At 41.6% G+C, this 288,358-nt stretch overlaps 2 protein-coding genes and 1 pseudogene across 2 annotated transcripts; 1 reads left to right on the forward strand and 2 right to left on the reverse strand.

Moving 5' to 3' along the window:
• Nucleotides 1-2,337: 2,337 nt before the first annotated feature.
• LOC145402697 (uncharacterized) lies at nucleotides 2,338-141,742 on the reverse strand. Its single transcript, XM_080274669.1, has 9 exons — nucleotides 141,703-141,742; nucleotides 99,221-99,319; nucleotides 97,968-98,071; nucleotides 58,589-58,711; nucleotides 58,267-58,487; nucleotides 52,243-52,371; nucleotides 51,026-51,184; nucleotides 50,534-50,624; nucleotides 2,338-2,460 (listed from the first exon to the last, which is right to left on the reverse strand). The coding sequence occupies exons 1-9, from the start codon at nucleotides 141,740-141,742 to the stop codon at nucleotides 2,338-2,340; spliced, it is 1,089 nt and encodes a 362-aa protein (XP_080130795.1).
• A 15,608-nt stretch (nucleotides 141,743-157,350) lies between these two features.
• Nucleotides 157,351-243,538, reverse strand: LOC145402698 (uncharacterized). Its single transcript, XM_080274670.1, has 13 exons — nucleotides 243,454-243,538; nucleotides 242,654-242,760; nucleotides 240,446-240,568; nucleotides 240,062-240,282; nucleotides 239,456-239,584; nucleotides 235,490-235,648; nucleotides 235,106-235,196; nucleotides 188,648-188,945; nucleotides 179,159-179,376; nucleotides 174,462-174,548; nucleotides 173,263-173,405; nucleotides 157,675-157,882; nucleotides 157,351-157,437 (listed from the first exon to the last, which is right to left on the reverse strand). The coding sequence occupies exons 1-13, from the start codon at nucleotides 243,536-243,538 to the stop codon at nucleotides 157,351-157,353; spliced, it is 1,956 nt and encodes a 651-aa protein (XP_080130796.1).
• Nucleotides 243,539-256,792: 13,254 nt separating this feature from the next.
• LOC145402768 (5S ribosomal RNA) lies at nucleotides 256,793-256,907 on the forward strand (annotated as a pseudogene).
• Nucleotides 256,908-288,358: the final 31,451 nt, after the last annotated feature.

The raw sequence follows: 288,358 nt of genomic DNA on the forward strand, positions 1-288,358 counted from the left end.
GGACTAATTATACCTGACTTCCGATCCTCCGGGACTCTACCTTCCTCCCAGGCCAATCTGCACATTTTCCACATCCATTGTACTACTATCTCTCCCCTATGCTTCAGCATTTCATCACACACTCCATCAATTCCTGGGGCTTTCCCCAATTTAACTTTCTTCATTGCTTCCACAACTTCTATCTTACTGATTTCTTCCTGTCTTCTCACCTCCCTCCTCCTCCCAGCCATTCCCCAGCAACTTATACTCGCATTACTTCCATCCTGTATGTTCAACAATTTCTTAAAGTGTTCTCTCCATCTGCTCACTTTTTATTCCTTCTCCACTAGTAATCTACCATTTTTATCTTTCACTCCCCTGCTAACTTCACTTCCACCCTGTCTTACTCTTTTCACCTCTTTCCAGAACATTTTCTTACAGTCCCTCCACTTTACACTCAAGTTCCTTCCAAATTCCTCATCCACTCTCTTCCTACTCTCTCTTAGTAGTATTTTCACCTCTCTCTTTCTTTCTACATATAACTCTCTTTTCCGCCTCTCAACTTCTTCCACGCCCCTATTTCTCATCCATGCATTGTATACTTTCTTCTTTTGTGGCACAGCCTGTCTCACCTCTTCATTCCACCACGCTGTTCCTTGCACACCCCTCTGTCTTTTCTTCATCCCACACACCACATCACATGCTGCACATATTTCTTCTGTGAATACCCTGCACACACCTTCCACTTCCCCCATCTGCTCCAATTCATTTTTGCCCAATCGTTCCTCCACTTCTCTCTTATACTCTGCCTTTTTCTCATCCTCTTGTTACCTTTCCACTCTCCTTACAAATACTCCTTTTTCCCTTCCTTCGCTTCTTCTATTTCTCCATCTTAATTGGATCTTGATTCTGGCCACCACCAAGCAGTGGTCAGAAATCTACATAATAAAAATAATAATACATGAATAATAATAAATAAAAATAATAATAATAATAATAATAATAATAATAATAATGATGATGATGGTAGATGATAATGATTTTTGGTAATGGGTATGTGGTGGTGGTGGGTGGTGGCTTGTAACCTGGTGTTGTTATCATCATCATCATCATCATTATCATCACTGTTCCCACACACTCAGAATGTGCGCACAGACATTTGTCCAGGCATGTACACACAGCAGTTGCCTACATCGCCTTTTACCTTATGCTTCCCTTAGGTAGCCAAGTATCTGTGAGTGCTATATACAGGGCCAGAATTTGCAAGAAATGACCAGTCACTAGTATCTGAAGAAACCTGGAAACAGGACGAAATGTTACTGACATAGGAAAATGGGGATCTTACCTTTCAATGGTAACTATCATTAGAATTCTATGTGGTACAAAGTGCAGCAGGAGTAAGTGATGCAACCGGAGCTTGCTTTTTCTAGTCGAGGCAAAAAGAGTATCTATTAACCCATTAATGAATAATACTTTTAAACCGTTAATCACTAGACGCACTTCTTCTTAAGCTGAATATATACAGTTGTTTCGATGTATCTAAGGAAGAAATGAACAACAAGAATGCCTCAGTAAGCACTACTCAGGTTTGTGGCATATTTCTTTTCACTCTAAAGCACCTTTGATCTTCATATCTTACCTGAATATGGCCAATAACATCCAGTTCACAAAATTAGTGTTTCTACTTAAAGTCTGTCAAAAGATTAATTCCAAACTAAGAAACAGAACCAGACACAATGTAAATCATAGACCTATACTCACTTACTACCCTTGTGTGGTAAAAGAAAAGGAGGTCATCAGACAGGAATTATGATTGATTACCAGCTCCTCTATCCCTCAAACATCTAATAAATCTCATTATGTCAGAATCTTAATATCTTGACATTCTGGCAGGCTTATATGCGATTTTTTCATAAGGACCCAGATTCAACAAAAAATGTGTAAGAGATAAAAAGACTGAAAGCCTACGCTCATGGCACACACTTCATGTAAACGATTTCATAACATGCAAACCTAGAGGTAGCCCAAGATACAGTTGAGCAAATGTAGCAAGACATTACGCATCAGACACTTTAAATGCAGACACAATATTCGCTGATAGAAAAGTTCATATGCCTTGAAGTGTGTAAAGGAAGTGTGACATTGTTCAGAAATAATAACACCTACCTTGTTGAAGCAGAACACGGACACAGTTGAGGCATTAGGAGAAAAGAGTCTAGTCTGGTTCAGACTCTGGAAAGGGAGGCATGATGGGGCCAGCAAACACCGCCATGTACACCTCCGAAAGTGCCACAAGTTAATCCCCACCTCCACACTAATGGCAATGTTAGGGGCATCATGAAACCCCAGAGAGTGACTTCAGTGACTTCCTCGAGCGGCCATAATTCGTGCAAAGGTAGCTGATAGGCGCGGTAGGTAAAACTCCACCACTCCATAACGCTCCGGTGTCATCGTAAAGAGTCCAAGAGCGATGTCCGCTTCCTGTAAGCATAGGGAAATAAAAATGGAAATTCTGAAAAAACTTGGTCAGCACATTATTCTTTTTCTCTTTCAGTGCACCAAGGTAAGTGCATTTCATAACTGCAATGGTAAGTCGTCATAAAGACTCCAAGAGCAATGTTCATGCTTCCATTGCAAAGAAGAAAATTGTTGGAAGAAAAGTTTCCTGAGTATATTCCAAACATTCTTCTTTTCACATTTTCATTTTCTTTGATAATCATACTTAGTTATTTTTCTCCTCCTGACTCCAGAAAAAAACTTCGGTCTGTAAACAGGCAGCAATAAAAAAATCCAGAAACTTTGACACCCGGTCCAAAAGCACGGGTGTTAACAGGTGGTGAGGGGGGGGTGAGGGGGTGACAGTCTCGTATGAGTGCAGATTTGTAGTCAACATTATCAAATCTGGATTCCAAAAGAATGAAGCGACTTTACAATCCATAAAATTCCCTTGAATATTACAAATCTAGCTTAGCAAGCTTTCATTAATTTTTTACTTGGTTTTGAAACAGTGAGATTAGAACCCTTCTATATTACTCACATATTACTGGAAATGCCTATTGATATCTCATTAAGTATTGAAACAGTTTAGAGACAGTGTAAAAGAGTAAGAAACTACTGTTATGGAGAATTGGTTTCATTAGGTTGAAGACGCTATGTTCGAGGCAGAGTGAACGCATATGGTTGCAGCTATTCGGCAAATATCCTTAAACATTAATGTAGTGTTGCAAAGCTGTAGGCATTAATGTGTTATGAAACATTATGTAATTAATGTAACTAAGTAACAATAGCTACAGGCATCAGTAGGCTATGTAACAGACAGGTAGGGATGTCTGAGTTCTCCAGGAAGAGGTTAGATACATTTCCCCACAGCCAGACGCTCAAGTAATCCAAACAATGGATGACTGGATGGAAGTTAGCAGTTCACGTATCAGAAATGTGCAAGACCCTATATACACATACACACATGCAAATACATACGCACATGCATGCCCACATACTTCACTGGAAGTCAGAGGGAGATATAAGTCCAAAATCGCATGTAGGTGAGTCAGAGAACCAGAGATCCCCAGAGAGTGATAGTCAGTAGGAGAAGGAGTGAGAACCAGAGACAGCCAGGGAAGAAGGAAGGAAAAGAATAGTAGGAGCTACAGACGGTGGGAAAGCGGTGCCTAGCACAAACTGCCTCCTGACAATATGTGGGTCATGCCAAGCTCTTTAACTTTTCAGTCAAGCAACTGTCTCACAATAAAACTCCATCAACCCCAGTCTGCCTATTCATCACCTCTCCTTCACTTCCAATATGAAGAGGATAGTGGGACAGAAACGGCCTACCTTCACCTTACCCTACAATGCCAGTATTAACCCGAGGCATCCCGTCGACATATAGGTATGTTGCAACATTTTGCATTTGCCAGTCCCGTCGACATACTGGTACGTCACGCAATTGTAAGGTTCATAATTTGCACAATTTTCAATTTTCGCGCATAATTTTTTGTACGTATACACAGGACATCTTCCTCTATTCCTCTACAAGATGCCAAGCAGGGACAATGCCTTACACCGCATAACCTCCCCCCCCCACACGCCATTGTCTCGGCAATTCACCTGTTACCAGTGACCTGGCCAATAAAGACATTCAGGGCCAGAGTGATTCTCCAATCGATGACAATGTGGAGGACAAAGTTTACATAGCATTAGAGGAAGAAACAGTCAGAAATGATGATCAGGTAATGTGGCAAAAGAAGTTCAGGTATGGTGATGAGTTAGTGAGTGAAACAATGCTTATAATCCCTATATTACTGTTTGAAAACCAATATACTCTCATACTACATATAAATTCGTACCAAGTAAATAAATAAATACCGTTTATGAGTGGTGTGAAATAGTTACCCTCCCATAGAACTCGTTTTCTTTGGTGCCAGCCTGTTAGAAAACCCAGTCAGGTAAGAAGGTACTGCTACCTGGATTGGGTATTTTAAACCTCAGGTGAGCGATTTCTCTATGAAATTTTGATGTTTCTCACCAAAAGTGGAGATTTTAGCCAAACAAATTTTTTTTTAAAATACCTCGGGATTGGGGGGTGTCGGAGGTGCGAAATAACTCAGGACGTGGCGGGTTAATTCTCTCTCTCTCCTCCTGGGTCGCTCCGATCGACCAAACAAGATAATACATCTTCCTTTAAAACAAATAGATAAAGACCACATAATCTTGACATCTGGTGGCCTTTGACATTGGTGGCAAGTGGCAAAACGAACTGACTACAATCAATATACGCCTTAAAACTTAGTATGCAGCTGATTCTCCTGAACTGCTACAAGGGCAACACTATAAACATTGGAGAAGAGCCAGTGAGAAAAAGACTAGGAACAAAGTGAGCAAGTAAGCAGAGAGCGAGGAGCTGAGCAAATGTCGTGACTTGGGAGTGACAACTCAGCAAATCTTCACTTCCCACCACTCTTTCACCAGTATCACCATCACCATTCTTTCACCAGTATCATCATCACCACTCTTTCACTGTCACGAGTGATGATGAGGCAAGATGACTGCAGCATAACATGCAAATCATTCCAAGTGCCTGACAACTGCATGCCTGACTGGCTGCCTACCGACCCACCTACCTAGCTGATGATGGCATCTGCTGACAACAGGACCCAGTGCAGTGCATATGTACTTACATCAGTGAGATGAACATACTTTATTTTTTGTTCTTCCCAGTAGGCTATTTATCTTTTTATAATCATGAAGTTTTAGTGCTGCCAATAAATAAGTGATACACAATTATACATTTGCCACAAAAAAAAAAAAAACGTGGTTTATAAGAATAACTAGGCAACACTCGTTAGCAATATGAGCTTATTAATGAGATCTAGTGATTAATATTATTACAGTATGTTAAAAAAGCACCAGCATTTGTGATACCCAATGACGATTCACAATTAGTGGGAACAAGTAGTTGTGTAGGAAATCTCCAACAAGCCAATAACGACTCAGTTAGCAGAACGAGAGGAAAATGGAAATAACACATAACTTTCCACATACACTTGATTAAGAAACAAACACATCACGTGTGGGAGTAATTGAGGATGATGACATATCATGGCCAGATTTTTCAAACCTAGATAGCGAAGATTATAGACAAACTTTACATACTAATGAAAATTTAGTAGACCCAAACAATTTATACAACAGAGTACACAGATCTGGAAACACATATGACACAGTTGCAAAGCAGTTCAAGTGAACTTGGACAAACAAAGACAATGACTTGTGCAATAGGCGACAGTGATTTGCACTCCCCACAGAATCCACACAATGCCTGGAGAAATCAACTTCTAATATATGTGTATCACAACGGCAAAAATGTTCTTAAATTCTCAGGCACTGACAAAGATAGAATTGATATCCACAGAGTCATAAATGAGTGTGATCAGCTATTTGTTAGAAGTATAACGGATGAGAAAGAGAAGATAGCATGCCTTGCATCTACAGTTACTCAAAAATGATGTCCGGCTGAAAACTCTGCTCGTCAAATAAATTCTTACACACTGGGACATATAATGAATATAGAACAGAGTTCCTAATGAAAATTTCTAGAGGTAGAAATTTTTTAACAGGTACAGCTCCAGAAGTACATAAAATCGTAGATCTCATCAGACAAACACACACTTCCCTAGGTTTTAAGTGATATCACAGCTAGTGTCTATGATTAACCCCTAACCACCAGGCTAAAATCTGCACCTCACCTCAGTATAGAAAAAACAAAAACAAAGTAGCACTACTTCTAACCTTAATATATCAGAAACTACAGCAGTTAGGAAATTAATTAAAGACCATGTTACACATCAACTCTTTTTCTTGAGAATGAGATTATCCCAAGGTCTGTAGGGCGTTGCACTGATGAGTAATAACGTGAGGAAGAGAACTAATTTGCTGTGAGAACAGGATGTGATCGTGTCACACTGCCTGCAGCCTCAACTATGGCTTTGCTGTCAGCGTGATAACTTCTCCATCACTGCATAAACTCGACACAGTGGTGTCCAAGGCACGCCCTATGGCACTATCGCTGAGTACTTTCCCTATCTTCCTGGAAAGAGGCTTGACAGGGGTGAATGAGGCAAAAGTCCACGTGAGGTGGGAATGAAATCGGACGAGTAAGGTTAAGAAAAGACCATCATACACCTGGCAAAGTCACAGAGACAACTGAGGTATGGTTGGGCTGGCTGGAGGGAATCTCCCCTGAGCTTTTGGTGGTCAGATAAAGTGGCGGCCACTTCAAACTGTGCCGAGAAAACAAGTGCAGTTCCTACCGATACCCGGTGCCACCTGGCCACTGATTTTCTGACAGTTCTGACCAACACTCGGCGGTTAGGTGTTAAAAGAACTCAATTAGCCAGATTAGGAAACTCAGACTTGATCACAGTTAATGGAGGAATATCATCAATGCATTATAGTTAATAACTATTATGGGTTGCATTGCTGTGCTGTGCAAACTGCCTGAGAGAATCTTAAGGACTGCAAAGACAATCCCATATAATCCAGGATCATGGTTACTTGACCTTTTTCATGACGTGGAATTGAATTGTTATATGCTGGAGTACCTGAAATGCTTCAGTCCAATAATAAAACAGGGATGAGAATTACAGACACAGCAACAGCTATAAATACATCTAGCACAAGCTGAGAACAAAGTAGATCTCGGCCAGAGAACAGACAAACAAAACAACATAGACATCAAGGCACCGTTCGCAAACACCAGGCCACAGGCAGCCTCAAAAATTTACACGTAGTCCAAGCAGAAACCATACCACTGAAAAAACAAAATATGGTAAACCATCTCATGGGTCGCATTCTAGAGACAGACCTATACCATGTTATTACTGTGCTAGCCCAGGCCATACAAAATCAGTGTTACATTAAAACCAAAGAAGATATGGAAAAAGATAAAGGACTTGAGCCTTTCTGGAAGAGGAATAAGGCTACAGGACATTGGACAGCAAATTGCATGACGTTAGAGAGATTATTATCTGTTCTCAAATTGGAGGATGAGATGTAGGGATGGAGTGGAGAGATATATGAGAGAGGGGGATGTGAGCTGGGAGCGAGGGAGTTATGTGGCACTGGACAGGGGAACATAAAAGCAATTTGTTTGTTGCCACCCCTTACAGAATTGAGGGATCTGGCAAGAGATAGAAATCGGGGGAGGTTATACCAGTACAAAAGATGACCATACATAAAGAAAACCAAACCTTAAGTTCAAATAGGGAACACACATGGAAATGAGTGTATGTTGGTGTCCGCATCTTGTGAAGATGAAGAGATTACATTACTTTTGGATTCAGGCTCTCCAGAGAATTTAATAACACAGGAGGAATTAGAGAGGATTTTTAAATAGAAGAAAGTGACGTTAATGGATGAATCGAATTTAGACTTATATAAGGTAGATGGCAAACAAATCCTCGTAAAGGCATCCTTTTAGGCCTAAGTACCATAAGAAAGGAAAATATCATCCTAATACCATACTTCAGTGGGACAAATTATGACAGAGAAGTCATACAGGAGATTCCTTCATCAGAAGTGTCACCCAACAATTGTAGTAAATCAATGGGAGTTGGAATGATTAAACACCATAGCCAAACATTTCAGTCCGACCTCAAAGACAATGAGACAGCTCACCCTTCCCTCCCATCTCTGCCGCTCCTTCTACCTAGGGACAGAGGTGGCAATAAATTTCCCACATTAATTCTGCACATCTCACCAATGAGGTAGTTATCCCATCTAAATCATATATGAATGTAACGATAATGAGTAAACTGAAGAACTGTACTGTTATTGTCTTAGAAGAATCTTGTAAAGTGAAAGGAGTCTCTGTGGTAAATACCGTATGTCAGATGAATAACGATAGGGAAACTCAAGCGTTCCTAATTAATCAGATTAATGAAGAGGTGCAGATCAAAAAAGAAACTTGTATACGCAATATAGAGACTTGTCCAGGTTCTATACGTGAGGTAACAATAGGTCGAACATCAGGTAAGATTAAAATCGATAGACAGAGTGCATGAAGAGGAATTTGATTCACTCAGGAAATTTTGATGTGGAAAATGATCTACTAGATTAATTACAAAAACACCGGCAGACAGTCCCATTACATGGTGAGAAGTAAGGCCGTACTCTCCTGATTAAACACAAGATTAACCTACTCCCGTACACATAACCAATATAATTATGTACCAGGATATAGGATAGCACACTCACAACGTACCCTAGCAAATTAATATGTTGATGAAATGTTCAGACTGGGTATCACTGAACCATCAGTGTCACCATGGAAAGCACCACTGTTTTTTGTTCCCAAACATAACGGTGAAATGCATGAGGTCCTTGATTATCGCAAATTAAAATCTAGGCCGGTTCCCTATGTGACTGTTAAATGGCGTCTTGCATAATACTGGGCAAGAAAATGATGTATTTACCACACTCGATTTCCTCAGTGGGTATTACCAAATGACGAATCACACAAATACACTGCTTTCTCAGTAAACAGTGGTCATTATCGGTATAAAAGAATGCCGATGGAATTAAGGACAGCTCCAGCACATTCCAACAATTAATGAATACTATAGTGTATTACAAGGCATGTTAGATTATATTTTTGTGTATCTGGACGACATAATAATCGCAAAACACACTATAGATGAACATTTACAAAAACTAGACCAGGTCCTACACAAGTTATCCAATGATGGTTTTTAAAAAAAGCTGCCACAATTTAAATTTTGCTTTAAGGAATTTAAATCCCTACGCCACAGGCTGGATGCAGAATGTATACACACCTCAGATGATAAAACAACAGCAGTGAGAGACTTCCCTGAACAAACAAATGTGGATGAAGTAAAACAATTTCTAGGTCTAATAGGTTGCTGCTGTGCGTTTATACAAAGATTTGCTAAAATTTCAGAACCTTTTTTCCAACTACTGAAAAAACAAGCTACATTTCAGTGGGAAGGGGAGCAAAAAGTAGCATTTAATGAATTAAAAGATAAACTTACAAGTGCACTTTTTTTTTTACTGCAAGGGAGAAGAAACCAAAGGCCAGAAGCCCGGAAACCGCTCCTACCCCCCCTCCCTCAAAAAAAAAAAAAAATACAAAAGAGAGCCAAGTTCAAGATCCGTTCCTTTCAAGTTGCCTCAACACACTGCATTTGAAAGACTGGAGATCATAAGAAGTGGGAAATACAGACAGAGGGAGACAGTTCCAGAGATGACCTGTTGCATAAATGAAGGACTGGAAGTATCGGTTAACTCTTGCATTAGAAAGCTGGACAGAAAAGGGATGAGAGTTTGACAGGAGGGGTGCTATAGGCCCGTCATAAAGGCGAAGGGATGCAAGCAGATAGTTCAGAGAGGCAGTGACCATCGAAGTGGCAATAGAAAAGAAATAAAGATGCAACAGTGCTGCGAAGAGACAGAGGTTGAAGGAAGCCAGTAAGAGGACGAGAGATAATGAGATGAAAAGCCTTTGACTCCACCCTATTGAGAAGAGGTGTATGTGGGGAGCCTCCCCACACATGAGAGTTGTACTCTACAATCAATCAATCAATCATTTCCTGTGGCACCCCACGGGATGCATAGGGTCTCAATGAACTCTCTCCACCAATATTTGTCTCTTGCCATCTCCTTCAGGTCCCACCAACACTCCTCTCCTGCTTCTTTTTTCATTGTCCTCAACCAGGTTTCCCTCGGCCTACCTCTACCTCTTCTTCCTCTAGCAATCCACTCTGGCACATCCTGTATTAAACAACCTTCTTTTCTGTATATGTGCCCCAGCCACTTCCAGCGAGACAGTCTCACATATTCATTAACTGGTTCCACTCTCGTAATATCCCTTACTCTTTCATTTGTAACTCTGTCTTGCCACTTTACCCAAAGAATCCTTCTCAGTATGTTATTCTCAAATCCTAATACTTTCTGATCTGTTGCAATTGTACTGTACCATGACTCATGCCCATAAATTAAAATGGGTCTAACCATGGACTTGTAAATTTTCACTTTAGTATGTACCGAAAGCATATTATTATTCCAAACAGATTTCAACATTCCAACAGCTCGCCAAGCCTGTCTAATCCTCTCCTCAATTTCATTGTTTAATGATCCATTAGATGATACAATCGTTCCCAGATATTTAAACTTTTCTACATTCTTCACCACATTATTCCCAATTACACAATCGATTTTGTTCTCCACGTTCATATTAATAATTTCAGTCTTTCCACAATTTATTACCAATCCCACTTTTTCTCCTTCCTCCACCAGACAATCGAGCACCCTCTGCATCTCGTAAATACTTCCGCAAATCAGTACAATATCATCAGCATAGTCCAAATCCATCAGCTTCTTATTTTCTTTCCAGTTAATTCCTGCACCTGTTCTCCTTACAACCTTTTTCATAACATAATCCATAACCAAAACAAACAACAATGGCGAAAGAACTCCTTGAATCACTCCTGACCTAACTTGAAATGGATCACTCAAAGAACCACCCACCATTACCTTACAAAAAGTACCTTCATGCAGGCTTCTAATAATATTTACAAACTTTTCTGGTATACCATAGAATCTCATAATTTTCAACATAGCTCCACGTGAAACACTATCAAACGCCTTTTCAAAATCCACAAAACACATGTTAAGTGGCATTTTCATCTCATTAGCTTGTTGCATTAGATGCCTTACAATAAAAATCTGATCATTACAACCTCGACTCTTTCTAAATCCCGTGTGTTCTTCTCTTAAAATTTTATCAATTACTGGCTCTATTCTGTTCAATAAGATTTTGAAAAGACTTTTGCAACTACAGGTGTCAAAGTTATCCCCCTCCAATTGCCACACACACTTAAATCTCCCTTTTTTGGTATTTTTATAATCACTCCATTTTTCCACTCTTCTACACAGCGGCAAATAAAACGCATGTACAAAGTCAACAACTGTGCAGGGATAAAGAGTCAGCTTATCACACCTAATCTCTTGCATGCAGATTTACAAGGGATATAGTATGATCTTTCCAAGCAAAGTCCCAAGAGAATGAAAGATGATGCAGGATTGAATTGGATATTTTTAAACATTAGTGGGTACTCCTGTGGAAGATTTTGCCGGGTTGATAGGTGTAATTAATGAGTCTTTAATGCAAAAAAAAAAAAAAAAGGTAAATGAATGGATTATATTTACCCCACTCAGAGGTACGAGCCAAGTCAGACATTAGGTGTGCCACGGCCTCATCCCTTGTTTACTGAAGTAAATGCTGAGATGGACGTTGTGGGAGCAGAATGAAAAAGTGAAGTGTAGAATCATCAGTGTATGAGTGAATGGGCTTAGACGTACACATTAGGTCACTGGTGAATAAAAGGAAGAGAGTTGGTGATAGGACAGAGCCCTGAGGAACACCACTGTTGATATATCTACGAGATGAATGGTGGCCATCTACAACAGTATCTATAGAAAGACCAGAAAGGAAGCTATAGATGAAGGTGCAAATACAAGGATAAAAACTGTAAGAGGGCAGTTTGGAGATTAAACACCTATGTCAGACTCGATCGAAAGCCTTTGAGATGTCAAGTGCAACGGCAATATTTTCGCTAAAGTCCCTATAGAAGAATGACCTGGAGTCTGAAAGGTAGGTGAGAAGATCGCCAGTGGGTTATCTATGTGGGAACCCATACTGACAATCAGAAAGAAGGCTGTGATAAGAAAGATGCTTTAACATATTTCTGCTAAGAATAGACTCAAAACTTTTGAGACACAGAGTGTTAAAGCGACTAGGCGATAGTTAGAGGGCTGGGAATGATCACCCTTCTATGGGACTGGCTGAATGAGAGCAAACTTCCAGCAAGAAGGAAAGGAACAAGTTGATAGACAAAGGCTAAGAAATACTTGGAAGGGTGTAACCACAGAAGCACAGTTCTTGGGGACACCAGGAGGGACCCCATTAGGCCCATATGCCTTGTTAGTATTGAGGACAGTGATGGCAGAAAACACATCAGCTGAAGAAATTTCAGTGTCAGCATGAGGAAGCCAGAGGGGGGAAGTGATGGAGGAACAGCACCGGAATCCTCTAAAGTGGAATTAGAAGAGAAAATCTGAGTGAAGAGATCTGCTTTATCAGTAGAGGAAATAGCTACAGAGCCATCAAAGCAGAAATGATGAGGGAAGGATGATGAGGTAAAGTCGTTAGAAAGGTTTTTGGCAAGGTGCCAGAAGGAGCAGGAAGAATTCGAGTTGGAGAGTTGAGAGCAATGAGTATGTATGAAATTATTTTTTAGCAGAGCAAAGAATAGACTTAGCATGATTCTGGGCAGAAACAAAAAAGATGTGATTCATGGGTGGGTTGGCTCTGAAACCTTATATACGCCCTCCCCTTGTTGTGGACAGTATTAGAACAAGCATGATTAAACCAAGGCTTTCTTGCAGTAGTCAAAGGGTATGAGAAAAGAATGTATTCTTCCAAGCCCGAGAGAATATCCTCTGAAATGTGCTAGGCACAATCAGATGGCTACCGGCCATGAAAGCAATAATCATTCCAGGGAAAATCAAAGTATTTCTGCCTGAGTGCCTCCCAATCAGCAGCTCCATAGTTCCAAAAACAACATTTCTTTGGAGGGTCCACAAGCCATACTGGAGTGATAGGACAGGTTAGGGTAATAAAGTTATGATCCGACGAGCACAACGGAGAGGAAAGATTAACCCTTTAACCATGGGTGTCATTCCAGAATGACATTGACAAAACTGGACCAAACCGCGGGTGTCAATCTGGAATGATCGTGAATATTTTGAACACCGCGCGTTTTTCCTGTGCGCAAATTGTCTCACCCAAGAGTAGCTGTCGAGTTCTTTCATGCCAGCCATCCCTCACCTCCCTCCTCCAACCCCGAGGGGGCCCCCCCCACCCCTGCCCTGACTCACATCAGTCAGTATCTGTCCAGCTCTGTGCGTGAGAATGGCGCTCCGTCCCGACTCACTGTCGCTTGCTTCCTCCTCGAAAGTGATCAGTGCTAGTGTGCCTTCTACCTCTACACCGGTGAAGGAACTGCCGACGGCGAGGCAGAAGGGGTTGAGCACTCCAGAAATTAGAACAGAGCTGGACAAAACTGTAAGTACTACTCTGGACTGTGGCAGTGAAAGTGATACACTTACAGCAAGTAGTGACGATTTTGCAGTGATTGGTGGTGAACCCTTTACCATTGACAGTGACAGTGATGAAAGTGATCGTGTTGTTTCCCCACCACCACCCCCAACTTACTCTGGGAAAGGGAAGGCGCCTATGGGGAAAACTGGTATTGCACGTGGGAAGGGAGTGAAGTGCAGACTTACGTCTCCTACACCAGGCCCTAGTAAGCATTTCCCATCACTTTCCCGTTCCCCTAGCCCTATTGCCCTCACATCATCTTCATCTTCTGCCGTGCCCCCTCCTCAGTCTACATCATCTGAGGAATACGAATTCCCAGAGCCTGCAAAGCGAGGGAAGGCAGGCCGTGCAGGCCGTGCAGGCAGGGCAGGCCGGCCTAGAACAAAGGGGATGCGTGGCAGTTGGAGGGCAAAGCTGGGTGATAAGCAAGGTGATAAGTGAGGTGATAAGCGGGGAAGAAAGGGTCAAGTTTCACCACGCACCAGGTCAGTAACCCCCCCGCCTGCCCCCCGCTCAGCTCCCTCACCCTCGCCACCCCCCCACTCACCGCCCCCGCACTCACCCCCCTCCCGCTATCTTCCTGCCTCACCCCCCTCCCGCTCGCCTCCTGCCTCACCTCCTGCCTCACCCATTGCCTCACCCATTGCCTCCACCTCAGCTCCTTCTCATGGGGAAACGAGTGCAATGCGACCTGCCACTTCCACTGAACCACGCACAGGGAAGGTTGATGCATTTGTTTGGTCTGACGGTGCAGATTTTCAGCCACACAATCCGCCGTTTGATATGACAAATGCTGGAATACAGTCTGCCTTTCCATGCAACGTAGATGATTTTGTGGACTACTTCCTGGCCTTCATGGATGACGAAATCGTGCAGCATGTCAGCAATGAGACCAATAGGTATGCAGTTCAGTGTGCAGCAGAAGGGCTGGGACCTATTGGCTCACCAAAGCAAGTGTCATGATTGCCTGTCGGGATCAGAGAGCTGTATGTGTTCTTTGCACTAATGTTTTTGATGCCCCATATCAAGAGACATGAGTTGGAGGAGTACTGGCTCGTGGATGACATTACTTCTATCCCAATATTCGGGAAGTATATGTCACGGGATCGGTTCCGACAGCTGCTAGGATACCTGCACTTCACTGACAATGGAAACCCGTCCCAAACTGACCCTTTGTGGAAAGTGAGGGATTTTCTCAACAGGATTAGGGATCGATTTATGCGATTTTTCCGTCCTATGCAGAAAGTCATCATAGACGAATCCCTGGTATTGTTCAGAGGACGTCTCAAATTCATGCAGTACATCCCCAGCAAACGCCACCACTTTGGGATAAAGTTCTTTGTGCTGTGTGACTGTGAGATGGGGTATATCCTGGATTTTGTCATCTACTCTGCTAGCACAATGGACGTGAACAGGAAAGACCCCCTTGGCTTCTCTGGCTCCGTTGTAAAAGTGCTGATGGAGAGGTATTTTGGTGGTAATCATGTGCTGTACACAGACAATTACTACACAGCACCAAAACTCTCCAAATACCTGGCTGAACACGGCATTGGCACTGTTGGCACTATACGGAGCTATAGGAAAGAGTGGCCAAGTTTCCCAGAAGCATCATCCTCATCCAAGGGAGACGTGCACCTGAAGAAGTCAGACAAGCTTCTGGCGATCAGGTGGCATGACAAGAAGGTCGTGAATATGATCAGCACCATCCACAAGGGGGAATTGCAGAGAACTGGGAAGGTCAGCTACAGGACGGGAGAGCCAATCATGAAGCCTGATGCCGTCATTGATTACAATGTCAACATGAGACTTGTTGATAAGTCTGATATGATGATTGGCGAAATCGACTGTCTCAGGAGAAACACCCGATGGTACAGGAAGGCTTGCCTGCACATGCTCGATATGTGCATGCTCAACGCCTTCATCCTCTACAAGACACAAGTCGGGGGCATAAGGCAACCATCCCTGAGACAGTTCTCCAAGACTGTCGTGCAGCAGCTGCTTGCACGATGTGGTCAGGTGACGGCATTGATCCCGAGGCGACACTCTGACACACAACCTGACCGTCTTGAGTGCCGCAATTACATGAGCCGGCACCAGCTTGTGAAATTGCCTCTTACAGCAAGCGGCAGGTTGTCACAGGGCCGCTGCAGAGTATGTCATAACACCACACGGAGGCCTCGGACGAGAAAAATGAGCACACACCAGTGCCTGGAATGCCAAGTCGCTCTCTGTGTGACTCCGTGCTTTGCCGAGTACCACTCTCTGAGTAAATATTGAAAGTGACAGTGATATACAGTGATGTGACAGTGACGTGCCTTACCAATAATTGTATAATGGATAATGTAGTAATAAGGGATATTTTGCCTAGAAAAAAATGTAAATATTGGCCAGTATAATAAGTGATATTGTAATAAGAGAATCTGCGGCACTTGTGTAATTCTGCGGCACTTGTGTAATTCTGTGATGCGACAGTGACGCAATATAGTAATAAGTGCAGTGTAAATATAATGTATATTGCCCAGATTATATGTAAAATAATATTAGAAGTTAGAAATAATGAAAAGATCGCCTGAAACGTCGGTGAGCAGGTGACGCCGCAGTGAAGTGAGGCGCAGCCGCAGTGAAGTGTGGGCGCAGCCGCAGTGAAGTGCCTTTTACCTACCTCAGTGAACATAGAGTGGGTGTTTATCGTATGTACAGTGTTCATATATGTTTATATTACTATTATGAGAGAGTGGTTGGCATTTGGTACTGGTGTGTGGGGCGTAAAATAGTGATTTTACATCCCTCACTTCTAACGGCTCTGCCCGTCCTGTGAAAGTCAACAAAGTCATGAAACCTACATCAATGGAAAGCTGAAGGTTAGTACTTTCTAATGGTACCTAATTTTTTTTCTCTAGCTTTATTCTGTGCAGAGTTATTAAGGTTTAAAGGTTTGTTTACATTTGGGTGAAACCCCAGCGGGAGAGGACAGTCAGACCAAAACAATACCCGCGGTTAAGGGGTTAATAGTTTATGCAGAAGGATTAGTTGTAAGGAAGAGGTATGTTGGAACTCTCTCCAAAATGGTCAGGGATATGGGTAGGGTGCTGTACAAGCTGAACTAGGTAATTAGGGATAGAAAAGATGTAGGGTTGTTCACCAGGTGGATCAGTGAAACGAGGGGAGAGCCAAAGGTGGTGGTGAATATTGAAATCTCCTAGACTGGAGATTTCAGTGAAAGGAGAAATGAATAGCACGTGTTCCAACGTAGAAATAAGATAGTCGAATAATTTTTCGAAGTCAGTAGAATTATGGGGTAAGTAAACAGCATAGATATTTTTAGTCGGAAAATGACCGGAATGCCGAAGCCAGAGAGTAGAGAATTCAGAAAAATCTATTTTAGGAATATGACAGCAAGATAAGTCATAGCATACATATACACAACAGCCACCTTTGGCTTTGATATGAGTAGGAGAGAAAGTAGGAGGATATAGAAATGAGTTTGCTATCAGTTGCCTCTGACAGCTGAGTCTCAGTAACGAAAAGAAGATGAGATTTGGAGGAGAGGTGGTGCTCAGAAGAATGTTAGAGGAAAGGCCGCAAATGTTGCAGAAATGAAGAAGTGAGTGAGACAGTGGTTCCCCGTAACTCGTTGAGTCGTCACCACGAGAGGGGCGGATACTGGGGGCAGTTATGTTCCCCTCCCCTGGAGACTCACAGGATTGGTTATTTCAGCCTTTTTTTTTTTTTTTTTTTGAAAAGGAAGTGTAATGTGTACTGTCCATGTACTTTAGTGTTGACAGTTTGAGAAACTTGTATTGGAGAACGAGCTGGCCTACTCTCTGTGTTACTGAAACACTGAAAAGGTTCATTAACGGGGGATGATCAGGAACTAGTCCAGAGGGCTGATGAAACGGAAGCTCCAGCTTTCCCTGTCATCAGCTTTCCATTCACCTTCTTTTTTTTTCAATGTGAGGAAGAAGGAACCAAAGGCCATGAGCCCGCAATAACTGTTCCCTCCAAGAGAAAAACAAAATACAAGAGAGAGGCAAAATCAAGATCCGATCATTTCGAGATGCCTGGACACACCGTGTTTGAAAGACTGGTGATCATAGGAAACACGAAATTCAGACAGGGGGAGACAGTTCCAGAGTTGACCTGTTGCATAAATGAAGAACTGGGAGTAACGGTTAACTCTTGCAATAGAGAGTTGGACAGAAAGGGGATGAGAGTTTGCTGCTAGATGGGTGCTATGCAACTGTCGTAGAGGTGGAGGGATGCAAGCAGACAGTTCTGAGGAGCGGTGACCATTCAAATAGCGATAGAAAAGAGATAAAGATCCAACAGAGTGGCGAAGAGACAGAGGTTGAAGGGAGCCAGTAAGAGGAGGAGAGTTAATGAGACGAAAAGCCTTTGACTCTGCCCTATTGAGAAGAGCTGTATGTGGGGAACCTTCCCACACATGAGAATTGTACTCCACACTGGGGCGGATAAAATCTGGTTATAGAGTCAACAATTGTGCAGGGGTAAAGAAGGAATGGAGTCGACTTAGCACACCTAATCTCTTGGCAGCATATTTTACAAGACGTAATATGATCTTTCCAAGATAAGTCGCGAGTGAATGAAACCCCATGCACATTCAAGGATGATGCAGGATTGAGCTGAATATTATTAAATATTACTGGGTACACCTGTGGAAGATTTTGTTGGGTTGATAGGTGTAAGAACTGAGTCTTTGATGCATTAAAAACAACAAGATTATTTTTACCCCAGACGGAGATACGAGCCAAGTCAGACATTAGGTGTGTCATAGCCTCATCCCTTGTTTGTTGCAGTAACTTCTGAGATGGACGTTGTGGGAACCATATGGAAAGGTGAAGGGTGGAGTCATCACCATATGAGTGGATAGGGTTAGATGTACAGCTTAGGAGGTCACTGATGAATTAAAGGAAGAGAGTTGGTTATAGGACAGAGCCCTGAGGAACTCCACTGTTGATAGATCTAGGAGAAGAACGATGGCCATCTACAACAGCGGCTATAGAATGACCAGAAAGGAAGCTAGAGATGAAGGCACAGATAGAAGGATAGAAACCGTAAGAGGGCAGTTTGGAAATTGAAGATTTATGCCAGACTCGATCGAAAGCCTTTGAGATGTCAAATGCAATAGCAAAACTTTCGCCAAAGTCTCGAAAGAAGGATGACAGGAGTCTGAAATGTACGTGAGAAGATCGCCTGTGGAGCGTCCCTGACGGAACCCATAATGACGATCAGAAAGAAGGTTGTGATAGGAAAGATGCTTTAAAATTTTTCTATTAAGAATTGACTCGAAAACTTTTGAGAAACAGGATGTTAAAGCAATTGGACGATAGTTAGAGGGTTGGGAATGGTTACCCTTCTTTGGGACTGGGTGAATGAGAGCAAACTTCCAGCGAGAAGGAAAGGAGCAAGTTGATAGATAAAGGCTAAAGAAATACTTGACAGGGTGTAAGCACAAAAGCACAGTTCTTGGGGACACCAAGAGGGACCCCATTAGGCCCATATGCCTTGTTAGTATTGAGGACAGTGATGGCAGAAAATACATCAGTTGAAGAAATTTTAATGTCAGCCATGAGAAAGCCAAAGGGGGGACGTGATGGAGGAACAGCATTGGAATCGTCTAAAGTGGAATTAGAAGAGAAAGTCTGAGTGGAAAAAATCTGCTTGATCAGTAGAGGAAATAGCTACAGAGCCATCGGAGTAGAAATGATGAGGGAAGCATGATGAGGTAAAGTCATTAGAAAGGTTTTTGGCAAGGTGCCAGAAGGAGCAGGAAAAAGTAGAGTTGGAGAGTTGAGAGCAATGAGTATGTAGGAAATAATTTTTTAGCAGAGCAAAGAACAGACTTAGCATTATTTTGGGCAGAAACAAAGAACGTGTGATTCATGGGTGGGTTGGCTCTGAAACCTTTTATACGCCCTCCCCTTGTTGTGGACAGCATTAGAACAAGCATGATTAAACCAAGGCTTTCTTGCAGTAGTCAAAGGGTATGAGAAAAGAATGTATTCTTCCAAGCCCGAGAGAATATCCTCTGAAATGTGCTAGGCACACTCAGATGGCTCCTGGCCATGGAAGCAATAATCATTCCAGGGAAAATCAAAGTAGTTCTGCCTGAGTGCCTCCCAATCAGCAGCTCCATAGTTCCAAAAACAACGTTTCTTTGGAGGGTCCACAAGCCATACTGGAGTGATAGGACAGGTTAGGGTAATAAAGTTATGATCCGACGAGCACAACGGAGAGGAAAGATTAATAGTTTATGCAGAAGGATTAGTTGTAAGGAAGAGGTATGTTGGAACTCTCTCCAAAATGGTCAGGGATATGGGTAGGGTGCTGTACAAGCTGAACTAGGTAATTAGGGATAGAAAAGATGTAGGCTTGTTCACCAGGTGGATCAGTGAAACGAGGGGAGAGCCAAAGGTGTTGGTGAACATTGGAATCTCCTAGAAAGGAGATTTCAGTGAAAGAAGAAACGGATAGCATGTGTTCCAACGTAGAAATGAGATAGTCGAATAATTTTTTGTAGTCAGTAGAATTATGGGGTAAGTAAACAGCATAGATATTTTTAGTCGGAAAATGACAGGAAAGCCGAAGCCAGAGAGTAGAAAATTCAGAAGAATCACTTTCAGGAATATGACAGCAAGATAAGTCATAGCATACATATACACAACAGCCACCTTTGGCTTTGATATGAGTAGGAGATAAAGTAGGACGATACAGAAAAGGGTTTGCCATCAGTTGCCTCAGACAGCTGAGTCTCAGTTATGAAGAGAAGATGAGATTTGGAGGAGAGGTAGTGCTCAGAAGAAAGTTAGAGGAAAGGCCACGAATTTTGCTGAAATGAAGAAGTGAGTGAGACAGTGGTTCCTTGTAACTCGTTGAGTCGTCACCACGAGAGGGGCGGATGCTGGGGGCATTTTTGGGTCCCCCCCTCTAGTGGAGAATCCGAGGATTGGTTATTAAAGCCATTTTTTTTTTTTAAGGAAGTGTAATGTGTACTGTCCATGTAGTTTAGTGCTGACAGTTTGAGAAACTTGTATTGGAGAATGAACTGGCCTACTCTCTGTGTTACTGAAACACTGAAAAAGTTCAGTAACGGGTGAAGATCAGGAACTAGTCCCGTGGGCTGATGAAACGGGAGCTCCAGCTCTCCAAGTCATTAGCTTTCCACTCACTTTTTTTTCCATGTGAGAAGAAGGAACCAAGGCCACGAGCCCGCAATAACTGTTCCCTCCAAGAGAAAAACAAAATTCAAGAGAAAGGCAAAATCAAGATCCAATCATTTCGAGATGCCTGGACACACTGCGTTTGGAAGACTGGAGAACATAGGAAACAGGAAATACAGACAGAGGGAGACAGTTCCAGAGTTGACCTGCTGCATAAATGAAGGACTGGGAGTAACGGTTAACTCTTGCATTAGAGAGTTGGACAGAAAAGGGATGAGAGTTTGTTGCTAGACGGGGGCTATGCACCTATCGTAGAGGTGGAGGGATGCAAGCAGACAGTTCTGAGGAGCAGTGACCATTGAAGTAGCAGTAGAAAAGAGATAAAGATGGAACAGTGCAGCGAAGAGACAGAGGTTGAAGGGAGCCAGTAAGAGGAGGAGAGTTAATGAGATGAAAAGCCTTTGACTCTGTCCTATTGAGAAGAGCTGTATGTGGGGAACCTCCCCACACATGAGAATTGTACTCTACACAGGGGCGGATAAAATCCGTGTATAGAGTGAACAATTGTGTAAGGGTAAAGAAGGAATGGAGTCGGCTTAGCACACCTAATCTCTTGGAAGCAGATTTTACAAGAGATGTAATATGATCTTTCCAATACAATTTGCGGGTGAATGAAACCCCAGGCATATTCAAGGATGATGCAGAATTAAGCTGAATATTATTAAACATTAGTGGGTATACTTGTGGAAGATTTTGTTGGGTTGATAGGTGTAAGAACTGAGTCTTTGGTGCATTAAAAACAAGAAGATTATTTTTACCCCAGTCGTAGATACGAGCCAAGTCAGACATTAGGTGTGCCATAACCTCAGCCCTTGTTTGTTGAAGTAACTGTTGAGATGGACGTCGTGGGAACAGAAGGGAAAGGTGAAGGGTAGAGTCATCAGCATATGAGTGAATAGGGTTGGATGTACAGCTTAGAAGGTTATTTGTGAATTAAAGGAAGAAACCCGGTGACAGGATAAAGCCTGAGGAACACCACTGATGATAGATCTAGGAGAAAAACGATGGCCATCTACAACAGTGGCAATATAATGACCAGAAAAGAAGCTAGAGATGAAGGTACAGATAGAAGGATAGAAACCGTAAGAGGGCAGTTTGGAAATTAAAGATTTATGCCAGACTCGATCCAAAGCCTTTGAGATGTCAATGGCAATAGCAAAGCTTTCGCCAAAGTCCCGAAAGGAGGATGGCCAGGAGTCTAAAAGGTAGGTGAGAAGATCGCCAGTGGAGCGTCCCTGACAGAACCCATACTGACGATTAGAAAGAAGGTTGTTGTAGGACAGATGCTTTTAAATTTTTATGTTAAGAATAGACTTGAAAACTTTTGAGATACAGGATGTTAACGCAAATGGACGATAACTAGAGAGTTGGGAATAGTCACCCTTTTTGGGGACTGGCTGAATGAGAGAAAACTTCCAGCAAGAAGGAAAGGTATTAGTTGATAGACAGACGTGAAAGAGTTCACCTAAGCAGGGTGTAAGCACAGAAGCACAGTTCTTGAAAACAACAGGAGTGACTCCATCAGGCCCATACGCCTTGTTAGTGCTAAGGCCTGTGATGGTAGAAAATACATCAGCTGAAGAAATTTTAATGTCAGGCATGAGGAAGTCAGAGGGGGGGAAGTGATGGAGGAACAGCACCAGAATCATCTAAGGTGGAATTGGAGGAGAAAGTCTGCGCAAAGAGATCTGCTTTATCAGTAGAACAAAAAGAACAGAGCCATCAAAGTAGAAAAGAGGAGGGAAGGATGATGAGGTAAAGTTGTTAGAAAGGTTTTTGGCAAGGTGCCAGAAGGAACGGGAATAATTCGAGTTGGAGAATTGAGAGCATTTAGTAAGAAAGAAATTATTTTTAGCAGAGCGAAGAACAGACTAAGAATGATTCTGGGCAGAAACATATAAACAATTTGATTCAGGGGTGGGTTGGCTCCGGTACATTTTATAGGCCCTCCCCTTGTTGTGGAGAGCATTAGGACAAGCGTGATTAAACCAAGGCTTTCTTGCATTAGTCAAAGGATATGAGAAAGGATTGTATGCTTCCATGCCCAAGAGAATAACCTTCGTAATGCGCAAGGCACAGTCATATGGCTCCCGGCCATAGAAGCAATATTCATTCCAGGGAAAATCAAAGAACTACTGCCTAAGGGCCTCCCAATCCGCAGCTCCAAAGTGCCACAGACAACGTTTCTTTGGAGGGTCCACAGATCGTACCAGAGCGATAGGACAAGTTAAGGTGATGAGGTTGTAATCGGAGGAGACCAACGGAGAGAAAACATTAACAGTGTAAGCAGAAGGGTTAGTTGTAAGGTAGAGGTTAAGTATGTTGAAGCTCTCTCCATAGCGGTCAGGGATACGGGTAGGGTGCTGTACAAGCCGCTCTAGGTCATTAAGGATAGAAAAGGTTTTGGCTTGTTCACCAGGAGGATCAGACAAAGGAGAGGAGAGCCAAAGGTGGTCGTGAACATTGAAATCTCCTATAATGGAGATTTCAGAGAAAGGAGAAATGGATTGAATGTGTTTCATTGAAGTAAGATAGTTGAATAATTTTTGATAGTCAGTAGAATTAGGGGATAAGTAAACAGCGCAGTTATATTTATTCAGACAATGACAGGAAAGCTAAAGCCAGAGTATAGAGAATTCTGAAGAATCAAGTTCAGGAACATGAGAGGAAGATAAGTCGTTGCGTATATATACACAACAGCCACCTTTGACATTGAAATTAGTATAGAGGAAGTAGGAGGATAGAGAAAAGGGTTTGCTGTCAGTTGCCTCAGACAGCTGAGTCTCAGTTAGGAAAAGAAGGTGAGGTTTAGAGGAGGAGAGGTGGTGCTCAAGAGAGAGAAAGTTAGAGGAAAGGCCACGAATGTTGCAGAAATGAAGAAGTGAGTCAGAAAGTGGTTCCTGGCATCTCTCTGAGTTGTCACCTGGAGAGAAGCTGATGGTTTGGGAATTTATGGTCCCTACCCCGCTGCAGACTCCGAGGCCTGATTTTCTGAAGCCATTTTACTTTTTAAATTTTGGAAAATTAAGTGTAGTGTGTACTGTGCATGTTTTTTGGTGTAGATATTACAGAAATTTGTATTGGAGAGCATGCTGGCCTACTCTCTGTGTTACTGAGACACTGAAAAAGTTCAACAAAGGGAGATGGTCGGAAACTGGTCCCGAGGGCTGATGAAGCGGGAGATCCAGCTCTCCCCGTCATCAGCTTTCCATCCACCTTGGGAGTAGTTGACTGGTGCTAAAGTCTACTCCTGTTTGTTTGGCCTATCCTAATATCACAAAACCATCTATAGTTTGCACAGATGGATTGCTTAAAGGATTAGGAGGTATGTCTATGGGAGACACACCCCATTTCATTACCCACGGGACAGACAAACGTTTACCATATGAGATCCTTGTGGGTGAAGAATTACCAATATACAGTTATGACTATTACCCTAAACTTTGTTTACGTGAAAGCCAAGAGGTACATACAATAGTGGAGAAACAATTAACGAGGTCAAAGGAAGAAATGACGGAGTCATTTGACAAAAAATAAAAATAATCAAATATTGACATAAACGACCTGTTCTATATCATCATTCACACTAGAGACAAATGTCACAAAAATCTGAAGGCCCATACAGAGTTATTAAGAAAACAGCCAACAAAGTAGTAATTAAGGTGCTGTCAAGTGATGAAGAAAAACATATTCATATAGTGCATTTAAAAAGGGCCTAGAGGAAATTAGCCAGCAATTATGAAACATCGGATACAACCGAACAACCTAGTACATACGATGACAATAAACAAGAAGAAATTAATACATATGGGAACAAATTACTGTCGTATGCCAAACAAACAAAGATACTTGCAACTGTTACAGCAAATGCCACATTGCAACATTTACATGATCTGAGAATCGATTTAAACTCCTTCTATAGGTGAAACATCGAGCAATGTAGAGCACAGTTGTTCTTCAAGAGCCAGTTTATAAGCCTCATCATCACAATCATCTTTCTCAGCATGACTGAGTTACCTACTTAAAGTTATTTCTCGGTTGGTAACGATGAGCAGACTTATTCCATGGATTCTCCTGTATACGGCAAGAGGATCGGCTCACTTACACCCTCAACATATATTGAGGCAAGGATGCCTTATCGCCCCAACAGGCTCGACAGCAGTTGCACAGGATGTAATGAGTAATGAAATTTGTTTGGATACTTTCAACGACTTCTCAATAATGCTGGAGATCATTGATAAACCACTTAGGACTTTGCAATCAGTGATTAAAAATTTTTCGTCAGAAGCTCATCACACATAGGAAATGACTGAATTAATTAAGCTGGCAGAATGGAAACTGGAACAAGCAAAAACTTTCATGCTCACCATGATGCTTGATATCCCATCACGTGGGACTGAGACACTTAAGGACACAAACTACATCATAGTTTAATTTCATTATTTTTTATTTTTTATGAGAGGAAGAAGGAACCAGAGGCTGAGCCCGCAAAACAGTTCCTCCCAAATAAAAAACAAAAACAATGCAAAAGAGAGCCAAATTCAAGATTCCTTCATTTCGAGATGCCTGGACACTGCATTTGAAAGACTGGAGGAAATACAAACAGAGGGAGACAGTTCCAGAGTTGACCTGTTGCATAAATGAAGGACTGAGAGTAACGGTTAACTCGTGCATTAGAAAGTTGGACAGAAAAGAGATGAGAGTTTGTTGCTAGACGAGTGCTACGCATCCATCAGAGGTGGAGGGATGCAAGCAGACAGTTCTGAGGAGCAGTGACCATTGAAGTAACGACAGAAAAGAGATAAGGAGGCAACAGTGCAGTGAAGAAACAGAGGTTGAAGGGAGCCAGTAAGAGGAGAAGAACTGATGAGACGAAAAGCCTTTGACTCCACCCTATTGAGAAGAGCTGTATGTGGGGAGCCTCCCCACACATGTGCGTTGTACTTTAAACAGGGGCAAATGAAGCTCGTGTATAAAGTCAACAACTGTGCAGGGGAAAAGAAGGCACGGAGTCGGCTTATTACACCTAATCTCTTGGAAGCAGATTTTACAAGAGACGCAATATGACCTATCCAAGATAAATTCCGAGTGAATGAAACTCTAAACATGTTCAAGGATGATGCAGGATTGAGCTGGATATTATTAAAAATTAGTGGATACTGCTGTAGAAGATTTTGACGGGTTGATAGGCGTAAAAACTAAGTCTCTCATGCATTAACCCCTAGGGTAGCAATTCTCCAGCCTCGACTGTCCCCCAGGACGCAAAAACAGGCCAATTTTTCGACTTCCTCAAAGGTTAAAAGTTTTATGCCCGATTTATAGAGTTTGAATTCACACACCTGAAAATGCAAACCCCACCCTCCTAGACCCAATAGTTACCGTGCTATAGGCCGTCAAAGTTTATAATAGTTACCCGTCGCGGCTCCGGCGAGAAAGAAAATACGCCGTTCGCACCTGTTTTCTTTGCAACAATACGTACAAAAATCACCAAAATCAATTTTTTGGGGGGTGTATAGATTTTATTAACCATTGTAATATGCTTAGGAAAAAAAAATAGTAACAAACCCCCTAAATAAATATGATAAATAAAAATTATCCTTCCCTCCTCTCCTCTCCTCATACCTCCAATCCTCTCCCTCCCTTTCCCTTCCCTTCCCTTCCCTTCCCCTCGCCTAACCTCCCCTCCCCTTTCCTCTTCCCCCTTACCTCCCCGCCGAGCTGTCAAATCTAGCAAGGGAAATAGGTCATGAATCCCCCAATGAAAATATGATAAATAGTAAAAATTATCCTCCCTTTCTCTCCCCTCTTCAAACCTCCACGCCCCTCCATCCCCTTCCCTTCCTTTCCCTCCCCTCCTCTCTCTTCTCCTTCCCTCCCCTCCCCTCGCCTAACCTCCTCTCCCCCCTCCCCTCCCCTCCGAGCTGTCAAATCTAGTTTTCGTTTCGTTTCGTTTCGTTTCGTTTTGAAGGCTCCAACATGCTTCCATGCGTCTGCATAAAATAAAATGTTTTTTTCAAACTGGTTTTGACTAAAGACAGCTAAAGTAGTTGTGGTGTGGATATCTGTATGCAGACACCAATAAATTACGGGTAATGATTCAAAAACACGTGCCATAAAGCGTAAAAAATACGCAAAATATTCGAGGCCGGGGAGGTGCTAGGGGGTGCGGGTAGGGGGTGGGGGGTAGGGGGAGCTGATAAGGCCAGGAGGGGGTGGATGGGGATCGAGGGATGGGAGGAGACCACCATAAGACACAAAGGAAGGGCCAAAGAGGAGTACAGGGACATGGAAGGCAGGTAGGGGGGAAATATCCTTCCCCCAGTTGCCTGGGAAGGGGGACGTGGGGGGGATCCACATGGGAGGGGGGGATGTATGAGGAGGGGGTGGGAGAGGTTGTTGTGGTGGTAAGAACGGTGGGAGGTAGGGTAGTAACAAGGTAGTGGAGTAGAAGGACGTGGCGAGAGGGAGGTGGGGGGTACACCCCCCACCACCTGGTTACGGGCCTGGGTTCCCCCTCCGGTGTGTCCAACACCTAGTTCTGATTGGTTACAAGCCCATCTATGTCACAGCTGGGGTGGAGCCAGCTGCCGTCAGTTTTTTGTGGATGTTGTACAATCGGTGTTGCTCGTCCTCTTAAGAAATTGTGTCATAAATGACTTTGTGTCATAAAAGACTATGTAGGTTCCTTTGTGGTTGAGTTATATATATACTGTATTTTAGATTTATGGACGAGCGGTTTTTATATCTTGGAGTAGCTTCCCATTTGTCATGTAGTGACAGGAGAGGTAAAGAATAGTATGGGACTATTTTTATTTGTCTTGGAAATATTAACAAGTCTCTCACACAGAGCGTAAGTATAGAGTCTCGCTCCCTCTCTCTCTCTCTCTGTCTCTCGAGTTGCTAAGCCCTTCTCCCCTTCGACCTGCCTCTAGTATCGCTTGTCCCCTTCTGAGCTCTCTTTCCTAAACTCTGGTGAAACAGGAGACGTATCACGTGTGTTCCTCGTGGATGGAAAGTTTAAGAAGCCTGTGTGTGAGTATGTGTGTATATGTGTGTGTATGGTTACTAGGTCTTTGTTCACGAGAGGACTGCTGAGAGCTAACTGCATCATCTCCTTACTGGCCGCTGTCGTCAGCTTTCCTCAGTGTAACTTGCAACCTCATTTCCTTTTCCCAGGCTCGCAGAGGGCTGTCTATCTATCTATTTATCTATTTTTCTATTATGATTTGTAATTATAATACATTGCTCGGCCGCACGAAAATGGCGTACCATCGACAGTTAATAGTCCTAACATATTAATACACATTATATACACATTATAATGAACTTATAAGCTAATTAAGTGAAATACATAATATTGTAAAAGTAACATAATTGTATGAATATTGTATACATATATTATTCATAGTAAATAGTGATTATTTAGTAATATTACATTTTAAACAAGTTGTATACATATTTGAATAAATGCATTAAAGTAAATTATTTAACTGTAATACAGTATGTACTTGGGTTATTATAGTGAAATGCATACATGCAAGAATAAAAAATAGTTTAAAATGAAGATTATGGTAAGAGTTAATATTTCATTTAAAGATAATGGTACTGGTCTGCCATATATGGGTCATTCTTCTTTGTATTTATATATATATATATATATATATATATATATATATATATATATATATATATATATATATATATATATATAATTAATACTATATACAAAATATATACACTTCATTCAGGGTGGTTAACTGTGATGTTAACTCTCCCCCCACTAAATAATGACTCCAAATTAGCAATTCTTGCATGCATTCTGTGCATTGCGAACAGCAGTACTGCAACTACAATGCAGATGATTATAAAGACAGTAGGTGCTGGGCTATACACATAATATGGGTTGAACATACTCAAACTCAAATCTTCCCAGGGCTTCATTGTTTCATTGATCAGCTGCATAGTTTCAAACTTAGGTGAAGTCAGCTTAATACTTGTGCTCATGTTTAAGTTCATATCAGGCAGTGGGTGGAAATGTTTGTGTGTATGATTGAGAATGGCGTAGTGATTGATGGTGGATAAAGTAGACATGGCTGGTGTAAATACCGCACAGTAGTCTGGTGCTATGTATAATCCTGATGCTGATGTATGAGATGGTGGTATATCTGGACAGACTATGTAAACTGATGTGTTATGAGGGAAATAAAAAAAATGTGAGTGTCCAATGCGTTGATGGTGTACAAGTTTATCTGGAGCAAAAGTGAAGTTGCAATGATGATGAATATTGTCATTTCTGATGATAGCCATTTCACAAGGGACTGTATCAGTAGGCTGAAACGTGAAAATGTACGCAGGACAAAGATGAACAGCATGTAAGGATGTGTGGCACTTTCGTTCAATCGTTGACTCACTTGCGAAAGTGACAGTGTCCCGTCTCTTGGAGACCATGATGAGTTCGGTGTCTGTTGATGTTGATGATGACCAAAGTGTTGTTATTTTTATAGGGGAAGGGGTGTATTTGGTATACTGTGAACAGGTCTTCAGTGATGAATGGTACATGAACTACCACTGATGTTGGTGTTTCCCTCTAATTCATTTATTTTATCTACACTCTCGAGAGCTACGTTTTCTGCTTGTTTCAGATTTTTCACAATTGTCTTCATTGCTGAGTTCTGTCCTGTGATGAATTTATCTTGGTATGTTAGTACCTGAGCTATCTTATTAAATTTGTTGTTTATTTCTTTAAGGTCATCCTCTGTAGCCAATCCAAAGATGTTCCCAAGAACTGCGCCGCCCAGGTCGAACAAACCGCGCTTTTGGCGAGTACGTGTGATGTTGTTCCTGTCGCTCAGTACCTTCGTTCCATAAGATGGGAGATCTTGGATCATGACGAGCATAGTTGAGTTCGCCTGTTCTAGTTTCCATTTCGCTAACTTCACCATTTCATTCACTTCCTTGGTGTTACGTGTTTGTGAAACATAATTTCCTATCATGAAGTCCAGAGTTCGCATCGGCGTCGCAAGTCTTGCTAGATAAGTAGGTAAGTCATACAAGTAATCTAGACTTATTTCAGTACTCATGACGTCCTTAACGATTGTAGTCGTGGCCGTTGGAGCTATGAGGCATCCTTGTCGTACTATATGTTTGGGGTCTAGGTGAGCATATCCTCTTACTATGTAGAGGAGAATCCATAGCATAAGTCCCTTCATCGTAACCTACCGAAAAAAAAATCTATTAATTTCCTATAATGCTGTGGTCGATGATAGTGATGATGTGCGTTACGGTTGATTGTTATTTCATTTATAGAAGGAGTTTAAATCGATATTTAATTCTCGTAAATGATGTACTGTAGATTTTATTGGAATAGTTGCACCTATGTTCGATTGTTTGGTATATGACCTTAATTTCTTTTTGAAATCATTGTTGTGTTCTTGCTTGGTTTCTTGAGGTACGTTCACCTGTTCGGTTGTATCCGAGGCTGATTAATTATGTGATAATTCCCTTGAAACTCGTTTTAAATGGTCAATATGAACTTGTTTCTCCTCGCCACTTGAAAGTGACATAATTAAAACCTTGTTTGCTTTAATGTTAATTACTCTGTATGGGCCCTCAAATTTTGGGGATAATTTATTGTCTCTCGTATGAATGACTCCGTAAACAATGTCTCCTAAGCTGATAGGCGAATCTTTTGCCTTCTTGTTAAATGCCTCCGTCATTTCTTCCATGGACATCGTTAATTGTTTTTTGACTCTTTTGTGAATGTCCTGGAATTCACGTAAACGGAGTTTGGAGTAATCATCGTAATTGTATATAGGCATGCTGTCACCTTCTAGGAGCTCATATGGTAATTTTTTATCTGTGCCATATATAATGAAATGTGGTGTGTCACCGATGGATTTATTTATAGACCCATTAATTGAGGCCTCTACTCTGGGAATCCAATCATCCCAGCTTGCATAATTTTCACTGAGAATGTGTCGTAGCACATCTAATACCTTTTTATTTTGTCTCTCTACCAACCCATTCGATGCTGGGTGTTAGGCCAAAACGTTAACCTTTTTGATGTTGTATTGTTTACATATTTCTTGTAAGATCTCAGAATTAAATTCTCCTCCATTATCACTTATTAATACCTTTGGGGTAGTAAAGCGACATATTACATTATCTGTTATTGCCTTTGCTACTGTCTCTGCTGTCTTATCTTTAATTGGAGCTAAAATGACATAACGGGAAAAATGATCCGTTGCTACGAATAAGTATAGGTTATTATTGTATGATAATGGCATCTTCAGTAAATCAACAGCGACAACGTCCCATGGTTGATGTGGTACAGGGTAATTACCCATCGGTGCAGGTGTGATTGGGTATCCTTTGTGTTTCGCACATGATTCGCATCTGACTATATGATTGTTTATATCTTTTCGTAATGAAGGCCAGTAATATAATAGCTGGGCTTGGTTGAATGTCTTATCCTTTCCAGGATGTCCTGCATGTGGGCTGTCGTGTATCAATCGTAATACTTGGGGTATCATGTAATTAGGTACTACCAACTGGTTAGTATTTCTTTGGCGTTTTGGTTGTTTAGAGTTAATTTTGTATAATGTATTATTGACCATTGAGAATTGTTCAAGTGGGACATGCAGTTTGGGTAATTGTATGTCATCTCCACTTTCTAACTTGTATATTACTTTAGACCATATTGGGTCAAGTCTTTGTGCCTTTGTGATATCCTCGTGGTTTGGGATATTTCCTTTGAGATCTAACGCCGCGACCTGAATTGTGTTCGGGTTCCTAGATAATGCGTCAGCTACTATGTTCATTTTACCTTGTATATAATGAATTTGTACATTGTAGTTTTCAACTGTACATTTCCATCTTGCTCTCCTCCCAGAAAGGAGTTTTTCTTTAAACATACCCACCAGTGATTTATGGTCGGTGAATAAGTGGATTTCGTAACCATATACCAAATCTCGAAACTTTTGTAATGCAAAAACCACTGCAAGTCCCTCTAAGTCTGTAGTGCAATAATTTTTCTCCGCACCTCTTGTTTGTCTGCTGGCAAATGCAATCGGTTGATTCTTTCCTCTTTTATCTTCCTGCATCAGTACAGCCCCTAATCCTTTAACTGATGCGTCTGTACAAATAAGAAATGATTTTGTGTAATCCGGATATGCTAAACAAGGTGCATTTGTTAGTTTAATTTTTAGATTGTTAAATGCCCTTTTTTGTTCTTCTTCCCATTGGAATGCAGCATCTTTTTTGAGTAGTTGGAATAGAGGGAAGGCTATATGAGAGAACTGTGGTACGAATGACCTATAGTACCCAGCCAGACCTAAAAATTGTCTAACTTCGTCAGTCGTAGTGGGTTCAGGAAAATCTCTCTGCCTGTATTTTGTCATCAGTGGTGTGAATACCATCAGAACTTAATTTGTGGCCTAAGAAATTTATTTCCTTAAAGCAAAATTTGCATTTAGAAAGTTTAATTTTTAATCCAGCATCACTAAGCTTTTGTAAGAGTAAGTCTAATTTCCTGAGATGATCCTTAATATTCTTCGTTGCGATAATAATATCGTCAAGATAAACAAATATTCCTTGTCCTAAAATTCCGGACAATACGTAATTCATAAGACGCTGGAATGTGCCTGGGGCTGTCCTCAGTCCCATTGGCATTCTTGTATATTGATAATGGCCTCTGTTTGTTGAAAAGGCAGTGTATTTACGTGACTCCTGAGATACCGGAATCTGATAGTAGCCGTTTAGGAGATCGATGGTCGAGAATATATTATTCTCAGGACCAATATTCTGTAGAACATCGCTTAGCAATGGCATGGGAAATCTGTCTGGTATTGTGTGATTATTTAGTTTACGGTAATCTACTACCGCACGCATTTCTCCATTTCGTTTGGGCACGAAGAATAGGGGGGCGTTCCACGGGGAAACTGAAGGCTCAATAATTCCAAGCTTTAACATTTCATCGACATACTGATTTGCAAGTGTACGTTGGGAGTGTGGTATGCGGTAAGCTGGTACGAAAATTGGTGGTGTTTCTGGGTGCACATTAATCATGTGATTAATCAAGTTAGTACACCCTAATTGTTCTCTGGGCAATGCTACGGTGTCCCTGTGTGTTTCCAGCAGGGTTAACAAATCATTTAGGTCAAATTCACCTGAGTGAATTAAATTCTCTTTTATTCTTTCTCTATCCGTAGATTTTATCTCACTTGTTACTCCAGCTATAACTATTTCCTTCACAGGGGCGGAACATTTTTCAATATTAACTATGCAAGTTCCCTTTTTAAACTGAACTTCCCCATTCATGTGATTAATTATGAATAACTGAGTTTGCCCTTCGTCGTTCGTATGACATAATGCGTTTTCTACTGACAATCCCTTTACTTTACATAATTCTTCTAAGACAAGAACAGTACTATTCCGTAATTTGCTCTTTATGGTAACCTTCATGTATGAATTAGGTGGTATAACTAAATCATTAGTGAGATGGGCTGGAAAAATTGATAAATCAGTGCTGTCATCTGGGTCACTAATTCTGGAGGATGTGGTTGGTGGTGCGAGTGGATCCATACACTCATCTGTTTGTGTATGTTTGTTTAAGCCTTTAATATTACCAATTCTTTTTGGCTCTCTTCTACCAATCGGTGAGGGCTCTGAAGTTATTTCCTCTATGAATTCATTATCAAAGTCTATTCCATTCATTTGTGGGAGTATAGTTATGTTCTCAGCTCTTATGGATCTTAAGCCCAGTAACATATGAGCTTTAATTGCTAAGTTTTCAACGATATAGAAAAATGCAGAGAATGGTCTTGTAGTTTCTGTGAAACTGAGATTTAATCTTATCATACCTTTCACTGTAATCTCTTGTCCATCTACTGTGTATAAATCTAAATCAGTTTCATCCAGAAAAGTTACTTTCTTTTTATTTTTAAGAATTCTGTTTAGTTCTTCATGTGTTATTAAGTTCACTGGAGAGCCTGTATCTAAAAATAAGGAAACGTTTTGATCCTCACATACAGCTGGTATCAAGATACACTCATTTCCCAACATGCCTCCTATGTGAAGTTTAGCCTTGTTCTTCTTTACGTTTGTTCGTTTTTTGTCATGACTTGGTCTTCCCCCGATTTGAACATAGACACAATTTTTTCTACTGTTTTGCAATCACTAGTCCAGTGCCCTTGGTATCTATGATGCCTACAGTAAGGACCAAATCCTTGTGTCTTCTGTTTGTCCTCTTTTGCTTTGATAAAGCATTCATACCTTGTGTGTCCTGGTTTTGCACAATAATGACATAGAATGGACCTATCCCTTGACTGTGACCTACGAGGTGATTTCCCATAAGAAGTGTTGTTTATGGCGCGAGACCTGCTCGGGCTGCGCGAAAACTTATGAAACTGCCTGTAGGAAGGCGTCTGGGAACGATTTCTAGGCGTCTTTGTTTGTTTGGGCTGCCTCATTTCTGGTCGCGATCGATTTTGTTCTCTGTTTGGGGTCGGCGTAGATGTTTTCACAGCTGATACTGTCTCAGGTACCCTGATTCTACCAGAATGTGCATGTGTGTCGACCACACCTGCTTCACTGCACTGCATCTCTACCTCGTTCATTAAGTCTAGCAAGCACATTCCTGGGGTGTACGCGATCGTCTTGGCGATCTTAAGGGTCCTATCAGGTAATTTACACAAGGCAGCTACATAACCAATGATGTCCACGACGAGGTCTGGGGACATCTTTCCATCATCTGTTATCCAATTAGAATTCTCCAGAGTAGCTAACAAAGTTCTCTTGATTGTGGAGACATCAGCAGTTATTTCACTGAGCACATGGTTTGTAGTGTGCTCCCTTACAAGATCTACAATTTTATGTAATTCTGGAATTATACCTGGCAAGAAGTTCATACCTCCAGAAAATTTCTTCAGAAATTCAGTTTTAAATTCATCATATGTCCTAGCTCGATGGAGCTTATCAGAGCGCAATAAATTGCTTGCTGGACATCTTTCCTGGCTTATGCAAGATGAAAAAATAGCAATTTTCTCTTGTTCATCTAGTATGTGGCGCTTGAACATTTGTTCGCACTGACTGATTAATGAAATGACATCAATGCGATCTTTGTCTGTGCCAGAGAATTTTGGGGCAGTTTTATCCTCGTGATACACAAACACGTGAGGTGTGTTTGTTAGATCAGCGGTATTTGTTTCTTGATCCATTTTTAATGATTGCCCTGTCAATTCAACTTGTATGTGTTTATCGTTGTGTGTGGGAATGGTGGAATATGTATTACCGGACCGGTGAACCCTGTTAAGTATATTGGCATACATATGCAAGGCAGCGGCAAAGTCGACACTCTCTATGTCTGAGGGGGTTTCCCACTCATCATCTGAAACTCCCGTATTTGTTTCTTTATCTTTAGTGTGTGGTGAGGGTTGTACAAGGGGTGGGCTGCCTCTTAATTGTGAGTCTGATGTTGTGGCAATTTGTGTGTCATCTGGTATTAACGTGGGTGGTGGCGAAAATATTCCTGTCATTAAGATATGGTGTTATGAAATACGCCTCTTGTTTATTTATGTCCTAGCAAAATAGATGAGTAAATAAGTTGAATATAGCTAATTTTAGCACTGAGAAGAAATGAGCAAGTATAATTTTACCCACTTGATACAGATCGTAGAGGTGTGTCGATACAAAAGTCGATCTCGGAAGAAAAATACAGGTTTGATTGAAGATTTCTTGATAATTCTAGTGGTGTGTTGATGGATGATATTACTCAGGAAATTCCATGGTGGTTAACGGCTGTCCCAGGCAAACCTCAGCATAGAACGTCGAATTTCCAACTTAACTGTGAAAATAAATGAGTATGAGTAGGAGCTATGTGAATAATGAGTAATGAGTAGTGGGTGAGAAGCGCCTGGTGTCAGTCACACGTTGCTTGGCATGGCAGACTCGCGTTGTGATGTCATCTCAGCACATGGTGACGTCGGCTTCCCACACTGGTAGCTGTGGTGAGTGAATGAGTAGCGATGAGTAACTTGAGTGAAGACGGGTGAGTAAGACGAGTTGTGAATATGGACTTGGTGTTTTGCTGCGTGTCTTGACCTCTGGGTCAGGTGTAGGCGGGAGAGAGTGGTGGGGGCTTGTGTGCTTGTTGCTTCGGTGTTTCCTCTTCTTTACTTGCTTTGTTTTATATTCTTCTTGTTGCTGCTTGAAGTTACGTGAAGATTATAGAGTTGTTTCGTAGACTTGTAGACTATTTGCATTGTAGGCTGTATTTTGTCGGGATTCACTGTAGAACTGAAGCTAATCTTGTAGAGTCTCGCCTGCTTTTGTAGAAATTTGCTTTTAATTGGGAGACGATGTCCGTAGATTCGCTGGTTCGTCGTAGAAATTGCAAGATCGTATCAATATTTTGTTAAACTACTTGCAAGGCGTCGTGTGATCTCTTGACCTCTGCATCAGCATGATGATCTGGGAGACGGAGGGGGCTGGTTGGAGAGAATACTGTCAGGAGCTGGTTGTGTTGTTGGTTGAGAGAGGTATTCTTTTTGTTTTCAATCTTGATATTTTGTAGGAATTCAATGTTGATTCGTAGACGAGGTTCGTATACGTTCGCTGCTACCAAATGTCATAAATGACTTTGTGTCATAAAAGACTATGTTGGTTCCTTTGTGGTTGAGTTATATATATATTTTAGATTTATGGACGAGCGGTTTTTATATCTTGGAGTAGCTTCCCATTTGTCATGTAGTGACAGGAGAGGTAAAGAATAGTATGGGACTATTTTTATTTGTCTTGGAATATTAACAAGTCTCTCACACAGAGCGTAAGTATAGAGTCTCGCTCCCTCTCTCTCTCTCTCTGTCTCTCGAGTTGCTAAGCCCTTCTCCCCTTCAACCTGCCTCTAGTATCGCTTGTCCCCTTCTGAGCTCTCTTTCCTAAATTCTGGTGAAACAGGAGACGTATCATGTGTGTTCCTCGTGGATGGAAAGTTTAAGAAGCCTGTGTGTGAGTATGTGTGTATATGTGTGTGTATGGTTACTAGGTCTTTGTTCACGAGAGGACTGCTGACAGCTAACTGCATCATCTCCTTACTGGCCGCTGTTGTCAGCTTTCCTGTGTAACTTGCAACCTCATTTCCTTTCCCCAGGCTCGCAGAGGGCTGTCTATCTATCTATTTATCTATCTATCTATTATGATTTGTAATTATAATACAATTGCGCAAAAAGCCCGATCGATGAGATTAGCACTTAAGGGGTTAAAAACAACCAGATTATTTTTATCCCAATCAGAGATACTAGCCAACTCAGACATTAGGTGTGCCATAGCCTCATCCCTTGTTTGTTGAAGTAACTGCTGAGATGGATGTTGAGGAAACTGAATGGAAAGGTGAAGGGTGGAATCATCAGCATACCAGTGGATAGGGTTATATGTATAACTGAGAAGATCATTGATGAATAAAAGAAAGAGGGTTGGTGATAGGACAGAGCCGTGAGGAATGCCACTGTTGATAGATCTAGAAGAACAATGGCCGTCTATAATGACCAGAAAGGAAGGTATAGATGAAGGCACAGACAGAAGGATAAAAACCGTAAGAGGGCAGTTTGGATATTAAAGATTTATGCTAGACTTGATCAAAAGCCTCTGAGATGTCAAGTGCGATGGTAAAGCTTTCGCCAAAGTCTCAAAAGGAGGATGACAAGGAGTCTGAAAGGTAGGTGAGAAGATCGCCAGTGGAGCATCTCTGACAGAACCCATACTGATGATCAGAAAGAAGGTTGTGATAGGAAAGATGCTTTAAAATTTTTCTGTTAAGAATAGACTCAACAACTTTTGAGGCACAGGATGGTACGAAGTAAAGCAATTGGACGATAGTTAGAGAGTTGGGAATGGTCACCCTTCTTTGGAACTTGCTGAACGAGAGCAAACTTCCAGCAAGAAGAAAAGGTACAAATTGAAAGACAAAGGCAAAAGAGTTTACCTAGGCGGGATGTACACAAAAGCATAGTTCTTAAAGACAACAGGAGGTGGAGACATTATATAGGCATTAGTATATATCTCATAAACACAATGTGCAGGATGTAGTGTCTGTTGGAGACGGACACAGCTTCTCATTAGGAATGTCAGTTCACATTATGTAAATCCACAATCTTGTTGTCCCAGACCATCAAGAATCCTTAACCATACGAGTATGATGTATTTCAAACATCCTCATAGTCCAGACGACCAAGAATTTCATGGCGTGAAGTAACCATCCCTAGTCGGTTAGTCCATGTGAAAGGAAATCTACCAGACACACACATCCTCTCCAAGCTGTATGTAATGTCAGAGAGCTTCCCTTCTGAGCAGGAGTTGGAGATAAGGCCCATTAACACAAGGGTCAGATAGAGTGGAAGGGGTTAGAGAGAGAAAGGGGGGAGAGGGGCTAGAGTGAAGGTCAGACATTAGGGTCATGCTCCGTTATGCTGTAACTCACTATTAATATAAATGTGCAATAAACTTCATAACCCAAGAGTGCTGTAATTCACCCCGTTGGCACTACGTCTCACTGCTTTATTCTGGCTGATCTTAACGATCCATAATCGACTTCCTATCTCCCTACAAGTACATACGATCATGCTTTCGAGATTGGTGACAGTTGTGAACAACGATAAAATACATTAGTGAGATTAAAATATGCTATTGAGATTGGTGAAAGCAGTAAACAATGAAAAAATATGTTAGCGAGATTAAAATACGCTATCAAGATTGGTGGTAAGTGGTAATAACGAACCATCTACGATACAGTACAACCACGCTATGGAGATTGGTGGCAGCGGTAGGAAGGGGTTGGAGAGTAGGCCATATAACACAAAGATCAGAGAAAGGGGAGAGAGGGGCAGCTATCGAGATTGGTGAACAACAGCAAACTAAGACAAACTACCCCTTGCCTGTTTATACGACCACTACAATGGTAAACTACAATATCTACCTCACTATATTCACTGAGAGTGGTGGCGAGCTGTAAACAAAGCCGATTAACATCTGAATCAAAGCAATCTGAGACTCCTCAGCGGGCAACAATCAGAAATTAAACAAAAAATCAAGACTCGCTCCTAACCACTTCAACCGCAACTCCACGATCTACGAGAAACAATAGCAATGATAAACTACGTCTATCAACAACTCTACAAGCCTGCAACGTAATCTCAACAAGTATGGAAAATCAAACACTACAAGTTAAGAAGGAACATCAACAAGGAAGAGTGGGAAAGGAGGAAGTGCTAAGCTAACAGTGTTGATCCAGCATGGTGATATATCAACAAATCTGACTCCATTCCTCCCTCCACCACCTTCCACTATGATCCCCACCTTCTCCACCACGACCCCCACCATCTTCTTCTCCACCACCATTACCACAGTGAGGCAGCAGGTCAGCAGTGTCATTATTTGCTAAGATTGTCAATCAGTCCGAGTGTCTGACAACACCATCCTGCCATCCTGCACCTGCCTGCGTGCCAGCCTGTCTGCCTACCCCAGTGATGACACAGAGGGCTGACACAGTCATAGCAGGACTCTGACCTACAACAATCAAACCCTATCAACACCTTTCAGCCATCATCACTATCAGCAGCAGCAGCATCCTAGCAAGTATTCCCATCACAATTGATATCAGTGAGTCGAACATTTACTCTATTAGCTTAATAGTACTACTTCATTTACATACAGCCTTACATATATATACAGTGATAGACAATATATATCCTTACATGAACATATAATACAATCATATGGAAATCTAGTACAACCAGGGAATCAGAATTTAAGTACACATGTATCCTTCATATTACAGTGACAAGGAAAATCAAGTGAAAACGACTGACACAAATGGAGCTAGCAACAGTGTGCTATACTCAACCACACTCATTAGTACTTGCAACCCATACCTAATGATGAATTTAAAAATGAGCAAACATATCAAGCTGACTTAATAACCTTTGGATTACTATAGTATCACGTGATGTGTGGTACAAATGAAACTAAGAGAATACTGTACATATTTTAAATATTATTTAACTAATTTTATATAAGATAACAAAATATGGGGTTAAATATATTATCATTTTAATTTAAATATAAACTGTGCAACATAATTATGCCAATACACTCATGGTGTCTCAAATAAACTGTGCAACGTAACTGAGATAATACACCTATGGTGTCTCACATAACTAAGTTAATACACCTGTGGTGTCTCACATAACTAAGCCAATACACCTATGGTGTCTCAAATGAACAATTACATCAAATATGGATGATTCATGATATGACTGCATTGCTACTATTGTATTAGTTATATACATCTGTATCATTTATATAGCTACAGTGACCACACTTGTGATTCCCTCAATTTAATTACAATTGCTATAATTATGTAACTACAAGTGCTTGCATTACCTTACATTAATGCGATTATATTACAATTGCTACAAAAATGTAACTACAAACGATAACATCACTGCGATCATGTTACAAGTACCACATTTATGTAACTACAATTTGTTGCAACCACATTATGTAACACTTGCATTAACAAGATGTAACTAAAATTTTATGGCCAACACAATTATGTAACAGTTGCATTAACAAGATGTAACTAAAATTTTATGACCAACACAATTATGTAACAGGTGCAGTAACACAATGTTATATTACAATCACACTTGCGTAACAGTTGCATTAAAATGATGCAACTACAATAGCATTAAAACAATGTAACTGCAATTATATACTATTCATACAATAATGTAACTTTTACAATATTATATATTTCACTTAATTAGCTTATAAGTTAATTATAATGTGTATCTAGTATGCATTAGTATGTTATGACAATATTTACTGTCGATGGTACTCCAGTCTCGCGTGACCAAGCGATAGGTAGAGATTATATAGACATTAGTATACATCTCATAAACACAATGTACAGGATGTAGTGTCTGTTGGAGATGTACACAGCTTCTCACTAGGAATGTCAATTCACATAACGTAAATCCAGTCCTGTTGTCCCAGACCATCAAGAATCCTTAACCTGAGACATCTCATCAATGTATGGATATGTTGCAACATTTTGCATTTGCCAGTCCCGTCGACGTACTGGTACGTTTTGCAATTGCAAGTTGCATAATTTCCACAATTTTCAAAATCCGTGTGAGATTTTTGGTACGTAGCATCGCACACTACCTGCCACCAGGCGGGGACACTCGGCGACCCCGCACGACCCGCACTCATCTGCAGCTCAGTCACTCACCTGTTAGCAACGGTCCTGCTCAGACATGGCACATAGAGGTCTCTCGGAGGAGGAAATTCAAGCCGCCCTGGATGTCTTTACCAGCGATAGTGATTCGCCACTCGATGACGAGGAGATGGACAAAGATTATGTCCAACCAGAGGATGTGGAAAGCAGCAGCAGTGATGAGGAAGTCCCGTCCCCCAGGAAGTAGCGCTACGTGACTTATCGTGCTGCAGGAGAGGGTCAGTCTCCACAAGAACAATGTGCAAGATCCTCTAGCCAGCCCCTATGTGATGTGAAGCCCGATTTCGAGGACGAGGACGAGAACGAGGACAGAGCCATGGGACGTGCTGCCATGTGGTACGGCTGTGAGGTACTTACTCATAGCGGCCCAGAGCGCACACCACATCGTTCTAACAGGTATGGGCCTAGTGTTTTGTTTGGGGATGGTGGAAGTGGCGTTGAGGGAGTGGGGAGTGAAAGGGAAAGTGTTGGGAGGAGTGTGAAAAGTGAGAGTGGCGAGAGTGAGTTATCGCTCTCACGTGGTGGTGTGAGGGAGCGTGGCTTATCACGTGGGGTAGTGAGGGTAGGTGGTGAATCACGTGGTGTGGTGATGGAGCAGGGAGGTGAGGAGGAGCCACTCGCTAGCACGTCTTATGCTCCCCAATATTCCCGGGCTTCCTCCCCAGCACCCCCTGATGTTCCCCAAAGCCATAAGGGTAAGGAAAAGGGGAAGGGTAAAGGCCGAGGGAAGTTGAGTGCGAGTGGGGAAGCCCACTCCTCCTCCCCAACCTCCCCCACCATCATCTCCTCCCCACCCCGATGAAGGCGACGATGGGGACGATCGGGACGAGGAATTTGTGGCATGGAATTGGGAGGATGGGAGTGATTTTTCTCCCCTCATTCACCCACTCACTGAGCAGGAGTGTGCTGGCTGCATTGCTCCCAGTATTCACCCTAATTCTACCAGGCTGGATTTTTTCCACCTTTTCTTCAGTGAGAGTTTTGTGGAGGAAATAGTGGATCAAACAAACCGGTTCGCTACCAGCCAGCGCCGTGGGAGTGAAAGACAGGGCACAAGGAGCAGGCATTCTTTCCTATATGATTACCCGGTCTCCCTTGCAAAAATGTTTTTGTTTTTGGCCCTGGTACTGTTGATGGGTATTGTACAAAAGAACCGAATTCCTGCATACTGGACAAGGGACCCCATTATGCTTACATCAATATTTGGCCAAGTAATGAGCCGTAATCAGTTTCAGCAAATTTTAAGCCACCTCCATTTCTACGATGCTGATGATCCTGCAAATGCTAATGACACAGATAAGATGAGGCGAATTAGGTTGGTTTTTGATCACCTAAGGCAGACATTTTGTTCCTCATTTTATCCCTATAGAGACCTCGTCATAGACGAGAGTCTCGTGTTGTGGAGAGACAATATTTCATTTCGGCAGTACATACCTAGCAAAAGGCACCGTTTTGGGTTCATGCTCTTTGTTTATGTGTGACTGTAAGACTGGGTATGTGCAAGACTTAGTCTTGTACACCGGTGCACAGACAGACATAATAGAAGATCGGAGTATTGGTCTGTCTGGAGCAGTGGTAAAGACAATGATAGAAGACTATCTTCATCGTGGTCACGTCCTTTACCTTGACAATTGGTACACTAGCCGTCTTCTGGCTCATTATCTGCACAGGCATGACATGGGGATCTGTGGGACCGTCAAGGTGAACCAGCGTCACAAGGTCAAGGTGGGGCAGAAACTTGACAGAAATGAGGTGGTCTTCTTCCAGGCCAACAATATCCTTGCAACAGTATGGAACCACAATAGAGAAGTCTGCCTCTTGTCCACGGTTCACCGCCCCTTGATGCACCATACAGAGTCAGTAGATTATCAGAGCGAGAACAGGCGCCACATATGGAAACCTGAGTGTGTGCTTGATTATAATATCAACGTGCGCCTGGTGGACCAATCATACTCCATGATATCCACTGTCGAGTGTGCCAGGACCACGATGAAGTGGTACAAAAAACTATTCTTTCACCTGCTTGACATTACTGCCCTAAATTGCCACCACCTTCACGCCATGACAACAGGAGTTCAGGAAACCTTTGAAGGGTTTGTGAGGGAGCTGATACGAGAGATTGTTGCAAGGTATGCAGTTGAAAGGCCCCAACACCGCACCCGCACAGTCCCAGGTGCCCACCCTCCCCTGAGATTATCCGCCCGCCATTTCCCCACTCCTATACCTCCCCAAGCAAATAGACCTAGGCCCCAACGTAGGTGTCACGTGTGTAGCAATTCCCGGGTGAGACCCACCACTCAGAGAAAGGACACCTGCTATGAGTGCGTTCAGCATGACGTGGGTCTGTGTATTCACCCATGTTTCAGTGAGTTTCACACGTTCCTGCACTTCTGATAAGGTGTGAATGCAATAGGACGCTGATACTCTGAAATAAATGTGACAAACAGATGCTCAGTGTAATTATAAGGCCCATAGATCTGTAAATAGTAGTATGGAAGTGGAAACGGGTGTAATATAAGTGTAAAATTATTATGTAAGTGTTTGAATATTATCTAAGTGGAAACATACCTTGCGAGGGTATTTTGATGCAATATTCAGACGCTCAGTGGAATAAATAAGGCCTGTAAATATGTAAATAGGAGTCTACAAGTGAACACGGATGTAATATAAGTGGAATATTAGTATGTAAGTGTATGAGTATTATGTTGGTCGAAACATTCATTGCGAGGGTATTTTCATGTGATATTCTGACGCTCACTAGAATAAATAATGCCAGTAAATATGTATAGTGCAGAATAGGGTGTAAATGGGTGTAAGGTAAGTGGTAAAGTATATTGGGATTGAAGAAATAAAGTAAAAGTGGAAACATGAGTGTTACAGAGTGTGCTTGCTACGAGAATATGTGCTAGCATTTCGCTAAATGCCCTCGTAATGAATTTAAATAATTGAAAACGTTTACAATGGTGGAGGAAAGGTTCAATGTAAAGAAAAAAATATTATGAAAGTGATAAAACAATGTTGTACATTGAAATACGAGTCGTAGCGAGTTCGCTGAGTATGCATATGTCCTCTATACTTATGCTACATGTCATCGTAATGAATGAAAACAGCTGAAAACATTTACATGCAGTAGAAAATGGTAAAATGGCACTGAAACAGTAGTATACAAGTAGCAAAAATGATATTTTGACTGAAACAAGAAACTTTGCACATAGCATTTTACCAATCGGACCAAACTCGCTATGCTCGCGTGAAGGTACAATGCTTATTTTTCATATATATGTCATTGAAATTCATTGTAATGTTTTTCTTATTGTTTATTAGTTCAAATTCAATAAATGTAGGGGTGTGGTTTGTTGTTTCTCCCAAAATTACCTACCATAGAAAACGTGAGCGCCTCACACGTCAATGATAGAATACGATACCTGGCGCGGGGGACCTGACCTGTTCTGACCAGTTGCGGACCACGGTAAGCACTTTCTTTGTGATTTTCCTTTGTTTCTCAATTAAAGCGGAAGTTTTGGCCAAAAATTTTTTTTTCCAAAAATGGTCGGAACTGGGGGGTGTTGGAGGTGCGAAAGTGCTCGGGACGTGACGGGTTAACCATATGATATATTTCAAACATCCTCGTAGTCCAGATGACAAAGAATTTCATGACGTATTCAAACACATGGAGTAACCACCCCTAGTCGGTAAGTCCATGTGAAAGGAAATATACCAGACACACACACATCCTCTCCAAGCTGTATATAATGTCGGAGAGCTTCCCTTCAGAGCAGGAGTTGGAGAGAAGGCCCATTAACACAAGGGTCAGTTAGAGTGAGAAGGGGTTAGAGACAGAAAGGGGAGAGAGGGGCTAGAGAGAAGGTCCGACACTAGGGTCACGCTCCGTTAAGCTGTAACCCAATATTAATATAAATGTGCAATAAACTTCATAACCCAAGAGTGCTGTAATTCACCTTCTTAACAGTAAGTCTCACTACTTGATTCAAGCTGAACTTAAAGATCCATAATTGACTTCCTATCTCCCTACAAGTACTTACGACCACGTTATCAAGATTGGTGACAGCGTTGAACGATGATAAAATACGTTAGTGAGATTAAAATATGCTATCGGGATTAGTGACAGCAGTGAACAACGACAAAACACATTAGTGAGATTAAAATAAACTATCAAGACTGGTGGTAGGCAGTAATAATGATCCAACTACGATAAACAATGACCACACTATCGACAGAGGTATGCCTTGTTAATACTGAGGACAGTGATGGCAGAAAATATATCAGCTGAAGAAATTTTAATGTTAGCCAGGAGGAAGTCAGTGGGGAGAAGTGATGGAGGAACAGCACCGGAATCGTCTAAGGTGGAATTTGAGGAGAAAGTCTGAGCGAAGAGATCTGCTTTATCAGTAGAAGAAATAGCTACAGAACCATCAGAGTAAAAAAGAGGAGGGAAGGATGATGAGGTAAAGTTGTTAGAAAGGTTTTTGGCATTGTGCCAGAAGGAGCGGGAAGAATTCGAGTTGGAGAGTTGAGAGCATTTAGTTCAGATGAAATTATTTTCAGCAGAGCAAGGAACAGACTTCACATGATTCTGGGCAGAAACATAAAAAAAGATGTGTTTCAGGGGTGGGTTGACTCTGGTACCTTTTATAGGCCCTCTCCTTGTTGTGGACAGCATTAGAACAAGCGTGATTAAACCAAAGTTTTCTTACATTAGTCAAAGGGTATGAGAAGGGAATGTATGCTTCCATGCCCGAGAGAATAACCTCCATAATGTACAAGGCACACTCAGATGGCTTCCGGCCATGGAAGCAATAATCATTCCAGGGAAAGTCAAAGAAGTACTGCCTGAGGGCTTCCCAATCAGCAGCTCCAAAGTGCCACAGACGACGTTTCTTTGAAGAGTCCACAGACTGTACCAGAACGATAGGACAGGTTGAGGTAACAAGGTTATGATTGAAGAAGCCCAATGGAGAGAAAAGATAAACAGTGTAAGCAGAAAGATTAGTTGTAAGAAAGAGGTCAAGTATGTTGCAGCTCTCTCCAAAACGGTCAGGGATATGGGTAGGGTGCTGTACAAGCTGCTCTAGGTCATTAGGATAGAAGAGACGTAGGCTTGTTCACCAGGTGGATCAGTGGAAGGATAGGAAAGCCAGAAGATGGTTGTAAGTGTTGAAATCTCCTAGATTGGAGAATTCAGTGAAAGAAGAAATGGATAGAATGTGTTCCATCGCAGAAGTAAGATAGTCGAGGAATTTTTTATAGTCAGTGGAATTAGGAGATAAGTAAACAGGGCAGATATATTTAGTCAGAAAATGGCAGGAGAGCCTAAGCCAGAGGGTAGAGAATTCAGAAGAATCAAGTTTAGGAACACAAGAGCAAGATAGGTCGTTGCGTACTTTTACACAACAGCCACCCTTGGCTTTGAAATGAGTATAGAGAAAGTAGGAGGATACTTACACAGGACAGACGCGGTTTGTTCAATCAACGTGGAGAAATTCTAGGTAACATTTTTGGATTGGCTACAGAAAAAGATCTTGAAAAAATAAACAACAAATTTAACAGGATTGTTCAAATCATGACATAACAATAGAAGCTAGCTGATACACAGAACGCTCCAATTGTGACGATCATAAAATATCTCAGAAAGGCAGAAAAAACAACCAAAGAATGTGTGGAGAAAATAAAAGCACTGGAAGGGAATATGACACTTTTCCAACACTTCTCACTGGTCATGGAACATAGTGACATAATAATGCTTCAGTTAGACAAAACCAGGTCCCAATATCAAGCTTTTATGAAAAGTATTGCCAATGTTGGTAATGGCAAGATCACCATTAGCTTACTGCCAATTCACGATTTGTGTCAAATAATCAGTCAAGGCATACATAAACATGGTTTGAAGCCGTTGTTTGAGAAAAAGAATCTCATGCTATATTACCCATAATTGGAAGCAACTCTCACACTGACATCAATAGTAGTTCATGTACCATTCATAACAGATGATTTATCCACAGTCTGTCAAATATACCCTTTCCCTTCCAAGAATGATGACACATTGGTCACCATCAACACTAACACATAATTCATCACGGTCTCTAAGAAACAGGACACTCTCACTTTCGCTAGTGAATCAACAGTTGAACGTAAATGTCGCACATCATTACATGCATTTCACCATGTCCTGCTTACATCTTCACGTTCCAGCCAGCTGGAACAGCCCTTTGTGAAATGGCTGTCATAAGAAACCATGACATTAATCAGCACTGCAACTTCACATTTGCTCCAGATAAACTAACCCATCATCAACGCATCGGTCATTCACAGATCTTCTACTTCGCTCATAACACATCAATCCTCGTAATTTGTCCAGATACGCCACCGTCTCATGCTTCAGCATCAGGTCTATACATAGCATCTGACTGTTGTGCTGCACTTAAACCATCTTTGTCCATATTAGCTACGAAAACCCACTAAGCCATCCTCAGTCACACTCATATGCACTTCCAACCACTACCTAAGATGAATTTAAACATAAGTAGACATATTAAGTTGACTTCACCTAAGTTTAAAACCATGCAATTGATCAATCAGACAATGAAGCCCTAGGAAGAATGTAGAATGAGCATGTTTAATCCATTTTATGTGTATAGCCCAGCCCCAGCTCCAGCTGTCTTTATAATCTTCTCCATCATATTTGCCATGTTGCTATTGGCCATGCACAGAAAGCAAATTAGGATTGCAAACTTAGAATCATTATTCACTGGGGGAAGTGCAGTAAGTATTCAAGTGAGACCTACTGACTGAAAGTTATTTGTCTATCTATTGCCAGATGCCTCAATCCTGTTTGGGGTGGCCACAAACAAATCGCCTCCAAGTCGCCCTGTCCCCCGCCATTTCACTGCCCTGCTCCCAACTCACACCCCCCTCTCTCATATACCTCTCCACCCCATCCCTCCATCTCATCCTCGGCCTCCCCCTCGCTCTTCCCCCTTCCACCTCACTCACATACACTGTCTTCGTCAGTCTTTCACCCTTCATCCTCTCCACCTGGCCAAACCACCTCAGTGTATTCCTCATAACTCTTCCTATCACATCAACATCCACACCACAACGCTCCTTTATATCCTCATTCGTCAGCCTGTCTCTCCATGTGACTCCACAGGCTCCTCTTAAATAACTCATTTCCACTGCTCTCACTCTTGACTTGTGTCCTTCCAACAACGTCCAAGCTTCACTTCCATACGTTAGAGTTTGTATCACAGTACTGTCATGTAGTAACTTATTCACTTCCATGCTCACTTCCCTGTTTCTTATCACTGCTTTCAAAGAACCAGCAACCTTTCTTCCCTGCTGTACACTTTCAAGCACTTCACCCTCCAAACCTCCATCCTTACTCATCACACTACCCAAGTACTTAAACGTACTCACATTTTCCAATTCCTCACCATTCAACCTCGCTGTACATTCAATGACTTCACCTCCCTCAAAGACCATCACTTTACTCTTCCCTACATTCACCTTTAGATTCCGTTTCTTACACATTCTCCCAAACTCATCCACCAAGCCTTGGAGCTCCCCTTCGTCTTCACTCAACAACACAGTGTCATCTGCAAATAACAGTACAGGGAGTTTCCAAACACTATCCTCTCTCACCAGGGCCACTCCAACATCCACTGAAAGTTGTACATTTGTATATTATGTATATAATGTAAATATAATTTACATATACAAAAGAAAAGAGGAAAAGAAAGAATTTATGGGGTCACATATATCGTGCATATATATTTAAACTCATGGGTTATACATGTATCAGTTTTATATAACAATAGTAATATATCTCATAAATAGCAAGTACATTCCATAATGCTGATTCTTGATACAATTGACCAGTGTAGACTTGCCATTGTATGACTATCATATTACCATTGTTTAAATATATGTAAATGTCTGTTATACATACACAATTAAGCTACTGCAGTATGTCACTAATATAATTATATTATGTTTCTACAATGTTATGATGAATACCATGAATGTTTGTTCAATATACAGCACTCATATCAGTGTACCATGTTACTATATGCTTTGTACAAATGTAATATAGACAGACGTCGTGGGTACGACAGTTTGGCGTGACCGAGCGATATGTGGGCATTAATATATTATCTTATGACACACTATGTAATATGTAACTATATAACTATATAGCTATAGGCATTAGTGTGGAATAGACAAATAGTGATGTCTGAGTTCTCCAGGAAGAGGTTAGATACATTCTCCCGTAGCCAGACACTTAAGTATTCAAACGTAGGATGACCGGAGGGAAGCCGTTCACGTGTCAGAAGTGTGCAAGACCCTACATACACACACGCATATACGTATGCACACGTACATCCACACACTTAGCCAGAAGTTAGAGGGGTATATAAGTCCGAAATCACATGTTGGAGAATCAGAGAACCAGGGGAGATCCCCTGAGAGCAATAGTCAGTAGGAAAAGAAGAGAGAACCAAAGACAGCCGGGGAAAGAGGAGGGACAAAGTGAGTAGCAGCTAGAGAGAGAGAGGGGGGGGGGGAAGGCGGCAACTAGCACAAACTGCCTCCTGACAATGCACGGGTCACGTAGAGCTCTTTAACTTTTCAGTCATGCAATTGCCTTGCAATAATACTGCATTTCCCCGTAGCCAGACACTCAAGTATTCCAAACACAGGATGACCAGATGGAAGCTTGCCATTCACATGTAGGAAGTGTGCGAGACCATACACACACACACACACACACACACACGTATGCCCACACTCTTAGCCAGAAGTCAGAGGGATGATATAAGGATGAAATCACATGTAGGAGAATCAGAGAACCAGAGATATCTCCAGAGAGCGATATTCAGTAGCAGAGGGAGAGAGAACCAGGAACAGCTGGTTGGACATGAAGAATAGGGGCTAGGGAAAGAGTGGGAAGGCGGCAGCTAGCACAAACTGCCTCCTGACAATACTTGAGTCGTGTCAAGATCTTTAATATTTAAGTGAAGGAACTGTCTGAAAATAAAACTCCATCGACCCTAATCTGCCTATTCATCATCTCACCTTCACTTTCAATATGAAGATAATAACGGGACAGAAACGGCCTACCCTCGCGTTCCTCTATAATACCAACATTTATTCTCTCTCTCCCATCGGCCAGACAAGATAAGACATATTCTCTCTCTGTAACAAAAAACTAAAGGCCACATAATCCTGACATCTGGTGACCTTTGACAGAGCTTCATTAGATGTGACAAAGGGTGGAGACAGCATAACAGAGCTAATGGTTGTAATTCTAGGACTAGGATAACCCACCTTTCTATACACCATCCCAATCATGCCCGTCCAAAATCCATTATCATCTAAATATCCCCATTGACCATCAGGGGGAGCAACGTACTTGATTCTGAAATGGAGGACAAACTCATCAGTATCATCCCACTCCATTTTATACTTCAAATAATCCTAAACTTAAGAAAATCGCCGTAGATACCACAGGATACTTATTCATCCAATCCTCTTCTGTCCCATGAGAAGTGCATGAGCCCAGAATTAGCCCTACTTGACCCGATACTGAAGGGGTTAATGTCATATGATTTTTATCTCATTCACTAAGAGGCGTCTTTTACATGATGAATAAAATCACATGACAGAGATACTGACATTATTTTAAAAAAAAATAACGTATTAAAAAATTTACCTTCAATAAAGCGTTATTATTTATGTATCAGTTAGTTATCCAATAAGAATCATCTTCATGATTTATATAATTACAGGTGGTAATAATGAAAACATCATTCATATTACGTAAAATTCATGGCTTTAGCGATGGTTTCGATGAGCTCATTCTCAGCATTGAAACCGACAATCTTCTTTTCCCCAGGATGGTCAGGGTCATCTATCACAGCAGTCTTCTCGGTAGCAATTACAACTCGCGACACCACCAAGCGAGGCCTCTGGGACAGCCTGAAGAGAGAGAGAGAGAGAGAGAGAGAGAGAGAGAGAGAATACAAAAACTGCAGCCCAGATTCAGAAACAAATCTTATGAATGCCCTGACAAAATTAGGAACTGTAGTTTTTGCACCATATACAAGTAGAATTGGTGGCTTTATGCATACTGATTGCACGAAGATCAGTGATGCACGTAATCAATTTCTACAAAGTCTCAGTCTTCCCCTGCATGCTAGATGATCTGTAATGCTTAAATATCCTCATGTGGTGGAGAGCAACAAGTGTGATGTAAACCTTATCCATATCTTTAATTGGCTAGGGAATCACAAAATATATATTGGATAATTCAAAAAATTCTCTTTCCCTTTTGGAAAAATTCAGCTTCAGTAAAAGCTGTTCATCAATACAAATTCATCCCTTGATCATGCAGATATTGGACTATCCTCATGACTGACTTCAGAGTAGAAAAGGAGCTTTAAATATACCTGTATATCTATATACTTTACTCTAACTTGGTCTACAACTGTCATCTCTCCATCTTGTATCCTAAGATGCAGCAATATATTAGCATTATAAAATGATGACAGTCATGAAGAAGTGCTATGAAAAGGATATAAAGCTGTAGCATAGTTTAATCTGTCACTCAGGTAAGTGAATGATGCTGCGATAGAACGACAATCTGGGCTACGTAAAAGTTAAAGGCGTTTAGATAATATCACTGTTTATAATAATGAAATAACATTAACAGCCATAAAATACCCTTGGAAATGTGGTGACAAGAAGTTTGGATAATACAGTCCAAATCATTTCAAGCGAGGTGAATGCCCTATGACCCAGGTGATTTGGCAGGGGTCTCTTAGCGATTCAGACTTGGACATTGCGCATGACCCTCAGTGATTTTGGAGCATCAGATTTAGTGAAATGGAAAAATGTGCTGTGTGACGAAAGTATTTGCTATATCAATCCACTTTTTAGTTAGGCACTTATAAACCCTCATAAAATCTGAAAATTTTATTTAGCTTCAAAGATCATATGGGTGTGTTCCGAAAGCTATGTAAACAACTGAAACTTACCTGAGAAATTTGTCTGGATAAAATGGCATGGGTGAATTTTTATTGATGCCTTTATTCGGCGACCAAGAGGCAACAGACAGTGGTTGAGTCCCAGGAGGGCTGTATGGATAGTCCAGGTACATGTTCACTCTGAAACGGAGAGGTCAGTTTCGTTTTTATAAAGCATCGAATCATCGTATCGTATCGTTTTAAAGGCTCCAACATGCTTCCAAGCGTGTGCCTTGGTCACCTAGTGACGGCTTTCCACGTTGCTTGCTCTCTGGCAGCCTCTCTGTTCAGACAATCATCCTTGACGTCACACTCTATGCCTTTGTCCCAGGTCTTTTTCAGTCTGCCTCTCGGGACCCTACCCCAGGCGTTCATACTTCTTACTTTCTGCAGCCAAATGTCTTCTTCCATCCTCTTCACATATCCCAGCCATTTCAATCTATCCTTTCTCATCATAACACCAATGCACTCCAGTCCCATCCTTCCTTTCACCTTTTTAATCATAAGCCTAGCCCCCCACCCAACCAGGGCTGACACTGAAGGACGCACTAGACACCTATTTATAAACTGTTATTTCTGTATAATCGAGCCTACTTATATTCTCATTTATTCCTGCTCAGGCCTCACAGCATTATGCTCCTAACACATGCGGCATACAAAGGTCTCTTAGCAAGGAGGGAGAGCCCTCTCAGTATCAGTACAGGCAACAGCTTCTTGAACCTCCTCCAACCAATGTTTACCCTAGCCACAGACCAAGTTCCAGTTCCACCTCCAGCACAAAACCCTTCCACACACTCAGGAGTCACCAGCAAGATCAATCCCATCGCACCTGACAGTCTGTACATGCTCCACTTGACACAACCCACACACGAAATCAGCATTAACTCTCAGTCTACCTCTAACACCACTATAATTTATTTCATATGGACCCACTTATCCTATGTACTGCAAAAGATGGAGTTACTTCCCACAGTTTTGTGGCAAACCGCACGTCCCACTCTCCCTTTGCTATGTCAGTACCGCTACCAGCCCTAGATGTCGTCACTTTTGTTTTTTCTGCTTTTACTCTCAAACCCTTGTGCCCCCTTCCAAATCTCCACTTCCTAAATCTTTCCTCCTTCTCCCTTTCATTCCCTCCAGTCAAAACCAAGTCATCAGCATACAACATCTCCCATGGGAATCCATTTAAGGAGTCATGTGAGAGAGCTTCTAGCACCTTAACAAACAATAAAGGACTGAAGATGAAGGGAGACACCAGTATTGTACACAGGAAAATCACTTAACAGATTGCCAATATGCCGGGAATAGAACCCAGGACTCTCCGGTGTGAGCCAGGCAGCATACATTACACCACAACCAGATAAAAGTTTTATGCATTGTCACAGTCTTGCAACCAATGTCCCTCTGACTCCCAGCTGTGAGCCCGAGAGGATGAGGCAACCCCATGGCACTCGGGCACGTAGTGGTATTTAATCTATCCCAAGCACTTACACCAAGCCAGAATGGAGAAACCTTTACTGTACACAGGAAAAATCATCTACTATGTTGCCAATATGGCGAGAATCGAACCCGGGGCTCTCAGGTGTGAGCCAAGCAGCATACCACTACACCACGACCAGGTAAAAGTCACCTTACATTGTCACAATTTTGTAACCAATGTTCCTCCGACTCCCAACCGTGAGCCCGAGACAATGAGACAATCCCCTGGCACTCGGGCAAGTAGTTCCATTTAATCTGTCCCAAGCACTTTAGGCAAGCCTGGTTGTGGTGTAGTGGCATGCTGCCTAGCGCACACTTGTGAGTCCCAGGTTCGATTCCTTGCATATTGGCAATATGTTAGGTAGAAAAGGGACTAACTGACCACAGATACACGCCAGCATTCACGGAAAATTCATCACTCAAATCTCCACTCACTCTCATCTGGATGCGAGCATCCACATACTTTTTTTTTTTTTTTTTAATCGCTCTAACCAGCCAATCTTAGATCCCAAGCTTTCTCTTTGGCCACTTCATCCTTTCCCTTGGGACTGTGATAGACATTCTCCAAATCAACAAAATCAAAGTATAGTTCTTTTTTCATTCCTTTATAGTTTTCCTGAAACTGTCGGACAATGATTATGGCATCAGTTGTCCTTTTGCCTGACATAAACCCAAACTGCATCTCACCAGTATCAACTCTTTCCCAAATAATATCTAGGACTCTCTCAATTACCTTCATTATTTGGTCCAAAAGCTTTATGCCTCTATAATTTCCTGTTTCCAGGGCTGTACCGTTCCCAGTGGACACATTTACAATCACACTTCAGCCAGTCATCTAGGACAACACACTCATATAGAATCGTATTTGTCAAGTCAGTAACTAAACACACTCCTGTATCTCCCGAGACCTTCAGCATTTCAGCAGTCAACCCAGACACATCTGCCAACTTCTACAACTGCATCCTGCATGCTGCCCTGCTCACAGCACCAACCTCAAGCAAAGGCCAAGGGCCAAGCACTGGCTCTGCCGACTCCAATCCTTCCCTGTTCTGGTCAAACTTTTCACTCACCATCCAGTTAAAATACTCTTTCCAGACGTTTTTAGTATCCTCACTATCCACCTTTCCTTCATCATTCTTAATACACTGCTTGCTTATGATATTCCTGGTTTGTTTCTTCATCTGATTTGTCACCTTAAATACCACATTCTTCCTTTCAACAGCCTTCAAGTTATCTGGTAAAAGTATATGAGACAGATAATGCCCTCTGAACCTCATTTCTAGCACTACTCTTGGATGCAAAGCATTCCTCTCAATTACCACTCATATTCCGTTCCCGGAAAAGCCTTCTTTTCTCCTGAACTGCAATTTCTACACCCTCATCCCACCACCATGTTACCTTATGTCTTGTACAGCCCCATGTTATTCCAAACACTGAACCAGTAAACCGCACTTTGTGGGCGCGTGACGAGCGAGTGAGCGAGTTTGTACATACCCCTGTCATCATAATTTCATCTTGGTGTAAACTTTCAACATTCTTGGTGAGGTAATTGATAATAAATGAAGAATAATTGAGCTAGAATATTTTCGTTTTCACGTTTTCTCCCTCCCACATTTTCTGTCTGGATGTCCATGTAGAGAGGCATTGTAGCATTTATCACATGCATGATGGTCAGTTCTCTGCTCTCGACTTGCCGTGTCAACAAACTGCATCAGTAAACGCTCGATTATTGACTGAATGATAAAACACACAAATGGGGTGATTACCCTATCTGATTTCACATCTTAAACATAGAAAAGATGTTCATGTAAAATTATGAGCCAAATATCCGATATTAAACTGTTTGAAATCAAGCAAGAAAACATACTGTTGCAACAGGAAATCATTTTTAATTCAATTTCGTAATGGAGTATGTCAATTGAACCCCTTGGTACATTCCCTTGGAAAGCTGGGATTCCAAAGAGTTTCTTTGGTCTCATGAGTAACTATATAGCCAAAAACAAAAATTTATTGAATGTATCTGCTTCCTGCTGAAATTATTTCTTCTCTATCTCACATAGGAAAAAAGTTATTAGCCTGTAAAGCAAATGCGGGCTGGTTGTGTCGTGTCAGGCCAGACCGGGTCGTGTCGGGCCACTCATTTCTCAACAGAGCGTAGAGTAAACATCTCTTCGCTACACTTGCTCGTTTCTCTTGCTGCGCTCAGACGCTCATAATCAGTAACTCTAAGGAGACTGTTCTCAGGAGCTCTGTTATCAAAAAGCAAAAATAAAAACATCACCTTATTCACTATCAGAGTTCTTAGACAAGAAATCTAGCTCTATTTTTAGTCATATTGTTTTAACTTCATTCATGTTTACCATTTCAGTGTTTTGTCCTACAAGTACGATACAGGGACTAAAAATCTAAGCCATAACCGAGGGATAAAATACTCAGAACAGCTCTCAAACATCAATTTCATTCACACTAAGTTAATCCATTTTCCACTGATAAGTCAAAGGAATTTTCGGTTCAAATTGGTTGTTTATGATTATCAAAGCCATCCACCTCAGTTTCTGTTTTGCTGTCCTAACCTTATGTATGTAGTTTAACTAACAGTACTTGTGCAATTACTGCACCTTTATACGCTTTCAGTTTCTTTCTCTAAGCCTGTTTATCTGATTATATTACATTTACATTACATATGAAAAAAAATGAAGATTACATGAACATTGTACTATAATAAAACAGTAATCATTTAGTAAGTTAAAAGGAACATCTGTTCTGTCCATTCATATCCTTAACCCACCATGTGCCAGTGCCATTTTAAAATGGTCTGACAAAAATCTGTGGTCAGTCCCAGTGCCATTTTAAAATGGCTTAACCCGCTACGTCCCGACAGCATATGGTTACGTCACCACATTTTGTCACGGTACCACCTGATGACGTATCCATACATTATGCAATTGCAAGGTCTATCATTTGCACATTTTTCGAGTTTCACAGGTGATTTTTGGTAGGCCTATGTGGGAGACCTTCCTCTACCCAACGCCAGGTGGGGATAATGCCTGGCCCCACCTGACTCCCCGTCCCCCCTGCACGACATTTTCTCGGCAACTCACCTGTTAGCAGTGACCTGGCCAGTAAAAACATGTCGCACCACGGTCTCTCCAATGATGAAATTCAAAGCGAAAGTGATTCCTGAGATGGAGGACAAAGGAAGAAATAACCCAGAGGAAGAAGCAAGCAGAAATGATGAGGCGGTAACATCATAAAAGGTGCCATATGATGATGTTTTTGGCGAGTGAACAACGCTTATATTGCCTATATTATTGTCTGAAAACCAATATACTCTTGTACTACATAAAAATTCGTACCATATGAATAAATAACTAACCAGTTATGAATGGTTTGAAATAGCTACTCCTCTCATAGAAAACGTTTTCTCTCGAGCCTGACCTGAGAGAACACAGTAACAAGGTAAAGGTACTCTTACTTCTAGCGTATTTCTAAACTCAACTGAGCACTTTTTCTCTGAATTTTTGATGTTTTTCACAAAAAGCGGAGGTTTTAGCCCAAAAAGAAACTTTTCTTAAATCTGCCGGGACTGGGGGGGTCATTGGTGAAAAATCTGCTGGGACACGGCAGGTTAAAATTAAAACATTCACTGTGACTGCATTTTTCAAGATTTGCAGGTAAAAATTGGCAGGCATGTATGTTAACTGTTCCTCTATCATGCCTCACGTGTTCAGGCCAAACACCAACTCGCTCCCCCCCTCACGCTCACTCTGCCTCACTCTGCCTATGTGCCTCACCCAGTGCTGAACATAGTGAAGGCATGTTGTAATTATTTTCACGTAAGTGTAAGGACTATACATAGTGAAATTAAGTTGTAAATATTTTCTTGTAAGTGTAAGTACCATACATAGTGATGTAAAGTTGTAAATACCTTCTTGTAAGTGCCAGGACTGTACATAGTGAAGTGAGTTTGTACCAATCTTCAAGTAAGTGTAAGACAATGCATTCACAGTAAGAAAGACATGCAAATGGTGGCAGATGTTGAAGTAATAAGTAATCAGAAAAGTGTATTGAACATTGGTATACCTTCCCAGTATAAATACCTGAGTCCACCTTACATAGAAAACGGCTTTCTCTCACCTACGTGGAAAGCATGAGAGAGCGGGAATACCTGTATATGAGTATGCAGGACTCAATAAAACCCATTTCCGAGCTTCGGTGATCTAGTGAAATTCGTTATTTTCACACCAAATCCTATCATTTTAGCCAAAAAAAGGTCAAAAAATGGCTGGCATGGAGACAACCCATAGGGATAAAAATAGCTGGCACGTGGCAGGTAATTTTTTAATCTGGCGATCAGATCTATTGCAATTATCTGATTTGTATATCCTGGTGCATTTGAAGTTTAAATTATGCTATATCATGGTAAAACATAGCACAATGTGCGAACCTGCATTACAAAAAAAACATGTCTCAACCGTGATGGGAGGAGTGAGGGAGAGTGCAAATAATGTCTCAAAAATTGAAAACAAGAAGACAACACTACTTTTATTATCTAACCTTAATGGTGAACTGTCAGTAATGTGAAGTAGCATGGAGTTTGTCATGGCAAGTATGTTGCGGATGAGATGGAAGCAGTCGAGTGGGATGCGGGTGAGGACAAGAAGCCTTGTAGACCACACCATGAGGCGGCTCTTGAAGGACCACGTGGCAAAGGCAGTGAGGAAGTCTGGATCGTTGCTTACCATCACCATCGTCATGGACCGTGACACCTGCCGCAGCTTGGGACATAACAGGGCAAACAATAGTTCACTGACCTGGCCGCCTGGACATAAACATGTTAGTAACTTCTTGCCTTGGCAGTAACGTGAGAATGACCTACCTGGTGAACCTGTCTAACCATCCGGGAGACCTGTCCTTGCGTCACATTAGCATCTTGGCCGTTTCCTGCCACCTCAAACAAACCAACACCCAACGGCGCTGCCAGCTCTGATACATCTGGGAACTGGAACCATAAACATATGAAACTGAATACATGAAAATTAATCACCATAATGTTGCGTCAAGACTAATAAACAGTAAACGAAAGATAAAGATTTCTAGGACATCACTTATTTCATAACTGTAGTGCAGTCCAGGAAACCCTCATTGTAAAGAACATTACTGAATTACAGAATAAGCAAACTGTCTGAGTCAACAAAAAAATCGCCCCAGAAACTGAATAAAGCACAGTATACATGTGCAGTAAATTATGGCAATGGCAGACGCAGCCCATCGAGAATGTGACAGCTTTCCTTGAGTTGTGCAATACTTTAATGGGTCGAGTCCCAGTCAGGGGTGTAAATATAGTATATATATATATATATATATATATATATATATATATATATATATATATATATATATTACTGTAGGTTATTACTATAAGTATATATAATTAGATAGATATTCAGACTTAGATATTATTCACTCGTATCTACTGTATAGTCCATGTAACGCCTCAGTATTTCTGGAAGAACACTTTCGAAACTGTTCCAGGTATATTGGAAAAATATATATTACTCACTCTACAGACCTGTTAATTGACGCCTGTCAAAGACACTGGTGCCGAACTCAGATCTTATTATGAATGCAGCATCTGCGCTTGTAATTGTCAGTCAAATGAATCAGTTTCTATAAAATGCACGTTCATGCCTGATTTTCTCTCGTTCATACCGGTGTTCTCATTGTTTCATTTCTTTTAGCATAAATATGTACAATACAGGGAAGGATAAGAGGAGAAAACATGATGGAAGAATATATGTAAGGTAGTTAATGGAACAAGTCTGAAATACTTCTTGTGTGTTGCTATGCAATGATCCTAAAGACGAAGCCTAGTATGATCCCTGTTATATGCAACGGGTTCTTTGTTATGCACTGATCCGAAGTTTTGATGCCACACTCTTACATTGTGTGCGCTTTGAACATGAAGTAAAAAGGTGCAAATTAATCCTTTATCATATATTGGAATACCTTCAACTTTTCGTCTTTTTATTCCCATGCCCACGTATTGTACCTCCTGAATTCCCCCCCTGCTTCCCTTCCTGCATACCGTAACTCTCTGCCTACCTCCCTTCCTCCCTTCCTATGCATCTATCTACCTACCTACCTGCCTTCCTACCTGCCTATCTCTCTGTCTGTCTCCCTGTTTACCTACCTACCTACCTCCCTCCACCTGCCTACCAATCTCCTTGGATACTTAACTCCATGCCTACCACCTTGCCAGCTTTCCTGCCTATCTACCCCCGAACTGGCTTCCCGCCTACCTCCCTGACTATACACGTTAATATATGTAGAGAGAAAAATAAGATTCCTCTCTCTCTCTCTCTCTCTCTCTCTCTCTCTCTCTCTCTCGCTCAAAAAATTGATAATATAAAAAAATAAAAATAAAATAGGTAGGCAGGCAAAGACGGAGGAACAGGGAAGGAGGTGACGGTAAGGAAGTGATGGTTGGTGACTAGCTGGCTAGCAGGGACACATTTATGACGTCACAGGAAGATTCCCACCTGATTGGACTAAACTTGTTTTAATCGCTGTGACATTAGGACTGACCTGAACGTGTCGACTATTAAGACAAACTCAACCCGACAGTTGGATACGGTATCTCAGTCGTCAAAATTGGTCCACAACTGCGGCCCATACAGTGAGAACAAATGGATAATCGGTTGGAGACTGTTTTTGGGGTTCAGCTGCGAGATAATCCATGTTTTAGTTTTCGAAATCAGAACGCCTGGTGATCTAGAAGTTACAACACACTAGTTGGAGCGATGGTCTTCTATAGCTAGTATATATCCCCGAGAGATGACTGGAAGTTTTTCGAGCACGCTGTTGCTTATTCCGGTCTATCAGGCGAGCAGACCCGTCGACTGCATGTAAATAACTGCCTCAGTGAGATCTCCCCATAGGATTCTTACATCGTTAACTATGTTTCCATCTTAATGTAGTATTTGCTGTGCAGTGCTTCAGTATGTGTGTTATGTTGTATGTATCTGTCCTACTAGAGAGACAAGTGTCATCTGTAATTCCACCCACCCTGTATCAAACATGGTAACTGAGAAATACTGGTTAATGTCCTGATCAAATCCTAGCTACGTGAACTCTTTAAGCTATGATGGATAAATGTAGTGGGGGGGGGTTGTGGTGTAGTTAGCTGTTCCTTTGCCCTGCACTTGAAATGGGTAAGTAGGTGATTCTTCATTGTTAGTGTTGGAATACTGAAGGTGGGATGATGTTGAAGAAGGTCTGGTAGAGTGTGTGTGGTGAGTTCTGTGTCTAGGTGTGTTGTGTGACTTTGTCATGCAGTGACAGAGGTGCTGTTTGTTGGCACAAGCTGCCACATAAAATTTTGTTCCTCTAATATCAGTATTTTCTCTGACAGGAAGGAGTTTATTTTCAAAATGCAAGTGAGCTGTGAAAATGGTTTGGGTGAAATCAGTGATGGTGTGTAGCACGTTGTTCTGCATTGTCTGGAAGGTTCTTCAGTGCGTGTTAATAGAGGCATATGCCGAGGACGAGAAGCCAATCACTGATCAGATATACTGCTTGCAGAATAGGAAAAGTGTTTTTTTTTTTTTCTTACCCAAACTCTGTCCCTGTAAGTGCTCTGAATGCACCGAGTCTTGGGGTGCACTGTGTATTTGCTTGTCATGTATGTGGTCCTTGAAGCTGAGACCAGTGTCATAAGATACCCCAAGTATCTTCGTGGAGGGTGTGTGTGTGGCACCGGTACAGTACATTGTTAAGTGTGATGAAGGGAATACTTGTGCGCATTCTTGCTGTTGGTGATGTGTGTGGTAGTGGATTTGGCTGATACGATTGTCAGCCAATTGTTCTCAAATCAAGCCTGAAGTACAATGAAGTAGACTTCTTCCAGTTTGTAGGCTATCTCTGTGATGTGAGGTGTTTATGGTAATGTCAATGACATATGAGGGAATGTTTTTGGCAGCTGGGATGTAGGAGTTCATGATTGTATAAGCTACAAAGTGTGGGTGAAAGTGCGGAGCTTTATGGAGCTCTGTGTGGAAAGTTCGTGACGATTTGCCCTGGAGCATAACATGTGCTTGTCTCCAATAGACGCAGTTGCCAAGCCAGCGTTTGGTATTTTCAATGTTTGTATAGTCGATTTTTGTGATTAGTTTGAATCGGGGAATGCCATCGAAAATTTTAGTAATGTTTACTGTAATTTTGCATGATATGTTTGTTGTGCAAGCTGTGCAAGAATGACACTGTCAGATGTATGTATATTCTGAAAGGTTGACCAGTAAGATCTTGTCAAATGTAGTGCTCTAAAGCCGAGTTGTGTGGAAGAAAAGGAGACATGAAACGTGAGAGTATTAAGTATTAAACGTTTGGCTATCTTGACTGCTGTGCAGGCTAATAAGTGGGTGTGTATGAAGATGGGTGTGTTGGAAACTTATCTGATTTAAGTATGGTGATGATGGTTCCATCCTTCGAGATGTTGGAAAAACAACAACGTGCGTATGAGTAGTTGCTGATGTTTGTAGGTCTTGATGCTGTATAGTTCAAAGTATTTCTGGTGTTGGTTGCTGATGCCATCAGACCCTGTTCTTGTAGAATTCTTTTTTTCTTGGTAATGTTACCTGCTTCTCCTGGAATGATGGAGTTTGTGTTGTGGTCGAATGGATATGAGTGCTTGTTAATGGGTGTTTGTATTTCTGATTCAGTACAAGATAGAGTATGATGATTTATGTTTGCATAGTGGTATATGGATATGTCTGTTCCTTGTAAGAAGGAAAATGATTGGGTGTTGGTAGGTATGGCGAAGTGGGCTCTTCGAGGTGTTTCGTTGTGACTGGGTAATACTGTTTTATTTTTATTCAATCATGTAATATGGCCATGAAAAATAAGCTATGCACCCGTAATCTTAAATTCACAAGCTGAACTACGGTAAGTTAAGGGTTCCAACACTTCCAAGAGGTAAAAAATGCCGGCTTCTATCGTTTGTCGTTTTATAGATATGCTTTCATATTTAATTTTATTGGTTCTTGTCTCCGTTTCTCCCCCTCCTTGGTATTATGGATTCGTCGGGGTTACGTGAGGGTGCTTGTGCTATATAGGCTCTGCACATAGCACATACAAGGTACAGTATGTATTAATAGTAGTAGTAATAGTAGTAGTAGCAATAGTAGTAGTAGTAGTAGTAGTACCAGCAGCAGCAGCAGCAGCAGTAATAATAATAATTATAACAATAATAGTAATAATAATAATAATAATAATAATAATCATAATCATAATAATAATAATTCTTGAAAAAAAAAACCTACCCCTGGGGGTAGCGGGGTATTCAAGAATACTGTCCCAGTATCCTTGTTTGTCGTATGAGGCGACTGAAAGAGTTGGCAGAGGGTTAGTGCCCCTCCCAGGAAAACAGCTAACTAAAGTGACGAACAAGAAGCCTCGGACAGGGACTGACTAAAAGATGACGACCAAGGACCGGACAAAGGACATGGTACGGATCGTGATGCGGAATGTAAGGGGTGCGAATGATGAAGCGAAAGAGAGAGAGAGATTGTCTAGATGCTTGAGGGTGCGAAAGTGTATGTATGTGGAGTAACTGAAACTAAATGGAGAGGAGAGAGAGTGAGAGAATGGGAGTATGGATGGGGTATATGTGCAGGAGTAGGTGAGAATGAGAGGGCAAAAGAAGGAGTGTGTATTGTTGTGAGTAAAAGATGGAAGAACATAAGAGAGTATGGATCAGTTGGCTCAAGGATTGTGTGGATAAGATTGAAAGTTGGAATACAAATGTGGGACAATGTGTGCGTGTATGCGCCAGTGCAAGATCGTGCAAGCAGAGTGAGAGAAGAGTTCTGGACAAATGTGGAAGTGTGCATGGAAAAGTTTGGAAAGAATGAGAGAGTGTTTTTGATTTGTGATATGGTTGGTAAAGTAGGGAATGTGCAGGTGGATAGAATACTTGGTGAGTGGGGTGTGCCTGCTGAGATAGATGAGTTTGTGCCGGGAGGGGGTTGGTGATAGCCAATTCCCTCTTCAGGCACAAAATGATCCACAGGTATACATGGCGAGCGATGAGAAGGGTGGGTGGTGAACTGAATGAAAGAAAGGCAATGATTGATTATGTGTGTGTGGATGAAAGGATGCGAGGATGTGTAATGGATGCAAGAGCTTATAGGGGTTAGGGGAGTGCACTTTCTGACCACTACTTGGTGGTGGCCAGAATCAAGATCCAAGTAAGATGAAGAAATAGAAAAAGGGAAGGACAGGAGGAAAGAGTAGTTGTAAGGAGAGTAGAAAGGTTACAAGAGGATGAGAAAAAGGCAGAATATACGACAGAAGTGGAGGAATGATTGGGTAAATATGACTTGGAGCAGATGGGGGACGTGGAAGGTGTGTGCAAAATATTCACAGAAGAAATATGTGCAGCATGTGATGTGGTGTGTGAGGTGAGGAGAAGACGGAAGGGGGCTCAAGGAACAGCACGGTGGAATGAAGAGGTGAGACAGGCTGTGGCACAAAAGAAGAAAGCATACAATGAATGGATGAGATATAGAGGTGTATAAGAAGTTGAGAGGTGGAAAAGAGAGTTATATGTAGAGAGGAAGAGAGAGGTGAAAGGATTAGTAAGAGAGAGTAAGAATACCGTGGATGAGGAATTTGGAAGGAGTTTGAGTGTAAAGTGGAGGGACTGTAAGAAAATGTTCTGGAAAGAGGTGAAGAGAGTAAGACAGGGTGGCAGTGAAGTTAGCAGGGGAGTGAAAGATAAAAATGGTAGATTATTAGTGGAGAAGAGAGAAAAAGTGAGCAGATGGAGAGAACACTTTAAGGAATTGTTGAACATCGACTGAAAATAATGCGAGTATAAGTTGATGGGGAATGGCTGGGAGAAGGAGGGAGGTGAGAAGACAGGAAGAAATCAGTAAGATAGAAGTTGTGGAAGCAATGAAGAAAGTCAAATTGGGGAAATCCCCAGGAATTGATGGAGTGTGTGGTGAATTGCTGGAGCATGGGGAAGAGATAGTAGTAGAATGGATGTGGAAGATGTGCAGATTGGCCTGGGAGGAAGGTAGAGTCCTGGAGGATTGGAAGTCAGGTATAATTATTTCCTTGTACAAAGAAAAAGGGGAAAAAGAAGTGTGTGGTAATCACAGAGGCATTTGTCTTCTTAGTGTAATAGGAAAAGTGTATGGTAGGATACTTATTGACAGAGTTAGGGAAATAACAGAGACATTAGTTGGAGAAGAACAGGGAGGCTTTAGAAAGGGAAGAGGTTGTGTAGATCAGATATTCATTCTTAGATCTGTAGTGGATAATTTGTAGGGAAGGGAAAGAAGTTGTATGCGGCCTTCATGGATTTGGAGAAAGCATATGACAGGGTGGATAGACAAGGATTGTGGAAAGTATTAAGAATATATGGAGTAGATGGGAAGTTGTTGAATGCTGTGAAGAGTATGTATGATGGTGCTAAGGCTGCAGTGTGTGTGGATAGCGAACTGAGTGAATTTTTCTCTTTGAAGGTTGGGTTGAAACAGGGATGTGTCATGTCTCCATGGTTGTTCAATCTGCACATAGATGGGGTAATATTAAAGAGATACAAGGTACGGCACTGGATGTTGGAGTGGCCCTAGTGAGAGAGGGCAGTGTTTGGAAACTCCCTGTACTGTTGTCTGCAGATGAGATATTGTGTTGTTAACTGAAGATGAAGGGGAGCTGCAAGGCTTGGTGGATGAGTCTGGGAGAGTGTGTAAGAAACGGAATCTAAAAGTGAATGTAGGGAAGAGTAAAGTGATGGCCTTTGAGAGAGGTGAAGTCAGTGAATGTACAGTGAGGTTGGATGGTGAGGAAATGGAACATGTGAGTACGTTTAAGTACTTAGGGAATGTGATGAGTAAGGATGGAAGTTTGGAGGGTGAAGTGCTTGAAAGGGTACAGCAGGGAAGAAAGGTTGCTGGTTCCTTGAAGGCAGTGATAAGAAATAGGAAAGTGGGCATGGAAGTGAAAAAGTTACTACATGGCAGTATTGTGATATCAAGTCTAACGTATGGAAGTGAAGCTTGGACCTTGTTGGAGGGATAGAAGTCAAGAGTGAGAGCAGTGGAAATGAGTTATTTAAGAGAAGCCTGTGGAGTACCATGGAGAGACAGGCTGACACATGAGGATATAAAGGAGTGTTGTGGTGTGGATGTGGATGTGATAGGAAGTGTTAGGAGGAACACATTGAGGTGGTTTGGCCATGTGGATTGGATGGAGAGTGAGAGACTGACGAGGAGAGTGTATGTGAGTGAGGTGGAGAGGGGGAGAGGGAGGGGAAGGCTGAGAGTGAGGTGGAGGGATGGAGTGGAGAGGTATATGAGAGAGGGGAGTGTGAGTTGGGAGCAGGGCAGTGAAATGGCGGGGGACAGGGCGACGTGGAGGCGATTTCTTTGTGACCACCCCGTACGGGATTAAGGCGTCTGGCAATAGATAGACAGATAGAAAAATGATAAAAGAAAAAGAGGTAGTGGTAGTACAAGTAGTAACAGTAGTAGTAAGAAGCAGTACCGTAGTAGTAATAGTAGTAATACACTGAGTGACAAGGCAAATGGTTTCCTGTAACCCAGGAAACCATTTACTACACTGGATGGTATCCATATATCCAAATTATGCCGCCTGGTGGTTTACTGATAATTAGGCAACTCACCCAATCCTGTTTCAGAAATCTGCCACTAGCTTCGATTCCGTCGCCCAGCTCTGATGCAGAGTAGGCAGTGAAAAGGTAGCCAGTGCTTAATATCTTTTTATTTTGACGCAAACTAAAACACCTCAAAAGATACTTTACTCATCAAATTACTCAGTTGGCATGATATGCTACAAAGGAATTACAATATGGGAGCCTTTTGATTAAATATAATAAAATATGTGCCATTTTGTAAACTCGGCTTTCGTCAGTTTACTCATCTCTGTAAGCATAACAGAGACAAAACCTAGGCAATTTTACTAAAATCATCCATAAAGCATGATTGGAGTGATTAAAATATTTGTCATTCGTTAGTATCCACAAAAGAAATATGTATGAACCAGCATACTTGACATCACCTTTCGATATGCTGTACTGCCTGACGTGCTGCTCTCGGGTGTCTTCCCCTTTTCATCATCTGTTTGAGCTTTTCCTTGTTGTACCCCGAATATGGTACACATCTTTCTTTGAGAAACTCCCGAAATTCTGGAATGGTCCATTCTTTTAAAATATGTTTCCCTGACTCCATTGCACAGTTTAATAAGTGTACTGCACCCATCTCCTCCCCGCACTCGGCTGTGGTTAGTGTTGTACCGTGCTGCCGTTTTGCTTTGTTTGATATGGCCGATTCACAAATTAAGCATTCGTTAAGTACATAATTTTCGGTGGAACAGCTTACGTCTTTAACCAGTGGATTACGAGACAGAGCTCAGGCTGGGTAGCGTCGTGTTGCAGGTCTCAGCTCAGGTTGTGCTGGCCGAGCATCACCGTAAACAACTCAACCCGTACGCAAAGTTACGCATGGTGCTACGCAAAGACGGAGAGGGAGAGTTTTTTTTTTTTTTCCTTTTCACCAGATGATGCCCACTGCCCTGGACGCTTATCTTCAAGTTTACAATAAACAAAAACATTTTTTTTTCTTGTCATTTTTTTCACTACTCCTGTGCGTAGACTTACGCATGGCGCTACGCAAAGTCGGAGAGGGAGAGATTTTTTTTTTTTTTTCAATTTTCACTTCAGTACGTAAACTTACGCATGGCCCTACGCAATGACAGAGAGAGATTTTTTTTTTTTTTTTTCACCATATGATGATCTGGATGTTTATCTTCAAGTTTATGATAAACAAAAAGTAAAACCTTTTATTCCTTCGTTTTTTCGGACCACGGGATGGGATAAAAAAGGGTAATTGCGCAATCCACGGGTAGCATGCTAAAACACACACACATCAGAAGTCTGTCTATCTGTCTCTATCTATTGCCAGAAGCCTTCATCCCGTAAGGGGTGGCCACAAACAAATTGGCTCCATGTCTCCCTGCTCCCAGCTCACACATCCCTTCTCTCATATACCTCTCCACTCCATCCCTCCATTTCATCCTTGGCCTCCCCCTCTCTCTTCCCTCCTCCATCTCACTCACATACACTCTCCTCGTCAGTCTCTCACTCTCCATCCTCTCCACGTGGCCAAACCACATCAACGTGATTCTCCTAACGCTTCCTATCACATCCACATTGTTACGGAACAGAGAAAGATAACGTACACTTTAAGTGAGAATGCTAAAAATCACCACTGTCCCGTAAAGTTCCAGGTTCAAAACAAAAGAGTTAGGTAAAATTACAAGTTAAAGTTTAATGCTCAAACTAACAACAAAACATTCAGGACTCATAAGGATAATGTAATGGCAAAAACAGGTTAAATATATGGTTAACTGCAATAGCCTCTATTAACACGAAATTAGCAAGAGTAAATTTATCTAAGTCAGCCCTGATAAAATGAGATACCAGATAATACTCAGTGAATGCCAGATAAATAATTACAGATACAAAATATTATCAAAAATGACTGACAAAGAACCCCACACGAACTACAAAAACTTCACTAGGCCTACAAATTAAACTTATGCTATACAGTACAAGAAAAAAATGCAACAACACTTATACTCAAATCACACACAGCTGCTAGATGGTTGGAGATTTCTTGAGCACTCACAATAATAATATCTGTACAGGGGAGGACAGAGATGTGAACAAAATGAGGAGCAGATCTAAGTGGCAATGATGCAGAGACTGAGCTCATTATATAGGGGCCAGGAGAGCTTGATACAACTTGTAATAAGGACGCGCAAATGAAGCCATGGGGACAAAAAGATGACAATCCCGCACTGAATAACAGAAATGTCGACTTACTCTACTATAACGGTAGAAGGGGGGGACTGAGGCAGAACACGCTCGTGATCAAACATGCAGCATACTGTGCGTTAAAATTACACAAAGGATGATGAAATCATAGGCTATGTAACACCTCCCCACAAAGAAAAAGAAATTTACAAAGGAAATTTCTTATTACTCTAAAACAATCTGTCTAAAGTCTAGATAAGCAATCTGCAATAACATTTTCTTTCCCCTTGACATGTTGTATGTCTAATGAATACTCCTGAAGAAGTAGACTCCATCTTGTCAATCTCTGATTTTTATCTTTAAACTTACTAAGGAATTTCAGTGGGTTATGATCGGTATAAATGACTATGGGGTCAAAACCAGAACACAAATAAAATGAAAAATGCTGTAAACCCAAAATCAAGGCCAAAAGCTCTTTCTCAATAGTTGAGTAGTTCTTTTGAGGTGGAGTGAACTTCTTACTGTAATAAGATACAGGATGTTCAATACCCTGATCATCCTCTTGCAGCAAAACAGCCCCAGCTCCTGTATCACTTGCATCAACAGCCATCTTAAAAGGCTTAGCAAAATTTGGAGTAGCGAGCTCTGGCTGACTTAATAGAATAGCTTTAAGTTTGTTGAAAGAGGATTCACAGTTATTGGTCCAGACAAATTTAACTCCCTTTTTCAGTAGGTCTGTAAGTGGTGATACAAGAATAGAAAAGTTAAGAACAAATCTCCTGTAATAACCTACAATTCATCAAATCTTTGTAGCTCTTTCCTACTTTTAGGTCTGGGAAGATCACTTATAACCTGAACCTTAGCTCCTGGTGGTGCAACATGTCCATCACCAATTACATACCCAAGGTACTGAACTTTAGCTTGACCAAACTCACACTTTGATAAATTAGCTACAAGATTAGCATGAACTAAACGGTCAAGAAATTTACTGACATGGCATAGGTGATCTTTCCAGTTGTCACTGAAGATTAATACATCATCAATATAAACAACACACCCTGCCAAACCCTCTGTTACAACATTCATGAGCTTCTGAAATGTGGCTGGTGCATTCTTCATACCATACGGCATTACAGAACATGCAAAAGCCTTTCCTAGTGTTACAAAACATGAGATCTCCCTAGCACGTTCAGTCATAGGTACTTGCCAGTATCCCTTTAACAAATCAAACTTACTTATGTACCTAGCCTTTCCGATCTTGTCTATGCAATCTTCCACACGAGGGAGAGGGTAAGTGTCTGTTTTGGTTATCTGATTAACACGTCTGTAGTCGATGCAAAACCTCTGTGACCCACCTGGCTTAGGGACTAGAGTGACAGGAGAACTCCACTCGCTCTGACAGGGCTCAATCATCTTGTGGTCCAACAGGTAGCCAAGCTCCTTCTGGATGAGAGGAACTTTCACTGGGTTCACACGGTAAGGAGGCAATTTAATTGGCTTTGCGTCTTCAACATCGACATCATGCATCAACACAGTGGTTCTTCCTGGAGTAGCACGGAACACTTGCGGGTACTCCTGCAGTAATGCCAAAAACTCCTGCCTTTCCTTGGGTGGTAGATGAGAAAGCTTAGTCTGGAGATCATTCATGATATCAGGATTCTTCCCCAAACTATCACTCAGGCTCATACTGCATGGGAGAGCTTCACTTGCAGACTCGGGTGGAACAGCTACAGTGCAGACTGGATTATTTTCGTCCCGCCTGTGATATAACTTTAGCATGTTGATGTGACATAGTTGCTTGCTCTTTCTACGATCTGGTGTGGCGATGACATAGCTGACATCACTGAGTTTCTTCTCCACGAAATAAGGGCCACTAAACTTGGCTTGAAGAGGTTGCCCATGAACTGGTAGCAGAATCAAAACCTGATCTGGCTGAAAGTGGCGTAACCTGGACTTCTTATCATACCAAGTCTTCATCTTCTCCTGAGCAGCTCCTAAATTCTCTCTCGCCAGCTGTAAAGCAGTGGACAGCCGTTCTTTGAAATTCATCACATACTCCAACAGGTTGACGTCATCTTCCTCCGACAGCCAGCATTCCTTGAGTAACTTAAGGGGTCCTCTTACTTCATGGCCAAACAGTAGTTCAAAAGGTGAGCAGCCCAGTGATTCATTTGGAGATTCTCTTGCAGCAAACACAACGAATGGAAGACCTTTATCCCAGTCTTTCTGATGTTCCAAACAGTATTTCTTGAGCATCGATTTGAGTGTTTGATGATATCTCTCCAACGCTCCTTGGGTCTGGGGATGGTAAGCTGAAGACGTGATCTGGGTGATGCCCAACTCTTTCAGAGACTGTTTGAAAACGTTTGACATGAAATTACTTCCCCGGTCTGACTGTACCTCCTTGGGCAGACCAAACTTTGTGAAGAACCCTAGCATTTCCTTAACCACGTTCTTTGCTGAAATATTTCTAAGTGGAATGGCTTCAGGATAACGAGTAGCCATATCAATCATGGTCAACACATAAGAAAATCCTGAAGAAGTCTTAGGAAGAGGGCCCACAATATCCACCAACACACGGGTGAAAGGCGCCTCAAAAGGAGGAATGGGAACTAGAGGTGCAACCTTTTCGGTCTGATTACACTTCCCCACAACTTGACAGGTGTGACAAGACTTACAATACCAGGAAACATCCCTGAAGATACCTGGCCAGTAGAAGTGTTTCAAAATGCGTGCCACAGTCTTCCTCACTCCAAGGTGTCCTGCCAAACTGGTATCATGAGCCACTCGAATGATATCCTGCCTACAAACACGAGGGATGACAACTTGATGTACAACCTCCCATTCACAGTCGGCTGATGCTGTTGGGGGTCTCCACTTCCTCATAAATACTCCTGACTTTACATAATAACAAGTAGAAGCACCGGCTGACTCTTCTTCACTGTAAGCAGAGTTAGCTAGACCTTTCAACTCAGGGTCAGCAACCTGCAACTCAACCAACTCTTGACGAGACAAATTATCAACACTACGGGGTACTGCCTCATCTGGTGAGTGGTCCAAATTAGCAAGAAAAGTGTCAGCTAGGATAACATCATCATCATTATCCTCTAAATCACCAATAACTTTAGACTTAGCCCTAGTGACAGCACATGCAGGGAACACATCAGGGACATCACAATCCTGGGACGCAGCCACTGGCTCACTAGACAACTGAGGAGCTGGACACACTTGACTTCCACCAATATCATTTCCAAGTAAGAAAGTTACACCTGACATTGGGAGTGTCTCAACCAACCCAACCATAACAGAACCATTAACAAAACCAGACTCTAAATTCACTTTGCACAGAGGAACAGAGAAGTAATTATTCCCTACACCTTGTAAGATTACAGTTTCATCAGAGGAATTAAAATTAGAGCCTAGAACACTGGTCAGCATAAGGGATTGGCAAGCACCTGTATCACGATATATTTTAACTGATTTCCTGTCATTACTGTCCAGAGGACTGACAAAACCATCAGACAGGAAATTAGCACATGAACTCTTGAGAGTGTCACCCACGTTACTGCTCAAAAGAGGAGCTCCATCATGAGAATTTAAGTTACCCCTCAAAGCAGGTTCAGTTAACTCAGTTAAAGAATTCTGGGAACTCTCAAGAGTGGACACTAGACCAATTGACTGAATATTTAAAGACTCCTTTTGTTCACATCACGCTGTCTCCTGAAACATCTCTCCGTAGTATGACCAAGCTTACTACAATAAGTACATTTACTTTTCTGAAATCTAGAGGTGAAGCTGGTATTTACTTCCTGAGAAACATCATCTTTATTCTCTTTCCTGTTACCTGTACTCTGAGTAGAGGCAACGTACTTACTCTCAGCTTTCCCTTTTTCTCTAGAATATCTCTTGTGAGTGAGAACATACTCATCAGCTAAAACTGCAGCATCAGACAAATTATCTATTCTTTTCTCATCAAGATATAGGCTTACATCTTTATAAATACACCTTTTGAAGTCCTCCAGCAAAATCATCTGCTTAAATTTGTCAAAATCAGAATCCACATTCTTAGAATTTAACCACTGCTCTAACAAATCTTCTTTGATTTTTGCATACTCAACATGGGATTGCTTATCTTGCTTGTAAGTTGTCCTAAATTTTACTCTATAGGCTTCAGGAACAAGCTCATAGGCCTTAAGAATCAAGCTCTTAACTACATCATAATTATCAGACTGATCCTGAGGCAAAGATGCATAAGTCACTTGAGCTTTACCGGTGAGAACAGTTTGAAGGAGTACTGGCCAATACTCCTTAGGCCAATTAAAACCTGTAGCTACCCTCTCAAACAACTGAAAATACTTTGTTAAATCAGATTCATTAAAAGGAGGGACAAATTTAACATTTTTAGCCACATCAAAATCATCAGAGCTAGATGATCCAGTTCCACCTTGTTTCATGCGGTACTCATGGTCTGCCTGAATCCTAGCAATTTCAACTTGTGCCTCAGCCTCCTTAGCTTTTGCCTGAAATTCAGCCTCCTTAGCCTTAGCCTCCTGCAGGGCTAGCTGTAACTTAGCTAATTCAATCTGCGTTTGCTCATTTGGAGGAGTTACATTAAACAAGCTTTTATTAATCATGCCAACAATTTGATCTTTAGAATGATGAGAGTGAACTGCAATTCCCAATTGTTGAGCAACAAGCTTAAGTTCATTCTTTGTTCTGTTTTCTATATCACACACTGTTTGCACAGTTGACAAAAAATCCCTGGCTTCATCAAGTGTAGAAATAGTAGCCATCATGAATATATCACAGTCACAAAATATCAAACAATATCCTTATGATAATATCCTGAATATCCTGATATGAGGTCGCCAAATTTATGTTACGGAACAGAGAAAGATAACGTACACTTTAAGTGAGAATGCTAAAAATCACCACTGTCCCGTAAAGTTCCAGGTTCAAAACAAAAGAGTTAGGTAAAATTACAAGTTAAAGTTTAATGCTCAAACTAACAACAAAACATTCAGGACTCATAAGGATAATGTAATGGCAAAAACAGGTTAAATATATGGTTAACTGCAATAGCCTCTATTAACACGAAATTAGCAAGAGTAAATTTATCTAAGTCAGCCCTGATAAAATGAGATACCAGATAATACTCAGTGAATGCCAGATAAATAATTACAGATACAAAATATTATCAAAAATGACTGACAAAGAACCCCACACGAATTACAAAAACTTCACTAGGCCTACAAATTAAACTTATGCTACACAGTACAAGAAAAAAATGCAACAACACTTATACTCAAATCACACACAGCTGCTAGATGGTTGGAGATTTCTTGAGCACTCACAATAATAATATCTGTACAGGGGAGGACAGAGATGTGAACAAAATGAGGAGCAGATCTAAGTGGCAATGATGCAGAGACTGAGCTCATTATATAGGGGCCAGGAGAGCTTGATACAACTTGTAATAAGGACGCGCAAATGAAGCCATGGGGACAAAAAGATGACAATCCCGCACTGAATAACAGAAATGTCGACTTACTCTACTATAACGGTAGAAGGGGGGGACTGAGGCAGAACACGCTCGTGATCAAACATGCAGCATACTGTGCGTTAAAATTACACAAAGGATGATGAAACCATAGGCTATGTAAGAACATTCACACCACAACGTTTTTTCACATCCTCATTTGTCAGTCTGTCTCTCCATGTGACTCCACATGCTCCTCTCAAATAACTCATTTTCACTGCTTTCACTCTTGACTTCTATCCTTCCAACAAGGTCCACGCTTCACTTCCAGTTGTTAGAGTTGGTATCACAATACTGTCATGTAATAGCTTTTTCACTTCCATGCTCACTTCCTTGTTTCTTATCATTGCTTTCAAGAAACCAGCAACCTTTCTTTCTTGTTGTACCCTGCCAAGCACTTCACCCTCTAACCTTCCATCCTTATTCATCACACTCCCCAAGTACTTAAACGTACTCACATTTTCCATTTCCTTCTCATCCAACCTGAGTGTACAGTACATTCACTGACTTCACTTCTCTCAAAGACCGTAACTTTACTCTTCCCTACATTCACTTTTAGATTCCGTTTCTTACACACTCTCCCAGGAAATCCTGCGGGATATCTCCATTTACTAATTGCACAAGATTTATTCAAATATATGTAAACAGGCAACGCACTATTTTAGTCCTCCAGCTAAGGTTCTCTGAAAAGCCTTGTTATTCTTTCATTACAAGTATATATATGCACTTGATTGAATTGGAAAAAAGATTCCTAAAAATAGCAACATTATTATCTTTGTATTAGGTACAGTTTCACAGATCTTTAAAACCCGACAAAAATATTTATTTGCGGTCTTTCGACGCTAGACCACCTGGTGGCAGACCTCTGAAACAAGGTTTGGTGAAGCCTCTAATTAAGGCACTCCGATCTGATTGAGTCTGTGCAGGTGTATATCCAAGGGGAGGCTGGGGTTATTTGCTTATGTTATGCCACTCAGGGATGAGTTAGGCTGGGCACTCTTACCTTAAATGTCTGAACCAATTTGCTTAGCCCCAAGGTCCTATGTTCCTCATGGGGCAACAAAGGATTAGATGATGGATGAATGAATGAATGATGATGATAATACACAATAATAATAATAATAATAATAATAATAATAATAATAACTGGCCGGCTTATGCTGCCCTTATTGTTAGTTGCATTTTCTTGCTTGGCTTCTTTATTTTGGTTGTTGTTCTAGCCAGTTCATGCTGCCCTTATTTCTCGTTTAACAGTGGTAGGTACTTCTACCCTTCAGAATTAACTGATTCCGACCAAACTTGAACATAATGACCAGCTTATGACTTAGTTGTGTCTGCAAGGTTTTGGTTGTTAGGCATCCACTCATTGCCTAGCAGCGGCTGAAAAAACGTTTTTTTTTTTTTTTTTTTTTTTATACTTTTCACGTTTTGAATTGTGGAAACAGTACTAGTGGGCGTAAAAAGCTGATTCCTTTCAGCGTAATATTTATATCATTCCCAATCGGAAGCGTGCCATCCATTTTCCTTTCTCTCCTCCAGTTTACGAGTGGCAACCCTGTGAAAATTGGCCTCGGTGACCCTAGCAACCAATATCGGTTTTCAAAAATGCCCTCCTAGTTCCCCAGCAGCTCGATGGAACGGAGTGAAACTTTGCATACTTATAGACATCGAAAAGTACTACAACTTTCTACTGTACACCTATATGCTACATTGGCCATGTCAGGGGTCAAACGTCATCATATGTGAAAAAGGCAAAAATGGCTAAAATCACGACTATGCACATGCGAAATGCTAAGGCTCCAAAGGTTATTAAGCCAGGGCCATGATTCTTGGGTGGATATTGCACTGGAGTACCTCCAGACAAAATGACATTTAATGTCGAAACTCACAGTTGCTGGCAGCGCCACCTAGAAGTTGTGCAGTACCTAAGGTAGGCCATTCCATGAATTGCAGGCTCCCTAATTCCACAGGGGGTGGATGGACTTGAATGAAACTTTGAATGCTTATAGACATAAATGAGTACTACAAGTGTGCTTCATATATGGATGTTCTATATTCACCAGGTCAAGGGTTAAAGTTCATCATGTGGAGAAAATATGAAAAGAGCTGAAGTTACGACCTTGCTTGTTCAAAATGCTAGGGCTCTGAAGATTGTTAAGCCAGAACCATGATTCTTGGGTGGGATGTTGTCCTTCAGTTCCGCCATACAGGAGTGACTCTTCCTAGTGAAACTTATGAAACTTGTAGTTGATTATAGTGAAGTCGTAGCTGAGCTGCAGTTAACAGTGAGTTGATTTGTAGGAGATAATCTTAGTTTACTTGTAGTCGATGACAGGAGAAAGATAATGATTACTATTGGGGTTTGTTTGTAGTTTATTTCTTCAAGGGGATATCTCAAAATATACTATGTCTCACAAGAGCATATTGAGGTGAGTGTGTTTTATGCTTGCTAACTTCGCGAGCCTGCCCCTTTCCCCACCGTGATTCTCTCTAGAGTCTAGACCCCCTTCTCGCTCTCTCTCCTGGCTCATTCTGCCTGCTTTTTCCTTCTCTCTCGGATAGGAAAGGTTGTGTCACGTGTACCTCACGGTTGAGTAGAATTTTCTTGATCCTGGGGACTTTCCTATCAGGCGTCACATTGTGCTGTCTGTGGCATTCCTATTGAGAGAATGTGTGAATGTCACTTTTTCCAGTCCTAGCCATGACTTCGAGCTAACCTCTAGATTACATATGTACGTTACTAGGTATTATGTATTATACTGTATTATGATATTTTAGTGTCCTGACAAACTCACTTCAGATCACTGAAAAAGCTTGGTCTACTAGAGCTTGCCATTGGCGCCTACCGGCTTGTACTACTACTACAATTACTACTACTACTACTACTACTACTGCTACTACTACTACTACGACTACTACTACTACTACTACTACTGGTACTACCAAAGAGTATAGAGAAAGATAAGAGGGGACAGTCGCACCATCCCCGTGTAATTCTGGGTGACAGTGGCACCCCAACCAGAAGGCGTGGAAACAGAGCTGGAGAATGTAAACATGATGCAGGGCAGTCAGTTCTGTGCTGCTTTTAACTGCAGAAGTTCTAGGCAAAAAAGGCCCGGATTATCTTTTTTTCGATTCCCAAAGGACAAGGAAAGGTGAGTGATATATTGACAATCATATCTTATCTACTCTAAGTTCACGCCGATGAAATTATCAGAAATGTTGATCTGGTTATTTATTCTCTGATTGTTGCTTTGGTATTTAATTCACAGTGATTTATCTAGACACTACAAGTGGTTACTAAGCATTGTTCTAGGGTATCAGGCTCTTTTTATGTTGTTCATGCTGTGTAATTTCTCGGTGTTTTATCTATAGACAACTATGGTTACTGAGTGTTGTTAACTTAGAGGTCAAGGAGATGGGCAGATCTCCTGGGGAGAACATCCGAGTCTCTGTTTCGACGTTGTGTTTTTGTGCTGAGCACTTCGAAGACAACCAGTTCATGAACGCGGACATGAAAAAGTGAAAATACGGTACCCGATTTAGTCTAAAATGAAGCTTTTATCAGCCAGCTACACTTGTTTCACATGTTTTTATCATCTTTCATCAGCCAGTTACATTTGTCTCACATGCTTTTATCAGCCAGCTTTTCATCAGCCAGCTACATTTGTCTCACATGCTTTTATCAGCCAGCTACATTTGTCTCACATGCTTTTTATCAGCCAGCTACATTTGTCTCACATGCTTTTATCAGCCAGCTACATTTGTCTCACATGCTTTTCATCAGCCAGCTACATTTGTCTCACATGCTTTTTATCAGCCAGCTACATTTGTCTCACATGCTTTTTATCAGCCATCTCATCTATCTCACATGCTTTTATTAGCCAGCTTTATTTGTTTCACATGCTTTTATCAGCCAGCTTCATTTGTCTCACATGCTTTTTGTCAGCCAGCTACATTTGTCTCACGTGCGTTTATCAGCTTTTATCGGTCAGCTACATTTGTCTCACATGCTTTTATCAGCCAGCTACATTTGTCTCACATGCTTTTATCAGCTTTTATCAGTCAGCTACATTTGTCTCACATGCTTTTATCAGCTTTTATCAGTCAGCTACATTTGTCTCACATGCTTTTATCAGCCAGCTACATTTGTCTCACATGCGTTTATCAGCTTTTATCAGTCAGCTACATTTGTCTCACATGCTTTCTAATCACTGAGTTAAGGTTTAGTAAAACATGGAAGATCTCTTTCACTTTTGCAATAAAAATGTTTAAAATTTAGTTGTAGGAGAGAGAGAGAGAGAGAGAGAGAGAGAGAGAGAGAGAGAGAGAGAGAGAGAGATTTGGTTTAAAAAAATAATAATTGGTTTAAACCATTGGTTTAAAGCCACCAACCCTGTATATACATTTATAAGGTTTGGCATTACACCCCCTCCAAAAACTTGCAGTTACTTTTTTTCTGTTGTTGATGCAGCGAAGTGCTTTGATTAATATTGACATTGACATAATCATTATTCCGTGATTATTAATATGGAAAGGTTGAAGTATTTAACAGAATAATTTGAACCAAGAGATAATCTTCAACTACCGGTATATATTCATCACTATTATATTTTTCTTTTCTGATAATTTACTGGTAACCCTCCCTTTCTCTCTCTCTCTCTCTCTCTCTCTCTCTGGGGGCCATCCCTATGTTCCCAGGATCCTATGTTCCCAAGGATAGGTTAGGTTAGGTTAGGTTAGTTTAGGAGAGGTTAGGTTAAGTAAGGTTTGGTTAAATTAGGTTAGAAGGACAGATTAAGTTAGGACGTAAAATTAGGGAACATATATATGATCCCTCTGTCTGCATTCATAGCTATACATGCAGACAACAGATATTTTCTTAAAATCACACTAATGCTGCTCCAGATACAGTACTGTTATTATTTATTTGCGATGGGGAGTTTCAATTTCTTAATAGATTGGCCTGATATAGGACTATCTCATTTATATGCTCCCTACGTCTCAACCTTTTGAAGTACACTTCATTTAGTGCCAGGAGTTTTAAATAATGTTGTAAACCACAGTCAGAGGCCAGTGTGTCAAGTCGAGAGGTATGAGCTGTCAGTGACAAGTGCCACTCTCACTTGTATTTATTATTTTTTTCCTGCAGAATATTTACTAAGATTTCCAAAGTAGTGATCGTTTTATATATATACAGTAGGCTATAATGGAGATTAAGATACTGTTACAACCAACAAAAGTGCTAACATTCGCTTTAAACACTGGTGTGGTGTGAGCTAGCAAAAAGAAGCGTTATCACAATTTCCACGATCGCCGTCGGGCGGCGCCACCGTTCTCGGAGTTACACTTTTCCCTTAGAGACTCGCGCGACTGTCCCCTCTTATCTTTCTCCATACTCTTTGGTACTACTACTACTAATTATAATAATAATAATTATAACATTAATAATAATAATAACAATAATAATAATAATAATAAGAGCATCGTAAGGTTGTCCAAAGAAAATTTTAGTAATGGAACAACTTCCCACAACCATTTTCTACTAGAAACAGAGCTATAGAGGGGTGCTGTGACAGCAGTAACTACAGTGGTAAGGACAACAACAGTAACGATGGTGGTGATGACTTATACCCAGCATTCGGAGGGAACACAACACAGGCGGCTGACTCACTCACTGCTGGACCACAACCACCCACACCACAACCACAACAACCACAACAATCAACCAGTGAATACCATTATATTGTCCCAACTCTAACAAGGGATATAGGATACCGGAAAACACCATGCGACAATTATAGGTACTTGCAACACCTTGAAAAACTAGAAGAAGCTGCGGAATTGTGAATAATGAAAAATGAAATTGATGAATGAACATTGAAAAGGCAGAAGAGGCGAGGCACGCAAATACCCTCATCGTTTGTACTGTCACAATTATTGAAACTGATGTGCGTCAGGAGGGAATGCCAGATAAGGCTTATTAGGGTTTATTGTTTTATGTATGGGAACGAGATGAGAGAGCAGTTACTCAGAATCAAGAGGTAACCGTGTTTAGTATGAATTAGTGTTACACAATATACAATATTTCAAAATGTCATGGACCAGACCCGACTGAGGACGCTGAGAAGTGAACGAAGGATACGAATGGTACACACCTATTTCCGCCTCCTGTACTTTTCCTAAGGGAGAGACTGAAGGTTGGAAGTCAGTTAGTGAACGTCTAAGAGAGCTTGGGGAGAACTTGTGGCAGCAGAGGCCCGCCTGAGCACCCTACCACGACGATGAGACGAGTGATGTTCTGGAACACTACGGCAACAATGAGTAAACATCTGTGTTAGAGAATACAGAAGGAACGTGGAACTAAGAGAGTGAGAGAAAAGCATAAAATTGAATAATACTAAGAATATACCGGGCGTATACTGTAGAGCTGTGGTAGGGTATAACAGGACGGGCCAGATAAAGAATATAATAGTTAAAGTAACTTGGTTGTTCAAGGATAAAGTGGAAACTTACTTAAGGGCGATGTGTCTATTATAGAAAGATATAGGGCTAGTGCAGATAATTGAGTTAAGGTGTATCCCTAATAATTAAGAGAGTAAGATAGTTATTAGTATATTGAATAAAGTATAGTCTTAGTTCTGTAATGTTATTAGGATGAAATTATGTTATAATGAAGTGACACTCTGATCAAGTGATGCTATAATGAAGTGATATTGTAGCGATTGATGTTACAGTGACAGTGATGTTATACTGATATGATGTTATAATAGAGTGATGTTCATAGTGTTATTCAAGTGTTATTATATAATGTGTGTCAAACATTTGGCAGTCGAGAAGTAATAGTTAACGTGGTTAAGAGTTGTATCGGAGTGGAGACTAAAGATTAAAGTTTGTGTAAGAATTGAGAATCCTGTGGAAAGGAGTTATATTCTGGCTGCATATAAGGCACTTATGATTAATTACTTGTTTTATGAACTTTAGTTATAGAATACTGTCGAAGGTGGTATGGTTTTTCACTTTTAATTTAGAGTAAGATCATACAGCAGTCACGGGACTTTGGGCTTGGTGAGTTGGATAATGAGTTTGCTGCTTTTGACTTAGTGTGTAAATCGTATAATGCCGATAGTAGAATAAATGGGAAAATGAAGAGTTAGTTTTGAGTAACCCTAGAATCCCTACCTCTTAACTATGTAGTGATACGTGCCTACATAGCACCGGTCTTAATTAGACTTGTGAATATTGGAGTTAGTATGTTGTTATGTCTGACTCCCTACTTGCACCTGTCCAGTGCTACCTATACTCTCACAAGAGGAGAATAAATTAACCCGCCCCGTCCCGGCCACTTTTCGACCACTGGTACCCCCCAATCCCGACCATTTTTCGACCCTTTTTTTTTTTTTTGCTTAAACTTTCGCTTTTGGTCAGAAACAATGGCCGGTGGCAAAGAAAGTGGTCCCCGGGGTCCCTAATTAGCTTAACCAGGTATGCCTTGGTCCCACCTGGCCCCGTGTTTTCCCTAGGCGGTGTGAGCCTCAAACGTTTTCTATGGTATTATAAGTTTGGGAAACCAATGAAAGTAAGTAGAAATGAATTTATTACAAACATAAAAACATGTGATAAAAGAGTATATTGGATTTTATACAAAAATAGAGCAGAAATAAGCATTGTACCATCGTCCGAAACGAGCAAAATCGGCCAACTTGGTCACGATGCATCGCTAACATTCTAAAATCATGATACATATAATTTTTTTTACTTACATAATACTTCTACAATAACATTATACCATTTTACATTTTATTAAACTGTTTTTACGTATTCACAGGCCTTTTGATAACATTTAGCGTAATGTTAGCGCTTATTTACGTAGTGAGTGAACTCGCTGTGACTGTTGTTTCAACTCGTATTGTGCTTTTTCTACTTACATAGTACTTTTCTAATATTATTATACACTTTTCAACTTTATAGAACTGTTTTGAGATTATTTCGGGCCTTACGTAAATATATAGCGTAATAATAGCGCATAATAACACACACGGTGAAGTCGCTGTGACAACTACTTCAACTTACAACCTATTTTTGTACTTATATAATAATTCTACACTAACATTGCACATGTAAACACTTGATATAATTGATATCACATCATTTCTGAACGTACGATGGAACTTAGCGTCATATTTGCGCGTACTTACACAGGGAGTGTTATCGCGATATCATTTGTTTCATCTTACACTAGTAATCAACTTATAAAATACCTTACTACTAACATTACAACATCTTCCACTTTATATAATTCCTATCACATACTTACTGACCAGAATGTGGGTGTACTTGTGACATCAATTATGACAACTTACAGCAATGTTCAACTTATACGTTTTATTCATGCTAACATTACACCCGTTTCCACTATATTTCCTTGCTATCACATATTTACTGACCAGATTTACACAGTGGGTGTAGTTTTGATAACAATTCTTTCCACTTACACTAATTCTCATCTTATACATTACTTTTCTGAAAAAATAACACCCGTTTCAACTTTATATTTGACTTAGCACCTACTGACTGGCCTTACCATTATCATGAGCGTCATTTCGCCTTCCCACACAGTTTCAGTAGTGTAGGAAATTATGATATTCCTTGAAACAAGGCTGAAGGCACAACGCAACATTGCACTCGACACACTCGTATCTTGTGTCTTTTCTCTGCGTGGTTGGTCTGACTGTCGAGTGCCTACATACTGTACATGGCAGCGACGCTGGGGTTTACGACGGTTTGGTTCGGAAGGGATTGCGCTGGGGTAGTGGCGGCCTGCAAGACGTAGGGGAGTCTGAGCAGCACGGGGGGCGCGGGTGCGGTGTGTGGGTCTGTCCTGGGCATGCTGGGCGATTATTTCACGTGCCAGCTCCCTCACAAACCCCTCAAAGGTCTCGGATACTCCGGTGGTCATTGCGTGCAGCTAGTGGGCGTTCAGGACCGTGATGTCGAGCAAGTGGAAAAAGAGTTTCTTGTACCACTTCATCGTGGTCCTGGCACAGTCAACACTTGAAATCATCGAGTCTGACTGATCAACTTGCCTCATGTTCAGATTATAGGCAAGTACAGACTCTGGTTTTCATACGTTGCGCCTCCTCTCGCTACGGTGATCCACGGAGTCTGTGCGGTGCATCAGGGGGCTGTGAACAGTTGACAGGAGGCAAACTTCCCTGTTGTGGTTCCACAGGGTGGCAAGGATGTTATTGGCCTGGAAGAAAACCACCTCATTCTTGTCAAGTTTCCTCCCTATCTTGACCATATGGAGACGGTTTCTCTTGACTGTACCACAGATTCCGGTGTCGTGTTGGTGGAGGAACCTAGCGAGAAGAGGGCTAGTGTACCAGTTGTCCAGGTACAACACATGACCACGATGAAGGTACTCTTCTATCATTGTCTTCACCACGGCCCCAGAGAGTCCTATACTCCGATCTTCTATTATATCTGTCTGTGCGCCCGTGTACAAGACTATGTCTTGCACATAACCAGTCTTACAGTCACACATAACAAAGATCTTGAACCCGAAACGGTGTCTCTTGCTGGGTATGTACTGCCTAAAGGAAATATTGCCTCTCCACAACACAAGACTCTCGTCTATGACGAGGTCTCTGTAGGGATAAAATGAGGAGCGGAACATTTCCCGTAAATGATCAAATACCAGCCTAATTCTCCTCATTTTATCGGTGTTATTTGCATTGGCTGGATCATCTGCATCAAAAAAGTGGAGGCGGCCGAGAATAAACTGAAATCTGTTACGACCCATCACCTTTCCAAAGATAGGTGTGAGGATGATTGGGTCCGTTGTCCAGTAGGCAGGAATTTGGTTTTTCCTCACCACACCCATCAAGATTACCAGGGCAAAAAATAGGAACATCTCTGAAATAGTCACGGGATAGTCATACTGTTCTGCATGCTTGCTTGTGGTTCCTAACCGTTCACTTTCACGGCGCTGGGATTGTGAAAAAATATTTGTTTGTTCTACTATGCGCCCAACAAACGACTCACCAAAAAACAAGTTGAAAAAATCTAACCGTGACGACCCAGCATTTACACCTGGAGCCGTGCAACCTGACTGCCACTCCTCAGTGAAAGGGTGAATGATGGGAGTAAAATTACTCCCATCCTCCCAGTTCCACGTGACACCACCGTCTCCAGCCACGTCACCATCGTCCCCTTCGTCAGGGTGGGGAGGTGAGGGTGGTGGGGGAGGTTGGGGAGGTGGAGAGCGGCGCCTCTCATCACTTGCACTTCTCTTCCCTCTCCCTTTTCCTTTACCCTTTCCCTTCCCTTTCTTTCCTTTCCCCACATCCTGGGGCTGTGGGGAGGAAGTTTGGGGATATTCAGGGGCGAAAGAAGTGCTGGGGAGTGACTCAACCTCCTCTCCCCTAGGCCTACGAGCACCACGTGCTCGTGCTGCCTCCCTCACACCACTGGCCCCTTCACCCCGCACTACCCCCACACCACTCTCACTTTCACCCCGCGCTGCCGCCACAACACTTTCCCTTTCTCCCAGCAATCCCACCACACCACTTGCCACTTCCCCAGACAAAGTACTTTGACCATACCTTATGTGTCGTCTCGCCCCACCTTCTGATCCACGTGGTGATATTTTCTCCTTTCCCAACCACGCGGCGATATCACATCCTAGGCCTCCGTCATCCTCATCGTCCTCATCCTCGTCCTGATCAGATTTGTGATGGAGACATAGCTGTGCACGTGGTTGGGGAGCAGGCTGGCCTTCCCTTGCCTTACGGTATGTCACATACCGCGTTTTTCGGGGCGAAGGGACTTCCTCATCACTGCTACTTATTTCTTCCTCTGGCTGGACGTAATCGTGATCCACCACATCATCATCGAGTGGAGAATCACTGTCTCCAGTGAAGGCTTCCAGGACGGATGCGATTTCCTCGTCTGAGAGACCTTTCCGCGCCATGTCTGACCTGGGTCACTGCTAGCAGGTGAGTGACCGAGACAAGGGCGAGCGCGGGTCACACGGGGTCTAGGACGCTGCCCGCCTGGCGGCAGGTAGGGGAGGCTTGGGTACCCGGGCGAAACGAAAATCTCCCGCGAATTTTGAAAATTGTGGAAATTATGAACCTTGCAATTGCAGGACGTTGAAGTACGTCCACGGGATTAGCTGTGACAAAACGTGAGGACGTGGAAGTACGTCCCCAGGACGGCGCGGGTTAAAGTGAAAGTCAAGTAGGGCAGCACAACATACTGGTGGCAGCAGTGGTGGGATTTTAAGGTGGAAAAGACTCGTAACTCAGATTTTGTAATGAACTTAGGTCCTACTAGCCCTCCATGTACTCCATCGCCAGTGTCATGGGGACTAATACCATGTCCGGAAGCTTGGTTTAGATTACGTAGGTGCCTGTCGGAAGAGGCATTACATGAGTGATTAACGCATCTTGGAATACCGTCACCATCCCGGTGTGACTCAGCGTTTTCCAATTATTTATTATACTGTTTCGAGGGAGTTAGAGGAGCTAAAATGAGCAAACCAAAGTCTGCAGTGAGAGATGCTGCCGCCCCAGCCCTCGACCAATTGCAGAATCTCGCCATTAAGTTGAGTCAGACCCTGACTGGCAATGCCGTAAACGATTATGCTAAAATAGCAGGCCTGCCTTATTTTTGTGGTGGAGAGGAAGTGTCACCAGACTTTCCTCAGTACAGATGTATAACAAGTGCAAGGCATTGGCTGCAGACTATAGATATGACGGTAAGCCCAATTTGGACTGATCAAGGTAGATTAGAACTGGCCAAAACGCACTGTATAGACTCCGCCTACACACATCTCAATACGATTAGGAAAGTTGGTTCAGAACAGCTGTAAAAAATGAATACGTGAGGATATACCCCACTGATGCACGAGCCAGTAAAGGGAGGTCCCAAAGATACAAGCAGATAGGTTCCATTAGGCATAGTTGTATAATGAATTCTCGTACAATGAAACACGTAACTAATGGTAAAATATTGGTTGGGTTGAAAGACCCCATCAAGGACAAGTTTTCAAACTAAAATATACGACTCTAATTGCAACAAACATATCTGTATCACTGAACTGTAGAGAAAGCAACGTGAAAGAGCAAATAATATGCAAATAATATGACTGCACATTTATTAAACCTATAAAACATGCATAACACTCATCTATAGGTGGCAATGTTGTGTTGGAGGTGGGAAGCTGGTGGTCGCCAGATCAGCAGCCGTGCCAGATTCCAAAACCCATGTTATTGTACCCGGCATGTAAAAATTATCGCTTTTTGATCAAAATTATCGCACTCATAAATTTCTTCACATAAGTCGGTAATTACTGTGGAATTAATATATTTATATGTGGAGTGATTAATTAACGTTATTGAATTTGTTTACCTGTTAAGTACCTACCAGTTTATAATACTGGTTATCAAAAGAGTTACTAAATCCTTCTGTTGTACTAGTCTTGCAGTAGACCTGTTAATTTTGCAATCCCCAATTTATTTTTCAGAGTATGAAATTATGAAAGTTATCACATTATTCCAAGCATGCTAACGCATATCGCAAAGTGTGACAAACTATCGCATTTTGCAGTAATTATTGCACGTCTGGCAATGCTGCAGCTGAGCAATCCTAGAAGCAATGCTGATGTATGCTGAAACGCATCCAAAACTTAAGTTGCTAGAGATGACGGAAAAAAATGAACCTAACATAAATGCACTGGCGACAGAAAAGCCAAAACCCCGTACTGGCCCCACTAAAGAAGCTCAAGGGGAAGTGAAGGTGCCCTCACTTGTCACTTGTTATTCTTGGGAAAAAGTAGGGCATATTGTTAGGAACTGCCCGACGGCCGAATGCTACTATTGCCATGGCAAGGGCCACATTGCTCGAGAGTGTAATTGGCCGTTTGGCTCTGCCAATAGTCAGACAGGGAGATGTTACCACTGCAACAAACCTGGTCACCAGGCTCAACAGTGTTGGATAGGAAGAGGGAGAACACAAGAGTGGGGAAGAGAAGATAGTAGGGGAAGAGAAGATAATAGGGGAAGAGGAAGAAGTGATCACTGGGGACAGGCATCATGGAGTGGACCGCCAGGTACCACACCTCAGAGTCAGAAAAAAAAAATCCAACCCAATTCCGGTCGCCACACTCATGCGCTACCAGAAATTAGTCGCGATGCTGGTAAATATGAAAGGCCTAGATGAAAGCATCTTAACCTTGACTGATACAGGGACTGCTAGGTCATTAATTACAAGAAAGGTATATCAGCAGTTGAAAGAGAGCATTGAGCAAGATAACTGGGAATCAGAGGAAACAGTCAGATTTAACGTGAGTGGAGATGAGATACTTACCGACGGAAGAAGAGAGGTTAGACTCAAGATTGGAAATAAGTGGTATGCTCATACCTTTATTACTGTAGGAAGTTTGGGCTTACCTGCACCCATGTTGCTTGGGATGGATTTTATGTTAACCACTAGAATGGAGTTGATGACGGACCCCTCGACTTTGTATACAGAGGGCGAATCTGTAGATATTGTCCCTCTTGAGTATAAAGGAGCGGCACTAGTGAACAGTGAGCCTGATGAAGCCCAAGTGAATGGGAACGTAGAAGTGGCAAAAGCTGTGATACCGACGAGTACTGAGTTAGGTCCATGGACTTGCGGTACCGTTATTATAGAAGTAAAAATAAAGCGAAGTGAAGCAACTATCTTTGAACTTCAGAAGGAAATATGTCAGCATCTACGCTGTGTCAATGGTTAGTGTTGTTACAAGAGAAAACTGGGATCCTAGAACGAGAAGGGCCAGAGGAAGTAGTGAAGGCGCGAAAGAAATCGTGATTTCGTTTTAAGGTGAGATTCGTTAATCTTAGTCCGGACAGGATCGAATTCAAGAAAAATACATGCCTGAGATATGTGAAGCTATGTTGCAGAGTGTCTTGGGACACAGACGAAAGGAATCAGGCTACAAATGAGAGAAACCAAGGAGAAATTATATCGGGAGTTATGATGAAAGAGACCAGAAAGGCAGAGAAATCACGGATGAAGAAGTTCTTTGCCTTAGTTGATAGTATGTTTCCTCCAAGATCGATGAATAGGGAAAATGAAGTCTTAAAGACAATGATAGTGATGCATCCGACAGTGTTCGCATTGGAGGATGAACCATTTAATGTGACCACATATTACTATCATGGAATAGTAACTATGAGCCCGGAGATAGCCTATAGGAAACCATATCCTGTCCCGGTGAAGTATCATGATGATGTGAAAGAAAACTTAAGGTCTATGTTAGAGCAGGGAATTATACGGCCCTCACGAAGCCCTTATAATGCACCATTAGTGCCCATTGCAAAATGAGGGCGGATTGAGGTTGTGTTTTGATTTTAGGAAGTTAAATGCTAATATCCGACAGGATTGATTCCCTCTTCCTAACATTCAGAACATCTTGGCACAGTTAGGGAAAAGCCGTTATTTCAGTCGTTTGGATCTCCATCAGGGGTACCACCAGATACCGCTGTCAAAGGACAGCAAGGAAAATATAGCCTTTTCCTTCCCTGCGGGTCACTGGGAGTACAGTGTGCTTCCTTTTGGACTAGAAGAGGAGCCAGCAGCGTTCCAACGAGTGATTAATCATGTGCTAATTGGACTTACGGGTTCCATCACACATGTGTGCCTGGATGACATAATCATTCAGCGAGAGACTTGGGAGAATCATGTAGAGAATTTAGATACAGTGTTAGGAAAATCGACTGAAGTGAACCTTTCTCTGAGGCTGTCTAAGTGTTACTTATTAAAATCAGAGGTGGACTACTTAGGAAATGTAGTTAGTGCAAAGGGAATAAGACCACAACCACCAGAAGGTGAATGCTAATCGTGACATAGCCACTCCCAAGACCGTCTGTGAGTTACAGTCCTTCCTCGGAATAACTAATTATTATCAAAGGTATATTCAGAGTTATGCTGAGAAGGTTGGGACACTCACTAAGGTGACTGGTGGTAGGAAGAATAAAAAAAAGACAACACCACAATACAGTGGAGTGTTGAACCAGAGACTACGTTACAAACACTAAGACGAGAGTTGCTTGAAGGAGTGACTGTGCAGTTAACAAAAAAGTTTGGGCTAACTACAGATGTTTCTTCTTCCGCTATAGGAGAAGTGTTGCAACAGGAGGAGGATGAAGGTCACGGCCCATCACGTACTTCAGTAGGCGATTGAACTCTGCTGAGATGAAATTTAGCACCATAGAGAGAGAAGCTTTAGCTATAGTTTATGGTCTCCAGGTGAATAGTAGACTGATATTAGGTTATGAGATGGAGCTCCAAGTAGATCAAAGACCCCAGATCTGGCTGCTGAATGCAACTAGCCCATGTGGAAGAATTGCTAGACGGCAAATTTTGGTTGTAGAGTATAATGTTAAAATAACCTGCATACCAGACAAAAGATAATGTTGTAACAAATGCTTTATCTAGACTTCGAGGTCAAGTCTTGTCGGAGGACAGAGTTCTTGCAATTACGGGTACAAGGCTAAAAGTTAGAGAGAGAGAACGAGAGACGATGATGATGATTACGAGAAGGAGGACTATCAAATATTCAGAATTGATGAGGATGGAGAGAAAGAGAGAGAGAGAGAGAGAGAGAGAGAGAGAGAGAGAGAGAGAGAGAGAGTGAGAGAGAGAGAGATAATATGGTGGAAAGAATTGGTAGTGAGACGTAGACAGGATGCACATCCATTGTATAAGAGAATGAAGGAACAGTATCTTCAGTCCATATGAGACGGAGAAGTGGAAGTAACGAGAGAAGAGATTAAAGATACACAGAGAGCACTAGGAGTTAGTATTAGTGAGTTCACAGGCGAAGATGGCCTACTATACCATATGGGGAGTAATGATTGTGATGAGAGCCTAATGTAGGTTGTGACTCCCGACAAACGCAGAGTGTACTGGATATGACTGGAGGTCATGGAGGAATCAAAGTGACTTTAGAGAGACTAAAACGATTTAGTTGGTGGCCATGGATAAGTAAATATGTTGAGAATTATTGCAAGGCGTGCCTTACTTGCAACCGCTTCAAGCCGCTGTGGGACGCACCGGCGCCGCTACAGCGATACATTAGGGTAGGAGTACCTTAGAGAGGATTCACATGGATTTGATTGGCTCTATAAATCCAAATGAACAAAGGTATAACTATATCATGACAATAATTGATGTGATGACACGATATTTAATAGCCGTACCGCTTCATGCAAAGACAGCTGATGAGGTTGCAAAAGCGTTTGTTAAGAATGTCGTGTTTTTTCATGGAGCACCACCCTGGATGGTCACGGACCAGGGAACAGAATTAGTCAATGCTACTCTTAAGGGAATAGCCAAGTTGTTGAAGATGAAAAAGATGAATACAACTGTATATCATCCGTCTGCGAATGGGGTGATTGAGAGAGCTAATGCCACGATAATGAAATATCTAAGGAGCTTAGTAGAGGATAATTCGCAGATATGGGACTGGATGTTGTGCTTTGCCAATTGGGCGTAGAATACGGCATACCATAGAATACTTAGGGAATCTCCATTCTACCTCATGTTTCTAATGGACCCTGGTGTCCCATATGAAGTCGCAAAAAAGGAACCGATCTGTTATGACTTGGATGATTATCAGAGGTGCTTCAAGTACATTGAGGAGAGTCAAGAGGCCAAGGAGATCCAGCAGAAGTCAAGGGCAAAGGTAAAAGAATTCCGTACGGAAGATAAAGTTTGTGCAGAGAATACCCAAGCCAGGGGAGCCTAAGAAGTTGCAACCCCTGTATGATGGACCGTTCCATGTAAAACGAATAATAAGTGATGTAGTTGTGAAATTGGTAAATATTAAGACCGGGAAAGTCATGAAAGTCCATACAGTAGAGTCAGGCTTGCCCATGAAGACAACCTAGATGAGAGAATGAATGGTAATGCACGGAGAGCATATCCCATTCAAGAGGACCCTCTCCCACCAGAGGAGATACAAAGATATGAATTAATGTACGTTTTAAATGTTGAGAAGGCGGACAGAGGAGAAACTTCGCAACTAGGCTACAGAAAACAGAGAAGAACACACAGGATACACAAGACATGCAGGATTCACAGGAAATACAAGAAGGGGCAGCAGCTATTAACCCAACAAATGATAGAATCCAAATCGGAGAAGAAGAAAGAAAAACCTATAGCTTGAGATCTAGGAGGCAAATAACAGAATTACCTAATATTATGGACCAGCCTATAGAGTATACTAAGTAAAAATCTGATTCCTTGCAGGTCCTACTGACTGTAATCATCAGTTGACTTGGAAGTCAGGCGTGGGAAGACCTACCGGTGAGAGCAGGACTTGCATTCACCTCACAGTGACAAGTACATTTGACCGGAAACTATTTTTTTGTTCCTTACATAACTGATACATATCAGCTTTATCAGCCTCTGGTACACGCCTGTAAACTAGCTGCTGATGTCAGCTGATCAGTGGAGCACATGGATAATTCATCAGTAATAGGTAATTCCTTGAGAGAAACCTTAACTACTTTAGATTAAGAGTTTGCTAAATTATTTCACTCTCTAAATTATTATTTGTCATTCTTGTTAAATGATACCACCGCCCCATCAAGGTGTCTTAAGAAGCGAGGAGTCTTTAACATTTTTGGAGAGATATCTAATGCTCAATTTGGAACTGCAACACAAGGGCAGATAGATTTAATTCATGAGCATATACATAATATATAATATTTTACGGAAAAAGAGAGAATTAAACTTAATTTGCATTCTGAAATTCTAAATGCCCCTGTACGAAATATGCATGCTATGCATAAAGCCACAGAACGACTGGAAAGGGCAGCTAATGTGTCATATTATTTGATTAGACAAGTGAGTTTGTTAACATTGGGAAATAAGAAGGAAATTAGGATTACTGAAGCTATGATTGGTTTGTCCCTTGCTTTAATGAATATACAGTACGATCATTTTAGTTTAAAATTAGGCCTAGGAAAAATGTTGGCAGGAAAATTCTCATCATTTTTAGTTCCCAATTCAGTACTTTTATCACTTCTGAGAGAAGCGTCATTGTTAAAACCTGGCCTGTTATACCCTGCACGCCCAGAATTTTTAGCTGTTTATTAGGATGCTAAACCTGTAGTTCCACGATGGTCCTTTGATTCTACTAACATTGTGTTTTGGTTGGTGGTACCATTAAAGGTTGTCCCTGATGACAATATTGATGTGTAATAAGTTCCTTACCCTATAGAGTCCCAGAAACACCATACTTTGTCCGTCATGATAGAGTAGCTCAGTACCTGGCAGTAAGCCAGACTAGGAGACATTATGTAACACTTGATTCATTTGATCTTTGTAAACTCCATGGCCAATTATTAATATGTCCTCCTATTGGGCCAATATATGATACCTCTGTTTTAACTCATGAAACTGCATTGTTTGGGGGAAAGCCTGAGGCTAGTAAGTTATGATCTAAGGTTGTTTTGAAGGATTTCAACCCAGTCCCAGACTGGTAGGGATTTTTCTACGCCCTACCCCATACACTTTACTTTCACATGCCCTAATAGAGTCTCAGACGGAGCATATATATCGAAATACAGACTTACTTGCCCTAGGTGAAGGTTTCAGTGCCCACAGCGGTGCACTAGTCTTGCTTCCTTATGCCACAGTTATCCGACAACAAGAGTTAAAGATAACCCCCATAGCTATCCCTATAAATATATCTCTGATGCCTCTCAAAAGATCAGCATTATTGAATCCATCATTCAAAGATATAGCAGATGATGTCGAGATGGGTGACCCATTTCCACTTCAGGAACTCATCCAACGTATGAAGGTCATTGAGCCCATCCGTCAACACCTGCACACTCCCACACCCTGGTCGACTTAAGTAATTGTTATAGGCATGGTCATCCTAGTCATTCTTGTGGTAGCCTTCTTGTGCTACCGCTTACATCGTGCCACTTTCTCACTACCATTCCTTCAACGTTCTGAGTCGTGGGCCTTCGAGGAGTTTCGTTGTCAGCAGATGCCATGAGGACGTGCCATTCCAGAAAGGGGACTATGCTGTGACAGCAATAACTACAGTGGTAAGGACAACAACAGAAACGATGGTGGTGATGACGACTTATACCCGGCATTCGATGGGAACACAACACAGGCGGCTGACTCGCCCACCACCAGACCACAACCACCCACACCACAACCACAACCACCACAACAATCAACAAATGAAGACTATTATGTTGTCCCAACTTTAACAAGGGATCAAGGGTACCAGAAAACACTACACGACAAGTATATATACTTGCAACACCTTGAAAAACTAGAAGAAGCAGCTGAATAGTGAAAAATGAAAAATGAAATTGATGAATGAACAATGAAAAGGCAGAAGAGGCGAGGCACGCAAATACCCTCATCGTTTGTACTGTCACAATTATTGAAACTGATGTGCGTCAGGAGGGAATGCCAGATAAGGCTTACTAAGGTCTATTATTATATGTATGGGAACGAGATGAGAAAGCAGTTACTCAGAACCAATAGGTAACCGTGTTTAGTGTGAATTTATGTTACGCAATGGACACTATTTCAAAATGTTGTGGACCAGACCCGACTGAGGACACTGAGTGAAGTGAACGAAAGATACGAATGGTACACGTCAATTTCCTCCTCCTGTACTTTTCCTGAGGGAGAGACGGAAGGCTGAAAGTCAGTTAGAAAGGGTGAGCATCTAAGAGAGCTTGGGGAGAACTTGTGGCAGCAGAGGCCCCCCTGAGCACCCTACCACGATGATGGGACGAGTGATGTTCTAAAACTCTACGGCAACGATGAGTAAACATCTTTGTTAGAGAATACAGAAGGAAAGTGGAACTAAGAAAGTGAGAGAGAGAAAAGTAGAAAAGTGAGAAATACTAAGAATATACAGGGAATATACTGTAGACTCATGGTAGGGTATGACAGGACGGGCCAGATAAAGAATATAATAGTAGTAGTAGTAGTAGTAGTAGTTGTTCCCTAGGCAGTCTGGCCGAACAGCCCCGAGTCCCTTAGGAAGGTCATGGCCGAGATCGGGCTTACCCAGAGCTCTCAAAGAGTGTATGTTGTGTTGTTGGCGTAGGTGATTGTGTGCAATGCAGTCTTCCATAATGTGCTTAATAGTATGGGGTGCTGTGTTACATCCTTGACAGGCATCAGCAACGGAGTCATTCAGCCTCTTCTGGTAGCTTAAGAGGGCTGGATGGTGCCCACATCTCAGCCTGGCCAGGTGGACCCTGTCCTCACGAGGGAGATAGGATTCAGAAGGGTGGATGTCAGGAGGCTGTGCATGCAGCTGTGTGTTGTCTTTAAGTCACTGAATGGAGCGGCGAGTGCTCTGAGTGTGGACATGCCTCTGAAGGCTGGTCTGAGGTGGGCGAAGGGGGAGAGATGACAGTATTTGTGTATGGTATCGTGTTCTAGGTGTTGTTTTGATGTCCCTTGGTATGGGTGGAAGTGCTGCCAGGTAATATAGTGGATGTTATGGGTTTGTAGAGGCTGCAGCAAGAAAGTGGGTGCCTCTCATGTCTAGGTGATCCTAGACTTTAAGGACTTTGGTTTCTTGATGTAGGTGGTCTGTGGGTGTAGTAGCTGTGCTGCCTGTGATTATTTTTAGGGACTTGTTCTGAATGGTCTATAGAGTGTTGCAGTGTGTTTTGGTGAGGTTAGAAGCCCAGGCAGGGCTTGCATAATTCACCACTGAACGTATGTATTGTTTGTATACTGTGGTTGTGGTTTCTTTGTTTCGTCCGAATGTTGTATGGGCAAGTGACCTCAAAGCATTGAGTCTTGGTGTTATTTTATTTTTAATGTTTGTGATGACATTGATGTATTGTATGTTACACCAATGATTTTGTGTGTGTGTGTGTGTGTGTGTGTGTGTGTGTGTGTGTGTGTGTGTGTGTGTGTGGTAGGGAAGTGTTGTTTATGGTGAGGTGTGGGATGTGACTGTGTTCTGCTGTCCAGTTTGTGAGAACGGTCACTGTAGATTTGGCTGGGGCTATTTTGAGCCTGTTTGTGGTGAACCATTCGTGTAGTGTGTTGAGGCAAGGTTGACTGATGTGTACAGCTGTGTTTGCATATTGGTGCGTACATGTAAGTGTTACATCATTTGTACAGGAAGCTATGTGCATCTGTGGTGTGTGGGGTGTGGGAATGTCGCGCATGTATAGGTTAAAGAGTGTAGGGGACAAAACGATCCTGAGGGGACGCCGTTTGTGAAGTTTCTGATGTTAGAAGACTGACTAGCAAATGTTACGTGTGCACATCTACCTGCTAAGTAGTTTGCCAGCCATCTTTTTGTGTTATTGTGCATGTTTATGTTGAGTATTTTGTTTGTGAGGTTGTGGCAGGGGATGGCATCAAAAGCTTTGCTAATGTCTAGCGCGATTAGGAGTGTTCTGTGAGGTGGCCTAGCTGAATTCATGCCATTGAAAACTCTCTGTGCAAGGTCTGTATGAAGGGTGTTTGTGGAGTGCAGCTGCCCAAAGCCATGCTGTGACTGGGCTAGGGGAATATGAGGCGTGACTAGTTGCAGCACCAGTCGCTCAGTGACCCTAGAGGGGGTGCAGAGGAGTGCGATGGGGTGGTGTAAGGAGGGCAACGTGGGGTCCTTGTTGGGTCCAGGGACAGTGATGATAATGCCACGCTTCCAGATGTTGGGTATTATGTTGTGTGAGCAGCTGTAGTTTGATATGTTGGTGAGTGCTTGTATGCCTTGTGATCCAAGGTGTTTGAAGCGAATGTTGCTTATGTTGTCTGGTCCACAGGCAGATGAGTGCTTGAGGTTGTTAATGATGTGCTTCGTCTGGTTGTAAGTGAGAGGTGCATAGTCTGGGTCTGTGGAGAACTCTCTTACGTCGGATGATACGTCGGTCTTCGGGATGGGGGTTTAGATGGCTGACTTGTGAAAAGTGATTGATGAGAGTGTTTGCTTGTTGTCTGTTTGAGGATATGGTGTCTATTGTTGTGATGGCAGCGTGTGATTGTGTGGTGTTGCTGTTGGAAAATGTGATACTGTTTAGTGTTTTGTTGAGTTTGCTGATGTTTGTTTTGTGGTCAAGTGTTTGGAGGTAATTTTTCCAGTTTAGTGTTTGCTGCTCTGGTATTTTATTGTTTATTTGAGTGTTGAGTTCTTTTATTTGTTGTACGGTGTCTTGTGTATGGGGTGTTGGGGAGTGTCGCAGTGTGTCCCATTGTCTGATGAGGCCTTGAATTTCTGGTGTGAAGTTGGGGTTGTGTCTGTTTCTGTTGCCTCTAGGGATGTGTCTTTTGTCTGTGTTTTGTATAAATGTATTGAAAGTGTGCACAGCGGTGTTGATGTTTGTGATGGGTGTACTGTTTAGTGTTTCGATATGTATATATATATAATAGTTAAGTAACTTGGTTGCTCAAGGATAAAAAGTGGAAAATTACTTAAGGGCGATGTGTCTATTATAGAAAGATTTAGAGCTAGTGCAGATAATTGAGTTAAGGTGTGTCCCTAATAATTAAGAGAGTAAGATAGTTATTAGTATATTGAATAAAGTATAGTCTTAGTTCTGTAATGTTATTAGGATGAAATGATGTTATAATGAAGTGACACTCTGATAAAGTGATGCTATAATGAAGTGATGTTATAGTGATTGATGTTACAGTGACAGTGATGTTATAGTGATTGATGTTACAGTGACAGTGATGTTATACTGATACAGAGTGATGTTCATAGTGTTCTTCAAGTGTTATTATATAATATGTGTCAAACATTTGGCAGTCGAGAAGTAATAGTTAACGTGGTTAAGAGTTGTATCGGAGTGGAGACTAAAGATTAAAGTTTGTGTAAGAATTGAAAATACAGTGGAAACGAGTTATATTCTGGCTGCGTATAAGACACTTATAATTACTTGTTTTTATGAATGTTAGTTATAGAGCCGAATACTATTGTAAGGTGGTATGATTTTACACTTTTAATATAGAATACGATCATACAGCAGTCACGGGACTTTGAGCTTGGTTAGTTGGATAACGAGCTTGTTGCTTTTGACTTAGTGTATAAATTGTATATAGCTTCTAGCCGATAGTAGGATAAATGGGAAAACGAAGAGATAGTTTTGAGTAACCCTAGAATCCCTACCTCAGAACTGAGTAGTGAAACGTACGTACGTAGCGCCGGTCTTAAATGGACTTCTGAATATTGGAGTTAATATGTTGTATGTCTGACTCCCTACTTGCACCTGTCCAGTGCTACCTATACTCTCACAAGAGGAGAATAAATTAAAGTGAAAGTCAAGTAGGGGAGCACGACAGGGGCCTTGAGGTCATGGTCATTGATCTTGTGTATGTCACCATAGGTCATCAGTCTATAAGTCCACCAAGTTTGGTGGCTCTAGTTTTAATCCTTCATCGAGGATTTTCTTGACATCTGGAATATCTGGAAAAGTTCCAATTTTTCACCCCAGGCGATCTTAGAGAATAATGATCCGACCTGGACTATATCCAGCATTGCACTTTGCCCATATCCCAGATATATGCCAAAAAAATTTCAGACCTATAACTTAAGTGGTTCTTGAGGTTTAGGGTCATTTTTTGTGTGTGTGTGTTCTGGATCCTATCCGGGTTCCGGTAGTCGGATCAGGATGATATCTAGTCAGATAAGCAGCCAGCCAGTACAGTAATATGGGAAATAATGAAGGCTGATCCTTAAACAGTATGCAAATGGGATTGATTTATATATTCCTTAGAATAATAATAATATTGACAAAAACAAAAAAATTTTCTACAGGGCTGTGGGAATTTTTAATAACGTGTCATGAACATCTTCAAGGTACTTACGGGTGTGCATCTTTCCTTCAGGATGATGAGAAAGTCTTCTTGAGGTGCCGCCCCGAGAACGGCGTTAAGAATATTCACTACTTTGGCCGCCTCACAGTCGTCATCTGTAGAGCGACTAAGAAGCTCATAATCTTCATAATCATTATCATCATCATCAGCCACCATTAATAAGAGTGATCATCACCAACATCATTATCATCAGCCACTATTAATCAACATCAGCCACATTTAATCCTTTGAGTGATATGATGAGTAAAGTCAAATGTTGCAAGTTGAAATACACTGCTTTTTTCAAGTCTTGGTCAAACTGTTTTTAATAATGCCTTTTCATGCTTTGGATTTCTCTTGGGGATAGTAAAACCGTCTGCTGTTAACCGAAAAACGAGCTTACTATACCACTGTCTCCTTAACTTGGCCTAGATTTTACCTGAATGGCAGAATACAATGCTTCCGTTCCGCATCCTTTCCATAGCACTTCTTCCTAAGTAGTGTCGTATTCTGATGCTAATCTCTTGTAATAACAAATCATTTATATTGGAAAGAAGACAGTGTTAAGCCAAATTAAAGTAAAAGGGGTGTTGTTCTCTGGCAATCAAAGAATTAACCCCTTGAAACAGATGACGTATCTGCTTTTTGCTACTACCAGACGACTTCATTCAACGTAGAACATCTCTAGTAGTGAAAGGGTTAAGGAAAGCTATATTTCGATGCTCCAGTTCGAAATATATAATCTCTCCAGGTCGAAATCTCTCTCATAAGCTGAAGACCAAGAAAAAACAAAATGTGTCATGGGATTGAAGTGGTTATGGATGAGGTGGAAAAGAGTCAGGATCAGGTACAGTATGCACTGTAGTGGACGGTAGACAGAAGGATTATACTGTACAGGAGCTGGAGAACTACAACAAGAGCATTAGTAATAGTCAGGCTCATCTGTACGTGAATCCAATGGGCTGCAGGCCCAAGTTGATCTTCTGCAGCATCCACCTGTCGGAGATAAGGAGGGGACTGAGAGACATATGTATGGCCAAACAACTTCACCACCCTGTCATATCAGTGCCATCACATGATGGTGTCCTTCTCCAGTACCACAGTCACCAAACCACACAGCTGAATGGGTAGTGCTTCCACAAACTTATCAGTTCCTATCGGACATAATAAATATTAAGTTAGCAGAACACTTGAAATATGGATTTAATCTGAGTAATATTCTTATCTTCTAACTGAGTGAAGAATCTTGCTTTTTGTACGCTTACCGATAATTTTTTCAGGTTTCAGAGAACCAGTGGTGAATGTAGCAACAGGCACCATCATCCAAAGGAAGATAATTGCAGACACTGATGCGCGAGATGTTTCTGAAAAAAAAAAAAAAAGGTAAATGTTTATTGTATTTCTCAAAAGACATTGTCTTCAAAGATTCGTGGTGCCGAGTTTATTATTACACGATACTGAAGCACGTCCCACCACCACCACTACTGCTATCATCATCCTCATCATGTTAACCCACTGCATCCCAGCAGATTTTTTTACCAATGACCACCCCCAATCACTGCAGATTTTTTATTTTATTTTTTTTTTGGCTAAAACCTCCGCTTCTTATAAGAAACATAGAAAATTCAGGGAGAAACTGCTCACCTGAGCTTAGAAGTGGTTTAAACAAGTGACCTTCCCCTCACCTGGTACCATCTTCTATCAAGCCATGCTCCAGAGAAGATGTTTTTTATGGGAGGGGTATATATTCCAAGCCACTCAGAATAAGTAGATATTTTTTTATTTGGTATGAATTTATATGTAGTACAAGAGTATATTGGTTTGTACACAGTAATATAGGTGATATAGTTGTTGTTTCACTCACCAAACGCATCAACATACGGCACCTTATTTGGCAACGTTACCTCCCCATCACTTCAGCTTGTTTCTTCCTCCGGAGCCATGTAAACTTTGTCCTCCACATTGCCATCGACTGGGGAATCACTCTCACCTTGAGTTTCGTTCTGTGGCGCGACATGTCTTTACTGGCCAGGTCAGTGAGTTGCCTAGACAATGGCGTGCGGGGGGGGGGGAGAAGGCCACTCGGGGCAAGGCATTGTCCCCACCTTGCCTCGGGTAGAGGATTGTGTCCTGCGTATAAGTACCAAAAATCACGCGAAAAATTTGAAAAATGTGCAAATGATGGGCCTTGCAATTGCAAAATGTATGGATACGCCAATGGGTGTCACTGTGACAAAACGTGGTGATGTATCCATACGTCAGTGGGATCCCTCAGGTTAAGCAGCAGCAGCATATTTTTTCATTTGCTTTACTGCCACATTTCCTAAGATGTGTAGTACATATTTAATGTAAATTTATATGACACAGTTTCAAACTGTAGGTTCAAAAAGCACATAGCACATTTTTCCATTCACCATAATCATGAAAAAGGCAGTATCAGTTTCTGCTGTGACGGCAGGAAAAGATTTCTTAACCCGCCTCATCCTGGCAGATTTTTCACCAATGGCCCCTCCCCCCAAACCTGGCAGATTTTTGAAATGTTTATTTTTGGCTAAAGCCTCCGCATTTAATGAGAAATGTCGAAAATTCAGAGAGAATGTGCTCACCTGAGCTTAGAAGTGCCCTGTACAGGTGACCCTCCCATCACCTGGCACCATCTTCTCTGGAGCCCCGCTGCAGAGGAGTCGTTTTCTGTGGGAGAGGTAACTATTCCAAACCACTGAGAATAGGTAGATATTTATTTATTTGGTACGAATTTATATGTAGTACAAGAGTATATTGGTTATCACACAATAATATAGGCGATATAAGCATTGTTTCACTCACCAAACACCTCAACTTACCTCACCTTCCTTGACAACATTACCTCATCATCACTTCTGCTCATTTCTTCCTCTAATGCCACATAATATTTCGTGGGTCCAGGCAGTTTCACCACCTGGCGGTGGGTAGAGGAAGGTATCTCACATATCCCTACGCAAATCACCCACGAAACTTGAAATGTTTGCAAATGATGGACCTCGCAATTGCAAAACGTGTAAACACATCGTCAGCACTGAGCGTGACAAAATGTTGCAACATGTATCTATGTTGACTGGACGCTGCGTATTAATCACTTAATCATTCACTTAAGAAAAAATGTGGAAAAAGATTAATTAGCCTGAAGTGCACACACACACACACACACACACACACACACACACACACACATATATATATATATATATATATATATATATATATATATATATATAACTTGCAATACTTTGGTGATAGAAACTCCGTGTACAAACAGCTAGATAAGGAGTTTATTACTAGCTCACAACAAAATAGTCTGCCCGTCTTGGCTGTCTGCTATCAACTGAACAGTGGCGCCGTGTTCCCAGGGGTGGGGCCCTGGGAAAGCGTGCTAGGTCAGCAAGTTTAGTGGGGGCATGTATGCATTGGGGGGGGACATATATACATCGGGGGTAGACATATTGTGCAGGGGGTACACTACTCCCCCGGGTAGCTGAGATGGTGTCTCCTGACACCAGGAGTGATATGGTGTTTGATTATATTACTAAGGCAGGACCGGGGAGGTTTGTACAAGGGATAAGTATGATACAGGGGCAGTAGGGGAGACATGGCCATGTTGAGGGGAGGGAATTAGAAGGATATATACAGATAAGATATACAAGGATTAATAGGGATGTGTCCAGTAAAGGTCGAAGGTATACATAGATATAATGGGGATTATACAATAATAGTTTGATACATGATACACAAGGAGTAGATATGAGAGTTCCATTGTTGTTCTTCGTTCTTTTTTTTTTTTTTTTTTTTGTATTTCCTGTAGGATACACTTTCATTCAGTAATGCATTAAAGAAATACCATCATTTTCTAGTAGGCAGAGTTCTGTTCACAGTTTGGGTAATTGTCAGATGGCATTCGTAGTCACTGAATGTGAGGGCACTAAGTACGGGAAGTTTCTACGTCGTGTGTAGGGCGTACTATGCCTGTAGCGACTCTGATTTCCTGGAGTCGACGTTCCATTTTTCTGACACAATGCACTGAACATATGATGAGTAGAAAACTTATGAAAGCAATAACCACAGGGGGAAACACAACTGTTGGATGAACCCATGAACGGCTGAAGGCCAGAGAAAATTGATCCATAATGAAATCTCTGTCAGTGAGGAAGGTTAGCACGCGCAAGTTAGGGGAGGTGAAGGTAATGTTGGCAGATAGTAGGGTGGAAGGCATGTCGATTGGTTGAAAGATGTCATAGAAGTGTTTACGGACAGCTTCGTGATAGCGAGTGGCGTAAGTGATGACGGACTCTGATTTGACAGTACAATAGTCTGTTGCTTTGTAGAGACCACTAGCGGGGACGGATCGAACCGAAGAACCAGGACACAGGATTGTGACAGAGATGGGAACAGCAAAGAAGTACTGGACATGGTTGAGGTGAGCATGGTGAACCGGGAGGTCAGGAGCTGGGACAAAAGAACAGGCCGAGTAGATGGAATGGTTGCGAACTAAAGCAGACTCACAGGGTGTAGCACTGCTAGGAAAGATAGCGAAAAGGTGGGCAGCACAGAGACGAGAGGTCGGAGTAAGGGAGGAACATTTCTGGAGGTCTGTGGAAGAAAGGAAAGCAACTGAAAGATGATCACGGGAGAGGAGGAAATATGCTGAAGGAACAGATACTTGTAACAAGGAGTTGTTGAGGCAGAAAGGGAAGGGAATGATGTGGAAAAGGTTAAAGGTTATGGCAGAACGGAGAGGAATATGGACGACGACGTATGTGGTGAGAGGAGTGGCTTCGAGAACAGGATAATAATATTCAAGGGAGGAGTAGGGGAGGACTGGGGATAGACCGAAGGTGGAGTGAACCCATTCCAAGACAGAACGGAGAGCTAAGACAGGTACTAAGTCGGCAGTGACACGTCCATTTATAGCATCGACCAGGATACGAACCAAGGTAGAGACTTGAGACAGGAGAGAGTCAATGGCCAGTTGGAGATTATCCATGTTGAGTTTGAGGTAGAAGAACTGAGAGATAACGTTGAGATCTGAAAGGTGGCGTTGTAAGATATTGGTGAAATTGTTTAGAGTAGACGTGACTTCATTTAGGTGGGTTGTGAGCTTCTGTAACATAGTGTGTTGGATTTTAATGACTCGTTGGGATTCTAGAGCTGAAGCTAAATGAGTGAGATCAGATTTGAAGCCAGAAATGTAACGGGCTGTAGCAACGCCAAACAAGCCACTCAGAATCTCACCGCCAAAGTCGAAGAGACCTCATTTCACACGAGAACGACCAACGGGTGTCTGAATGGAAAATGTGTCATTGAGCTCAGTGAATCTGTGACTTATGTATTGCAATTGCCAGGAGAGTGGTAGGAAAAGGTTATAGAGATACTCATTTGGGTTGTGTGTCCCCATGATGGCCGTGAGATGGGTCTTGATTCCGTGGAGCTGGTGCGCGTAGGCAGGTAGGGCAATGGCTACGTCGGCCAGGGGCGCAAGATCATAGTTCAAGGAGTCTATTTCTTCGATAAGCATTACCTCGCCTCCCGAGCCGACCAAGGCCCTGGGACTTACTCCACCATCGTCCTGACCTGACCCAGACCCCAGGAGGGTCAGCACTGCCAGTAGGGAAATCGCTAACATCGTACCTAGAAAATCAGGGTAGAGTTAATGGGGGAGGTCTGGAAGAGGTTGATGGGCAGAGCGCAGTTTGGACCGATATTGATTGGGTGATGAATGAGTAGGTGGAGGTGGAGATGAAGGAGACTGAGGGATAGGTGGAGACAAAGTAGATTGAGGAATGTGTGGAGGGGAAGGAGGGGAAGGAGGTTGTGTAAGTGACTCTTCCAACACGAGGCCACGGGGTGCCCACTTTAAGCCATTGACGTGGACCCATCTGGTGTCCTTAGTGGACAGGTCCTGGAGGTGAAATTTGTTGCCTTGTTGAGTGAGGACGCGGTGTGGCCCTGTAAATTTGTCATCCAACTTAGAGGAACTCATATGGGAATGAGCAACGACAAGATCGCCTACATTGATGGTGATGTGAGAGGCGGATTTATGTTGGTGCTGCAGCATGTCCTCCTGAGAGGAAGCCAAAGTGGATTGGACATATTGGTGGATTGCCTGGAAGTTGGCCAATTTTAGTTTAACATAATCATCCAGGTTGTAGATGGGCTCTGGCTTTGAGGATAAGAGAGAGTATGGGAGGTCCTTGTCAAGAACAAAGAGGACGAAGAAGGGAGATTCAGCAGTGGATGCATTGATGGAGCTATTGATTGAGGACGCCACTTGAGGAATCCAGTCATCCCAGGACGAACTATGGGAGCCTAGATGTCTAAAGCACTCTAAGATTTTCCGGTTATGGCGTTCTACAAGGCCATTGGAAGCCGGATGGTTAGGCAGGACATTGCACTTACTGATATGAAAGCGGCGACAGATCTCATCTAGAAGGCTATTGTTGAACTCCGTACCGTTGTCAGTAAGAATGGTATGTGGGGTACTGAACGGGCAAATTATGTGATCTACAAAGGCACGTGCAACGCTCTTCGCAGTCTTGTCGGAGAGGGGTACGAGGACACAGTAGCGGGAGAAGTGGTCGACCGCTACGAACAAGTACTCAGCTCCAGATTCCGTGAGAGGTAGTTTTAAGAGATCGATTGAGACAGTGTCCCATGGTTATGACGGGATTGGGTATTGTAAGAGAGGTGCTGGTAAGCCGGTTGATTCTTTGTGGCGGTGGCAGGAGAGGCAAGAGTCACAGTGGGCATTGATATCATGGTGCATGGTTGGCCAATAGTATTTGAGACGTGCTTGGCGCAAGCATCGGTCTTTACCTGGATGGGAAGCTTGAGGGGTATTATGAACAATGTGAAGAACCTTTGGTATCAGGGCAGTGGGGACAACAAGTTGGCGTACTTCACGATTGGGCATATCTTTGCCTGTTAGTAGTGTTTTCCTGTACAAGAGATCATCATCTAGCATGAACTCATCTAGTGATACTGGCAGAGTAGGTAAGGTCGAGGCATCGCCAGATTCTAAGAAATAAATGACTGTGGACCATACGGGGTCTTGGCGCTGAAAGTTTCGAACAACTTCTGACGTTAGTGTAGTGTTTTCAGTGACTTCGGGCTCCAGTGATGTTATAGCTGCTGCTACGTGACGTGAGAGTGGGTCTGCGACTACATTCAACTTGCCTCGTACGTATTGAAAAGTGGGATTAAAGTCCTGGATGATGACAGACCATCTAGCTAGCCTACCTGTTAGGCTGCGATTCTTGAACAAATCACATAGTGGAAGGTGGTCTGTTTGGATATGCACTGGATAACCATAGACTATATCTCTGAAATGTTTCAAGGACCAGACTACCGCTAGCGCTTCGAGATCTGTGACACTGTAGTTACGTTCAGCGGTTGTAAGGGTGCGACTAGCTTATGCTATTACGCGCTTCCTTGATGCTTCATCGAGTTGCATCAAAACGGCACCAAGTCCAGTGCCTGAGGCGTCTGCGCAGAGAAGGAAGGGTGTGGTATAATCAGGGAACGCTAGAACAGGGGCATTTACAAGAGCTGTCTCTAGCTTTTGGAAAGCCTGTGACTGGTCGTTAGTCCAAACAAAGGGCACATTCTGCTTGAGTAAGTGAGTCAGAGGAGCGGCAATCTTTGCGTAGCCTTGTATGAATCTACGATAATAGCCACTGAGGTCCATGAAACTTCGTACAGCTTCGGTAGTGGTAGGTTCTGGGAAGTTAATAATCGCCTTAGTTTTATCCTCATTAGTATGAATGCCTTGTGCATCTACGACATGGCCTAGGAATTTGATTTTCTTTCGCAGGAAGTCACATTTACTGAGATTGATTTTCAGGACTGCGACCTGGAGGCGTTCAAAGACTTGCTGGAGTTTGGTAAAATGATCAGGGATCGATTTACTCACAACAATGATATCATCTAGGTAAGCAAAAAGAGAGTGTCCCATCATACCGCTGAAGACTGAATGGATAAGTCACATGAACACGGAAGGAGCATTTCTCAGACCAAAAGGGCGTCTCTTAAACTGAAAATGTCCGGAAGGGGTGCTAAAGGCTGTAACTGGGCGAGAGGATTCTTCCATTTCGACCTGCCAGTACCCACTGAGGAGGTCTAAAGATGAAAAGACTACGTTGTTTTCACCAAGGGATTCTAGCAAATCAGTGAGGACGGGTAACGGGAAACGGTCTGGAATGGTGACAGAATTGACCTTACAATAGTCGACTACTGGTCTAAAGTTGCCGTCCTTCTTTGGTACTAAGAAAAGTGGGCTATTCCATGGACTGACGGAGGGCTCAATAATGTCCTGATCTAACATGTTCTGTACAATTTGATCTGTCTGCTTTCTCTGGGTGTGAGGAAATCGATATGCTGGTATGTAAATCGGCTGAGTTCCTGGTAGTAGTTCAATCGTATGTTTGACAAGGTCTGTTCTACCCATCGGTTCACCGGGTAAGGCAACCACGTTTCTGTACGAGGTCAGAAGGTCAAGGAGTTGAGGCGTATTTTCTGAGAAATCCGTGCAAGTGAGATGTGAGAGCATATCGGGTGAATATGTCGGCGCAGATCCCGTAGAGTTAATAGTACATACACCGATTGGCGTACTATCATCAGTCTGAATAGTAGGAATTGAGGAATCCTGGCACACCTTTACGGCCGCTGGGTATACTAGGAAGTCTCCAATCTTTACACCACTTTTAAGTTTTAGTGAAGCATTTGTGACATTGAGCAAGTACAGGTAGCATAAACCGTCCTCTAAGACTGTACACATGCTGACTCATAAGTCAAGCCATTCACACAACACGTCTCAGGTAGTGTTAGTACATCCACTCCTTCTTTTGCACCGGCAACACAAACAGAGACTTTGGTGAACTCATGCGGTAACAAAATTGTGCACGTATTCGTTACTGCACGTTTCGTCTCTGCGTGTTGGAGAAGATAATTCACACTGTGTGAGGTACGTAATTGAGACATGTCTGAGTCAGCGATATTGTTGTCGGGAGAGGAGGTAAGAGCCATGACCGAAGGCTGAGATGATGTATCAGTAGATTTTGAGGAATTTATGTCCTTGCTCGCAGTCAGTAAAGGAATGATCTCTGTATTCTCAGATGATGATAGTGGTGGTTTGGGCTGAGTTGGACTTTTTGGTAGTGATAGGGACAGAGGTAATTGAAAGACTGATTTGATCATAAGAACAGGACGGGGACATTCCATACTGTAAACCAGGAATCCAGAAATGTCTATACTACCACAAGCAGGTAATAATGCAATGGAGTGTTGTGCCATGGTGGAGAAACCAATAAGGGCATCTGCGGGATACTGCAAGTCATTAGTGACATGAAATTCAATTGGGATAGGGGGCAAATCTCTGTGTAGTTTGACTTCAAGGGTGACTCTTCCCTTAACCTTAAACTCTGAGCCATCGACACCACATAGGCGAATGTCTGGTGGTTCTAGGAAACCTGGTTGTGATGTAGTTGAAGAAGATGTAAGGAATTGTCGGAGATCAGATTTACTATAGATCCTGTGTCCAAGAAGAATGACGTTGGTATGTCATGACTGCATCTGAGAATGACTAAACCCGAGGATGTTATGGGACCTACATGGCAGATGGGGAGTTGGGTGTCTGGTTCTACATGATATTGGTCCAATATGGGCGCAGTGCTTCCCCCGACTGTTGGCGGTTGAGGTAACGACATTCCTCAGTGGTGTGAGTTGTGCTTGATTTGTGGTATTTGCAGTGTGGACGACGTGAGCGGGAAGGCATACGCTGTCTGGTTTGGGAGTGAGGACGTCTGTATGTATGGTCGCAACTGGATGCTCGATGTCCAGGATGACCACAGTGCCAGCAAAGAATCGAAGATTGTCTGTTCCGTCGGATGCTAGATTGATCACGACCTGCGGTAGGAGAACAATGCATGGCAGGTCTGCCACGTGTGGTGGGACGGGAGCGAGATTGGTCTGGGGTAGTGGAGGTGTGACAGACTGAGGAGGCCAAGGGTTGGCTGATGCCCTGACACGTGTAGTTCGAACCGGTTATTTCATGAATGACTTTAGTGACCTTAATAATTTTATCTCCGGAATTGAAACCGGTTTCCAAGGCTAGCTGTCACTGTTTAGGAGTAAGCCAGTGAAGGAATCTCAGGTAACCAACTAAGTCAGCAAAGTTGGTGAGTGAAAGCATTGGAACGCCATTATTGTCTTCTAACCATTTCGTGCCTACCAGTAATTGGAGCATCTCGCTACTAGTTGCTTTCATGGCAGCGGCAGCTTTGCGGAGCTTGGCATATTGCGCTGGGACTCGCAAGTCCTCATCTAGTTGGTTTAGGAGATTAATGAATCCCATGAGAGACGCGGTAATTGAATGCTGGCAACAAAGGCTGATGAGTTCCGTACGAAAATCAGCAAAGGTATGAATGTTATCGAAATGTCCTGCACGGATCGCGGATCCGATGTCCGATTTGCCGTGGTGCAAGCGACCCATGAGGTAGGCTACTTTGAGCAATTCATCGGTGATCTGCCTATTGTGGATGTCTGTTTCGACTTCTCTGAGGAAATCATAGACAGACCAAGTTGGGTCCTGGCCGGTAAATTTGGGACGATTGGCATCGTCGAGATAGATAGACTGTGGAGGGTTGGCCATGGCTGGAAGTGCAGAAGGGGCGGTAGGAGAGGAGTGGGAGAGAGAGAAGGTAGTGGTAGTTAAGGGCGAGCAAGACGGGGTATGAAGGGAGGCAGGAGAGTGAACGACAGGGGAAGGAGTAGAGGAAGAAGAAGGGAGTGGAGAGGGAGGGGTAGAGGAGGAGGTATCTGGATTTACGAGTGTAGGATGGGTAGGAAGTGGGTCTGCGGGAAGTGAAACGGAAGTGTCAGATACAGGGCGGAGGTACTCTTTGCCACTTCGTAAATGAGTGATCGTGTTAGAGTCGGCAGACGGTGTATGATCAGGTGATGTTTCCGGGTCGAGAGGGCTGGCATTAAGCGGTTGATGTGGAAAGTATGACATTTAATGCGGCAATGGAAGATGAAACGAAGGATGAAGATGGATACGTAGGTGGAAATGTATAATATAACAATGAGAGAATGGAATACACGAGTAGGTGTGAAAATGAATGAAGGTGCGGGGATGGATGGTTGAAATAAGAGGCGAAGGATGAGATGGATTATAAATAACGTAGGTGAAGATGAAAACGGGGGAATGGAAATGAGATGGAATATTTACAATATCCAATCTGTAGAGAAAATCAAGGATAATCTCTATAGAAAGGTAAGGTATACTATAGTTACACAGTAGAGACGGGATTGACGAGATGTATGACGTGCAGGTGTGGCTGGGCGTAGCGGGGCTGGGACGGGGCGGGGCGAGGCGGGGTGGGGCGGGGCGGGGCGGGGCGGCGGTGGAGAGACAGCTGGGCGGAGAGGAGAGTGGCTGCGATGAGTCACCAGCAGGGAGTGGCGGTCTTAGGAGGCTCACGTAATTCAGACCAGATGTGGCGGCGTCGGGGCCGGTGGTGGGGGTGTGAGGGCAGATGTTGGTTCAGTGCAGGTGTAGAGCTGTTGAGTTGCAAATGCAGAGAATGGCGGTGGACAGACAGTGGGTAGACAGTGATAAGTGGCACCGTGGGGGCAGGAGTTATGATGAGTTCGGAACAGGTGCCGGGAACAGGTGCAACAGGTGCGAAGGATGGCGATGGTGACACTCGCGGGCAGGAACAAGGTGTGTGGGTGGGGTTGTTTGAGAGGTGAGCACTGATGAGAAAAATTGGACACCCGGAAAGCACAGCCGGTTATTACACCACTAGAGGCACTGAGGAGGGGTGAGGCTGTGAGATGCGAGTCGTCGTGTATCTGTCGGTGTCACGAAAAATTGTAGGAGGCGGTCAGAATCTGATGGTTCGAAACACCGCTGCTACCAAATGTAACTTGCAATACTTTGGTGATAGAAACTCTGTGTACAAACAGCTAGATAAAGAGTTTATACGAGCCCACAACAAAATAGTCTGCCCGTCTTGGCTGTCTGCTGTCAACTGAACAGTGGCGCCGTGTTCCCAGGCGTGGGGCCCTGGGAAAGCGTGCTAGGTCAGCAAGTTTAGTGGGGTCATGTATGCATTGGGGGGGGACATATATACATCGGGAGTAGACATATTGTGGAGGGGGTACATATATATATATATATATATATATATATATATATATATATATATATATATATATATATATATATATATATATATATATATATATATATTGCTACGGAACAGAGAAAACTGTCCCGCAAAGTTCCAGGTTCAAAACAGAGTTACGTAAAATTACAAGTTAAAGTTTAATGCTCAAACTAACAACTAAACATTCAGGACTCATAAGGATAATGTAATGGCAAAAAACAGGTTAAATATATGGTTAACTGCAATAGCCTCTATTAACACGAAATTAGCAAGAGTAAATTTATCTAAGTCAGCCCTGATAAAATGAGAAAACCGGATAATGCTCAATTAATGCAATATATTACAGATACAAAATATTATTACTACGGGCTGACAGTAAAAACTTTACATTAATCACAAAAACCTCACCAGACCTACGAATTAACACCTCATGCTATACAGTACAAGAAAAAATGTAATAACACTTATACTCAAATTTCACAGCTGCTAGATGGTTGGAGACTTCCTGAGCACTCACAATAATAACAACTGTACAGGGGAGGACAGAGATGTGAACAAAATGAGGAGTAGATCTAAGTGGCTATTAATGCAGAGACTGAGCTCATTATGTAGGGGCCGGCAGAGCTTGATACAACTTGTAAGAAGGATGCACAAATGAAGCCATAGGGGACAAAGAGTTGACACTCCTGCTCTGAACAACAGAAAGAACGACTTACTCAACTATAAGGGGAGAAGGGGGGAGTGAGGTAGAACACGCTCGTGATCAAATATGCAGCATACTGTACGTTAGAAATATACAAAGGATGATGAAATCATAGGCTATGTAACATCTCCCCACAAAGAAAAAGAAATTTACAAAGGAAATATCTTATTACTCTAAAACAATCTGTCTAAAGTCTAGATAAGCAATCTGCAATAACATTTTCTTTCCCCTTGACATATTGTATGTCTAATGAATACTCCTGAAGAAGTAGACTCCATCTTGTCAATCTCTGATTTTTATCTTTAAACTTACTAAGGAATCTCAGTGGGTTATGATCGGTATAAATGACTATGGGGTCAAAACCAGAACACAAATATAATGAAAAATGCTGTAAACCCAAAATCAAGGCCAAAAGCTCTTTCTCAATAGTGGAGTAGTTCTTTTGAGGTGGAGTGAACTTCTTACTGTAATAAGATACAGGGTGTTCAATACCCTGATCATCCTCTTGCAGCAAAACAGCCCCAGCTCCTGTATCACTTGCATCAACAGCCATCTTAAAAGGCTTAGCAAAATTTGGAGTAGCGAGCACTGGCTGACTTAATAGGATAGCTTTAAGTTTACTGAAAGAGGATTCACAGTTATCGGTCCAGACAAATTTAACTCCCTTTTTCAGTAGGTCTGTAAGTGGTGATACAAGAATTGAAAAGTTAAGAACAAATCTCCTGTAATAACCTACCATTCCCAAAAATCTTTGTAGTTCTTTCCTACTTTTAGGTCTGGGAAGATCACTTATAACCTGAACCTTAGCTCCTGGTGGTGCAATGTGTCCATCACCAATTACGTACCCAAGGTACTGAACTTTAGCTTGACCAAACTCACACTTTGATAAATTAGCTACAAGATCAGCCTGAACCAAACGCTCAAGAAATTTACTGACATGGCATAGGTGATCGTTCCAGTTGTCACTGAAGATTAATACATCATCAATATAAACAACACACCCTGCCAAACCCTCTGTTACAACATTCATGAGCTTCTGAAAAGTGGCTGGTGCATTCTTCATACCATATGGCATTACAGAACATGCAAAAGTCTTTCCTAGTGTTACAAAACATGAGATCTCCTTAGCACGTTCAGTCATAGGTACTTGCCAGTATCCCTTTAACAAATCAAACTTACTTATGTACCTAGCCTTTCCGATCTTGTCTATGCAATCTTCCACGCGAGGGAGAGGGTAAGTGTCTGTTTTGGTTATCTGATTAACACGTCTGTAGTCGATGCAAAGCCGCTGTGACCCACCTGGCTTAGGGACTAGAGTGTCAGGAGAACTCCACTCGCTCTGACAGGGCTCAATCATCTTGTGGTCCAACAGGTAGCCAAGCTCCTTCTCGATGAGAGGAACTTTCACTGGGTTCACACAGTAAGGAGGCAGTTTAATTGGCTTTGCGTCTCCAACATCGACATCATGCATCAACACAGTGGTTCTTCCTGGAGTGGCACAGAACACTTGCGGGTACTCCTGCAGTAATGCCGAAAACTCCTGCCTTTCCTCGGGAGCTAGATGAGAAAGCTTAGTCTGGAGATCATTCATGATATCAGGATTCTTCCCCAAACTATCACTCAGGCTCATACTGCATGGGAGAACTTCACTTGCAGACTTGGGTGGAAAAGCTACAGTGCTGACTGGGTTATTTTCGTCCCGCCTGTGATATAACTTTAGCATGTTGATGTGACAAAGTTGCTTGTTCTTTCTACGATCTGGTGTGGCGATGACATAGTTGACATCACTGAGTTTCTTCTCCACGAAATAAGAACCACTAAACTTGGCTTGAAGAGGTTGCCCATGCACTGGTAGCAGAATCAAAACCTGATCTCCTGGCTGAAAGTGGCGTAACCTGGACTTCTTATCATACCAAGTCTTCATCTTCTGAGCAGCTCCTAAATTCTCTCTCGCCAGCTGTAAAGCAGTGGACAGCCGTTCTTTGAACTTCATCACATACTCCAGCAGGTTGACGTCATCTTCCTCCGACAGCCAGCATTCCTTGAGTAGCTTAAGGGATCCTCTTACTTCATGGCCAAACAGTAGTTCAAAGGGTGAGAAGCCCAGTGATTCATTTGGAGATTCTCTTGCGGCAAATACAACGAATGGAAGACCTTTATCCCAGTCTTTCTGATGTTCCAAACAGTATTTCCTGAGCATTGATTTGAGTGTTTGATGATATCTCTCCAACGCTCCTTGGGTCTATGGATGGTAAGCTGAAGACGTGATCTGGGTGATGCCCAACTCTTTCAGAGACTGCTTGAAAACATTTGACATGAAATTACTTCCCCAGTCTGACTGTACCTCCTTGGACAGACCAAACTTGGTGAAGAACCCCAGCATTTTCTTAACCACGTTCTTTGCTGAGATATTTCTAAGTGGAATGGCTTCAGGATAACGAGTAGCCATATCAATCAGGGTCAACACATAAGAAAATCCTGAAGAAGTTTTAGGAAGAGGGCCCACAATATCCACCAACACACGGGTGAAAGGCGCCTCAAAAGGAGGAATGGGAACTAGAGGTGCAACCTTTTCGGTCTGATTACACTTCCCCACAACTTGACAGGTGTGACAAGACTTACAATACCAGGAAACATCTCTGAAGATACCTGGCCAGTAGAAGTGTTTCAAAATGCGTGCCACAGTCTTCCTCACTCCAAGGTGTCCTGCCAAACTGGAATCATGAGCCACTCTAATGATATCCTGCCTACAAACACGAGGGATGACAACTTGATATACAACCTCCCATTCACAGTCGGCTGATGCTGTTGGGGGTCTCCACTTCCTCATAAGTACTCCTGACTTTATATAATAACAAGTAGAAGCACCAGCTGACTCTTCCTCACTGCAAGCAGAGTTAGCTAGACCTTTCAACTCAGGGTCAGCAACCTGCAACTCAACCAACTCTTGACGAGACAAATTATCAACACTACGGGGTACTGCCTCATCTGGTGAGTGGTCCAAATTAGCAAGAAAAGTGTCAGCTAGGATAACATCATCATCATTATCCTCTAAGTCACCAGTAACTTTAGACTTAGCCCTAGTGACAGCACATGCAGAGAACACATCAGGGACATCACAATCCTGGGTCGCAGTCACTGGTTCACTAGACAACTGAGGAGCTGGACACACTTGACTTCCACCAATATCATTTCCAAGTAAGAAAGTTACACCTGACATTGGGAGTGTCTCAACCAACCCAACCATAACAGAACCATTAACAAAACCAGACTCTAAATTCACTCTGCACAGAGAGACAGAGAAGTAATTATTCCCTACACCTTGTAAGACTACAGTTTCATCAGAGGAATTAACATTAGAGCCTAGAACACTGGTCAGCATAAGGGATTTGCAAGCACTTGTATCACGATATATTTTAACTGATTTCCTGTCATTAGTGTCCAGAGGACTGACAAAACCATCAGACAGGAAATTAGCACATGAACTCTTGAGAGTGTCACCCACGTTACTGCTCAAAAGAGGAGCTTCATCATGAGAATTTAATTTACCCCTCAAAGCAGGTTCAGTTAACTCGGTTAAAGAATTCTGGGAACTCTCAAGGGTGGACACTAGACCAATTGACTGAATATTTAAAGACTCCTTTTTGTTCACATCACGCTGTCTCCTGAAACATTTCTCCGTAGTATGACCAAGCTTACTACAATAAGTACATTTACTTTTTTGAAATCTAGAGGTGGAGCTGGTATTTATTTCCTGAGAAACATCATTTTTATTCTCTTTCCTGTTACCTGTACTCTGAGTAGAGGGAACGTACTTACTCTCAGCTTTCCTTTTTTCTTTAGAATATCTCTTGTGAGTGAAAACATATTCATCAGCTAAAACTGCAGCATCAGACAAATTATCTATTCTTTTCTCATCAAGATATAGGCTTACATCTTTATTAATACACCTTTTGAAGTCCTCCAGCAAAATCATCTGCTTAAATTTATCAAAATCAGAATTTACATTCTTAGAATTTAACCACTGCTCTAACAGATCTTCTTTGATTTTTGCATACTCAACATGGGATTGCTTATCTTGCTTATAAGTTATCCTAAATTTTACTCTATAGGCTTCAGGAACAAGCTCATAGGCCTTAAGAATCAAGCTCTTAACTACATCATAATTATCAGATTGATCCTGAGGCAAAGATGCATAAGTTACTTGAGCTTTACCAGTGAGAACACTCTGAAGGAGTACTGGCCAATACTTTTTGGGCCAATTAAAACCTGTAGCCACCCTCTCAAACAACTGAAAATACTTTGAGGGACAAATTTAACATTTTTAGCCACATCAAAATCATCAGAGCTAGATGATCCAGTTCCACTTTGTTTCATGTGATACTCATGGTCTGCCTGAATCCTAACAATTTCAGTTTGTGCCTGTGCCTCCTGAATACGAGCCTGAGACTCAGCCTCCTTAGCACGAGCCTCCTGCAGGGCTAGGTGTAACTTAGCTATTTCAATCTGCGTTTGCTCATCTGGAGGAGTTACATTAAACAAGCTTTTATTAATCATGTCAACAATTTGATCTTTAGAATGAAGAGAGCGAACAGCAATTCCCAATTGTTGAGCAACAAGCTTAAGTTCATTCTTTGTTCTGTTTTCTACAGCACACACTGTTTGCACATTTGACAAAAAATCTTTGGCTTCATCAAGAGTAGTAATAGTAGACATCATGAATAAATCACTGTCACAAAATACCAAGCAATATCCTTATGATAATATCCTGAATATCCTGATAAGAGGTCGCCAAATTTATGTTACGGAACAGAGAGAGATAATGAACACTTCAAGTGAGAATACTAAAATCACTACTGTCCCGCAAAGTTCCAGGTTCAAAACAAAAGTCTTAGGTAAAATTACAAGTTAAAGTTTAATGCTCAAACTAACAACTAAACATTCAGGACTCATATGGATAATGTAATGGCAAAACAGGTAACATATATGGTTAACTGCAATGGCCTCTATTAATATGAATTTAGCAAGAGCAAATTTATCTAAGTCAGCCCTGATAAATGAGAAAACCGGATAATGCTCAGTTAAAGTAAGATATAATATTATTACAGATACAAAATATTATTAATATTGGCTGACATTAAAAACTCTACATGAATCACAAAAACCTTACCAGGTCTACGAATTAACGCTTTAGGCCATACAGTACAAGAAAAATAGTAACAACACTTATACTCAAATTATACAGCAGCTAGATAGCTGGAGACTTCCTGAGCACTCACAAAAATAATAATACACTATACAGGGGAGGACAGAGATGTGAACAAAATGAATAGATCTAAGTGGCAATTAATGCAGAGACTGAGCTCATTATATAGGGGCCGGCAGAGCTTGATTCGACTTTCAAGAAGGACGCACAAATGAGGGCACAGAGGACGAAGAGTTGACACTCCTGCTCTGAACAACAGAAAGAACGACTTACTCTACTATAAGGGGGAGAAGGCGGGAGTGAGGTAGAACACGCAAGCCTGGTCACTATGGAAGCCACGAGGCGAATCGTGATCAAACATGCAGCATACTGTACGTTAGAATTATACAAAGGATGATGAAATCATAGGCTATGTAACAATATATGTGTATATATATATATATATATATATATATATATATATATATATATATATATATATATATATATATATATATATATATATATATATATATATATATATATATATATATATATCTTCTTACACAGTTTTCCCGTGTTTATATGGAGTCGCAGTTTCTGACAAGTAGCATCCATTCTCCTCTATGTTCAAATGCATCCTCTGGTGTATGCTTCTTCCTCATATCTCGCTGTATTCAGTCCTTACACCGTTTCCTCGGCCGACCCCTTCTCCGTCTATCCTCCTCTTCCATGCCCATCACTCGTCTACCACATAGTCCTCACTCCTTTTCATTCATGTCAGCACCATTGTAGTCACCTCTCCTGCACCTTCTTTCAGATTTCCAAAACCTTAATAGTTCCCCTAATTCTCTCATTCTTGATCTTATCCAATCTCGTGACCCCGCTCATGCATCTCAACATCCGCATATCTACCATCTCCAGTTTTCTCTCCTGAGACTTCTTTATGGGCCAAGTTTCCGAACAGTATATCATTGCAGGCCTTATAACCATTTTATATACTTTTCCTTTCACGCTTGCACTAATTTTTCTATTATATAACACTCCTGACATATCCCTCCAGTTTCTCCATCTTGCCTTTATCCCATGGTTAATTTCTGCATCCAGTCCTCTGTCAGCTGTTTTATTCAAGCCCACATACTTGAATTGTCCCAACTCTTTTCAACATTTCTCCTAGCAAACTCACATCTCCCTATTCTTCTTCTCCATTATAGCATAAATATTTCGTCTTTCTCCTACTAATTTTAAATCTTCTATCCTCCATTTTCTTTCTCCACTCCTTCAACTTCCGTTCTACATCTCCATGGTGGTATCTATCAGCACACTATCATCTGCAAACAACATAACCCATGGATCCGCTTCAGTGTTGCCACTTCCCAAAATATACATTAACACATCGAAGATATAGGGACTCAACAAGGATCCCTGATGTAGCCCAACTTCTACTGGAAACGTCTGTCACACCAACACTACTTCTGACCCGATTTCTTACCTGGTCATACATATCTGCAACCAGTCACAAATACTTTTCTGAAACACCCTTCCCCCTCATACATCTCCATACTTCCTGCATTGGCACAGTATCATACACTTCTTCCAAGTCGACAAAAATCATGTGCAGCTTTCTCTGTTTCCCTCCAAATTCTTCCTGCGTCACTGCAAAGATTGCATCTGCTCCTTTTCCTGGCATGAATCCGAACTGTTGTTCACCAGTGTCTGTTTCCTCCCTTAACCTTTTCCCTATTATTCTCTCTCATATTTTCATTGTGTGTTACATCAGCTTTATACTCCTATAGTTCCGACAATCCTGAATGTCACCTTCTTCCTCATAAATCTATTCTAAACTTGCTCTTTAACTCCTCGTCTTTCAACTTCCACCATTTATTTTTTTGTACTTCCCAGTCGTTTCCCTTTCCTCAGGTCTATGACTTCGCAATCCACCACTACCAGCCGATGATGTGCCGCTCCACGTTCACCATTTATTACTTTCCAGTTCACAGTTTCTTTCAAGTGGTTCCTTCTACATAGCAGAAAATCGATTTAACCCTCTCTTAGTCAACTTTTGTAAGTTACAATTTGATTTGCAGGCATTAAAAAAAAAAAAAAAGGCATTTAGAACCGCCCTGATTTCTGGTAATTGGGAAGGTTTTTCATTATGTACAATTTTGCAACCGTGATTTTTAAGGGGAATCAGCTCCCCTCACCAAGTTAAATTGTTAAAAGAGGGCGGATATAGCTTTGATAGTACATGTTGTTCATGGACTGACATCGGTAATGCGACATTTGGGGAACATGATCCACCCTAATTATTTTTGTGCGAGGTGGGTCGGCCCCCTCGCGAAATAAAAGTAACAGAAATAGGAGAAAAACTTGAATAAAATTTCCCAGGTGAGTTCGTCTGATTACTCCAAAGGTCTTCCACTATACACAAGTTTCTCCTCACTAAACTTTACATTATCTTAAATAGTGAAAGGACGCCATATACGGTTTTGATATCCTGGTACATATTGCACAATCACTCTTCTCCATAGCGCTATATTTAGGGGGTCAGCCTCCCCCCCAAAAATAAAGATGATTACAAATAGGGATTGTGAGTACATGGACTTCAATTAAACTTTTATGGTCGGTTCGTCTGAGTCGTTTACTATGTCTTGCGGTATATAAAATTTTCAACCATTATTTTTAAGGGGATCAGCCTCTTTCAAAACCTATTAAGGATACATAATAGGGATTGAGGCGTCTGGCAATAGATAGATAGATAGATAATAGGGAAAGGAAAGCTGATATGGCTTCGATATCTTAGTACATGTTGTACAGTGGACTCACATCTGCAGTGCAATATTTGGGAAGCGTGACTGCCGTAATGCTTCTTGGGGGACCAGCCCCCTCCCAACAAGAAAATAATTAAAATGAAAATAAGAAAGAGGAAAGATTCCAATGAAAGTTCCCAGGTGAATTATTTTGTTTCTCTAAGGGTCTTCCACTAAATTCATTTTTCCAACCATGATTTTAAGGGGGTCTTTCCTCACCACCTAATCATAAATTCCCAGAAATAAAGGTAAGCAGATACAATTCTGATATCTTGATACATGTTGTTCTAACATTTATAGCAATGTCTGCTGTTTCTGAGATTAGAACAATGTCATCTGCGAATTGTTAATGGGTTTAGGTTTCTTCATCGATGTTGACACTTTTGTTCTCCCATTCTAGCCTTCTGAAAATGTTTTCAAGGCATGCTGTAAATAATATTGATGAAACTGCATCTCCTTGACTCATGCCTTCCTCAATCTTAAATTTTCTGAGTCTGCGTCGATAAACTTCAGCAATATCCTAATATACCCTGTTGGATTGATCTGTGCAGCTGAGATGTTTGGGGCGAGTAGGATGTGTTTGAATCACGGCCTCTGATTGGCCGCCGATGATTTTAATCTACACCTCTTCTTATTTTAACACATATACATTTATACTATATTTTTAAACTGCCTTCAATACAAGCAGCCAGATTAAATGTGGAATAATTTCCGAAGCTGAACGGGTCAAAATTAGCTTTAAAGTTTACTGTTATAGAAAAGAAAAACTTGATTATAGAGTTTTATATAACGAGGAGTGACCACCCATGGCGTACACCCATGTCCGCATTTTAGTGAAGAACAGCATATACCAATTTCTGGTGAGGTAAACTGACAGGTCGTCATTTTTATGCATGTCTTGCATATACAGCGTAATGGAAACCCTTCATAATAGAGGGGTTAACGGAGATTATGTCTGCTACTTGTAGTTAGAAAGGTCTCTAGTGTTGCAATAAGTCATCTGAAGACAGCAACAGTGAAACAGAAGTTAACGTACTTAACCCTTCTGTGAAATGAGTAAATTCGTCTGCCGAAACTTAAATACAATAATACATACTTTTTCTCTGTAACAATAGAGTAATAGTCATACCTTTTAACATTATTGGCACGCTGGGTTTCCCTTGCTAAACTTTTATCAGGTCGTTTGACGTCAGCCGAAAGAAAATGCTAGTTCGGCAATTCGCAGTGAAATAATTTAGCCCCTCACTCAGAGGATGTTTTTATCTTTTTTGTTCTTACCTACTAACGACTTTTTTCAGCTTAAGGGAACCCATAATAATAAAATAAAAAAATAATAATAATGGTAATGATACTACTACTATTACTACTACTACTACTACTATTAATAATAATAATAATAATAATAATAATAATAATAATAATAATGTAATAATAGTAATAATCTGATCTTTTGTTTCTCAAAAGCACAAGTTCTTCCAATGGGAATTCACTGGCGCTCGACACACATAAAACTTGTTACGTCTTTCGTAGACAATACAAACCTCGTCATTAAGAAATAAAAATGAGAATGTGGCAATAATTAAACCTCATAATCATCCATCACAGTGCCTCTCTCCAGCTCGTAGCATTTTGAAAAGAGAAAGGCTTTTAGCTATCTCTTAAAGGACAACGGCACGGACAACGGCAATCCATTTTATAACTTCGGGGCTCTATACACAAAAGAACGATCAGAGAAAGATGACTGGTGAATGGCTGAATGCTCATCAGGACGCAAGGAATCATCTTCACTACGCAATAGCACACCTGGGCATATCGATGAGAATTTTAACATTGCAGTGAGAAACTTCGGTTCAGCAAACTAAAGAACTTTGAATGTAATACGGCACAGCGTAAATTCAGTCCTATCTTTACTGGTAACCAGTGCAGCTCAATTATGAACTGGTGGTCGAGGTTCTTGGAGGGAGACCAAAGATAAGCCTTGCTGCCCTGATCAACACGAATACCATTTGTTAGTATATTATATGGAAGACCAATCCACAGTGAATTACACTAATCGACAAGAGACAAGACCATTGCATGGACCAATGTTAAGAAGCAACGTCTATTCAGGAATTTTCTCACAGAGTACAGATTTCTAATATGAAAGTTACACCCTCTGAAAACTTGATTAATATGTTCTTTGTAATTTAACTTTGAATTATAATAAACGCCCATATTTCGAACAAAACTGACTGGATAACGCTATGACACACCAGTGTTCAGAGTCAGGGCATTATCAGGGTCGACACCCCTTCTGTTTCCTCGGATGATGATCTCAGTTTATCATCATTCAGCTTAAGTTCCTCCTTGCCATCCAAATTTTAATATCAGACATTTGAGATTCAAGAGTAGTCTTGGCATCGTAAATATCTGACATCTTAACGTAGAGCTGAGTGTCAAAAGCATAATAATGCTAGAACACGTCGTGAGCATCTGGTGAAGACGATAAACTGCTTGTGTAGATTGTAAATAGAACTGGATCCAAAACTGATCCATGAGGGACTCTTAACAGAAGGGGAGCTGAACCTGAGATAGCGCAATCAACAGCTACTACGACTTAAGGAGTAAAAGAGCACTGTCATAAACACCATAAAAATACAGATCATCCAACAATAGTTTATGATCTACTGTGTCAAAGGCTGCAGCCAGATCAAACAGAACTAAGAGAGAGTTTATCTCACTACAGGTGTTTACCACCAAGTGACCTTGAATCTTTGTTAAGGCAGTTTTAGTTCAATGTTATTTTCTGTAAGCTGATTGAATAACGGGAACAACTCTGTTATGCTCCAGTGGTGTTAAGAGTTGATCCAGTATGGACCGCTCAGTAATCTTATATAAGAAAGACTGGTTAGAGACTGGACGATAATTTCTCATGCTCTCGACATCAAGGCTTGGTTTCATGAGTAGGAGCTTAAACAACGCACGTTTCTCAGACTGCATGTATTTACTTTCTAAGAAGCTTCTATTTATTATATTGCGGATAAAGTCTGCTGCATGCTCGTACACATCAGGCAGTTGTGACATGTTATATGGATCAAGTGGGCAAAATGTTTTGTTAAGTTCACTGATGTAATATTTGACTTTATTTACATCCAGTGGATAGCTTGTTGAAAGAAAATGATCCCCTGTGCACCTTAATTGGAAGTCAACTGGGTACAGTTCACTAGAAGAACTGCTGTCTAAATCATTTCTTATGCGAGATCTTAGTTGTACAAAATTAAGCAAAATCAGAAGCCAAATGGTCATTGGATATAGAAGTTGTTTCGTTGTTGTTGTTGTCTCGTTTTTGAAGGCTCCAACACGCTTGCATGCATCAGCCTTGGTCACCTAAAGGCGGCTCTCCATGCTCCTCCATCTCTGGCAGGTTCCTAATTTAATCCCTTAACCCTGAGGTCAAGCTCAATGACCTCGTCCCAGGTCTTTTTCGGTCTACGTCTCACTACCCTACCCCCAACATTAACACTTCTCACTTTCTGCACCCATTTATCATCCCCCACTCTCTCCACATGCCCAAATCATCTCCACATGCCCAAACCATCTCAATCTACCTCTCCTCATCACACCAATACACTCTAGTCCCATACTACCTCAACTCTTCCATAGTGAACCTAGCCCCCCCCCCCCCCCCAGGCCTTGCACTCAAGGACACACCGCACATCCACCTAATCATTCCCATGTCTGTAGGGTTGAGCCCACAAATATCCTCTTCCTTTACTGCCCAGGTCTCACTACCATACAGCATTACACTCCTAACACATGCCACATACAAAGATCTCTTGGCACGGAGGGAGAGCCCTCTCAATGTCAGGAGAGGCAACAGCTCCCTGAACTTTTCCCGACCCCTCCTCACTCTAGCTACAGAGCTAGCTCCAGCCCCACCTCCAGCACATAACATGTCTCCGAAATAACAAAACTTCCACACACTCAGGAGACTCAAGAGCAAGTTAATCCTTTCTCGCCTGGCAATATCCACATGCTCTCCTCGACACACTGCACATATGAAATCAGCGTTATCTTGCAGTCTTCCTCTAATACCACTACATCTCTTATGCACCCACTTATCTCAAACACTGCACAAGCTGGAATTACTTCCCACCCCCTTGTGGCAAATCGTACATGGCCACTCTCCCTCTTCTTTGATAGTACCCCCCCCCCCAGCTCTAGATACCATTACTTTTGTTTTATCTACATTTACCCTTAAGCCCTTGTTCCCCATACCATCTCTCCACTTCTAAAATCTTTCCTCCACTTCCCTTTCATTCTCTGCAACCAACACCAAATCATCAGCATACAACATCTTCCAAAGGGGTCCATTTCTGAAGTCACGTGAGAGGGCTTCAAGCATCATGATAAACAACAAGAGGCTCAAGACTGACCCTTCATGCACACCAACATTTGCGGAAAACTCATCACTCAAATCTCCATTCATCCGTACCTGGGTGTGAACACCCACATACATGGCCATAACGACCCTAACCAGCCACTTCTTAATCCCAGGCTTTCTCATTGCCACTTCACTACCCTTCTAGCGACTCTGTCAAAGGCCTTCTCCAAATCAACAAAAACAAAGTACAGCTCCCTTTTCTTTCCTACATATTTTCCCTGAAGCTGTCGAACAATGAATATGGCATCAGCGGTCCTTTTGACTGGCATAAGCCCAAACTGCATCTCATCAATATTCACTCTTTCCCTAATCATACCTTCTAGAACGCTCTCCATTACCTTAATTATCTGGTCTAACAGCTTTCTGCCTCTTTAGTTTCCTCTTTCCTGGGCATCATTTATCCCCTTGTACACATTTACAATAACACTCTTCAGCCAATCATCTGAGGCAACACACTCATTTCTAATCGTAATTATCAGGTCGGTGACTAACCTTGCTCTTATACAGTATCTCCTGAGGCTTTCATCATTCAGCAATCAACCCAGACACACCTGCTGCCTTCCCCACCCGCATCCTGCCAATTGCCTAGCTCACAGTAGCAGCATCAATCAAAGTCCAAAGGCCAAACACTGGATCTGCTGGCTTCAAACCTTCCCTGCTCCAGTCAAACTCCTCATTCAACAACCGGCTGTAATGCTGTTTCCATGTGTCTTTAATATCCTCACTGTTCACCACAACACTTCTACATCATTCTTCATACACTGCTCACCTATGCTATCCCTATTCTCCCTCTTCATGTGATTTGTCACCTTAAAAATCATATTCTTCCCTTCCACACGATTTAGGTTAACAAGTAAGTCTCTGTGACTCAGACTTCGCCTTGTGAACGTCTTTTCTAGCCCTACTCTTGGCAGCCAAATATTCCTTTTTGTTACCACCCTTCTTCCATTCCCAGAAAAACCTTCTTTTCTGTTCTCTTTAACTGTAGCTTCTACACCCTCATCCTCAGGAAAATATGGTAAAAAATTAACCCAAGCTCATTTGTATTTATATCAACCAAATCATCAGATGAAAGATCTGAAGTATCACTTGAGTTTAAACGCTGATCAGTTTCAAGTCACATCGAATGGCAGTCGACGTTCATATTATTTCTGAACTTGATGACCATGTTATTGGAAGAGGGTTTCCAGATATCAAAACTAAAAGTGATCAGAGCATGGTCAGAGATGAGGGGAGCAACTGAGTCAATCTCCACATCAGATACGCTCCTGCAAACAACAGATCAAGTCAAGGACATGTCCCGAGACGTGAGTTGGATCACTCACATGATTGAAAAATAATATTCAGTTGATCAGCTCAAGGATTTCTGAAAAAAATGGTTTCGATTGCGGACTGTCACCCCATATAACTGAAATCACCACAAACAAGAAGTCTTACAGATTTAAGAGAAAATGCTTCGAGAAACTGCCCAAACTCTTCCATAAAACCTCCATCTGTGCCTGGATCACCAAGGCGATAAACAATTTCAGTTCTAATTCTGTTTTTTAATGGATTTTTATTAATATTTCCATAAATTAAAATGAAGATGGGGTAAGGTCAGACTCGATCATAGAAACATCTGCAATTGCTGCCGAGTAGATGAGTGCTGCACCTACTCCCGGATAATCAGCACCTGGCCTGGGAATACTTATCACAGAATGTATCTTAGGCAAAGCACTACGAATGATATTAATATCTGATTCATACAACCAGGTTTCCGTCAAGCACAAAATGTTAAGCTCATGCTGATTTAGAGCTTCATTAATATGGTCTGTCATATTACGGATGGAACGAATAGTTATAAGACCCATCCTTAATTGGTTCAAGAGGGTCGTAGTCATTTGTTTGAATGGTCAGTGTTGGTGTCTTCAATCAATCTATTCCTATGAAAAATCATAATTGAACAGCCTCTAGTAGATGCAAAATGGGAGACCGACTGTGGATTAATATTAGCTTTTTGATGTGTTAAGGAACAGTAGTTGATGCACTGGGAGAAGTTCTGTTACTACAGTCCTTGAATTTACTGGCTCCAGAACAAAAAACACATTTAGGTTCATCATTATTTCTAAAACACTTCTCAGATGTATAACCAAAACCCTGACAGTGATAAGACTGTTTAACCCAGAATCTACCGACAGCGCAGCATCTTGAAAGATCCACATATACATAGGTGCCCTCTTCAACGATGGGGGATCTCACCTTGGGTGACATATTCAAGACAGATGTTTTAGTGTCACTCATAGTTCTTGTGAAGAGAAGGTTGAGGTTACAACTTCAGTCCACGAGCATCTTGAGTTTATTGTTTTTTCTCAGAATGTTTGGGGTGATGTCAAACTCGCCAAAGGGAGAGGAACTTTGGCAGCATTTTCTTAGGCTCCGATACGCAAAAAGTGCCATCGGAACAGAGAATTATAGTCCATTAATTTAAAAATGAGGAGATTTCCATTCCTTGTAGCCTATATGTCGTAGTCCAATAGCAAAATAAGACAGTGCAACGACTCTGCATCTTTGTCATAGAATTTTCTCATGATTAGCACGATATGCCAGTGTTTCATCTTCTAGCTTAGCATTCAAGATGAAAATGTGTAAATTTTACACCTAGGTAAAGAGAACAGATTATAGGTCATTAAGACAATATTAAACATATCTAGTTCGAAAAGTCTACCCATTACTGAATAACCTTGACTTAAGGCAGCAAAACTAAGATTTTAAAATATGTCACCGGAGTGAAGGAGTTAAATACCGCTTGAGAGCTCGCTGTTTGACTCGTTACTCCATGTTGCTTCTTTGCTAAACACGCCATAATGATTATTTTAAAAATGGAATATTGTGGCTGTTGAAAATGCTTTCGATTATGGCCGGGTTTAAAGGAGAGGGAGAGAGAGAGAGAGAGAGGGAGAGAGAGAGAGATGCGGGGGAAGAAAGTGGAGAGAGGTAGAGTAAAGGTATTTGAAGAGCTTAAATATAGTAAGATCTAAGCTCTCAGATTTGGTGTATTGTCGATAAACTCCACCTTAAACATGAAATGAACTGTCAGTGGTGCTAGATTGAGTGGCTATCCAAATGGTTCCAGTAACTGCGGAAACAATTTACTACGCTGCGTGGTAAATATATAACCAAACTGCGCCAGGTGGTCTAGTGGGTTAAAGCACTTCAACCTGATGGGATTTGCAAGGGTTTTCATCCAAGGCGTGGTTGAAGAATACTGATCACATGGAGCCACGCAGGCAAGTGAAGCTCGACACTTCCGTCTTAATTGTCGGGACTGAGTGGCCTAACTCCGGCGCCTTACACTTCTAATGGGGCAGGAAAAGTACGGGATGATTGAGAAACAAAGAAAATAAATTTCAAAGGAGGCAATTATGAGGATTCAAGTACTCAGATACGGACACAGTACAGTTGTATGTATGAATCATTTGGTAATATGAACAGCTGAGGCACGAATCGGTGGTGTTCACAGCTGATATTCTCTCTCTCTCTCTCTCTCTCTCTCTCTCTCTCTCTCTCTCTCTCTCAGGACTTAAGTTTTTGTGGTCGTAGGTGATGTAAGACCTGATCCCGTAATGACTACGTTGAGAGATAAATAAATGAGAATGGTGAGGAGCGTTGTGCCACTGATATGACTGTGCTGGAAAGTACAAGAAGTATCCTGAGATGGTTTGGTCATGAATGAGGAGTCAGACGCCTAGGAAAGTGTACGTGGGTGAGGTCGAGGGGAAGGGGGGGCACCGTGGATGAGGTGGTGGGAGTTAAGAGGTAGATGGACGAGGGTAGTATGAGTTGGAGGACAGGATGACTCGGAGGCTATCTGTTTGTTGCCACCTCCTTCATGCTTAAGAAGTCTGACTGTACTGTATGTAGATCGATCAGTGGACTGAGCGATCGATTGATCGATCGATAGATTGACTGATTGATTGATAGATTTTTAAAGATATACAGTTTGTGGTGGGTGAGGACGCTCACCATCCACTCACTCGATGTAGTGCTGCACTTGGGTGTTTGCCCTTTCCTCTCCTCCATCCTTCTTTCCTTCCATCCCTTTCTGTCTTTCTTTCCTTCATTCTTTCCTCGTTCTTCTGCCTACGGATGACTTTACACTCCCTCTTGTCTTTCTTTCCTTCATTCTTTCCTCTTCCTTCTGCCTGTGGGTGACTCTACATTACGTGACAAGCCAAATGGTTTCCTGTACACCAGGAAACCATTTACTACGGTGGGTGGTAACAATATAACCAAATTTTGACGCCTGGTGGTTTAGTGAGTAATTACGACGCCCCAATCGGATTGAGCCAGTGAAGGTTTATATCCAAGGGGTGGTTGGGGTATATTGCTCACGTAATGCCACTCAGGGATGAGTGAGGCTGGTCACTCTTATCTTAAATATCAGGACCAACTTGCCTAGCCCCGGGCTCCTACGCTCCTCAGGGGGCGATGTCGGACTGGATGATGGTGATTTTTATACAATATTATATGGATGATAATTCAAATACATCCCATTTATGAAGAAAAATAAAGATTGCCTTCCAAAGATCACCCTTCAAATAGATATATCAAGGATCGTTCACTTAAAGGTAGCTAATCAGTTCTATCCTCCCCTTCTTTTGATTTAAGGCCTGATAAGTAAGAGCAATGGGAACTTGATAACACCTCTTCCTTAGTTGTTTATTCTGCACATTGCACTTTATTATCGTCTTGCGTGTTATCAATGCAAACCTTGCTGATATCAAAACGTTGTAAATATAAACGTTTTCTTTCCATCTAATTGAACAGGGCCACTCTCACTGCTTGAATGCTAAGTTGTGGCTATGTAAAATTTGAAAAGCAATAGTTATGAGGGAAGAATGAGTCTCCTTAGTTATTAGTCAGGTTTATCCTGCAGTCTGAATACGTTACACCTGGCCATAAACTGAACTGAAACGTGTTATGGATCTTTACCGGTGAAAACATCCCGAATGCAGCACGGAAGAAAATGTTCAGTTGCATTCTGCCAAATAAATAGCCAAGGAAGTGTGAGATGTGGGCCCGTAGATTTACCGTCATGATTTCGCAGATGTTAAATATTTCGTATTCCTACTGGATGCTTTAATTGGAGCTTAGATGTTCCACCCAATAAATGTAGTTGATCTCTCTCATACAATCTGGGCACAGGTAGAGAATTTCCTTTGTTTGTGTTGCCCAGTGTCACGACTACAACGTTTACAGATAAAATTGTCTTTCCAGCAGAATTTGCAAGAGGTCTGCTGACCTCAGATTGACTCAGGAAGTCCACAGATTTCTCAACGACAAACATCCGGTCGCTTACTTGTCCATTTCTCTCCACCCGTGTGAAGCAGGTAACTCCTGATTTTTTTTTTTACTGATACAATGATAAATAGAAGGTAATTTAAATAATAAATCAATTGGCTGGGTGGCTGGGAGAGCGTGAAAGGCGAAGCGTGATTGGTGGGCGATGATGTCAGGTATTTTGAGGCTGCGCGACTCACACCGCGTCACAGCCCGCCCGGTTCAAATATCCACTTTACGCTAATAGTGCATGTGTTAGTATGTTTATTTCCTTCCGTAAGATCGTGCTGCGTTTGAGCAATATCGTGCTACAGCAAACCGTGTCAGGGGAGGAGTGGCTGTAACGGTCATTTTTTATTGTTATTTAGATATTCCATTTTTATACTGGATTAAATATAAAGTTCTCGGAAACCATTTACAATGCTGGGTGGTAACCATATAACCAAACCATATGTGCTCCCTACATGTCAACAAGTGGGTTGGTGGAGGGTTAGTGCCCCTCCCTGTAAAACAAATAACTCAGAGTCAAATGGCCACCCCGTGTGGGATTATGGCGTCTGGCAATAGATAGATAGATAGATAGATATAATAGAAAAATGAGAAAATTACAAATGCTAATAATAAGAGTATACTAGTTAACAAGGAAATTGTTTGACTAACTTAATGTATATACATAGAAACAACACTGATATTATACCTGAATGAAAAGAAAACTGTATGATAATATATTTTATTAATAATAAGAGTATACTAGTTAACAGGGAAAATATCTAACCAACTTATTGTACATACATAAGAGGATGATACAATACTGATACATGTTACAGTGATGAATAATACATTTCATAAAAGGTGGATATACAGGAATGGCAATGGTATCGCGAGAGAGCAAGGTCTCGTAATAACTAAATAATGCTTACAAAATTAGTTGGGTGTCCACACGTTTTCGCACAAATCACCACTGTATAGTAGAGGTGGAGTGGGCCGCTGGCGGTTCATCATAGTCCTACTCAAATTTCTTTAGCTTTAGCGTCACATTTCAATTTCTTCTCGCCACTTTAACATCTAAACAGTTTCACAGTTTTCCTTGTTTCATGTTCTAAAGTAATCTGATGGAGTAATGTTTCCATACGTTTAGCACAGCAATGGAGAAAAATCACTATGAATGCAAACAAAAAATCCTACTATAGTGAATGCATTAAGAGAATATACATATAAAATGAGGGCTGAAAAAAGTGATGAAGAAAGTGAAATGTCTGGACTATAGTATTCCTTCCTACAAGGAATAGCTTTGATGGGGAATATAGTAAAGGAAAACACAAGACAAAGAAGAAGGTTTGAACTGCGAATGAACACTAATGTAAGGGATCAAACGGGACATATGATCGTGAGACGGAAGAAAGAATTCAGAGTACAAAAATGCAGTATAAAAGGTGTCATTGTGAGGTGGAGTGAAGGGAATTAGTTGAAAGAGATAAAGATGACTGCAGAGCGAACAAGAATATAAGAGTCGTGGAAAGAAGGAGGGGGGGGGGAGAGAGCTTCTAGTACAAGATAGTACAACTATAGATTTGAGGAAAAAAAAATTGAATTAAGACTGAAGTTAGTGCGAGCCCATTGTACAATTTAGCGAAGATCTGACACTGTGACAAGATACTTGCAACATAAATTACTGGATGCTGATATACAATATCCCTGCCATAACATTAATCTTATCGTTTCATTAAAACATTACCTATTTCATTCACATATGTAATAATACTATCTAGTAAGAAGAGACGTAACAATATGTGTAATAATACAAGCTAGTAACAGATGTAAAAATATATGTAACGATACTACCTAGTAACAGAGATGAAATAATATATGTAATAATACTAACTAGTAACAGAGTCTATCTATCTATTGCCAGACGCCTCAATCCCGATCGGGGTGGCCACAAACAAATCGCCTCCACGTCGCCCTGTCCCCCGCCATTTCACTGCCCTGCTCCCAAATCAAACCCCTCTCTCTCATATACCTCTCCACCCCATCCCTCCATCTCATCCTCGGCCTCCCCCTCCCTCTCCACCCCTCCACCTCACTCACATACACTCTCTTCGTCAGTCTTTCACCCTCCATCCTCTCCACATGGCCAAACCACCTCAGTGTATTCCTCCTAACGCTTTCTATCACATCCACATCCACACCACAACGCTCCATTATATTGTCATAATATTTGTAATAATATTAACTAGTACTAGAGGTGTAATAATATTTGTAATACTACTACCTAGTAACTGAAATGTACTAATATATGTAATAACACCACCTAGCAACTGAGATGTAATAATGTATGTATTAATACTAACAAGTAACAGGAAGTTAACAACATATGGAATAATCTATCATCCTGAGATGAACCATGGGCACGTAGTGCCAACAAGGTTGTCTTCTCTCTCCACAACATCTTACTTATAAAAGAAATTCGGATTATTGTTCAGCTCAGCAAAGTGGTCCTGACAGGTGGAGGAACCGACACCAACAACAGTGAGGCGAGTTGCTAAGCGAAGCTTTTGCCTGTACTCATTAACAGGTAGGGCAGAAGGTGATGAAGGGGTAACAATGGCAGGAGGAGGAGGAGGAGGAAAAAAAAAGTAGAATAAGCATGAGTTTCCCGGTTTTCCTCCCACTCCAACTACCTGGAGGTTCCCTTAAGATCGTTTGCATGAACCCACTTACTCTCAGACAACAAATCTTTAGTTTCATATTTGTTATCGTTATGAGATATCAAGCGGTGTTGGCCCGTAAATTTACCATCCAACTTAGAACTACTTGTATATGAATGAGAAAATGCTAAATCCCTATCATTAATGTTGATAGGTGATGCAGACTTATGGTGGCGTTGTATCATATCCTCTTTAGATTGGGACAGGTTAGCCTACACATACGGGTGTATGTTATGGAAGCTTCTCGTTTTCACTTTCTCATAATCACCCAAATGATAGAATCAACTAGGTTTCGATATTAGCACTGAATAGGCTTTTTTTTTTTTTTTTTTTTAAATCGAATCCATATTGATTGACCTCGCAACTTGCTGCATCCACTCATCCCATCAGGTGCTCTGAGAACCAAAATTTCCTCAAGCACTCCAGCACTTCAAGATTTAGCCTTTCGACAAGTCCATTGGAAGCCGAATGTTGGGTATGACATTACATTCATTGATGCTACACTGCTTACGAATCTCAACAAGAAGACTATTGTAATCTCTGAGCCATTATCGGTAATAACAGTGGATGGTGTAGTGAATGGACAAATGATGTGATCGATGAAGGCACGTACAATGCTCTTTGAAGTCTTGTCTTGGAGAAGTACGAGAACACAGTAACGTGAGAATTGATCGATTGCCACAAACATACTCTGCACCAGACCCCGCAAGAGGCAATTTAAGGAGGTCAATAGAAATAGTTTCCCATGGATGTGATGGAACTGGATATTGCAAAAGTGGAGCAGTTAATCCAGTTGACCCATTATGCCGATTACAGGGAACACAGGAATCACAGTGAACATTGATGTCCTTACGCATAGTAGGCCAATAAAATGGAAAAAAGAAAAAGTGCTTGTCTCAAACACCGATCCTTTCCCGGATGGGGTGAATGAGTTCAGTTATGGATGATGTGAAGTACTGCAGGTATTAAATCAATGGTAACAAGTTTACGTACCTCTGCCCATTAGAGATGTCCCTCCCGGTAAGGGATGTCTTCCTATACAATATATCGTTATCTAACATGAGATCATGTAGTGACACTGGCAGAGTAGGTAAGGTTGAAGCATATCCCGATTCTAAGTAATAAATAACCTTAGACCACAGAGGGTCTGTGCGCTGACAATTATAAACAACATCTGAGGTTTGAGTGGTGTAAGGAACTTCATTTGGCCGACATGGTAAGACCGCCGCAGTTACGTGCTGTGAAACTTCATTTGCATCTACGTTCAATTTACCATACACGTACTCAAAAGTTGGGCTGGTCTTGAATAATAACTGACCCTCGTGCTAAACGTCCGGTAAGATTATTCTCCTTTGAATAAATCACAAAGTGGGAGTTGATCTGTTTGGTCATGCACTGGATATCCGTAGATCATGTCTCTGAGCTGTTTGGGAGATCTAACAACTGCTAAAGTCACCCAGTCAATAACATTGTAATAACGTTCAGCGGCATTAAGGGCACGACTAGCATACATTATTACAAATTTCCTCTTTCCATGATCAATTTGCATCAATACCGCACCTAGACCCACCCTAGACGCGTATGTACAAAGAAGAAAATGTTTCTTATAATCAGGGAATGGCAGGACTGAGACATCAATAAGTGCTGTCTTCAGTATTTCAAAAGCATGAGACTAGTAATTAGTCCAAACAAAAGGTTAATTTTTCATAATTAATTTATTGAGAGGAGCGGCGACCTGTCCACAGCCTTGAAAAATGGGAGAAATGGAGTTCCCCCGAGCTAAGCCCTGTATTGGACTATATAGCCCCGCTAGGGTTACAGGAGGGAGCTACCCCTCCCGGCACGGCAGCCCGGGCGAGGCTCGAACTTGCAATCCCCCGATCACAAGTCCAGCGCGCTACCACTGTGCTACCGCGCCCCCCCCCCCCTCCACAGCCTTGAATAAATCGCCGATAGTAGTCACTCAGTCCAAGGAAACTCCTTACATCATCAGTACTGGTAGGTTTGGGGAAGTTAGAAAATGCCTTAACTTTCTCGTCAGAGGTATGAATTCCTTCAGCATCAACCATATGTCCAAGAAATTAAATTCTCTTACGTACAATACTACATTTACTGAGCTGAGCTTAACCTAAACTTGCCATTTGGAGGCGATCAAAAATTTGCTGTAGCTTGGCAAAATGTTCAGGGATTGATTTACTCACAGCAATGATGTCATCTAGATAAGCACAAGAGAATGGCAGATCACACCACTGAGCACAGAGTGGATAAGCCTCGTGAACACTGATGGAGCATTTCTAAGAGCCAAAGTAAATAAGCAGGATAAAGGCGATAATGTGAACCAAGTTAAAATGAAGAGATCTTTAGTGACATGTTCTATCTTATGAAATGATAATGGCCAGAATGGTTGCTGAGTGCAGTTATTGGACGAGATGACTCTTCCATTTCCATTTCCAGCAGCCACTAAGTCAAGTGAGGTGAGAACGTTATTCTCGCCGAGTGATTCCTGTAAATCTGTCAAGGCTGGTAATGGGAATCGATGGTGTATAATGACACAGTTTACTTTGCGATACTCAGCTAGGATCTAAATTCGTCTCCTTTCTTGGGGACTTGGAAAGCGGATTATTCCACAGACTAACGGAGTGTTCAGTGATGTCCTGATTTAACATATCCTGTACTACGTCGTCAGTTTCTTTCGTAAGCTATGGGATAATCAATATGCCGGGACATAAATTGGTTGAGTATTGGGAGTCAGTTCAATATTATGCTTGATAGCACCAGTCCTACCCATGGGTTGACCAGGTAAGACCACAACATCTCTACAGGTCTGCAGAAAATTTATATATTGTTCTTTATATTGAAGGAAGTCGCCCGGATCACCTTGAAAGGTGAGATAATCTGAAAGAGTCTTAGGAGATCCATAGAGTTTTCAGTGGTATATACACCAGTAAATTATCATCGTGATCATCCTTGGCTATTACCAAGAGCGGAGTATCCTGGCGCACAATTACGGCCGGTGGGTTCACCGGGAAATAGCAAATCTTTGTACCACTTGTACGTTTTAGTGGAACATTTCTTACGTTAAATAAGTAAAGATGACACAAATTATCCTCCAACATAGAACATAATGCTGACTCGTATTTTAAATCATTCACACAACACGTCACAGGTAATGTTATTGCATTCATTTCTCCTTTCTCACCTACAACACGGACAGAGACTTTCGTCAACATAATTGTGCACTAGCGACATAGTTGTGCACAATTTTGTCACTGCTCGTTTCACCCCTGCGTATTGCAAAATGTCGTTCATACTATTTAAGGTACTTAAATGAGACGTAGATGAGTCAACAATTGTGTCACTGTTACAGGGGGTGTCATAAGATATTAGTAAATGATCCCCATTGCTCTCTACTAGTAGTGGTGGAGTTACGGTAGACTGTGTGATCGAATTTACCTGTGAAAGGATTGACCAGTGAAAGGACAGGGTGTGGGCATTTCATGCCTGATACCTAATGTCCCTGTACTTTAATACTACCACAAGCAGGTACCAGTTCAATAGAATGTTAAGTCATGGTGTCAGTACCAATTAAAATATCTTCAGCATACCGGAGTTTGTTTGGGACACAGAACTCAGCTGTGAAGGGCTATATTAATTCATCGAGTTGTTTCTCAAGTTACCTTGCCCTTCACATTATATTTTGTGCCGTCAGCACTACAGAGATGAATGTCAGGCAGCTCAATGATCCAAACCCATTTATTTAGGAAGGACTAACCAATATTAAGTTCACCATAGACTCAGAGACAATTGAAATGATATAGGGACTCCTTCACATTTATTTAAGATAACTATACCTAAGCGAGTCAGAGGGCCAATTTGGCGAATGTGGAGCTCAGAATTTTGTGTCATTATGGAGAATTCTGTTGGTTCTGGCGTAGGTTTTCTCCCGACTGTATATTGGCAAGGGCACCGCATTCACTAGTGGAATGGTAATGGCTTTTATGATAAGTTAAGTACTTGTTCCTGAATGATTGTGAAGGTGATCTGCTATCATGCCTGTGTCCTCATTTATCTCCTAGCCTCTGATAATAGTTTGCTTCACAATGATGTGTTCGTTTAAAGTACCAACAAACTGTCTTCTTTCTGTTTGTAGATATGGGTCTGTTATGACAAAAACTGCTTTGTAAAGCAGGTCTTGCACGTGACATGGCTAGTGAACGTGGTGTGACGTTTTGTCTGCTGGATGGGCGTGAAACGCGTCCCTGACATTGTGACTGCAAGGACTGTGGTGCTGAGCTGGTGACTGGTTGAACTGTGCGTAATGTTTGAGTAGGTATAATACCCATCTTCTCTTCTATCTGTACAGGTAATATGGTTGTGTCATCTTTTGGAGAAAACTGAGTCTCTAATTCTCCATCTAATTCATCCTTATTAAGGCGATTTAAGAATTCCAGATAACCTAATGATGTTGCTACATAATTTAGTGATAGGATGGGTTTTCCTTTCTCATCATTTCCGCCCACGGACTGTTTCGTAATGCCTCTGAAATTTCTGTTTCTGTTGCTGCTGACACCCATGCCGCTTCGAACAGAGTATTTTGATCGAAGGGATGAACTTATCCTGTCTCAGTTTGCAATAATCTATTATAACTAATCAAGCATCCTGCTCTCGTGTGGTTACAAAAATTCTATGAAATTGTTACAACATTCATCATGGGAAGTAATTTTTCAAAAAGTCTGCACCACACACGACTCGTGAGTAACTATCATCTAATCGGCTCCCAAGGCAGACGATTTTTGCACTGTTGTAAGTCCTTTGTAGCTGCAGACTTAAACTCACTAATGATATCATACACGCTAATTGCTGGATTCATTCCAGTGACTTTGGGACGTGATGCATCTTCTAAAATAATTGTTTGAGGGGAAGGAGGAGTTGTCAGATTTTTAAAAAAGTAGTAGTAGGTAACTGAAGAATATGTGATGTACTGGGGTTATCATACTCAGCTGACTGAACTGTTTCTCGCAAATAAGTCTCTCCGTGTCTTAAACAAGTGAGACTGTCATGTAAGGTTTCGATCTCAGAGGGCTTTATTTCATCTCCAGAAGTATGTGTATCATCTTAATATATATATATATATATATATATATATATATATATATATATATATATATATATATATATATATATATATATATATATATATATATATATATATATAATATATATATTTCTACATATATATATATCTATATCTATATATATATATATATATATATATATATATATATATATATATGTATATATATATATATATATATATATATATATATATATATATATATATATTGATAAGGAAATGTCATTAAAAATGAAATTGAGAGAATATGTACATGGGAAATATAGAATGTGTTAATATAAGTGAAGAGATTTATTTTTGTAACGAAAACAAATCATTACGTAGAGTAACAGTTAACAAGGGAGGGAGTACACACACACACACACACACACACCCACACAAAAAAATATATATATATATATATATATATATATATATATATATATATATATATATATCCTCCTTTGTTAACTGTTACTGTACGTAATGATTTATTTTCGTTACAAAAATAAATCTCTTCACTTATATTAACACATTCAGTATTTCCTATGTACATACTCTCTCAAATTCATTTTTAATTACATTTCCTTATTTAAAAATAAAGTATCTGAGGATGATACACATACTTCTGAAGATGAAATAAAGCCCTCTAAGATCGAAACCTAACATGACAGTCTCACTTGTTTAAGACACGGAGAGACATATTCGCGAGAAACATCTACTGCAGGGGCTGGCTGGTGAGAGCTGCTACTGATAGCTGGTGGGAGGTGAAGATGGCAAAATACGGGTTATCGGGTCACTGGAGGTTTGACAGTCAGCATGATCGTGGCCGAGATGAAGGTTTGATGACAGAAAGGCTTGTGGCAGAAAGAAGGGTTGGCGGCGGCAGACAGATTTAGCGGCAGGCGTCTTATTGATGGGCTTGGCAGCAGAGACACTAATTTACAGGCTGATTTGGATGATGGGCAGGCTTGGTTGGCGATAGATAGGCTTGGTGACAGATTGGCTTACTGACGTCAGACTTGGTTGGTGACATATCGCAGAGAGTCGGTATATACACCACTGGATTTGACGGTAGACAGACGTGAAATAAAGTGCGTTCCTGACCTCGCTGCCACCAAAATGTAAGATATGGGCCCGTAGATTTACCATCAGGATTTCGGGTTGATCTTAAAGACTGTATTCTGACTGTATGCCTTATCTGGAACACAGATGTTATACCAGTGGAATGTAGTTGATCTCTAACACTTTTACAGTCTTTTAAGGCATAGGTAGAGTTTCCATTGTGTGTGTGTTGCCCAGTGTCACAACTACACTGTCTACAGATAAGATTGTTTCTCCAGCAGAATTTACAAGATGACTGCTGGCCTCAGACTAACTCAGAAAGTCTACAGATGTCTCAGTGGCAAACATTCGGTCTTTTATCCCTACAGAAGAGGTGTTAAGAAGGCTCTTATGCCACCTGATGTACGGTCCTTGGAGGGTACTGTTGTGATCAGTAGTTCTTTTATAATTTATGGAGACTGTGAGCACCTTAAAAGAGCGTATTAAATTATGCAGTAATATTTAATCGGGCTGGGCAGCCTGTAATCTCGCCTCAGTGATACAGGTCCCCAACGTGTGAAAGGGATGTTGAATGCACTGTACAGAATAAAACACTTGTATATCCCTCAGGGTCTATTGGTTTCGAAAATTAGCAACATCATCAGACATATAATATACGAGTATGCTAGATAAGAATTGGTGCGAGATTTATCTCTGTTTCTCTGTGTAGTTCGAACGGTTAGAGAAATAATGAACTCAAGCTCTGTTTTTGTTTTCCCTCTCACCCATTCTTACCCATTTGTCAGTACGAACCAGTCATAGACATATATTAATTGTACAAAAAAAAAAAAAAAAAAAAAAACAGGTTATCAAAATCAATATCCTTTCTGCTTAGAGCTTCACCAGCGTACTGTACTTCCCTTCTGTTATGTCAGTAACTACTAAAGTACCCACAATTTCATGCTTTAAAAAAAACTAAAAGAAAGCAGGAAATACCTTTATTGAAAAGCCGTAATGTCATTACATATATAACATTAATTTCTTCATATTGTTCGTGTTTTCTAGACATAATTTATTCATGGGAGCATGTTCAAATACTTGTTAGAATCTACCCTGTGTTTGCTGTATTGGTACTCGGGATAAAAAGAGAAAACTTAAGCTGAATAGTTTGATAAAAGTCATGCGGAAACTTACACAAAATGAGCATATCAGTATATGTAGTCAAACAATTATAAATGTGCGTACAGATAAAAACAACTTCATGTATAATAAGAGCACAAGACAAAATCATTTGGACCTTTGCTGTAATTACCATCGTCCTAATCATCATTTACATTTGCTAACATGGTCAGGGATATGAAGCTTGTCCTAAGACCATGGTTTCATTCCTACTGTTCCTTTTAATTCCAACCTGCTGGCCTCAACAGCAATGGAAATAAATAAGTTATATCATAAGTGACTAATGTTGTAATATCCAGTATTGCAACAGTTAATTATCGAATCATTATCACCGGTATATATCATTCTTAAATAAATGGAGAGTTTCGTAATCTGTAACCAGCTGGTAGCTGAGTTACCATGCTATGCTGATGCTGCAGATGACTTGCATACAGTAAGCAGTGCAAGTAAGAGGATTCGTCCCAGGCACATGGTCTGACATGCAGGTTGTTGCGAATTTGTGCCAAATAACATGCTAAAATGAAGTTTGTTACAGTACGCCTATACTTGTTCTCGGTCTGTTTAGAGCACAGGTTGCCTTCCCTTCTCCAGTGCCTGACCCACCTGCCCACAGTGGTGGCACTGGTTCCCGTCTGCTCAGCTATGGCTCTCAGGGAAAGACCCTTCTCCCACAGCATCACAAAGCGTTCACGCTCTGCCATCTTGGTTTTTTTACCAAAGAGTCGAGTCGTCGCCATGGTCTTTCCTGAGCATAGTGAAAGCACCACATTAATTAATAACACGGAACTTATACTGATATATTCTAGACTGGAAGATTTTTCGCTGCCTCTTACCCTCTATATTAACTTGGCACAACAGTGCTGTTTGAAATTACTTTAAAACAGTTCAGCAGAGTAGAATTACAAGAAATTTTTCAAGAGCATTAAAAAAAAAATTATTGTAGCATTATACAGTACCGATTTTTTAACACATGCAAACAGATTTAAGCCATTAGTGGTCAGAGTTCCTGTGCAAGGGATTTTGCTGAACGGTTACTAAGCGTACCGCCCTCCGCCTATCGGCTCAGAGTCGCGAAGCTCGTGGGTCACTACCCTGGGGTTCCCTTCTTCATTAAATTTTGAAAACGCCCAGTTCCGTCCATTATATTGGACGCTGGGCGCCAATGGATTAACTTGAATTGTTTTAGCATTACGATGGGTTCCAGTATTGATTTATTCCTACGTTATAGATTCCGTCAGTTGCGCTTACGACCGATCTTATTTCCCTTACACCTCAGTATGTTAACAGACTAGAACTTACTATCTTTAGCAGTGACTGTCATCAACAACAACAGAAAGGCCTCACCATCTTGATCATCATTTGATCCAAACTTCCCACATTCATCACGGTGAAGAGACCTCTAACATCTTTGTCCATACGTAGTATACAGGGAAACGGCGATTGCAAACGATGAAAAAAGTTTCGCACAGATGGGGTCCTATTATCAAGACTACCAGTACATCTTATGATGCCTAAGGAATATTTTATCAAGACTACCAGTACATCTTGTGATGCCTAAGGAATACTTTATCAAGACTACCAGTACATCTTGTGATGCCTAAAGAATACTAATGTATCGTACATGCGAGTGTGTGTAAAGCACGGCATACAGAGGATCCGATAGCAAATGTCACTAAAGGTATTTTCATCTACACTTGGCTCAGATTTTTGCCTTTTTCCTGCTTATTTCACGCGACTCAGTGGCAAGAAAAGCCAATTCTGCTACTAGGCATCCTTTCATAAACCTTCTTCGTACCTAGCATCATAATCGATTGTTAATTTATGGCTTTATCTAAGCATCCAAGAAGGAGAAGAGGTAATATTAAATCAAGCTGGAGTAAAATGAACATAGTGATATAATGCATCATTTTAAAAGCACGGCAACTAATTGGGGCTAGGAATAACTGACACCTTATAACATCCACCATCAATGGTGTCTGTCTGCCAATTGCATCCAGTGCACAATCCCTTTTCCACTCCTGTGCAGTAAGGACATGATGCTACTTACAACAGACGTTCTAGCCGATGAAAACACCAGCGTGAAGAGGAAGGGGTCGCTTGACTCCTCCCCCCCTACCCTCTTGTAAGTAGCCTTTTACTATACGCAGAGACAACATATTGAATTTTGTGTTTTCTCCTCTGTCATCATGGACAATGTAGTAATAGGAAATTCACTGAAGCAAGCATGCAGAAATACTGTGGTTATAAGAAAAGAACCGATGTTAGCATCATATGTGATAGTTTATTAGAAGCGTCCATACCTATTTTTTATATTATTTCAACGGCAATTTCAGGAATGGAATATTATACCATAATTCCTGAAGGTAATGCTATATTACCAGTTAGTGGCAAATTTTGCTCTTTTTCACTTCTTCAGTCCAATAACGCAGTTATAATTTACATCTTGCGGGTCATGGACCATTTTATTCGGTATAGGAGAAGCCACAGTCGATGAAAAGTGTTAATGAAGGTTGCATCTAAATCCTACAATTGCAAAAACCTCCCGTGAGCTGAATAAACTCGCCTGAAAATAGCAAGAACTTAGGATAGTTCCTCATCGAAATCAAAAGGTTAATACATTGGTCTTGCCCAGCATTTATAAATGACCGTCAAAACACCAGGTCGTGATGTATGGGACATTGTTAAATATATAATGCTAAATAGCATCGTTATCAGTGCACCCGTATATTAACATTATCACCATATCAACATCACCCCAACATCATCAGTATGAGTATACCACAATGACATCGTCAGCCACACCAGCACAACCCTAACACCGTCAGCCACACCAGCACAACACTAACACCGTCAGCCACACCAGCACCACACTAACACCGTCAGCCACACCAGCACCACACTAACACCGTCAGCCACACCAGCACAACCCTAACACCGTCAGCCACACCATCACCACACTAACACCGTCAGCCACACCAGCACCACACTAACACCGTCAGCCACACCATCACCACACTAACACCGTCAGCCACACCAACAAGGCGCCACACTCTCAAGACTTACCAGTGAAGAGCGGATGGTCAGTCAGGAGCGGGTGAGACATCTGGCCGCGCAGAGTCAGGCAGCCAGTGAATCAGCCAGCCTGGTGCTTCGTCATTTATTGCATCACAGCCGTGACCACAATGTCGTACAGACCAGCTTTGTTTTGCTTTTTTGAGATATATGCTGCCTAGCAACGGCTGTAGATATTTAACCATGAAAGCAAAAGGTAACTTTTAGGTAGACGACAAAGACTTGTGTATCAATAATAATAAAATCTGAGTACTGTTCTGTTTGTGCTGAACTACAGACGTCTTACAGTACGATTGTAATATGCCTTGGGACAATGTTACTGCCAGTTGTCTGCATCTAAATTATTGACAATGGAATCAGCTCTTAATATTCTCCCATAACACCCCTACTCTAAGTAACAGAGCACACTGGACCACTAACGCATGCCATTGCTCGCTATGATTTATAATTCTGGACCACTGTGTTACGAAATTACTTTTTCTCACAGATGGGGATGGTTATACTTGTTCTAGAACAAAGAATTTTGAACTATGACTCACTTCACTGGGTATCTTGTGGCAGCTTATGTTTGCTGTTTCTCTTTCCAAGCAGGTTTCATTCATTCTTTTTCTTCACCTCTCTGTGTTTATCCTTTCTATCCGACGATATTTCGTATACTACTACGACACTAAGAATACCTTGATAAAGATCTTACTTATTGAGGAAGGAAAATAGAGTACTTTTGTGTTTTTCTAGATTTGGAGAAGACTTTTCACGGAGTGTCAAGCGAGGTGATGAAATGCGTCATGAGAAAGCTTGAAATATATCTAACATCCAGCTCGGGAAGTTGCTCCTAAGCTGCATAAAAGCGTCTGGTTGTAGGAAGAATAAAATAAGATTGATGCCGTCCCCGTGAAAAGGATAATCTAGTTCCTGGTACAGTTGCGAAAGAATATTCTGTCTTGCATTGTGTATGGCTTGTGGAGATATCTGGCAACTCTTTCTACATAGTAAAATGCACATTACGAACCTCCATAAATGAACAGGCCGAACTCACTCAAGTGGCGTGCGGATCATACAGTTGCCTTAAATTATTTCCTTTATCATTCATCACTAGTTATGTTTATTATATAGTAAAATGTGTCTATAACAAGAATGTATGCATTCTTATGATATGAAAGAGTGTAAGGAAATCAGACTGTGTGACGTTATATCATCACTCCTCCGAAACAGCAAATTAATGTCACTCATGGCCACTATCAATAAAGTAATTAGGATGTTATCTTCATGTATGGGCGTGTTTCCGTGACTAATGTTTCTGTTGCTTATCAGAGGCAGAAATGCAATGAAAAGGCATGTCTTATAAAATTACACTTATATGTCAATATTATGGATCAGAGAATAAGGTGTAAGTTGAATGGCATATGAACCCTTTATAGGAACCGAAATTTTCACTGCGTGTTCCGTTCGAGTAACACCGAATCTCACGTTAATCATTATACCCATATTGATCTACACATCCATGAAATGATGATTAAATAAATACAATGGTAACTTTGATATCAACACCAACACCACTTGGATGCATAAACATTCATGCGATTTGGTGTAATGTTCTCCAGAAATGTCACAAATGCTAAACTATACAGACGACAGCAACATGAGTTATGAATAATGGATTACTTGATACGTTAAGAATACCTTATACCACACCATTTTTCTGTGCACCCAGGAAGGTTCCCATTGTAACGATGCAAAACATTGCATAGTCAGAGCCCATGTGCAGTGCAACTGTTCCATGGCTAGTAAAGTTCCAGTCCTAGAATTAGAATGGCTCTATTACCAGAAAATTAAAACAGACGAAAAGTCGGCTATGATGATGGGAGGGGTAGACGGAAAAGAGCGCAGGAAGCAAGTGAAGGCAATTAAAAGGAAGGAAGTTGAATTAGATGCCAGAAAGAGGAAGCAAAAGAATAAGGAAGAACAAGAGGCAGTATTGTTACAGAAGCTGGAACAGGTGAGGAATGAACATATATTGACAGAAAATGTAGAAGCAGAACAGGGGGACGAGTCACCGCTGGATCAGGGCTCAACATGAAAGATGCAGCAAGAGGCTGCACAACTGGTGGAACGACTGTTGCAAGACATGCTAGGAGAGTTCGCCTACTTGGTCCAACGCTACCTCGATAAACCCAGGAGAAACACGATGAAGGTGACACATGCAATCACTGCTATCATGAGGCACGGTGTGTCTATTACCACTACTGTACCTCTGCAATCTGCTCTGGATTTATGCAGGGCTTAATTGCAGCAGGCCACATATCTCCCAGCAAAGCCTACTTGGCATGTGACTGCAGTGGCGAGGGCAAGGAAGGAAATCATGAAAGCAACACAGACCTTATATCAGTCACAAGACAGAGGTGCAAAAATTATCGGTTTGGGATACGATGGCAGAAAAGATAGAACAAGGATTATAGTTGTAGACAACGATGGAAAATCGCATCTGCGGTTCATAAAGGATGAGCATGTGACGATAACAGAAGAGCCATAGGGGTGCTACCTGTGGCATTTTGTACCTGAGCCGCCAGTCCACCCAAATAAGCCAGCACTCAAGGTTGCTGAGGTGTTATATGAAATGCTGGTTGCTCTCCAGCAAGCTGTTCTGGAGAATTTGCATGCTTCATATGAACGAGCTTCCTCTCCGCCACATTATCGCTGTTATAGAAGGTTTCAGTGGTCCAGTGTGCAGTCTTCTTCACAAAGTAAGCCAGATGGAATTCGACCAGGATTAAGGCCCTCGCTAATGGAAAGCCGTTGCTTAAGATAGAAGACAAGATAGTGGAAACCATGTCTGGAGACCAGAAACTCATACAGGTTGGTCATGGCAGTCGAATCTGGCAATCTTCCCGCAGACTTGCAAAACATTCAGTGTGGAAAAATATCTCGTGCCAGGTGGGTCACGACAGGTCAGTATCTGGTATACATGTGGACCAGGAAGAAGGGTTGACGAGAGAACCTGAAGACACTCGAAATCCTGGTCAGATTCTGTCTTGAGATGTATTTCAAGCTGTTCTTTGAAACCAGAGTGAAACACAAGTTACAGGACAGACCCTACCAAATTCTCAGTTAACTGGTGATTCTGAGGAAACAACCCCAGATTGTGCAAGACGCTGTGACTAGGGCCTGTTTCACCCTTTCCGAGTGCCTCCTTGTCTCTCTCTGGCCAGCAGAAGCTGTGAAGACAGGGTATTTGCCGTTGATCAGATACTCAAACTACAGAGGAATAATGATTTTGGCGACACCAGTGTCAGGCAGCGAGTCACGCCCAAATTGTGCCTGGACGCAATGACTCTGCGTGAATTGATACAATGGGATCCTGATCAAGTGCATGAGGTGGTTTTCACCCGTTCTTTATCTAAGGATGAAGCCTTGGAGTTGCCAGAGAAACCTCTCCATGTTCCGGACATCTCAATCCACTCACAGTCCACAGAACGACCGGTGAAACTGGTCACTGAGGCGGCAGTTGTGGTTTGCAGCCAGCAGGCCAGGGATGGCTTCATTCATGCGACGACCTACCACAGGGAAGCCATGCCCACTATTGCGATATAGAAAGACCTTACTTCGTTCCACTGATACTGACTTGTATTCAGTGTCATTTGTGACGTGACTGGCGCAGCTGATTTGGGACATATCTACATTGTCTTTTGCAGAGTTTTTTAATAATTGTTGTCTTTCAAGTTTACATTTGCTTTTTCTGTTGAGAGAATAGATGACTGTTACATGTGCTACAACAGAGGTGGATTATATAAAAACATTATGGAAATGCATAGTTCCACATAAAATTGATGTACAGTATATGTGAAAAAGATTAAATGAGATCGATAATTCGCATACTCTAATTGAAGCTTTAGGACAGACATCACAAATCAGCAAAAATGCTTGAAAAAAGTGAAAATTTTAAAGAAAATTTAGAGAACAAATGTGTCATAGAATTCGATTTTACATAAGAGAACATATTGCCGAGCTCAATATTTCATGCTTTACTCTGACACGACACCCCAATCAGTGAGTTCGGCCTGTTCATTCATGGAGGTTCATATGAGCTGTTTACTAATCCGAGTGAGTTGCCAGATATCTCCACAAGCCATTCAATATGTGGGGCAGAATAATCTTCCGCAATTGTACATGGTTTTGTCTGCAGTGGATGAGAATAAGGGCGGTGATGCATTGTTTCGAGTATCGCAGCGATTCATCTCTAAATGATCCTTTTTTCTTCAATAACTGTTACATTATCATAATTCAGTGATTGTAGCATACCTTACACTGATTTTATCTTTATTTATTGGCGTAATTCATCTCACATTTATTCCATCATCTTGTCATATCCTCGTTGCCTTCATTGCCTATTGCATTAAACATGCCTGTTGCATTAAATTTCACGTTTTATAAGCTAGTGGTGGGTGGGGGTACTCAACATCCACTCACTCGATGTAGTGCTTCTCTCGGGTGACTGACCTCTGTTCCTTCCTTCTTTGTTTCCTCTTCCTTCTGTCTATGGGTGACATTATAAATGGTTTCCTGTACACCACAAAACCATTTATTTCACTGGTTGGTAACCATGTAACGAAACTATGGCACATGGTGGTTTTGTGGGAAATTAAGGCCCTCCACCCGGGTTGAACCTGTGTAAGTTTATACCCAAGGGAGGTTGGGGTTTATTGCTCACATAATGCCGCTAGGGATGAGTGTGGCTGGTCACTCTCATCTTAAATGTCAGGACCAACATGCCTAGCCCCTGGCTCCTACGCTCCTCATGGGGCAACACAGGATTAGATGATGTATGTATGTATGTATGTATGAAAAATAAGAAAGACCCAGTATCTGGTAGCCTGCAGATGATAAGCCTGCCAAAGGATGCTGAACAGAATCACAGGAATACAACACCTGCTGCTAACATGTAATAAATCAAGACGTCTGCAGACCTTAGATTGGTCGGGTCCTCCACTCTTTGCAGTCAGAACATAAAATATTTGTTAGTATAATCGTGTGACCCTTCTGACTATAATACGATGTAAGTCTGTCAGTGTGTAGTAAACAACCATTTCTAAGGTGTTGGGCTCCCTACCTACTGTTGTATTGAAATCTATTGCACATGCCAACTCTGCTCTGTGCTTCGTTGTTTCATCACAACTTCATCCACGTTTTTCTCCACTGGTCTTCCTGGTTTTCTGTGCTGGAAGATTCTATGTTTACTAACTGTAATTATCTTCTTCTTTATCAATCTTGTCAACCCATGGACTATTATTTTAATCAAATTCTAATGATGTCAATGAATCCCGTCCATTTTCATTCAGACATGATCATTTTTACCTGTCTGTGAAAAGAATGAATTATGAAGGTTAATGTTATTGAGACCCCATAAATTGCATGTTTGGAACAATCTTCCATAATAATAAAACCTATTCCATAGGGCTAATAAATATATAAAAACTTGTGGATATAATGAACTTAAAATAATATTAAGTTTGTTTATAAAATCATGAATGCTGATGATTCAGTACTACTTGCAAATATCGAACAAGAACTTGGTAGACTAGTGCAGTTTTGCCGAAGTCTGTGAGTGTCGTGCCTTGAGAGTCTATCTATCTATATACATAGGCTGTTTCCCCCAAGGAAAGGGAGGTAGCCGCGACAGGACGACACACTCCCAATCTACTCATCCACTCAAACAAATTCATTCGCATCTTAGTCTCAAGGAGAGAAGGGACAGACCCTTGAGAGTAAGTAGAAAAGTAATGTTACTGTGAATGGAGAGAGATTGAAACTGGTGAGAGAGTTCAAATACCTGGGTACGGTAATAGAAAATAGAAGAGAATGTGCAAGAGAAGTGGAAAGTAGACTGACACAGGGAAGGAAAGTAGCAGGTGCAATGAAGGCCTTGATTTGAAACAGAGGCTTGAGTAATGCAGCTGCACGAGGCTTAAATGAAGGAGTGTTAGTGCCATCTTTAACATATGGATGCGAGACTATGGTGTGGCATGAAAATGAAGTCAGGAGTGAGAGCAGTGGAGATGGGACTGCTGAGTAATGTATGTGGAGTACAGAGATTGGATAGGATACGAAATAATGTGTCTCGTGAAAGATGTGGAGTGAAGAAGTCTGTGGACACCAGAATCGAAGAGAGTGTACTGAGATGGTATGGTTATGTAGAGAGAATGGATATCAATAGAGTGGTGAAAAAGGTATATCTGAGCGAATATGAAGGAGGGAGGAGGTGAAGTAGGCCAAGGAGAAGGTGGAGGAATATGGTGGATGAGTGTGTGAGAAAGAGAGGTTAGGAAGTCGGTGAGGCTAGGGGACTGACAAGAAATCAGGGTGGGTGGATGAATATTTTGAGGAGGAACGCATGATCAGGGATTTGGCACCCCCTTTTAACGTGACAGCGTCTGGACTGAGTATCGGATACGTTTATGTGAAGCTACAGAAAGTGTTGAATGTTTTTGGCGTACCAGATAGAGACAGGATTCCGGGGGTTTGAATGGTGAATGGATGCATGGCCCATCAGACTGGGCAAATTTGGGCTGTCTGGACGTTGCTACTCCTCGCCCTGCCCTAGGGTGGGAAAGGAGATCTGGATAATGATGATGGCGATAAAAATCAGTTGATCTTACTCTTAATTTTATGTCTCTGTGAGTGCCAGATTTTGCAGGAATGTGCTGAATTTTGCAACTACAGCTATATATTTCCCCTTTGTGCTACTGCTTGTTTAGTAAGTAGGAACTATTTTTGGCTGTGTCCGACTATATCTCTTTGTGTGACTGCTTATCCAGCTCTAACAATTTAAAGCCTTCACGCAGATACAACAATAGTTAAGGTTAGCAGCTATTAACCAAATCTAAGTCGTCTGTATGTGAAGATCAGGAATCAGACGTCAGAGGCCAGCGGAATGAAAAAGCACTAGGTGCATAAATAATGTATATGAGTGGTGCAGAGAAAGACGAGTCTGAAACAGAATTTTTTTTTTCGCACAGAGGCTTCTTCAGAGAATTGAACTTTTCCCGGGTCAGTCTGACTTATATGGTCGGCTGCTGGATCACACTCTTGGCTAATCCTTAGTCTGCAGATCGCTGATTGGTCTGTTACCTTTCACTCTCTCACCTAATTATCTGTGCTGTTATGCGAGTTCACACCACGTCACCCACTCTCTCGTTATTCTTTTTTTTTTTTTTTTTTTTAAATTTAGAGTGCCTCCAGAGCTTTTCTTTGTGCCTCTGTTAGTTTTTTCCCTAATATTTCTGCTTCACTCCATTTTGGCAGATGTTTTTCATCTATGTTGTTGACTTGCTGGTTTCTTTGTACTAAGCTGCTTCACAACCACTACAGGGTATCTTGTATAACCTACTATGCTAATTTCATTTCGAGGGCCTTTTTTCTCTCTTATGTCAATTATTTTCTTACCTGATAATATCACTATGTTTATGTTGGTAATATGTAGTGCTTCTCTAAGGCTCATGACTATGTCCGAGTTTGGTACTATTAGGTACCTATCCCGTCTTTTATCTGACTTTCCCCTTTCCATTATTTGCTTTGCTTTTTCTTTCAGTGTGGCTATAAGGCCCTTGGGGTATCCAAGTTTTAGAGAGGCACTTATGATGTAGTCTAATTCACTTTTGAGATACTCTACATTACAAATCCTAAATGCTCTTAGAAAAATTTCAGATACCACTCCTGACTTTGTTCTGTCATGAGAGTTCTGTTATAACACAACGCTCATGAGAACAGAATTTCTTGAGTACAGCAGTAGAGAGCGGCTAAACTTCAACCGACTTACACCGACGAAGTCATAAAAAATATATATATATATATATATATATATATATATATATATATATATATATATATATATATATATATATATATATATATATATATATATATATATATTTTTTCTTGCTACTACCAAACGATTTTTCAGCTTCAGTGGCATTTTTCAACCCGGACGGATTACATGTAGCCTTCAATAACCATTTATCTTCAGCAAATATCTTTGAAGATGAAGGTAATCGTCTGAAGATACCAAGAATAAAATCGTGATGGTGTGATATCAGTGTCCAGACCAGATGATTTCCACGCACAGCACGATGAGGCTGACCACAATTCCCCCCACCAGCACCATGAATATGCCCTGTTGGAGGAATGAGAAAAATCAGTAATCAGTGACTTATTTTTCTACCCGTCATGTCCGATAATTCATTTATCATCATATTTATGCTATTTACAGTTGATTTATTAACTATAGGGAAGGCTTTGCAAAGTCCAGAGGTTATATGTAAGAGTTCATTAAGTCTTTCACTAAATGATGTCGGCCCAAAGGTGAATAAAATCATCTGCAGGGAGGTACAATTACTCAGTAAAGGACGTCACCAGTTTAGATTGATTCTCGCACCGAGTCTTTAATGGCACACTCTCAGAAGAATGAAATCGCCAGGATCTAGTTCATATAGAATAATAAATTTGTTGTGATCACTACATTGTTATTAGTTGTGTTTCGAATGTTACTGATTTTCTTATGAGATTTTCTCTCTCTCTCTCTCTCTGTATATATATATATATATATATATATATATATATATATATATATATACACAGTATGTGTGTAATTCACCGGGGCAGTCAGAATCACTTGATGGTCGTGATCGTCAGCTTTTACCCTCCCGGAAGGGAGCTGAGAGCTCATATAGTCCGATCTAAGGGCAAGGCTGTGACCTTCACACACGCACACACCCGTCCCCTTGCTCAAGGGAGACAGTAACCACCCACTTCGTCAGTGAAACTTTTTCGCAACCTGAGCGAGGCGCGAACTCCCGTCCACCAGTTGGCAAGCGAGAGCGTTACCACTGCACCAGCGAGCGGTGTGTGTGTGTGTGTGTGTGTGTGTGTGTGTGTGTGTGTGTGTGTGTGTGTGCGTGTGTGTGTGTGTGTGTGTGTGTGTGTGTGTGTGTGTGTGTGTGTGTGTGTGTGTGTGTGTGTGTGTTTATATATATATGTTATGCTACGTGTTATTGGGTCGACTTCTCGTCCTCAGAACAGTAGCTACTGAGCTGGGGTTCTCTTTTGAGACCGGGTCTAGAATACCCAACAAGAAGAACAGGGCATAAAAACTCGGGTCGACCAACCTTACACTTATATTTTACCTTAATTACACAATGAACAGATTACATAATGAACATTATACACTGGTTAGGTTAGGGGACACCATAAGCTGTGGTCTTGGGCTGCTTACAGTTGTCACCTGGGTGTGGGAGGGAGCTCATCAGGTGTGCCCTCCCGCAGGAGGCACGGGACTACTGCCGAGAGCTGGGTCGTCCGGATTGGGCTGCTGGTCAGCGTGGAGGGAGGCCCTTCCCTAGTGGGGCCTCAGTGGGGAAGGTGGCCCTCTGGACTGGGGCCGAACAGGGCGAGCAGGAGGGCTTGCCTCTGCCTACTCCAGGAGGAGGACTGCCTGCTGGTGGGGCTGGGGAGGTCATGGCCCAGAGTCCTGGGATGTCCCTGGGCATCTGGGGGCTGCAGTCTCTCCTGGGTCGAGTTGTCGTCAGGAGCTACCTCCGGTGTCCTTTCCCCGAGGAGTCCGACAGTGGGGGGGCATCACCCGGTAGCTGACTGCTGGACACTGACTCCTGGGCTCACAATAGGACCTCGCAAGAGCTCCTCCAGCTGCAACTCCTCCGGGGAACTGCACCAGTGGGGAGAGAGAGAGAGAAGGGTGTCCCGCTCGGCCCCTGGGTGGGTGGTGAAGCAAGCAAGGGACTTCCTCTGTAGGGATAGTCACAAGGGCAGTGGATGAGGGACATACGGTGGCTGCTCCCTCCTTCCCGACGTGGACAGTGGCTGTCACCATAGTCCTACCCTTCTCTGGGGCCACAGCTGGGAGATGTATGGTGGCCGTTCTCCCCTTCCTGGTGTGGATGGTGGCCATCACCGCGGTGCTGTTCCCAGGAGTGGCTGCAGGTGAAGGGTGAACAGTGGCCATCCCTTCCTTCCTGGTGTGGACAGTGGCCATCGCCGTGGTCCTGCAGGGGGTAGCAGCAGAAGAGCGTATGGTGGCCGTCTCTTCCTTCCCGATTTGGACAGTGGCCATCATCGTGGTGCTGTCTGGGACTATATAGATACAAGTCCCACCCTGGTCCTGGCACGGGCTGGCCCGGCTGTAGAGTAGTCTGCCGGGGCTGCATTCCTGCTCTTGGTCTTGTTGAGGGGAAGAGGGGCGCAAGGTCATGGGGGATATAGGCCCGTCTCGCCTGGGCCTTACGTCTACCCTATGCACCTCCCCATGGTCTCTCCCTGGGGTGAGTGTTGTGACACCCTACCAGGGTCTCCCATTGAGGTGGGCATTTCACCACTGTTGGTGGGGAAAAAGTCATCCCCGTGACTGAAGGTAGCAGGTGTCTGAGGTGGTAGTCCAGTGTGTTGGTGTGAGGGGATGGAGAAGAGTGGTCCAGTGGTGGGTGGGTGCATTGGGTTCCTGGTGCAGAGCGTAGGCGATGTGGAGGGTGGAGGTCTGCGGTGTCTGCCGGAGAAGGCAGAGGAGGTGAAGTGTCATTCGGATACGGTGGCTTTTCCCCTGGGCACGGGACCAAACACACAGTGTATCTTCATCTCTGGTGATGGTGAGTGGCTGCTTCCTCCTGGCTGAAGGCAGTTGATGGGTGAGGTGACCTGGGCTTCATGGGAGTTCCAAGGGCAGGTGCAAATCCGCCATGTGGTGCATCAGCTGGGCATGGGTGGGTGGTTGATTGTCTTGGTGGTGGAGTTTGTGAAGTTGGGGTGGTGGTGGTGGTGGTGGGTGAGGGGCTGGTGCGTGGTCTGGCGTAGGAGGTGGTTGTGGAGTAGTGGGTGTGTGTGTGGAGGAAAACTGTGTGGATGTAGGGGTGGTGGTGGGTGGTGTGCGGTGTTGGTGACATGGTGGGGTGACTGGGGGTGGATGGGGGTCTCTGGGAGGCTGGACCTGCGTGTCCAGTGGTGGCAGTATGGCAGCGAGAGGTGAGGCATCAGGTAAGGTCTCTGGTGATGCGTTGGGGGCCCATGGGGGTTGTGTGGAACAGGTGAAGGGTGGGGTTGGGGAGGTGGTTGTGAACGGAGGGGTAGGTGAGGGTGAGGAGGAGGAGAAGGGCATAAAGTAGCAGGCATAAGAGTCAGGAGAGTGTTCTGGGGTGGTGGGTGGTGGTGTGGTAGTGTGGTGGGGGGTGGCATGGGTGTAGCATGGTTGGGCGTTTTCAGGTTGGGAGCGAAACAGTTGCACATGACGGTTTTGATATGTGCGTTCGGTGTCGTGGTACTGGATAGTTACTTGATAGGTGTTGGGGACATTGATGACAGTGTAGGGTCCTTGGAACCGTGGCGAGATTTTGTTTGGGATCAGTAGTTGTGCTACTACTACCGAGTCTCCTGTCTTGTAGGAGTTGGATGGAGTGATGTCTGGTTGCAAGTCTTGGTGTTTATGTAAGTGGTGCAGTCGGATCTTTAGGTGGTGAACGGGGTTGGATGTGGGAGATGGGGAGGGTGGCTGGAGGTGGTGTCATAGCGGTAGGAGGAGGGGGTTTCTCCAAACACCCGTCCGTGGGGGGTGATTCCATCTTCTCTGGGATGGGTGTTCATTCCCCACTGTATAATTTCCTCATGTGCCGGCCAATCTTCATTCTTTGTTTCCTGTATTCGGGTCCGTACTTGGTTGAGATTAGCACTTCGTTCTCTTGGGGCCAGTAGGTAGAGGAGTGGGAGATCTGGTAACCGAAAATGGTGGCAAGTTCTTTCCAGATCTTAGTAGTAAATTCTGGGGCATTGTCTGAGTGAAAGGCTTGAGGAATGCCCAAGTAGGGGAAGACATGGTGGTCGAGCGTGTTGGCCATGGCCATGGCGTGGAGTTCCTTGGCTGGGCAGGCAATGAGGAATTTTGAGGTGTCTACAAAGGTTATGATGTATTTTTAGCTGGTTTTGGGTGGTAGGGACCCGACTACGTCCACGGACAATAGTTGCCATGGTTTGTGGGTGGTGATACTTCCCAGTGGCCCAGGTGTATGGATGGTGTCCTTGCCTAGTGCATAGGCCTGGCAGGCCTGGATGATTTGTTTGGCAAGGTTGGAGGAGTTGGGCATCCAGTAGATATCACTGAATACTTATAGGAGTTTTTTTGGTGCCGATATGGATGCCGTTGTCTGAAAGTAGGTGGGTCATTGCATCGAGGGTGATGTCTGGATCGAGGACTATGTGCCTGGCCTGGGTAACAGGTGATCGTAATGCCTGTGGAGCTTAGAGAACACATGGGCTGATATCCAGTGGGGGCATTCCTTATTCTGCCATTGATGTAGGAGGCTGGAGGTGGCGTTGTTGGAGTTGATTGGCAGGTGGGTCAAGCCATCAGCGTTGGTGGGTAGTTTTCCTGGTCTATAGGTGACTTCAAAATCAAACTCCTCGAGGGTCTCTCTCCACCTGATCAGGTGGGTGTTGTGGGTGTGGGATTGTCACAGCCATTGGAAGGACTGGTGATCTGTGATGATAGTGACATGGGTGCCAGGGAGGTAGGCTTGGAAATGCTCCAGTGCCCATAAAATATCCAGGCATTCACGTTTGGTGGTGGCGTAACCCTTGGTTGAGGGTGCAGCTGGCACAGGTGATTATGTGTTCTTGCCCCTCTTGCACTTGGGCTAGGACAGTGCTGATCAACACTAGGGACACATCAGTGTACAGGCAAAAGGGCAGTGTGCAGTTGGGGAATGCGATGACCGGAGCGATGATGAGTTTGGTTTTGAGGGCGTGGAATGTGGTGACCCGATCATTAGTCCAGATGAAAGGCTCGCCCTTTTTAGTCAGGTCATGGAGGGGTTTTGCGATGTTGGAGAAACTCTTTACAAAGTGCCGGTAGTAGGATGTGAGCCGGAGAAAGGCACACACTTCGTGGATGTCTCGTGGTAGATGGAGGTCCATGATGGCCAGCAGTTTGTTGGGGTCGGGTGATATGCCTTACTTTGAGATGATGTGGCCCAGGAAGGAGATGGACCTTTCAGCCAGGACGCATTTCAATGATCTGAGTATAAGTCCTGCCTGGCAGATGTGCAGGAAGACATGCTTGAGGCGCTGGAGGTGGTTGGCCCATGTCCAGCTGAAAATAATTACATCGTCCAGGTATGCCAGACAGATTTCCCAGGTGAGGCTGATCAGGACTGATTCCATTAGTCGGGAAAATGTGGCAGGGGCGTTGCAGAGTCCGAATGGGAGAACACTGAACTTGTAGTGTTTACCATTACTGGTGGAAAAGGTCGTCTTTTCTCGGTCCTCAGGATGTACAGGGACTTGCCAATATCCTGATTGTAGGTCTAAGGTGGAGAACCAGGATGCCCTACATATAGAGTTTAGGGAGTCATTTATCCTAGGTAGAGGGGTGGCGCCCTTGGTGATCACGTTGTTTAGTTGTCTGTAGTCCACACATAAATGCATGGTGCCATCTTTCTTTTTGACCAGGACGACTGGCGAGGACCATGGGCTGGTGGATGGGGAGATGACGCCAGCATCAAGCATTTCCTGGACCTGTCGATCTTCTTCAGCCCGTTGTTTGGGGTTTTTCTGCCATGATGGTTGGTGAATAGGTGGTCCTGTGGTGTGGATCTCTGGTGTGGCCGATGTCTGCTGGTCCTGGCAAAAGTAGGTCTTGGAAGTCCAGGAGGTGTCGGAGGCTGTTAGCTTGGTGAGGTGAGAGGTGTTCAGGCAGGGGGGTGGGGTGGCAGGGAAAGAGGGGGGGGGTTCACAAGGCTCGGCTTCCTGCATTTCTTCAACCATTAATCATCTGGGGAGAGTGAGGGGGGTGGTGGAGAGGTTGGCGATGCGTACTGGTCCGAAATGGGGGGGGAGGAAGGTGGGTGACAGTAGGCAGGAGAAGTAGGCTGGTAGGCTAGGGGAGAATAGGACAGAGGTTCCGGTGCGTCTGTTCAGGTGTAGCCAGGCCTCATGCTGGGGGGAGATGGTCAGGGCAGAAGCGATGGTTGCGGGGAAAGTGGGGTGTGGAGGAGCAAGGTGGGCAAGAGGGGCCGGAGGCAGGGTGGAGGACATGGTGGGAGGGAGGTAGGGTGAGGGGGGATGGGGATGTGCACATGCAGAGTGGCTGGAATAGTGGGGTCCGGAGGCTTCTGAAAATGGAGACAACAATTTGTGGCAGTCAATGCTGATGTGTAGCTTCTGCAGAAGGTCCAGTCCCAAGTTGCCATCATAAGCATGGCTGGTTGAGTCAAAGATGATGAACTTGTGTTTGGTGGATGCTTGATGGTGGGTATCGGTGCATAGGACCCAGGTTTCTCCACGTATTGGCAGGGGGCCATCCCCCGCATCTACGAGGTGCGCTGAGGTGGGGAGAAGCAGGCCGAAAGCCAAGATGTGACGGGAGTAGAAATGGGTGCAGAGGAAAGATCTGGCCGCTCCCGTGTCGACCAATAGCCTCACTTTTACCCCATTCAGTCTCATCTTGTAGACTGGGGGGCAATATTTCTGTCAGATGGTCCCCACCACCGTGGGGAGGTGCAGGGGCAGTCCTAAAAAATCCTGCTGTTGTGGGACATCTTCCTCCTTGGGCTCCATTTCCCTGAGGGTGGCATAGTCGGTGGGTGAGGCATTGTCCTTGGTGCCCTCATCGTCTAGTGAGGAGACTTTGCGGTGCCCTTGGGTGGTTGTCCTGCACCAGGCAGCCTGAAGCTGCTCACGGATGTTGTGAAGAGTGCAGCTGCAGCTGCAGGTGGAGAATTCCCATGGGTTGATAGAGATCAGATTCATATTCTCCTTGGGGATGGGGTGTCTCTTGGTAAGGTGTGCCCTAGGAATGGAGGGTGTTGTTGAGTGGCTTGCATGGGTGGAGGGTGTCCATGGTTTTTGGTGTTACATTGTCCTTTGGGTGGGGAAATTACTAACTGCGCCGATGTGGTGAGGGGTGGAGCGGGCAGCTAAGAGGTGCAGGACGAACTGTACATTGAGGTCTCCTGACGGGTCATATATGGTAAAATGCTCCCTTATGGTGCTGGGGAGGATCCTGAACAATGTATTATATATGTGTTGCCCGGGTGGCTGCGTTGGTCTCTGGGTAGGCAGCGGTGACAAGTTGCCTGGCCTGGATGAGGGTGTCGAGCTGGGATAAAGCTACGGCTTTCCCCAAAGATGGCGTGACTGCTGAGTTACAATTTGGGTTAACTCTGGGATGATCTTGGAGACAATACTTGACACTGCCTTGCCCATGTGTGGCGGGATAACTGCCATCTTCACCCTGTCGTGGTCAAAACCTATGTTCAGCAGTGGCTTAACCATGGACAGGCATATATTAATATCATACTGTTCGGGCTCAAACTTTGGTAACTGCATGTGTGGTTTGGCTGCCATTTTGTTAAACTTCACTTATGTTCCTCCTTGTACTCTGACTGGATCAAGAACCACCGCTAGCCACCAGTGTCATGCTACATGTTCTTGGGTCGATTTCTCATCCTCAGAACACTAGCTACTGAGCTGGGGTTCTCTTTCGAGACTGGGTCTAGAATACCCAACAAGAGGAACAGAGCATAAAAACATGGGGCGTCCAACCTTACACATATATTACCTTAATTACATAATGAACAGATTACAATATTGAATTTACACCTTGGTTAGGGTAGAGGACACGACAGGACTAGTTGACTCTGGCCCTGGCTGCTCTGGTCTTGGGCTGCTTACAGGTGCCACCTGGGTGTGGGAAGGAGCTCATCAGGTGTGCCCTCTCACAGGAGACATGGGACTACTGCCGAGAGCTGGGTCGTCCGGAGTGGGCTGCTAGTCGGCGTGGAGGAAGGCCCATCCCTAGTGGGGCCTCTGTGGGGAAGGTGGCCCTCTGGACTGGGGCCGAACAGGGTGAGGAGGCAGGCTTGCCTCCCCCTACTCCTGGAGGAGGACTGCCTGCTGGTGGGGCTGGGGAGGTCATGCCCTGTAGTTCTGGGGATATCCCTGGGCATCTGGGGGCTGCGGTCTCTCCTGAGTTGTCGCCGTCAGGAGTTGCCCGCAGTATCCCTTCCCTGTGGAGTCCGACAGCACGGGGCATTGCCCGGGTGCTGACTCCATGGCACTGACTCCCAGGCTCATGACAGGACCTTGCCAGAGCTCCTCCAGTTGCAACTCCTCTGGGAAACTGCACCTGTGGGGAGAGAGAGAGAAGGGTGTCCCACTTGGCCCCTGGGTGGGTGGTGAAGCGAGTAAGGGACTTCCTCCGTGGGGATAGTCACGAGGGCAGTGGACGAGGGATGTATGGTGGCCGTTCCCCCCTTCCCGATGCAGTTGATGGCCATCGTCGCTTTTCCACTTGCCCCTGAGACAGCAAGTGAAGGGAGTACAGTGGCTGTCCCTTCCTTCCCGGTGTGGACGGTGGCCATCACTGTGGTTCTCCCCTTCTCTGGGGCCACAGCTGGGAGACATACGGTGCCCGTTCTCCCCTTCCCGGTGTGGATGGTGGCCATCACTGCGGTGCTGTCCCAGGAGTGGCTGCAGGCAAAAGAGGTACAATGGCCGTCCCTTCCTTCCCAGTGCAGACGGTGGCCATCAATGCGGTCCCGCAAAGGGTAGCAGCAGAATAGTGTATGGTGACCATCTCTTCCTTCCTGACTAGGACTGTGGCCATCGTCGTGGTGGTGCCTGGGACTGTATAGATACAAGTCCCACCCTGATCCTGGCGAGGGCTGGCCCGGTTGCAGAGTAGTCTGCTGGGGCGGCGTTCCTGCTCTTGGTCTTGTTGAGGGGAAGAGGGGCACAAGGTAGTGGGGGATATAGGCCCGTCTCACCTGGGCCTTAAGCTCGCCCAATGAGCCTCCCTGTGGTCTGTCCCTTGGGTGGGTGTTGGGACACCCTTACCGATCTCTATCGTTGGAGTGGGTATTATATACTGTATATATATATATATATATATATATATATATATATATATATATATATATATATATTGTTACATAGCCTATGATTTCATCATCCTTTGTGTAATTTTAACGCACAGTTGCTGCATGTTTGATCACGAGCGTGTTCTGCCTCAGTCCCCCCCTTCTACCGTTATAGTAGAGTAAGTCGTTCTCTCTGTTATACTTTGCGGGATTTTCAGCTCTCTGTCCCCATGGCTTCATTTGCGCGTCCCTCTTACAAGTTGTATCAAGCTCTGCCAGCCCCTATATAATGAGCTCAGTCTCTGCATCATTGCCACTTAGATCTGCTCCTCATTTTGTTCACATCTCTGTCCTGTACAGATATTATTATTGTGAGTGCTCAAGAAATCTCCAACCATCTAGCAGCTGTGTGTAATTTGAGTATAACTGTTGTATTTTTTTCTTGTACTGTGTAGCATAAGGTTAATTCTTAGGCCTAGTGAGGTTTTTGATTAATGTTGGGTTTTATGTCAGTCATTTTTGATAATAGTTTGTATCTGTAATTATTTATCTGGCATTCACTGAGTATTATCTGGTATCTCATTTTATCAGGGCTGACTTAGATAAATTTATTCTTGCTAATTTCGTGTTAATAGAGGCTATTGCAGTTAACCATATATTTAACCTGTTTTTGCCATTACATTATCCTTATGAGTCCTGAATGTTTTGTTGTTAGTTTGAGCATTAAACTTTAACTTGTAATTTTACCTAACTCTTTTGTTTTGAACCTGGAACTTTACGGGACAGTAGTGATTTTTAGCATTCTCACTTAAAGTGTACGTTATCTTTCTCTGTTCCGTAACATAAATTTGGCGACCTCATATCAGGATATTCAGGATATTATCATAAGGATATTGTTTGATATTTTGTGACTGTGATATATTCATGATGGCTACTATTTCTACACTTGATGAAGCCAAAGATTTTTTGTCAAATGTGCAAACAGTGTGTGATATAGAAAACAGAACAAAGAATGAACTTAAGCTTGTTGCTCAACAATTGGGAATTGCAGTTCACTCTCATCATTCTAAAGATCAAATTGTTGGCATGATTAATAAAAGCTTGTTTAATGTAACTCCTCCAAATGAGCAAACGCAGATTGAATTAGCTAAGTTACAGCTAGCCCTGCAGGAGGCTAAGGCTAAGGAGGCGGAGTCTCGTGTGAAGGAAGCTGAATTTCAAGCACAGGCTAAGGAGGCTGAATTTCAGGCAAAAGCTAAGGAGGCTGAGGCACAAGTTGAAATTGCTAGGATTCAGGCAGACCATGAGTATCGCATGAAACAAGGTGGAACTGGATCATCTAGCTCTGATGATTTTGATGTGGCTAAAAATGTTAAACTTGTCCCTCCTTTTAATGAATCTGATTTAACAAAGTATTTTCAGTTGTTTGAGAGGGTAGCTACAGGTTTTAATTGGCCTAAGGAGTATTGGCCAGTACTCCTTCAAACTGTTCTCACCAGTAAAGCTCAAGTAACTTATGCATCTTTGCCTCAGGATCAGTCTGATAATTAAGATGTAGTTAAGAGCTTGATTCTTAAGGCCTATGAGCTTGTTCCTGAAGCTTATAGAGTAAAATTTAGGACAACTTATAAGCAAGATAAGCAATCCCATGTTGAGTATGCAAAAATCAAAGAAGATCTGTTAGAGCAGTGGTTAAATTCTAAGAATGTGGATTCTGATTTTGGTAAATTTAAGCAGATGATTTTGCTGGAGGATTTCAAAAGGTGTATTAGTAAAGATGTAAGCCTATATCTTGATGAGAAAAGAATAGATAATTTGTCTGATGCTGCAGTTTTAGCTGATGAGTATGTTCTCACTCACAAGAGATATTCTAGAGAAAAAGGGAAAGCTGAGAGTAAGTACGTTGCCTCTACTCAGAGTAGGCTACAGGTAACAGGAAAGAGGATAAGGATGATGTTTCTCAGGAAGTAAATACCAGCTTCACCTCTAGATTTCAGAAAAGTAAATGTACTTATTGTAGTAAGCTTGGTCATACTACGGAGAGATGTTTCAGGAGACAGCGTGATGTGAACAAAAAGGAGTCTTTAAATATTCAGTCAATTGGTCTAGTGTCCACTCTTGAGAGTTCCCAGAATTCTTTAACTGAGTTAACTGAACCTGCTTTGAGGGCTAACTTAAATTCTCATGATGGAGCTCCTCTTTTGAGCAGTAACGTGGGTGACACTCTCAAGAGTTCATGTGCTAATTTCCTGTCTGATGGTTTTGTCAGTCCTCTGGACAGTAATGACAGGAAATCAGTTAAAATATATCGTGATACAGGTGCTTGCCAATCCCTTATGCTGACCAGTGTTCTAGGCTCTAATTTTAATTCCTCTGATGAAACTGTAATCTTACAAGGTGTAGGGAATAATTACTTCTCTGTTCCTCTGTGCAGAGTGAATTTAGAGTCTGGTTTTGTTAATGGTTCTGTTATGGTTGGGTTGGTTGAGACACTCCCAATGTCAGGTGTAACTTTCTTACTTGGAAATGATATTGGTGGAAGTCAAGTGTGTCCAGCTCCTCAGTTGTCTAGTGAGCCAGTGGCTGCGTCCCAGGATTGCGATGTCCCTGATGTGTTCCCTGCATGTGCTGTCACTAGGGCTAAGTCTAAAGTTACTGGTGATTTAGAGGATAATGATGATGATGATGTTATCCTAGCTGACACTTTTCTTGCTAATTTGGACCACTCACCAGATGAGGCAGTACCCCGTAGTGTTGATAATTTGTCTCGTCAAGAGTTGGTTGAGTTGCAGGTTGCTGACCCTGAGTTGAAAGGTCTAGCTAACTCTGCTTGCAGTGAGGAAGAGTCAGCTGGTGCTTCTACTTGTTATTATGTAAAGTCAGGAGTACTTATGAGGAAGTGGAGACCCCCAACAGCATCAGCCGACTGTGAATGGGAGGTTGTACATCAAGTTGTCATCCCTCGTGTTTGTAGGCAGGATATCATTAGAGTGGCTCATGATTCCAGTTTGGCAGGACACCTTGGAGTGAGGAAGACTGTCGCACGCATTTTGAAACACTTCTACTGGCCAGGTATCTTCAGGGATGTTTCCTGGTATTGTAAGTCTTGTCACACCTGTCAAGTTGTGGGGAAGTGTAATCAGACCGAAAAGGTTGCACCTCTAGTTCCCATTCCTCCTTTTGAGGCGCCTTTCACCCGTGTGTTGGTGGATATTGTGGGCCCTCTTCCTAAGACTTCTTCAGGATTTTCTTATGTGTTGACCATGATTGATATGGCTACTCGTTATCCTGAAGCCATTCCACTTAGAAATATCTCAGCAAAGAACGTGGTTAAGGAAATGCTAGGGTTCTTCACAAAGTTTGGTCTGCCCAAGGAGGTACAGTCAGACCGAGGAAGTAATTTCATGTCAAAAGTTTTCAAGCAGTCTCTGAAAGAGTTGGGCATCACCCAGATCACCTCTTCAGCTTACCATCCCCAGACCCAAGAAGCGTTGGAGAGATATCATCAAACACTCAAATCGATGCTCAAGAAATACTGTTTGGAACATCAGAAAGACTGGGATAAAGGTCTTCCATTCGTTGTGTTTGCTGCAAGAGAATCTCCAAATGAATCACTGGGCTTCTCACCTTTTGAACTACTGTTTGGCCATGAAGTAAGAGGACCCCTTAAGCTACTCAAGGAATGCTGGCTGTCGGAGGAAGATGACGTCAACCTGCTGGAGTATGTGATGAATTTCAAAGAACGGCTGTCCACTGCTTTACAGCTGGCGAGAGAGAATTTAGGAGCTGCTCAGGAGAAGATGAAGACTTGGTATGATAAGAAGTCCAGGTTACGCCACTTTCAGCCAGGAGATCAGGTTTTGATTCTGCTACCAGTTCATGGGCAACCTCTTCAAGCCAAGTTTAGTGGCCCTTATTTCGTGGAGAAGAAACTCAGTGATGTCAACTATGTCATCGCCACGCCAGATCGTAGAAAGAGCAAGCAACTATGTCACATCAACATGCTAAAGTTATATCACAGGCGGGACGAAAATAATCCAGTCTGCACTGTAGCTGTTCCACCCGAGTCTGCAAGTGAAGCTCTCCCATGCAGTATGAGCCTGAGTGATAGTTTGGGGAAGAATCCTGATATCATGAATGATCTCCAGACTAAGCTTTCTCATCTAGCTCCCGAGGAAAGGCAGGAGTTTTCGGCATTACTGCAGGAGTACCCGCAAGTGTTCCGTGCTACTCCAGGAAGAACCACTGTGTTGATGCATGATGTCGATGTTGGAGACGCAAAGCCAATTAAATTGCCTCCTTACCGTGTGAACCCAGTGAAAGTTCCTCTCATCCAGAAGGAGCTTGGCTACCTGTTGGACCACAAGATGATTGAGCCCTGTCAGAGCGAGTGGAGTTCTCCTGTCACTCTAGTCCCTAAGCCAGGTGGGTCACAGAGGCTTTGCATCGACTACAGACGTGTTAATCAGATAACCAAAACAGACACTTACCCTCTCCCTCGTGTGGAAGATTGCATAGACAAGATCGGAAAGGCTAGGTACATAAGTAAGTTTGATTTGTTAAAGGGATACTGGCAAGTACCTATGACTGAACGTGCTAGGGAGATCTCATGTTTTGTAACACTAGGAAAGGCTTTTGCATGTTCTGTAATGCCGTATGGTATGAAGAATGCACCAGCCACATTTCAGAAGCTCATGAATGTTGTAACAGAGGGTTTGGCAGGGTGTGTTGTTTATTTTGATGATGTATTAATCTTCAGTGACAACTGGAAAGATCACCTATGCCATGTCAGTAAATTTCTTGAGCGTTTGGTTCAGGCTAATCTTGTAGCTAATTTATCAAAGTGTGAGTTTGGTCAAGCTAAAGTTCAGTACCTTGGGTATGTAATTGGTGATGGACATGTTGCACCACCAGGAGCTAAGGTTCAGGTTATAAGTGATCTTCCCAGACCTAAAAGTAGGAAAGAGCTACAAAGATTTTTGGGAATGGTAGGTTATTACAGGAGATTTGTTCTTAACTTTTCTATTCTTATATCACCACTTACAGACCTACTGAAAAAGGGAGTTGAATTTGTCTGGACCGATAACTGTGAATCCTCTTTCAACAAACTTAAAGCTATTCTATTAAGTCAGCCAGTGCTCGCTATTCCAAATTTTGCTAAGCCTTTTAAGATGGCTGTTGATGCAAGTGATACAGGAGCTGGGGCTGTTTTGCTGCAAGAGGATGATCAGGGTATTGAACATCCTGTATCTTATTACAGTAAGAAGTTCACTCCACCTCAAAAGAACTACTCAACTATTGAGAAAGAGCTTTTGGCCTTGATTTTGGGTTTACAGCATTTTTCATTTTATTTGTGTTCTGGTTTTGACCCCATAGTCATTTATACCGATCATAACCCACTGAAATTCCTTAGTAAGTTTAAAGATAAAAATCAGAGATTGACAAGATGGAGTCTACTTCTTCAGGAGTATTCATTAGACATGCAACATGTCAAGGGGAAAGAAAATGTTATTGCAGATTGCTTATCTAGACTTTAGACAGATTGTTTTAGAGTAATAATAAATTTCCTTTGTAAATTTCTTTTTCTTTGTGGGGAGGTGTTACATAGCCTATGATTTCATCATCCTTTGTGTAATTTTAACGCACAGTTGCTGCATGTTTGATCACGAGCGTGTCCTGCCTCAGTCCCCCCCTTCTACCGTTATAGTAGAGTAAGTCGTTCTCTCTGTTATACTTTGCGGGATTTTCAGCTCTCTGTCCCCATGGCTTCATTTGCGCGTCCCTCTTACAAGTTGTATCAAGCTCTGCCAGCCCCTATATAATGAGCTCAGTCTCTGCATCATTGCCACTTAGATCTGCTCCTCATTTTGTTCACATCTCTGTCCTGTACAGATATTATTATTGTGAGTGCTCAAGAAATCTCCAACCATCTAGCAGCTGTGTGTAATTTGAGTATAACTGTTGTATTTTTTCTTGTACTGTGTAGCATAAGGTTAATTCTTAGGCCTAGTGAGGTTTTTGATTAATGTTGGGTTTTATGTCAGTCATTTTTGATAATAGTTTGTATCTGTAATTATTTATCTGGCATTCACTGAGTATTATCTGGTATCTCATTTTATCAGGGCTGACTTAGATAAATTTATTCTTGCTAATTTCGTGTTAATAGAGGCTATTGCAGTTAACCATATATTTAACCTGTTTTTGCCATTACATTATCCTTATGAGTCCTGAATGTTTTGTTGTTAGTTTGAGCATTAAACTTTAACTTGTAATTTTACCTAACTCTTTTGTTTTGAACCTGGAACTTTACGGGACAGTAGTGATTTTTAGCATTTTCACTTAAAGTGTACGTTATCTTTCTCTGTTCCGTAACAATATATATATATATACACACCAGGGGCAGGATCCCACTGCTACCTGGCATGTCCCCAGGTGGCGGATAGAGGAGGGCCTTGTAGTTATAAGAGGAACCGTCTTTGACACTGTGGACCATGGGACCCCCTGTACCTATATAGGGCTCCACCGTATATAACGAATAAGGTGGTACAAATATTACATCTCTCCAGAAACTATGTGGCAGGGAGGTGAGATTATTTGCCACAATCCTCCCAACCAAACATGAGTTCTATTGCAAATGATTTGATGGGCGTTCCTTTTGGATTATTGTCTACTAAAGGTCCAACTGCACTGTCTCCTGTGCTTACAGGCAGTGTGCCACCGAAAATGAGTAGGCACTGTGTTGGCAAGTTAGAGACTGGAATATTAAACAATCTGAAATCCATGAAGATCTACGCATACTATGTGTAAGTCTCGCAGAAGATTACAAACTTGATAATGACTGAACTGGAAAACATTAGCTGGGATATTGTAGGTTTGAACAGGACCCACAGAAAAGATGAAAAAGTAATTCAGCTGAAGGACAACAACCACCTATTTTACTACAGAGGATGGCAAAATGAAAGAGTTACTGGTGTAGGATTTCTAATTAACAGAAATCTTGCAGAGAACATTATTAAATTCAGCAGTGTATCTGAAGGAGCAGCACTGGTGGTAATTAGACTGTGCAAAAAATATACCCTGAAAGTAATAAAAGTATATGCACCAACTTCTCAAGGCTCAGATGAAATAATAGAAACATTCTATGACGACATCTCCCACATTATGGAAGAAGAAAAAAACACATATACTATACTCATGGGAGACTTAAAGGCAAAATTTAGGAAATAAAAAAATGGGGAAGCATGTATGGGAAAATTTGGAGTGGGAGAAAGGAACGAAAGAGGAGAAATGCTGGTAATCTTTGGTGAAATGTATAACATGAGAATAATGAACGCATTCTTTCACAAAAGAACAGGGAGAAAGTGCACCTGGAGAAGCCCAAATGGAGAAACAAAGAATGAAATCGCCTTCACTATAGCAGATAAGAATAACACTGTCACAAAGGTCACAGTTATCAGCATAGTAAATATAGTAAGTAACGATAGAATGGTGTGTTACATAGCCAGATTCAACTTCAGAAGTGAATGAAAGAAAATGATGAAAGATAAAAAGATATGCACAATAAAAGTAAGCGAAAACAAAGTAGCCTTTCAGTTGGATATATGGAACAGGTGTCACGCTCTATGCAATGCTGAATGTGACATTGGTGAGTTGAATGACAGACTAACAAAAGTGCTAAGAGAATCAGCAGAGGTGTAGGAAAACCTATTACAACCAAAGTACAGAAGTATTCAGAAAAGACACTCAAGCTTATGGAAAAAAGAAAGGAAATGAAAGTAAAAACAAAGAAAGATGAAACAGAACGAGAAGAATTAAGTAAGCTTATCAACAAAAGACAAAGAGAAGAACACAGAAAGAGAAACATGTATCAGATCAAAGAAACCATCAAAAAAGGAAAAAGTCTGAAACAGGTCCGAAGCAAAATGACACTAGGAAAGCAACAAATGACGTCACTGAAAGAAAAAAACGGTGAAGTCATTAAATTCAGAGATAAGATGGTGAAGGGAGTTGAAGAATTTTACAAAGAACTGTATGTATCAGACCATAGTACTGTACTAATAGCTAACTTTCCAGTTGACACAAGTGAAATACCTGAGGTAACACCAGACGAAGTAAGTATTTCTCTTAAAAGTATGAAAAAAGGGAAGGCTCCGGAAAAAGATGGAATAGTGACAGATTTACTGTTGGATGCAGGAGTAGAAGTACAAAATAGGCTTGCTCGCTTGTTTACTCAATGTATAAAAAAGAAGAAAATTCACTCCAAATGGTGTAATGCAATAGTTATTTTACTTTACAAAAAAAGGTGACTCAAAAGATCTTAGTAACTATCGATCCATTAGCTTACAGTATTATCAGTCATTTGCAACTCTTCACTATAGTCCTTAAGACAGAATAAGAACAAATTTGGAGGAAAACCAACCTCGTGAACAGGCAGGATTCCAAAGCGGGTATTCGACTACTGATCATCTTCACACAATGAATCAGGTAAATAAGAAAACTACAGAATATGATAAGCCACTGTGCTTACGGTTTGTTGGTTACGAAAAGGCATTCGACTTAGTGGAGCACATAGCAATTATAAATTCATTGCAAGAACAAGGAGTGAATGAGAACAATGTAAAACTGGTCGAAAACATATATAAAGAGGGAACTGCTGCAGTAAAATTACATAAGGACTCTGTAAAAATTAAGACTGAAGAGGGCGTTTGTCAGCGAGATACAATTTCACCGAAATTATTTACAGCATGCCTATATGGTATTATCAGAGAGCTAGACTGGGAAAACAAGTGAATATAGATGGAGAAAAGCTAAACCACTTAGGATTTGCAGATGCTATTGTCCTAATCTCAGAAGCTGCAGAGACATTGCAAGACATGTTAAATGACCTGAACAGAAAAAGTCTTAAAGGAGGGCTAAAAAGGAGCAGGAGTAAAACTAATGTTTAATCCACAAACACCAAAAAGCGTAATCAGAATAAGCGGAGAAATTCTTGAAGAAGTCGAGGAGTACAACTACTTGGGACAATTACTAAAATTAACAATGATCATGATAGCAATATAAAAAGACGCATTGCAATTGGATGGAAAGCTTTCGGTAAACATAGAGACGTTATGAAAACTGGCCTGCCAGTTTGTATAAAACAAAAAGTGTATAACGAATGTATAATTCCAGCTATGACGTATGGCTGTGAGACCTGAGCACTGACAAAATCGATAGAAAATAAATTAATCCGTTCTCAGAGAGCAGTGGAAAGGTCAATGTTGGGAATATCTTAAAGAGGCAGGAAAAGATCAAGTTGGGTGAGAGAGCACACTAAAGTTAAAGATGTTATGGAAGTTTTAAAGGCACAGAAATGGAGGTGGGCAGGTCATGTAGCAAGAATAAGGGATAACCGATGGAGCAAGAGGCTGATTGACTGGACACCAAGAGATTGTAAGCATAGCAGAAAAAGGCCAGACAGGATCTGGAGAGATGAGATAGAGAAAATTGCAGGGAAAACTTGGCAAAGATTGGCTCAGTCAAGGAATTTGTGGAGAAGGTTGGGGGAGGCCTTTGTTCAGCAGTGGCCTTGTAATGGCTGATGATGATGATGATGATGATGATGATACACACACACACACACACACACACATATATATATATATATATATATATATATATATATATATATATATATATATATATATATATATATATATATATATATTGCAGCACCAGTCGAGCAGGGCAGTACTCCCGAGGTGGATGGAAAACTGATGACAGGGAGTGTTGGAGCTCCCGTTTCATCAGCCCTCAGGACTAGTTCCTGACCATCCCCCTTTGCTGAACTTTTTCAGTGTCTCAGTTACACAGAGAGTAGGCCAGCATGCTCTCCAGTACAAATTTCTCTAACTATCTACACCAAACTACATGCACAGTACACACTACACTTCCTATTCAAAATTCAACTTTATAAAATGGCGTCTCATCACCAAGCCTTGGAGTCCCCAGGAGGGGGGACCATAAATGCCCCCACCATCCGCCCCTCGCCCGGTGACGACTCGAGGTGCCTGGAACCACTGTCTGACTCTCATCTTCTTCATTTCTACAACATTCGCTGCCTTTCCTCTAACTTTCGCTCTGTTGAGCACCACCTCTCCTCCTCTAAACCTCACCTTCCTTTTCTAACGGAGACTCAGCTGTCTGAGGCAACTGACAGCAAACCCTTTTCTGTATCCTTCTACTTTCTCTATACTCATTTCAAAGCCAAAGGTGGCTGTTGTGTATATATACGCAACGACTTATCTTGCTCTCGTGTTCGTGAACTCGATTCTTCTGAATTCTCTACACTCTGGCTTCGGCTTTCCTGTCATTCTCTGACTAAATATATCTGTGCTGTTTACTTATCCCCTAATTCTACTGACTATCAAAATTCTTCGACTATCTTACTTCTACGACAGAACACATTCTATCCATTTCTCCTTTCTCTGAAATCTCCATTCTAGGAGATTTCAATGTTCACCACCACCTTTGGCTCTCCTCTCCTTTCACAGATCCACCTGGTGAACAAGCCTACATCTTTTCTATCCTTAATGACCTAGAGCAGCTTGTACAGCACCCTACCCGTATCCCTGACCGCCTTGGAGAGAGCTCCAACATACTTGACCTCTTCCTCACAACTAATCCTTCTGCTTACTCTGTTAATCTTTTCTCTCCGTTGGGCTCCTCCGATCACAACCTTATTACCTTAACCTGTCCTATCGCTCCAGTACGGCCTGTGGACCCTCCAGGGAAACGTCGTCTGTGGCATTTTGGAGCCGCGGACTGGGAGGCCCTCAGGCAGTACTTCTTTGATTTTCCCTGGAATGATTATTGCTTCCATGGCCGGGAGCCATCTGAGTGTACCTTGCGCATTACGGAGGTTATTCTCTCGGGCATGGAAGCATACATTCTTTTCTCATATCCTTTGACTAATGCAAGAAAGCCTAGGTTTAATCTCGCTTGTTCTAATGCTGTCCGCAACAAGGAGAGGGCCTACAAAAGGTACCGGAGCCAACCCACCCCTGAATCACATCATCTTTACATTTCTGCCCGGAATCGTACTAAGTCTGTTCTTCGCTCTACTAAAAATAATTTCATCCATACAAAATGCTCTCAACTCTCCAACTCGAATTCTTCCCGCTCCTTCTGGCACCTTGCCAAAAATCTTTCTAACAACTTTACCTCATCATCCTTCCCTCCTCTTTTCTACTCTGATGGTTCTGTAGCTATTTCTTCTACTGATAAAGCAGATCTCTTCGCACAGACTTTCTCCTCCAATTCCACCTTAGACGATTCCGGTGCTGTTCCTTCATCACTTCCCCCCTCTGACTTCCTCATAGCTGACATTAAAATTTCTTCAGTTGATGTATTTTCTGCCATCACTGGCCTCAGTACTAACAAGGCATATGGACCTAATGGGGTCCCTCCTGTTGATCTCAAGAACTGTGCTTCTGTGCTTACACCCTGCCTAGGCAAACTCTTTCGCCTTTGTCTGTCAACTTGTACCTTTCCTTCTTGCTGGAAGTTTGCTCTCATTCAGCCAGTCCCAAAGAAGGGTGACCATTCCCAACCCTCCAACTATCGTCCAATTGCTTAAACGTCCTGTATTTCAAATGTTTTCGAGTCAATTCTCAATAGAAAAATTTCAAGGCATCTTTCCTATCACAACCTTCTCTCCGATCGTCAGTACGGGTTCCGTCAGGGACGCTCCACTGGCGATCTTCTCACCTACCTTTCAGACTCCTGGTCATCCTCCTTTCGGGACTTTGGCGAAAGCTTTGCCATTGCACTTGACATCTCAAAGGCTTTCGATCGAGTCTGGCATAAATCTTTAATTTCCAAACTGCCCTCCTACGGTTTCTATCCTTTTATCTGTGCCTTCATCCCTAGCTTCCTTTCTGGTCGTTCTATAGCCGCTGTTGTAGACGGCCATCATTCTTCTCCTAGATCTATCAATAGTGGTGTTCCTCAGGGCTCTGTCCTATCACCAACTCTCTTCCTTTTATTCATCAATGATCTTCTAAGCTGTACATCTAACCCTATCCACTCTTACGCTGATGACTCCACCCTTCACCTTTCCATTCGGTTCCCGCAACGCCCATCTCAACAGTTACTTCAACAAACAAGGGATGAGGCTATGGCACACCTAATGTCTGACTTGGCTCGTATCTCTGACTGGGGTAAAAATAATATGGTTGTTTTTAATGCATCTAAGACTCAGTTCTTACACCTATCAACCCGACAAAATCTTCCACAGTTGTACCCACTAATGTTTAATAATATTCAGCTTAATCCTGCATCATCCTTGAACATGCTTGGGGTTTCATTTACTCGGGACTAATCTTGGAAAGATCATATTACATCTCTTATAAAATCTGCTTCCAAGAGATTAAGTGTGCTAAGCCGACTCCGCTCTTTCTTTACCCCTGCACAATTATTGACTCTATTCAGGGGTTTTATCCGCCCCTGTGTGGAGTACAACTCTCATGTGTGGGGAGGCTCCCCACATACAGCTCTTCTCAATAGGGTGGAGTCAAAGGCTTTTCGTCTCATTAACTCTCCTTCTCTTACTGACTCCCTTCAACCTCTGTCTCTTCGCCGCACTGTTGCATCTTTATCTCTTTTCTATCGCTACTTTAATGGTCACTGCTCCTCTGAACTGTCTGCGTGCATTCCTCCACCTCTACGACGGGCGCGTAGCACCCATCTGGCAGCAAACTCTCATCCCTTTTCTGTCCAACTCTCTAATGCAAGAGTTAACCGTTACCCACTCTTTCCTTTATGCAACAGGTCAACTCTGGAACTGTCTCCCTCTGTCTGTATTTCCCGCTGCCTATGATCTCCAGTCTTTCAAACGCAGTGTGTCCAGGCATCTCAAAATGATCGGATCTTGAATTTGGCTCTCTAATGTATTTTGATTTTCTCTTGGAGGGAACTGTTACTGCGGGCTCATGGCCTTTGGTTCCTTCTTCCTCGCATAAAAATATATATATATATATATATATATATATATATATATATATATATATATATATATAAATGAGTACATTTAAGAACTTGGGTAGTGTGATGAGTAAGGATGGAAGTTTAGATGGTGAAGTGCTTGAAAGAGTACAGCAAGGATGAAAGGTTGCTGGTTTCTTGAAAGCAGTGATAAGAAACAGGGAAGTGAGCATGGAAGTGAAAAAGTTACTACATGACAGCATTATGATGCTAACTCTATCGTATGGAAGTGAAGCTTGGACCTTGCTGGAGGGACGCACGTCTAGAATGAGAGCAGTGGAAATGAGTTATTTGAGAGGAGCATATGAAGTCACATGGAGAGACAGACTGGCAAATGAGGAAGTAAAGGAGAGTTGTGATGGGGATGTGGAATTGATAGGAAGCGTTAGGAGAAATACACTGAGGTGGTTTGGCCATGTGAAGAGTTTGAAGGGCGAGAGATTGACGAGGAGAGTATATGTGAGTGAGGTGGAGGAGAGAGAGAGGGAAGAGGAGGGCAAGGATGAGATGGAGGGATGGAGTGGAGAGGTATATGAGGGGGGGGGGGGGTGAGCTGGGAGCATTGCAGTGAAATGACTGGGGACAGAGCGGCATGGAGGCTATTTGTTTGTGGTCACCCCTTACGCCAAGAGTGGGGAACCTTTCTCCTATCAAGATCCATTAGGATATTCTTAACATCATTCGCGGGCCAAACAAAATTATAAACTTAAAATCAACTATAGCCCAGTACATTATACTGTATATATATATATATATATATATATATATATATATATATATATATATATATATATATATATATATATATATATATATATATATATATTTATCTCTATACAGTACACACACACACACAATGTATATATATATATATATATATATATATATATATATATATATATATATATAGATAGATAGATAGATGGATAGATAGATAGATAGATAGATGGATATAGTATATAATTTTTAGGGTTTACGCGTACTTTTGTTGTACCTTCTATGGCGACTTTTTTTTTTTTTTCCGTCAAAGTCACACTCCCAGGTTTCACTCTCAGCTGAATTGAAGTCTGTGGCTTGAGACTAAAATAAAATACTAGAGGTGCTGAGATTAGGCGCAAGTTAATGGTGACAATAATATCACTCACACGCTGGTTGTAACTGGAACAGAATACTAGTTCTTCTAGTAAGTAGAGTTGGTGGATGACATATTTACTCTTTCAGGTTGACTTTAGCTGGAACCGCATAACAGACCTAATCTGATTAGGTGAAGGTTATGGCGACAGAATTAACGCTGTCAGACTTACCCAGATATTTCTGATTGCCAGCGATGATTTGATGGCAAACTTTGTGGGTGAGTTATTACAGCTGGTGAGGTTGGGGGTGTACACTTCATGCCAGTGGTTGTATAGACCTGCCTCTGTCACCTGCATCACCCTGAGAGAGAGAGAGAGAGAGAGAGAGAGAGAGAGAGAGAGAGAGTTAGAGATTAAATATAAAACTTTCAGTGCCTTAAACCTTTTTAGTACCTTAAAACTCTTCTTTTGGTTATTAATTCATTCATTCATTTGCTAATAAGAACACTATGCAACAGCATTTAAACTTAAAGCAAGACAGTTGTGTGTACTTGCGACCAAGAGCGAGGACCATAGGGCTGTCTTTGGGTCCTGCCAGAGCGTCCATGGAAGGGATGTACCTCTCATCCCCTATGTAGAAGACGCACGTCCCTGTTTTGGCGGCAAGTACAGCGTGGATTAAAACCCTAGAGCCCTAGAGCAGTGAATGGGTTATTAAAATCTATATCTAACAGCTCAAATATTTTGAAGCGATTAATGAAGCCTATATCTAACCCCTGCAGAGCTGTGAAGAAGTTAATGAAGGCTATATATAACTCCTAGAAAGCTGTGAAGAAGTTCATGAAGGCTATATATAACCCCTTCCTTTACATAATACCTCCTAAAATAAAACAGTACTCTAAAAATGGTAAAAAAAATGATACGTTATCCGATTCAGGGTTTTACGAATTTTAGTTGAACGGTGTCATCATCCTATTGCTGGAAGCAGTCAACATATTTACAGTTACAATCGATTTCTGCAACAGTACATTTAATCTTATTCGACAAAGAACTGTAACCCCTTTCATTTTAGTTTATTCCTAAGTATAGTTGTTAGAGGGTAAATCTGACGGCAGTTATATCATCTTAACTTGCTCCAGATTTTAGTTCTTTTCCAGCTTTTTTTCACGTAGCTTAGTGGAAGAAAAAGACAATACTGCAACTAGGCATTATTTCGAAAGCACTTCTTCCTGAGTAGCACCGTATTCTAGTGTTATCTGCTGTTACACTCTGTATTCAAGGTGGAAGGATGGCAGTTTTAGGCCAAATTAAAGTGTAAAGAGTATGGTAACTAAAAAGGTTAATGCCAACGTCTTAAATAAGGCTTATCAAATTTCCGTAACCACAACTTCGAATATGAGTTTTGGGGGTGGTACAGTTCCGTCAGATAAAAACCAACCTGCTATAGTGAAGAGGGTTACTGGAGCCTGTATGAAATCCTTCCAGTTCCAAAACTCTGATGGCTAAAATCGTCTGATGGTAGCAAGAATAACACATGACGGGTCAATGTGCTGAAGGGGTTGGATTGTCATGGGAAGAATAATTTTAGTGCACACACACACACACACACACACACACACACACACACACACACACACACACACACACACACACATGTACCTTTTTCAGTGAACTCTTTGGCTATCCTAATTTGATGGTGTATGTCCAATTCCATATATGCAGCCCTGCCCTCTCTCAGCATTGACTGCACCTCCGCCAGCCCCCGTGTGTCCACCAGCATGATGCGGTCTTCCTCCTTCAAGTTCCACACGTCTAGCATCACGCCATTCTTGGCAGTCTTATCAGGAAATAAATAACTAAAGGATAAATAATAATAATAATAATAATAATAATAATAATAATAATGTTAATAATAATAGTAATAGTAATAATAATAATAATAATAATAATAATAATAATGATAATGATAATTATTATTATTATTATTATTATAACAATAAGTATGTCTTTATTAGCATTCTTGATAAAAATTTAGGCAGCAGGTGTCATTAAAGTTACATTAAGTTCATCAATGACGTATCCTGTATTATAAGTATAATATTGCTACCACATTTTTTTTACAATGCTGGACAAAGAAAGGAAAAACAAATGAATAAGAAAATAATCCATACACCAGATAACAGGTGTCCTCCATTCATAAAAAATCTGGAACGGTTGGATTTGAACAGTCATAGGTTGGTGTTTGGGGGAAGTCACTCTGGGGAAGGGAGAATGAAATTTTGATAGGCAGAAGTTCTGCAATATGGCAGTGTGACAGTCCAGTCATGAGCGCTAACAGATGCCCGTGTAGCGCCGGGGAAGGCGTGTAGAGGTGGCGCAATGGATGGAACTTCGTCTGAGTTTTTTTTCCATAAAAGTATCTGTAAAATAATGCAAGGGAGGCAACATTCCTTCTTGCTTGTAGGGGAGGCCGTTCATTTGTAATAGTAGGGTTATTAATGATTTTAACAGCTTTATTCTGAATTATGTCCAGTTCTTTTGGCACATCTCCATATCCATTCCACAAGGGTAAGCAATATTCCAGCTAAGAGTGTACATGACTATGGTAAATTTTTGCTAACTGCTCGTCAGTAAAGAAGTTACTGACTGTACAGTAATCCAAATTTTTATTCAAAACTGAGATATCCAAAAAAGTTCGCTACTGTACTACAGAGTTTTCCTCCCGACCCCTGCCCCTACTCTTGCTGATGCGATAAATGTTTGCTCGAGTACATATATCAGGGGTCCAAACTGTGACTAAATATGGTGTTCTCGTTCTCTCAAACAATTATTATTATTATTATTATTATTATTATTATTTTTGTTATTATTATTATTATTATTATTATTATTATTATTATTATTATTATTATATTAGTAATAGTAGTAGTTGTAGCAGTAGTAGTATCTTTATTATTATTATTATTATTATTATTACTGTTACTACTACTACTACTAATGCTACTACTACTACTACTACTACTGCTGCTGCTGCTGCTGCTGCTGCTGCTGCTACTGCTGCTGCTGCTGCTGCCACTGCTGCTGCTGCTGCTGCTGCTGCTGCTGCTGCTGCTGCTACTACTACTACTACTACTACTACTACTGCAAAGAGAAGTTGCTTTATTGATGAATGAAATGTGGCAGAGTGGAAAGACAGACTTCAAATGTGTCAGCTCGAAATGTATGTATGTCACGTTCGAGTTTGAGAAGGTGAAAGTGTCTGTGATTGTAGCGTCTGCTCCGTGTGATTACAGGAGTGGGAGAGATAAAGACAGGTTTTGGGATGAGATGGACGAAGTAGTAGGAGAAATGCCGAGGAGTTATAAAATGTTTGTATGGGCGACATGGATGGGATAGTACGCAATGATCCTGTGAATGACATAAAAGGTAATAATGGAGTACCAGGAGAGAATGATAATGGGAAATGACTGAAGGGCATGTGTCAGGGAAGGAAGTTGTGCATTTGTGATTCTTATTTCAAACACAAAAATGCACAGAAATATAGGTGGAATGGAGATCGTGTTAAAACGTACGTGCTCGTATAGAAATCGCTGCTGGGAAGTGTTGCTGAAACGAGGGCAGTGAGAGGACGATGTGCAGGTTTGTCAGATCATATGATTGTAGTATGCAAGATCAAGTTGAGAGGAGTTAAGCGGACCAAGAGAGAGAGGAGCAGTCAGTAAGAGAGACTGAAAGTCGAGAAGCTATTGATAAAAAAAATTGTCAGATGAATACAAGGCCAAAGTAGGGGAGGACTTAGAATCAGTGCACTGGAATAAAAATGGATCTGGATAGCCTGTGTAACGCATATGAGGATTGCTTCGTTAGGAATGCAAAGCGGGGTGCGATGTGGCAAGAGCAACAACAAAGAAGAAAGGTATGGCATGGTGGGATGAAAAGGCTAAGAGGGCAGTGGAGGAAAAGAGGAAGAAATGGCAAGAGTGGATACAGGAGGGGTTCAGTTGAAATTAGAACCGAATATATTGAAAGCAAGAAGCACGTAAGGAGACTAGTGAAGGGAAAAACGAAGGAAGTAAATGATGATCTTGGAAGAAAAATGAATCCAAATTCCTCTGAAAATAGGAAGTTGTTCTGGAAAGAGGTGCGGAAAGGTAGAAGTGACAGTGGAAAGAATGTGGAAGTGTGAGGAATGTAAATGGCAGATTTATAACCCATTGGGATGAAGTAAGGACCAGATGGAAAGAATGTTTTGAATGTCTGATGAATGAGAGTGGAGAAAGCAAAGTGACTGTTAACATGATTGGTTTTGGGAGTGTACAGAGAAGGAATGCAGTGCCAGGAAACGTGACACTCACAGAGGTGAAGAACTCTGTGAAGCGGCTGAAAAATGGGAAAGCAGCAGGGGTTGATGAGGTGTATGTATAGATGATTAAGTGTAATGTAGAGAGCGGAATGAGGTGCTTGTTGGAGATATGTAAAAGGTATGGACGAATGAAACTTTGCCACTAGAGTGGCAAAAGGCAGCGATTGCACCCCTGTACAAAAATAAAGGTGAGCAAAGTGAGTCCAAGAATTAGCGAGGCATAAGTCAGTTCAGTGTTGCAGGAAGATTTATGGAAGAATTATTACAGAGAAAGTAAGAGATGTCAGAAGTCATAGTGAGTGACGAACAGGGTGGCTTTAAGAGTGGCAGCGGATGTGTATCAAATATTTGCAATGAGATAGATAGTGGGGGAGGCTTGTGAGCAGGACAATAAGGTGTTTATTGCGTTTATGGATCTGGAAAAAGCATACGACAAAGTAGACAGAGAAGGATTAAAGGATTTGTGCATGTATCGTGTAGATGGTAAGGTGCTAGGTCCCGTCAAGAGTTTTTATGATGGCAGTGAGGTATATGTAAGGGTATATGGGCATCTACATAAATCGTTATGATCAGTGTTTGCGTCGACAGGTTGTGTGATGTCACCATGGTTGTTCAATACATACATGGATGGGGTGATGAGAAAAGTAAAAGGACGAGTAATGGAAAGAGGAATGGCGCTGGTAATGAACAGTGGTGAATGCAATACAGTATCTCAATTCTGTTGTATGCTGATGATGCAGTGTTTCTTGCAAATACCGGTCAAGAGCTTGGTAGCGTAACGCACAGTTTTGTAGTCTGCGAGCGTCGTGCCTTGAGAGCAAGTGTACAATAGAGTAAAGTGATGGTAATTGAGAGACAAGGTGACTCTCAGTGCGATGTTACAGTGAATGGGGAGAGACTGGAATTGGTGAGAGAGTTCAAATACCTGGGTACAGTGATAGAAAAAAGAGGAAAATGTGCAACAGAAGTGGTAAACAGAGTGACACAAGGAAGGAAAGTAGCTGGTGCAATGAAGGCCTTGATAAGAAACAGAGGCTTGAGTGTTGCAGCTGTGCAAGGCTTACATGAAGGTGTGTCAGTGCCAACTTTAACATACGGATGTAAGTCTACGATGTGGCATGAACATGAAATGTCAAAAGTAAGAGCAGTGGAGATGGGACTGCTGAGGAATGTATGTGGAGTACAGAGAGTTGATAGGATATGGAATTATGTGATTCGTGAAAGATGTGGAGTGAGGAAGTCTGTGGACACCAAAATCAAAGAGAGGGTACTGAGATAGTATGGTTATGTGGAGAGAATGGATGACAACAGTGGTAAAAAAAAAAAAAAAAAATATATCTGAGCGAATTTGAAGGAGGGAGGAGGCGAGTAGGCCAAGAAAGTGGAGGTATACTGTAGATGAGTGTGTGAAGATGAGAGGTATGGAAGTTGGTGAGGCTAAGGGACTGACAAGAGATCGAGCTGGATGGATGAATTTTGTGTGGTGAAGTGCATAACCAGGGATTTGGTAGCCCTTTTTAAAGCGACAGTGTTCGGATTGACTCTGTCATTTCAGGTATATGTGAAGCTACAGAACGTGGTGAAATTTTTTGGCCATCTGATGGAACCAGGATTTCGAGGGCTTGAATGATGAGTGAATGGAAGCGTGGACCATTGAATTGGGCAAGTTTTGCTGTCTGGACATTGCTACTCCTCACCTTGCCCTAGGGTGAGAAAGGAGGTCAGGATGATGATTATGATTATTACTACTACTACAACTATTAGATACAACTAATCTACCCAACTGTAAGAAATTTAGGACTACTGACTCAGAGGCTTAAGTAGGGAGCACAGCCCAATTAATGGAAAATGGTATGAACAAGAAGAGAAAATAAACATGTCTAGCAGTGTACAATAAAATAATCCTCATGTGGTCTTGTAGTATCCCTTTGTCTACTGCAAAGCAAAGAAGTATATTTCACAGTTCATTTTTATGGCATTTGGTATAAAGCACAGGGATATGTGAGTTATAGGCACATGAACACGACGAAAAAAATGGTTGTTCATGACATTATGATACCATGACACATTACTGTGTCCATTACCCTAAAGGCTTGTTCCTGAGCTGTTCCCTTGTACAAGACAACAGTAACAGGGTTGTCAACAAGGTCCTGGAGTGACTGTAGGGGTTCTGGGATATATCTGACTGCCAACTGGGACATGAGGTTACCGGCGTAGCTCCGTGTCAGCACCAGTGTCATCAGCATCCACACCCCCAGCACCACACGCTCCCACCACCACCACCCCGACCCTTTTGTCACATCTGAGGTAGGAGAAGAAGACTTTAAATATTTTACTATATAAACTGAAACTGCTTCATCTTATTGCAGCAGCACAAGAACATGGTAACTGATGGTGCAAAGTCCGTCCCTATTAAATTAATCTGATTAATGGCATGAGGGTGCTGGTAAACTCAGCAAAAGAAGAAGAGAGTATCACTCTCCTTAGTGAAGGAGAACCCTTTCGTGCACTATGACGCAATGCAAGTCATAGTCCTTGCAATCTGAAGAGTAACCGATGATGCAATATGATGCAACATCCCTATAAGTGATCGTAGAAACTTTTCCAGTGGCTGAAATTGCATCAAATATTGGTAATTCAAAGGTGGGGGTGACCAGGTCTGAGGGAAATATATGGCAACACCCATCAGCTTATCGCAGGGACAAGCGGCCCATTTTTAGCTCAGTGTCCTCTCGGCAGTCAGATTAGGAGGGTGTGTAAGCAAGCGGCTGGCCATCTTATTCCTCGTTTTCTATTACCGCACTGTTCATACTTAACATGTATTGTAATGATAATGTGTTATATATAGTGCAGTGTGCTTGTGAAGAAGGTTTATAAGTGTTTCTTATATTTTTTCAGAGAAATCCAAGTTTGAAATTTCATAACCGATTTTGACCGTTCTCCTCCTATACACTGAAACTACAATGTCAGGAAAGGGCTTATCAGAGGAGAAGTATTTGAAATACTTATTTAGTGGGAGTAAAAGTGAAGAATCTAGTGACAGTGAATGTGAGAGTGAATTTGGTGAGGAGGAGAGAGTGAGGGAGAGGAAAGGGAGAGCAAAATCCTCCCCCAGGGGAAAAGATAAACCCAAAGCTGCGGTCAACGCCGCAGTGATTAGCACTACAGGCAGTAGCACCATCACTACCACCACTCCTATCACTGGTCTTACCACTGCTATCACCACTGCCACCACTGGTCTTACCACTGCTATCACCAGTACCACCACTGTTATCACTGCCACCACTGCTATCACCTCTGCCACCACTGGAATCACCATGACCACGATGACTGAGCCGTACCATACTGATGAAAGCATACAGCAGTTAATCACATCGCAAACACACACACACACACACACACACATACACACACAGTATCAGAGGAAATCTGTAGTAAAGACGTAGAGGAACACAAAAGGTTAGGGAAATACGAGAAAAGCAAGACAAGACCTCTAAAGGTGACTTTCCAGAGTGTAAACACTGTGGAAGAGATACTAAAAAATGCAAAGAATCTTATGGAAAAAGAGGAGTTCGAAAATGTATGGATAAAAAGATGCCTAACACAAGAGGAACTGGAATTACTGAAAGAGAAATGGGAGGAAGCAAAAACAAAAAATGAGGGAAGATCAGAAGAGGAGAAGAAGAAATTTTTTTACATAGTAATAGGATTGCAGGTACGAAAGTGGTACACAAACAGGATGGAATAAAAAGGAGGAAGGTAGTAAAACCATGTCATGACAAGTATATAGACAAGATGATAAAGTTGATGTACTCAAATGTGGGTGGAATGGTATCTAGATTACTAGAGATGAATGATTATGTCAGAGAAAATGAACCACAAATAATATTCCTAACTGAAACAAAATTAACACCAAGGATATCCAATGACATACTAAACTTAGAGGAATACAATATATGGAGAAGAGACAGAAATTTTTAAAAAAGGAGAAGGAATTATAATATTAACTAAGAAAAATCTAAAAGTCAATGAAATAAAACTAGATATACCATCACAAGTAGAACTGATTGCAGTAGAGATCAATACATCTGAAGGGAAAGTAATTGTAGCCAATTTGTACATGCCACCCAGATCAAACACATGGGAGAAAGATGAATATGAGGACCTGGCAGAGAGTACAATTCAGAGTTTGAGATCATTACTACATAAAATGGAAGAGAAATCGGAAAGAATTATACTAACTGGGGATTTTAATACAAATATAAATTAGAATACTCTAGATATAATTAGCCATGAAAGCTGTTGGGACCAAAAGCTCCTGGATCTCGTGCAAGAGTTTTTCCTAACGCAACATGTGAGGGAAACCACCAGAAAAAGAGGACTTGATGTACCTTCAGTGCTAGATCTAATATTTACTAGACAAGAAAATGATATTGACAGTTTAATATATCACCCTCCACTCGGCAAAAGCGATCATGCAGCACTAAATTATAACTTCAGGATAGCATATGACATAGTTAACAGCAATGACAGTTACAAAAAGAGCCTAAACTATAAAAAGGGAAATTATCAAGACCTAAAGAAGTATTTCTTAGATGCTGATTGGGAAAATGAGCTTAGAGGACAAGATTTAAATGCTGTATATACAAAATTCTGTGAATTTTATGAAATAGGAGTCCAGAAGTACATCCCAAAGCACAAAGAAGCAGATAAGAAAATACAGAAATGGTTCAATACAGAATGTAAAAAATCAAAAGAAAGAAGAGATTTGTTGTGGAAGAGATACAGAAGACACAATAGTGAAAGGGCGTATAATAATTACAAACAGGCAAGAAACGATTATACAAGAATAAGGAGGGAAGCCCAAAAACAGTTTGAGGAGGATATAATAAATAAAAGTAGTGATCAACCAAAGCTGTTTTACAGCTACATCAGAAGCAAAACCAAAGTAAAAGATATAATAGAATCCATTACGGACGAGGGAATCACTTATACACAAGAGAAAAATATTTGTGAAGCACTAAATAAGAATTTCCAATTAGTTTTTACAGAAGAAAAAAATTTTGAGAGGGACTATGTGGAACATGCATGTCCACACATACTACCAGATATACAAATAGCAGAAAAAGTAATACAGGAGGAGTTAAGTGGATTAGAAAGAGGAAAAGCAAGTGGTCCTGATGAAATTTCATGTTGGGTACTACGAGAATGTGCAAAGGAGTTAAGTAAACCATTATTTTTATTTTTCAAGAAATCCTTGAGTCAAGGTAAAGTACTTGATATTTGGAAAAAAAAGCAAATATTGTTCCCTTTTTCAAGAAAGGAAATAGACAAAATCCACTCAACTACCGACCAGTATCACTGACCAGTGTTATAAGCAAGGTATTAGAAAAGATTATAAGAAAAGCTTGGGTAAATCATCTAGAAGAACACAGTATGATAACAGAAAGACAGTTTGGTTTCAGAAAAGGAAAATCATGTGTTACTAATCTGTTGAGCTACTATGACAGAGTCTATCTATCTATATACCTAGGCTGCTTCCCCCAAGGAAAGGGAGGTAGCTGAGACAGGACGACACACTCTCCATTTACTCATCCATTTAAACACATTCATTCACATCTTAGCCCCAAAGGGGAGAACGGACAGATCCTCACCGCACCACACCGCACAAGGGTCAACTGCGCAATGCAATCAGTGACATCCGCAGCAGGGCCCGACAGCAGAGCTGGTTTACCCCTGCCACATCATAACATACCCATCCCCTTACCCGCACCTGACCTGACTAGCTGATCAGACCAAATGCGGGAGAATATCCCCTCAGGGCTGCGTCATCACTTATTTATTCACAATTTCTCTCCATTTATTTCTGTCACGCACAGTCACTCTTCCTTGCTCGACAGACATCCCTCTCGCATCCAGCGCTCTCTTCACACTATCCATCCATCCTATTCGTGGTCTTCCTCTCAGCCTTACACCTCTCACATCAGATCTAGTTATCTTTTTCACCAATCGCTCATTATCCATTCTCTCCATATGCCCAAACCATCGCAACACCCTCTGCTCAACTCTACCAGCCATCTCCTGAACAACTCCAGTTCTCCTTCGCACTTCATCATTTCGCACCCGATCCATGCGCGTCACTCCACACATACTCCTCAGACACCTCATCTCCATTACATTCAAACTTTTCCTCTCTGCTACACTCATATTCCATGTTTCAGCCCCATATAATGCAGTCGGTACCACAACACCCTCATACAGCCTTCTCTTTACATCCATTCTAAGCGAACGACATTTAAACACTTTTTTCATTCCTCCCAGCACCTTTCCTACTTCATTTATTCTAAACTTCACTTCTGCATCTATTCTTCCATCCACAGCAACATGTGACCCTAGATATTTAAAACAATCTACCTCCTCAAGCAACTCACCATTCAAAACTATATTCATCCCCCTACCATCTATCAACCTCGTACACTTCATCACTTTACTCTTATTCTCATTTACTTTCAAATTCCTCCTTTCACACACCCTTCCAAACTCCTCTACCAACTGTCTCAATCTCTCCTCTGAATCAGTCACCAGTGCAGTATCATCTGCAAACAGCAGCTGCTTCAGATTCCAATCTCCACCATCAACATTTACCAGACTCAGACCACCTAAAACTCTTGCATTCACCTCCTTACAACACCATCCATGTAAATATTAAACAACCAAGGTGACATCACACATCCCTGTCGCAGCCCCACTCTCACGGGAAACCAATCACTCACAGCATTTCCCACTCTTACACATGCTCTACTATTTACATAAAAACTTTTCACCCCTTTTAGTAACCTACCATCAAGTCCATACAATCTTAAAACAGTCCACAAAGCCTCCCTATCAATTCTATCATACGCTTTCTCTAAATCCATAAATGCCCAAAACACATCCTTGCCTTTCGCTAAATACTTTTCACACACTTGTCTCACAGCAAACACCTGATCAACGCATCCCCTCCCTCTCCTAAAGCCACACTGCTCATCACTAATCACTCCCTCTGTACCCTCTCTAACTCTCATAATTAACACTCTACCATACACCTTACCTACAACACTCAACAGACTTATACCCCTAAAGCTAGTACATTCATACTTATCACCCTTGCCTTTATACAACGGGACCACACAAGCACTTGCCCAGTCAATTGGCACCATACCTTTCTCAAAGCACACATTCAACAATCTTACTAACCAGTCAACAATAGTCACTCCACCACCCTTCAGGCATTCCACAGCACACCCATCCATACCTGCAGCTTTCCCTGTTTTCATCTCCTTTACTGCCTTCTCCACTTCCTCCTTCGTGATCAAAGAATCATTCAACTCTCCCAACACATTTATTCCTTGCACCCTTCCATCCGCCACAATCTCAGCCACCCTTTCCTCCTCTACATTTAATAATCTTTCAAAATACTCTGCCCATCTCTTCCTTACTGCATCCATCTCAATTAACATCCTTCCATCCTCTGCTTTTACTCGTTCTTCCTTCCCAGACTCTCCCTTTCGCACCCTTTTCACCTCCTTCCAAAACATTTTCTTATTCTGTTGAAAATTCTCTGTCAGCCGCCTACCCCACCTCTCATCTGCTGTCACTTTAGCATCACGCACAGCCCTTCTCGCTCTATTCCTCTTTTCCTTATACCTTTCATATGACATCTCATCCTTCCTTTGCAGCCACACTTCATATGCACGTCTCTTCTCGGCCACAGCCATACTTACTTCCTCGCACCACCATTAACTTCCTTTTCTTACACCACCACCCACACGTCTCACACCACACACCTCTTCTGCATGCCCCACCACAGCACTCTTAAACAACTGCCATTCCTCCTCCACGCTGCCATTTTCCCGATCTTTCACTGCGCTCCACTCATCTTTCAATTTCTCCTGATACTCTATCTTTTTCTCTCTTTTATCCAACTGACTCACTTTCAAAACCTCCCTGCCACACCTAACCCTCCTAGCTCTCACCCATCTCTTACCTACTCTTAACTTTCCCTCCACCAGGTAGTGGTCAGACATACCTCCACCCTCCCCTCTTAGAACTCTCACATCCAACAATCTTCCTATTACATTCCTAGACACAACCACATAGTCCATCAAAGCTCTATCAACAACCCTTCCACCCTCCTGTCTCACCCATGCATACTTATAAATATCTTTCTTCTCAAACAGCGTATTCCCAATCACCATCTCTCGCTCAACACACATCGCTATCATTCGTTCCCCATTTTCATTTCTTCCAGGCACACCATGCATACCAACTACGCCTTCAACTGCTACATTTCCCACTCTAGCATTCAGATCTCCCATCATTACCACATTCACATTCGCTCCAAAACTCTGCAGACACTCATCAACATCATTCCAGAAAGACTCCCTCTCTTGTTCATCCCTTTCACTACCAGGCCCATATGCACTCACAAACACCCACAACTCACGTTCAAATTTCGCTTTCACCCACATCAGTCTCGATGACACCTCCTTCCATTCAATCACACACTGCTGTACTTCCGGACTCACTAACAAGGCCACACCTTCTCTTGCCCTTCCTCTATCAACACCTGACAATCTTCCATTCACACTTCCAAACATAGATTCCCCCTTCCCTTTCATCTTCGTTTCACTCAAAGCTAACACATCCAACTTTCTTCTCACAAACATTCTCCCAATCTCCTCCCTTTTAGCCTCAATCGTACTACATCCACGCACATTCATAGACCCAATCTTCAGGGTACGGGGATAACTCCATCCCCCATCCCTTTCTCTGGCCTGTCTCTTTTTAGGAACTAAAAAACAGAGGAGGGGGTCCCTAGTCCCCTCACCCCGCCCCTTTTAGTCGCCTTTTACGACACGCAGGGAATACGGTGGCAGTATTCTTCCTAACACAACCTGGCCGCAGAGTAGTAGTACGATCCCATAATGCGGCCAGGTTGTGTCCCCCCCGCCACAGGGGGCTATGACAGAGTACAAACACAATACAGGAAAGGGAAGGATGGGTGGACAGTATCTATTTAGATTTCAAGAAAGCTTTTGACACAGTACCACACCAAACACTTTTATGGAAACTGTACCATCAAGGAGGAATTCAAGGCAAACAGTTTTGTTGGATGCAAGACTTTCTCATAAAAAGAGAAATGAGAACAGTACTAAGAGGAAACTACTCATCATGGAAAGAAGTGACTAGTGGAGTACCACAGGGTTCAGTGGTGGCACCAATCATGTTTTTTGTGTATATAAATGATATAAACAGTAACACTGGAAATGAGAGCTATCTGAATATGTTTGCAGATGATGCAAAAATACAAAGGAGAATTACTAACACAGACTCTTGTAAAGAGCTACAAGAAGAATTAAATAAACTTCATGAATGGAGTAGTACATGGCAAATGGAATCCAATGTGGACAAGAGTCATGTAATCAAGTTTGGTAAAAGTGGAAAAAGACCTGATTGGGATTATAAGTTAGGAAATAAAACCCTATACACATCAGAAAGAGAGAAAGACCTAGGTGTGATTATCAATAACAGACTATCTCCGGCTGACCACATCAGCGAGAAGGTACGGAACATGTATACAGTGCTTGCAAATATGAGAATAACATTCACATACATAAGTGAAGACATGCTAAGAAGGATAATAACATCATTCATTAGACCAACCCTGGAATATGCATCAGTAGTCTGGAGTCCTCATCTCAAAAAAACACATAGACAAGATTGAAAAAGTTCAAAGGGCCGCTACAAGATGGATACCAAGCTTAAGGGACCTAAGCTACGAAGAAAGACTAAATAAACTGAATCTACCAACACTACAGGAGAGAACGAAAAGAGGTGACATGATAATGCTATATAAGTGCATATCAGGGAAGGAGAAAATAGACATAAATGATTACTTAACATATGAAGAAGCATCAGCAAGAGGACACTGCAAAAAACTGCATAAGAAGAGAGGTGATAAAGAAGTAAGGAAATTCAGTTTCCCAAACAGAGCAATTGATCAATGGAATGCACTACCGAATGAAATAGTGTGTGCCAAAACAATTCACAAATTTAAGGATATGTACGATAAATATGGTTTAAGACACGGGACAGTACGAGCTTGACTCATTCCTGTAAAGATACAATAGATAAGAACAATTAGGTAAGAACACACACACACACACACACACACACAGGCTGTGATCATACCTTTCTTCCTCTCTGCAACTCCATCTCCTCTCAAGTAACACTGCAACACTGCTAGAGAATGTGAGTAATCAGCTTATTTGTCTAGTTTTTATACTATTGTACTGAAGGTATAAAATATGTGTTTACGATATATTCTCACGGGGAAAATGTGGTGCATTTCATTGCTATTCTCTCAGTCATTTTACTCGTAAAGTTTAGGTCTCATCAAAAATCCGAAAAATGCATTATCAAGCTGATGACTTCATATGCATACTTTTGTAAAACAAAGTAACCTATGTGTGCAAATAATTATTTTGGGAAAAGTTCCGAAAGACGAACATACTTAGCCTACAGGCCGGAGTGTACTGTACATGCTGTTACTGCGTGCAACCCATCATAACTTTTCAAAAATAATTTCTCCATAACAATAGGGGTTATAACACTATGAATTATATCATGGGCTTCCTTAACCCTTGGGCTACAAAACTGGATATAATTTACACATACGTTTGTTACAGTGTCACTAATAACATACAAAATAATAAACAAATCAGACGTTTTTAGGCGATTTTTCGTAGTTTTTCTCGATTTACTCAAAAACTATTGGACGTATCATATCAAAACCAAGCTCGCTTGAAAGCTCGTGAAATTCTGCATATAGTTATGGCCTTTGCAACTGTGCGTAATGGGAAAAAATTTCTGACAGTGATGTTGGAAAGTTGTTGGAAGCTAGTTTTCTCCTGAATAAGGTTTATTCTTGCTTCATTTCTGTACATTTATTCATCTGTTTCATATATTTATTTATTTATTTTGTTTATCTGATAGTATAAACATCAGCGAAGATGATGGGATACGATTTATAACAGTACAAGCATTTTCCGAGTGTAAATTTAGCCATAGAATTTTTTTCCTTTCTGTGTGAGCGGAGGCTGCCTTAGCGGGGTTTTGGTTCTGTGAGGGGGCACGGAAACTTATTGCAAACTTAAGGTGCGCAGAGGGTTAATTGTATGCACTTGAGAACAGTCTTTTTCATTTTTACAGGAGGCATGAAGGACCCAGCATTCTATTATACTGTATAAAGATAGCAAAGTAAAATCCCAATTTTACTCACCCTGTTGCAGTTAAATACGAACAGAGTCATAGGCGCTGAAAAAGTGTTCTTTTCTAGTGTGTTATGTGAATGGCATGAGAGCATAGGCAATATATGTGTCTAAGAACTGTATAGAATATGAAAATGTTCTAGGTCATTTATAGGAACACAGTTACAGGCGCTAGTGAAAATGCTGCTCCCTCCAAATGTTTGATGAAAACAATACCACTATAAATCTAGGACATGCTCTGAAGATCCCAGCATCCCTCACCTTGTTGCAGCAGAACACGAGCACAGTTAAAAGCAGTTGTGAAGAGTCTGGTCCTATTTAGTGGTTCTACAGGTAGGCATAAAGGGGCCAGCATCACAGTCATATACACCCCGAGCGCCACCAGGATGCTCACCCACACGACAGCTGTCAGGGGCAGTAGGAATCCCCATCGAGTAACTTCGGGACTGCCTCGAGCTGCCAGGATGCGTGTGTATGTGATGTCAACAGGGTAGGTAAAGTCAGCCACTTCATACCGCTGTGGTGTCATGGTGAACAGTCCGAGGGCGATGTCGGCTTCCTATAGACGTTTGGAGAAGAATATATTGTGGTAGGTAGTCATGTAACTTGTGTACCGTAATCTACACACACAGTCGGAGGCATAAAAAACTTTCTCAAATCTAATATTAACTATTTTCAGCTTCTTGTTGATATTTAGCAAAAATAGCTTATAGCAGGTGATAATAATAGTTTGTAGTAGGTGTCCATGCAACCTGCATAGTTCATGTCCAGAGTCTGATTTATAGAAAAGTCTATCTATCTATCTATTGCCAGACGCCTCAATCCCGTTCGGGGTGACCACAAACAAATCGCCTCCACGTCGCCCTGTCCCCCACTATTTCACTGCCCCACTCCCAACTCACACCCCCCTCTCTCATATACCTCTCCACCCCATCCCTCCATCTCATCCTCGGCCTCCCTCTCCCTCTTCCCCCCTCCACCTCACTCACATACAGTCTCTTCGTCAGTCTTTCACCCTCCATCCTCTCCACACGGCCAAACCACCTCAGTGTATTCCTCCTACCGTTTCCTATCACATCCATATCCACACCACAACGCTCCTTTATGTTCTCATTTGTCAGCCTGTCTCTCCATGTGACTCCACAGGCTCCTCTTAAATAACTCATTTCCACTGCTCTCACTCTTGATTTGTGTCCTTCCAGCAACGTCCAAGCTTCACTTCCATACGTTAGAGTTGGTATCACAATACTGTCATGTAGTAACTTTTTCACTTCCATGCTCACTTCCCTGCTTCTTATCACTGCTTTCAAGGAACTAGCAACCTTTCTTCCCTGCTGTGCCCTTTCAAGCACTTCACCCTCCAAACCTCCATCCTTACTCATCACATTACCGAAGTACTTAAACGTACTCACATTTTCCAATTCCTCACCATCCAAACTCGCTGTACATTCACTGACTTCACCTCTCTCAAAGACCATCACTTTACCCTTCCCTACATTCACCTTTAGACTCCGTTTCTTACACACTCTCCCAAACTCATCCACCAAGCCTTGCAGCTCTCCTTCGTCTTCACTCAACAACACAGTATCATCTGCAGACAACAGTACAGGGAGTTTCCAAACACTATCCTCTCTCACCAGGGCCATCTAACATCCACTGCCCTACCTTGTACCTCTTTTATTACCCCATCCATGTACAGATTGAACAACCATGGAGACATGACACATCCCTGTTTCAACCCAACCTTCAAAGAGAAAAATTCACTCAGTTCACCATACACAAGCACTGCGGCCTTAGCACCATCATACATACTCTTCACAGCATTCAGCAACATCCAATTTACTCCATATATTCTTAATACTTTCCACAATCCTTGTCTATCCACCCTGTCATATGCTTTCTCCAAATCCATGAAAGCCGCATACAACTTCTTTCCCTTCTCTAGAAACTTTTCCACTAAAGATTAAGAATGAATATCTGACCTACACAACCTCTTCCCTTCCTAAAGCCTCCCTGTTCTTCAATTAATTTCTCTGTTCTTTCTCCAACTCTGTCAATAAGTATCCTACCATACACTTTTCCTATTATACTAAGAAGACAGATGCTCCTATGATTACCACACACTTCTTTTTCACCTTTTCCATTGTACAAGGGAATAATAATACCTGACTTCCAATCCTCCGTGACTCTACCTTCCTCCCAGGCCAATCTGCACGTTTTCCACATCCATTCTACTATTATCTCTCCCCCATACTTCAGCATTTCACCACACACTCCATAAATTCCTGGGGATTTCCCCAATTTAACTTCCTTCATTGCTTCCACAACTTCTATCTTACTGATTTCTTCCTGTCTTCTCACCTCCCTCCTCCTCCCAGCCATTCCCCAGCCACTTATACTCGCATTACTTCCATCCTCTATGTTCAACAATTCCTTAAAGTGTTCTCTCCATCTGCTCACTTTTTCTCCCTGCTCCACTAGTAATCTACCATTTTTATCTTTCACTCCCCTGCTAACTTCACTTCCACCCTGTCTTACTCTTTTCATCTCTTTCCAGAACATTTTCTTACAGTCCCTCCACTTTACACTCAAGTTCCTTTCAAATTCCTCATCAGCTCTCTTCATACTCTCTCTTACTAATCTTTTCACCTCTCCCTCTTTCTACATATATCTCTCTCTTCCGCCTCTCAACTTCTTCCACGCCCCTATTTCTCATCCATTCATTGTATGTTTTCTTCTTTTGTGCCACAGCCTGTCTTACCTCTTCATTCCACCATGCTGTTCCTTGCACACCCCTCCGTCTTCTCTTCATCCCACACACCACATCACATCCTGCACATATTTCTTCTGTAAATATCCTGCACACACCTTCCACGTCCCCCATCTGCTCCAATTCATATTTGCCAATCGTTCCTCCACTTTTCTCTTATACTCTGCCTTTTTCTCATCCTCTTGTAATCTTTCCACTCTCCTTACAAATACTCCTTCTTCCCGTCCCTCCCTTCTTCTATTTCTCCATCCTAATTGGACCTTGATTCTGGCCACCACCAAGTAGTGGTCAGAAAGTCCACTCCCCCAACCTCTATAAGCTTTTGCATCCATTACACATTTTCGCATCCTTTCATCCACACACACATAATCAATCATTCCCTTCCTTTCATTCAGTTCGCCACCCACCCTTCTCATCACTAGCCATGTATACATGTGGATCAACTTGTGCCTGAAGAGGGTATTGGCTATCACCAACCCCCTCACAGCACAAATGTCCACTAACGCACTGCCATTCTCATGTATCTCAGCAGGCACACCCCACTCACCAACTCTTTCATCCACCTTCACATTCCCTACTTTACCATTCATATCACCGATCAAAAACACACTCTCGTTCCTTCCAAACTTTTCCATGCACACTTCCACATTTGTCCAGAACTCTTCTCTCACTCTGCTTGCACGATCTTGCATTGGCGCATACACACACACAATCACCCACATTTGTATTCCAACTTTCAATCTTACCCACACAATCCTTGACCCAACTGATCTATACTCTCTTATGCTCTTCTTCCATCTTTTACTCACAACTATACATACTCCTTCTTTTGCCCTCTCATTCTCACCTACTCCTGCACATATACCCCATCCATACTCCCATTCTCTCACACTCTCACCTCTCCATTTTGTTTCAGTTATTCCACATACACCAACTTTGGCACCCCAAGCACCTGGACAATCTCACTCTCTTTCACCTCATCATTCGGTCCCCTTACATTCCATGTTCCGATTACCATGTCCTTTGTCCGATCCTTGGTCGTCATCTTTTGGTCAGTCCTTGTCCGAGGCTTATTGTTTGTCTTTTTAGTTAGTTGTTTTCCAGGGAGGGGCACTAACCCTCCACCAACCCTTTTAGTAGCCTTTTACAACAAGCAGGGATACTGGGGAGTATTTAAAAAGAAAAAAAAAACTACCCCAGGGGGTATTTGTTTCACGAGAACGGTAAAAGATATTGACCATTTCGTTGGGGATAAGTCCACGGAGTGTCAAAAAAATACCAAGCAAAAATTGTGGCGATCATGCGCGACGTGATGACGCAATATTTACGGAAATTGCGGTAAGCAAAAATATGCGAAAATAATTTCTTTCTACTTTTGCATCATAATTGGTAATTGTGGGCTCAGTAATGGTATGGAAACATAGATAATGGTATTTGCAAACATTTTGTGATGGAACGGCTAATAGTTAGTCCTGTAAATTTTTGCAGGCAAGCGCTAGTACTTGTAAACCCTTGTCATTCAATAACATTTTTTTTCTGTTTTTACCGCCACACAGTTTTAATAATCTTTGGAGAGACATCTCTGACTAAAGGGTTGAAAATGAAATATTTTCACTTCTGGTGCAGAGTGCACTGTGTTTAGAAGCATAGCTTGATTGGTACATATAGGAACTAGAAAATTTATGCCATCTGCTCAAGCACTTGTACATTTCATTTAGTTGTTTGCCTACATGTATAAATTACTTACCTCTTCACCAAGACAGTCCTCCCATGTTTCGAACTGAATCGACTGATCATAGACCAAATAAAATGAAAGTTGATAGCATATTTGAAGAAAAGTATTCCTATGTCCCCTCTGCTGTGAAAGTGTGAGAAGTGGCAGTGGTATGTTATCCAAGAGTGAGAAACATAATCTTAAGGTGTGTCATCTCCCCAAGGTGTCACACTTCCCCAGTCAACAACTTTCCTCATGCAGAGGTGGGGTTGGTGGGTGGATTGGCTTTGTGTGTGGATGAATGAGTGGTTTCCCAGAGAACGGTGGAGGAAATGAGGCAATAATACTGGATGAGTGGATAGGTATATGGCTTGTGGGATGGATGTTTGGGTGGCTTGGGGAGAATGGTATTTGGGAATGGATCAAAGGGGTAAATAGGTCAACAGTTGGAATATATCCGTGAGGGAAAATGTGTCCATTAGGTGATTCGTCTATGAAGAAAATGGACTCAACTAGAAACATAAGTCCAATAGATAAAATGGGTCCATTTAACAAAATGGTTCTATGAGGGAATTTGGTTCTTCCAACGGAGAAAGAAAAAGTCCAAGGTGAAAACAGACCAATTGAGAAAGTATACGTCCATGGAGAGGAAAGGGGTCCACGATGAAAACCGTTCTACGGAATATATAGTTAACTGGGGGAAATAGGTCCAATAGGAAATAACAGGTCTAACAGGGAAAATAGGTCCAAGGGGAGAGAACAGGTCCATGGGGGAAATAAGATTTAAGGTAGAAACTAGGTCCATGAAAAAACATTGGTCCAATAGGTAAAACGGGTCCATGGAAGAACAAGGGTCAATGGGATAAAAAAAAAAAAAAGTTCCATGGGAGAAACAGGTGTGAGGGGAGATAACCTTAGGGGGTGTAGCCAAAGACTGGCTTATATTACAACTACATCATTCCATTTTTGGCGATTACAGATCGTAATACATATATAAATACAGATTACTTTTTAATTTGTGACACAGCTGCTTCTGGCCCTGCCTTTGTCTCTGTGTGTGTCTGTCACTGTATGCTGCGTCATTTAATCTATTTACCTCGATACAGAGCTAATATTCCAGTCTCTCTCTCTCTCTCTCTCTCTCTAAAGTGCTATCCAAAAGTTCCAGTAATTTGAATATTACAGGAAAATCAGTTACCCTATCTCCTATGGTCAGACTCAAATATGAAGTCCGTTTGGGTGGGGCCCGCGTGGGAATTCCCCTCTCCACAGCGCTGCCATACCTATAAGGGAAGTGACCGGTCACCTGTAGTCTAAGATGGTGACATACATAGTGTCCTTGACCTCTGGCAACGTTGGAAAGTGACGTTGTCACGTGGTGTGGAATTTATACAAATCATTGCTATTATCCTAAAAAGCGACACATTCATAGCACTATATAGCCTTATTTAATATATTTAATAAGTACAGAATATTTAATGTACAATTTCAAATAGTAAACAGCTGACATATGACAGAGAGAGAGATAGGTACTGGGGTTGATGCGGCAGAGCTGTAGAGAGGGAAATCCCCTCTCGGGCCCACCCAAACGGACTTCATATTTGAGTCTGACCATAGTTCTCACTGTCGCCTCCAAAGTAGTCCCCTTGGGCATGTATACAGTGGTCCCAGCGTTTTTTTCACAAGTCCATGCATCTTTGGAAGGCTACAGGCTTGATGGTCTTGAGCACCTCCTGCAGTTCTGTCTGGATCTCCTCAATTGAGTCAAATCGACGCTTTTTCAGTCATAATTCAGCTTGGGAAACAGGAAAGAGTTGCAGGGGGCAAGGTCAGGTGAATAAGGTGGGTGGGGAATGACTACCATGTTAGTGGAAGTCTGGAACTGCCGGACAACAATTGATGTGTGGAAGGGGGCGTTGTCAGGATGCAGGGCCCAGTCCTTGGTCCTCCACTGTTCTGGACGTTAGCAGTGGATGTTCTTCCTCAGACACTGCAAAACTTCATGGTAAAACTTTCCGCTGACAGATTGACCGGGTGGGATGAATTCCTTGTGAACAATTCCTTGGATATCGAAGAAAACGATCAACATCGACTTGACATTGCTGCACACTTGATGTGCTTTTTTCGGCCTCGGTGAATTGGGAGACATCCATTGAGATGACTGCTGCTTTGTCTCCGGGTCATAACCATAAACCCATGATTCATCACCAGTGATGACCTTGGAGATGAAGGTGGCATCATCTCTGACCTGACTCTTGAGCTCCCTGCAAACTGCAATGCAATGTGCCTTCTGCTCATCACTCAGCAGTCTTTGCACAAATTATGCAGTGATGCATCTCATTCCCAACACGTCCGACAAAATACGTTGCTCGCTACCGTATGACAGTCCATCAATATCACAAACATCACAGATAGTTCATATACAATCTACAAGGTTAGCCTGATGAACATTTCTGACGTTTTCTGGTGTTGTTGCCGTTGACGGTCGTCCAGAACAGTCATTGTCTTTGACGTACGTTCGTCCTTCCTTGAACTGCTTGTATCAGAAAAATGTTCTGCTTTGGGACATGGCATTGTCACCAAAGGCTTGCTGAAGCAACAGATGAGTTTCTGCAGCCATCTTTTTGATCTTGAAGCAGAACTTGATGCAGGTTCTTTGTTCTGTGAGGTCTGCCATTGCAAAACCGCCAAACCTTCTACACACCACGTTACAATAGTGACGCAGCTCAACAACACATCCGCTGACAGACACGGCCGGGGTCACACTGATGCACAAGGGGCACTGCTGACTCCTAGCAGCAAAAGGCAAAACTGCAAACGGTTGGCTTCCTTTGTTCAAATTGCTGGAATTTCGTGGTAGCACCTCGTGTGTGTGTGTGTGTGTGTGTGTGTGTGTGTGTGTGTGTGTGTGTGTGTGTGTGTGTGTGTGTGTGTGTGTGTGTGTGTACATTATCATCATCATCATCATCAGCCATTTGAGTATCCACTGCAGGACTGGCCTATCCTAATCGAAGTGGGGACAATACAGCCAATGTATCTCCACCAAGTAGCTTAGGCTGTCTGGTAGAGATTGTATGTTGGGTGAGAAGTGCTTGTAAGTGTAATTGTAGTGTTGGAGTGACTTTTGATGTGCGTGTAGTCTGTGAACCAAGTGTAATCGGCCCGTGCAAGCTGACTGGGTGCAAGCATCCTTTACAGTATGCGACACTGGTTCAACCACAGCACCCCTTGTGTCCGCCAAGCAGTACGTGGCCAGAAGAACGCTCCCAAAGTTTATTACCCTGGCGGGGCACGAACCCTCGGTCTCCAGTGTACGAAAACACACACTTTACCACTGTACCACAGAGGCTTCATGTGTGTGTGTATATGATATATATATATATATATATATATATATATATATATATATATATTAATTACAGACCGAAGGAAGGAAAAACAAATGAATTAAAAAAAATCATCCTTACACTAGATTACTGGTGTCCTCTGTTCATAAAATATCTGTAGCAGTTAGACTTGAACAGCTGTGGGTTGAAATTTGGAGGGAAACAACTTTGGGGAAGCGAGTTCCAGAGAGATGCAGTTAGGGGCATGAAAGCATTCTGATAGACAGAAGTTCTGCAATATGTCTGAGTGCCATTCCAGTCATGAGTGCTACCAGATGCCCGAGTAGCACGAGGGAAGGCACGGAGAGGTGGCACCATGGACGCAACTTCGTCTGAGCATTTGCCTAAAAAATATCTGTAAAATAATGCAAGGGAGGCAACATCCCTTCTTACTTGCAGAGGAGGTAGTTTATTTGTAATGGCAGGGTTGTTAATAATTCTAACAGCTTTGTTCTGAATTTTATCTAGTTGCTTTAATGCAACTTTTTGTAAAGCTAAGAATGTTTATGCCACCGGTATTCACCAGTGTGATGCTAGTGGTAAGACCTTTTATGCCACTGGCTGACACCAGTGTAAAGCTGGTAGAATTTTTATTGCCCCTGGCTGACACCAGTGTAAAACCTGAAACTTTATCCCACCAGTTGACACCAGTGTAAAGCTACGAATGTTGTCCCACCGGTATTCACCAGTGTGATGCTAAGAATTTTTATGCCACTGGCTAACACCAGTGTAATGATGATAGGGGGTATGTATTTTCTTACCTGTTGTGGGTATTGATCAACTCACCCATGGATATACAAGTGGTACTCGACTTAGTATAGTGGATGGTAAATATTTATGAAAAGAATGAATTGTGGTAGCGTTTGTAGTTTGTGGCCGAGATTTAGATTTAGTCGGTACCTCAGGTGGTTGTCGTTCCCTCAAGCTTGAAAGGAATCTTGAATTGGAAGGGGAGTGAATTTGGCTTGAGGACATAATTTCCTTGATTAGGTATACTAATAAAGAAAAGAAAATGCTATATACTTTACTTTACTTTAATAATTCTGTTAATTTCCACAAAAAACATTTTTTATTACATGACCCTTTTTAGTATGAGAGAAGATTGTAAAGGTTACTAAGGCTTTTGGGTGATCATTCCTCTAACATTGTTACCAGACGAAACAATTTGATTCACGCGAGGTATGGAGTTGTTGTACTTTACTTTCTTTTTGGCCGTTACTCTTGGGCTCAACAATGGCCTCAAGACAGGGACACTTTTACGGGTATGAATTGTCTGTTCGGGCTGGCATAGCCTCGAATCAATAAGAATGATTATTTGTATTCATCTTTCACCCATATAAGGTATTCTCCTCATATAGTTTTCTCGGTTCTCACATCAAATCAGTATTTTTTTACAATTCACCATCGACAATGTTATATAATCACTAGAAATACATAATCTCTCGGGCCTGTCTAGCCTCGAGGAATAATTAAAAAAAAAAAGAAATACAATCACTAGGAACACCTCAATCACTCGGGCTTGTTTAGCCTCGAGGTACAACTTAAATATCACATTATTGCTCACAATCAGTAAGTTCCCTTCCACGCTCCTGATTATAATTTTTTCTAATAAACTAATTTTAAAGAAAGAGAACAGTTGATGAATTTGAATTTTCCTTTCCGTTACAGAACATATCACTTTTATACTTCTATTCCTTATCTACAAAAAAAAGTTCACTTGATAGAATCATTAATAACACATCAACTACCTTCGGTTTGTCATAATAACTCGTGAGTGGTGCAAGTGTAAGTGTAAAAGTCTATGGGCAATACTTGGGAATAATGGCGTGCTCACACGGTCGTCGCCGCCGGTGTCTGGGGACTAAACGAACGTCTGTTACACACGATGTCTGGGCAGCAAGTCACTACGTTAAACTCTCAACAATATTACTTCTCATAATTCATAATAAGTAAGGATTAAACAAAGAAAAAGAGGGGGAGCAAGAAGAAATGTGGACGACTCACCTAAACGAACGTCTGTTACACACGATGTCTGGGCAGCAAGTGGGGCATGTCGGGCACTAAAGGACGCCACTGCTCAAGTCAAATGAGGTGGTGTTTTTGAAATATGGGGGGTTTCAATTCTCTTTACAATTTATTTAGCAGTGTACCCATGACGCCAGGACTTTTGATTGAATTGGGGAAAATTTGGGATTTATCCTTACTTAAATTAGATACTGATTCTATCACTATCTCAATTTGAATCTGAGAGCAGCTCATGCCATCTAGTGACGGCCAAGGTAAACGGGACTTTAAATCCTCACAAATGACATTATTTAGGCCTTTTGGACTGCTAATCTTACATACTTGTGTTCTAGCAGCTTCATTAGCAAACATTTCACAACTAGGTTACGGAAAGAATTGTATAATCATCATTACTCTGTTTAAGGTTTAAACTCGGCGTCCAACAACGACAAGAAAAGTTGGCGCATCTGTCTGTTATTCGTTACTCTACGAGACGGGGAATTCCCATAGCTCAACATCTACAATTACATCACCCACTGCATAGATACAGAGGTACATACATATAAAAATAGAGTTAGCCCTACAGTAATTATTAATATATGAATTACTACTTAGGGTAGGAACTTATAAACTAATATTCAGGTTACACCCTATCTAACTTAAAATTACAGTACTACTAAATACATACATGAATATTAAATGTGTGGCACTACACGGCTCCCACGTTTGGAAAACAAATTTTACCCAAGTCAATTTTCTATGATATGTGCATGGATGGAATGTTGTTACTCTGATAACTGCTATAAACACTTTGAATTTGGAATACCTTTCCCCACAATCGGTGGCACCTGTCGGTCCACATTAAACACCTGATGCGTACCTCGGAAGGTCGCTTACTCACTACATTAGGAAGTATGATCACTCCTTACTCGAGATGTTATAAGGGAATTTATGCCCCAGTCAGCCTCAGGTTTTGGAGGAAAGCTTGTCGCTCACCTGAGCTCGACAGGGTCTCTCGAGATTGAGATCACCACGGGAGGCGCTTCCTTACACTCTTCTATTCACAATCACATTCACTCAGTCCTTTCGTTTCCAGCTTTCCACCCGCGAGAGGTGAGCGCTCATTCTGTCCTGAAGACTCCACTACCTCACAAACCGTGCTAACTGTAAGGTGAGGGGATTGACCACTCCCCTCGAAGTAAGGCACTTCCCAGTTCCAACAGGAACTCTTATCTCTTTTCCTTTTTACACCCTCTCCTCGGGGATGAGTCCACCCGGAACATAACTTTAAGCAGTTATGTTTCACAACATTCGTCACATGCACTTATCCACTTTTCTAACACTCCTCTATGAGTCTCCGAGGGGCAATCCTCACTCACGGTGGTAATCGCTCATCTTCGGGCTCTGGGGCGAGCTCCTGCTGCAGCGGTTCTAAGAGCCATTCCTCGGTACCGTAATATGGTTTTACCTTTTCAGCAGCCCTTTGTATTTTTTTTCCACTAAATACATTTTCAATTATGTAAACACTTCCATCTAGCAGTACTTCAATCACTTTATACGGGCCGTCCCATTTGGCATTCAGTTTTCCACAGGTACCCGGCTGTATGGTCTCTTTTTTCGCCCACACCAAACTATTGACTTCAACCTTCTGGTCTCTCCTCCGCTGTCCAGGACGACACCTCGTGACGTTCCCAAAATCGATGAAGTATTGCCCAAGACAGTGTATGATGTTTTGTGTATGTCTCTGGGTAATATTTGTCTAGCAAACATGTAATTACCTAACCCTTAACATTCTAAGTTGGAAAGAAGGAAAAGTGAAAAATTAGCACTATGCTTGGAAAACATGGAAATATCAAGATAAGAGGTAGGACAGAAAAGCAGAAGAGGACAGTAAGGAGACAGACTGGAGATAAAAAGGCCCCCTTTAGTCGCCTCTTACGACAAGCAGGGATACTGGGGAAGTATTCTTTCCCCCCTTCCCCAGGGGTAACCGTATCTAGTACACTATTTGAACCTCATTACTACCAGGATGTTCTGAATATAGCGTTGCACAGATATTTGGGAATGATCAACCAATGCTACCCTTAGCATTCTCTCTACTTTTTGCGCTTCGCTTCCCTTCACTTTCTCACCAACGCCACTAATTTGGGAACGATGAGTATCCCACCGCTATTGCCACCAGTGTAAAGCTAAGAATGTTTATGCCACCGGTATTCACCAGTGTGATGCCACTGGCTGACACCAGTGTAAAGCTGGTAGAATTTTTATTGCCCCTGGCTGACACCAGTGTAAAACCTGAAACTTTATCCCACCAGTTGACACCAGTGTAAAGCTATGAATGTTGTCCCACCGGTATTCACCAGTGTGATGCTAAGAATTTTTATGCCACTGGCTAACACCAGTGTAATGATGATAGGGGGTATGTATTTTCTTACCTGTTGTGGGTATTGATCAACTCACCCATGGATATACAAGTGGTACTCGACTTAGTATAGTGGATGGTAAATATTTATGAAAAGAATGAATTGTGGTAGCGTTTGTAGTTTGTGGCCGAGATTTAGATTTAGTCGGTACCTCAGGTGGTTGTCGTTCCCTCAGCGAAGGAATCTTGAATTGGAAGGGGAGTGAATTTGGCTTGAGGACATAATTTCCTTGATTAGGTATACTAATAAAGAAAAGAAAATGCTATATACTTTACTTTACTTTAATAATTCTGTTAATTTCCACAAAAAACATTTTTTATTACATGACCCTTTTTAGTATGAGAGAAGATTGTAAAGGTTTTGGGTGATCATTCCTCTAACATTGTTACCAGACGAAACAATTTGATTCACGCGAGGTATGGAGTTGTTGTACTTTACTTTCTTTTTGGCCGTTACTCTTGGGCTCAACAATGGCCTCAAGACAGGGACACTTTTACGGGTATGAATTGTCTGTTCGGGCTGGCATAGCCTCGAATCAATAAGAATGATTATTTGTATTCATCTTTCACCCATATAAGGTATTCTCCTCATATAGTTTTCTCGGTTCTCACATCAAATCAGTATTTTTTTACAATTCACCATCGACAATGTTATATAATCACTAGAAATACATAATCTCTCGGGCCTGTCTAGCCTCGAGGAATAATTAAAAAAAAAAAAGAAATACAATCACTAGGAACACCTCAATCACTCGGGCTTGTTTAGCCTCGAGGTACAACTTAAATATCACATTATTGCTCACAATCAGTAAGTTCCCTTCCACGCTCCTGAGGAAGAAGAAATGTGGACGACTCACCTAAACGAACGTCTGTTACACACGATGTCTGGGCAGCAAGTGGGGCATGTCGGGCACTAAAGGACGCCACTGCTCAAGTCAAATGAGGTGGTGTTTTTGAAATATGGGGGGTTTCAATTCTCTTTACAATTTATTTAGCAGTGTACCCATGACGCCAGGACTTTTGATTGAATTGGGGAAAATTTGGGATTTATCCTTACTTAAATTAGATACTGATTCTATCACTATCTCAATTTGAATCTGAGAGCAGCTCATGCCATCTAGTGACGGCCAAGGTAAACGGGACTTTAAATCCTCACAAATGACATTATTTAGGCCTTTTGGACTGCTAATCTTACATACTTGTGTTCTAGCAGCTTCATTAGCAAACATTTCACAACTAGGTTACGGAAAGAATTGTATAATCATCATTACTCTGTTTAAGGTTTAAACTCGGCGTCCAACAACGACAAGAAAAGTTGGCGCATCTGTCTGTTATTCGTTACTCTACGAGACGGGGAATTCCCATAGCTCAACATCTACAATTACATCACCCACTGCATAGATACAGAGGTACATACATATAAAAAATAGAGTTAGCCTTACAGTAATTATTAATATATGAATTACTACTTAGGGTAGGAACTTATAAACTAATATTCAGGTTACACCCTATCTAACTTAAAATTACAGTACTACTAAATACATACATGAATATTAAATGTGTGGCACTACATTTTCCACACCCATTCCACACGGGTGAGCAATATTCAAGCTGAGAGCGCTTATGACTCATATAAATTATAGCTCACTGCTCATCAGCAAAGAAGTTACGAACTCTGTACAATAATCCAAGTTTCTTTGAGGCGGTTTTAGCAAGTGATCTAACATGAGAAGTCCAGTTGAGGGCATTGTTAAGTGAGACGCCAAGAATTTCAATACTTTTGGAGATGGGAATATTAGTGGCACTGAAGGTAATGTACGAATCTGGCAATATCTGTCTATTAGTAAATTGTATATATTTAGTTTTACTAGCATTAAAAGAGACAAGGTTGTTTTGTCCCCATTCACTGATCATAGATAGGTCTTGATTTATGGAGATGGCTGTACTGAGTTGAGAGGTAGAGATATTAGACTTTGTAAATGGGTGTATGAGTGTGAATGAACTATGTAATGTTGAGTCATCTGCGTATGAGTGGATGGGATTGTGGGTGACAGATAAGAGATCATTAATATGAACCAGAAATAGGGTTGGCACAAGAACTGACCCCTGCAGCACGCCAACGTTAATCGAGTGGAAATTGGAATATACATCATCTACTTTTACTCTTATTTTCCTGTCACTAAGATATGAAGAAATCAAAGGAACAAAAGACGTTTCTCCATAGCAAGGGAGTTTGGACAGCAGGGAACGGTGCCATACTCTGTCGAAAGCTTTAGAAATATCAAGAGCTACTGCATGAGTTTCTCCATGTAGATCAATTGATTGATGGATGGTATCAGTTAAAAGATTATGTCAATGGTGGATCTTTCTTGGCGAAAACTATATTGTCTATCACTAATTAAGTTGTCGGATTCAAGATGTTTAACAATGTGCTTATTAACTAAAGTTTCAAATACCTTACCAAGAGAAGATGTGACCGCTAATGATCTGTAATAAGAGGGGTCAGAGGAACTTCCTTTCTGCGGAATTGGGTGGATATTGGCTTCCTTCCATGAATTTGGGATTAAAGAAGTACGTATGCATAGTCTGAATAATATAGCTAGAACAGAGGCAAGTTCAGGGGAACACTTTTTCAAAACAATTGGTGGAATTTTATCTGGGCCTGGGGCTTTGTTGGTAGGTAAATTGTCGAGGATGATTTTACGTATCTTGTCTGTATTTTAAGTGGGGCAATTTCGGGATAGTCAAGTTCTAGCACTGGGACATTCTGGCTGGTATCGTCTATGGTAGAGTTTCTGGCAAATGTATTCTGGCAAAAATATCTGCTTCTCACGCAGGTCATTTGTAATGTTGCCATCTGAAGATTTTAGTAGGGGAATGGAAGATGACTTGTTAAAGTTATTATTGAAAGAATTAAGAGCTGACCAGAATATTCTATTGTCATTATGATTGTTAAGTAGTTTTGATGCTTGCTTTTGAAGAAAGTTTGATTTAGCTAGATTTAACACAGCTTTTGCATGATTTTTGGGAATTTTAAAATGAGATAGTGATTCAGATGTTTTTGCTTTTAAGCAAAAGTTATATGCTAATGATTTTTGGGCTGTTGCTCTGGCACAGTTGCCATCAAACCATTTTGGAGAGTTCGATCTTTTAGTGAACTGTTCACTTGGTATGAATAAATCCATACCAGCTAGTATTAAGTCGCATATATATATATATATATATATATATATATATATATATATATATATATATATATATATATATATATATATATATATATATATATATATATATATGCAAACTAACCACAGGAGAAATGAAAGGAGCGACAGTGAGTACTTTCGTACATTACATCTTCAGACAGAGTGAGACAGAAACGTAAAGGGTAGAGGTCTTTTATGCACACCCGCAGCAGGTAGTGGCACACAGAACAATGGATGACCTGAGTTTTTACCTGCAGCTTATTTATAGTCACCTGCAGCAGGGAGTGGAACACAATAAAGGATGACCTGAATCTAAAAATGCACGTGACATAGGAGGAGGGATTAGGAGGGGAGGAAAAGGGAGTGGGAGGGAGGGGGGAAGGGGGAGGGGAGGAGGGGAAGGGGAAAGGGGAGAGGGGGGAGGGGGGAAGGGAGGAGGGGATAAATACTGCTGCTTAACTTAAGACCTAGAGGATTAATGCTTGGTGTGTCCCACACAGGTGTGACTACACCACCAGGAGATGACAGGGAACAATCACGTGTTAGTCTGGGGGATACTGCTTTAAAACTAATTCAGTTAACAATTTATCACACTTAAAATGACCATAGCTCATGTTCACATTCTGAGGAAACTCAATGCACAAGTAGTATTCAAATATGAGAACACCATCAAAAAAACCCTCATCAAGAACAGCCCTTTCAGTAATTCAGGCGTTGTTTACAAAATCCCGTGTAAAAGCTGTAACATATCTTACATAGGACAATCTGGAAAAGATTTGGAAACTAGAATCTCACAACATAAATACAGCGTAAGGACAGCCCAACAGAGTAGTGATTTATTTCAGCACAATACATCCAGTGATCACCATATTGACTGGACAGGCTCCAAGATTCTAGCAAGATCAAAAAGCTTAGATGAAAGAAATGTAATAGAATCTTGTCTAATTTCTGGCACATATGAAAAGAATGTAAACATGAGCTATGGTCATTTTAAGAGTGATAAATTGTTAACTGAATTAATTTTAAAGCAGTATCCCCCAGACTAACACGTGATTGTTCCCTGTCATCTCCTGGTGGTGTAGTCACACCTGTGTGGGACACACCAAGCATTAATCCTCTAGGTCTGAAGTTAAGCAGCAGTATTTATCCCCTCCTCCCTCCCTCCTTTCCCCTTCCCCCTTCCCCTCCTCCCCTCCCCCTTCCCCCTCCCTCCCACTCCCCTTTCCTCCCCTCCTAATCCCTCCTCCTTTGTCACATGCATTTTTAGATTCAGGTCATCCTTTGTTGTGTTCCACTCCTGCTGCAGGTGACCTTAAGTTAAGCTGCAGGTAAAAACTCAGGTCATCCATTGTTCTGTGTGCCACTACCTGCTGCGGGTGTGCATAAAAGACCTCTACCCTTTACGTTTCCGTCTCACTCTGTCTGAAGATGTAATATACGAAAGTACTCACTGTCGCTCCTTTCATTTCTCCTGTGGTTAGTTTGCATACATATCTTCACGGTGAAGTGAAGTCTCTGCATATATATATATAGATAGATAGGTAGATAGATAGATATCTTATCTCTCTCTCTTTCTTTATATATACATAGATAGATATACACGAGTATATCATCATCACCAGCCGTTTGAATGTCCACTGCAGAGGATGAGGTGGAGGGATGGAGTTGAGAGGTATATGAGGGAGGGGGGGGGTGAGTTGGGGGGAGGGTAGTCAAATGGTGCGTGACAGAGCGACATGGAGGCGTTTTGTCTGCGGCCACCCTTTGCGGGATTAGGGCGTCGGGCTATAGATAGATAGAATAGATAGACTTTCCCTTCAGGTGTATTGATCTCTACTGCAATCATTTCTACTTGTAAGGGTATATCTAGTTCTTTTTGTTTGACTTTTATATTTTTCTTTGTTAATATTATAATTCCTCCTCCTTTTTTTAAGTTCCTATCTCTTCTACATATATATTGTATTCCTCTAAGTTTAGGATGTCATTTGATATCCTTGGTGTTAATTTTGTTTCAGTTAGGCATATTATATATGGTTCATATTCTCTGATATAATCATTCATCTCTAATAATTTAGATACCATTCCATCTACATTTGAGTATATCAATTTAATCATCTTGTTTACATACTTGTCATGACTTGGGTCTACTACCTTCCTCCTTTTTATTCCCTCCTGTTTATGTACCAATTTCGAACATGCAATCCAATTACTTTGTAAAAAAAATTATTCTTCTCTGATCCTCCCTCGTTCTTTGTTCTTGCTTCCTCCCTCTTCACTTTTAATTCAAGTTCCTCTTGAGTTAGGCATATTTTTATCTATACATTTTTAAATTCCTCTTATTCCATGAGTTTCTTTGGATTTTTTATTATCTCTTCCACAGTGTTTACACCGGCCTATCCCAACCGAAGTGCGGACGATACAGCCTATGTGTCTACCAAGTGGCTTAGGCTGTTTGGTAGAGATTGTATGTAGAGTGACAAGTGCTTGTAAGTGTGATTGTAGTGTTGGAGCGGCTTTGGATGTGTGTGTAGTCTGTGAACCAAATGTAATTGGCCCACGAAAGCCGACTGGGTGCATGCACCTTTTATAGTACACGACATTGGTTCAACCACATCAGCCCTTATGTCCGCCGAAGGTTTAAGTGGCCAGAAGAACGCTCTCAAAATTATTACTTTGGTGGGGCACGAACCCTGGTTGGCCAATGTACAAAAACACACACTGTACCACTGTTCTACAGAGGCTCCATATATATATATATATATATATATATATATATATATATATATATATATATATATATATATATATATATGTGTGTGTGTGTGTGTATCTATCTATCTATCTATCTATATGTGTGTGTATCTATCTATCTATCTATCTATCTATATATGTGTGTGTGTGTGTGTGTGTGTGTGTGTGTGAATTTAAAAAGCTTATCAACATCAGACATAAAGAAGAAAGGAATATTAACATGGATCAGATCAAACTAACCATCAAAAAAAGAGAAAAAGTCTGAAACAGGCTTGAAATTAAATGGCACCAAGGAAAGCAATAAATTATATCACTGAAAGGCAATAACGGTGAAGTCATTAAATGCAGATAGGATGGTGAAGAGAGTTGAAGAATTTTACAAAGAACTGTATGCATCAAAGAGAATGGTACCAATACCTAACTTCTCAGCTGACACAAGAAAATTACCTGAAGTAACACCAGATGAAGTACACTTTTCCCTTAAAAGTATGAAAAGAGGAAAAGCTACTGGAGAAGATGGAATAGTAGCAGATTTACTGTGGATGCAGGAGTAGAAGTACAAAACAGGTTCGCCCACTAATTTATTCAGCGTTTAAAGAAGAAAATTCCCAAAACATTGTGCAATGCAGTATTTATTTTGTTTTAGAAAAATGGCTACTCAAAAGGTCCTAGTAACTATCAACCTATTAGCTTATTATCAGTTATTTATCTGGAAGAAAACCAAACTCGTGAATAGGCAGGATTCTGAAGTAGGTATTGGACTACTAATCATCTACACACAACGAATCAGCTAACTGAGAAAACTACAGAATAAAAAAAAAAAATTAGCTTAGGTTTTACTGGTTACGAAATGGCTTTCAACTCATTAGAGCACATAGCAATTATAAATTCATTGTGTTAGAGGAATAAATGAAGGTTTTGTAAAACTACCTGAAAATGTATACAAAAAGGAAACTACTACAGTGGATGTACATAAAGACTCTAACAATACCTTTATGTAATCATACCTTTAATCTGTGCTTGTCTTCTCCAAATAAACTCCCATTGAAACCACATCAAGACCTTTGGATTTCACCAAACATGGTGTGAGAGGGGTGGAACAAATTGGTGACAGCGGTGGGATACGAACCCAAGTCTCCATAGTGATTGGTGTTGTAAGGAGCTGGGACGTGACACCAGTGATCAAGGACCACCATCTCCACCTTGTCTTTGTGCTGTCTTCCTTCTGGCTATTTTTCCTTGTGGCGTCACACCCTGTGAGTCTGCTCTGGTTTGCAACCTTTATGTATACTCTACATGTTTTTTTCGTTCTGGCTACTAAACTCCCAGTTCACCATGCTCATGTGAATCACATCCAGTACTTCTTATGTCCCCATCTCTGTTAGTAAGTTGTGTCCTGGAACTTCAGTTCGTTTGGTGTCTGCTAATGGCATTTATAAGGCCCCTGACTATTGTAAAGTTAGATCAGAGTCTGTGATTACCTATGCTACTCATTATCATCAGACCGTATGTAATCGCACATACGAAATCTTTCAACCCATCAATATGACTTCCTATCTCTCACCTGACAATCTATCCATCACCTCCGAAAACTTACACATGTTGGTTTTCCTTAACCTGATTGATTTGTTTATGGATCAATTTTCCTTGGCTTTCAACTATTCATGGGTACACCCGGTCTTCGTGTTTCCCCAGTGGCTGTCTCTCTTATTGAATTCCTTCTGACCATTTGTGCAGAACATTGTTGTGTTAGGAAGGAGGAACGCACATTACATGAAATCCGCATTCCAACGTGATTAGTACAGCCACCACAGGATGCTGAAGCTGGCCGTACTTAATATAATTTCAAATGACTGCTTAAAGTGCAAAACAAAATTTAATAATTCTTTAACAAAATGTGGAAAAATAAACTAACAAGCTGAAAGGTGGAATGACAAATCAGAGTAGTATGTGAAATTAAGTGACATGATGCAAGAGAATACAAGATGAAACAGTGACATAAATATGGTAAAATGGAAACAGAAAAAAATAAGGTGGTATAACAATAACGAACAGTCAGTTATGAGAAAATGACTAACAAGAGTCTGGACTTATACAGACAGTCCTTGTGTACTCCACTGATGAGTGGTCACTATTCCATGTATCATTATAGGCTATTTTTAAAAGGTGTTTGTATATTAAGTGATGAATAATGGTATACACAGCTATATTATTACTAGATATACTATAACCACTATATACACAATATCCCTATGAACGCCCGACTATAATCAATTACCTCTCATTTATGTATTACTGGATTTCCCACTTGACTAACATGGCCATGTATTGTAAATACTGTATTTCTTTTAGGATCCAACTACTAAGATAGGAACATTATACCTTATAATTATCATTCCAAGTACAGTACATAGAAACCTATTTAAACTCACTCCCCTAAAATATTCTTATTAACTACCGTACATTCTTTGAATGATAATGGTCCATTGCATCAGAAGCCACAATTTCAATTACATGAGGGAGTATTGTAACCATACTTTTATGTTGTTGTACCTGTAACCACACTCTGTACCTATTCCTTTATACCGTTACCATACCTTGATAAGTTCTTGAACTTGTAAACTAGAACTAGCAGTGTATAACAGTATATGAATCTAGCAGTGTGCAAGTACCTACGTGACAATCAGTGCACTTATAAGCAGATTTCGAAGAATGCTAACGGCTGCACTGGCACCCCGCACTGCTGCGGGCAGTTGAAGGGCTGGCATAAAATGGACTGTACCTGTGCTTGTCTTCCCCAAATAAACTCCCTCTGAAACTACAAGACCTTTGGACTACTCCTAACTGGGCGTGAGAGGAGTGGAACAACTCGGAAAAAATTAAGATAAGGGCTTACATAAGGGAGATACAGTTTCGCCAAAATTATTTACAGTTTGCCTAGAAAGTATTTTTAGAAACCTAGACTGGAAAAACAAAGGCATACACACAGACGGAGAAAACCTAAACCACTGAAGATTCGCAAGTGACATTGTCTTAATCTCAGACACGGCAAAGACAAAGCAAGAAATGTTGAATGGCCTAAATAGAGAAAGTCTCAAAGCAGGGATAAAGATGAACTGAAGTAAACCTAATGTTTAATCCAAGTATACCAAAGAGCGTCATCAGAATAATCAAAGAAATTCTTGAAGAAACCAAGGAATACAATTACTTTTGGCAAATACTAAAGCTAACAATGACTATGATAATGAAATAAAAAGGCACTTTACAATTAAATGGAAAGCTTTCCATAAACATACAGATATCATGAAAAGTATCTTGCCAATATGTATGAAACGAAAAGTATACAACGAATAAATAATCCATGCAACTGTATGACGTACTGCTGTGAGACCCTTAAACTGACAAAACTGACTAACTAAAAGAGCAGTGAAAAGGTCAATGTTGGGAATATTCTGAAGAGGTAGAAACAGTTCAACAGATGAAAGAGCAGACTTAAACCAGAGACTTTATAACAGTTATAATAGAAAACGAGTGTGGGCAGGTCATGTAGCAAGAATAAGGGATAGCCGATGAACCTAGAATCTGACTAACTCCAAGAGACTGTAAATGTAGTATAATAAGGCCAAACAGGAGGTAACATATATATATATATATATATATATATATATATATATATATATATATATATATATATATATATATATATATATATATATATATATATATATATATATATATATATATATATATATATATATATATATATATATATATATATATATATATATATATATATATATATATATATATATATATATATATGTATATATATATATATGTATATATATATATATATATATATATATATATATATATATATATATATATATATATATATATATATATATGTATATATATATATATATATATATATATATATATATATATATATATATATATATATATATATATATATTGTGTGTGTGTGTGTGTGTGTGTGTGTGTGTGTGTGTGTGTGTACCACCAGGGGTACCCGGCACTGCTGAGCGAAAAAGGCAAACTAATCCAGTTTGCTCTAGTTCAATCTTTCTACTCCAGAATGACCATGTATGAAGAGGGATTATAAGAGGTCCAGGAATTTTCTATTTCAGCTTTCGCAGGTTAACGTAAAGTGCTCACTTGTTTACCATTCCCGGTGGCCTCAAATGACGTGAGAGGTCAACCTCACATAGCCGATATCCGAACTGGAGGTCATGTGAGTCTCCATGCCAAAAATTGGGCTGCTGAGTCAAGTTGTTCGAGCGTGTATTACTAGTGACCTGAAATGACCTTGGAGATCAACCTCACATAGCCTATGTCCAAACTGGAAGTCATGTGGGTCTTCATGCCAAAAACTGGGCTGCTAGGTCCAGCCATTCGAGTGTGTATAGCCAGTGACCTCAGATGACCTCTGACCAGTGACCTCAAATAACCTCCGAGGTCAACCTTGCATACCCTGTGTCTGAACTATAGGCCATGTGAGTCTCCACTCAAAAAATCTGGCTGCAGGGCTACCCAGCTTCGCCCGGAACAAAAAAGGCTAATATTCTACTGGTAAACTCGAATGATGACGGTCTGAGTTTTGATTCCCTTAAAACCAACCTTGGGTCACCCTGATTCATAATATATATGGGTCTGGGGGAGTTTGGTCCATTGTTTGGGTGGGAATGCAGGATAAACAAATTAACAAAGCGGCTTTAACATATATATATATATATATATATATATATATATATATATATATAAGTTTATTATAAAGTGAAGTAAAATTTGTCTTGCTTCTACACCGGTTATTCTTGGACTGAATTCTGTTTTCTTTGCTTCCATAATTCCAGTTCCGGTCGCCATATTTGATGACGTCACGAAACAATATTAATTTATTTATTTAGATTTAGTAAATGATTAAATCATAATAGTAAAATTATTATTATTTTGATTATCATATTTTATTAAATTATTGATTTAGTTAATTCATAATAATTTATTGGGATTATTTGTTATTTCCCATTTTCTTTTCTGACTTAGGAGTAGCATTTTTTATATTTTACACTATCCTCTCCTGTCAGTAAGAGTAACTAAACCTAATCCCATCACCATTTACTATGTACAAAAGGGAAATAATCTTGCAGTGAATAATCACGTCAGATAATTCTGACATCCTCTGCACAAGGGAGAAATCAAATTGAAGGGAATCTAATTATTACCTTCAATTTGATTCCCATCTATTTACACCACTATATATACATGTTTGCATCAATTATGTTGCGTATAGCATCAGTTGCTCTCCTTGCAGCCTGACGCTTTGGTCTACTAGGTTTTTGTTCTGGTGGAGCTTTTGGCTGAGTTGGAGGGCAGTGTACCTCCAAAGGCACTAACTTTTCTATGGTTCTCTTACTGTAACTGCCCTTTGAGAAAACTTCAGCTACCCGTATCGTACCTGCTTCATCTGAGTAGATATTAGTTATTCTTCCCAAATGCCAAGAAACTCTCGGTCCCTCATCCTGTACCAATACCACATCACCAACCTTTAATTCTAATCTTTGATTGGCTGGTTCTGCACCATAGAATTTTTCACGGAGAGAAGTTAAATAATCTTTCCTCCAAACCTTCTCCCAGTGTTTCAGTAATCTGTTTAGGTACATATATATTTGTTGCTCAGTTCACTCACACTAATGTAATCAGGGTCATCCGAAGCATGAGAATAGTCTTCTTGTTCAATTGGCATTGGGTTTAGTCTTCGTCCAATAATCAAATGACTTGGAGTTAGAGGGACAGGATTGTTAATGTCATCATCTGTGTATGTTAAGGGTTTGTTGTTGACTCTCATCTCCACTTCAGCCAAGGTAGTGATCAATTCATCTTCAGAGATTTTCCTTCTGAGCAGAACCTTTCGTATGCAATTTTTCACAATTACTATTAGTCTCTCACAGAAACCCCCCATCCAAGGGGCTCCCGGAGGAATGAATTTCCACTCTAATCCCCTCGTCCGAAAATGATCATTCACTTGGGAATTATTATAAAGGTCTTTCAGAAATTTTGAGGTCGCAGTAAAGTTGCTTGCATTATCTGATATTAAGTACCTGGGTGTTGATCTTCTTGCGACAAATCTTCGGAATAAATGCAAGAATGTTGTAGCTGATAAATCTTTAGGAAGCTCAAGGTGTACAGCTCGCGTTGTCGCGCATGTAAATAAACATATATAATATTTCTTTGCCATACCATCTTCACTTTTAGTTATGATTATGGGACCAGAAAAATCCACCCCAACAGTATAGAAGGCCTCAATATGGTTGACTCGCTCCTTAGGAAGCGGTTGAGGTCCTGGTAATCTAAATGGCTTGCCTTCGATGATCTTACAAATCAAACACCCTCTTAATACAGACTTTACTACCTGACGACCTTTGGGGATCCAGTACTGCTCTCGCAAGTTTGCCAATGTGTATGCTACTCCACCATGTAGATCTTTGGTATGGTAATCTTTAATAATTAAAGTTGTGAACCAAGTATGGCGTAGCAACAAGATGGGAAATTTCGTCTGAAGATCCAGCTCACTGTGATGTAGTCTTCCTCTGCAATGAATTAGTTTAGTACTTGGATCAACGTATAGACCAAGACTTTTGATCAGAGATGAACGAGATTGAGTTCTGTTTGTTTGTAATTCTTCATACTCATCTCCATAATGTTCTTGTTGCAAAACACCAGTCCAGTAAGTCATACTACTAGGGAGCTTTAATGATTGTTTTAGCATTTTCAGAAACTTAAATACATAATCAGTGATATTCATAATTTTACGAAGAGATGATATCTTAGAGGCGTCAAAAAGCTTTGATTGTAAATTGTTCCCTTTCGACACTGTGTAAACACTTATCACTTCCTCCCTTTGAGTTGGCCACTGTTCTGGATGTACTAACCATTCTGGCCCTGTAAACCATATGTCACAATTCTCAAAATTATTCAAAGTTAACCCTGTAGATAGAGCGTCTGCTGGATTTTCACTACTGGGCACATATTTAAATTCAAAGCCACTTGTTTTTCTCTTATATCAGCTACTCGGTTCTTAACATAAGGAATTTTACTTTGGTCATTCCTTACCCACTGTAATGCAGCTTCATTGTCTCCCCAAATTACTGTTCTTTGTATCACAAGGTTTGTTGTGTCATGGATATATTTTGCAAGATATGTCCCTACGTGCAATGCAGTAAGCTCAAGTTGTGGTAACGACCGTGTCTATAAGGGTGATACACGTGCCTTTGAAGTAACCATTTGGCTTGTATTATTGTAAACAAAGTATGATACTGCTCCATATGCTGAACTTGATGCGTCACAGAACACATGAAGTTCACATGGTATGTTGCTTTGTGCAGTCATTATTGGAAATTTGATATTCTCAAGGCTCTTGTACTCTTCTTCTAAGTTAGTCCAACTCTCAGAGAAGGAGGAAGGTAATTCTTCATCCCAACCTATATTTTGCTTCCATGCCTCTCTGAGAAATAGTTTTCCCTTTATAGTTACAGGAGTTAAGAAGCCCAAAGGGTCGAACAATGAAGATACCCATGACAGCAGTTTCCTCTTACTCAGAGAACTATGGTCTACCAGAGTAAGAGGTTTAACGTTAAGTGTGTCATTTTGGATATCCCAGTGTAAACCCAATACTGATGTCAAATTAGGAACTTTGTAATCATTGAAATCTTGTTCAATTATTCTGTTAAGGGCTAAGTTATTGGAAACCCACATTCTCAGAGGCATGTCAGCACTCATTAATTCAGATTTGGCATTATGATATATATCAAATAATTCATCTTGATTATTAGTTGTCCCAAGAAAATTATCTACATAAAAATTGTTTCTCAGTATTTCCTTATATTCATTAGTAGATTCTCTCAGGTGAGTATCAAGAGTTGCTGACAACAAGAATGGACTGCACGTAGTACCAAACAGTACAAACTAAAATCTGTAAGTGACTAAGGGAGAATTTTCATCTTCTGGGTTCTCAAACCACAGAAATCTAGTAAAGTGTCTCTCACACTCCTGTAATCCCACCCGAAGGAAGGCTTTACTAATATCGGCACTGTATGCATACCTTTCGGTCCTAAACTTTAACAAGACATTACCTAGGTTTTCTGTCAAAGAAGGACCTTTCATTAGGCAATCATTAAGGGATGGATTTTTACCTCTTTTAGCACTGCAATTGAACACTATTCTTAGGGGAGTTGTTAAGCTGTCCTTTTTAACAGCATGATGAGGAAGATAATGGGTTCTGTCGTGGATGGATGCATTATCAACCCTCTCAATAAAGTCATTATTTAATTGAGATTTAATTAAATCATGGTAATTCTTAAGGTTGCCCTGCATCTTCAGTGTTTTGGTGAGATTCTTTACTTGTCCTAAAGCCACTGAATAATTAGTAGGCAATGAGGGACAGTTCACCTTCCACGGCAACTTCACCCAGTATTTTCCTTCTTCATACTTTACACTTTCTAAATATGTTTGATATAGTTTATCTTCTGGAGGGGGTTTACTAGCATTTATGCCTATAGTGTCAAGATCCCAGAGCTTATGCACAGGCATAGTATTTTCTTCAATCAAATCTGTAATTTCTGTCGGAGATATTTCTGTGCACATTCTTGCTACTAAAGTAGTGTGCAGGCGGAGGGACTCCTCTGAATTTGCATTTGGTATTTTACCATAAATCAGATATCCTCCTGAACTCTTCGCCATGTAGATTTGTTGTTTTGTTGTGACTCCTGTTATGAAGCCTCCATAGTAATCAGCTCCTATGATGATCTCGATGCCATCTACCTTGTCGCAGTAGAGATCTCTATCAGCCAAGCGGATACCAGAATCTCTCAACATCGCAGTAGTCTGGGTTAGACCTGGAACAGTAATGCTATTCGGCAAATTCTCTACGACTACTGCTTCTATTCTTTTTAGTCTTTTACCAAGTCTTATCGTGGGTCTTACTATCTCATATTCTTCATATTCGTTGGATTTTAGGTATCCAGATCGAGCTAATCTGACTGTACCGTGTGTCTTCAGGTGAAGTTGTGATGAAAGATTCTTACATAAGAAGGTACACTGAGAACCTTTATCAAAAAAGGCTCTCGTTACTTTCCTTGTATTGTTTTCTTGATTCCATATTTCGACTGTTGCTGTAGGAAGTGCTGTAGACTTCTTCAATGTGTCAGTTTTCACAGACAGTATTGACTGTTGTGTTGCTATTCCTTGTTTTGCTGCAGCTGATGGTTTTGCTGCTTGTTTCTTGAGGCATAACGCTGAATGATGTTTACCCTTACCACATTTCCTACAAATAACTAGAACAGTTTCACAAGAATTTTCATCATGATTTTTGTTTACGCACCTGGGACATCTATTCAGTTCCTTTACTCTATCACTTTTCTCCTTCAAAGGAACATATTTTTCACATTCACTTGTTATATGTTGTTCTTGACAAAACAAACAAATGTACTTGGTTTTGTGCCCCTTTGGTTGCAACTGGTAACTACAGATTGCATTCTCTGTCAAATTTTTAATTGAGGCTGATGAGGTTTTCCCTTGTGGCCTGTAGCTTGAGGACCGATTTTCAGATTTTAATTTACTTTCTTTAGTGGAGCGTACCCCTTGTAAGTTTTGTTTCTCTTTTGTTTTAGTCAAATGTTGGATCGAATCCTTGATGCCCTGCTCAACCTCTTCAATTGTGAAATAATGTTTCTGCAGCTTTGTAAATAACAGTTTCAACTTCAGGAGGCAATTTTCGTAATAGCATCTCTTTTAGGATCAAATTTGCCTCTTCAACATTGTTTACATACTGTAAGATTTCTTATTGATTGATTGATATGCATTAAAGTATGTTGTTAATTCTGATAGATTGTAAGACGAAGGCTTCATATCCAATAATAGGTGGCATAAATGTTGTTTAATTCTATCTTTATCATCATATTTATCCACTAAAGCTTGTGTTGCATCGGCATAACTAGCTCTAGAAATTTGGTAGCCCTCAATAAGGTCAGCTGCTGTACCTTTCAGACAAGATTTGAGGTAAGTTATTTTCTCCACGTCATCCAAATCAGTACGGTCGTGAACTAATGACCTAAATGAATCCCAGAATGGAACCCATTCAAGTATATTTCCATCAAACGTGCCTAGCTTTAATTTTGGAAGCTTTGCTTTATTTGTCTGACTTTGATTACTTGTGGGTTTGTTTGCCTCATTATGTTCCTCCAAAATGCGGACAAAGTTACTAATTTGATTTACTATGTCCTGTTCATAATTTGAATGAACATCTGATTCTGAAGCAAATTCTTTCTCTGTTTTCGTTTCAAGTTGTTCGGTCTCATACTGATCATATAATTGTTGGTAGTTTCCAGATTTTAAGATTTTGTAAGGCTAGATCTAATTTTATTATGTCAATTTCATCATGTAAGACAATATCCTTACACTCATTCAAGGCCCGGGTGACGTGGCCTTTCTTTTGCTGAAACCGATGCTTTAGAGACAACGATTTTGAATTATTTATGGAACTTCAGGCTTTCATATGGTGTTCAATGCATTTAGTAAATAAAGACCGTATGTATGACATGGTTACATGGTCGAAATGAACCCCATCTCGAGTATGTCCATGCTTGAAAGGTTTAGCTCTTAAGTTGATGGTAAGAATGCCTTTCCGTCTAAGTATTTTACATAAATTTCGATTTATGAACCTAGAAACTCTGTTATAGGTTTCAGGACTAGCCATAAACCTATTCCTAGCTGCGTATTCTCGAGGCTCAATTCAGGTAATTACTGCTTTATTATTAATCACTTGTAAATGATCAGCGATTTTCACGATATTATTTACAATCTCATATGGTTTGCAGTTATCAAAGATATCGTTCCCACTTAGAAATACTATGGCGAGATCATGTGAATTTTCTCTCATATGTTGGAAGGAATTATGAGTCCAAAAATCCTCTAATTTTCCGCCTCGTGCTGAACAAGTGAATACTTCGCAGTTTGCAGGTAATGTTGATAGAGTAGGGGTTTGAGAATGACCACCTACAACTACTCTGAAGTTTGGCATACTACCGTTTCTGCCTAAAATTATCCCATCTGGTTCGAAGGACCATTAATTAATCTGTGGAAAATAGATAACGAGCCAGCCCACGAAGACTCGCACTTCGATAACCTCTATTTCCACCAGACCTCTGGGCTTGAATTATGTTATCTTGATATAGTTAGTATTTATATATTTATTTACTAAATGATGAAATAAAGAAAACAATTTCGCTTACCTATGGTTTGGATGGGATAAACTCGACAATTTGTTCTGGAAACGAGTAATTTCTCAATTACTAAATTGTATATTATACTTAATTTCTCATTCATTTCCAGTCATAGCGTTTCAATTAAGAATAGCCAATTTTAATGATAAAGTGATAATTACCTTGTATTATTTTGTAGTCATACGATGTAACGATACAAGGCGGTAGTTTGCCTTGTACCGAACCATCTCTGTTCCTAGGCAAATCCTATGAACCTACATATGACCATAAATAGTTCTCTAGGTATTATTTTAATATAACTTAATAAAAGATAAATCATAACCCTTACTAAGCCTAGTTATACTTTACTGGAGGTGTAGTTGGTGTAAAAAGTTTATTCTAAAGAGAAGTAAAATTTATGTCTTGCTTCCACGCCGGTTATTCTTGGACTGAATTTTGTTTTCTTTGCTTCCATAATTCCAGTTCCGGTCGCCATATTTGATGACGTCACGAAACAATATTAATTTATTTATTTGATTTAGTAAATAATTAAATATTAATAGTAAAATTATTATTGTTTTGATTATCATATTTTATTAAATTATTGATTTAGTTAATTCATAATAATTTATTGGGATTACTTGGTATTTCCCATTTTCTTTTCTGACTTAGAAGTAGCATTTTTTATAATTTACACTATCCTCTCCTGTCAGTAAGAGTAACTAAACCTAATCCCATCACCATTTACTATGTACAAAAAGGAAACATTCTTGCAGTGAATAATCACGTCAGATAATTCTGACATGTGCTATGTAATCTTCACCTTTACCAAAATCCTGAAATGCCTCATCCTTGCATGACAATCAATCCCTTCCTAAAGTCTGGACCAAACTGGATCAAAAGTGTTTAAGATAACCTAACCCTTTGACTTTGACTCCTTACTTATTGCTCTCATCACTTCATCCTAGTCTGACCTTGAGCTCCTCCACGAAATTTGATCCAAATCGATTAAAATCTTTTCAAGATTAAGGTCAAAACTTTGATCTCGTCCTGCAATATTATGTGAACAATGGTTCTCAAAATTTAACCACCACATTTTCATAAAGCAAACCTTTTTCCCGACTTGTGACTTACAACCTTTCTTGGCAAAGATCTGTGTCATAGCAGACCCAGAGTACCATGATGTTTTCTGATGTTCAGGCAAATTAAGGTAAATTATGCCTTTTTTGTGATGGTTTGTAAAGTCCAATCTAGCAAAACATTGGAATTCAAATGAAATATGACATATTTCCTGAATTATGGTGAATGGAATACACATGGGGGGGTGCATAGGATGTCCCACTTTACTCGGCAGACAAATATTGAAATTAGTCCGAGAGCATTTTGGTTCCGCATCAGTTTGCATTATGCTTTCTGTTTTTGTATCATCAGTAAGTTTTCTGTCTTTTTGCTTTTGAATATCTAGTCATAACTTATAACAGAGCTGTGACAAGGTATGTGCTGCTGGATATTTAAAAGTGTTGGTGACATAAAGCTTCTTCAACTGTGTTTACAAGTCTTTTTTTTTCTTTCTGAATTTCGATGTTTTACTAAGTAAAATTTTTACATATTGTTGCAGTAATGACATAATTTGACTTAATCTGCCCAAACATGGGGGAGAAATCAAGGTACTTGTAAAACTTTACCTGAATTTGTATTTGCTACGAGAATTCAAAATTTCACACACATCTAGGCCAAGTGTTAAGCTTTGTAAGGATCTGTTTTAAAATTTATTATGGAAATAACAATATACAATATTTTAATTGGGCAGTCTTATCATTAAATGGTTATTGTAACTGTTGTAATAAATAAAAATTGAAATGCCTCGTTACTAATGGAAGCACCCGGACAATTATTCAGCCGCAAGCTTTCAAAACCTTAAGGTTCTTCTCCTCCCAGATGAGATCAGATAGACTATGGATGTTTATTAAGCTGTAAAACCTCTCTATTTGGGAGTTATGAAAGATTATGTTTGTTAGACTTTATGAGTGCATTGGAACCTTCCCTATACATAAAGTGCATACCAACACTGATATAACCACTTGGATCATATAATGACTGCATATTATATAAGCACTCAGATTATATGATAGTTCCCTGTTGTAGTGACGCATTTGGCGTCATTAGGGTCTTTCCTCTTAAATGCATGGTGATGCATTTAGCATCCTAAAATCAACAACAAAAAAAGCCAAAATTTACGTTTTTGGTCGATCTGCGTCATTTTTGGAGGCGTCATAGCTTGCCTGGCTCTTGTCAAACATAATGAGTTGGCAACTTTGGGTTTAACCCCTTAATCGTGGGGCGTCACTTTTGTGATGCTTGGGAGCAAGAGATCATACCACTTTTGCGTTTCTGTGTTATTTTGAATTCGCCCAGGCTTTCAAGTGGTGGCTTGTATCATCTATCAGTATGCCAATGTCCAACACTAGTCAGCACTCCTAATCTCATCTGTTCTCCCATCCATTGTTGACAATTTAGCCATTTCTCCCCGTTCTTGACTCCCCTCCCTACCTCCCCTCCATTACCCTATCCTCTCGCCTGCCTGGCAGTGCTACGCTAAGTAAATCTTCCCTGATTTCATCCATTGAAATAAGCCCTATGCCCTATTCTTATACCAAATAATATATACAAGAAAGAAATAAGGTAAGTGAGAGTGCCATACACCTAGAATTGGCTAATTATCACCTGACAACACCTCACGTGCACTCGTTCGCTAATTTTCGCTGTTTATTTCCCCTTGAAATATGCCGTATAATCTATTTTCGTAATAAAAATATATATAAGAAAGGAAGGGAGAAGCCTAAGTGATATTTACATTCACCTGAAACTACCTAATTATTGCAGGCCACCACACTGTATTCTACGCTAAGTAAATCTTCCCTGGAATTTTCCACTGATTTCATCCATTGAAATAAGCCCTATGCCCTATTCTTATACCAAATAATATATACAAAAAAGAAATAAGGTAAGTGATAGAGCCATACACCTGGAATTGGCTAATTATCACCTGACAACACCTCACGTGCACTCGTTCGCTAATTTTCGCTGTTTATTTCCTCTTGAAATATGCCGTATAATCTATTTTCGTAATAAATATACATATAAGGAGGGAAGGAAGAAGCCTAAGTGATATTTACACTCACCTGGAACTACCTAATTTATTATGTATTGTCTTGGTTTCCTGCCGATCATTACATTGCTATATATTAGCTGGTCTCACAAGGCTAAAGTTGGTAGTATTGCACTCACCCTAGCCAGGCAGCAGGAGGCCACCACTATCAGTTCACTGTCGTCTTTCAAAGTGAAAGTACGTCTGATTTGCTCCTGCTAACTTTCGCCGCTTTTTAGCCCTATGCAAAGGGCTCTATGACCTTTACCCCCTACTAAACCTCGTGTGGAAAGAGGTAAAGGGCTGACAATTGATAAAGAGTGACTACGATCTTTCTATTGAGTAAAACAGTGCAAGTGGAATTGTAAATAATGTATTAATAATGTGTAAACAGCAAGTGAAAGCAATGAATGTGGCATTAGGTTTCTTGGTCAATCCCATGCATAAAAAAAATGAGATTCTTTTTTTTTCAAAAATTAATTTTGTTCGTATAAATGAAAGAGTGCATGGAAAAGAATAGGAAACCAAATATGAGTTCATTATTGACCTTAGTTTGGCTGTGGTATGCTATTTGCGGACATTTGGGTGAAAAACGTAGCAAGTTTTAAAAAAATAAGAGCTTGAGCATATGATGTACGTAGCAGTCGCATGCTATTCTTCGTATGATGTACGTAGCAGCTATCGGGTTAGTTAAACTAACCTAACCTACCAAATCAGACCTAATCCAACAAAATTTAACCCCCAACCTAACCTACATTATCTGCAAAAGCGTCTTACCTAACCTAACCTGGCCTAATCCCTGTATGTGGTTGAAGACATATACAAAAAAAAAAAAATAAAAAAAATCGAACAAAGTGCTTTTTAATCTAACCTAACCTACCAAATCAGACCTAATCCAACCAAATTTAATCCTCAACCTAACCTACATTAACTGTGAAAGCTCATAAATCTGAGGACAGGGACGGGCTAACGTCACCCTCCCCAAGCCATTACTATACAGTGAGTTGATACTGCACGAACAAAAACACCTAAAGGACATATTTGTGAGAAAAATGTCATATATGAAACCCCCCCTAAGCTGAGGAGTAAATATCATTGGAAAGGCTGGAATTCCCCTTGGGTGTGACTAAAGGAAATGTAATACTACCTAAATTAGCACTATACAGGCACCTGACAGAACTAATGCCTAGCCTATAGGCTAGCCTTGGCCCTATACATTATGCAGATAGGCTAGGCTATTTAGACCGACCCTGCGTGGTTGAATAGTTTTTTTAAGGCAAATTTCTTCAACACACTAGTCTTTATACCTAAATCTTATATGTAATTAACTTTTGATATTGAAAATTGATAGAGTACTTCAAAAATCTTACCTTCCCTCAAAGCTTGTGCCTTTGTACGTATGGTAAATGCAGGATTTGAATGTTTGTGCAAGGTTACCATTGAAAATACTCAAACTTCGCTGTAGGTAGCAAGATGGAATGGCAAAATATCTAGAATAATGCCACAGACATTAAAATTTCATTTAAAATGGCTCAAATAACTATAACATTTATAGAATGTCATTAAATGTAAAAAGTAAATATTTATACATGATCAAAGTCAATTCCTCTATATCTAGCGAGAAAGTTTGGCTAGATTGTACGAACATGGCAACACTGTGTTTCAGGAGTGTTGTTTACGTCGATGATCTAGTATTATTTCGCATTCGTTAACAATAATAATAATAATAATAAAGAAAATTTTTAATAAACACTTAAAAAGTATTACTTTTAATATCATGAATATATACTGTACCATCATTTACATCGCTTAATTAAGAGAGATGATCATTTTAGGTAACGAATTATCAACAATCACTTCAGTCTGTCTGTCTGTCTGTCTGTCTCAATCATGGAGAAGGTTTGGGGAGGCCTTTGTTCAGGACACTAAATGGCTGATGATATATATCATCATCATCAGCAGCAGCAGCAGCATGACCTGCCCGCCTCCATTTCTGTTCTTTAATAACTTCTATAATATATTTTACTAATTTAGTCTGCTCCCTGACCAAAGATGAAGAGGGCGGGTGGCTCAGAGGTAGAGCGTCCGACTCGCAATCGTGAGGTTGTGAGTTCGAGCCTCTCATGGGTGACCGTTGGCGGGAGTGGTAACGCGCTCCTGTAACTTAATGGGGCTATATGGCAATTGTTGCCTAGCTCGGGGATGACGATCAAATCACCAAAGATGATGTTTTTCTGTCCCTCAAAGATATTCCCAAAGAGCAATAGAAACGACAATATTGGGATCCTTTATATATATATATATATATATATATATATATATATATATATATATATATATATATATATATATATATATATATATATATATATATATATATATATATGTGGATGTGATAGGAAGCGTTGTGAGGAACACACTGAGGTGGTTTGGCCATGTGGAGAGGATGGAGGGTGAAAGACTGACGAAGAGAGTGTATGTGAGTGAGGTGGAGGGTGGAAGAGGGAGGTGGAGACCTAGGATGAGATGGAGGGATGGGGTGGAGAGGTATATGAGAGAGGGGGGTGTGAGTTGGGAGCAGGGCAGTGAAATGGCGGGGGACAGGGCGACTTGGAGGCGATTTGTTTGTGGCCACCCCCAAACGGGATTGAGGTGTCTGGCAATAGATATATATATATATATATATATATATATATATATATATATATATATATATATATATATATATATATATATATATATATATATATATATATATATATATATATATATATATATATATATATATATATATATATATATATATATATATGTAAGTATGTATGTATTTTGATTTCCAATCAATAAATATTATAAAGTGCTAATAGGCAGGCTACATAATTACTTTCATATATACAAAAAAAAAAGGCATAAACTCACTGCTCTATACAGAATCACAAGCGGAACTAATCTATTCCATGAGTTCTACCACCACATACCTGTATATATACCGGTATCTCATACTATTCTGAGAGAATTCACATGAATTCTTCATCCAGTTTTACACGAGATCTTCTCAGCTAAGTTTCCTCGTGGAAAAGATGTAGAAATCTGGTGAATACGTGTCTACACGAGATTTCACCAAATATCCATGACTAAAAGATGTGGAATTCACGAGTGCCCACTGGGATTATACCAGTAGTGCTTGTGTCTACTTTTTGGGCACCATTGTGATTAGATTTGGTGTTTGCAATAGGAAATTAGGTGTTTGTGAATCGTTCGCGGCCATTATCAGTTGTCGGCCCAATGAAGATTATGCTACTGTTTTTCACCATGGCCCCACAATTACACTGCCTCTACCCTGCACCAAATGTGAGTATTCAACCATATAAAAAGTGACAGTGGATCATGTGAATATAGTGTGCAATAGCTAGTGAGCAAGGAAATGGTGGAACATGCAGCAGCTGTAGGGGGAGGCGGGAAACCACTGCTCGACACGACGTTGTCATGAATGGAATAATTGCCAAGGTGTTGATGAAATCATTGTTTAATATTGATATATGTGGGGTAGTGTTATAGTGCAATAAATAGGAGTACAGTGCAACAATTGTATGTGATAAAGTATTGGCTAGGGCATAAGTCATGCATGCCTTACAACCACAGCACGCCCACGATATATAGACGAAGAGAGAGGTAGACGCACGGTGGACATTATTGGGATCACGGGCTTGCTGTGATGTCACATTGTACAGTGAACACCTAAGGTAGTGTTGGTGTGGCACATGTGATCGACCCGTGTTTTCGCTTTAAACTTGTTATTCATTTGAAATAATTATCAATGGCCTTTCATGTGCAGTGCGTGAATGACCTGGAAACTAATAGGCTATGGGAAAGCCTAGAGTTTGTGCTGTGTACGGCTGTATGCCTGCCAAGAACAGTGACTTGAAGTACCACATATTCCCCAGAAATGATAAGTTAGCTAAGGTGTGGCTGCATAAGTGCCATAGGCTGGACAAAGTTAATGTTAAAACAGCAGTCATTTGCCAGAAACATTTCAGTTCAGCACGAACATTAAGAAATTTGAAATATAAGCTGTTGGGGTATAACATTCCACGGAATTTAAGAAGTTTAAAAGAAGACGCAGTGCCGGATCAACATCTGCCCCTACCAAGACACCAGGATGGAGTTGGCCTTCATGCAGCTTACAAAGATAAGAGAACTTGGATGAACTTGATATTTCTTGAAACTTGCTGTAACTAGGCTTAAATGTGATTTTAACATATGCTCAGTCTGATGTCAGAGGGATAAACAAGACCTAAATAAGTTCCCTATAAGTAACAGCCTAAGTTAGCCTAGGCCTAATAATAAATATGAACATTTTCACCACCCCAGTTTAGAACCAGAGTAGAATAGGCCTAGGCCTAATAGCCTACTGAGCCAAATTGTATAAGAATTTCAATATCTGACAGCTAAGTTGACAAATATAATTTATTGGACTTGGACTCTGGGATTGAGACTAGGCCTAGACCTACTGTATACAATATGGTGGTAAGTTAGGTTAGGTTAGTCTAGCCGGCTTCAAGTCATTCCGGCCTAAAGTTTTTCCTGCCCTAGTAACTTTGGCCTCCCACCCTAGTCACTTTGGCTTCTCACCCCAATACTTCCTGCCAGCATGGATACCTGTGTCAAGTACGGAATAAAAATCTCAAAAGCGAATTAAACACATGTGTATGTGCCCAAACGTTGTGAGATGTAGCCTAATAAAGATGACGTGAACAGAAAAATAATGGGAAAAACTGAAGAGACTGAATTATGAACCTTTGCCCTGAGTTTCTCTTGACCTGCTATGCTAACTTGGGTAGACCTCTCTCCAGCCCAGTCCAGTAGAACCCCTTGTTGATAGCATAACAATAACATTAACGTTATTAAGGTTGACATAAAGACTACCACGATTGTTCTAGCTAGCCTATCAGGTTGACATAAAGCCACTACCACGATTGTTCTAGCTAGCCTATTAGGTTGACATAAACCCATTACCACGATTGTTCTGGCTAGTCTATAAGGTTGACATAAAGCCAATACCACGATTGTTCTAGCTAGCCTATTAGGTTGACCTAAAGCCTCTACCACGATTATTCTAGCTAGCCTATCAGGTTGACATTCAGCCACTACCACAATTGTTCTAGCTAGCCTATCAGGTTGACATAAAGCCACTACAACGATTTTTCTAGCCAGCCTATCAGGTTGACCTAAAGCCACTACCACGATTGTTCTAGCTAGCCTATCAGGTTGACATAAAGCCACTATCACGATTGTTCTAGCTAGCCCATCAGGTTGACCTAAAGCCACTACCACGATTGTTCTAGCTAGCCCATCAGGTTGACATAAAGCCACTACCACGATTGTTCTAGCTAGCCTAACTGTCAGCTGACACTGTCTTTAATATTCCCTTAGCAATCCAATATGTGCCGGTATGAAATATGGAAATTTCGTAATTAATAAGTCACTATATTTCTTTAACTGCTACCTACCAACTAACTTATGATTAGAAGGACGTTTTATTTTTATTTATTTATTTATGTCCTTATTTTTTTTTATTGGGTCTGCAGACTACAGAGCACTGAGGTGGTAACTTGTAACGTGACGTCACAACCCGTCAATGTTTTGACGGTTTCAGAAGACTTTCCGCTTGGGTGATGATTTTAAGGCTCCTATGCGTCTACCACTCTCTTCGTCTATATATCGTGGGCACACCGTTGTCATGAGGGGAGAAAATAGAGGGGGTTTGGGGATATTTCATTTTATTATTGTTATGTTTATTCCGTATGCTTGTTGTGTGAAATAAATAAGCATGAGTGTTATAGTGATATATATATCGTATGCTTGTGTGGAACAACGTAAACAGTGCACCACGTGCTCGTCATAAACTATCGTCTGTATTGCACATGTGACCTACAGAGCACGTTCCTGTACTGTAGTGGTGAAATATACTGTGTTTCTTATAAACTGATAGATTTGGTTATGTGTAATGTGAAAAGAAAATGAGAGAGTGCACCGTGTGCTCCTAAGAAAAACATCACCTACACCTGACTTAGTACAAAAGTAGCGAAATCCAACGTGACCTACAGAGCACGTGAATGTACTTCAGTGGTGAAGTGTTTCTCATACAGTGATAGAGTTGGTTATGTCTCATGTGAAATAAAACCGTAAAGAGCACAGCGTGTTCTCGTAAGAAAAATACTGTCTGCCACATCTAGCTTAGCGCACAGGTAGGGGCCACCTACGTGACCTACAGAACTCACGTATAGATTATATTTTTCTTACGAGAACACGCTGCACTGTTTACGTGTTTTTTTTTCACATGAGCCATAACCAACTTTATCACTTTATGAGAAACACGGTATATTTCACCACTAAAGTACATACATGTGTTCCGTAGGTCATGTAGGTGGCCCCTACCTGTGCGCTAAGTCAGATGTAGCAGATGATGTTTTTCAAGGACATATATCATGAATCCCATGTGTTGTGCCAGTGTTGAGCAAAGTTCTTGGCTGGCTGTGAATACAATATCTTGATTGCTTTATTTCAGCTCACAACCCTATCACAGCAACTGATTCTCTAGTTGGCTTGCAACGACACCAAATTGTATTGCAAAGATGCAATGGGAGTTGGCACCAGAGCAGTTGAAAAAGCTCCTCGATGAGATCTAGTCGGAGAGTGACAGTGAGAGCTGTGCAGGATGCAACAGTGACATCCTCGCCTGCCAGGCCGAGGAGAATGGTGTCCCCAGAGCCCTCTGTCCCGTCCTCGCCCGAGCCGTCCCCTCCTAGATGAGGGCGCCGTGGTCCTCTGCCTGGATGCAGGGGATGTCCAAGGGGTTGGAGAGCAGGCTGAAGGGTGTCGGCAAGCCGACCCGCTGCCACCACTGTCACCTCCGCCGAAGAGGATCCCAGGTGGAGCAGTGGCCTGTTCACACCAAACAATGGGCCATTCATTGGCTCCCCAGGGATCAAGATGGATATCCCAACAACTCTGCTGCAATTCTTCCAGCTCTTCTTCACTCGCGAGTTGTTGTCATATCTCACCGTGGAAACCAACTGATACACCACATTCCTGGGGACTCATTTGGATGCCTAGTTCTTCTGCAATGAAGAGATACCAAGTTCCTGGGGTTATACCTGTTCATGGAGGTCGTGCACATGCCCACCATTAGACACTACTCAAGCAGTTCTGAGTTGCATGACTACCTAAGGTTCTGGTGGACGATGAGTGGAAGGTGTTTCACTGCCATCCTGAAGTATTTCCACATCTTCAACTCATTCGCCATACCCCTGGACAACCAAGATCGGCTCATCCACGTTTGCGCAGTCATGGAGTACCTCTTTCAGCAGTTCCAATCCATGTTCCAACCAAAGGAGCATCTCAGCCTCAATGAGGGCTCTTTGGGATAGAAGGGCAGGCTGTCCTGCATGTACAACCCCCAGAAGCCCACCAAGTACGTCATCAAGCTCTGCATGGTGGCTGAGTCATCCTCGGGCTACATCTGGAACCTCGAGGTCTACACATGAGCCCAGCAGACCCTCGAGAACACTGTGTGGGTCTCATGTAATCGTTGAAAGACCAGGGCTACAAGTTGTTCATTGACAACTACTACAGTTCTGTAGCCCTGTGGAAACGACTCCTCACTGCAGGCATATACGTGTGTGGGACCCTATGGCTGCCTAGAGGAGCACCACACCAGCTGCAGGCCATCACCAGAGCTAAAAGCCTGCCCGAGGGGGGCATGGCATACAGGTACAAGGACAATGTGCTCATCTTGCTGTGGAGGGACAAGCGCATTGTCAACATGGTGTCCACCTTCCACAGTGTCAACACCATTCCCAAGAGGGTGCAAGGGAAACTGCTTGCTCTTGATGGGTGGAGAACCTATGTGGAAATGGTTGTCAACAGACCCATTGTTGTGGAGGAGTACAACAGGTACATGGGTGGGGTGGATCATTTCGATCAGATGGTCCAGCACTACCCCATCCAACGGCGAACCTTCAAGTGGATGAAGATGATCACATTCTACTTCGTCCACATGGCATCCTCCAACGCATTCGCCTTGTACAAAAGGTACTGACACTGGACAGTAACTCTCCTTGAATTTGTGGAGCAGATCACCTATGATCTTCTGCATTTCCATGAAGAGGATTGAGCCACGTCTGGAAGCGTAATCCACCACACCCCAAACCTTCCAACCCGCCAAGACCTGGCACCCAGCAGGCACAGGCACCAGCTCCAGGACTGGTCCAGCCACCACAATCACCAGCATCACCTGCAGGAGGACCACCACGGGTGACATCACTGCCACCAGCACCACCTGCAGGAGGAACACGACGGGTGCCAGCACTGCCACCATCTCCAGTTGCTGGTCCGTTGGGAGAACTCATGCCTAGGCCTGCAGCTGCCCCTCCCGCATGACAGGACCACGGAGCACCAGAGCATCCAATCAAGCTTCACTGTGTGATAGACGATGACGGCAGGTTGGACCACACTCTGGGCCGCCACCGGGCGAGGATCCCCAACGGGAGAAGGCCCAGGTATATACCTTGTGCTTCAGGTTGGGGGTGAGGAAGGACACAAGGAACATGTGTCCTGTATGTGATGTGCTGCTTTGCATGGGTAATTGTTTCGAGCAGTACCATGCTGAGCGATATCTTCACTATGTGGAGTAGACTGTAGCACCAGTCGAACAGGGCAGTACTCCCGAGGTTGATGGCAAGCTGGTGATAGGGAGAGCTGGAGCTCCCGTTTCACCAGCCCTCAGGACTTGATCCTGACCATCTCCCTTTTCTGAACATTTTCAGTGCATTCATTTACACAGAGAGTAGGCCAGCATGCTCTCATAATACCTCTACCTTCAACTGTCTACACCACACTACATGCGCATAACATATCACACCTTCTATTCACAGTCTTTAGTAATGGCCGCTGCAATCTTACTATCAAATGAGGTGGTACCTCGGATTGCCACCACCGGCAGGGTAGGGCTGGAGGCACAGGGTCCTCCCGGTCGCCATCAAGCGACTGTGCCGGCAGCGACTGTTGCTATTTCCGGGAATGCTAGTCGGCGAAGAGGTGACGGTGCGGCCTTATTCTTTACCAACATCCGCAGCCTTACCACAAATTTAAACTCAGCTCATTTTTTCCTTCAGTCCATATCCCCTTTGGCCCTTTTCCTCACAGAATCACAAATCTCACCCTCTACCGATATATCTCCATTTTGTTTTCCCGGTTACCATCTCCTTACAAACTTCCGTAACAAAGGCGGCACCTGTTGTTATATCAAATCCCAATATGCAGTTGACACTATTTTAAACTTCACTTCATCCAGTTTTGATTACTCATTATATAAATTAAATTGCCAAAACATTACCAAATATATCTGTGTAGTTTATCATTCCCCCAGTGCTTCTTCGGAACCCAGTGTATTTGATTCCATATCCACTCAGTTGAGTAACCTTGACCTTGCCCTTGGCAATGAAATTACCATTTTGGGTGATTTTAACATACACAATGTTGAATGGTTATTGCATTCTGCCCGGACTGACGACGCTGGTCTAGAATGCGAGCTGTTTGCGGAATCGTTTAATCTCACCCAGTTGGTAAAGCAACCAACCAGAATACCTGATAATCCTGACCATAATGCCCATCTCTTGGATTTATTCTTGACAAATAATCCAGATCAATACAGGATAGAGGTACTGTCACCACTTGGATCCTCTGACCACAATCTCATCAAAGCCTAAATTAGTTAACCCTCCTACACCTCCCCATTCTGAACTTGTCAGGGTGACCTGATGGCACTTTGACAGGGCAGACTGGGATGGATTTAAAAATTTTCTTGCTGATGTTCCATGACAGTCTTTCTTCTCTAGTGATCCCAATTCTACCCAGTCCCACATTTGCGACTTAATACTAGGTGGTATGGATTTATTCATACCAAGTCAACAATTCACTAAAAGATCAAACTCTCCAAAATGGTTTGATGGCAATTGTGCCAGAGCAACAGCCCAAAAGTCATAAGCATATAACTCTTACTTAAAACCGAAAACATCTGAATCACTCTCCCAATATAAAATTGCTAGAAATCATGCAAAAGCTGTATTAAATCTACCTAAATCAAACTTTCTTCAAAAGCAAGCATCAAAACTACTTAACAACCCTAATGACAATAGAATATTCTGGTCAACTCTTAATTCTTTCAATAATAACTTTAACAAGTCATCTTCCATCCCCCCACTAAAATCTTCAGATGGCAATAATACAAATGGCCCACGTGGGAAAGCAGATATCTTTGCTAGTACGTTTGCCAGAAACTCTACCACAGATGATACCAGCCAGAATGTCTCAGTACTGGAACTTGATTCTCCCGAAATTGACCCACTTAAAATACAGACAAGATAAGTAAAATCCATCCTAGACAATTTACCTACCAACAAAGCTCCAGGCCCAGATGGAATTCCGCCAATTGTTTTGAAAAAGTGTTCCCCTGAACTTGCCTCTGTCCTAGCTAAATTATTCAGACTATGCATACGTACTTCTATATTCCCAAATTCATGGAAAGAAGCCAATATCCACCCAGTTCCGAAGAAAGGAAGTTCGTCTGACCCCTCCAATTACAGACCAATAGCTGTCACATCTTCTCTTGGTAAGGTATTTGAAACTTTAATTAATAAGCATATTGTTAAACATCTTGAATCCAACAACTTAATTAGTGATAGACAATACGGTTTTCGCCACGAAAGATCCACCATTGACATACTCAATCTCTTGACTCATACCATCCATCAGTCAATTGATCTTTTTGGAGAAACTCATGCAGTAGCTCTTGATATCTCTAAAGCTTTCGACAGAGTATGGCACCGTTCCCTGCTGTCCAAACTTCCTTGCTATGGACTAACGTCTTTTGTTCCTTTGATTTCTTCTTATCTTAGTGACAGGAAAATAAGAGTAAAAGTAGATGATGTATATTCGAATTTCCACTCAATTAACGCCGGCGTGCTGCAGGGATCAGTTCTGGCGCCAACCCTATTTCTGGTTCATATTAATGATCTCTTATCTGTCACTCACAATCCCATTCACTCATATGCAGATGACTCAACACTACATAGTTCATTCACACTCAGACATCCATTTACAAAGTCTAATATCTCTACCTCTCAACTCAGGACAGCCATCTCCATAAATCAAGATCTATCTACAATCAGTGAATGGGGACAAAACAACCTTGTCTCTTTTAATGCTAGTAAAACTAAATATATACAGTTTACTAATAGACAGATATTGCCAGATTCGTACATTACCTTCAGTGCTACTAATATTCCCATCTCCAAAAGTATTGAAATTCTTGGTGTCTCACTTAACAGTGCCCTCAGCTGGACCTCTCATGTCAGATCACTTGCTAAAACCGCCTCAAAGAAACTTGGATTATTGTACAGAGTCCGTAACTTCTTCGCCGATGAGCAGTTAGCTATAATTTATAAGAGTCATGTGCGCTCTCAGCTTGAATATTGCTCACCCTTGTGGAATGGTTGTGGAGAGGTTGCATTAAGACAACTAGACAAAATTCAGAATAAAGCTGTTAGAATCATTAACAACCCTGCCATTACATATAAACTACCTCCCCTGCAAGTAAGAAGGAATGTTGCCTCCCTTGCATTATTTTACAGATATTTTTTTGGCAAATGCTCAGACGAAGTTGCGTCCATGGTGCCACCTCTCCATGCCTTCCCTAGTGCTACACGGGCATCTGGTTGCGCTCATGACTGGAATGTCACTCAGCCATATTGCAGAACTTCTGCCTATCAGAATTCTTTCATTCCCCGAACTGCATCTCTCTGGAATTCGCTTCCCCAGAGTTGTTTCCCTCCAAATTTCAACCCACAACTGTTCAAGTCTAACTGTTACAGATATTTTATGAACAGAGGACACCAGTAATCTGGTGTATGGATAATTTTTTTTTTACCCATTTGTTTTTCCTTCCTCTGTTCTGTTGTTTATAAAAAAAAACTATTGGAGTGCACACACACACACACACACACACACACACACACACACACACACACACACACACACACACACACACACACACACACACACAGTACAAAACTCCTCACCTCCAAACCCATCTGGTCCTGCAGGAAGAGCATCGCCACTGGAGAAGTAAGTGATTTCTCTTTTTATTATCTATTTACCTATCTTTATGTCAGTATATTTACACATAGATATATACTGTTATATACATCAACATAAATGACAGGAAAATAGGTACAGCTTCAGTTTCAGTTGCTAGCAACAGGTGTAGTGTTCATGTGTGGTTTCTGAGAGGACTACAAAAAAAAAAAAAACATGTAATTTTACAATAGTAGTTGGAATAAAACCAATAAAAGCATACCTAGCAAGCAATGTTTGTGTGCTATGGGAAAATAACATAAGTGACCACAGATGACAGCAGTTCAGCAAGCGGTTGGATACACCATAGTTTTTTGCATTTTTCTCGAAAACTATGAGGCGAAGGAGAGCCTTTCTGATATCAAATGAAAGTCCATGAAATTCTGCATAAGATGATGAAATAAAAACATAACACTCCCAAGAAAAGTTTTTCGCTAGAGCTCCCTGAGTAAAAAGTCTGTTGTCTGTCAGAAATTGGTATTACCTTTTCGCTTATTACTCGAAAACCATAAATTGTATCCAATGCCGACAAACCTATTCAAAAGCTAATAAAATTCTCATTCAAATGATGTATAACATGTAGAGATTTATTAGTAAACATTCGAGCTATGATGTTGGGAAGTGAGATGAATGTTCCCAAATGTTTATTCACACTGCCATAATGTACGTATAGTGTGTGTGTTTTCTTTTTTTTTGGCTTATTGTGTAGAACAAACATCGACGAATAGGAATATGTGGGTTTTGTGGCAAAATAAATATGTTTGGATGATGAAAATAAGCCGAGAATACACTTTTTTGGAGCGCACGGCGGGCGGCAGGGGGTGGGGAGAAAGCGATGTGTTGTGGAACGCGTAACCTATTAAAACTTACAATGAGCAAAAGGGTTAACACAAACGTCACAGAAAACGAAACCAAAAGTTTTCATCTGGTACAGATCCAGGTGAAACATAAAACTGCTGTTTTATAATATAATATGTGATGATTCCACTCAATATAACATATACTTTTATATATATTCACAATAATTTATGAAAATCATAGAAAGATTTTATCACACAGTTCTGTAAATATTTTTTACTCACTTCTCTTTTTTTTTTTTTTTTAAATATCACTTTAAAAGGAAGAAGTTAAGTGTGATTGTTTGGGTGGGGTGGAGTAATATAGCACAACACAAGTGCTCATGGGCACTTTGGGCCCTCTTGCACTTGCTCCTGTGGAGGGCTATCGCGCTCCGTGCTCTCTTTCTCGTGCTTCACACTATTTCCTCGTGCTGCTTACTCATTTCCTTGCCCTTTGCGTGCACGTTATGATCGTTTCAGGTAATCCGAGTCACGTTTATGTGCTGTTCTAGTCTAACGTTGTCACTATCAGCTGTCAAGGCGACATCGATATAAAGCCATCAAAAACTCTACGATGACTGCACCCCTAATTTCACACTCACGCCGGGAGTGGCGTTTTTTGGTCAAACTTTGATCGCTTATTAAATATAGTAAAAATTTTTCTATCATGATGGGGCCAAGTTTTTTTTTACATTAGGGAATTTTTTGCAATTTGTGTGCCAATTTTGATGCGATTTGAATGTGTAGTTTCAGCTGCCCAAATTACACACACACACACACACACACACACACACACACACATGGCTATTGCTACAGTAAATTAGATTCCATAGCCAAAGCCAATACAAAACTTGGACTTGCTGGGCACTGGACTATAGAAGCTCAAAGCCCAGAAATCAACAGCCAGACAGAACACTCCTGTGTTCAGACACTGCTGTGGAAAGTCGAATCCTGACATCTGTCGTGAATCATCAATTTAGTGCTATGTTTGGACTTAATTTGTCTCACCTGTCGGTACACCATCCCTATCATACCAGTCCATTCCCCATCACTGTCCATCATTCCCCACTGCCCATCACCTGGCTCCACATATTTAATTCTGGAATGCATAATGAATTTGTTGCTGTGAAGGTTCAAGGTTAAACTACATAATTTTGATGCAATTTTCAGTGTAAAAGCAAAAACATAAGGAAAATAGCCCTACATGTACTGAGTTAATAGCTAGTTGTATAACATGAAAATCATCATCAATATTATCATTTCGTAATAAATGGCATGAGTAGGATACAGAGACAGTAGTAAGAAACATAATAGTGACATTGACAGATGAAACATGCTATCCAGTCATTCATCAGTCATGCTTTCGAAAAATTAGGCTTCAAACATATTTACGAGAAGTTCATATTGGCAGCAATAGTCTCCAACAGGTTGTTTTTCGAGTTGAGGCTAATGACCTTCTTCTCCCCGGCATAGTCTGGGTCGTCGATGGTCACAGTGACATCAATTGGCGCCACCACCCTTGACACCACGACGCGTGGGCGGTGACTTAACCTTGGGTAAAAAAATTTAAAAAATCTTTCCCTGCAGTTGATTTTAACCATCACAGTATCCTGTCCCTTCTTCAATCTGATGCCACAAAAGTCTTTTGTTCATTTATGTTAGTGTCAAATGATTACTATTCATTCATATAAGTCAACGCATTCATCCTGAAGTTGTAAGGGGAAGACTATATTCAATCTCTCCAATTTATAAAGTTCCCTTAAGTTTAAAAAAAAGCCTCTTGAACTAGCAAGAATACAACACGAAATGCCTCACAAGAGTGACGAGGTAAAGAGGAATTTTCGTATCGAAGCAAGAGAATATTTATCTTAATGACACTCTTGAGGCCTGACACGGACCAGCAATTCTTGTCGTTGAGGGCCCCACACATCGCCGTGTGGGATCGCAATTTCTCAGTTGTGTTTTGTTACGCATCTGTACACCCAGTTGCCGAATAAGACAATTATCAGCGACGATTATATTTGACAGTCCTGAATGTAAGACTGCCTGCTTTCTGCTCATGCAGACAAACTCTTTTCTTTTCCTGATCGTGACAGTTTAGACCCTTAACTCGAGCACCATCTATCGCTAGCTATTTTATTTCGCCTAATTATTCATCAGGAATTTATTGATAGAAATTTACTTATGCCCTGGAGAATTGGCAGTATATTTATATGAGGAGCTGAAAGAATTTCACTGTACACAGAAGTGGTTCGGTCATAGAACGGAGTTTGGTTATTGGATACTGGAGACAGCAGTGTCGGAAAATATGTAAAGTACTGGCAAGAAAGTGCACGAAACTTTGTTGGAAAAATAATTATTAATGAACCATAAAGCTGTAATTGCTCTTTTGGAAACACACAGTGGTAAAGAAGGTGTGCTGTAATTAATTTTTATAGGTAGCTCTGTAGCACGAAGGTGAAAGGAAGGAATATCGTGTTTTCAAGTGATTCATTTCGTCGTGTCTGAGGACCAATTTAAGGCAAATATACAGCACATTCCTTAAATATCGAGATTGTTTGGCATGTCTGAAATGCAGCAGTGGTAGCTGACCATAGAAAAAAATTAATTTTTCGATTTACATTGTTGAAGAAGACTGAAAAGAGGAATATTCGCGCGCGCGCGCGCGTGCGTACGTGTGTGTGTGTGTGTGTGTGTGTGTGTGTGTGTGTGTGTGTGTGTGTGTGTGTGTGTGTGTGTGTGTGTGTGTGTGTGTGTGTGTGTGTGTGTGTTCTTACCTAATTGTATCTTTACAGGAATGAGTCAAGCTCGTACTGTCCCGTGTCTTAAACCATATTTACCGTACATATCCTTAAATTTGTGAATTGTTTTGGCACACACTATTTCATTCGGTAGTGCATTCCATTGATCAATTGCTCTGTTTGGGAAACTGAATTTCCTTACGTCTTTATCACCTCTCTTCTTATGCAGTTTTTTGCAGTGTCCTCTTGCTGATGCTTCTCCATATGTTAAGTAATCATTTATGTCTATTTTCTCCTTTCCTGATATGCACTTATATAGCATTATCATGTCACCTCTTTTCCTTCTCTCCTGTAAAGTTGGTAGATTCAGTTTATTTAGTCTTTCTTCGTAGCTTAGGTCTCTTAAGCTTGGTATCCATCTTGTAGCGGCCCTTTGAACTTTTTCAATCTTGTCTATATGCTTTTTGAGATGAGGACTCCAGACTACTGATGCATATTCCAGGGTTGGTCTAATGAATGATGTTATTATCCTTCTTAGCATGTCATCATTTATGTATGTGAATGCTATTCTCATATTTGCAAGCAGTGTATACATGTTCTGTACCTTCTCGGTGATGTGGTCAGCCGGAGATAGTCTGTTATTGATAATCACATCTAGGTCTTTCTCTCTTTCTGATGTGTATACGGTTTTATTTCCTAACTTATAATCCCAATCAGGTCTTTTTCCACTTTTACCAAACTTGATTACATGACACTTGTCCACATTGAATTCCATTTGCCATGTACTACTCCATTCTTGAAGTTTATTTAATTCTTCTTGTAGCTCTTTACAAGAGTCTGTGCTAGTAATTCTCCTTTGTATTTTTGCATCATCTGCAAACATATTCAGATAGCTCTCATTTCCAGTGTTACTGTTTATATCATTTATATACACTAAAAACATGATTGGTGTGTATGTGTGTGTGTGTGTGTGTGTGTGTGTGTGTGTGTGTGTGTGTGTGTGTGTGTGTGTGTGTGTGTGTGTGAGGTAGAACAATTGCAACTTTTTGGCGACTGTGTAAGCTTTCTAATACCAGTTGTGAGCATAAATTAGCGAAAATATTAGTATTTTGTGTGTCCAGTCGCCGAGCTAAGCATGAACTGTTGACCTGGAGCCCAGGGGAAATACAGGTGAGTTGGTAAAAGTGTTGCTTAGTGCTGCTCTGGATGTTTAGATGCTGACTTTGAGAACATACAGCCAAACTAGTAAACATGACCTCTCTTCCATATGAGGCACCCCAGCCTTTGACAGGTTAGTGTCTATAAAGTGTAATTGATTTTCTCCAGTGTCTATGTGAAAAAAAAAAAAAAAAAAAAAACGCCTTGAAAGCACAACTTCCATCTGACATGGAGACCCTTTGTTCACATGTCTAACTTTCCTTTTTTTCCCTGTTACAATACTTTATTGGGGTTGGCGCGATAAGAATTATCCTTAGGCTTCTTAATATACATATCGGGATAATACAAATCAACTATATATAGGCTATGCGAGACTGCCCTGAAAATGCCCGAAAGGATTGCAAAGCTGAGCGAGAAACGTCCCATCAGCCATTCTCAGTGACTTTCTATAGATTTTTTTCTCTGATTTTAACCGTGATACCTTCATCCAACTCGCTTTATTCTCTTTGTAAAGACTGGTACTATACAGTTCTACAATCAAGATAAACACTTTTCAACATATTGTAGGTTAAAATCCACTATATACATAGCAATAAATGTAAACGATCGTGCATGTAACTTTCATAAAACTTATTCTGCTTTGAGGATACTGCCTTCTTAGGCTCCTAGATATTTTTTTTCTTTCCATCCATACAATATTAAAAAAAAAAAAAAATCATCATTTAGGGTCAGTCCAGCGAAGGTCGGAAGTGAACAATTACTGTCTGGGCGTTCAGGGAGACAAACGTATCATCCACCGTTCTTAGTCACTTTGTAAAATAATTTCTGTCTCTGGATCTATTATTATTCTCTTTGTAAAGACTGGTACTGTACGATTCTGCAATGAAATTCAACACTTTTTAAAATTCTATTGGCTAAACCCACTATGAAAAGTGTATGTGTAAACATTTGGCCTGCTACTTAGATTTTCTTAAAATTCATTCAGCTTTGAGGTTGTTTTTATTTAATTTCTGACTGTTGCATAAGACTCCTCGAGACACCTTTCCATTCATGCCATTTTTTTTTTTTTAATACGTCAGTTACAGTAGTTACCTACCCTCCACTTTTGACCTACAGTCATCAGAATAGTTTTTATTTATCACCTTATTCAAATTTGGATGTGTTTTGAGAAAAACACAATTTCGCGGGAAAAAAAAAAAAAAAAAACGCTTGGAAAAAGTTACTAGGCGTGATTTCTGTCTCAGCGCAAGACGACTCGGCTAGATTTATGAAGTATCCTAAATATGGGCGAAGGCCTTAAGAGTAAGGGCATACATTCTTCACCTTCTTATGTCATAATAAACCACTGACTGTGTTGTCTGCACAGATTTCAGTCATTTCAATTAATGAGAAATAATCTAAGAGTGAAACTAACATGGTTTCCGTAATTAAACAATAATATATGATAAAAGTAGGTTACCTGGAAAATTTGTCAAAGTAAAATGCGATCGAGGATTTCATGGCAAATCCTTTGTCAGGTGACCAGGTGGCTACAGTCACTGGTTGAGTTCCTGGCTGACTATAGGGCAGCTTAGTGTAAATATTTAGTCTGAAAAATAAAGGTAAATTTTGCTATTATCGTGTCCAGGAGCTTGCATTTTACACAGGAAAAATGCAAACCAAATGCAAAATACGGTGAAAAAGTGAATAGTTCAGGATGTATCACAGATTCACAAACACACAAAAACACAGCAAAATATACTGAGATCATAAGTTCATGTGCATTTTTGTCTGTATTAAATTGCATTGTTTATAAATGCTATCTAAACATTTCTAAGCTAGTTTCTTTTTGTTGCCAAATCATTTATTCAACGTTTCCTTAGTATTTTGCATTACATCATGAGGGATGCTACTGTAAAAGGGATATTCTACTTGTTACTGATCCTTTAATGAAGTCTTTGAATAATAAATAAAAAATCAAACAATAACCACAATATTTGTTATTTACACGTACTTAATCCAGGTTGCTGATTTGCTTTTTGCAGGACCATCATCGTAAGAGTACCATAACATATTTAGCTCTAACCTGAGTGATGGATCATAAGTAAACTGAAGTAGCATAGAGTTGGTCATGGCAAGTGGGTTGTGGATATGCTGGAGGCGGTGGAGTGGGAGGAGAGTGAGGACAAGGAGCCTCGTAGACCACACCATGAGGCGGCCCTCCAGGGACCACTTGGCAAAGGCGGCAAGGAACACTGGATCATCACTCACTACCACCACCGTCACCGACCATGACACCTGCCGTAGCTGGGTACGCCACCAGGTACTATTTAGTTCACTGACCTGCCCAGCTCAGTGATATTGTAAATGACCTGCCTCTGTCAGGAGTAATTTACAGTAACTGTGACCCTTCTCCCATAGCTGTAATGTGAGTGACCTAAGTGTCAGCAGTAAAAACAGAGTGACATACCTTGCGAGCCTGACCAACCAAACTTGACAGCTGTGCCTGCGTCACGTTGGCATCCTGGGCATTCCAAACCACTTTGAACACACTCACACCCCACGGTGCTGTAACCTCAGCTGCGTGATCAAGCTGTAGTCATATTATTCGAGCATTCAGGATAATGCAGATATTAAAAGACAAGTAATATGTAAGTCATAGCAAAGGGTGTGAGACTGGTGATGTTTGGTCGGAAACTGATTATTACATATCGTCTATGTAAAACTGATCTACTAGCTAAAATGAAAGAGTTCACTAATGAAAGGATATCAGCTTCTTCAGAGTGTTTGAGTGTCGATGACTGAATACGAATACAGACACCATTACACTCACGGCTGTTTTGAGAGGGTGGTTCGAAATGGCTTGTCCTTGTTAGAGGTAAGATTTGAAATAATGAAAAACGTTCATTTCTACAGTAATAAAGAAGAGATGGAACTGTGAGAAGAAAAGTTAATTAGAGTTTAAGAAAACTAGTTTAGTGTGACGCAGAAATTATACAAGGATTGCTTGTGAGTGTGTTCAGGTCCACATTACTTTACTGGATACAAGACACTGTATGGCATTAGCATGAAATGTAAGCATTGAGAACAGTGGATATAAATTTGCTAAAGGCTACATATAGTTAGTATAAAATGTAATAAGAAATAATGGAGATTGTGAAAGGTGTTGATTAAGAGGGACCTTGACGAAATGTTAAAGGTACTGTAAAACACGTATTTGCCGTGAGAACAAATCTAGTATCCGTAGATGTACTCATATGGATTGCCCTTACATTTTTTTTTCTGCAGCTGGGAGAAGCAGATGGACTGTGAACCATTGCCATGCACGAGAAATTTACACTCCCTGGGAAAACTATCGCACTGTTGAGAGTGCAATCATAGTTTTTCAATTTAGGTGACATGTATTAAAACTATGGATACTAGTCTTTATTACTAACATCCTTATATCTATTACTTACCCTAAGACTTTGTAATGAAATTCCTTTCTTTCTTATGGTGGAATAAACTGTTTTGGCGGTTTCCATACATGAGTTTCAGTGAATGCAGTTGTCGCAGTGACCATCAAATCTATTAGGTGTGTGTGTGTGTGTGTGTGTGTGTGTGACCACAGTGTATCTTCCCACTCTTATTTACATTTAGTGGTTAGCGAAATTAAATATGAAAGAACACCAAATACTTCAGAAATCTTTTAAGCTTACTTAGAGTCCCAAAAATTATCTCTGAATCAAGCTGCATATCAATTTAGGGGCATGTGCTATAGAGTTTATATATTTACTTTTATCTCTGTATTATTTCTAGGGGGATCAGTTACTGTATTTACTAATGAACAACAATAAAGTACTTCTGTATTCTTATTGCATTGTTCTTCTCCAGGTCGGTGTATTAACTCATTATGTACTAGTTATAGGCCTCTAGTTCTGTTACACTTTAATTTGATTGGCTGGACGGAATATGTGTGGCTTGTACAGATCTCACTTCCTGCACCAGGAAACATCTCGGGTCACAGCTCCACCCACGGATGCATGTGCATAGTGGAAAAGATGAAGATGTTGGTGTCAAGGCCAGTACAATAACACCTTTATTTATATACATTTATGCATTTGCATGACGTACTTTGTCTTCCGCAGCCCTGTATCAACACAGTGGGATCGCTTGGGGATGATACTTGCAAGTCTACGAATCTTTGGATTTGTGGGTTTCTTGGCCAGGCCTAGTGTCACGTGTGCTGGTACTGCAACAGGCACCGAAAGACTCATTTTCTTCAGCTACTTATTTTTCCATCTAATTATTGTAATGTTGCATTCATTTGTGAACTCTCCTTTGACCTGTTGTGTGAAGATATTCTGCAACTCTACATTATCAAGTTACTTTAAATCACTACAGTAATATTTGTATTGTGTCAATTTATGCTGTTGTCTTAGTAACCAGAGCTGTGTGATAAAGCTTATTTATTGTCTTGGCTTTAGACCTTTACTAAACATGACTGATATTATATTTAAAAAAAAATGGGGTTTTGAGAGTTTTCACTGCTATTTTTAGCCAGCTTTAGTACTGTATTGCTGTGTTGTCTTAGTATTCAGTACTTATCAACTCCATACCCTTTGCGGATGTTTTGGATTCGTAGCAATCTTTTCAGTAGGCAATAGTGTATTGTTTCAAGTTGTTATCGTCACCTTACCAGCGAGCTTTTGTCAGTGATGAGAATCACAAAGTCTCCGTGTTGTGGAGCAGCTTCGAGGATGGCGTTCAATAAATCCACCATCGCTGCAGCCCTGCCATCCTCATCTGGATTGTGATTTTGACTTTGTGAAAGCGGCGAATTTTTGAAAGCTTAATTATGGTCTCCTCCCAAAGATTTTGTTCAGCATAAGAGAGAGTTTTCGAACTGGGGGTTGCATTTAGACTGGATCTGCTCCTTCAGTACTAGAGCTGAATAAAAGCACTGAACTGATTGTCTATCTATCTATTGCCAGACGCCACAATCCCATAAGGGGTGGCCATTTGACTGTGAGTTATTTGTTTTATGGGGAGGGGCACTAATCCTCCACCAACCCACTTGTTGACACGTAGGGAGCACGTATGATTTGGTTATATGGTTACCACCCAGCGTAGTAAATGGTTTCTAGGCTTACAGGAAACCATTTGGCTTCAGAAGATAAAAAAATAATATGGATAGTATTAAGTCCTATTTGTCAAATCAGTTGATAATGAAAAAGTTGTTGAAAATCTGTAATTATCAGGTAATCATTTCACTGTATTTTATCATTTTGAATACAGTGTAGTTATTTTTTCTTTAGCTTATATTTGCAGTATATTATATAGTATTTTTCATCTGACGGGATCTTCTACTTTCAAAATGGAATGATTACATATAGCCCTGAATATTTCCTTAACTAAAATCGAGCTAAATGAAAGATAACAATACCATGAATAGAACTCAAAAACGTGTTATCATAGAGTTAAGACCTGCCCACTCACCATCAGTAGAAATATAGGCAGCAACACCAAGGCAGAAGTTGATGGCAGTCAGGGTGAGGGCCAGTGTGGTGGCTGCGTCCATCATATCTGCCGGAGGGCATATATTATTAATTTTGTTAGTATTCTCGTTGCAATAAGAGATATATCATCAACCCACTGGAGATTTATTTTTCACCTTACACTTCATTTTCTTGTTCTTAAAGTTTAAAGATGATTTTTTTCTAGCTTTGGGAGAGACATCAGGTTGTGAAGGGATGAATGAAAACCGTTTCTGGTTGCGTCACTACAAACGGTCTCCCCAGTTACCAAAAGAAGAAGGAAGGAAGGAAAGAAAAAAAACACAGAAGAAATAAAGACAGAAAGAAAGACAGAGCAAGTGAGAAGAAAAAACGTCACCGAATTCAAAAAATAAGACACTGTACTGCATTTGGCCACTACGTCATTTCACATATTAATAATCAGTGAATAATAAAAGTTTTGGCCATAATGATAGATGAAAATTATCTTTGGCAAAATTATTACTCTTTTCTTGTAATTCCTTAATATGTAATAAGCTGCATGTCTAGTCGGGTCTCATACTGTGTTTCAAGCTAATAAATGAAAAGAAGAAATTACAAACTTTTTTTTTTATGCGAGGAAGAAGGAACCAAAGGCTAGGACCCCGCATAACAGTCCCTTCCAAGAAAAAAACAAAATAAAAGAGAGAGCCAACTTCAAGATCAGATCATTTCGAGATGCCTGGATACACTGCGTTTGAAAGACTGGAGGTCATAGGAAGTAGGAAATAAAGACAGAGGGAGACAGTTCCAGAGCTGACCTGTTGCATAAATGAAGGACTGGGAGTAACGGTCAACTCTTGCATTAGAGAGTTAGACAGAAAAGGGATGAAAGGTTGTTACTAGACGGATGCTATGCACCCGTCGTTGAGATGGAGGGATGCAAGCAGACAGTTCAGAGGAACAGTGACCATGGAAGTAACGATAGAAAAGAGATAAAGATGCAACAGTGTGGCGAAGAGACAAAGGTTGAAGGGAGCCAGTAAGAGGAGGAGAGTTAATGAGACAAAAAGCCTTTGCCTCCATCCAATTAAGAAGAGCTCTACGTGGGGAGCCTCCCCACACATGAGAGTTGTACTCTACACAGGGGCGAATAAAACCCGTGTATAAAGTCAACAACTGTGCATGGGTAAAGAAGGTACGGAGTTGGATTAGCACACCTAATCTCTTGGAAGCAGATTTTACAAGAGATGTAATGTGATCTTTCCCAAGATAAATCCCGAGTGAATGAAACCCCAGGTATGTTCAAGGATGATCCATGACTGAGCTGGATATTATTAAACATTAGAGGATACTTGTGTGGAAGATTTTGTTGGGTTGATAGGTGTAAGAACTGAGTCTTTGATGCATTAAAAACAAGATTACTTTTACCTAAGTCAGAGATACGAGCCAAGTCAGACATTAGGTGTTCCAGAGCCTCATCCATTGTCTGTTGGAGTAACTCTGAGATGGACATTGCAGGAACCGAATGGAAAGGTGAAGCGTGGAATCATCAGAGTACGAGTGGATAGGGTTAGATGTACAGCTTAGAAGATCATTGATGTATAAAAGGAAGAGAGTTGGTGATAGGACAGAGCCCTGAGGAACACCACTGCTGATAGATCTAGGAGAAGAGCAATGGTCGTCTACAACAGCAGCTATAGAACGACAAGAAGAGAGTTGGTGATAGGACAGAGCCCTAAGGAACACCACTGCTGATAGATCTAGGAGAAGAGTGATGGCCGTCTACAACAGCGGCTATTGAACGACAAGAAAGGAAGCTGTAGATGAAGGCACAGGTAGAAGGATGGAAACCATAAGAGGGCAGTTTGGAAATTAAGATTTATGCCTGACTGGATCGAAAGCCATTGAAATGTCAAGTGCAATGGCAAAGCTTTCGTCAAAATCCCGAAAGGATGATGACCAGGAATCTGAAAGGAAGGTGAGAAGATCGCCAGTGGAGAGTCCCTGACGGAACCCATACGGATGATCAGAAAGAAGGTTGTGATAGGAAAGATGCTTTAAAATTTTTCTGTTAAGGATAGACTCGAAAACCTTTGAGACACAGGATGTTAAAGCAATTGGACGATAGTTAGAGGGATGGGAATGTCACCCTTCTTTGGGACTGGCTGAATGGGAGCAAACTTCCAGCAAGAAGGAAAGGTACAAGTTGAAAGACAAAGGCGAAGGAGTTTACCTGGGCAGGGTGTAAGCATGGAAGCACAGTTCCTGAGGACAACAGGAGGGACTCCATCAGGTCCATATGCCTTGTTAGTATTGAGGCCATGATGGCAGAAAATACATCAGTTGAAGAAATTTATATGTCAGCCACGAGGAAGTCAGAGAGGGGAAGTGATGGAGGAACAGCGACAGAATTGTCTAAGGTGTGAATGGGGGAGTAAGTCTGAGCAGAGATCTGCTTTATCAGTAGAAGAAATTGTTACAGAGCTATCAGAGTAGAAAGAGGAGGGAAGCATGATGAGGTAAAGTTGTTAGAAAGGTTTTTGGTAAGGTGTCAGAAGGAGCAGGAAGAATTCGAGTTGGAGAGTTGAGAGCATTTAGTACAGGTGACATTATTTTTAGCAGAGTGAAGAACAGTCTTAGCACGATTCCAGGCAGAAACATAAAAATAATGTGATTCAGGGGTGGGTTGGCTCCGGTACCTTTTATAGGCCCTCTCCTTGCTGCAGACAGCATTAGAAAAAGCGTGATTAAACCAAGGTTTTCTTGCATTTGTCAAAGGATAAGGGAAAGGAATGTATGTTTCCATGCCCGAAAGAATAAGCTCCATAATGCGCAAGGCACACTCAGATGGCTCCCGACCATGGAAGCAATAATCATTGCAGGGAAAATCAAAGAGGTACTGGTTGAGGGCCTCCCAATCCACAACTCCAAAGTGCCATAGTCGACGTTTCTTTGGAGAGTCCTCAGGCCATACCGGAGCGATACAACAGGTTAAGGTAATAAGGTTATGATCAGAGAAACCAAACAGAGAGAAATGATAAACAGTGTAAGCAGAAGGATTAGTTGTAAGGAAGAGATCAAGTAAGTTGGAGCTCTCTCCAAGGCAGTCAGGGATTAGGGTAGGGTGTTGTACAAGCTGCTCTAGGTCATTAACCCGCCCCATGCCCGTGCCGTTTTAAAACGGTCTGACATAATTGTGCGCTCAGTGCCAGTGCTGTTTTAAAATGATCTCGATTTCAAAAATTCATTGTGACCGCAATTTTCAAGCTAGGCGCGCAAATGCTGGTGTGCTTGTAAGGCATCCCTTCCTCTATCTGCCCTCAGGCGGCCTGACCCATACACCCAAGTGCTCCCGCTTCACGCTCGCTCTGCCTCACTCTGCTTGTGTCAGTCATACAGTGCAGTGATGTCTCGCTGCGGTCTCTCTGACGAGGAGATTCAGGACCTCCAGAGTGTTCCCTACACTGAGGAATGTGATCTGGAGGATGACGACACGCAGGATAAGGACTATATCCGGCCTGAGGAGGAAAGTAGTAGCGATGATGAAACTCCCTCACCTAGAAAATCCAGGTATGTGGGCTACACTAGGGCAACACGTGGTAGGAGGCCACCTGCACATCGTCACCTTTCACATCACGATCATGAGGAGGAAAGGGAAGAGGAAGGTAGTCCTGCAGCTGAGGGGTGGTTGGGGAGGCAAAGAATTTCACCACGTGGGGAGGAAAGCGTGAGGAGGAAGCGTGGACGATTTGGGAAAGTTCCATTGTTGGGGGAGAGTGACTCATCTCGCCTGTGCTCTCCCTTGCCTCCCCGTGACCTAGCTCAGCCCAGCACCTCAGTGCAAAGTCTTCCCGCCTTCCCCATGCCCAGCATCTCAAGTGAAACTCTTCCCCCTTTCCCCACACTTCCCCATGGCTCCCCACAGCCCGAGGAACATGGAGGCGATGATGATGATGATGAGGAAACGATGTGGGAGTGGGAGTATGATAGTGACTTTGTCCCCCACATTCACCCGTTCACCCACAAAAATGAGGCCAGGTGTAGTGTCCCTGAACTTCACCATACCTCCAGTAGGCTTGACTTTTTCAGGAACTACTTTCCTGTGGAGTTTGTTTTGAAGATTGTGGCCCTGACCAATGCCTTTGCTGCATCTGAACATGGGGGAACAACACAGCTGATTGTTTGAACCTGACGTGACCCTCGGTGAAAGTATGTGTTCCTAGCACTTGTGCTTTTGACAAGGATATTGAAAAAAAAATCAGCTTCCCTCATATTGGACTGGGAATCCAGTAATGGTGACACCATTTTTTGGCAAGGTGATGGGAAGGAATCGTTTTCAGTACATCCTGAGCCACCTTCATTTTTTTGACACCCTTGACCCTGCTAACCCAAACAACACGGACAGGATGAGGAGGATATGTCTGGTTTTTGATCACCTTCGAGAGAAATTCCGTACCTCCTTCTCTCCATACTGAGACCTCGTCATAGACGAGAGTCTAGTGCTATGGAGAGGTAATATTGCTTTTAGTCAGTATATCCCCAGCAAAAGACACAGATTTGTATGTGCGACTTAAAGACTGGGTATGTGCGGGACATAGTCCTGTTCACAGGTGTTCAGAAGGACATCACAGAAGGTAGAAGTTTGGGACTCTCAGGGGCTGTTGTAAAAACGATGATCGAAGAATACCTTCATCATGGGCACGTCTTATACCTCGATAATTGGTACACAAGCCCCTTCTCGCCAGGTACCTTCACCTGCACGAAACTGGTCTGTGCGGCACTGTAAAGATGAACCGTAGGCACATGGTGAAGGTGGGGAGGAAGTTTCAGAAAAATGAGGTTGTTTTTTTACAAAGCACATAATATCCTCGCAACAGCATGGCACCACAACCACGAAGTATTCCTCCTCTCGTCTGTTCATCGGCCCCTTGTACACTGCACAGACAGTATAGATTAAAGGGCAGAAGGGCGGCGCCACGTCTGGAAACCAAAACCTGTCTTGGCGTACAACGTGAATATGTGACAGGTGGATCAATCAGACGCCATGATTTCTAGCGTTGACTGTGCCAGGCCCACGATGAGGTGGTATAAAAAATTATTCTTCCATCTCCTCGACATCACCATCCTCAACGCTCACTATCTCCACGCACAGACCACTGGCATCCAAGCGACATTCAAGGGCTATATTCGCGAGCTGGTGCAGGAGATAGTTGGGGAATATTGGGAAGATAGAAGTGCTGCTCACCACCACCACACTGCAGCCACACCTCTCCGCCTCACCTCTAGACACTTCCCCAAAATCGTCCCTCCAAGTGCAACACGTCAGAATCCCCAGACGAGGTGTCACATGTGTGCAAACAGCACTGTAAAGCTACGTACTCAGAGGAGGGGACTCAAGGTATATGTGTGCTGAGTGTGATGTAGGACTGTGAGTATACCGCTTTGTCGAGGAGTACCACACTCTCACTAACTATTAAGAAACAATAGTGTGGTAATGATGAGCGATAAAAAGACGCTCAAAAAGTGTTGTAAATACGAAAAAAGATGCTCAGGAAGTGTTATGATAAGTACTGCATACAGTGATGACATGTAAATATTTTCTTTTAAGTGTAAGGACTGAACGTTGTGGAGCAAAGTTTTACGTATGTTCTTGTAAGTGTTAGACGATATATTCACAGTGAGAGGATCAAAAATACTCTGGTAATGACTGTATATACTGAGGACATGTTGTAAATAATGTACTGTAAGTGAAAGGGCTGTACATTGTGAAGTCAAGTTATGCATATTGTCTCATAACTGCAAGACAATGCATTCACGGTGATATGTATAGTGGTGCATGAGTAAGTGATTTTTTTCCCCAAAAAACACGATTTCTTTATGAAAATATATATATATATATATATTTTTTTTTTGTAGGTGAGAAGTGGACAGAAAAATGTTAAGACCATTCCTATACCTTCCCTGAGTCACGTTGGTGAGAATACCTGAGTTTACCTTGCATAGAAAACGGGTTTCTTCTCACCGCTGCTGGGGATTCCCCGCCCGCTCACACCTGCAGGCAGCCAGAGAGACTACGAAAAACGCACTTCAAGCCTCCGGTGAGTTTTTTTATGGTCATATTAATTTTTTTTTCACATGAAAATCTATCATTTTAGTAAAAAAAAAAAAAAATAAAAAATTGGCCGGCACGGGGGTGACACTTAGGGCTGGGAGTGGCCGGCACGCGGCGGGTTAAGAAAAGATGTGGGCTTGTTCACCAGGTGGAGCAGGAAAGGAGAGGAGAGCCAAAGGTGGTGGTGAACATTTAGATCTCATAGAAAGGAGATTTAGAGAAAGGAGAAATGGATAGAATGTGTTCCATCGTACAAGTAAGACAGTCAAAGAATTTTTGATCGTCAGAAGAATTAGGGGTAAGTAAACAGTGCAGATATATTTAGTCAGAGAATGATAGGAGAGCCGAAGCCAGACAGTAGAGAATTCAGAAGAATCAAGTTCAGGAATATAAGAGCAACATATGTCGTTCCATATATATATATATATATATATATATATATATATATATATATATATATATATATATATATATATATATACATACACACAACAGCCACCTTTGGCTTTGAAATGAGTATAGAGAAAGTAGGAGGATACAGAAAAGGTTTGGCTGTCAGTCGCCTCAGACAGCTAAGTCTCAGTTAAAAAGAAAAGGTGAGGTTTAGAGGAGAAGAGGTGGTGTTCAACAGAGGAAAGGCCGCGAAAGTTGCAGAAATGAAGTGAGTCAGTTCCAGGCAAGTCGAGGAGTCGTCACCGGGAGAGGGGCGGATGGTGGGGGCATTAATGGTCCTCCCCCCCCCCTTGAGGACTCCGAGGCCTGGTTTATGTCCGCCATTTTCCTTTTTTTAATTTTGAAAAGGAAGTGTACATGTAGTGTGTACTGTGCATCTAGATTGGTGTCGACAGTTAGAGAAACTTGTATTGGAGAGCATGCTGACCTACTCTCTGTGGTACTGAGGCACTGAAAAAGTTCAGCAAAGGGGGATGGTCAGGAACTAGTCCCAAAGGCTAATGAAACAGGAGCTCCAGCTCTCCCTGTCATCAGCTTTCCATCCACCTTGGGAGTACTGCCCTGCTCGATTGGTGCTACAGTCTACTCCTGTCCAATAACCTTCCAAAAATTATTTATTATACTCACTGATTGCAACTCAAATAATTAAACATGCAATAAAACCTCTACCAGCCTTAAATATTCCTTTGCTATCGAAATCGCTTACATTAAGATTTCAGCCAAAACTATTATTCATTTATCATGGTTTCTAAGAATTATGAAATGAAAACAATAGCACTGGCTCTTTCAAGACCTGTCTTCATCTGCAATATGCTTTTCTTGTTAATTTCTGCAGTCACTATGGTTTGTTTTGTTGAATATCTAGTATGGGGTATATGCGAGAATATATATATATATATATATATATATATATATATATATATATATATATATATTGGAAGTGGCTTGTGTTTATGTTTATTCTGGATTAAATTAGGTTTTCTTTGTTTAATCCACCACATGCCAGCAGAATTTGGACCCCTATGGAGCCGTGGTGCCAGCCAATTTTCGACCTGTTTTTTTTTTTTCCTATATAAGTTAGAAATGATGAGGAAACATGGAGAACAACAATAAAAGTACTCACAGAAGCCATTTAGCTATTTTTTCTGGTCAGTTCACCCTAAGTAGGTGGCTGAAAACTTCGTAGTAATGTCTTATGACTTCACCCTATGCTGCCACCACAGAGCGAGAGGAGGCAGAAGGTCTGCATTTTCTTCTTTGGTAACAATGCTATTCGAGTCAAGGACATTCTTGTTGGGTATATAGATGAAATAAGAAGGCCTAGAGAGGTCTAGAGAGGTGCAGGAATATCCTAGAGGATTTTTTGGTGCCTAATTTGAATTTTCGAATTTTGGCAAATACATCAAATTGCCAATGTACATGTACATTGCTGGCACTGTCCATGCATATAGGGGCCGAAGTACATGTACGTCGCCGACATAGGGTAGGTTAATCTTTTTTTAAAATCAGTTAGACTGATATTCCTCTCACTACAATGCAGGATTTCTGTTTTTTCCAATGTTTCAATTGTCATTCTGCATGAAGCAAGGATTTGGTGAATTCATTGCCTACCACTTTATTTTCATAAAATGAACAGGGGAAGGAAAAAACAATTAAATACAGAAAAGAAAATTCTATACATCATCCATCAAGTGTTCTCCAGGCATTTGAAGAAATGTAACATTTGGACTTGAACTGCTGTGCGTTGAAGTTTGATGGGAAAGTAATCATGGGATGAGAATTCCAAAGGGAAGCTGTTCTGGAATAAAGGAATTTTGGTAGGTGTAATTCCTGCAATATGACAATGTCACGTTTAAGTCATGAACACTCCAACATGCCCGTGTGGCACAAGGAAACCGTGGAGATGTAGCGCAGTGGGTGCTGCGTCATTTGAGCATTTACCATAAAAGTATCTGTAAAACGATGGTTGGAAGGCAGCACACATTCTTCTTTGTATGGAATATAGTTGCTTTATAATTATTGGGTTATTAATTGTTCTTATTGCTTTGCTTTGAGTTACTCCAGTTATTTTAGTGCAACCTCCCCACATCCACTGCACATGAGTGAGCAATATTCAAGCTGTGAGTGCACATGGCCTTTTATAAAGTAAACTGGCTGCTTGTCAGTGCAGAAGTTAAGGACCATTTACGATTTCTTTGAGGCAGTTTTATAAAGTAATCTAACGTGAAAGGTCCAACTGAGGGTACTGTATAGCGAAACAACATGAATTTCAGTACTGTTAGAGTTAGGAAAACTGGTTGCACTGAAAGTAATACAAGAATTAGGCAATATTTTTCACTAAGTAAACTGGATATAGCTGGTGTTCTTTGCATTAACCCGAGACGTCCCGTCGACGTATGGGTACATTGCAACATTTTGCATTTGCCAGTCCCGACGACGTACTGGTACGTCATGCAATTGCAAGGTCCCTAATTTGCACAATTTTCAATTTTCGCACGTGATTTTTCATATGTATACACGGGACACCTTCCTCTATTCCTCTACAAGATGCCAAGCAGGGACAATGCCTTACACCGCATAACCTCCTTCCCCCCCCCCCACACGCCATTGTCTTGGCAATTCACCTGTTACCAGTGACCTGGCCAATAAAGACATTCAGGGCCAGAGTGATTCCCCAATCCATGACAATGTGGAAGACAAAGTTTACATAGCATTAAAGGAAGAAACAGTCAGAAATGATGATCAGGTAATGTGGCAAAAGAAGGTCAGGTATGCTGATGAGTTAGAGAGTGAAACAATGCTTATAATGCCTATATTACTGTTTGAAAACCAATATACTCTCGTACTACATATAAATTCGTACCAAGTATATAAATAAATACCATTTATGAGTGGTGTGAAATAGTTACCCTCCCATATAACTCGTTTTCTTTGGTGCCAGCCTGTTAGAAAACCCAGTCAGGCAAGGAGGTACTGCTACCTGGATCGAGTATTTTAAACCTCAGGTGAGCGATTTCTCTATGAAATTTCGATGTTTCTCACAAAAAGCGGAGGTTTTAGCAAAAAAAAAAAAAAAAATTGAAAATACCTCGGGATTGGGGGGTGTCGGAGGTGCGAAATAGCTCGGGACGTGACGGGTTAATGAGACTGTATATTTGTTCCCATTCAGTGATCTTGGATAAGTCTTGACGTATGGAGATTGCTGTGTTGAGTTGGGAGTTAAAAGATATCAGACTCTGTGAAAGTAGTTTATGTGTAAAGGAATTTAAAGTGCTGAATCATCTGCATTTGTGTGAATGGGTAACAGACATGAGATCATCAGTATGAATGTGGAACAGGATTGGAGTCCAAACTGATGTGTGTAGTACACTGTCACTGATTGAGTGGAAATTGGAATACACACCTTCTGTCTTTACTCTTACCTTTTTATTACAAGGATGTGAGGAGAACAGTTAAAAAAAAAAGATGAAAGGCCATAGCAAGGGAGTTTGGGTACAGGGGAATGATGCCACACACTATTGAGAGCTTTAACCCGCCCCGTGTCAGTGCCGTTTTAAAACGGTCTGAAGTAATTGCGCACTCAGTGCCAGTGCCGTTTTGAAATGGTCTAAAATAAAAAACTTCACCGTGACCGCATTTTTCAAGATTCGCAAGTAAAAATTGGCAGGCATGTAAGGTAACTGCTCCTCTATCATCCCTCGGGCTGTCAAGGCCATACACTCACTCACTCCCCCCCTTCTGCTCACTCTGCCTCACTCTGCCTGTATGCCTCACCCACTGCTGTACATAGTGAAGGCATTTTGTAAATATTTTCATGTAAGTGTAAGTTCTAAATATCTTCTTGTAAGTGTAAGGACTATATAGTGAAATCAAGTTGTAAATACCTTCTTGTAAGTGCCAGGACTGTACGTAATGAAGGCAGGATGTACCTATCTTCAAGTAAGTGTAAGACAATGTATTCACAGTGAGAAAGACACACAAATTGTGATAGATGTTGAAGTAATAAGTAATTAGAAAAGTGTACTGAACATTGCTATACCTTCCCAGCATAAATACCTGAGTATACCCTACATAGAAAACGGCTTTCTCTCACATACATAGTAAGCGTGAGAGAGCGGCTATACCCGTATATGAGTGTGGCGGACTGAATAAAACCCATTTCCGAGCCTCGGTGAGCATTTTAACAGCGAAATTCGGTGTTTCCACATCAAAATTGATCATTTTAGCCAAAAAAAGGTCGAAAAGTGGCCGGCATTGGGGTGACCCATAAGGCTAAAAATAGCCGGCACGTGGCGATTTAAATATATCTAGGGCTACAGCATGGGTTTCTCCATGTTGTTAAGTTGACTGATGAAATGTATGAGTAATAAGACTGAGTACGTTAATAGTGGATCTTTTAACCCGCCCCATCCCGACCACTTTTCCACCACTGACTCCCTCCAATCCCGACCATTTTAGGATTTTTTTTTTGTGTGCTCAAACCTTCGCTTTTGGTGAGAAACATCGAAAATTCATAGAGAAATCGCTCACCTGAGGTTTAAAATACTCATTACAGGTAGGAGTACCTCCTTACCTTACTGGGTTTTCTATCAGGCTTGCACCAAAGAAAACGAGTTCTATGGGAGGATAACTATTTCACACCACTCATAAATGGTATTTATTTATTTACTTGGTACGAATTTATATGTAGTACAAGAGTATATTGGTTTTCAAGCAGTAATATAGGCATTATAAGCATTGTTTCACTCACTAATACCTGACCTTTTTTTGCCACATTACCTGATCATCATTTCTAACTGTTTCTTCCTCTAATGCTATGTAAAGTTTGTCCTCCACATTGTCACTGATTGGGGAATCACTCTGGCCCTGAATTTCGTACCGTGGCATGACATGGCTATACTGGCCAGGTCACTGATAACAGGTGAATTGCTGAGACAGTGGCATACAGGGGGGGGAGGAGGTCATGCTGGGTAAGGCATTGTTCCTGCCTGGCATCTTGTTGAGGAAGGTGTCACGTGTATACGTACCAAAAATGACTCGCGAAAATTGAAAATTGTGCAAATTAGGGACCTTGCAATTTTTTCGCGTTTATGTACGTCGACGGGATTGGCAGTGACAAAACGTGTGGACGTTAAAGTACGTCGATGGGACGCCGCGGGTTAAGGGGAAAACCATATTGACTGTCACTAATTAAGTGAAAGGTTGACAATGTGCTTATTTATGACAGGCTACAATAATTTCCAAGAGAAGATGTGATAGCTATTGGTCTGTAATAAGAGGGATCAGAGGAACTTCTTTTTTTTTCTGCCATCTGGTGTATGCTTCTTTCTAAGAAATAGGGAATGACATCGTATTTACAGCATACATAGTTTGAATTGGTTAGCTTTAGCAGGTGATTGTTCTAAGAATCACCTTTCCAAAACAATGGGAGGACTTTTTTTTTTTTCTTTTTTTAGCAGCTGGAAATTTATTGGTTGGTAAATTGCCAGGGATTGATAATACAGTATATGTCTTGTCTGAATCTTCAGTGACGAATTTCAGGGGAGTCAAGTATTGGAACAAGAACGTTCTGACTGTTTTCCCTCTAAGGTAGAATTTCTGGCACATGTACAGGCAAAGAAATTAGCTTTTCCATGAGGATCATTTATTTACAGTGTTTCCATTTGAACTGTTGTGCAGAAATGGGTGATTAATTGCCAGGTTTATTACTGAAAGAATATAGAACTAACCAAAATATTCTACTGTCAATTGGATTATTTTATAATTTGAATGTTTGGCATAGAAGAAAATTTGATTTGGTGAGATTTGTTAATCCTTTTGCTTGGTTTCTAGGAATTTTAAGTGGCTGGGAAATCCGGTAGTTTTTATTGTAAGTAAAATTTATGTGCTACAAACTTCTGAGTGGTTGTTTTTGCATAATCATTGATGTCGAACAATTTCGGAAAGTTCGAAGCTTCAGTAAACTGTTGTGAGGGTAGGAAGAGTTCCATGCCACCTAGTATTAAGGCATTAAATCATTATGTGGGGCTTGGCAGAACTGATGTCAGTGGAGAAGAAAGACTGCCATAGGTTATCAGCTAGGTAATATCCAAATCTATCCCAGTCTGCCTTATTTAAATACCATCTGGCCACCCAGGCTGGTTCAGAATGGAGAGGTTTGGGCAACTGACTAATGAATGCTTGATGAGATTTTGGTTAGAGAATCTAAGTGATAAGAGTACTTTAGTCTTCTGATGATATGAATTATTATCAGGAATAGGTCCACAAGAGAGGCACTATGATCAGGATTGTTTGATAATATAGTCGATTGATATATCAATTGCATAAGATTAAGGGATCAAAAAAAAAAAAAAAAAAAAATCGCATTCTAGATCAGTATCGTCAGTCCTGGTTGCATGCAATAACCACTAGATATCATGAACATTAAAATCACCCTACACCAAAAATTCAGTGATAAGGGTGAGGTTAAGGTTGATTAACTGTGTGGGCACTGAGTCAAATATGCTGCGTTCTGGTGAGGCACTAGGGAAGCGATAAACTATGCAGAAACATGTGGTAATGTTGTGGTATTCCAATCTGTACAAGGAGTAAAGAAATTTAGTGGAAGTAAAACTAATAATAGTGGAAATAGCCTCGGTATTCCAGTGCCAAAGGAAAAGAGACACTGACATTATTGTTGGAGTTACTTCTTGCCATTGGCAGCAATATCCCCTCTCAAAGTATACAAAGAAAATTAGGTAGTGTGATCAGAATATATATATATATATATCATAATGCCAACGGCCATACCACGTTGAGTACACCGCTGTCTGATCAGCGAAGTTAAGCAACGTTGGGTCTGGTTAGTACTTGGATGGGTGACCGCCTCGGAACACCAGATGCTGTTGGCATAACGTTCTCCCTACGTGTCAAGTGGGGTTGGTGGAGGATTAGTGCCCCTCCCTGTAAAACAATTAACTCTAAGCCCTTGACCACCCCGTTTGGGATACATGGCGTCTGGCAATGAATGAATGAATGAATCTCATCTCATCAGCCGTTTCAATGTCCACTGCAGGACTGGCCTATCCTGACCGAAGTGGGGATGATACAACCAATGCATCTCTACCAAGTGGCTTAGGCTGTCTGGTAGAGATTGTACAGTATGTTGAGAAGTGATTGTAAGTGTAACTGTAGTGTTGTAGTGGCTTTGGATGTGTGTGTAGTCTGTGACCAAGTGTAATCAGTCCACAGAAGCTGACTGGGTCCAAGCATACTTTATAGTAAGCAACACTGGTTCAACCACAGCATCCCTTGTGTCTGTCAAAGCAGTACATGGCCAGAAGAACATTCCCAAAGTTTATTACCCTGGCGGGACGTGAACCCTTGTTCTTCAGTGTACAAAAATGCACACTTTACCACTCCCGTTTCATCAGCCCTCAGGACTAGTTCCTGACCATCCCCCTTTGCTGAACTTTTTCAGTGTCTCAGTTACACAGAGAGTAGGCCAGCATGCTCTCCAGTACAAATTTCTCTAACTATCTTCACCAAACTACATGCACAGTACACACTACACTTCCTATTCAAAAATCAACAAAAATGGCGTCTACTAATCAAGCCTCGGAGTCCCCAGGGGGGGGGACCATAAATGCCTCCGCCATCTGCCCCTCTCCCGGTGATGACTCGAGGTGCCTGGAACCACTGTCTGACTCTCTTCTTCTTCATTTCTGCAACATTCGCGGCCTTTCATCTAACTTTCGCTCTGTTGAGCATCACCTCTCCTCCTCTAAACCTCACCTTCTTTTTCTGACGGAGACTCAGCTGTCTGAGGCAACCAACAGCAAACCCTTTTCTGTATCCTCCTACTTTCTCTATACTCATTTCAAAGCCAAAGGTGGCTGTTGTGTATACATACGCAACGACTTATCTTGCTCTCGTGTTCCTGAACTTGATTCTTCTGAATTCTCCACACTCTGGCTTCGGCTTTCCTGTCATTCTCTGACTAAATATATCTGTGCTGTTTACTTATCCCCTAATTCTACTGACTATCAAAAATTATTCGACTATCTTACTTCTACGATGGAACACATTCTGTCCATTTCTCCTTTCTCTGAAATCTCCATTCTTGGAGATTTCAATGTTCACCACCACCTTTGGCTCTCCTCTCCTTTCACGGATCCACCTGGTGAACAAGCCTACATCTTTTCTATCCTTAATGACCTAGAGCAGCTTGTACAGCACCCTACCCGTATCCCTGACCGCCTTGGAGAGAGCTCCAACATACTTGACCTCTTCCTCACAACTAATCCTTCTGCTTACTCTGTTAATCTTTTCTCTCCATTGGGCTCCTCCGATCACAACCTTATTACCTTAACCTGTCCTATCACTCCGGTACTGCCTGTGGACCCTCCAGGGAAACGTCGTCTGTGGCATTTTGGAGCCGCGAACTGGGAGGCCCTCAGGCAGTACTTCTTTGATTTTCCCTGGAATGATTATTGCTTCCATGGCCATGAGCCATCTGAGTGTGCCTTGCGCATTACGGAGGTTATTCTCTTGGGCATGGAAGCATACATTCCTTTCTCATATCCTTTGACTAACGCAAGAAAGCCTTGGTTTAATCACGCTTGTTCTAATGCTGTCCGCAACAAGGAGAAGGCCTACAAAAGGTACCGGAGCCAACCCACCCCTGAATCACATCATCTTTACGTTTCTGCCCAGAATCGTGCTAAGTCTGTTCTTCGCTCTACTAAAAATAATTTCATCCATACTAAATGCTCTCAACTCTCCAGCTCGAATTCTTCCTGCTCCTTCTGGCACCTTGCCAAAAATCTTTCTAACAACTTTATCTCATCATCCTTCCCTCCTCTTTTCTACTCTGATGGTTCTGTAGCTATTTCTTCTACTGATAAAGCAGATCTCTTCGCACAGACTTTCTCCTCCAATTCCACCTTAGACGATTCCGGTGCTGTTCCTCCATCACTTCTCCCCTCTGACTTCCTCATGGCTGACATTAAAATTTCTTCAGTTGATGTATTTTCTGCCATCTCTGGCCTCAGTACTAACAAGGCATATGGGCCTGATGGGGTCCCTCCTGTTGTTCTCAAGAACTGTGCTTCTGAGCTTACACCCTGCCTAGGCAAACTCTTTCGCCTTTGTCTGTCAACTTGTACCTTTCCTTCTTGCTGGAAGTTTGCTCTCATTCAGCCAGTCCCAAAGAAGGGTGGCCACTCCCAACCCTCCAGCTATCGTCCAATTCCTTTAACGTCCTGTATTTCAAAAGTTTTCGAGTCAATTCTTAATAGAAAAATTTTAAGGCATCTTTCCTATCACAACCTTCTTTCCGATCGTCAGTATGGGTTCCGTCAGGGACGCTCCACTGGCGATCTTCTCACCTACCTTTCAGACTCCTGGTCATCCTCCTTTCGGGACGTTGGCGAAAGCTTTGCCATTGCACTTGACATCTCAAAGGCTTTTGATCGAGTCTGGCATAAATCTTTAATTTCCAAACTGCCCTCCTACGGTTTCTATCCTTCTATCTGTGCCTTCATCGCTAGCTTCCTTTCTGGTCGTTCTATAGCCGCTGTTGTAGATGGCCATCGTTCTTCTCCTAGATCTATCAACAGTGGTGTTCCTCAGGGCTCTGTCCTATCACCAACTCTCTTCCTTTTATTCATCAATGATCTTCTAAGCTGTACATCTAACTCTATCCACTCATACGCTGATGACTCCACCCTTCACCTTTCCATTCGGTTCCCGCAACGCTCATCTCAACAGTTACTTCAACAAACAAGGGATGAGGCTATGGCACACTTAATGTCTGACTTGGCTCGTATCGCTGACTGGGGTAAAAATAATATGGTTGTCTTTAATGCATCTAAGACTCATTTCTTACACCTATCAACCCGACAAAATCTTCCACAGGTATACCCATTAATGTTTAATAATATTCAGCTTAATCCTGCATCATCCTTGAACATGCTTGGGGTTTCATTTACTCGGGACTTATCTTGGAAAGACCATATTACATCTCTTGTAAAATCTGCTTCCAAGAGATTGGGTGTGCTAAGCCGACTCCGCTCTTTCTTTACCCCTGCACAATTGTTGACTCCATACAGGGGTTTTATCCGCCCCTGTGTGGAGTACAACTCTCATGTGTGGGGAGGCTCCCCACATACAGCTCTTCTCAATAGGGTGGTGTCAAAGGCTTTTCGTCTCATTAACTCTCCTCCTCTTACTGACTCCCTTCAACCTCTGTCTCTTCGCCGCACTGTTGCATCTTTATCTCTTTTCTATCGCTACTTTAATGGTCACTGCTCCTCTGAACTGTCTGCTTGCATTCCTCCAGCTCTACGACGGGCGCGTAGCACCCGTCTGGCAGCAAACTCTCATCCCTTTTCTGTCCAACTCTCTAATGCAAGAGTTAACCGTTACTCCCAGTCTTTCATTTATGCAACAGGTCAGCTCTGGAACTGTCTCCCTCTATCTGTATTTCCTGCTGCCTATGATCTCCAGCCTTTCAAACGCAGTGTGTCCAGGCATCTCAAAATGATCGGATCTTGAATTTGGCTCTCTATTGTATTTTGTTTTTCTCTTGGAGGGAACTGTTACTGCGGGCCATGGCCTTTGTTTCCTTCTTCCTCGCATATGTATATATATATATATATATATATATATATATATATATATATATATATATATATATATGGAGAAATAAAAAAATGGAAGGACAGGAGGACGTAGTTCATACAAAGAGAGTGGAAAGGTTACAAGAGGATGGACAAAAAGGCAGAATGTATGAGAGAAGTGGGGGAGCGATTGGGTAAATATGGATTGGAGCAGATGGGGGACTTGGAAGGAGTGTGCATGATATGCCCAGATATCCATGCAGCATGTGAGGTGGTGTGTGGGGTGAAGGTGAAAGAGGGTGCAGGGAACATCATGGTTGAATAAAGAGGTGAGAGTAGCTGTGGCATAAAAGCAGAAAACATATAGTGAGTGGATGAGAAACTGGGGTGTCGAGGAAGTTGAGAGACAGCAGTAGAGAGGATGAGAGAAGTGAAAAGATTAGTAAGAGAGAGTAAGAAGAGAGTGGATGAGGAATATAGAAGGAAACTGAGTGTAAAGTGTAGGGAATGTAAGAAAATGTTCTGGAAAGAGGTAAAGAGAGTTAGACAAGGTGCCAAAGAAGTTAGTTGGGGGGTGAAAAATAAAAATGATAGATTACTAGTTGAGATGGGAGAAAAGTGAACAGATGGAGAGAACACTTTAAGGAACTGTTGAACATAGGGAATGAAAGTAATGCGAGTGTAAGTCGCTAGGGAATGGCTGGGAGAAGGAGGGATGTGAGTAAAGAGGAAGAAATCAGTAGGATGGAAGTGTGGAAGCAATGAAGAAAGTTAAAATGGGGAAAGCCCCAGGAATTGATGGAGTGTGCGGTGAAATGCTGAAGCATGGGAGAGAGACAGTGGTGGAATGGATGTGGAAGATATGCAGATTGTCCTGGGAGGAAGGTAGAGTCCCGGAGGGGTGGAAGTCAGGCAAAATTAATCCCTTGTACAAAGAGAATGGGGAAAAAGAAGTGTGTGGTAATCATAGGGGTATTTGTCTTCTTACTGTAATATGAAAAGTATATGGTAGTTTATATATTGACTGAGTTAGAGAAATAACAGAGGAATTAGTAGGAGAAGAACATGGAGCTTTATGAAGGGAAGAGGTTTTGTAGATCAGATATTCATTCTTAGATCTTTATAGGAAAAGTTTCTAGAGAAGGAAAAGAAGTTGTATGCAGTCTTCATGGATCTGGAGAAAGCATATGACAGGGAGGATAGACAAGGATTGTGGAAGGTATTAAGAATATATGGAGTAGATGGGAAGTTGTTCAATGCCGTGAATAGTATGTATGAGGGTACTAAGGCTGCAGTGCACGTGAATAGTGAACTGAGTGATTTTTTCTTTTTGAAGGTTGGATTGAAACAGGGTTGTGTCATGTCTCCATGGCTGTTCAGTCTGTATATGAATGGGGTTTTAAAAGGGATACAAGGTAGGGCAGCGGATGTTAGAGCGGCCCTAGTGAAAGTAGGCAGTGTTTGGAAACTACCTGTACTGTTTGTTACAGATGATACTGTGTTGTTAAGTGAAGACGGAGGGGAGCTGCAAGGCTTCGTGGATGAGTTTGGGAGTGTGTGTAAGAACGGAATCTAAAGGTGAATGTAAGGAAGTGCAAAGTTATGGTCTTCGAGAGAAGTGAAGTCAGTGAATGTAGAGTGAGGTTGGATGAGGACAAAATGGAAAATGTGAGTGTGTTTAAGTACTCGGGTAGTGTGATGAGTAAGGATGGAAGTTTAGAGGGTGAAGTGCTTGAAAGGGTACAACTAGGAAGAAAGAGTGGTGGTTCCTTGAAAGCAGTGATAAGAAACAGGGAAGTGAGTATGGAAGTGAAAAAGTTACTACATGACATATTGTAATACCAACCCTAACGTCTGGAAGTAAAGCTTGGACCTTTTTGAAGGGAGAGAAGTCAAGAGTGAGAGCAGTGGAAATATGTTGTTTGAGATGAGCATGTGGAGTCACATGGAGAGACAAACTGACAAATAAGGAAGTGAAGGAGCGTTGTGTTGTGGACTTGGATTTGATAGGAAGTGTAAGGAGAAACACACTGAGGTGGTTTGGCCATGTGATGAGGATAGAGAATGAGAGACGTGAGTGAAGTGGAGGGGGGAGACGGAGGGGGAGGCCAAGGATGAGATGGAGGGATGGAGCGGAGAGGTATATGAGGGGGGTGTGACCTGGGAGCAGGGGAGTGAAATGGCGGGGGACAGGGTGACATGAAAGCGATTTGTTTCTGGACACCTGTCCGAGATTAAGGCGTCTGGTGATATTTTATATATATATATATATATATATATATATATATATATATATATATATATATATATATATAAGATTGATAAAGCAGATTGATAGAGAGATTGATAGATATGTATACAGATAGAAAGATAGATAGGTAGATAGATATAGATGGATTTATTTACACACACACACACACACACACACACACACACACACACACACACACACACACACACACACACACACACACACACACACAACACCCATCTTCCGGCATTCCGGCAATGTTTTTTTCTGACACCTCTCCTAATTCTGACAAAATTTCGAGAGGACATTTGAAATTCCCACACCCGCCAGACTTGGATTTCTTTCACTTTGTTGGTGATCCCTGTATTTTGCCTATTTCTAACAATTACCTATTCTTAAACGTCAGTTTTTGTTCTTATGAAATCGACACTTCCCATATCATTTTTCGTTCATTTAGTTCTTACCCTTAAATATTATCCGTCCACTTCAATTTATTCTCATTTATCACCATAGTCAAATCAAAAGCTTAATTAAATCAGTGGATTCCAATGAGGCACTTTATACGTGAGTGTGGAGTGCGTAAAGCGTTATTACGTATTGTGGTTGTTAACATGTTGAGGTCAGTGGTTGCGAGAGACACAGCTTCCAAAGTAACCAATACGTAGCTAACCAGTGACCCACCGCACTGGCCGTCTGTATGATTACGTATACTTTCAATCTCCCTTTTGGTTACAGTGGTGCTTTAAAACGTGTTTCAGGGGATTTCATGCAGTAAAACATCTTTATTATGCTATTGGTCAGTGGGGTGTGGCAGCTGAAGTAGATGGGAATGGTAGTGCTTTGGTGGACATCTGTGTTGGTAAGGAGTTGGCAATGGCTAACACCTACTTTCGGCATAAGATGATCCACAGGTATACATGGAGAGTTATGAGGAGGATGGATGAACATGTTGAACGAAAGGCAATGATAAACTACGTGTGTGTGGATGGGTGAATGAGAAGACAAGTGTTGGATGCAAGAGTTTGGAGAGGGTGGGGGAATGGAGTCTCACACCATCACTTAGTGATGGCCAAGGTAAGGCTGCAAAGAAAATGGTTGAAGAGACGAAGCGGAAGACAGGAGGAAACAGCTCCTGTGCGAAGAGTGGAGAATTTGCAAGACAATGAGAAAATGGTAGAGTATAAGAGCATCGCGGAAGAAAGATTGGGAAGGTATGAGTTAGAGCAGATGGAAGGGGTGGAAGACGTATGTAAGATATTCATGGAAGAGATAGGCGCAGCATTTGAGATGGTTTGTGGAGTGAGGAGGAGATGTAGGGGTGTGCAAGGGACAGCATGGTGGAATGATGAGGTGAAACGAACTGTGGAACAAAAGAAGGCATATATGGTAGTGGATGGCTAGCGAGTAGAGGTAGGGGAGATGAGAGAGAGAAGAGAGAGGTATGTGTATGCAGGAGAAGAGAGATGAAGAGATTGGTGAATGAGAGTAAGAAGAAAGTGGATGAAGAGTTTGGGAGGAATCTGAGTGTGAAATGGAGGGAGAATAAGAAACTGTTTTGGAAGGAGGTAAAGAAAGTAAGGCAGTGTGAAAGGGTAATAGTAGGGAAGTGAAGGATAGGAATAATAGATTGTTGGTGGAGAAGAGAGAGAAACAGAGGAGATGGAAGGAACACTTTGAGGATTTGTTGAATGTAGAGAGTGAAAGCAGTGCGAGTATAAGTGGTTGGGGAATGGCTGGGAGAAGGAGAGATGAAAGGTGCGAGGAAGAGATCAGTGGGGCGGAAATAGTGGAAGCAATGAAGATCAAGATGGGAAAGGCCCCAGGAATTGATGGAGTGTGTGGTGAAATGCTGAGGTATGGGGGTGAGATTGTAGTGGAGTGTATATGGAAGTTGTGTAGATTGGCTTGGGAAGAGGGAAGGGTTCCAGAGGACTGGAAATCAGGTATAACTGTTCCTTTATACAAAGGAAAAGGGGAGAGAGAACTATGTGGTAACCATAGGGGCATTTGCCTTCTTAGTGTGACTGGAAAAATATATGGTAGAATACTCATTGATAGGGTTAGGCATATAACAGAGGAGCAAGTTGGAGAAGAACAAGGGGGATTTAGGAAGGGAAAAGGGTGTGAAGATCAGATATTTGTTTTAAGATGTGTAGTGGAGAAGTATCTAAAGAAGGGAAAGAAACTGTATGCTACCTTCATGGACTTGGAGAAAGCTTATGACAGAATAGATAAACAAGGTATGTAGAAGGTATTGAGAATATATGGAGTAGAGGGGAAAATGTTGAGTGCTGTGAAGAGTATGTACGAAGGAGCTAGGGTGACGGTGCAAGTGGATGGTGAGCTGAGTGAGTATTTGATCTCAGTGTGGGACTGAAACAGGGTTGTGTGATGTCTCCATGGCTGTTTCATATATAGCCTACATGGATGGGGTTGTAAAGGAAGTGCAAGGTAGGGCAGTGGATGTGAGGGTGGCTCTAATGAATGAGGGTGAGATTTGGAAGATTCCGGTGTTGTTGTTTGCTGATGATACAGTATTGTTGAGTGAAGATGAATAGGAGTTGCAAGGTTTGGTGAATGAATATAGGAAAGTGCGTAGGAGGAGGAAGCTGAAAGTTAATGTAAACAAGAGTAAAGTTATGGTGTTTGAGAGGAGTTAAGTCACAGAATGCACGGTGAGGTTGGATGGCGAGGATATGGAGAATGTGAGTGCATTCAAGTACTTGGGTAGTGTGATGAGTAAGGATGGAACTTTGGGGGATGAAGTGCGTGAAAGGGTACAGCAGGGAAGGAAGGTTGTTGGTTCACAGAAAGCAGTGATGAGAAATAGGGAGGTGCGTATGGAAGTTAAGAAGTCACTGCATGATAGTATTGCGACCCCTACCCTGACGTATGGAAGCGAGGCGTGGACCTTGCAAGAAGGGAACAAGTCAAGAGTGAGAGCAGTGGAAATTAGTTACTTGAGAGGAGGATGTGGAGTGACATGGAGAGACAGGTTGACGAATGAAGAAGTGAAAGAACGTTGTGGGGTGGATGTGGATGTGGTTGAGAAGATTAAGAGAAATACACTGAGGTGGTTTGGACATGTGGAGAGAATGGAGAATGAAAGACTGACTAAGAGGGCGTATATACTGTAGGTGAGGTGGAGGGAGGGAGTGGGAGGGGAAGACCGAGGATGAGGTGGAGGGATGGAGTTGAGAGGTATATGAGGGAGGGGGGAGTGAGTTGGGGGGAGGGTAGTAAATGGTGGGTGACAGAGCGACTTGGAGGCGTTTTGTCTGCGGCCACCCTTTGCGGGATTAGGGCGTCGGGCTATAGATAGATAGATAGAAAACCAAAAACTTAAAAAAAGAAAAACATGGGCAGTGGTATCCCGTCAGGAAATTGTGTGAGACATATCATAATGATTCGTCAAGTGTTTATAATATAAAGAAGCCAATTAGAAAAAAAATTAAAGGTCTGTGTATAAAGTGAGTCGAAGGAGCAAATGAGCATAAGAAAAGCTATGAATGATGGTAAGAGTATTGAGCTTGATCGAGTGATGATGAAATGGTTTTGAGAGCATTGGAGTGGACTTGTAGAGCAGCATTTTAATGAACCAGGCTCAGTTCTTCCAGAGAGAATTTTATCTAGAACACGAATATGGTTGCACTGAAGGTCAGGGGTGTACTGTTCAGTATTAATACGGGATCTCCGTTGGTCCCTCATGAGATGTTGTTTGTGGAATATGTGACCCCCGTTGGTACTGCAGAACATTCCATACAACGCGGCTCTGGAACAGAGATGTCAGATAATAGATGTTACACACACACACACACACACACAGGCAGCATTAGAGTCAACACGCCTGTCTCCTTGCTCTGCGCTGGCCACCCGTGGCCAAGTATTTTTATATGAGTCACAGGGGCGTCCGATGGATTTTTTGTAAAGGAGGGAAAAAAAAAATTATGCATATATGTGCGGCTATAATATATCTAAATACACACATTCCAAATAGGCAGACATATACTTACATGAGTTACATGACTTACACCAAATGCATACAGTGACAGAACGCATGCATCAACTCAAATCACTCAACTATCCTTGAACAAGAACTGAAACATACTTTGGAATTCAAGGGGGGGGGGACCGTCCCCCCTTGTCCCCCTCCTCAGGACGCCCATGATGAGTCAAGCTCTGTAGTAGGTTAAACTAAATGGTGTTCTAATATAGTAGTGGATGTATAAGCAAAAGTATTGTTTACATAACAGAATACAGCCAATTAGTGCAAGAATGTGCTGATCAGTGCTTCATCAGCTGTATCATCTATCACCAGGCGAGAGCAAGGAGATTCATACTCTTAAGTATAATCTTTCTTAGTATCAGACTACCACAAGATGAGCACCATCTTGAGTATAATGAATATGGAAGGAGGTATGAAAAGGGATAAGGATAGGAAACAAGATGATTTCTACTAGGAACTAGTTGAAATGGAAACATATAACAAACTAGCAGAGAGGGTAAATTAATTGCAGACGCCTTTTCAGAGTGAAACAGATGAAATTAAAAAGCAATTGCGCATGCAGAAGGAAGAAAACGACAAATCAGTAAAGGAATTAAAAAAAGACACAACAATAAATGACCTATCTGTTGAGGTGGGTTCATTTAGAAGGAAGATAGTGAAATGGCAAGTACAGTTGTCAACATTGAGAGTATTATAGAGGAGTTCAGAAATGATATAGAGACAATTAGGCAAGCAAGCGGTCTGATAGACCAAAGCAGTGATACTGAAGAGAAGTTAACCCAGGTGAATGAAGTGATGCAGAGTTACAAAGATGATGTGGAAAGTATGTTTGCTGAAATGGTGAAAGGAAAGACTTAGAAATAAGAGTTGAAAAAAAAAAAAACATTAGAAAGGAAGAAAAAAAAATAATCCAAAACAATCCAAAACTAGTCAAAGATTCAGCAGAAAGCTTTGCCATTGCACTTGACATCTCAAAGACTTTCGATCGAGTCTGGCATAAATCTTTAATTTCCAAACTGCCCTCCTACGGTTTCTATCCTTCTATCTGTGCCTTCATTGCTAGCTTACTTTCTGGTCGTTCTATAGCCGCTGTTGTAGACCGCCATCGTTCTTCTCCTAGATCTATCAACAGTGGTGTTCCTCAGGGCTCTGTCCAATCACCAACTCTCTTCCTTTTATTCATCAATGATCTTCTAAGCTGACCATCTAACCCTATTCACTCATACGCTGATGACTCCACCCTTCACCTTTCCATTCGGTTCCCGCAACGCCCATCTCAACAGTTACTTCAACAAACAAGGGATGAGGCTATGGCACACCTAATGTCTGACTTGGCTCGTATCTCTGACTGGGGTGAAAATAATATGGTTGTTTTTAATGCATCTAAGACTCAGTTCTTTCAACTATCAACCCGACAAAATCTTCCACAGGTATACCCAGTAATGTTTAATAATATTCAGCTTTATCCTGCATCATTCTTGAACATGCTTGGGGTTTCATTTACTCGGGACTTATCTTGGAAAGATCATATTACATCTCTTGTAAAATCTGCTTCCAAGAGATTGGGTGTGGTAAGCCGACTCCGCTCATTCTTTACCCCTGCACAATTGTTGACTCTATACAGGGGTTTTATCCGCCCCTGTGTGGAGTACAACTCTCATGTGTGGGGAGGCTCCCCACATACAGCTCTTCTCAATAGGGTGGAGTCAAAGGCTTTTCGCCTCATTAACTCTCCTCCTCTTACTGACTCCCTTCAACCTCTGTCTCTTCGCCGCACTGTTGCATCTTTATCTCTTTTCTATCGCTGCTTCAGTGGTCACTGCTCCTCTGAACTGTCTGCTTGCATTCCTCCACCTCTACGACGGGCGCGTAGCACCCGTCTGGCAGCAAACTCTCATCCCTTTTCTCTCCATCTCTCTAATGCAGGAGTTAACCGTTACTCCCAGTCTTTCATTTATGCAACAGGTCAGCTCTGGAACTGTCTCCCTCTGTCTGTATTTCCTGCTGCCTATGATCTCCAGTCTTTCAAACGCAGTGTGTCCAGGCATCTCAAAATGATCGGATCTTGAATTTGGCTCTCTATTGTATTTTGTTTTTCTCTTGGAGGGAACTGTTACTGCGGGCTCATGGCCTTTGGTTCTTCTTCCTCGCATAAAAAGAAAAAAAAACAGCAGTTAATAAAGTGTGTATAGCTCCGGTGCTTGTGAGAACAGTGAAGTTGGAAAGCATTAAGCGGAATTACTTGGAAAATAAAGACAGATTCTTGTAAATAGCTGTAAAAGATATTAAATAAGCTTAACCCGTGGATTGCTTCAATTTCCTATTATTATCCCACCCCGTGGTGTGTCATAAAGACTTTGTAGTTACTTTTAGAGAAGTGTATTTTAGACTTGTGGTCGAGCGGCTTTTATATCTTGTAGTAGTTTCCCCACCAGATGTCATGTAGTGACGGGAGAGGTAAAGAATAGTATGGGACTATTTTTATTTGTCTTGGAAATATTAAACAGGTATAATAGTATAAGTCCTGGGTAGCTACCTCCCTGTCTCGCTATCTCTCTCTCTCTCTCTGTTCTAAGGCTATCCTCCGTCTCGACCTCTCTCTAGGGTCGCTCGTCTCCTTCTAAACTCTCTTTCCTAAAATCTGGTGTAGTGGGGGGAGAGTTAACATCACAGTTAACCACCCTGAATGAAGTGTATATATTTTGTATATAGTATTAATTATATATAAAAAAAAATATATATATAATAATAATTATCTATAACGTGTGGTGTGGGTTGTACAATGGGTGGGCTGTCTCTTAATTGTGAGTCTGATGTTGTGGCAATTTGTGTGTCATCTGGTATTAACGTGGGTGGTTGCGAAAATATTCCTGTCATTAAGATATGATGTTATGAAATACGCCTCTTGTTTATTTATGTCCTAGCAAACTAGATGATTAAATAAGTTGAATATAGCTAATTTTAGCACTGAGAAGAAATGAGCAAGTATAATTTTACCCACTTGATACAGATCGTAGAGGTGTGTCGATACAAAAGTCGATCTCGGAAGAAAATACAGGTTTGATTGAAGATCTCTTGATAATTCTAGTGGTGTGTTGATGGACGATATTACTCAGGAAACTCCATGGCCTGGTATTTGTAGTGGTTAACGGCTGTCCCAGGCAAACCTCAACATAGAACGTCGAATTTCCAACTTAACTGTGAAAATAAGTGAATATGAGTAGGAGCTATGTGAATAATGAGTAATGAGTAGTGGGTGAGAAGTGCCTGGTGTCAGTCACACGTTGCTTGGCATGGCAGACTCGCGTTGTGATGTCATCTCAGCACATGGTGACGTCGGCTTCCCACACTGGTAGCTGTGGTGAGTGAATGAGTAGCAATGAGTAACTTGAGTGAAGACGAGTGAGTAAGATGAGTTGTAAATATGGACTTGGTGTTTTGCTGCGTGCATTGACCTCTTCACACCTGCGTAAGCGTTGGGGGTTTGGTGGATGTAGCAGAGAGAGGAGGGTGAGGTCTGGTGGTTATGAGTTGTGAGTCGTCTCTCACTCTTCGTTTGTTTGTTTGTTTTCTTTCTTTCTTGATGTATTCTTGGTCCTTTTTTCTTGTGATTTACTCGTTGTGGGATGAAGACTGCCGCTTCTTGTAGGTGCGTGTAGAAGATTATACAGACGACGTAGAGTTGTTAATTGTAGTTGATTGTAGATAGCTGTAGTTGATTGTAGATGGCTGTAGACTTTGTAGAACTGAAGCTAATCTTGTAGTCTCGGTTGCTTTTGTAGAAATTTGCTTTTAATTCGGAGACGATGTCCGCAGATTTGCTGGTTTGTCGTTAAGCTACCTGCAAGGCGTCGAGTGATCTCTTGACCTCTGCATCAGCGTAATGATCTGGGAGACGGAGGGGGCAGGAGCTGATATTGTTGGTTGTTGTCAATCTTGATATTTTGTAGGAATTTAATGTTGATTCGTAGACGAGGTTCGTATACGTTCGCTGCCACCAAATGTCATAAAGACTTTGTAGTTACTTGTAGAGAAGTGTATTTTAGACTTGTGGTCGAGCGGCTTTTATATCTTGTAGTAGTTTCCCCACCAGATGTCATGTAGTGACGGGAGAGGTAAAGAATAGTATGGGACTATTTTTATTTGTCTTGGAAATATTAAACAGGTATAATAGTATAAGTCCTGGGTAGCTACCTCCCTGTCTCGCTATCTCTCTCTCTCTCTCTGTTCTAAGGCTAATCTCCGTCTCGACCTCTCTCTAGGGTCGCTCGTCTCCTTCTAAACTCTCTTTCCTAAAATCTGGTGTAGTAGGGTGTGTGTGTCACGTATGTTCCTCATGGCAACAGAACTTTCTCACGAGAGGACTGCTGACAGCTAACTGCATCATCTCCTTACTGGCCGCTGTCGTCAGCTTTCCTCCGTGTAAGCGTTTAGCGCTGCTCGCTTCTCGCAAACACAACACCTTCTCATCATTTGACTTCCTGCTTCTATCTGTCTCTCTATCTATCTATTTATCTATCTATCTATTATGTAGTCCTATAGGTGCACAAAAAATGGAGGTAAAATGTTTTTCTTTTTTTAGCTTTTGTTTATTATAAACTTGAAGATAAACATCCAGGGCATCATCTGGTGATTAAAAAAATAATCTCTCTCTCTTTATCTTTGCGTTGGGCCATGCATAAATTTACTTTAGGGATGTAATGAAAATAAAAAATTGTTTCTGTTTATTATAAACTTGGAGATAAACATCCAGGTCATCATCTGGTGAAAAGAAAAAATATCTCTCACTCCGTCTGTGCGTAATGCCATGCGTAAGTTTGCAGTTTGGGATTATTAGTTAGGAAGATCTACCCTACAAATAACAGAAAGGAAGAAGGACCTAGGAGTGATTGTCAACAGCAGACTATCTCCAGCTGACTACAGCAGTGAGAAGGTATGTAACATGAATACATTGCTTGTTAATATGAGAATAGCATTCACATATATTATTGAAGGCATGCTGGGGAAGATAACATCATTCATCAGACCATCCCTGGAGTATGCATCCGTAGTCCGGAATCCTCATGCCAATTAACACATAGATAAGATAGAAAAAGTACAAAGGGCAGCTACAAGATGGATACCAAGCTTAAGGGATCTAAGCTACAAAGAATGACTAGAAAAACTGAATCTACCAACACTACAGGAGAGAAGGAAAAGAGGAGACATGATTATAATATATAAATGTACCCCAGGGAAAGAGAGAATAGACATAAAAGAATATATAACCCATGGGGAAGCATCAGCAAGAGGACACTGCAAAAAAATACATAAAAAGAGGTGATAAAGACAAAAGGAAATTAAGTTTCCCCAAGTTGGGCATTTGATCAGTGCAATGCACTACCTAATGAAATAGTGTGTGCTAAAACTTTCACAAATTTCGGGATATGAATTATACAAATGGTTTAATACATGGGACAGTACAAGCTTGACTCATTCCATTAAAGATACACTTAGGTAAGAACAATTAGTTAAACACACACAAAACACACACACACACACACACACACACACACACACACACACACACACACACACACACAGGGAACCATACTACATAACTCTAACCATACTTTATAACCATACCTATATACATAACCATGCATTCATATTGTCTTAAACCTGTGTACATGATCAAGAGTGCATGTATCAGCTGATTTCATAAACTGCAAACGCAAGCAGCCGGCCCCCCTTGCTCAGTGGAGCAGTTGAGGTGCTAACACAGAAAGGGTTGAACCTGTGCAAATCTTCACTAAATAAACCTTCGTTATACACCATTGAAGATCTCTTGGATTACTCTTAACTGGGGATACGAGAGGGGGTGGAACAAATTGGTGGCAGCAGCGAGTCTGATCTTTCCATTGCCTCCGAACAGTATTTTCTCAGTGACACAACCACACTTCGCTTGTGCTGGTATTCTGTTCTTGTTCCAGTCTACACACCTGCTGCACGCCTTGCCGTTCACCTGTCTTGTGTTTGTGTCACCTACATATTTTTGGCTGAGATCTTCCTACTGTACTTGCCCGAAGTTTCAGCCAACACCAGTCTTCAGCCCTCATCAGTCCTTACTGACAGCTGCAAACATTCAGTAAGCCACTCACTATCGGGTAACACTTCTCACACCCCTCCTGTTTTGGAAAATTATAATAATTCACCACCCCACCACCCCCAACTGCCCCCCTCTCAATTCAACCTTGCACTTTGCTGACCACACAAACCTACCGGCCAACCAGCCCCACTACCACACACAGCAACTGCCAACCACCCCACCACCTCAACTCCTCTCCCTGGGTCTGTGGCCAGTCTATCAATGATCTCTACGTCATCGTCGCTATCTCCAGTCAACGTCTTGCTGATGATCATCAGACGCTCCAGGTGGCATCTCATTGGTAAACTTCACTTTTGACGTCATTCTCCCCCAGCGACTCGCCTCCTCTGCCTAGGAGGGACACCCCTTATTCAAGTAGCTTCTGAAGTATTCTCCAGCCAGCCTGACTTTGCTTCATTCTGCAACACTTCGGTATTAAGTATATGTAAATAAATAGTTTCTTTTCATCTGTCCATATCTTGACTTTCTATAGAAGTTATTCTATGGATTTTCCCTACAGATTGTGACTCATAATCCTTCATTCACTATCTCACATCTCCTATATTCACCATACTTCTCGTCCACTTCATCCGTCACACTCTCTCACTTCATATTCTTCAAGTCATTTTCTTTCATATTCACTGTCATTGTGCATATTCCCCTTCATTATCACTGCAAATATTTCATATTCCCTTGGGCTTTCATTGTATATTAAATATTTTTATTCTCATAACTATTTATAAGTTCTCTTACTTCACTACATGTCATATTTCCCAAAAACTGATCTCTCTCCCGTTTGCCAGCGACTAGAGACTGAAAGTGAGGAAGGTGATCTCGGTGATGTAGGTACCCTGACTTGTCTTCGTAGTGGCAGGTCATACTCAAAACCTTCTTCATCTACTCATACAACACTTGCCACTGAGCTCTCTCACACCACTCCCACTACCACCGTTACTAGTACTACTGCTCTAGAGAACCCAGATAACATTCTGGCAATAGATAGACAGATAGACAGATAAAATAAATCCAGATAGACCATCCTCTGTAAATGACTCTCTAGAAATTCTTTTTACCCCTTTTCCTACCACTTTCCCAGATTTTCCTACTAAAACACCTCAGCTTCCAACTCTACCATACATAACTAACATTACTTCCTCTACCTCTCAACCCAGTACTTCAGTTACTTCCACACTTTCCCAGCCTCACACTTTTCCAACGATGACGAATCCGGCTGCCTCTCCACAGCCCATATATTTGGACAATGCTAACTGCCCAAAATACACCAGGAGGATAACTCTATATCTATCTACAACTTCCTCAGAGAGGTCGAAACAGATATTCACAATCGACAACTCATAACTGAACCCCTGAAAGTCTCCTATGTTAAGAGCAAGTTACACGAAGGCAAATAACAAATAGGAGCCGCGATTCGTGCGGGTCATTTTGATGATTGTTATACATTTGATAAAATTCTCCAGCATTAATACAGCTCTGTTGTAAATATTCCAAGGCTGAGTCTCTCATTGGTTTGAGTAATCTCCTCAGACAAATGGAGGGGGATAGGAAAATTCCAGTCAAAGACGCAAAGCTGTTTGAGACAGCACTGTGATGAAAGCTACAAGCTCTGAGATGCACCAGTTGTTGCGAGACACTCAGTGGGAAACTGAAGTTAATGGACAACATATGATTACGCTAGACACTTTTGGAGATTTACTGGGTTGCCTTAAGTTTATGAACTAGTTAGATGACAGAAAAGGGGAGATAACCCTACAGATTGGTTTTAATCCAGGAGACAAAATTGTCAATGTCTCAAAGACAATACAAGAAAGATTGGGATCAAACCTTACTCATCAGGCCAGTACTCGCACCTCAGCCTCTCACTCCATGGACGTCAGGCACAGGACTTTGTGCGGTCTGATGCAACTAGATGAAACATAAAGGAAGCGTGTAATAGCTTATGCTAGTCGCTCCCTCAACCCTGCAGAACGTAATTACAGTGTTACGGATTTGGAAGCCCTAACGGCGATCTGGTCCCTGAAACATTTCAGAGATATAGTATATGCTTACCCAGTGCATACCCAGACAGACCAGCTCCCTCTGTGAGATTTGTGCAAGGGCCGGAACCTCACAGGTAGGTTAGATAGATGGTCAGTCATCATCCATACTTCAATCCAATCTTTCATTATGTGCCAGGGAAATCGAATGTATTTGCAGACGCACTTTCACGCCATGTAGCAGCAGCAGTCACATCATAGCTAAACAAAACTACTAACACCATATTAACACCTAAGGTGGTTCAAAATTTTCAGCGCAAGGACCCTGTATGGTCCAAGGTATTTTATTCCCTAGAATCAGGAGATAGTTTGACCTTACCTACTCTGCCAGTGTCAATTGATGAGTTCATGCTAAGTGATGGTATCTTGTACAGGAAAACATTACTTACAGGAAAGGATTTACCCAATCGGGAAGCACACCAACTCGTTGTCCCTACTGACCTAATACTTGCGGTACTTCAAATCGTTCATGACACTCCTCATGCATCTCATCCGAGTAAAGATCGATGTTTGAGACAACCATATCTTGGATACTATTGGCCAACTATGCGTTGAGACATTAACGTGCACTGTGACTCTTGCATTTCTTGCAACCAGCACAAAGAGTCAACCAGGTCTCCTGCACCGCTCTTACAGTACCCTATTCCATCATGCCCGTGGGAAATTATCTCTATCGACCTTCTTAAATTACCTCATACACAATCTGGCACTGAGTATTTATATGTAGCAGTTGACCACTTCTCACGCTACTGTGACCTGGTGCCTCTCTCATATAAGACCGCGAAGAGTGTGGCGCGTGCCTTCATAGACCAGGTAATTTGCAGGGCCATCGCCCTGCCTCACTATGCACGCCAATTGGATGAAATCCAGATCCTACTATCACCCTCAGTGAGTGGAAACACAACCCAGATCAGTTTGGGTACCCTCTTTATCTGCCAATTTCTTGTCAAATGCAGTATGTCAAGGACAGGTTCTCTCAACTGAATCACACATTTTCCAGTCTGGCACATGTAAGTCGTTCACATGTGAAACGAGGTCTCTTTGACTTTGGAGGGGAAATTCTAAGTGGCTTATTTGGAGTTGCAACAGCTCGTGACCTCGCCGGTTTCAAATCCGACCTAGCTCACTTAGCCAATGCCCTTGAGTCTTAAAATCGAGTAATAAAGGTACAACATATTATGTTGCAGAAGATCACAGCCCATCTAAATGAGGTTACATACACCCTAAACACCTTCACAGGAATTCTGGACAAGCAGATTCCAAAAATTAACATTGTTTCTGAGCTCTTCTGCGTTAAACTCCACATGGATAACCTTCAACTATCCATTGACTCTCTGCTCTCACAAGTCTCTACCTTAGTTCGTATTCTAGTCGATGCTATCGATGGTTGTGTCACTGTGGACATAGTAGCTGTCTCTGCTCTTCGCTCTGTATTAGAATGGGGTCGCTCTACGTTTGACTTCTCTCCAGTGCTTTCATTCTCCTTTCTAGAATTCTACTATCCAGTACTTGAGGCCACCTTCCTCGCTAAGGACATCATAGTTCATATTCTTCTTCGTTCTCCCATCACCTTCAACCTCTTCTAAATTATTCCTTTTCCTTTCTGGTTCAATATCTCCTTATTGCAAGAATCTGTTCTCTCAGAGTATTTCCTCCTATCCCATGATCCTCTTTCCATTGCTTTCACCTCCTTCAGAGATCTCGCCTTACCTTACCTGTACGTCTCATCTTTGTCCTGCTCACCTTCTGGCTATTTTGCCTAGTAGTGCTGCACCCTACCAGTCTGCCATGGTTCACAACCATTCTGTACACTCTGCCTCTTCCTTTGTTCCGGCTCCTGAAATTCCAGTGCATCACTCCCATGTGAACCACATCCAGTTCTTTTTCTCTGCCCCCATCTCTGTTAGTACAGTAGCATGTGTCCTGGAACTTCTGTTCGTTCAATGCCTGCTAGTGGTCTCTATAAGGCACCTGACTATTGTACAGGTAAATCTGGGTCTGTCATCACCTATGCCACTCGTTACCATAAGGCAATACGCATTCACACATATGAGATCTTTCAACCCATCAACATGAATTCCACCCTACCTTTTGATAATCTACCCATCACTTCTGCAAACTTGCGTATTTTAACAATTCTCAGCGAGAGTGACTTCGTTATGGATCAGTTTTCCTTGGCCTTTAGCCGTTCATGGGTACATCCGGTATTTGTGTTTCCCCCAGTGGCGTCCTCTTTCATAACATTCATTCTCACCATCCGTGCAGTGCACTGTTGTGTCAGGAAGATGGAACGCAGACTGCACGAAGTCAGAATCGCAACAGGAATAGTGCGGCCTCCACAGGAGGTTCAAGCTGGCCATACTTAATGTCCCCCCATATAATGACTAACATTGCAAAATGAATCATATAAGAACTATGGCAAGAAAATTGAAAAAAAAAAAAAGTGAGACTTAAAACGACAAGTGAAAGTGTACACTGACTACACTGACATAGTTAATGAAGTACAGAGAGAAAAGAACAATAGTAAAGAACAAAAGCATAGACATTTCTCACACTAGTAACACAGAAAATCAGAGAGAAAACAATTTGAACAGTACTAAAAATGAAAATAACATGAAGACCAATACTCGACTCTGAAATTATTGAAACAAAAAAATAAAAAGAGAGAAAGACAAGAGAAAAGATGAATAGGACATCTCTCTATATCATGGACTTCGTCAAGACAATACTTGTGTGCTGCAGGGTTGAAATATCACTATTCCATGCATTCTTTTATTATTAATATTATATCTCAGTACAATGGACTTCAACTATTGTGTTGATAACTGCTGAACTACATAATTGGTAGAAATACTATCCCATCTATATATATATATATATATATATATATATATATATATATATGTTATGCTAGGTGTTTAAGAGGCGGCTTCCTGTCCCTAAAACACTCAGAGTGTAGCTGGGTTCCCTGTGTAGATGGGAGCTTAGACAAACAAGAGAGGGCCAGGGCATAAAAACACAGGGCAACAACCTTACACGTATATTGACAAATTCAACTGCTGTAGAACAGCTAGACAATCTTACACAATTTCATAGGCAAAAATCAATACATAGGCTAGTTTTAGTAGGTAGAGTATCACACAGGATACTAGATGCACAGGAGTCTAAGTCTGGTTCAGGAAGGCAAAGGCACTGTTACACACTGTCCATCGTAAGAAGGCACTGTCGTGAGGCGTTCACTGTTCTGACACAAAGTTTATAGACTGAGCACATGGGGGGGGGGCGTGTTACTGACTCTGCACAAGGGAGGGGAGTAATTGATAGCACTATTTTACAGGCGCCGTTACAGGGGAGGCAAGCGGGGTGTCACTGTTTGTAATATTCACTGTCTGCACTTTTGTACTTAGGATTTTACGTTCTTACTTGGCTTCACTGTTTACTTGTAGCTTGATTTCACTAGGGCGCCTGTTCTTTTATACTCAATGGTCTCGGTTTTTTCTGGGCCTCGCTGTACACTGGTATCACGGTAGACTCACTCTCGTGCCTTAAGTCTCACTGTAAATTCACTATCTTTAGGTCTGCTTTGTTTCACTGGAGGAAGGGGAGGTCCAGGGCTTACAACAACTTGGTCTGGGGTAGGCAGAGGCCCTTTGGGAGTCCCTTCGTCCCCCGGCCACGGGACCACTCTCAGGGGCGTCATCTCTCAGTTGGGGTTCGGGCTGTGTGTGTCGAAGGGCCCCTGACTGTTGGGGCTGGGGACTCAGGTCTGGCCCTTGGGACTGGGGCCAAACAGGCATTGGAGGCGCTTATTCAGGCGCCTGGTGGAGGACGGGTGTCGCCTTCGTTGGGGTGGGGAGTGGGTCCGCCCGGGGGTCCCAGGGACATCCTCAGAGGGGTGCCAGCTGCAGCCTTCTGCAGGGGGCGCCGCTGTCAGGGCTGGGCTGCGGCGTCGTTCCCTACCGGAGTCTGTCAGATAGGTGTCCTCTTCCTCTGGATGGAGGGAGAACAATCCCAGGGACAGTGCAGGGCCTCTCCACCAATCCTCAGGGCAGTGGTCCTCCTCCTGGAGGTTGCCTCAGTCTGGGTGGACAGGAGGGTAATCTGTGCTCCTGCTGGAGGGCAGGACTGAGCACAACTCACCGTCTCGTTGTGGAGTCACAGGGGGTGAGAGACTTTGGCATCTCTCCCCGGCGTGGCTACCTGCTGTGGCTGGGTTCCCTTGGGCAACAGACGGAGGGCGGCTACAGGCCATCCCTTCACTATCGGCATGGAAGTGAAAAAGATACTACATGACAGTATTGTGATACCAACTCTAATGTATGGAAGTGAAGCTTGGACGTTGTTGGAAGGACACAAGTCAAGAGTGAGAGCAGTGGAAATGAGTTATTTAAGAGGAGCCTGTGGAGTCACATGGAGAGACAGGCTGACGAATGAGGATATAAAGGAGCGTTGTGGTGTGGATGTGGATGTGATGGGAAGTGTTATGAGGAACACACTGAGGTGGTTTGGCCATGTGGAGAGGATGGAGGGTGAAAGACTGACGAAGAGAGTGTATATGAGTGAGATGGAGGGGGGAAGAGGGAGGGGGAGGCCGAGGATGAGATGGAGTGATGGGGTGGAGAGGTATATGAGAGAGGGGGGTGTGAATTGGGAGCAGGGCAGTGAAATGGCGGGGGACAGGGCGACTTGGAGGCGATTTGTTTCTGGCCACCCCAAACGGGACTGATGCGTCTGGCAATAGATAGATAGATAGATAGGAACAATTTCACTCATCCATGCCTTCTTACATATCTCCAACAAGCACTTCATTCCAATCTCTCCTTTACACTTAAGCATCTCTGCATAAACCTCATCAACTCCAGCTGCTTTCCCATTTTTCAGCCGTTTCACAGTGCTCTTCACCTGTGCGAGTGTCACGTCTCCTGGCACTGCATTCCTTCTCTGCACACCCCCAAAACCAATCATGTTTACAGCTGCTCTGCTGTCTCTATTCCCATTCATCAGGCTTTCAAAATATTCTTTCCATCTGTTCCTTGCTTTACCTCCATGGATTAGTAACCTACCACCTGCATCCTTCACACTATCACATTTCTTTCCACTTTCACTTCTACATTTCCGCACCTCTATTAGAATAAGTTCCTATTTTCAGACTAGTTTGCATTCATTCTTCTTCCCAGATCATCATTTACCTCCTTCATTTTCCACTTCACTAGTCCCTTTTTAGTGCTTCTTGCTCTCGATATACTCAGTTCATATTTCAACTGAACCCCAATCCTATAACCACTTTAGCCACTTCCTCCTCTTTTCTTCCACAGCTCTCTTAACCTCCTCATCTCACCGTGCCGTACTCTTCTTTTTTGTTGATATTCTTGCCACACCACACACCTCTTTAGCATTCCAAACTAAGCAATCCCTATATGCATTCCACAGGCTGTCCAGATCCAATTCATTCCAATTCATTGATTCTAACTCGTCCTCTACTTTGGTCCTATAATCATCTGCTACTTCTTTGATCCTCAGCTTCTCAACTTTCAGTCTTTCACCCAACTGCTCTTCTCTCTCTTGATCCACCTCACTCCTCTCAGCTTGATCTTGCATACCACAATAATATGATCTGACAGACCTTCACATCGTCCCCTGACGGCCCTCGTGTCAGCAACCATTCCCATCATCGACCTCTCTACGAGCACGTAATCAATCAGGCTTCTTTCAACACGATCCCAGTTTCCTCTATACCATGTATATTTATGTGCATGTTTGTGTTTGAAAGACGAATTACAAATGCACAACCTCCTCTCCTGACACATATCCTTTAGTCGATTTCCATTTTCATTTTTTCCTGGTACTCCATAACAACCCATTATGTCATCCTCAGCACCAGTGCCTATATAGATAGATAGATAGATAGATAGATAGACAGAAATAGATGGATGGATATTTATATATAACACATAAAGGCAGCTAAGGAGAATCAAGATGTCTTTTTCAATTCAAATTTATTACAGGTGACTAGTTTCGGGAATACATATCCCATTATCAGACCTAAAAACATTTAAAAACACACATTGCAGTTTATATCAAATATGAAACTATTTACATTGGATTAACAAAAATACAAGTAAAAAATGTTAGTGAAGGGAACTTGTAGCAATGACTGAATTTATGAATAAAACCAAGGTGTTAAAATATTTTCTTAAGTATATTAATCTCATCATTATCATCAACCGTACCTCCTTTCCCTCTCTAGAGCAGGGTGAGGAGTTGCATCGTCCAGACAGCCCAATTTTGCCCATTCCAATTCATCATCATTCCAGCCCCAGAATCCTGGCTCTATCTATATCAATCTCAAGGAGTAAAAATGAGTGTTCCCTGGGTGACGCAGCAGCAATGACTGAACATCGTGAACACAGTCAATCCTTAGGAATGGAATCATAAATTTTTTAAGACACCAGTTCTCTAGTCTGAAGCAAAGGAATCAAGGATAGAATCAATGAACCAAGTATCAGAAAGCTAATTCATAACAACAGAACAGTATTATAATCTTGGAGTATATAACTCCGTTGATGATTCATAGTTATTTTAATGAAGGTTTTATTTTATGAATATATACGGACTCTAAAATTCGCTGTTCCATTCTACCATTACTACTTTGTAAAATATTGAAATTACGCAAATTGTTTGTATGGTCCATATCGAAACAATTAGTCCTAATATCTGACAAAGTAGGGTCAGACAGTGGCAAAGATGTTCAGCATGACAAACCCTGGTGTTCGGACACATGAATTTTGAGGTTCCTAATTGAGCTCCCACTATATCTAACTGTGCAGTTAGAACAGGTGTATAAATATACTATGCTCGAACACAGTGGCTTTGGTATATATTTTTACATCGAAAGAATGAACCTAAAGTAAACGGGTTTAAAAGTACAAATCTAAATATGATGTGAGTATACACACAGTTTAGTATTTTCAACGATGATTGCTTCCTATTGTTCAAAGAATTTGATCATTTTGTAAAGTTTCTAGACTACTTGAATTCCAAGCATTCTCATATTGAGTTCACAACTGATATTGAGAATTATAATTTATTCTCTTTCTTAGATATTCAGCTAACCAATTGTGGTAACAACTTACATACTGCTGTTTACAGGAAGGAGTCATTCACTGGTTTACGTCTGAAGTTTCTATTATCTGTACCTAACAGATATAAACTGAATTCAGTAAGGACTTTACTTCGTAGATCCTGTGCACTTTTTACCTCCGCCAAGCAGGTTTTCATCCCTGTCCGTTTGTTTGTTCGTTGGTTGGTTGGTTTGTGAGCAAGATTACACAAAAACTACTGGACGGATTTCCACGAAACTTGGTAGAAGAATGGGCCTTGGCTCAGAATATACTCCATAAAATTTCGGTGCGAATTCGGATAAAGGTGCAGATCTAGGATTTTTTTCCACTTTCTTTAACATTGTGAAATACAGCGTTGGCGGAGGTATGCGCTCTACTGAGTGCCATTCTAGTTTTAATCTGGAAATCTTTACATGATGAAAATGATTTCATGAGCAAATTCTTCACCAATAATAACTGTCGTACTATGTTATTTCCTGGTATGGTAAAAGAATAAACCAGATATTTTGTGGTTCTAGGAAGGCAGCAACTGCAGCTAAGGACACACAGTGTATTAGGTGTCCCTTCTATGGTCATGTCAGATATAATATTAGAAACCAGCTTTTGAAAATAATGAAATGTGTCTATCCTCATATCTCATTTAGGGATGTATTTGTAAACCCTTGTATTGTAGGTTCATTTTTTCGATATAAAGATAATATACGAAAGCCACTGTGTTCGAGCATGGTATACACCTGTTCTAGCTTTAGGCCTACAACTAGATATACTGGGAGTTCAATTAAGAACCTCAAAATCCGTGCGTGCGAACATAAGGGGTTTTCTTCGTAGAACATATGTGCCACTGTCTAACCATACTTTGTCAGAGATTAGAAACCATTGTTTCACGATGGGCTCTACTTGCAGTATGGATAATTTAATTATTATGCACAGTAGTAATGATAGACTGGAATCACAAATTTAGAGTCCTTGAACAATCACAGGCTTAAACCTTCATTATATAACTACGAATCATCAACAAAGCTATCTGTGTTAAGATTATAATATTGTGATGTTATGAATTAGCTTTTTGATACTTAGTTCATCGATTCTTTCATTGGTTCCTTTGCTTCGAACTGGACAACAGTTATCTTAGAAGCTTCATGATTCCATTCCCTAGGGACTTTCATGCATGGTCGCGGAGGGTGCAGACGTGCTTCTCATTGCTCTCTCCTCTAGCTTTCTAGGGCAACCTCGCCAGTATTAGCTTTTTTTTTTTTCACCCTTCTGGTGGTATTAGGCTAGTTAGTTTCTCATTTTCCTCCCCTCCCTGATAGATTGGTACAGTAGGTGTGTGAACCAATATCCTGAGATTGTCTTTGCCTTCTGCCCACAGCGCTTCCCCCCCACTGATCACTCTGGGGCGTGAATTAACATGCTCTGGCCCCCCTGGAATGGTTTGAGAGGGCAATCTCAGCCTTAGGTATTTGGTTCCGGGTTGTTTGTCTCTTGCTCGTCTTTCTTCCTCGTTCCCACTTCCCATGTTGGGGGGGGATTACTACGGCGGACGCCCCTGCCGCTTCTCCCACCTTCAGGAGGAGGTGGTCCTGACGAAACCCCAACGGATAGACGGACTGACCACCCCCAGACTGAACTGCCCCACACAAGTGCCCCGATGGACATCCCTGAACATAACGCCCAATTTGTCAACGTACATGCTCTCGGTTCCATTCCCTTGAGCAGCCTCAATCCTTTCATCAAGAAAGTGATTGATGGCTGGACTGGGGAGGTGGAACAAGTAAAGAAACTTGCAAATGGAGACCTCCTGGTAATAACTGTCAACTCCTTCCAGGTTCAAGACTTGATGAAACTGCACAAGTTTCACTGCTGTGATGTCAAACCAAGGATCCTGCATGCCATGAATTCTGCAAGGGTGTCATAATTTGCAGGGACCTCATTGTTATGGAAGAGGACGAGATCATACGTGAACCTGCTCATGAAAACGTAATTGACGCCCGTTTTATTATGAGATTTTCGGACGGCACGAGGATGAAAACGGCAACCATTATCTTGACTTTAGGCAAAGTACCTCTCCTAGCCAATGTCAAAGTGAGATATGAAAATGTTAATATAAGGACACACATCCCTAACCCACTTCAGTGTTTATGATGTCAGTTCTATGGACATAATGAAGACTTGTCAGGCCCAATCAGTCTGTGGCAAGTGTGCAACACAAAGTCATGATGCTGAAAACTTCACATCAGAGACTGTCAATTGCTTTCACTGTAAGGGTGCAAACTCCACTTCCTCAAGGGATTGTTCCAAATGGAAGGAGGAGAAAGAATTCTGCGTGGTGAAGGCAACTGAAGGCATCTCTTACTACAAAGCTAAGAAAACAGGTGAAGGAGTTGGATGCAACTCCCACACCGCATAGGTCCTATGGTACGGTGGTGATGTCCCGTCCTGTGATGTGCACTGTGAAGATGCAAACCGATCTTGTGCTTGTTAATCAGGCCACTCACTCTACCTCTACCCCTACATCTCAGCCTCCTGTACGATCCAGCTCTCTAACTGACATCTCTAAAGCTTCTTCATATTCACTCTCAGTCAATAAAGCCTAAACCTAAACCTGACAAGACTGTTAAGAATAACTTCAATCTTTCAAAGACACGCCCTCATGTCTTTCCTGCTCATGGTCCAGCGAGGGAAAGAAGAGTTAGCTCTTCCTCAGGGGACTCAGGGAGCCTTGTCATTGATGAAAATATGGAGGTTTCCGTTTGTAAGCACCGGGATAGGTCCCCCTGTAGCCACTCACCTAGCTGTTGGGGGCATAAAAAAAAACAAGCACAATAGCCACCCTTGTAAATCTTAAACCGTCGCATTCACTGTGTTACAATGGAATTGTAGGAAACTTGAGAATAAATTATGCAATATAGCAATCCTGCTATCTATACACAGGGCAGACATTATTTGTTTACAGCAGACATGCTTGGTGGATGACCTTGATCTTCCACAGTTCAAACACTACCAATCGTTTAGAAGATATGATGGTCACGGAGTTACCATATACACACAGATATCACACCCACAAACAGACGTAATTCTAAAATATACTCTGGAAGCTGTCGAGTGCAGAGTAAAATTTAATAACACATATCTGTCTATGTGCTCTCTCTACTGTCCACCACATGGCCCCATTGATAGTGATGCGCTGAATTCATTATTTGAACATCTGCCCGGGAATAAGTTAGTGTTGAAGTATTTTAATGCCAATCACTATCAGTGGGGTAGCTTGAGGATCGATGGTCGTGGTGACCACGTAGCTGACCTAATACCATTGTCCAACCTTTGTCTTCTGAATGATGGTAGAGCGGTTCGTGTAGATGATTGTAGTGGTAACTTTTCGGCTATTGACTTGTCTCTGGCCTCCCCAGGTATACATAAAGATTTCTCGTGGGATCCTTATATCGAATCCTTGGGAAATGATCATTTACCCGTCTGTCTTTCTTATACACATGACATTGTTTCGGATCCCCCATCCCCAAAATTTAACTATAAGAAAGCAGATTACGGATCCTTCTCAAGGATCGCCAATTTAGATATATCTTGGGAGACCATAGATGTAAATGTTGAAAATTTAACCATTTCCATATTACATGCAGCTGAGGCTGCCGTTCCTAAGACTTCTACAGTTCTTGCGAAGCAAAGAGAACATTGGTGGACGCTAGATTGCCAACAGACATTAAGATACAGCATTGCTGATAGTCAGCCTACTGAGGAAATTTTATAGCATACAAACAAGCACGGGCTGTGGCAAGGAGAATATTGAGAATGGCCAAACGATACTCCTGGCGGAATTTTGTGTCTACAGTGAATCGTTCTGCAGCATTAAGTAAAGTCTGGTCCACTATCAAAATATTATGTAATAAAAGGCCTTTTATTCCTATCACCACCTTGCAGGTGAACAACTCCAACTATGATGATCCCATGGACATAGCCAACATCCTTGCCAGGAGTTTTTCTTATGTAAGTAGCTCAGCCATTTATGATCCACGTTTTCTACATCATAAACACACGGTTGAGCTACGAATGTTAGACTTTGCCACAGAAGACGTAGGCTTCACATACAACCAATAATTTATGATAGATGGACTGCTCCTTGCCCTTAAATCCTGTAAAGACACCAGCCCTAGACCAAACACCATCATGTATAGTATGATCCAGCATCTTAATCAGGACAACCTGATTAACCCCTCCCGTCCGGCAGATGTCGTCACGAGCACTTCCCCCCCTGCCGGACAATCTCGAGAATAACCAGGAAGAGTGTCTATTTTTAAAGTTTCATATCTCAGTTAATACTGTACCAAATAAAACAAATAAGGTGTCATATTACTCATCAATCCTCTGATCTCAAGCTGATTGCATCCGATGGTCCGTGAAGTGTGTGTAGGGAGAGTGAGTGAGTGGGAAATGAGGGCAACTTCTGTTGTTTTTTTGCCGGTTTCCGTATGCGTGTCGGAGGTTCAGTGACATAACTGAGGCTTACACTAGCCCTCCACAATAATATCACTTTGAGAACACTTCCAGAAGACCAAAAACCACTACAAACACTTTTTTTTTTTTTGTGTCCGACTCTGGGCATAGGCTTCACAGCCTGCCATCAAGGCCCAGCAGTCCTCCTACATACCACACACCTCTACATGTCACCACTTCGGCGCTAACACCCACCGTCCATATTGAATACATGCTAGGGCTGTCTCATACAGGACTGGTGTATTGGTATTAGCGGGGGTATTTTTACGACATGTCGGCGGGTCTTCTGGTAGATCAGAAAAGCCTGATTTAATGAAATTCAAATCCTTAAACTGTTCCCTGCCCCAGCCGGGATTCGAACCTAGGTCCATTAGGACTGCTGGCCACCTCTCTACCGATTGAGCCACCGCCTCCCCTACATGAATAATTTTCCATAATCGGTCGTCCTTGGTGCTGGTAGGCCAATAACCATAGCAACGACCTTGAAGGTAGGCTGCCTGCTCACCTCCGTTACCACCACCCTGCCTTACAGACAGACAGACTCTTTCTCTCTCTCTCTCTCTCTCTCTCTCTCTCTCTCTCTCTCTCTCTCTCTCTCTCTCTCTCTCAAACACACACACACTCTCAAACAAACACACACACACACACATACACACAGAGGGAGATGTATTTTTGGTTTGCATTGTCGCTCGATTCTGGCCCTGCTGAGCGAGTAGAAGCCTGGTATTATGACTACTAGATATAATACTATTATTAATACTGTTAAAACTACAACTACCACTACAACTACTACTAATACTACAACTACCACTACTACAATTACTACAGTTACTACAACTACCACTATTACTACCACACCTACTACACATACTACCATTACTACTACCACTACAAGTACTACTACAAAAACTATAAAAAAAAATATTGTGAACAAAGTACCTGTAGTTATTTACGTACTGCCCATAATCGGAAATACATACCACTATGACTTTCTCTTTCCTGTGATTGTACTTTTTCATCATAAGAAATATGTATAAACAAATATTTTCAGTATAAAATAAGGCAACGACTTTATCATGAAACAAACTTTCTGCTTCCATTATTCATATAAATATACACAGAGCAGTAAAATCATTTGTTCTAATTACACAAAAATCAACATACCGGTATGTACAAAACTAACATTAACTTATGCATAATACCCAGATGCCTTGCAGACAGACAGACACACTCTCTCTCTCTCTCTCTCTCTCTCTCTCTCTCTCTCTCTCTCTCTCTCTCTCTCTCTCACACACACACACACACACGGAGATGTATGTTTGGCATGCATTGTCACTTGATTCTGGCACTGCTGTGTGACTAAAAGACTGTGTATTACAATACTACTACTACTACAACTACTACTACAACTACCACTACTACAACTACTACCACTACTATTACAAATAATACCACTACTACTACTACTACTACTACTATTCAAAGCTGGGAATAGCACCGGTACTATTTTAATAGTGATGGTGATAACGCCATTACCTTTTTTGGCCAGTAGCGGAATTGAGAGCACCGCTACTTTTTGGCCATACTCATGCGTTACCGCGCTCCTCGCTACTCACGCGACGAATACAGGTCCGGAGTCAGTGAGTACATACAGATATGCCGACGGTTTGGT

This window comes from Coenobita brevimanus, chromosome 58 (genome assembly GCF_032717465.1).
Source record: "Coenobita brevimanus isolate Jiangsu-jjx chromosome 58, ASM3271746v2, whole genome shotgun sequence".
In the NCBI taxonomy this organism is placed as follows: domain Eukaryota; kingdom Metazoa; phylum Arthropoda; class Malacostraca; order Decapoda; family Coenobitidae; genus Coenobita; species Coenobita brevimanus.

Bases quoted from the DNA above. Each gene is read 5' to 3' on its own strand.
- LOC145402697 (XM_080274669.1), bottom strand. From the start codon at position 141,742: ATGTCTCACCCGCTCCTGACTGACCATCCGCTCTTCACTG. The intron at 98,072-99,220 runs GTAAGCGTACAA...GTCGCTCTACAG, and splicing joins GAAACCTGAAAAAATTATCG to ATGACGACTGTGAGGCGGCC. The intron at 58,712-97,967 runs GTAAGTACCTTG...TTATGGTTCCAG, and splicing joins TGAAGGAAAGATGCACACCC to TTCCCAGATGTATCAGAGCT.
- LOC145402698 (XM_080274670.1), bottom strand. From the start codon at position 243,538: ATGATGGACGCAGCCACCACACTGGCCCTCACCCTGACTGCCATCAAC. The intron at 240,283-240,445 runs GTATGTCACTCT...TGGCGTACCCAG, and splicing joins TGGTTGGTCAGGCTCGCAAG to CTACGGCAGGTGTCATGGTC. The intron at 188,946-235,105 runs GTGAGACAAATT...AAACGTCTATAG, and splicing joins TAGGGATGGTGTACCGACAG to GAAGCCGACATCGCCCTCGG.